Source organism: Podarcis melisellensis (assembly GCF_964234715.1).
Source record: "Podarcis melisellensis genome assembly, chromosome: 10".
Lineage (NCBI taxonomy): Eukaryota > Metazoa > Chordata > Lepidosauria > Squamata > Lacertidae > Podarcis > Podarcis melisellensis.
In genome coordinates this window covers 22,215,754-22,451,636 of record NC_138542.1, presented here as the reverse complement: position 1 = coordinate 22,451,636, position 235,883 = coordinate 22,215,754, and the positions used below count along the sequence as shown (strand labels likewise).

General features: G+C 42.5%; 2 protein-coding genes across 4 annotated transcripts; one reads left to right on the top strand and one right to left on the bottom strand.

The window, feature by feature from the left end:
• Positions 1-13,825: 13,825 nt before the first annotated feature.
• Positions 13,826-102,905, top strand: CFTR (CF transmembrane conductance regulator). Of its 2 annotated transcripts, XM_081928918.1 has the most exons (27): positions 13,826-14,181; positions 27,054-27,164; positions 29,864-29,972; positions 34,169-34,384; positions 39,067-39,156; positions 40,572-40,735; positions 42,746-42,871; positions 45,841-46,087; positions 50,536-50,628; positions 52,018-52,200; positions 54,697-54,888; positions 59,832-59,926; positions 61,637-61,723; positions 62,593-63,313; positions 64,610-64,738; positions 66,137-66,174; positions 68,512-68,780; positions 70,475-70,554; positions 73,855-74,005; positions 75,378-75,605; positions 77,216-77,316; positions 80,806-81,048; positions 82,274-82,429; positions 91,205-91,294; positions 95,622-95,794; positions 96,943-97,048; positions 100,527-102,905. In XM_081928918.1, the coding sequence occupies exons 1-27, from the start codon at positions 14,129-14,131 to the stop codon at positions 100,731-100,733; spliced, it is 4,458 nt and encodes a 1,485-aa protein (XP_081785044.1). In that variant the 5' UTR covers positions 13,826-14,128; the 3' UTR covers positions 100,734-102,905. The 2 variants fall into 2 exon arrangements, with proteins under 2 accessions (XP_081785044.1, XP_081785045.1); XM_081928919.1 differs by lacking the exons at positions 13,826-14,181; positions 27,054-27,164; positions 29,864-29,972; positions 34,169-34,384; positions 39,067-39,156 and having other exon boundaries at positions 40,633-40,753.
• A 4,586-nt stretch (positions 102,906-107,491) lies between these two features.
• CTTNBP2 (cortactin binding protein 2) lies at positions 107,492-226,935 on the bottom strand. 2 transcript variants are annotated; one of them, XM_081928916.1, is made up of 23 exons: positions 226,550-226,929; positions 209,809-209,916; positions 185,285-185,509; positions 176,859-178,509; positions 166,039-166,242; positions 162,435-162,534; positions 157,132-157,282; positions 151,049-151,303; positions 147,808-147,925; positions 142,647-142,922; positions 139,379-139,474; positions 137,643-137,722; positions 134,348-134,434; positions 134,148-134,247; positions 131,503-131,655; positions 130,786-130,973; positions 124,491-124,669; positions 123,018-123,223; positions 121,771-121,956; positions 120,948-121,008; positions 119,514-119,646; positions 117,590-117,694; positions 107,492-109,470 (listed from the first exon to the last, which is right to left on the bottom strand). In XM_081928916.1, exons 1-23 carry the CDS (start codon positions 226,610-226,612, stop codon positions 109,309-109,311), a joined length of 4,887 nt encoding a protein of 1,628 aa, XP_081785042.1. In that variant the 5' UTR covers positions 226,613-226,929; the 3' UTR covers positions 107,492-109,308. The 2 variants fall into 2 exon arrangements, with proteins under 2 accessions (XP_081785042.1, XP_081785043.1); XM_081928917.1 differs by lacking the exons at positions 107,492-109,470; positions 117,590-117,694; positions 120,948-121,008 and having other exon boundaries at positions 119,540-119,646; positions 226,550-226,935.
• Positions 226,936-235,883: the final 8,948 nt, after the last annotated feature.

Here is a 235,883-nt window from a genome sequence, read left to right as displayed (position 1 = left end):
TTTAGTCCAGCCCCCTGCAATGCAGGAATATTTTGTCCAGCATGTGATTGTACGGTTAAGACACTGTTCTGAAATTTAAAAAGCATATGCAGGATAGCCAGTACAGTATTAACTCTTTACCCCAATCTGCATCTGTAATGTAGCTATTTTAACTGTTTCTATGTGGAATTGTTTTAAATCGTTTTATATATGGATCTGTTTCTGATTGTTTTTTTAAATGCTTTTCTTATTTTATGGTTTCAGGTGTTTTATTTGTTTTATAACTATGTGCTTTATTGTTGTAACTTACCCTGGGACCTTAGGGTAAATGGCAGGTAAGAAATCTAAAAAACTGAAGGAAATAATAATACCTGCATCTTCAGGAACTTGTGACCTTTCCTAGCCCACGTGTTGTTTTACACAGGGTCTCCCAAGGCTTCGTGACTAGAAAAAGGTGGTTGTGGCATTGGGAATACTGTCATTTATATACACATCTACAGAGAGAGAGAGAGATTGAGAGATTTTGCAAGGTATTACAAGCCATACCCATCACGTTTGCAATACCCTAGCTTCTTGTCTGATTAACACAGGTACGTGCACATCAGGGGAACTTAGCTTCAAGTAGCTACTGGGTCAGGGATCTGTCCGAACACTGCATGAAAATGGACTTATAGAGGGAAAACTTAACTGTTACAAGGTTGTGCAGGCCAAATACATTTTGCTGTCTGAAGTGGAGCTCAAGCAGTGCTACCTGTCCATTGTCCAGTTAGGGCAGGAAAACATAGGATTATATAACTTCCTGCAATGCAAGAATATTTTGCCCAGTGTGGGGCTCAAACCCATGACCTCAAGATTAAGGGTACACCATTCAGACATCCATTTTTCTGTCTTCACCCCGTACTCTCACACAGTGCTGCCTGGCACCATCAGTCCACCCAATAACTTTCTCTCACATCAGTGTCTCTCCCTTTGTTGTGGTTGATCTGTTATGTTTCTTGTTATAATGCACCTGCTCTTTGCTTTTGTGGGGGGGGGGTGCACTGTGATCCAGGAATTTTATTTTATATTGCCTACTGACAGGGAGTGGAATTAATTGGCCTGTTTGGTCTCCTCATAGCCTATGATTCCACACCATTGTGGTACCTCTGGTTAGGAACTTAATTTGTTTTGGAGGTCCGTTCTTAACCTGCAACTGTTCTTAACCCGAGGTACCACTTTAGCTAATGGGGCTTCCCGCTGCCGCCGCAGCGCCACCACACGATTTCTGTTCTCATCCTGAGGTAAAGTTCTTAACCCGAGGTACTGCTTCCGGGTTAGCAGAGTCTGTAACCCAAAGTGTTTGTAACCCGAGGTACCACTGTATAATCAGTTGCTGAAATCTGATCATGAAATCATGGCTGTGCATATTCCTCAAGCAGAGGAATTACTATTTCAGCCAGTGGCCTGAAGCTCAGTAGGCAAGTTGTCTCAGAAAGGAATTTTTAGGGCACAGAATCAGGCCCTGTACACACCAACACTTCCTTGCTGTATTAATCACTCAGTGCTGTGAATTTCTACAATGGTATAGATATTATATTACTATTTACAGTCTTTCTTAAGTACAGAGATGCCAATCTATATATTGACCCAAAAAGAGATTGTATTCTTTAAGAACTTTTAAAATGGTCTACAAATAATTAAACACTCTTTCTTACTGCTTGATACTCTTTGTTGCTCAACTGTGTGGGACAGCATGCATGTGCCTTTTGTTCAGTCACAAGAGATACCAGTCTTGGATTTTTGCCCTTCCAGCCTCAATAATGTTATTGTTCTAGGATTATTAAATGACACTATGAGATGGAAGAAGTTAAATAAAACTGCCTTTAGAAACATAAACCTTATGAGCTGGCTAGAGGAAGATTCACACACTTTCTACTCCTCCTACCTTTACTTTGGCCCTGAAAGAGGATTGAAAGTTGCTCAGAAATCTTTGCTATCCGGTCAAAACAACAATGGCCTTCTGCAGAGCCAGGCTCCCATGGCTACATTAAGCTGGCCCAAACGGTTGTGGTGTTTGACAAATCTATGCTAACATTTCGGCTACGGACACTTTTGTCTTAGGTCAGTTACCATCTGCCAGACTCATATGTTACCCATATACAAAACGATGGCCTGCCTGTTCAGTTATTGAGGGGATAATAGAATATAGTTTATGCATTGATTCAGCTAGTAGCAGATTCTTAGGCACCTTTGTGGATATGGAACTCTCTCACTCACACAAACACACTATTCACTTTAACTGCCAAGACAACAAAGGCAGTCCAAAACACTTTGCAGCCTGAGACACAGCACCACCCCAGCAATCAATGTGCATAGCGTCCAAGGACAGCCAAGTTATTTTGGCATATGAGACAGAAGACCTCAAAAGCACCTCTCCAATCTACTCTCTAACAATAAAAAAGTACAATAAAAATAAAAATAATAAACCACTTGCTGCCTTTTCATGACATCCATCATGATCTGCTTGAGGTAGGTGCATCTCTCTACCTAACTGTAGATTGTTAGGACCACTGAAACAGATCTAGATCTGTGCTCCAGCCATTGGAGTAAACAGAGGAGCCGGCTTGCAGCATAATCACCTTCGCAAACTCGACTATAAAATATTCCTTTCATATTAAGCTTGCAGATCCAACATCTTTTATTTCCAGATGTTAAGACTAGGGAGGTAGTGTAGGCAGATGTCAATCCATGTTCTTCATTAGTGGCATTGCTTATGTTGGCTAGGAAATAGAGACTTACCATACTTCTCTACATTTCACATTGCGAAAACCAGTCTTAGATTAGCCCTTAGCAAGCCCCAGGCAGAGATAGCGTCAGGTGGATTCTACAAAAACAGATGTCAATCAAACGGTGAGCAGGTGGCTCAGCTGGCCCTGCAATAAACTGGAAAATAAACCACCTATCCAGCAGCCAGCCAGCATCTCAGTCCATCTGCATTGAACACACATATCACAAAATTGGCATTCCGGGTTCTCTGTACTGAGCCAATCTGGAACGAATTGTATAATGCATGAATGCACCCTATATCTGCCGATTAATTTGCACATGTGACAATAGCACAGCTTTCCACTGCTATTAGCAGAGACACAACCAATAATCATTGTATGCAGAGGCATATTTTCCAGTTTTGAACAAATAAATCTTATGTTTTGGTTGGATCTCCCTAGAATTCTCAAGTGCTGGTTTTATTTTGTTTTTAAGAATTTGACCAAAAAATGTCATGTGGAATTACCCTATCAGTTTTATTTTTGCTGACGGGAGCTATTATCACAGTCCTGTGGTAAAGTGTTCTGTTCCATATGAAAGATAGTGGCCCATGAACTAGCAGTATGTTTTGACTGCTGTATGTTATAGTTGGTACCAACTAATAATCAGGGCTTCAGAGTTATGATGACATTGACTTGGTCTACACTTTGCACACAAAACCTAAGGATGGGTATAAATACTTAACGTATGGAATATTTATACGTTTGTTGTCGTTTTTAAAAAAGGCAGGGACTGTAAAATGAAACAGGAAGTGGGATACATGAGGCCACAACACTTCTTTTGATTTAAATTTATTTTTAATAACACTTGCTTAAAAATAATTGTTTAAGTTACCTCTATATCTTGATTGATTTGCTTTCATTTGTGAGCGAACAAGGTAAAATCTATACCAGGTTTCATTTTTTTTTTTTTTTGAGATCTGTGAATGGATCTCACAAACTTTGCCTAAAAGCAGCTGCATGCCTACTTCAGAGTAAAGCCCACTGAATACAGTAGGATTTACTTCTGAACAAACATGGGTCAATGCTGCACGAGAGTTAGCCAGTGATTATATGCTTGCTATCTACATAATCACACTCTTTTATTCTGGGTAATTGACTGGAAATTATCATTAAGCATCCTATGCCTTTGTACCTATAATCAGCAACAGATGTAAAACACCATCCCATGCCTTAAATTGCATGTTAAAAATCACTTTGAAATTATCAGTTATCTCTCATTGCTGTTTAACTGTCTTTTTCTCTCTCAAAATGAAAGTAATAAAAGTAGGGGAAATTGGTAACATCTGTTTAACGTACGTCCATGGGAATGCTACTTCATTCCTATATCAAGACATGTGTCTCATTTCAAATGAATCTGGTCAGTTTTCCTAGAAAATGTAGACTTGTCTCGCTTACATTTTCGTGCAGATGAAATTTACATGAGCTCCAGTCTTACTCAGGTAGGCTGCTAATACTCCATTGACTTCAGTGATATTTAAACAGTCATGGTGGTGACATGTGGCCTAACTATTTGATCATGTCTTTACTTGCTACATTTATATCCCACATGGGCGCCCCTGCCGGAATATTTCTGGTCCCTTTGCCAATTTATTTTCGTCAATGAAATAAAAATAATAAAGTCTGTAGCCTGCTTATACTGTAAACAAGTCTGCAGTATCACCAAACCTAAATTGGAGTGCATATGGGATTTGGAAGCATGGAACAAATGAGTGCAGCCTTTTACTATGTTTTAAATCAGGGTTTCCGAAACTTGGGTCTCCAGCTGTTTTTGGACTGCAACTCCCATCATCCCTAGCTAGCAGAACCAGTGGTGAGGGATGATGGGAGATGCAGTCCAAAACCAGCTGGAGACCCAAGTTTGTTTGAAGTAACATGCTGTTGTGATCAAGTGGGTAGTTAAAATGGTTTAAGGGAGATGCAATCTAGGTTAAGGGACCTTTGCAAATCCCTGTTACTAGAATGTTAATAAGGGACTCCCTTGTACTATAACAGGTTTAAATCAGTATGCTTTCTAAAAGGTAAAAAAGAGATTAAGTAGCATCAGCTTGACAGGGTGGGGTGGGGGTGGGGCTGGGGTCCTAATAAATCTCACAGCAGACATGGAGGGGGAAATTCAGCTGTTTCTTTCTTGACAGAGCTCTTACAGAAAATTCCTCTTCTGAAGCTTATAGCTGCTTTGGGAAGAATCGCCAGTTGGTGCCAATGGAGACATGGGTATAGTGGGGGGGGGCTGACTGCAGCTGCTCCCCCATCAATAAAATTCAATAAGAATACATAGCAAACTGAGGTTGTGCCCCCCTAACAAAAGACCTGCCAACAAAAATCCTGGCTACACCCATGAATGGATAATTTCCTCCCAACAGAATAGCACACTCAGAATAGTTGGCTCTTGATTGCAGCTGGGAGGGAAAGAGTTACATCCTACTAGTTGCCTGCTGTAATAATGATCCTGATAATTATCAGCCCTCCCAGCTGATGCTGTTTGTATTTTTAAAAACCAGCATCTTCAATGCAAAGACACATTTAATGTCACGTCTAGTTTGGCCCTGAGCTACACTAGGAGGCATATATATGCGCCTCTCTGCAGGCTAGAGAGCTACATGCTGAGGAACTAGAATAGCAAATATGTAAAACTAGTTACCCTATTATCCTTTATATGGAGGACGGGTATATAAAATTGGTTCTTTGCAACCTGTCTATCATCTTTCATAGCCTCAGGAAAGGCTTGGCCTGAAGTTCTTTGATGTCATCTGGAATCTTTCCATTTTAAATTAACTTTGGATCGCGACCAAAACGAACGCTGTTTTTGCTGGACTCTTTGAAGGTTTCTTCATAAGCATAGAAAGATGTGGAATTTATCCCAGTGACAACTATAAAGGGAGCCCTTGTAATACACTATACAATAAACCTGTTTGCCCTGTTTCTCTATGGTGACCTTGTTCAAGATTTGGTAGTAAATGTTTTATTCCTAGTTACAGAAGCATGCACAAAAAAGTGCAGAGGCCTCAGAGGTGTCCATGAACTTAATAATTAAATCTAGGCCTTTACATTTTCAGAATGTGACTATTAACACCTCCGAGTTCACATTAAAAGCAACAACATTTAGGGCACAATGGGTGACATTCTGTTCTTGCCTACAATCCAAAGAACCGTGTGACTTAACTCCCAATGAGACTTTGGACTTGTGTTTCTTTAACACCCCAATGCTGCATCGAAAGTGTGTGTGTGTGTGTGTGTGTGTGTGTGTGAGAGAGAGAGAGAGAGAGAGAGAGAGAGAGAGAGAGAGAGAATGAGAAATGATGTGTACACCTGAATCTCGGGATTTTGCCAAGAATCTAGACCAGAGATCTACTTAACTGAGTTCAAGGACTTTATATTGGCATTATATAATATATTTTTATGCAGACCTTTGCATAAACACTCAAAGAGGAATTATACTCTGTGTTCAGTGTTACCTCGAGTTACAAACACCTCAGGTTACAAGCACTTTGGGTTACAGACTCCGCTAACCCGGAAGGTTACCTCAGGTTAAGAACTTTACCTCAGGATGAGAACAGAAATTGCGTGCCGGCGGCAGCAGGAGGCCCCATTAGCTAAAGTGGTACCTCAGGTTAAGAATGGTTTCAGGTTAAGAACGGACCTCTGGAACAAATTAAGTTCTTAACCAGAGGTACCACTGTATGTTTGAATACAATGAGTGTATTCCTTTTTTAAAACAGTATGAGGGAAAAACATTTAAAATCGGACAATAAAATAAATTAACACCTGATATATTAGGACAAGTGGCCTTGACATAGTTCCATATAGGATAGATTTTGACATTAGCTATCAATGACGTGCACTCACTTATTTCAAGGTTGTGGGTTCAACCCCCACGTTGGGCAAAAGATTCCCGCATTTCAGGGGGTTGTACAAGATTACCCTTGTGGTCCCTTCCAGATCTACAATTATATGAAATGATTTCAGTGGTAAGCTCCACTTTCCTTATCAACTCTAAATTGGAAGGGTCTCCATTCATTCCTTTTCCAAGCATCTAGTGCAAGGTAAGAGATATCCGATTGTTCTAAACCTCTCTGAAGTCAGTATGATGTACAGTGGTACCTCGCAAGACGAAATTAATTCGTTCTGCGAGTTTTTTCGCCTTGCGAATTTTTCGTCTTGCGAAGCACGGATGCACCCTGGTATTAACGGTTTTAAGAAAAAGGAAACAAACTCGCAAGACGTTTTCATCTTGCGAAGCAAGCCCATAGGGAAATTCGACTTCCGAAGCAACTCAAAAAACGAAAAACTCTTTCGTCTTGCGAGTTTTTTGTCTTACGAGGCATTCGTCTTGCGAGGTACCACTGTACTGGAGAACGACCACTCTTCTACAAGTTCTGAAGAAGGATGGGGGAACATAATAATAATAGTAATAGTAATCGTAATCGTAATAATTTTAAGTGCTTGCCAATGGCAAGCCAGAAGTGAATTTGTATTTCTGGATTCTTGTCTGATAACATATAGACTCTGGTAATAAACCATTCATCCCGGTGAAAGCATGGACGGAGCCCTGTACTTTCCAAGGGTGCGCAAAGCTACAAAGCATTTTAAAGATCTATTCTTTAAACTTTTGATTCAGCTGTTAAACAAATGACAGTTGTGTCTCCCATATCCATGAATCCTGATGATCACTTGTATAAACAATGTCAAGTGGCAGTAGCAAATATATTTCTAAGCAAATGTGACTTTGGTTTCCAGGATGAGTGTTGATAGTTGTGTACCACCATCAATTATCTTAATCTTGTAATTTCAAAGTAAACAAATCTGCTATAGAAAACCTAAAGCCTTGAGATAGAAAAAAACTTCAGGCTCCTTATGTCTGTTCATCTCCTGTTCTCCAATGTCACTGTGTGCTTTTAGCAAAGCCCCTGGTTTTGACACAAGGTGTGCAGAGCACTTTAGAAGGTGAGACAGGATTAGCTATTTCAATTCACGTCGTAGTCGTAGTTGATCTTTGATGTTCTGGATCTCCCCGAGATGCCACAGTTTACATTGAGTTTATTGGTATTCTACTAATTTATCGGAAAAGGTCAGCCCTGCATTTCCTGTGAAGTAATTAAGAGTTTTTGCACTGGCTTAAAGATTTTGCTAGTTTATCATTTATCAAACCACTCAGATTAGGGATTTGTATGAAGTAGAAGTGGCCAATCAGTGACTAAAGTACAGGTAAATTGTCAATGGAGAAAAGATGCCTGATATCATTTGGAGAAAAAACTTGTCACTTTGGGGTAACTAATCCTATAAAATTAAAAAAAAATTGGGTATCACATACCAGGTAGACAGAGCACAACACTCTATCCTGGATTTCAGGAGCCCTTGGGGCTATCTCTCCAGACCACAACCCTCCCTAGTCTTGCTTCGTATCTGAGTGTTTTTGCCTGCCTGGAATGTTTCCCTGAATTCTGATAAATGACTCTTCTTGCTAGTCTCTGTGGAAGACAGAGAAGGGTAGAAACTAGCCTACTGCACAAGGGTAAAATATTGTTATGTTGTTGTTGTTTAGTCGTTTAGTCATGTCTGACCCCATGGACCAGAGCACTCCAGGCACTTCTGTCTTCCACTGCCTCCGGCAGTTTGGTCAAACTCATGCTGGTAGCTTCGCGAACACTATCCAACCATCTCGTCCTCTGTCGTCCCCTTCTCCTTGCGCCCTCCATCTTTCCCAACATCAGGGTCTTCTCCAGGGAGTCTTCTCTTCTCATGAGGTGGCCAAAGTATTGGAGCCTCAGCTTCATGATCTGTCCTTCCAGTGAGCACTAAGGGCTGATTTTCTTAAGAATGGATAGGTTTGTTCTTCTTGCAGTCCATGGGACTCTCAAGAGTCTCCTCCAGCACCATAATTCAAATATTGTTATACACCACCTCAATCTCTGAGCAGTGCGAGATCCCAAGGCTTCAAGGTGCTTGCCCAGGGTTTGCGTTTTCCTCTGGACAATGAAGCACAGTGGAGACTGTGGTGTCTTTATGATATATGGTTTATTTACACATATATACAACCCTGAGCCTACAGCGGAGGGGTTCACCTTAGCCATAGCCTTGGATTCAAGCAGAAATCAAACACCTCTCTTGCTTCCCAGTCTGCAGCTTCTCTTCCAGCTTCTAGCTCATACAACTCAACTCTCTGCTCTCGACTCTTCCTTTGTCCTAACTATTTGCTGTCTTGCACAGAGCTCCTACCTTTGTTCCCCTTAATGGCTCATCCCCCAGGCTATCACTACACCAGGAAGCTAGCCTGACTATTCCAAGAATTAGAAGGGCACTCATGCATTGAGCCTAACCACCCCCCCAAAAAAAACCCCTCATAGCAATATATACATTTCTCTTCCCACTTTTGCCCTGCATACTGCTAGCATGCCTGCACCCGACTCCAGAGGGTTGTGCAGAAGATAATGTGACGCTTGGGCTGCAAAAGGTTCCCCCCTGTTATATTGTGCTCCTCTCCCCTGCATGCTCAATATGTGAGGTTCACCTACATGGAGGCTAGACAGTCTTCAGAGTTGCAGTTATTATCTGCTCTCTTTTTATTACAAGGTTTTACTTCCTGTTCTTCAGGATAGAAATAGTTCTGCAGTAGCTTATAAGAAACATTAAACTCCTTTTAAAAAAAAATAAATAAAAACACAAGAGACAGTAGGAGGTAAGATGTGTTATCAGTTAAAAGGAAGGAACAGGCTGCTCCTGACAACTTGCCTATAAATTCCTTTTCAGTATAAGACATGAGTTCACAGTCCTTTCATACAGAGAAAAATCTGCCCCTGGTTTTTGCCCAACCTTTCTTTGTTTCAGCAGCCTAATGTGGGAAAAAAAGAAAAGGCCTCTTTTTTTTTGCTTTTGCTATTGTTGAACAATTGGTAGCTGAAATCCTTGCCACCAGTAGATCCCGGATCTATGGTCTGCCAATCCCCTCCCCCACACTAATAGTTGTCATTCACCACCTGTACTAATAAAGGAGAAGATCCAACATGTTCTTTCAGTCTTTCTTTCTCAGTGTGCAATTATTCTAGGATCTGGGGTAAGAGTTTATTTTCCTTCCCTTTTGCAATTAATTATTTCAAGCTCTTAAGGTTCAAGGGAGATTTATAATCTGCATTAAATACACTCCTCCCCCCCCATTTAAAAAAGAAATTTGGGTATGTATCATAAAAAACCATATTATGGAAACCATATTAATTGCCTGGGTATTAGAAATTGATATAGCATGGCAATAGAAAAAATACTTTTAAAATTGAAGGAACAGAATATGATGTAATATAACACTGGTTTTTGTAATACTATACATATTCCAATGTCCCAATCCACATACCAATAACAATATAGTTTTAAGCTTTAAACTGATTTAATCTCATTGATATGCCCACCTAGACAGGGTGGAATAAACATATAATAATAGGGATATATGAGATTTAAGTATTCAATTCTAAGCAACCTTGCATACATGGAATTAATTGAATTTCTAGATGGAAGCCAACTAGTTTAAATCACAATGTCTGGGATTGACAAGAGCATGAAATCATTCAAGAATCAAACCTTGCAGTTGATCACATACCCCCATACCCTCTTATTTATTTTCTAAATTAAATTGATGCCTAATAATAGCTATCACGCTCTGGGCATCAAAAAAGAAAGCAGCAAAACAAGGGGGAAATCACAAAACAACAACAGCATGCAATATAAAAGCAGCATTAAACAATAATAAAAACATCTTAAAAAACCCATAAAGGTCTAGGAGAACAAAAAAGGTTTTTGCTAAAAAGACATTCAGTGTTAGTTGAGTCTTTCCAGGGATAGCAAAGGCAAAGGGACCCCTGACCATTAGATCCAGTCGTGACCGACTCTGGGGTTGCAGCGCTCATCTTGCTTTATTAGCCGAGGGAGCTGGCGTACAGCTTCCGGGTCATATGGCTAGCATGACTAAGCCACTTCTGGCGAACCAGAGCAGTGTACGGAAATGCAGTTTACCTTCCCACCGGAGCGGCACCTATTTACTTGCACTTGGACGTGCTTTCGAACTGCTAGGTTGGCAGAAGCAGGGACCGAGCAACGGGAGCTCACCCCGTCGCGGGGATTCGTACCGCCAACCTTCTGATCGGCAAGTCCTAGGCTCTGTGGTTTAACCCACAGTGCCACCCATGATAGTGTTTCATAAATGAGGGCCCACTGCTAAGAGGGCACTTCCTCTTATAGCTACCCATGGTATATTAGCTGTAGAAAGATTTCAATTGATTACCACAGGGCATGGGCAGGTGGGCACAGGAAGAGGTAATCTTCCAGATACCATGGTCCCAAGCTCAGATAGCTCAGTTAGTAGAGCATGTGACTCTCAATCTCAGGGTCATGGGTTCAAGATGACCCTTGTGGTCCCTTACAACTCTACAAGTCTATTATTCTAAGTCCTGAAGAGTTTTAAGGGTCAAAACCTGCACTTTGAATTTGGCCCAAGTAATGGACTGGGAGCCAGAGAAATTGAAAACCACTAGCATAACATGCTCTTATTGCTTAAGCTTTCAACCATATTCTTTTCCAACTGCAGTTTCCAGACCATTTCTGAAGGCAACTCCACATATACAACAGAGCTCTGCAATACGTATATACAGGAGGTTACTAGGTGCATGTACTACTGTAACCATGCCATCTAAATAGGGTCATAGCAAATGTACCAGCCTAAGTTGGTAGGTGGTACTCAGAGGCACAGTGGATAGTTGCATCTCTAGTGGCAAAGACTGATCAACAGGAATCCCCAAACTATGCACCTGGTCCTTAAGGGGAGTGCAATTCCATCCAGAACAGGTTAAGTACCACTCGCCTTAAAAGGATGAGCCACCACCAACATGATCTCTATCTCACCTGGATTGAACTTCAGTTTGTTAGCCCTCATCTGTTACCGTGGTAAGGTATCCATTTTGCACAGTCATAGCCTTGCTTGTCCATGAACATTTGAAAATGCCTTAATTAGCAACAGAGGAGAGAGACAAAATTAAATAGCTCTTTCAGTACAGTGGTTTATAAGAGATCAATTGTGATGTGCAGATCTATGTGGGGGAATTTTATGTCATAAAGGGGCAACTACTTGTAATAAAATTATTTTTAAAAATATATTTGTCTAGGGATTTTCCCTGTTGTATTTGTATGATCTGTGTCAATAATATGATCATAACCAATGTCCTCCTCCTATCTGTGACACACTAAAATCTGGAATGGGTTTCAAGCATTTAGCTCTTTAGAAATTCACACATACCTTTATTTCACCCCCAAACTTCTCTTCCACACTATCCTATGGCTCATTCCACCTACCTGTCACCCCCCCAGCTCCTTAGTCCCATGTGTTTCTACTACATTTTGGGAAACCTTGGGAAACAGATTTTGGCCAAAATGCCCATTAGGTCATTGCTAACTCAATAAACCTGGGAGGAAAAAAATGGATCATATGTGATCATCTCTGGATGCATTACCAAGGTCCCTTAAGGGGGATTTAAGGGGGATTGGTTGCTACATCTTAGAACCTTGCCTATTTCAGCATGATGGCTTGGTCTACAGGTGCAACAGAAAAGGCGGTAGCAGGCAGCAGAGTCCTGAGTAGGTAGAATGAACTATCATTTCACACTTGTAGTAGAGGAGGCTCAATTTGCAACATTATCCCAGACAAAACAAAGAAATGCAAACTCCCTGCACTCAGAAAACTAACATATCAGGGAGTGTGCTGCTATAGAAGTGTTTTCCCAAATGTGCTACATGGAAGAGCATTGAAATCTAGGATCCCTGAAGTGGTACCATCCACCTGACCACTTCAGGATGCTACCAGGCCCAGGAGTGGGAGGAAAGATAGACAGATGATCCCTCCTTTCTTTGATACAGGCTAAAGTTAACTTCAGAAATTAATGTATTGGGGGGCTCAGCTATAAGGTTGTATTAGTTAAATTAGCAGTAACCTTGGCAAAGATATTTTTCCGCCCGAAGCAAGGACAAAATGATGCTGTCCTTGTCTTCCAGTCAAGATAGAGAAGGCAGCCTTGATGGCAATATCTGGTAGTCTGGCACCAGTGTGTGCATGCCTATGGTTAAAGGAACACTTAGCACATTTAAGAGACAGTTAATAAAACCTAGGTATAAGCCCGTGGTTCCCAACGTGGGCAGCAATTTGATTTTTAAGGGGGGCAATTTGGAAGCTTGTTTAGACCAAGTTAATGGCCTTTTAGGCTTCCTCCATGTAAATAGGAGCTCACTTTTTGAATAAGAAGAATTATATGTCACGGAGGGGGGCATCAGGATTTTAGAGATGCTTAGGGGGCGCATGGCCTAAAAAAGGTTGGGAACCACTGCTATAAACCATGTTTAGTGGTGAAAGTTCCTTGATGCAGATAGCGCGTCTAAAGCCTAGATTCTTTCATATCACTTTCCTCACAGGACATGGGGGGGAGGGCAGCTGCCCCCCCAATTAAGACAATAAATAAAGTTACTTAACGTAAAGTAGAAAGATTTTGACAGACTTTTCTGAGCACTTGGGAGTCAAAGTAATTTAACTGTCCCCCAGACATTCCTTTCTGAATCTGCTAAACAGGGGGTGGTGGTACGGGCGTCCTACCCCCCCCCCAAACCGCCTCCCCATAAATAATGGCTTCGCTCATGTGCGAGCTGCGACCTCATTTTAATGCTGGTTCTCGGGTTCAGTCCACACGTTCAGATGGGAGCCGTAGGGCGCTGACGCTTAATGGGAAGGAGCTGTGAGGAGAAGCTCTTTGAAGGCGGCGGGAAGCCATAATCATTAGCAAGGCTCCGTCAGGGAGGCGAGGTTGCTATTTCAGGACCGTGGCGACCGCTAACAAGGTTGGCTGGGCAAAGGGAGCGAGGCTGGGCGGCGGAGGGGTGTGTGTGCGGGACTGGAGAGCGCGCGCGCGCTTTGCCCGGAGAGGCACCTGGCGCGGGGCGCTTCTCTTGGCGCGCGCCAGTTTTTTTGTTTGTTAAGGAGCGATTCCTTTGGGAGGATGTTGCTCCGCGTGAGGAGGAGTACGGGGCGGGAAGGCGAGGGCAGGCTTATGAAGCCGAGCGGGCGCGCAGAGGCGGGGAGAGGGGCAGGAGAAAGAGGGAGGCGGTGACCTGAGGGAGGATAAGGTGGGAGAGCGCAGGGCCAACAGCGAGGACGACTTCGCTTCTCTCCCCCCTCCCCCTTTCCCAATTCGGAGGCAAGAGTATAAACGGCGCGGTTCCTCGAGAGGCCGAACTCTCTCCCCCTCCCCTCACCGGCCCCGCCGCGCCCACCCTCTTCCTTTGGTGTCCGCTGCGCACAGCAGCCTGGACGGTGAAAGACCATGCAGAGGTCGCCTCTGGAGAAGGCGAACGTCTTCTCCAAACTTTTCTTCAGGTGAGTGGCCGCCGCCTGAGCGGGCACGTGCTGCTGGCGGGGTGGGCGAGAGCGAGGAAGGAAGGGAGGAAGAGCGCGCGCCGGCGAAGCTGTGGGGACCAGATGGAGAGGCAGATAAGCGTTCGCGCGGGAAACCGGGGGCGCCGCTCCCTGTACCGGGTCGCGCGCGCCCACCGGGTGGGTGGGGGTGAGGCGCGCGCGCGCCCACCGGGGGGTGGAGTTTCCCCTTTCTAACCCTTTCCACGCAGCGGCGAAACCTCGGGGACGACGGCGCGCCTCAGGGCAGCTGCTCGGTTTCCACGGGGACAATTGACTGTTGTCATTGCTCGCCTTCGCCCTGTCAAAGCCTGAAACGGTTAAGGGCTGGCATGCCGAGCTATCTCCTATCTCCCCCTGCTTCAGCAGGCAGGGGAGCACAGCGAGCCTTTCGACTTGGCAAATACCATCGCGCTGCCTGAGATGCCAGTAATGAGGCTTGGAAACAGTTGGCAAAGGGAGAGGGAAATAAGGGTTTGTTCCAGGAGGAGGAGGAGGAGGAGGAGGAGGACCCCCTCTCTCCGCCTTCGTCCTTTGTGCGCTGAGCTTTTCCTTTTGACCTGATATTACAGACCCATTTAGTATAGAACGGATCATCACCCGAGTAACTTTGGGCAGTTCGGTGGCTTTTTGCTCGCCTGCGGGATCTGCTTGTTGCGCATTCTGGGACTGGCCGACGTAATTCTGAGGACGAATCGGCCCGCAAGGAGAGATTTGCCTGGCAACAGGGGCCGGGCTTTCCTACCTACTGGGTGCTGCAAAGTGTTCCCAGCTCTCAGGTGCGAGGCTCCTAAAGGTCGACCTGAAATCCATACAGGCTGATGCTGTGCGTGCTCATTCAGAAACGGCTGGCGCCGAACTCACCCCCCAAGTGATTGAACTTGCAGTCTGATCTCCAAACCATTACATTGTACAGTAATAATTAAGAGCTCAATCCTAAACTAAATGTGTTATTCGTTTCATAGGAGCCAACTCCTAGGGGCCAAGGTCCTTTCGCGCCCCCCCAAAAACATTTTAGGGCCCCCCAAATTGATTGGCATTTCCCTCCCATCAGATGTCAAGGAAATAAACAACTAACTTGACTTTCAGAAGACATCTGAAGGCAGCCCTGTATAGGGACGTTTTTAATGTTTGATGTCTTACTGTATTGTGTTTTAATTTGTTGGAAGCCGCCCAGAGTGGCTGGGGTAACCTAGTCAGGTGGGTGGCATATAAATAATAAATTATTATTATTATTAGTGTGTATACAATGTCATATGATCGATTATGTGGGGCAGAGCTTAACCTAGCCCCCCAATAAGTTGGCACCCCATATCTGTTGACACCCCATCAATCCTTTTCCCACTGAGCTCATGACTCACATACATGAGGTTCCTGCCTGATCTCCCATCCCAGCACTGACCAGATCAAAATTTGCTTAGCTTCAGCAAGATGGCTTCATCCTGTGCCTTCAGGTGGAGGATGAGTCTATCAATGGCTACCAAGGAGGCATTGTTCTTCTGAATACCAGTTACCAGAAAGTGCAGGAGGACAAAGTGCTCCTGTGCTTAAGGTGCTGCTTGTGGGTTTTCTAGAGGCATCTGCTTGGCCACTGTGAGAGCAGGATGCTGGACCAGATGGGCCATTGGCCTGATCCAGCAGGACTCTTCATATGTTCAGATCATGGTCACAAATCTTATGTGATCCTTAGGGTGAGTTCCCTGATTCCATCCTACATATTTTTTTGTTTGCTTTAAAGCCAAGACACACTGGGCAGACCACATCTGATGGTGAGGAGAGGCTACTTGACTCCTTTCCTTGCATTGTGTGGAAAATGAGATTAATACTAAGACTGTGTCCATCAAAGGAAATTGATTTACATTTGGTACAGGGCAGACAAAAGGGAGTAGTACTGTATGCAATTAATTTATGGAATTTGCTGCCGCAAGATGTGGCATTATATCACTCAATAGTAGTTCCTGGATATCAACAGTGAGAGGGGGTTGTTGTCTTCAAGAGTACTGGTGGGCTTTTTGAGGGATCTGGCTATCTTCTGTGGAAAGCAGAATAATGGACTAGATGGGCTTATTGTTTGAAACAGCTGGATCATTCTTGTGTTCTTACGTTCCCCACTTGTTTTCCAGCTCAAAATCACCCTTCCCAGGGAGGTTTCTCCCCCCCCCCCCAACTTGGGTGTGCATGGACAGGAGATGGGGGAAAGAGGAAACATGGTCATTTGATTCATTTGAATCTGATGACATATTGAATGGCTGGTCTGTCTATATAATATGCCTGGTTAAAAGGTGGCGACCTTGGGTAGGAATAATGCCAAGGTACGGGATGTGATTTAAGGGCACATTTATATGATAACAATCCTTTATTAACTCAAAACAGCTATCATCCCCAGTTCTGTCTGACAAAACTAATGATTTCCTGTCACTTGGCAACTCTAGCTCATACTTTATCATACCTGTCTTTAGAATTATAAGTTTAAGTACGTAATCCTATGGCATTTACACGTAAGTAAACCACAGGGACAAATGGGCCTTGTTTTGATTATATATGCCCATAGAAGTGGACTTTCATCCCTTCATTTTCAAAAGCTGTAAGACAAACTATCAAATGCTATTTCCTTTTTAAAAAACAACAACAACAGTACCCTAACATGCAAGCCTTATTGTTGAAAGTCAGGTATCCAAAATATGACGTAGATTAATTTTCTGTTTTTATAGGCAGCCTGTACCTCCTCTTTTTTTGACTTCTTATTTTTAGCATGCCTACCAATGAACAATAACATGTAAACATTAAAACAATACAAACAATGAATTTACATAATAAACATTACACTGCAAGACATCAAAACTGCACTTGTGTGTCTAGATTGTTTTCATATACACACCTCTATTTTTTCCATTCTAAAAATAGCAAAATGATGTAAAACATACTAAATGTTTTTTTTTTAAAGTCCCATCTCTTTAATTGTCCTTTGCCATTTCGATGATAGCATTGGCCGCAAGTAGTATTTGAAGGCAAGTTTTCCACTTGGTTTCTTTGATTCAGAGCTTGAGCATGTGAAGATTGGGTGAAGAAGTACTCTGCCCAGACTTCCGAATCTCTCTTCAACCTTTTTAGTTTACATGAAACAAGGGGTTTTTTTGCCCATCACTGATGAGTTGTGAGTTTGAACTGGATACAACTAACCTGATGTATGAGAGGCCAAGTCTGTGTAAAGCTCTGGCTGTATAAGAGAGAACAGAGCTGTTAATTGGAGTGTGTCCTTCTATACAATATTCCAAATCCCTGTATTGGGAATATCTACATTTGTAAAGGCAAAATAGCAGGAGAGCCCTTTGACTCCAAATTGCTATTTGCAGGAGCTTCCCCCAACTTCTTGTATAATTCGTACTCAAATTAAAAGTGAAAGAAAACAACTCATTTCAAAATGTATTAAGAGTCACTATTGGTAATTCACAAATTGATAAGCATTCATTGTAAATTAATTTGCTTTTGTATTCAAAGCATCACATAGCATTGTAACATTACTAGTTCTACCTTTTCACTGCTTTTGTCACTCATACCTCAGCCCTGCCATACTATCATCAGTATTTTACTGATACCATGACCTTTGACTGATACCAAGAACCTTTTTTTTGTGGGGGGGGGAGGGAGATCTACTCTTGAATCAAATCCAATGGGCTTCGTTTCTGGGAGAAGAAGAATCAGTAATCTTACAGTAATCTTAAATAAAACATTGATTAGTTTCCTGCTATTCACAATTATTCATGTTACTGCAGTAGAACTCTTAACTGGAATGAACATGCCAAGGTTTGGTATGTTGGATCAAAAGAATTAATGAAAAGATAGTTTCTGCAATTAATATTACTATTAGGAACTTGACAGTTTCAGAGGAACAACAAAAAAAGAAAACTCTTGCTCAAGATAGATACCACATCTTAACACACCCTCAACTGGCTTTAGTCAGATAAAGCAACAAAGAGGGATGAGATTGATGTTTTGCTTGATGACAGTTATGTGCATTTGCCTGATGACTAGTATCACATATGTGAAACTTCAGGCTTCAACTGCAGTGGCTCACCTTTTGAAGAAAGTAGTGTGAAAGAAAATGCTATTTTTTTTTAAAAAAAAGCAATTACAGCAGTTCCTGCTTAGACGTTCTTCCTGTCCTATGACCAATGCAGAATTGTTTTAATTGTGAAGGATTAGATTTGCAGAGTGCCAATCTCAATACAGTAAAACGTGCTGAAGCTCATTGAGGGACTGCTTGAAATAATTGTGCCAAAAGTTGCAAAGCTAAATATCTCTAGCAAGCAAGCACGAAAGAATCCAGCGATACACATATTGGTCATCATTATGCTTTTCAGCTAGCTAATGGCAGTAAAATTCTTTGCTTACAGATCTGAAGACAGAATTCTTTGCTTATAAAGTACACAAGCATAAACATAATTTTCACGAAAGCCAAATGAGTCCTCTGATGTTCAACCACAAACTCTATTGTCTATGATTATTTGCCATTATTGCTGAGTTTGGTGGGGTTATAGTCCAACCACATCTGGACGACGCCAATATAATATAGGCAGTAGCTCCCCAAAGCCTCTGCTATCTGAAATCCTCTAACTGGAAATACCAAGGATTTTGAACCCAGGACCAATATACTTGCAAAGCATGTGTACCACCACAGAGTTACGGATCCTCATTTTTTTGTAACCAACAAGCAATATGAATTTTTAAATATACATGCTCTGCTTGAAAATGATCAAGGATAGAAGCAAAATAAACAAATTTACTTTTAAAGCTACTTTAGCTCTGAAATGTAACTATGGATGTTAGAAATGTTTTATGTAGGTAATTAGATAAGCAGAGGTGTGGCATTCTACCAAAAGTGTTGTACCTTTCCTACAACACTTTAAATAATGATGACTACTTGGAGGTAAAAAGTCATTAAATGCAATGGAACTCTCATGTGTATGCCAGTTCTATGAAAGTTTATGGGCTGCCATTCCTCTATCTTGTTTAGCAGAGAGGTCAAGTAAATATTACAATTTTGAAATATCAATTTCATTTAGCTTATGAAATCAGGGGTTCTTCCACATTGGGTTCTTCATTACTACTGAGAAATAAGCATTTGTCTGAAGAGACTGAAATGCTAATATGTTTAGATTCTCTAGACCAGGCATCCCCAAACTTGGCCCTCCAGATGTTTTGGGACTACAACTCCCATCATCCCTAGCTAACAGGACCAGTGGTCAGAGATGATGGGAATTGTAGTTCCAAAACATCTGGAGGGCTGTGTTTGGGGGTGCCTGCTCTAGACACTAACCAAAATAAAAATAATTATAAAATATGTCTAGTCTTTTCTGCTGAATGACTCTTATTAAGATTAAGGTCCTTGTGTTTCAAACTGAACACTGAATATTGCTCCATGAAAACACATACCGGTAGTTAATTTTATTATTATAGCTAAAGATTTTCATTTTCAAATGACGCTTGAGAGCTGGCACAGCTTTGGAGAGATAGAACCAAGAGATAACAAATGATGCATATTTGCATTTATTCTAGCATCTTTTCACTGGCCTATTACTCAAAGGTTTTGCCTTATGAGCACTTTGGTGTTAAATTTAATTGCCACTATGAAACACAACATTGGTTTTGAGAATCTGAATGAAACTAGTGCTCAAGAAAGAGTGAGGGTGCTGGCAGTCACAATGCAGAGCAAGAGCGTCTGTTCTCCTAAACAGAAATAGTTATCTCGTGTATCCATTTCATAGAATCTTACAGCTGGAATCAACCAAAATGCCATCTAGTTCAATCCGTCGCTGGCCATCCACCCAGAATCCTCTCCTGGAACATCCTGTTCCACTCCGGCCCATAATGTGCCACAAGCAGGGCTTTCAGGAAGCATTCACAGACCATATAGTCTGCAGGTGACTTATGTAAATGAACAGCATTTTCCTTAATCCCTTGTCTGTGGCAGAGAAATATGGGACAATCACAATATGGTTTGTGAATAAGAAGCAGATTTCAGCAAAACACAAGAAAGGCAACATTCCAATAGTAAGAGCTGTTCAGCAGTTGAACAAGCTGCCTCAGGAGCTAGTGGCCTCTCCTTTTCTGGAAGTTTAAGCAGAGGTTGGGCAGCCATCTTTCAGGGATACTGTTTGCACTGAACCGACCGATCTTCTTGACTGTCAAGGTCGCTGCCTAAAGTTATATGGTGGTATTCAACTAAATGCTTGTGCTAGTGCAATGATTAACACAAACACAACAGTATTTTACCCCTCTTTTTCCACCCCCGTCACTTCTCGCAGTGAGGGAACCGCCAGAAGGCTCTTGCAGCTGGGTCTCAGTGTCCAGACTGAATGATGGGGGTGGAGATACGGAGCCAAGGTCAGCACCAAAACTTTCTGCTGTGCTCGGAAATGTACTGGGAGACAGTGAAGATCTTTTAGGACCAGTGTTATATGGTCCTGGGGCCACTCCCAGTCAGCAGTCCAGATGCTGTATTCTGGATTGATTGTAGTTTCTGAGTCACCTTCAAAGGTAGCCCCATGTAGAGAGCACTGCAGTAGTCCAAGCAGGAGATAACCAGAGCATGTACCACTCTGGCGAGACAGTGCGCAGGCTCTGTGCGAGGTGTTTGTTGGCTCCCCTTACCTTGATAGGCAGAGAAGCATCACCACATTAGCTTGAGGAAGGGCCGGAATTAGTGCTGACTAGTTTCCTTGCAGACAGATGTTTAAAAAGGTAAGAAGGGCAAAAAATGCTGTTGCAAGGAAGTAGAAAACCCTTCTCTTTCTCCCTCCCCCACTTCCAGTTTAGAGCACAGATTGTAGTTTCCTCAAAAAGTCCAAAGGTTATTGCAATTACTCAGCATATCTCTGAAATTACCAGTGAGAGACACTGCCTAGGAACACCTTGTAGCATTTGCCAAGGATCAAGTTCCATAATCAAGATGGGCCACAATAATGTTCTTGCCATGCCAATTTCTATAGCAGACACCTTCATCTACCTGAAAAAGAGGGAAGCTGGAAGGCTGGCTATACTACCTGTCAGATGACTCATTATTCACATGCCAGCATAGTTCTCTGGCAGCTATTTATGTCAAGCATGTGAAGTTTCTTAGCAGTGATTATTGGAAGACTGGGCATTTAAATGTGGGGAGAGGGATTGTACCTGCTGTGATGGGAGACTTGCAAAAGCCGTGATTAAACCCTATAGGAGCAGGAAAGATCTGCAGGTGAAATAAGTTTCCCTCTGCTCATGTAGAAGTATAATGCAGGAGACTGAACAGACATAAAACCAACAACTCCAAAGACAGCGGCAAAGAGAGGAAATGCTTTTAAAGGGAGAAAAAAACACTCCCCCTTGCAGCTATTAAACAAATCAAAGTAAAGTAAAGACAATATCCCATGTACGTGAGAGCCTTGTATCATTCTTGTGAGGTGTATTTTGTTACCAGGCATTGAAAAGAAGAGGTGGAACTTGTTTTCCTTCTTTTACCTATATAACACCCTTGTTCCCTGCTGAGCTCTCTTGAGTATGTGCCTGTAATAACATCCGTCGTGACTGGCAAGACTATGACAGCTCTAAAGGCTCCTCCAGGAAAGGGCTCCTTTAAATGTCAGTCAGTAACACAGCAGCATGGGCTAATTTAGTGCATTTTTTACTTGTTTAAAAATTAGATTTTCCCATGGTACAGGAGCAGAGAGCCTCTTGATATTATTGCATTTATATCCTCTCCATCCTTCACAAGGAGCCAAGGACTATCAAGTTATAAAAATTGGAAATTTATAAAATGATATTGAGCTGGTTTTGATCTATGCCACCAGGGCTCGCCACCAAATCTTCTTATTTAATTATGCTGCAAACTAGGTTTATAACTGACTTACACCACCACATTACAAAACCCTCAAGGATGCTGAACATCTGGAGATCACTGAGGCTGTCAGGAGCCACTAGAGAACCTCCCGTACCACCAGACTCTAAAGGTCCAGAGCCAAGGTCCTCACCAGCATCTTCTCCTGAAGATCCAAATTCCTTTCACAGTATCTCACTGGTCACCAGGCAGCAGGTTACGGAATGGAGGAGTGCCCATCTTCAGGCAAGAGGGTTGTCCTTTAAAAACCTCAAGTTCTTCAGAAGGGGGTGGATCCTACAAGAGGAAGTCTGAAGGAGTCTATAAGAGGTAGTCTGGAGGCAGATATTGGAAAGGCCTCCTGCTCTGGAAACTCTGTTGGAGCAAGTTGTTCTCATGGAGCTATCCATGGTCCTGCAACCCCTGACCTGCCTTGCTGCTGGGCTTTGGCACCAGACCAGCATACAACAAACAGAAGGGAGCACCACAAAGTGTTACAACTTGCTTGTAATGCTTAATGTTTATATTGGGTGGTTAACCTATGGCCGCTCAAATGTTGGATTCCAACTTCCATCAGTCCTGGACAGCCTCTGGTGGTCAGGGATGATGTCCAGCAACATCTGCCATGACACAGGCTGCCCACACCTGGTTTATATGGTGTTTTTCTGCATGTTTGGAAACACGTCATATTTGTTGTAGTATATCCCCAACCTCTGGAGCAGGAACAGATGAGTATGCCTGGGGTGCTGGGAGGACAACCTTTTGCTTTGCTATCTTTTGTGAAATATCCCTTTGCTATGATGTGTATAGAGTGCTGCAGGCTCAACATCAGGACCTGGCCAGTAGATTGGAATCTATTGGTACATCTCTGGATGATTTGCAGTAGATTAATAAGGGTTTCTGACTTCCAATTATTTAACATTAGTAACAATGAAATGACTCACCTGTTAAATTAGACTGCTGAAATTAAGAAAACTTGAGGTAACCAGGAAAATATTTGTGGGTTCAGCTCAATACTAGTTCTTAAAAAAAATATCCTGGTGTTCAGCTGGTGCTAAGGGTACCATGTTCTATAATGGATGCCCTTTGCCATTAGTGTCCTAGAAAAATGTAATAGATCCTATAAACTTAAAGTCTACTCTCCTCTGCTATAAGTTGTTAGGGACTCAGGCAGATCAATTTCCTCTCTCTTAATCCATATCCTCTTCCCACCAGATTTAGCTGGCAGCTTGAATATTCTGTGGTTCAATGGTCCTCATTCACAGACTTATTTGCTAGGCTCGTATCTGCCCCACCCCCAGTCAAAGTTTGTGAATAGTAAGAAAATCCAAAGACCTGCAAAATGGCACCTGATCTGGACCAGAAGTATAGAATTGGAAACATCTGTGAAAGTAGCATTTACATCTAAAAGTCCTATAGTGTTAGAAACTAAGATATATAAATTGGGTGCCAAAAGGCTCCTTAAACCAGGGTTACAGTCACTAAAACAGCATGCCTAGTTGTCATTTTGGGGCCAGTTGTATTTTTCTAAATGACTTGTCAGTTCCTGAAATTCATTCTGATTGTGCAGATAAAATATAATGGATGGAATTCTACAGGATGTGTTGCTAGTCTGTGAAAACAGTCAAGATCCAGGGATCTCCAGGCATGCACCTCCAGATGGCGGAGATGTCAGGTGCCATTCTGGTACCTGGGCATCTTCACTTGGTCACAAGTGACCAATAGCCAGGTGAAAATGTGCCTGGTGAATTTCGGATGCTGAAGCCCAGATAGAATCTGTAACCAAACTACAAACTACCAAATGACATAAGCTTCAGGTGGCCCCTCAAAAGTCACTTCCATTGTGGAAGCCACAATTTGCAAGCATAAAATGTCATAAATATTCAGAAGTGGGAGACTGGTATCAGAAAACATAAGGCAGGTTCCTAAAAATGGGAAAACACAAGGTAATGAAAACACACACTATGCTGGGGAAAATAAGGAAGCTACCCTGATGATGAAGAAGAGGCAGAGAAGCTTATCTAAAAGGTGAATTATGAAATGGAAAAAGTGGACTCTTATGAGGAAACTGTATAGTTAAATTATCAACTTGTACACATAGAGATAATGGATATGTGGGTAGTCAGTGGAGATTATCTGTAGAGGGACTGTATACAGAAGCATTCGAGATTGTTCAAATCATCAGTCCCTGGTCCATTTTGATCACCAGGTGGAAGAAGAATGAATCTTTTCTTGTATGCAACAGGAGTGGCTCAGTTTCTATCCAATGTTATTTCAGCAACAAACGGCTTATTTTGCTAGCGTGCAAATAACACAATTATGAGTTTTATATAGTAGCATGTTGCTGTACAAAAATAAAAATGGAAACCTGCTTCACTTTAATCAAATAGAATTTGGCACAGAACGCCACCAGCTATTCCTGCCCAAACCAGTTGGGATATCACAATGAGACAGTGCAGTGTGGTTGGATATTTTAGCGCAGAGCCTGAGGGTTACTTTGGTTTGCAGTTCTTCATCAGTTTGCATGTACAAATGCACCCTTGGCTGAAAGGGCGCTGCAGTTGATTCTTGAATGCCCTTTTGGGTTTCGCACAGTACTTTCCCATCCTAGGTTGAAGCAAGAGCCGCTCAGCACATCAGTCATTCTAATTTCTTCTTCAAACTGGCACAATGCCTAGTTACATTCTGATGAAAAGGAAAACAAAAGTATAGGCAGTAACAACTCACCAGAGACTGTTTCCCCAAAATATACACGGTATGAAATAGGCAAACATGATTTATGACATTTCCAGCATGTTGTTGAAAGTTTATATGATTTTCAGTCACCAAACAATCAGGATCATGGAGGCCCATGTCTTTAATTCGAAAGTCAAATATTTCTGCATGTTGCACTATTTGCAGAAACCTTTAATGCTTTCTTTTTAATTTAGCCGTTTTGTAAATGCCAAACGCTGCCAATGTAGTTTTTGATGTGAAACAAGAAATCGTTTCCATTTATGGAGAAGGGCCACACCCACACCATAATACATAATAAAACATCAAACATCAATTTGCTTTAAAGATGTTTGTTCTCATGAATTTATTCATTTATAACATTTCATACCTGTGGTGCATGGAATTCTAGTTCTGTGAGGGGTAAACTAAACTTCCAGGGATTCTTTTTTGGGGGGGTCTAAGGTGATTTATAGGCACGTGGGTGGCGCTGTGGGTTAAACTGCAAAGCCTAGGACTTGCTGATCAGAAGGTCAGCGGTTTGAATCCCCGCAACGGGGTGAGCTCCCGTTGCTCAGTCCCTGCTCCTGCCAACCTAGCAGTTCGAAAACACGTCAAAGTGCAAGTAGATAAATAGGTACCGTTCCGGCGGGAAGGTAAACGGTGTTTCTGTACGCTGCTCTGGTTCGCCAGAAGCAGCTTAGTCATGCTGGCCACATAACCCGGAAGCTGTACGCTGGCTCCCTTGGCCAATAAAGCGAGATGAGCACCACAACCCCAGAGTCAGTCGCGACTGGACCTAATGGTCAGGTGTCCCTTTACCTTTACCTTTAAGGTGATTTATGGTGTGTACATCGAAAGCATACCTCTAGTAAACTAGATATAGAACTGTAGCCTGTTTAACTTGGAACACATAAAATATTGTTGAGCTCTGATATTTCAAAGAACAGAAAATGCACAGCAAGCTTGAACACAGAGAGAATATGTGCATTGTGAAAGTACTGGATGTTTTTTCTCCATAGAGGTGGTTAAGATGACTACTTGGTGTCCTGTACTCAAATACTGTATGAATGGGGGACACACACACACACGAGCGGAAACTTACTGCATGTACTGTCTTTTTTCTGGAATATTTTTGTTCAAAGGTCTACTATTAAAATTACTTATATTTACAGCGTACTTTTGGATCAATCTAAAATGTGTTCAGTAGCTCTTGGGTGACCATTTGAAAAGGATGATTAGTAAAATGGCATAACTGGTGACATTGTACAAACTGCACTAATTCCCACACCAAACATTTAAAACACATTTAAAGCACCGGGCTTCCCCCCCAAACAATCCTTCGAACTGTAGTTTCCCCCTCAGGGTTGGCATCCGTCTGTCTCAGGAGACAATGGAGGAGAATGTCTTTTGGGGGTGAAGTTCCAGGCTCAGAAGGCTTGGGGCTGATCTACATTATGTTGGATTTTGGGTCAATCCCTGCAGCTCTTTACATTTTTGTTACTATCTTAAAAAGTGCGGCTTCTTATCCTTGTAGTTCCATCCATGCATGAAATGGAGCAAAGCCTGATCGTTACGTTTAAAATCTCTCCCTTTATGGTCTGCATTAACGTAGGGAAGTTTTAAAAGCTTCAGTGTCTAATTCTTCTGAAAAAGAGTATACCATGTTAAGAAGACAACATAGTGTAGAACTTCTCTGGGTGTGTGAATGTACTTTGTGCCTTGTTTAATGGGAACTGGGCATAAACCCAAAGAACCATGCAACCGTTTTGACTACAGGAGAAGCAAGAACTTTTGGGGTGTTAATGCTGTGAACCCCTCCATCGTAGGTTCAAGTTGTACATATCTGTAAATAAACCACATATCATAGAGACACCACAGTCTCCGCTATCCCTCATTCCAAGGAAACAAAAACTTGAGTAAGCGCCTGAAACTTCTTGAATCTTTGGGGTGGCATGCAACACTATTGTAGTGCTTAATAATAAATTATGGCCAGCATCCAGATAATAGTTTTTTGAGTGACCACAGCTTGTGCTTGGGTATATCCAGTTAGACTTTTACTTTTCATTGGTTGAAGAATAAACCCCACCATACCATGTCAATTTCTGTTTTTGAAAATCTCGGTTTCAAAAGTGGTTTGTCAAATGGCTTGAGAAAGCCTAAGGTCCCTTGGACACTTGGAACTAGGTGTTTGTGTGTGTGCTTTTTATTCCAGGTGTATGTGTCTTATATACCTCAATATTAATCTGAGAAAAACATTATTACCTATTAGGTGGACAAAACCGATTTTGAGAAAGGGTTACAGACAACGCCTGGAATTATCAGACATTTATCAAATCCCTGCCACAGATTCTGCAGATAATCTTTCTGAGAAATTGGAAAGGTATGTATTAAAATTATTCTATTTTTTTATAAGGCAAACAATAGAATTTTATGTTTTGTTCTTATGTTCTGATAAATGAATGATAAAAGTACTTTAGCAGAAGATGTGTAGTAATCTGCTTTATCTAGCATTCTTTATCTAGGCTTTAGATCTGTCTAGGAATCCATACTAATTATATTAGTCTTTACTAATCTGGATATTAGTTTATCATCCTATATATCATTGTGAAAAATTACCTCATTGTTCTCTGCTAATTCCTCATGTTGTAGTAGAGTTCTTAAGTGTTCAGTGTCTAGCTTGAAGATATTCATATCATGGAGGTGATTTCTATGCAATTTCTCAAAAAAAATTATTGTGATGCACAAGATCTTGAAATCTAAACAGAACAGAAATATTTGAAGCTGCCTTATACTAAATCAGGCCTGACTGCAACCAATATATTAAATTTCTTTCAAAAGAAAAGTTACCTCTGAAAATTCTTTAAGAACTTGTGCTAGTGGTGTTTTATTTAGAGTCCATCCAATCTAGTATTTATTCCCAGAAATTCATGCTTGTTTGGGTATTAACTTTGGGCTCTTTTGTTGTATCAACCCAAAGTAAAGCTTTGTAAGGTACTGGAAATAAAGCTTGTTCCAATTAAAAACAAAGAGCAGCTTTCCTAAGAGGCTTACACTTTAAGCCAATAGATTTATGCAGCTTCATAATGCTGTATTGACGTATTACTGTACTAAAGATAAAGTAATACTATATGCAAGCCCCTCTTCTACACAGTTTCTGTGTAGCGGATAATTTCACACTATGATGCTTTCCAGCCAGAGTCACTCAAACATTTTCTTCCATTCCCCCCACCTCATTTCATCCTAGCAGCTGCTCTGGGCTGGTGTTACAAAAAACACATTATTGAATCCATAATCTAAAATCTCTCCCTACGTTAAATGTTTCCAACACTCTAAATATAGACATAGAAGATCATTCTGCCCAACTGAAAACTATCACCGTCTCAAAATAATAGGACTTCTGTGGAGGTCTTAATAATCTTAGAATGATCTATAATATCATTTGCTTTTTGCATATTTCTCATTAGATTCCTACGCTTGATAGATTCAAATAGAACTGTTTACAATGTCATTCAGTAAAGATATGGGATGATAAGACTCCATTTCAGCATAATTAAAATGACACTGGCTTCATTTGGAGATTTTGTTTTGTTTCCCACATAGTAATTAAACAATCTGGTACCAAAGAATGGTCCCAGGTCTTCATATATTTCAGCTGACACTGGTACTTGGGGGGGGGGGCTTTAATTGGGTTTACTAAATCCTGAGGAAAAATAGTCATTCTTCATTTTAGCTTGTCTTCTAATGAAAACTTGGGAACTTGTAAATTATTTAAATGATGTAAATGTAATCATTTACATAATGTAAATTAAATTATTTAAGAAAGGGGAAAGTTCTTAGAATGAAGATATACAACCTGAGCACGGGGTGGGAGGGCTGGTGACACAAATACACCTACAAACCTTGCTTCCCAGTTAGGTGTTTAGGAGAAGTTGGAGTCAAATCTCTCTGTCCAGCTTCCATAATTAACAACAACAACAACAACAACAAAGCTCATACACAGAGATACTTGGCTTTTGTTCTCCATCCTAGGAGGAGTCAGTGACAGCAGAAAGATGGCTGAGGGTAGTGACCAGCGGTATCATGATAGGATAAATGAAGGAAGTATGGTTTCATAGGTCCAAGCAGGTCTGTGCAGGGTTTGTCTGAGGACCAGCGTGGGAGTCTTGCTAGAGTAAAGTTATAAACTTAAACTTAAACAAACAAACAAATAACAGCTGGTCCCTGGCAGTTTCCTCTTACCGACTTAACCCCCTGAGGCCTAGGATGCAGCTGCCCTTCCCTTTGCACAGGCCTGGGTCCAAGGGTGTCTGTGGTAGTGGGGAGAAAGGAGAATTACTTGGATGGAGTTATGGGAACAGATCCAGCAAGTATGGGAGTATTGGCACCTCAGGGCAGAGATAGATGGTTGAGTTGCAGCTGAGTTTTGAGTGATGATTGAAGTTGGAACTGGGTTGCTGGATCTCAAATGTTTCCTTATACTGGACAAAACCTGGTAAAGTTGTCCCATCCAAGGTTATTTATTTCAGTGAGATGATCTTCACTGTGCTCAAGTTTGCAGCCAAACCAAGCTAAATCTTTTTGGGGCATTTCCTCTGACTACTGGATAGTTAAATTATACTATCAAAAAGTCTGTTCAGCAGTAGCTGACATGCTTTATTTTCTAGTACATTGAAAAAGTCACAAAATAGAATACTTTAGAATAGTTTGTCTTTGTTTTTTTTACTTCTGGAGACTGGAAGGGATTCAAAGCCTTTATTTGCCTATTATTTGTGTATCGGTCTGGAGGAGCACAACAGGTTTCTTTAAAACATACAACGTGACCTTTTTAATGAATTAACTCCCTGCAGAATGATGTATAGCTAGGTATTTAGATCTGCCAAATATGTGGCTGAACTACACTTGAACTTTTATTGGGCTATCAAGTAATTGAGGATCAGATCTTTGGGGTCTTTGCAAAGCTTTCATTTCATCAGTCACCTAGCTAAATCTCCTTGGATATACTTGAGTGAGCTGAACTATGCTAGAGTCACAGAGCTGTGTATTTGGTCACACAACTTAATGGTGTTTTCTCCCCACCAGAGAATGGGACAGAGAGCTGGCTTCACAGAAAAAACCCAGACTCATCAATGCTCTTAGAAGATGTTTTTTCTGGAAATTTATGTTCTATGGAATAATACTATATTTAGGGGTAAGAATTTACCTTATTCCAGTTTGCTTGTTGGGTTGCAATCCTACATTATTTTATCCTGTGCCTGGGACGTTCTAAAGAGCAAGGAAATAATGCCTTCAGTTTCATTTTTTAAAATCCTACAGGAATCATGGTTGATTGAATTGGAGCCAATTTAAAACACTGGAACCTATATATTACCCTGTTAAAACATATCTGTGCGTTAGCATGCATTTCCTAAGTAACTCGCATTCTAAATAACACAAACACAGCAGGAATGGGAAACGATATTAATAATAAATTTATTTATTTCACTAAAGAGGCCAAATCAGAAAGTTCTTTTTTTTAAAAAAATGTAAGAAATATAAAGCCACATTTAACATTCCTAAACCAGTAAAAAAGTAAATAATGGTAATTAAGGCAGAAGTGAGAGCTTTACAGTCACTTCAACTTTATCAACACCCATGATTAGCACAATTGCACACCATGGCTGCTAGAGTATCTTTTTAAGATAAATGGGTGAGATCTAGTGATTCAGCATTTTCACTGGTGTGTCTGGTTATGCTCCCGGTCTTTACTCACGGAAGAATTAAGCTATTCCTACCCCCAGTGGAATGGAATATTAACACCAGTGCTGGGTTATCCAAAAGCTGAGAAATGTTTTTCGAAGAAAAATGACATTTGATACTGTATTTCAACAAGCATCAAAGTAGTCATCATGGTAAAAATCAGAACTTTCCTAGACTTCCTTACAGACTCTTGAACCATTTTCCTGTTGCCTTTTTATTACGTATTCTCACCTAGACCAGGTAGCATTCTACTAACATAAAATAATGTGAGGGAATCAGATCTTGTCATGTGTTGCAATCAAATCTATGGTTTATTATTGATGTATCCTTCTGAGGTATATGCACATATACACACCATAGTTTTGTCTCATTTTTTAAAAATGAAATTTTATTTTATGAGTTAGCATCATTTTTATTTTGAATTACATTTGCGGGGCCTCTAAAGGTCTTAATACCTGACCCTGATTAACACTATCCCAGAACACAGTGTTACATTGTGCAATTACTTCTTATTGAAAACACTGGGGTGCTATTGAACAGAATAGTTCTGCCAGTGCAAGAACCTCTGGCTGCAGAATGGAGCTTTCCATACTGCTCCTCTCCCTAAGGACCCCACTAAATATTCTCTGGGGGTCCCCCGGTCCAAGGAACAGATTGGGGGAGGGGGCAGGGGGCACATTTGGAATAGGAGAGGGACGGGAAATTCCATTGCATAAGCAAAAATTATTGTACTAGTGGAAGTACCTTGTTGGATTTTAAATAGGAGTTATCATCTTTGGCTTGCATCTGTTATTTGACTATAAAAATCATTTGTTTCAATGAAATTTTAGATAATAGTCTGTTTTGGGTCCTAAACGATCAGGATCAATACGCCTTGGCAGAGACAGAAAACATGATCTTTCTCCCCCATCACATATAGGGAGATGGTAGAGATCTAGGGCTTTGTTTCTGGACTGATAAAGAAACAGAGGAACTAGATTTTGCTTTATTTATGCTTCTTTTCTGGAGTTACCTCTAGAGTAACAGCTGCTCTAATACTCCAGAGGCCTTTGAACCAGAGATTTGGAAAGGTTCCAGATTTGAGAACGTCACGGTGCAGTTGTCGGTAGTTGCGTACGATGATTTCACGTGTGAAAAATACTCTGCTATGAAATGTGATTTTAAATGGAGGGAAAAAATCCTATGTTGGGGCCATAAAAAGGTGATTGCAGTCATTATGTGTTTACTTGCGACACTGCTATTTGCTTAAGAAATCATGGTATATCAAATAAAACAAGGTGTGTGAATCAGCGTTATACAACATGATACTCCAATACTATGCAGTGCTCATGACAAGCGGAAAAGAGGAAACTTAGTGCTGGAAACTGGTGTTTAATCCACCTCCCGCCCCTGTTTTGCTCTGCTGAAATATGTGGAAGTTCCCTGTCATTCACTTCAGAAAGCGCAGGAAAGAAACATTTGGCCTCCCCGCTCCTTTTAGAATGTTCTTGCACCCTTTCTTTGGTCTGTTCATTCTTGCTGTTTTCCCTATGCCTTCCTTGTAATTTTTCACGCTGCACGCAACAGCTTGGGTAAAACATGTTTCCTAATTTGCTGTGGTTTCATTTCATCAGTTTTCTTGTAAAGACGTAACACATCAATGCCACTGTCTTCTGAATAGCATGATCTGTTGCATCAATAATGGGGCTATGTCTAAATGAGAAATGGGGAATCTTTTTCAGCCTGGGGGTCACATTCTGGACCCTTCTGGATCATCGACCAAGGATCAGTTGGCATTGGTGGGTGGAGCCAAAGGCAAAAGTGGGCTATAAAGAGCTCTTTAGCTTCCATCTATACAAGCACGGGTGGCGCTGTGGGTTAAACTACAGAGCCTAGGACTTGCCGATCAGAAGGTTGGTGGTTCGAATCCCCATGACGGGGTGAGCTCCCATTGTTAGGTCCCTGCTCCTGCCAACCTAGCAGTTCGAAAGCACATCAAAGTGCAAGTAGATAAATAGGTACCGCTCCAGCGGGAAGGTAAACGGTGTTTCCGTGCGCTGCTCTGGTTCACCAGAAGCGGCTTAGTCATGCTGGCCACACGACCCGGAAGCTGTACACCAGCTCCCTCGGCCAATAAAATGAAATGAGCGCTGCAACCTCAGAGTCGGCCACGACTGGACCTAATGGTCCTTTACCTCTACCATTATGTAAGCAAAAAGTGGTATTGGATTTCAAGGATACATGGCAGCAGGGCTGGTGAGGGATATGATTTAAATGAATGAAGAATACCAAGTATAACAGTTTTTGAAGGAGTGTGTGAAAACAGGCAATATGCATTTTATGTACAGACTCTGCACCTTCACAAATAATGCCTAAATACACTGGGTTAGAAACTTGCCCGACTGTAGCACTGCCGTCTAACTTGCCTGGCTGCTCACATTCTCACACTATGGAGATTCTTCTTGCCAAAATATAAATTGAACAAGGAAGTTGTTGTACCTTTGGTTCTATATTGAATCATTCCCATGACACCCACTCACCCTTTAGGGTCAGCAAGCAAAGTTATATATTGCCAGTAGTCATTCCTTGTATATTCCTGTAAGTGCTATAAATCACTTTGGTACAATAATCTGAAAACGTATTTGCTATCTCTATATGGTATATACACAACAAACATTAGCAAATAGTATCATTCCCACTGCTGCACAAATGGTATGATTTGTAAATACCAGACCACGACAGAAGTTTCTTGGATCTCAAGATATATGAAATACCTCTGTGATATTCTTGCCCTTGAATCTTACGTAGTCACATATAAAAACAGCTGTCATCATTATTTTTGGTGCTTGATCCTAGAATTATATGGACTCAAACACACCTGCCCAAGCCTCTTTTTAATTGTTCTTTTATAAATATTACTCTTTGTATACTAAAAACACTGCTGTGTTGCTCCAACACAAGTCTGTTGTGTATCTTTTTTTGTAAAATTATATGTGATCATGTAAAAGGATGTGAGTACTTAAAACATGAGCTATATAATTCAGTGTGTAAGTTTTAGACCATTTCTGAAAACATCGTATGAATAGCAGCTCTGCCAATTGATCTATTTGGAAGTGATTACACAAAATAATGAGAAATCGATGCATACCACTGGCCTTAGGTCATTTAAAGGACAGAATACAAAAGGACACTTATGATCTGATAGGTCTCAAGGAAACTCCAAGGTCTCAAGGCAAACTCTAAGCTTTAATTTTGGAAGGGAGATTGGGTGCCCCACGCAGATTTGCCCTTCAGCACTCCCTCCCAGCACCCACCACCTGAGGCAAGTTCTGCCCCACAACCAACAACCCAAATATGCAGCAAAGAAAGATGAACGAGAAAGAACCTCAAACCACAAGAAGATGAAAACCAACAACCATTATAACTGTGGTAGAATTAACTGACAAATTGTTGCCTTTGTTAAAAGATTTGGCAGGGTGCAATTTGGGGCAGGGATTCATTTGCCAATCGGAAGCAAGGCTTTGCATACAGTGTAATCCCAATGTACCAAGTGCAAGCTATCTTGGATGAGAACCTTAGTTTAATTATACAAATATTAACATTAAGACTGCCGGCGGGTTTTCAAGTTTTATTGACATCGACGTTTCGCTCCCCCTCCCCTTTCCGCAGGAGGTAACGAAATCTGTGCAGCCTCTTTTGCTGGGGAGAATTATTGCTTCTTACGATCCGTCCAATTCACACGAACGATCAATAGCTTACTATTTAGCCATAGGACTCTGCCTTCTCTTCGTTGCTCGGATGTTGCTGCTTCACCCAGCTATATTTGGCCTCCACCACATCGGGATGCAAATAAGGATAGCAATGTTCAGCTTAATCTACAAAAAGGTAGGACTTGTCTTTTATTTACATGAGCTGTAAGTACAATTAAATCCATGGAAGACTTGGATCCTAATACAGATAGGTAGCCGTGTTGGTCTGCCATAGTCAAAACAAAAAAAATTCCTTCCAGTAGTACCTTAAAGACCAACTAAGTTAGTTCTTGGTATGAGCTTTCATGTGCATGCACACGAAAAGCTCATACCAAGAACTAACTTAGTTGGTCTTTAAGGTGCTACTGGAAGGAATTTTTTTTGTTTTGGATCCTAATAGTTGGCTCGCATTGCAATTGTGGAAACAGTCCAGTGGTACAAAGAGACACTTTTTCAGATGCTGTTTATAACATTTCTGTGCAATGTGGATATAGTCTTGTGCAATGTGGATATAGTGTTTTTTATGATTTAATTTTTTGTTTTTAATATGCTTCCTTGTTGTTTGTTTCTTGATGTTATTGTTTTTTTGTTATTTATTGCACAGCAGTTTGTGGACCTTGATTGGAAAAGAGATACACACATTTTAACTAACTAAATAAACCATGCACTGAGTTCATACTAGAAGTGATTATTTGATCTTGAAACCAACCCTACATTAACAGAACATTCTTTTTAAAAAATCTATTGTACCAGATTTTAGTTTCAGACTAGTTTCATATTTTATTGCATCTGTGATGAATTTCAGTGTGTTATAACCAGCGAAATTCTGCCGAATGGTTCATGCTGTGCCAGCAATGGTCTGGCCATCTATAGGTACATACACTCCCTGCTCTCTTTGGATGCGCCAATTTCCTCACTGGCTCTGCTCCTGCTTCAACCAGGAGTCTTGCATAATACCTGGTGTTGGGGGAGGAATGGCTGCTTCTGATGTTGTTTACCAAATGCTACCTTTGATATAAGTGTTCCCTAGTTGCACGTTGACAGGGCTGGGAAGGGATTTTATCTGCAACCCTCCTTGGCTAGTTGGATGATGAGAATTCTAGACAAACACTGGTTTCAACAAGGCTTAAGGTGAGAGTCAAGCCAAGGGGCAGGCCAAGGTCCAGGTCAGCAGATGTTCAGGCAGGTGAAAGGCTGGTCAAGGGACAGGCCAAATTTTAGGTCCATGTAAGCTGACAATCAGGCCCAGGTATGACCTGGTATCAAGACATTGTTTCAGCAGCATTCCAGCCTCCCATTGAGACTTTTTAGCCACCAGAACTCCACCCTGGACTCAGCCACTGTTGAATTAAGAGTAACGAAAATGCAGCTAGGAAGCTCAAATCATACATATGGGTGACACCAGACTTTAATATTCAAAAACTTTAACACTGCAGAAAATTATTGACGAATTAAAACATGATATTTACAGTCACACGCTTCTCCAAGCATGGGCTCACAGTCTCTTCCTCAAACTCCCAAACAACTATATTTTCCTCTCTTTCCAGAGCTCTCTTTCCAGAGCTCAGCACTTAGCCTTCTGTATCTCAATTAGGCTATGCCTTGCAGCTGCCATGAGAGTCTTCCACTTTTACCTTCTCCTGTAGCTTCGCTCCCTTTCTTACAAGCAGAGAAAGAAGCGTTCCAACACCCTATTCAACTTAGCAGTGTTCACAGTGGATTCACATAAAATGGAGTTTCTCCTTCACTAGATACCTCAAATGTGACCAATGTCAGCCAATCACATGAAAACTACTTCTCTGGAATTCAGTTGTGTGTGTAGGTCCCCAGGCCACCCCTCAAATAACTTCACACATAACACGTAATTTTAGTTTTTGGTTTTTGGGCACTATTTTGGCCACAACTTTCTTAAAATACAAAATCAGTGAGTGGTTGTTTAGACATTGGTTATGACTATCTGTCCCCCCGCCTGGGACAGAACTGACATCCCGAGGTCCGATCGGTAGCCAGTAGAAGGGAAAGTCAAACTTGGGGGTCATTTGAGCTAAGCGTCGGACCCACGCCGCTCACCCCAGCAGATCCCCGAAAGCTTGCCGGCCCTGGTCCCATGACAGGGATTGGATGAAATCGTGGCAAGCCTCAGGATTCCTTTAACGGAATTCCCTTCAGCACAATAGGAGGGGCAGGCACAGCCTATCCTGACCCCTCTACCACCAGCATATTATAACCAATGCCTAACCGCAACCTTACAAGTTGTGGCGAATTGCTGAGTAGTAGGCAAAAACCAAATGGCACAGCCAATCACCAAATGGCAAAATTTCTACTAGGCCCCTGCTCCAAAGCAGACGACCCCATGACAGGCAAAGCAAGGTCAACTGGAAAAGAGGGCAAGCGGGCAGGTGATCCGATGCACTCTGCAAAGAGAAAGAGAAACCAGAGTGCACCAATATTTAAAGACTATGGTCCCACCCACCCAATTTGCAACATACAATTTGCCCCAGCAACCCGGTTACCCAATCATAATGCCAGGCAACAGCTCTTAACCTGCCTGGCAACAAGAGGCCTGGCCCGGCGGCCCACACCGCAACACGTGCTCTCATTTATTGGAGAACACGCTTTACCAACCAATCAAATATAAACACATAGTAATGCATACAACCATTTACAATTTTGGTGACTTAAGTTACTATACTTAACAGCCACAACCTCTTCTTAGTTTCTTCAGAGAGTACTCTTGATGAGAGGAGTCCTACTCTTGAGTGCCCTTAACTCACAAGGAGTCCTCTTCAGAATCTAAACATTCCTCCTGATTGTGAGGATGTCCGCCTGTCTTGAGGCAATGTTGCTTCCTGTGGGCATGGGAGTAATTCTGCCTGTAATTCAAAAGCCAAGCTCCCTTTCTGTGTGTAGGGACCCTTGCCCGTCCCGGCTTCTCCATGGCTGTTGTTCTGGGCTGTTCCTGACTTTCTGGTGGCTCTAGATAATCTTCCACCAGATCCTGAGAAGTGGATTTATATTGTAGGGGCATAACAACCACTGAGTTACAAATATACTTCCCTCCACAAATATACTTCCCAGTAGTTAAGCCAGATGTACCAAGGCAGCAGGTGAGCTGCTAAGGTGTTTGATTCCTTGTCCCCAAATGTTTTTATTACATTGGAATCAGCAATGTAATTGCATGCCTTCCAAACCAGAACTGGAAACAATGGTTTGAAGTGGGTTTCCAGTTTTGGGAGAAAAATGCTTAAGTGTCTAAGGCTCAGACCTGACAGCCGAAACAGTGCCTGGCTGTTGTACCTGAATCAGCTCAGTATGAGTGAATAATATAGTATCTTGCCTTATGTAAATACAATAATAATAATAATAATAATTTATTATTTGTACCCCGCCCATCTGGCTGGGTTTCCCCAGCCACTCTGGGCGGCTTCCAACAGAAATGAAAAATACACTAAAATGTCACATATTAAAAACTTCCCTGAACAGGGCTGCCTTCAGATGTCTTCTGAATGTCAGGTAGTTGTCCATCGCCTTGACATCCGGTGGGAGGGCATTCCACAGGGCGGGCGCCACCACCGAGAAGGCCCTCTGCCTGGTTCCCTGCAACTTGGCCTCTCGCAGGGAGGGAACCGCCAGAAGGCCCTCGGCACTGGACCTCAGCGTCCGGGCAGAACAATGGGGGAGGAGACGCTCCTTCAGATATACTGGACCGAGGCCATTTAGGGCTTTAAAGGTCAGCACCAACACTTTGAATTGTGCTCGGAAACGTACTGGGAGCCAATGTAGGTCTTTCAAGACCGGTGTTATATGGTCTCGGCGGCCGCTCCCAGTCACCAGTCTAGCTGCCGCATTCTGGATTAGTTGTAGTTTCCGGGTCACCTTCAAAGGTAGCCCAACGTAGAGCGCATTGCAGTAGTCCAAGCGGGAGATAACCAGAGCATGTACCACTCTGGCAAGACAGTCCACAGGCAGATAGGGTCTCAGCCTACGTACCAGATGGAGCTGGTAAACAGCTGCCCTGGATACAGATTTGACCTGTGCCTCCATGGACAGCTGTGAGTCCAAAATGACTCCCAGGCTGCGCACCTGGTCCTTCAGGGGCACAGTTACCCCATTCAGGACCAGGGAATCCTCCACACCTGCCCGCCTCCTGTCCCCCAAAAACAGTACTTCTGTCTTGTCAGGATTCAACCTCAATCTGTTAGCCGCCATCCATCCTCCAACTGCTTCCAGACACTCACACAGGACCTTTACCGCCTTCACTGGTTCTGATTTAAAAGAGAGGTAGAGCTGGGTATCATCTGCATACTGATGAACACCCAGCCCAAACCTCCTGATGATCCCTCCCAGCAGCTGCATGTAGATGTTGAAAAGCATGGGGGAGAGGACAGAACCCTGAGGCACCCCACAAGTGAGCGGCCAGGGGTCTGAACACTCATCCCCCCCCACCACTTTCTGAACACGGCCCAGGAGGAAGGAGCGGATTAGAAATAGCAGTAGATACATTGAAGAAAAGGTCAGTATTTGCATGCTGATCGTATCAGAATATATTAGAGTGTGATAGATAAAATAAGCTTAGACTGAAATCATAAAACACTTAACAGGAAACCGCATTTCAATACTGTGGGACTTAGTTTTGAATAAACAAGCCTAGGCTCACACATTAATGCTTTCCTGTGTAGGAAGTAATATTCCGTTGGCATTTACTAACATCTAGTTGGTAATAGCTGTGTAATATGGTATTTGTGCTGCTTCATCTAAGTATTTGATGGTGGTGGTTGTTTTTTTAAAAAAAATCTTTTGTTTTGTTTTGTTTTTCAGACCTTAAAATTATCAAGCAGAGTCCTTGACAATATAAGCACAGGACAACTTGTTAGCCTCCTTTCAAACAATCTGAACAAATTTGATGAAGTATGTTGGTGCTAATATAATCGTGTTTACTGTATTGCATTTCTTTGCAAGAGGAATGGGTATTTCTAGATTTCAGGCCATTCTAAAGTGCTTCGAATCACTGGAGCTGAAGTTAATGGGGTGTGGTGAATAGTTTTAGTGAATTGTGTGGCTTGAGCTAATTACAAAAAGAAGAAGATGATAAATGTCACTGCATTAGGTATGCTAGCACAGAGATATTACTCACACGCTGCTTCGTTTGCGTCTCAGCTCTTCTAGATCTAGGTGGTTCATTTATTTGTTTAAAATACTTATATTCCACCTCTCACCCCCTGCTACCTGATGTGTCTTATAAAACAAAATACAGAGAAATATATGGGATTGCCAGTTCCCAGCCAGTTATCTTCTTTGGCATACTCTGTCGTCAACATTCCTTCACACTCCGGTCTGACTAAGGGTGTGCCTGGCAGTGTATTGCTGATTTACTGCTCGAACAACCACTATATGTGCTTGCTTCACTGTAAATTTCGTACTTGACTAGGGGTGGATAATTACCGCTCAAGGCCATAACAGTTCTTCACTGCTATTTCCCTCAGGATGTTTGACAGACACAGTAAAAACTACTCAGGAGTGCAGTGTACCTAATTCTGCCCCCATGGGCAGAAATAATTGGATACAGGGCTAGCCCTATCGTCAGACAAAGTGAGGTAAACTGCCTTGGGGAGCAAAACTATGTATGTTACACAGCACGTCCTGATCCACTGTATCAGTGTTTTATTAAGGTTTTATTGCCAGTCCAGCTGGTTTCTGTATATGGAACCAGGAGGTGCACACCATCTTGTCATTCGCCTCAGGCAGCAAAACGCCTTAGGCCAGCCCTGACAGAGTATGAGTTTAAAGGCAAAATCCACCATTGTGCCTTGCTTATTGCATAGGGTTACGGGATGATTGCTGTTCTTTTCATACTAAGGGAAAACAGCAAGAGCATGTTAGTGTGGGTGGTGTGGCACTATGCTTTCAAGGATAGGGTGGAGCATGGCAGTAGTGAGGTCAGGGCAACTCCAGCCAGAGCTCCCTCAACACAAGATGTAATACGTGAATGAAATTATGAATACATTTATTCGGAGAGAGCCAGACCAAGATAGGGTGACTTGGGAACTGTGTGGGAAGGACTCCTTACCTCCTTCTCAAAGACTGGATATGTTCAGTACAGGGGAACAGGAAATAGGCCCAGATTTGGAAAAAATAAACCTGGTCCAACCTCTTGTCCTGCCTGAGGGAATAAGCTCAGTGATGGACATGATGCTGGAGAATGGAAATGGAGACTCAGGAGAATGCGGGGAGGAACTAAGGAAAAGCCTAGAACTCTCCACCCCTCTTGCCTGTGACTATCTTTGCATACTACCAGTGAGCAATGCCGTGATTTTCCTCCCCAGGGTTTAGCTTTAGCTCATTTTGTGTGGATTGCACCTTTACAAGTCTTGCTGCTGATGGGACTTCTCTGCGAGATGCTGCAGGCCTCGGCGTTTTGTGGACTCGGTTTCCTAATTCTTGTTGCCCTTTTCCAAGCCTGGCTAGGGCGAATGATGATGAAATACAGGTGACAAAGCACTTGCGGGTATTTCTTTCAAATATTAAGGGTTTTAAAAGCTTGCTAATGACAGATTCTGAATAAATCCTGCCAACAATTTGCTATTAACAGGGCTCTCATATTGTATGTGTTTATACCATATATTGGATCTTACATTTCCATATATTGGATCTTACATTTCCATATATTGGATCTTACATTTCCATATATTGGATCTTACATTTCCATATATTGGATCTTACATTTCCATATATTGGATCTTACATTTCCATATATTGGATCTTACATTTCCATATATTGGATCTTACATTTCCATATATTGGATCTTACATTTCCATATATTGGATCTTACATTTCCATATATTGGATCTTACATTTCCATATATTGGATCTTACATTTGGAGGGAATATATTTAATACTTGTAAATTGGGGGATAATCCAAAACTAGGCATGAACATACTTCCAGTTTTTAGAGGAACCAAAGTTTTCATAGGCATTAATGATTGTTAATTCACTCGGCTATTAATTTACACATTTTCATATGATCCTTCTGTTAATGAAACCAATGTTGGTTTACAACATACAATGACTTAAGATATTTATTTGTTAGGTTTTTTTATTGCTCTTAATCTGAAGGTCACAGGGCAGTTTACAATATAAAGACACAAAAATATATAGCATAATAACAAATACAAATGACACCCAGTTTAAAAGGCCATAGTTTGTTTAATTAGACAAAGGCCTGGAATAAGAGGAATGTATAGACTGGGCTATGCTGTTCAAGTCATTCAAGGTTGAGTCATTAAGCTGGATCTGTTGAAACAAGCTTGAACACCTGTGTCTTTCCACAGTCTCCTGATCACTCCAGCAAGTTCTGCTGCCATAAAACCTTCATCTGTTGATCCAGCCAGAACAGAGTCGTCAAGCATCATCAGCTCTGCCAAAATATATCAAAAACTCCTGTCACTGAGGGCTGGATCACAGTATCAGGAATGGAGGGCAGATTTTGCACAAACCACAACTTTACCCATGATTATATTGCCTTACTTTTCTCCACAATGACAATAATAATCTACTTATATATGGAGGGGGGGAACTACAGAGGTGCATAGATGGAATGTTGGGGGTTGCGTTTTATATGTACAAGATACACACACGCGTGTGCACACACACACACACATGACCAATAGCTACTACAAGCAGAAACAGGTGTGAATTATTATTTTCCAAATAACATATGTACTCTCAGTTCTTGCTGCAAATCAAGGTTGGGTTTATCTATATGCCAGAGAAAGTTTACTGACACAGGTATCTATTCTAGGGAAAAAAGGAACAGGGAGAGAAGAGGAAAAAATGTAAATTCAAGGGCTATTATAGAATGTTACATAACAAACTTGCGCAGTGACCAGGTGAAATGGTCATTGCAGAATGAGACATATGGGAGGTTGGTCCTGGTGAGAGAGGGGGTGCTATGAACCTCCCCCACCCTGATGCAGTCAAACTATTGGTGATGGAGACAGTTATGGAGTGGAAAAGTCAAATGACCATCTGAGCTATAGAAGCTTAGAACACCTTTTGATTCAACCTGGTGAACTTTGAAAAGAAAAGAAATAGCATTGAATGTGGATCTGTTGAAAAATAAAAAATTGCTCTAAAATTTGGAGAGGGTCTCCTTGTTCCTACGAAGCAATTCTGAGGTGTTTTTTTTATTTATCTCATTTCTAAAGGAAGCAAATGTGCCAAGTCTATCTTTTTACCTTAACTTGGAAGATTGTTATAATTTAGGTTTATTATTATGTACAAATTATAAAAGCTGCAGGCCAGTAGCCATTTAATTGCCTGATTCGTTCAAACTGGTGATGAGTTGGGTCCTGTTGGCAATTATACTCCTCCAACTGATGTATTTTCTGAAGAACTCATAAAATAGCTTCATTTCCCTCCAGACTATGTCATGTTTCCAATGGTATCAAGAATATACAGATAGGTACTAAACATAACTGGGTTGATCTGTTTTACAGAGATCAGAGAGCAGGAAAGATCAATGAGAGACTTGTACTCACTGCAGAAATGATTGAGAATATACAATCAGTCAAAGCTTACTGTTGGGAGAATGCAATGGAAAACATGATTGAAAGTGTGCGCCAGTAAGTATTTGCCCCTCCAATATTGTCCATGTAATCTTTATTCCTGTGGGTTTATTTGGTAGTTTTATTAAAAGAACATTTTTGCTCTTCCCTAAAGTTTTAATCCCCTGCAAGCGAGTTAAATTATTTTAGCCCTATTCATCCTATAATGAACTGTATTGGGCCATTTTGGGTTACGCATTTAAGCTGCCTGTCCAACTATTGTGTTGCGCATTTTAAAAATTTAAATAGGAGAAATGTGATTCTTTTGTGTGGCTGTGTAGCAAAGGCTTTACCTCTGGAAGATAGAGCTGAGTTTATAAGGTAAATTGGGGGAAATGTGGAAATTTAAACCAGTAATGATCTCAACCCCTATTTTTCTGCGGCACTCAGGCTGTTTTGGAGGACTGAAACTAAAGCTCTAGAAAATATGTGGTGGCCAAGGTTAATCTTTAAAATGAAAGTTTGCATTTTGGTGTGCTTATCGGGGTGGAGAACTTGTAGCCCTCCAGATATTGTTGGCCATCCACTCCAGCCAGCATGGCCAAATGTCAGGGATGGAAGGAGCCAGAGAACCACATTTTTTGCCATCTCTGGCCTACAGTATCTGACAGAACAGGAAAAATATTTCAAATTCCAAGAGGCTAGTCCTCCACAGAAATAAATAATGCAGATTATTCAGCATTCTAGTTTCACATTCCAACCCTGCACAAAGCTAAAAAAAACCCGTATCAGTCCTCGATGCCAACACTAAATGTTTAAATACTGGATAATCAGGTAACTGGATTGTTTTGTAGCTCTTTCATCTTGGTCTATTGCATACGGAACTTAGGCAATTTGTTTCCTTAACTATTTATTATATGGTTACTATGTGTTTTCCTTTTAAAAAAATACTCCCCCTCCCCTTGTTTGATATACAGAACTGATTGTGGTACTGGGTGTGTCCCTTCTCTGTTTTAGAAGAAAAACCAGCCTGTAGCCTTAATGCCTGGCACACTGTGTACGAGTGTTAAATATGAGTAGCAGCAGTATTCAGCATTGCAGCATTTCAGTTAGAATTAGCAGGGGCTCAAAATGTTTAGAAACCAGAAAGAGTTGTACTATGTTAGAGCCAACTCAAAGAAAGGGAGTGAAGAAAGTTCAGCGCAAGCCTAGGATCTGGTGTTCCTTGAAATTGTAATTTTTAGGTACAGAACAAAAGAATATGGTAGGGAAAGAAGTAAGAAGAAACAGCACATTCGCTTTCATTAATCAATCATCAATGTAACAATCCGTATTGGATGCTTACCTTCAAAAGATGTAATGGGGAAAAAGAGAGTACTGTAGCTGATTGAGCTTTATCAATTTCAGATTTTGCTATAGATTTGGGACACCTTGCTTGTGAAAGTGTATCTTTTGACCATTTAAAAATTATTTCCGGTTAATTCTCTGGCCGATTTCATTTTGTATTTTGAGAAACTCTGTTTGACTTCCCCGTTTTTGCTTCTCAAAATTATTCATCAACATATACTTTTGCTGTTTCACCAGCTAGTAGATTTCCACCTCAGCTTTAAGCATGCCTAGATGGAAGCACATTCCACTGATTTCACGTGCTCCCAAAACATGTGTGCCGTTTCTGACTGGGACCTGTTCATTCTGACTCTAACCATTAACATATATAGGCCGTAATCTGCATAGCGTCTCCTCCTTTTAGAACCCTATCAAAGTCATGATTTGAGCTGTAAACTGGAGACAAAGAGTTGTCTTTTCCCCACCCCAGGTTCAAGCTGCCAAGACTCAGTTTGGTTTGCTGTCTTATTGGCCATGCAGTGAATTCTACATTTCCACAGTCTGGTTTAGTGTTGGAGATCTCTTCCATTCCCATGCCAAGCAATGTACAGGCCAGGGGCTCTCTGGGAACTGAATCCCAATGCAGCCCTGATGATGTATGTGTTCACTGAATGATTAACCTCTTATTGCTACAGTGCTGCATTGGCGTAAAGGGTGCTCCAAAGCTCAACCCACGGCTCTCATTTTATTGCACTATTGTACAATACAGAGATTTCTGTGAGTCTGGAGTATAATAAGCTGATAAAGAGCTTCAAAATTTCCCAAAATGCTGCAGATTTTGATGAAGCAGTTTATCCAAGCATGTAGAGCTACGCAGCTGTTCCTTTTCCTTATTCACATCTGCATCGGGACTTTTTTCGCTTTTAAAAATTTCATTTTGAATGCAGTTTCCTCCTCCCCCCCCCCACACTTTTATTCAGAATTGCATGATATTTGTGCTTCTTTGCTGACCTACCCTACAGAAGCAAACCAAGAAGATAACTCATAAAAATTCTCAGCTTATTTGGACAATAGTTAGTCTGTCGTCTCTAGGTCTAGAATCTCTTCAAAACTGCATGGTTTTGCAGATGCAGTATAATCACTTGCAAGAAAAAGAAACAGAAGAACAGGGAAATGAAGCTGCTTTCATCCTAGTCACATTGTGTAAAGACATACCCTGGTTTTTGCAGAAAATGTCACATTTGCCCTATCCACAAACTCTTTGGGCTCTGATATTTTCTGATATCCATAGCAATTCATTAGCAGAACACATGCAAATAACATTGCTGTCATAGTTTGCTAGATGGTTGCTCCTAGAAGCCCACTAGTTTTAGGGATTTTCCTTGTCTCCAAATGTGCAGCTCTGATTTAACACATGTGTTGACATGTGCAAAATGTGGTCTGAATGTTAGAGTTTTGGATATAGGTTCAAATTCCTATCCGAATTCTTGAATGTAGGTTCAAATTCCTAAGCTCACTAGGCAATCTTGGGCCAGTCACTGTTTTACAGCTCAACCTATACCGAAGGATTGGTTGTTGCAATTTTGTGCCACCCTCATTCACATTCTGAGCTAAAGCTGTTGTCTAAGCATTTATTTGCAGCCCCAGCTGCTTCTGCTTTTAGGGTGGCATACCTTTCCCCAGGTATAATGACTTCCAAATTTTGCTTTTCTCTTTGACAGACCTGAACTGAAGCTGACCCAAAAAGCTGCTTATGTGAGATATTTCAATAGCTCAGCATTCTTCTTCTCTGGATTTTTTGTGGTGTTCTTGGCTGTGCTTCCGTACGCACTGATCTATGGAATTATCCTCAGGAAAATATTTACCACCATCTCATTTTGCATTGTTCTTCGCATGGCAGTCACTCGGCAGTTTCCTTGGGCTGTGCAGACATGGTATGATTCTCTTGGAGCAATAAACAAAATACAGGTACAATACATAAACCCAGTTCCCTACAGTAATAGAAGCTAATCCTTTGTAGTAGATTATCTTGCCAATTTATCACTGAAAGTACATTGCAATATTTTATTGCACTTCATTAAATGCTATTCGTAGAAGCCGTTTTGATGTATTTCTCCACTGTTGTTATGAGGAAAATGTCAATTGACTGAGGTCATTGCTGACTTCAGCTGAAGTTCTCCAAATGTTTGCTCAGGCAGCCTGTTGAGAATCAATGGGATTTACTTTTTTTCAAGTTTATAGAAGATTGTAGCTTGTATCTGATGCATGTAAAGCACATTGAGTTCAATGAGGCTTACTTCCAGGTAAGTGTGTATAGGACTGCAGCATGAACCAGTTTGTTTGGGGCAAGAAAAAGTCCTCAGTATACAGTGCTACTTTGTAGGGAAAACCCCTTTCATCAGAGTGGAAAAACAGTCTACAGTGGTTTCAATCGGAAAGTCAAGTTAACTGCTAGATCTCTTTAGTCCAATTGCCCCATCTCTTTAGATCAGAGGTTTTCAACCTTTTTGAGTCCACGGCTCCCTTGACCCACTACATTCTTTCCATGGCACCCCTATGGGGCTCAGGAGCCCAGTTATGTCACCCCTTGTCTGCAGAGCTGGCAGCCTCTCACCCTTTTTTCGAACATCTTCCTTTGTGGTTAATTTGTGGGTGAACATATCAGATGACACAGCGATTCTTCAAACAGCTCTTGTTTATTCATAGGCCAGAACAGAACTGAACTGAAGGGTTCAGCCAGCCTGCTTATAGAGCTCCACTAGAATGCAACAGTAACCATTTTCTGTAACTACCCAATCACTGAATGTCACTTTCAATCCCATATTTGCATATGTTGACCTGAGTGAAAACTATCTACAGTATCCCCCTGCTGGCCCAGGGTGAGAACTTCAGTACATAACATGGAGTGTTCCCAGCCCCCTCTCCCCTCTCCTTGGCAGCCTTGCTGTTGCTCCTGTCCCAAAGAGAGGTGCCTTTCAGTGGCACCATTCACCAGCAGAGCTTATAGCCAGGGCTTCTGTAATAAATAGCTGTTCAAGCCTTTGGGAGGCAGAGACGTGAGAGAGCATCAGAAGAGGGAGGGAGGGAAAGAGAGACAGAGGCCAGTGTTGCTCACGTCACCCGACCATCATTCAAGGCACCCGAGGGTGCTATGGTACACTGGTTGAAAACCACTGTCTTTAGATGGTCAGGTATATTACTTCCATAGAGAAGCGAAGCACACAATGGATGTGTCTAAGCCCTCATCCACTTAATTCTTTGTATCTGTGGCTACATTCCTACATCCACACAAGCTACCTCAACTCTTGATGTAGAAGCAGTATCTGCAGTATCTGCTAAAGGCTCTTCAATCGCTACTTCGCAAGCAGTCTTAACTCCTGACCTTATAGTTCTTATTGGTCTTACAGGAAAGCATAGCTATATTGTACATAGCAGAAACCTGGGGAAATGGAGAGTGCCATTGGGACACTGTCGTCTCTATAAGAAGGACAGGCAAGGGTGTATTGGAGATGGTGTCACTCTGTATGTCAAAAAGAGTCCAACAACCTAGAAATCCCAAAAGGGTCAGACTCCTCAACAGAATCACTGAGTGGTGATACCAGATTTCCTATGGACGTCTTACCAACCACTGTGATAACCAGATGCTGAATTCGATGATACAGCAGGGCTTTACTTATGTAAAGTAGGGATGTGAGTGGCGCTGTGGTCCAAATCACTCAGGCCTCTTGAGCTTCCCATCGGAAGATCATTAGTTCGAATCCCCACGACAGTGTGAGCTCCCATTTCTCTGTCCCAGCTCCTGCCAACCTAGCAGTTCAAAAGCATGCCGGTGCAGGTAGATAAATAAATACCACTGCAACGGGAAGGTAAATGGCATTTCTGTGCGCTCTGGTTTCCGTCACAGTGTCTTGTTGCACCAGAAGTGGTTTAGTCATGTTGGCCACATGACCTGGAAAGCTGTCTGTGGACAAACGCCGGCTCCCTCGGCCTGAAAGCAAGATGAGCACCGCAACCCCATAGCTGCCTTTGACTGGACTTCATCATCCAGGGGTCCTTTACCTTACCTTTTACCTTTTACTTATGTTGACTATCTAGCCTCCAAGATCTTCCTTTTGCTTTTGAGTATTCTCATCATGATATCTGACTAAGTTCCTTTTTTGCAACTATGCATTATGACATTTATGAAAGCACCTGTGGAATAAGTAAAATGTAGCAAGCTGGGAAGGATAGCTCAATTTTTCTTCTCCTTAACCAGCATCAAGCCTCTGTATCTCCTCTCTAGTGCCCATTGTCTCCGGAGTACAGCGACAGCCTGTGAATGACTGAAACCTTTTCTCATCTCACCCCACCACATCCATCGACCTAAATATATGGTATAACTGGATCCTGTACATATTTACACAGAAATAAATCCTCCTGTGTTCAACAGATCTTATTCCAAAGTGTGTGCACATAAGATTATAACAAAAAAACACACACCCTCCTGGCTCTCATAGACAAAAAAGGGTGACAGATTAGAGAGAAACGAAAACACAGAAAGTCAGGGAGGTGAGCATTGGCTCATTCTACCCATTCAAAGCATAAAGGCAGAGAGTGGGTTTGCTGCTGCCCTCCAAATATTAGAACAAAAAATCCCAAGCAAACAAAAAAACAGTTTGCCAACCCTAATAAAATAAAAATAAATGAATGCTTGGAGTACGTGCAGTTTTGCATTTTAAACTCACTTAAGGCAATATGGTGCATTATGATGGTATTGCAAGCAGTGACACAAATGTTTAGAACCATTGGGGGGTGAGTTGCATCCCAGAATCCATGGCTAATGGTGCCACTTGTTTAACTTTGGGCTGTCCTGTGTCCACAGGAAACTTTCCTGCCCTACGTAACCTTGGCTTGCCCTGTAACCCCTGGAAGCGACCATTTTCTTTGTGGTGTGACGTGCAGAATGAGAAGCCGCTGAGTCATTTAACCATTATATGCTCCAACTCTGTTTTGGAAACGGTGCTTCAAAATTAAAGTGTTTTTATTTCATTAAAGGAAAACATAATTGTCAAGATCATATTTGTTTAAGTAGCCGTGCCCAAGGGCATCTGAGGACAGGCACACGACAACCAGATATTAGAAGGTGGTTGTCTAGATTCAGGTTCAACATTTATTTCAGGATTAAACCAAGATAAAATGATGGGGGAAATGTGGAATGTGCAATGGCGCCATCTCTGTGCATTCTAAGCATTCACAGGCCGAAACACCTAGTTTGAAGATTTGGCTGAAAGACTTTATTACTGCAAATATGTGTTGAATTGTTAATACCCAACTGCTGTTAGCTGTGCTACATTTATGCTCAGATATGCTGTCCAAGAGGATACAAATATAAACCTTAAGGCTGTTTACAAGCGTGCAGGAAGCCATCTGAGTGCACCTTTGTGGGTTTGCAGCTTGCACCCCCTTCAGAGTATATGTAAAGTGATCACTAGTTTTATTTGATGACAGCAAATAAACTGAAGCCTAATCCAAATAAGGCTGAGACACTGTTAGGCTGCCTGGATGGGCGGTTGCTTGCTGTTGAAAGGGTTGCACTCCCTCTGAAGGTGTGGGTACTCAGATGATTGAACTTCTGAATCTCCTGCTGTTGCTCGAGGCTCAGGTGGCCTTGATAAACTCTAGGTTAGATTACTGCAACATGTTATACACGGGGCTGCCTATGAGGATGGTTTGGAAACTTCAGCTGGTGTAGAATTCAGCAGCCAGGTTGCTCACTGGGCCAAGACAGTTTGAGCATAGAACACCAATTAGTTTCTGGGCCCAATTCAAAGTGCTTTTGTATAGTGTTGCCCCTTTGCATGAGTAATACATGACAGGGCCTCTTTCTACATGCAGGACTCAGCTACATTAGTAAAGAAACAATGGTTTGAATGCGCTATAAACATGCAACACCAGATGGCGGCAGAGAGCAGGAAATTTTAAAACGTGATTTTCCATAGAGATTTTTTTCTTTTGTTAAAACGATCTAATTTCTGACTTATTTATAGTGGGTTTTTCCTGTGTTTAGATCTACCCGCAGTTATACTCAAGTGAAAAAGCGTAAGGTTAAATTCTTATTGGTGGTCTTTAAGTTGATAGGTGGAGAGGGGAAGATAGCATTAAGGAACCAAAAACAAAGGGTGACATAGCCAGTTCATATGTGCAGTTATGATGATCTTGCCATCTCACCTGTATGTTATGTTGGGAGTCTCCATCTGAAGATGAATATTCACTGGCGTGGACAGACTTTGTCCATTAACAACCGCCTTCTTTTTAATTAAAAGTAATTCATTCGTGCCAGAACAAGAGAATGTTTTAAAAGACATGTTCTGTGGTCAGAATTTAGCATGCTGCATTATATGTATTGGTGCCTGAAAAACTTTAAATTAAATTTACAGGATTTCTTGCAAAAAGAAGAATACAAAACTCTGGAATATAATTTAACAACCACAGGGCTTGAGCTGGATAAAGTAACAGCCTTCTGGGATGAGGTAAATCTGAAATTTTGTTCGTTTTTGCTGAGTTCTTAGAGTTTCTTTTAAAAGGATTGCCTCTTATTAGATTAACTGTTTCATGTGCCTTTAATAACTACAAGACAAGCTGATGTTCAGCAGGTGAAGACTGCGTTGTTATTCTATGTCCATGCTGCATAAAGCTTCACCTGATGAATTTCTGCATCAGATATAGTTTTAGAAGGGACAAGGGCCCAGCCACAAAGAACCATGGCAAACCTAATGCATTAATTAGTTCAATCTGAAAGCATGAAAGCTTAGGGGGCGGGCAGGTTGCAAGAATTCCAGGATATATTGCTGTCCATATTTTACCAGTTAGCTTGTGGTGTTCTGTGCAAAGCAACCACCACAAAAAAATTCTTAAAATCATCTGGTGTCTTAATTAATTTTTGTCCCACCATTCTTCCAATAAGTTCAAGGTGGCATACATGGTTCCCTCCCCCTTGAGATCCCATCCTCACAACAATCTTGTCAAGGAGGTTAGGTTGAGATATAGCTTACTGGCCCAACTAAGACTACCCAGGGAACTGAATTGCCATGTAAGGAACACTCTCAACACTTCACCATACAACTAACATGGTATATAAATGGTGTTGCAATATAGGTGCATCTTCTAATATATGCCAGTGTCTCATTATAAAGGCAGATGGTGGGGAAAAGGGAAGAGAAGTTGCCTCCTCATCTCTCCCTTTATCCAAGCTTTCCAAGAAAAACACTCATTTTTCTAGACTCCACCCTGATAAGCCCAATAATGGACTATAATAATTTTTTTTTATAAAAAAAGTTTGATTCTCCTTTGCATGCCAATTTGTGGGATTGGGGCGGGTTTTGATATAGAGTATGAAATTCCTTGATTAGTATCAGAACATATATTCGGCTAACTGTGGATATTCAATACATCTACACCAAGGTTAGCGGTTAACATCAAGTTAAGCCAGATTTTCTTCCAACTCAGAATCCATTTCCAGTTATGATTTCCAGATGATATGGGAAATCTGGTAAACCTTAACCATAGTTGGCAACCATGCTGCGATATTGCTTAAATGCAGGTGATGTGACAGGGTGGGAATTCAACGCAAGGAAGAAGAGAAGTTTGTTTTAGAGTGGGCGGGTGGGTTTGTACGAGGAGCACAAAGAAGCGGCTTGATTAATATACAATAAATATACTACAGTTTTTAAATTAGGGTCCATCTCCAAAATGTCAGCATTGATAATAGCAAACATCAGAACATATGGAATTATTTTAATGCAATAATAATGCAGATACATAATGTGAAAGCGTTTTCTTTAGAGAACTCATTTATGCATGCACAGAGACCTCCTTGTTGCTGCTCTATAATGTTGAGCGTTTGCTTTCCCTCTTTGCAGGGATCTGCGGAGTTTTTTGCAAAAGCACAGCAGGAAAATGGCAACAGGAAAATATCCACTGCTAGTGATGGTCTCTTCTTCAGCAACTTCCAACTTCATTTTACTCCTGTCCTTAAGGACATCAACTTCAGAATTGAAAAGGGAGAGATGCTGGCTGTTGCAGGGTCTACTGGAGCAGGAAAGGTATCGATGGCAGACTGCTGAAATACTTGCATGTCAAGGCTCTCAAGCCACCCCCCAGGAGAATTAAGACACAAGGACACAGATTTTAGGTTAATGTTAATGGGCAAAATTTAGGCCACAACTTTATTGGTTACAGAATGTGAGCGGTATTGGCTTGGGCATTGGCAATAACAGGCTAACTTATAGAACTTCCCCAACCAATGACAGCCAGAGACCTGCCAGTTGCATAAAGGATCTGTAGGCCAATAGCTCTTTCATGCATTCTATCAAATACTATTGTTGTCTAAGCTACAATTTAAATATTTCCAGAAACTTGTATTGATAAAAGCACTTGTTTGATCCTAAGTACTACCTCACATAAAGGACGCGGGTGGTGCTGTGATCTAAACCACAGAGCCTAGGGCTTGCTGATCGGAAGGTCAGCGGTTCGAATCCCAGCGATGGGGTGAGCTACCGTTGCTTGGTCCTTGCTCCTGCCAACCTAGCAGTTCAAAAGCACGTCAAAGTGCAAGTAGATAAATAGGTACCGTTCCGGCAGGAAGGTAAACGGCATTTCCATGCGCTGCTCTGGTTCGCCAGAAGTGGCTTAGTCATGCTGGCAACATGACTCGGAAGCTGTACGCCGGCTCCCTCGGCCAGTAAAGCGAGATGAGCGTCGCAACCCCAGAGTTGTTCGCGACTGGACCTAATGGTCAGAGGTCCCTTTACCTTTACATTTTTTACACAATATTGAAAAGTGTAGGAAGGTTTTTAAACTTTAAAGGGTATTTTGTTTGCGTTTGCATCTTGCTATGCTAGCACCACATGGGACGCAGGTGGCGCTGTGGGTTAAACCACAGAGTCTAGGACTTGCTGATCAGCAGTTCGAATCCCTGTGATGGGGTGAGCTCCCGTTGTTCAGTCCCTGCTCCTGCCAACCTAGCAGTTCGAAAGCACGTCAAGTGCAAGTAGATAAATAGCTACCGCTCCAGCGGGAAGGTAAACGGCGTTTCTGTGTGCTGCTCTGGTTCGCCAGAAGCGGCTTAGTCATGCTGGCCACATGACCCGGAAGCTGTACGCCGGCTCTCGCGGCCAATAAAGTGAGAAGAGCGCCGCAACCCCAGAGTCGTCCACGACTGGACCTAATGGTCAGGGGTGCCTTTACCTTTACCTTATGCTAGCACCAGCCCTGACTCCAGTTATTCTCAATAACTAACTCATCAAGTCACAGCTTAGCCGCAGTGCCTAAGACAGTGGTTCTCAAACCCCTTTTCTCTGGACGACACTTTCAGAATAAAAATTTGATAACCGCTGTCCTAAGTTCTCAAGTTGTGTCACAGGAAGCCCATCTCTGTTGGAGATGCAGAAGTTTAAAAATAAAGTTTTATGACTGTTTTACTAACTAAAGGCATTCTGTGACAAGTAGACCACTTTTAGAAATTAGCTTTCACGGCATTCAAAGAAAAAATGAAGGGAATGCATGGAGGCAAATTTCTGAAGGCGGCTTGCATTTAGAGTACCTTTGATAACACGTATGATATTTCCTCATATTTCTCACCACTTTGATGTGCCCTAAGTGCCACAAGGTTACTATTAGCTACTAATTAACTCAGAAACCATGGCAAGTGTATTCTGAAGTCACGATCAATAGCTTCCTGAAGGGCTTTCAAGCTAGAATGAATCACTAGCTGCGCTATTGTCCTGTTTTACAGAGAAGTATTGCAGGAAATGTCACACCAAGCCAAATCATTAATAGGATCAATTAAAAAGTTACACAAATTAATTATGCTTTTTCAAGGTTGCACAAATAAGTCATATCTCTGGGTTTATGATTAATTTACACCTAATGCTTTGCCTGACTCATCAGAGATTCACAGGGGCATTGAGGTTTACTCTGTAAATGTGAAAGACTTCTATGATTGGCAGGCTATTTTATGAGCTTGCAAGGATGATTTTCAGACTTTTCATCCTTTTGCATTTTGAATTGTATTGGAATGAATCTGCCAAACCATGAACATAAGACCCCATCTTTTCAAATTTATTGATATAAACATATTGTACAAAGTTGCAAACTTAGAATAGTCATTGCTATTAGATCTTGTTGTAAGGTAAAGGTAAAGGGACCCCTGACCATTAGGTCCAGTCGTGACCGACTCTGGGGTTGCGGCGCTCATCTCGCTTTATTGGCCGAGGGAGCCAGTGTACAGCTTCCGGGTCATGTGGCCAGCATGACTAAACTGCTTCTGGCGAACCAGAGCAGCGCACGGAAACGCCGTTTACCTTCCCGTCTATTTATCTACTTGCACTTTGACGTGCTTTCAAACTGCTAGTTTGGCAGGAGCAGGGACCGAGCAACGGGAACTCACTCCGCCGTGGGGATTCGAACCGCCGACCTTCTGATCGGCAAGTCCTAGGCTCTGTGGTTTAACCCACAGCAGCACCCGCGTCCCTTAGATCTTGTTGTACACGCCTCTTTATTAAAGAATGAATGTTAATTATTATAAATCTCAATAACAGACTTCTCTCCTGATGATGATTATGGGAGAGCTGGAGCCTTTGGAAGGTAAAATTAAACACAGTGGAAGGATTTCCTTTTGCCCTCAAGTATCATGGATCATGCCTGGAACAATTAAAGAAAACATCATCTTTGGGGTTTCCTATGATGAATTCCGATACAAGAGTGTCATCAAAGCCTGTCAGTTAGAACAGGTCAGTCTTTAATATTTTCTTCTTGCTTGTAGTACGTGATTGTGGTTAAAAGCTGCGGGGGTACATATAGCTAATGGCAGCACTGTATAAGAAGTGCTGAATAAGATTTTTTTTTATTCAAAGAAGCACTTATAATTTATTAGTACTGTATTCAGTATTTTCCTCATTCAGCACAAGGCTATATGAACCCTACTGCTTTAATTTCCCTGTTCAAGGTACGATCCTCTTCTACTTAGATCTCTTTGCACAGCCTTGACTGGTGAATGATTTAAAATGTGTCCAAATCATAAAGCAACCTGTATTTATAATTTAAATTTCAAAACAACACTGGGCTTACAATTTAGTTAAGGTCAATATGGGCATCAAATGCATATATATATATATACACACACACACACACACACACAGAGAGAGAGAGAGAGAGAGAGAGAGAGAGAGAGAGAGAAATATAGTTGTTGACACATCTAGTCAAAGCATGATAAAATAAATGAGAATGGGATAGCGAGACAATATTTTCCTGAGATGTGTCATACTCTTGTGGAACCTGTCATCAGCTGCAAGATTGATTTCAATTACATTGTAGAGAACTAACCCTCTGAATTTTTACGTATAATAAGGTATAGCTGTCCCATAACTAGGACAGTAAATCTAAGAATCAAATATTATGCATTCTGTTAAGAGGAAACAGCCACAGTAATGTTATAGTAAAATTTATACTAATGTATATGCACGTCTGTTATCTCTTTGGCCAAATCTTGAAATTTTGAAATGGCTGTTGAAATTGTAGAAATCCAATTCTTGCTTGAGGTTGCTGTACGTCCAAAGTCTGTCTGTTCATTAAAGTCAGGCTTTGCCAACAAAATAATTAAAGCAGAAATTCCCTGAAATTATGTTTTCATGATGGATAGGTTGTGTTGCATAACCTGCAAATGGCTCAGCCGGGTAAGCTATAAATCTTCTGGGTCTGAATAGAAGGAAAAGAATAGGGATGAGACAGAAGATGTAGAGCTAGTAACAGCACTTAAAATATTTTTATCAGAAGGGTCTATTAACTAGCATTTGCAAAAGTGCATGTATCACATTGCTATACTGTACTAAGCAAGTAATATGGAATGCTGAACAGCTTGTTCATCTCATACCTGTAAGTCATAGTTCATATATTACCTTTCTGATGGGACGTGGGTGGTGCTGTGGTCTAAAAGCACTCCAGTGCAAGTAGATAAATAGATACTGCTGCGGCAGGAAGGTAAATGACGTTTCTGTGCATTCTGGTTTCCGACATGGTGTTCTCTTGCGCCAGAAACGCTTTAGACCTGCTGGCCACATGACCCAGAAAGCTGTCTGTGGACAAACATCAGCTCCCTCGGCCTGAAAGCGATATGAGTGCCGTAACCCCATAGTTGCCTTTGACTGGACTTAAACCGTCATGGGGTCCTTTACCTTTTTAAGGTAAAGGTAAAGGTACCCCTGCCCGTACGGGCCAGTCTTGACAGACTCTGGGGTTGTGCGCCCATCTCACTCAAGAGGCCAGGGGCCAGCGCTGTCCGAAGACACTTCCGGGTCACATGGCCAGTGTGACATCGCTGCTCTGGCGAGCCAGAGCTGCACACGGAAACGCCGTTTACCTTCCCGCTGGTAAGCGGTCCCTATTTATCTACTTGCACCCGGAGGTGCTTTCGAACTGCTAGGTTGGCAGGCGCTGGGACCGAGCAGCAGGAGCGCACCCCGCAGCAGGGATTCGAACCGCCGACCTTTCGATCGGCAAGTCCTAGGCGCTGAGGCTTTAACCCACAGCGCCACCTGTGTCCCCCTTTACCTTTTTACCTTTTGCCTATATTACCTTTCTCATGTATGTATATTTGAAGCAGCAAACTACTTGGTGCAGGTAAAGTGAAAGGTCAGACTATCACTCCCCCATTCGTACCTCAATTAGTTTTCATGTCAGGAAACCCAATCATTAATAGCCCCTATCTCCTTTGACCAGTGTTCAATCCGTTCCAAAGAATGTACCATCAAATTTCACTTGAAGGATTGAAGGAGATGTGCGAAGTAGCTTTATCAAATACAGTTATGCATAGATGGAAGAGAAAGCAAATAGCTTGCATAACTTTCTGGGTTTTGAGATAGGAGGGGGAAAAATTCCTTTTAGGATACATTGAAGCACATTCTGCAGGGTGGAACATTTTACTTGTTGTACTTTGAATTAGTGTTTGCAGTGTTGAAAGACCTCATTAGTGGTACTTTTCTATCCAAAAATATTTGAGATGGAACCAGAAATCCGTCAAGGTTTGTGGTGTTGGCCTCAGAAAAGGACCTATATTTCTATTTATTAAAACAAATGCAGGATTTTACCAGGGACGCTGAATGCATTATGTCTGGCACTGAGTATAGTATTTAGGAACAGTCCTTGACAATCTTAAAACTGTACTCAAGGCTTGTGGGACGGGAGCAACTAAAACTTTAAAGAAACATGATTGGCTTGAGAGCTTAAGAAGTAGACACCAATGCAGTTTTCTCCCTCAGAACTATACAGTGGACGTTGAGAAGGCCTCTATGAACTTTGATAAAGGTATCAGAAAACCAGGCAAATCATGATACTCACAGACAAGTTAGGAAATATATCAAGAAAATTGTTTCACAATCTTACTTTCCCCCTTAAGAACGTAGGAAGAGAACCAGGTCTAAGGCTCATTTAGTTCGGCGATCTATTCTCAGAGTGGCCAGCCTGTCTTCTGCTTGCCTGCCAATCTAAACTTCCCCCTCATTTTTGTATGTTCCTTAATTAGCCTTAGCCTGCATATAGGTAAAGGTAAAGGACCCCTGGATGATTAAGTCCAGTCAAAGGCAGCTAGGGGGGTGCTCATCTTGCTTTCAGGCTGAGGGAGCCAGCGTTTGTCCACAGACAGCTTTCCGGGTCATGTGGCCAGCGTGACTAAACCACTTCTGGTGCAACGGGACACCGTGATGGAAACCAGAGTGCACGGAAACGGCGTTTACCTTCCCACCACAGCAATACTTATTTATCTACTTGCACTGGCGTGCTTTCAAACTGCTAGGTTGGCAGGAGCTGGGACAGAGCAATGGGAGCTCACCCTGTTGCGGGGATTCTAACCGCTGACCTTCTGATCGGCAAGCCCAAGAGGCTCAGTGGTTTAGATCACAGCGCCACCCGCATCCCTGTTAGACTTAATATATCGAGTCCCAGTGAACATAAGAAGGCCTTCTTTCTTCTGACTAGGATTGGGATTCTGATTTGGATGCTAATAGGATTCTCCTTTTCTATATGACTCTCACTGTTGATGATCAGAGGAAATATGAGACTTGCTTTTGTTCCTATGGGTACTTTATAGTTAAGTTTGTCAGATACGCAGGTTATCTTCAAAAGAGTCCCAGCAGCTTACAAAACAGACTAGACTGCTGTCTCCAGCTTAAGTACCCACAGTGAAATTAATGCTGAAACTGTGGAGGGGAAAAAACATTCAGAAAATAACCAAATCAATGTTTGGAGAATCAGGAAAGAGAAAAACTGAAGGAAGCCCAGGATTATTGTGTTTATTTACAAAGCAAACCAGAGTTTAAATTGCTGGTAGCGTATTTGTCTTAGTAGCTGACCACCTAATCAAATCCAGCAGAGCATAATGACCCCAAAGACTGAAAGATGAAACTAAAACAAATGTAGGGCAGGAAAAGGGGATAAACATCTTACAGAACAATTAGCCTTAGATCATGGGTAGGCAAACTAAGGTCTGGGGGCCGGATCCGGCCCAATCGCCTTCTAAATCCAGCCCTCAGACTGGGAATCAGCATGCTTTTACATGAGTAGAATGGGCCCTTTTATTAAAAATGCATCTCTGGGTTATTTGTGGGGCATAGGAATTCGTTCATTCCCCCTCCCAAAAAAATAGAGTCTGGCCCCCCACAAGGTCTGAGGGACAGTGGACCGGCCCCCTGCTAAACAAGTTTGCTGACCCCTGCTTTAGATAATTTACTCAAAAGTGCAATGGATTTTTCCTGCAGCAGAGGGAATTCCTAAAGGTACGAGGGTTGTCTCATGGTCTAGAGCTGGTAAGAGTCGTAGCATTGTGCATGTGGTCCTCTCTGCTCTACTGCAGATGTGCAGCCTTTCCCAAGGAAGAAAGCAAAGCTGTTATCTACCCCAGAGTAAACACAATATGGGCAGTACTTCTTTGTCTGCTATTATTCTGTGCATGATTATCTCCTATTACTCTGGTGCGAACCTCACAACCTATTTTACCCTAAATGTTTTTTTGGGGGGAGTATTTAAAATTTTGGAAGTCTTATCCCAAATGAAGTACAGATCCTCACCCAAGAATGTACATTAAAAATAATACCAGTCCAATAGAGATGGCAATAATTTCTCGGGCTTAATTAAAAACAACCAGCCACCAGGATGGAAGCTGGTGAGTTCTTAAAGTCCACCATGTGTGCTTGCTGATAAACTGTCACATGCCACTAAATTAATGACTGGGAAATTATATTTTCTGCATTATATCAAATGTCTGCCATGACCATCACAAAAGGCTACCGCATAAACTAAGCTTAATGGGAGAAGAGGAATGCTCATCTAATGGATTAGTTGCTTGCCAAATAACAAAAAAACATAGGCTAGAAACAATTAAGCAGTTATTGTAATGAAGGGAGACTGGAGCCAATTGGCATCTGTATAAGTTATGGGTAGCTGGGGTGAGCTGTAAAGTGGCCAAATCCTGTGTATGATTAGATTAGTCAGGATTCTGAAGAGCCCATTGGGTTGCAAAGAGCTCTAAAGAGAGATTGCTCCCAACCAGATCTGGTTAAAATGGCAAACAAGTTGTGTGAATTTGCCCTCAGTCGCTCATTTTTATGACTTGCTCCATATGATATAAATTGAGAAGCTGTGGTGTAATCTGAAAAAAAAAATCTTTTATAAAATGTTTCAACAGGACATTTTGAAGTTTCCAGAAAAAGATGACACAGTTTTGGGAGAAGGTGGGATCACTCTCAGTGGTGGTCAGCGAGCCAGGATCTCTCTTGCCAGGTGAATTGAAATAATTGTATGATGTTTTTAATAAATACAGCCCATACATGTTTTGTTATCAGCATTCAATTTCTCATGATTAATGGAAGTCTCACATTTATATGCAAGGTAAGGATTTGGTTTTATAAATTCAGAACCTTGTTGCTTTCTTATTGAACTAATTGAAAAACTTCTGGTGCCTAAAATTGCTGCTAAATTTTTAATGTTTTCAAATACAACTTTCTAGTTCATGGTATGAAATTCCAGCCTTTTTCAAAGTTCTGGCATTTAAAGGGAGGCATCAGAAATAATCCTACACTCCGTTTTCCTCCCCTGTTGTAACTAGCAGTTTCCACTTTGCAAGAACTAATGCATTCAGGTTCCCATTGTTATAATGTTTGAAATCATCCCTGCCTCTGAAAATGCGTGCAATGTCTGCCCAAAGTTTTCAGCATTGCATTATTCACTAGTGCAACTACTCCCATTGCAAGCTCAGTCAGGCATTTCCTCAGCACTTATGGGAAGAACACGGGAGGTAGTGGTTTTAGCACAGAGTTGTCGCTAGCAACACAGTCTTTATTTAAACTAGAATTTTTGGTGATGCTCCCATTTCAACTGGAGTAATACACTACAGGAATAGGTGGCAGCTTTCAGATGAGGGTTATACGCCTCAAACTAAGAGAACTGAAATAGAATAATAGAATTGTAGAGCTGGAATAGTCAGATCCTTCCCCTGTATAACATGTAAGTAAAGGGAAAGGGACCCCTGACCATTAGGTCCAGTCGTGACCAACTCTGGGGTTGCGGCACTCATCTCGCTTTATTGGCCGAGGGAGCCGGCGTACAGCTTCCGGGTCATGTGGCCAGCATGACTAAGCAGCGTCTGGCGAACCAGAGCAGCGCACGGAAGCGCCGTTTACCTTCCTGCCAGAGCGGTACCTATTTATCTGCTTGCACTTTGTCGTGCTTTTGAACTGCTAGGTTGGCAGGGGCAGGGACCGAGCAACGGGAGCTCACCCCATCACTGGGATTCGAACCGCCGACCTTCAGAGTCCTAGGCTCTGTGATTTAACCCACAGCACCAACCGCATCCAGTATAACATGTAGACACCATTTATATGGGACCTCTTTAATCACATAGATAGAAAATATGTCTACAGCACCGTCATGGGCTAATTTACTTCTTGTTTGCATTTTGAGCTTATTCTGGAGAAACATGATCACCACTGTGTTTACCAATAATGGCAAAATTCACATTTAATCACTGAGGATTTAAGAGCCAAGCAAAGCACCATGTTTTTATGTGGCCTATCAATGGATAAGTGCTTGGTATCGGTTGTTGCTGGCATCTGTCTGTCGTGGGAGACAACAGAAGAATGCGTCATTGGGTGTGAAATTAAACTGTTGGAAGGTTACAGTGCCTGCTGTTGCTGTGGAACCATTATGCGAGAAACATATTTTGTTGCCACTGGGGCAAATGAAGGCAGGTCCGGTGGTGCTGCAGCAGAGGCGCCATGGCGTTCAAAAATTCAGGTTGTAATTGTTTCCTGAAATTAAATGTTAACATGGTGGATTATAAAGCCTACGTGATCGCAATACTGGATTCCCTGGGTGATCTTTATATTGCATATAATAACAGAAAAATATTCTGATCAAACATTCCAAACATAAATTAAATGTTAGCATTTACTTTTAATGGAAGCTAATTTCATTTTTATGTCCTTTATTTAGAGCAGTATATAAAGATGCTGATTTATATCTCTTGGATTCCCCTTTCGGTTATCTAGACATGTTAACAGAGAAAGAAATATTTGAAAGGTATAGTATATTTTGACATATTTGATTGTTTGATAAATAAATTTTATGAAATAAATAAATTTAATAAATAAAATTTGCTTATTTAATTAAATAAATACACAGGGTATTATGCCAACGTAATGCAAAAGAATTTGTGCAAAGCAGCATGCAAACCCAAGAAACAGATTTTCTATTGTATAATTTGATAGTTCAAATGCTTAATGCTTTTAGGAGTAGGTTTAGGTAGGTTCCGAACATCATGAAATGCACATTATTCTATGGATATTGTAACTGATTGGATTGCAATAAACCCTCATGATCATTCCAAGCTTCTTAGTCTGAATTTCAGTAGTTCTGTAGATCATCCCAGGATGTGCTATAAGCCTTTGTGCTGGTTTGCTGACCTCACCTTAGCTGTTATCAGTCACTTAATGACATTTAAAAGAACTTACTTCTCATCTATGTTTGTGTGCAAATAATACAGTAGTTTAACTGAGCCTTAAAAAAAACAAACACACACAGGCAGGGGCTGGAGCACATGGAGGGTGCCCCGGGGGTGATAGGGGATGTCGCTCCCTCAATATTGGGGGTGAGTGAGTCCCCTGATTCAAAATATTGAGGGGGCCGGAGCTCCCTGTGCCCCATGCACCCAGTGCTGGTGGCTATGATATTCAGATACCTAGCTAGAGTCCTCAGTGCACAATTACTTGAGTGGCATGCTTTCTTTTGCTCTTCAAATTGTGTCTTAGCTAAATGAATCTGGGTTGTTGCTTTTAAGCTGGAAAGCACTCAAAGAAGATCAGCAAAATTGGACAGAAAATGAGGTACAGAAATGAGCAATGATTACCCTCCTTGAAATCTCTAATTGTCCCCCCCTTCTTTTTGCGAAGCTGTGTTTGCAAACTTATCGTCAATAAAACTAGAATACTTGTTACATCGAAGCTGGAACATTTGAAAATAGCAGACAAGATACTAATTTTACACGAAGGAAGCTGTTATTTTTACGGGACCTTTTCTGAACTCCAGGGTCAGAGACCCAACTTTAGCTCTGAGCTGATGGGATTTGATGGTTTTGATCAGTTCAGCACAGATCGAAGGAACTCCATTCTAAGCGAAACGCTGCGGAGACTTTCTATTGGTAGCGACGGCATGGGCGCACCAAATGAAATGAAGAGAACGTCTTTTAAACAGACCTCAAACTTTGTGGAAAAAAGGAAGAACTCGGTCATGAATGCGCTGAATTCTAGCAGGAAGTTCTCCTTTATGCAAAAAGCTCCATTGCAGGTCAATGGTATAGAAGAAGGCCTTGGGAAACCAGTAGAAAGAAGGTTTTCGTTGGTACCGGACTCTGAACAAGGAGAGGCAATTCTGCCGCGCAGCAATGTGATCAACGCAGGACCCACGTTTAGAGAACATAGAAGACAGTCTGTGCTTAACTTGATGACCCGAACATCAGTTCACCAACGTCAGAGTTTCTACAGAAAGGGCAACGTATCCATACGTAAAATGTCAGTAGCCCACTCGTCTTGCGAGACAGATATCTATGCCAGGCGCTTGTCTATGGACAGTGTGGCAGAAATAAGCGAGGAGCTTAATGAAGAGGATTTAAAGGTACGTGGTTCAAATTACTGTTGGTAGATGTGCATTTATATACCATCCACCTCATAAAATGTAGTCCATGAAAGCTTATCCCATAATAACCCGGCTACTCTTTTACATTGCTGAAAGACTATTTTATCAGCAAACATACTAACATGGCTGCTTTTCTGTAAGATTGTTGTCAGATAGGCTTCAGTTCCCAGTATCTACGTAACATGGTCCTCTATGACTGAACACCCAGTAGAGCATTCTTGTATCACATACCCCTTTGATTTCACATTTGAAAATGTAATTAATGATCTCAGGGAGATTCTTTTCATGGTAATAGTCCTACTCAGGTGTTGGATTTACTCACATTCAAAGAACGCATGAAGGGCTGCAGGTCGGATGGTATGTGTGGCTCCACTCCCCACAACCATGCATTGTTTGAACGCAAGTAGACCCAGCACTTGAGTAGTACTATTGTTGAATCAAAGTACAAAGATTACATTTGGGCTGTGCTTCAGCGAGCACAGCAGTGCTTTGTTTATTGTGTACTATGCAATTAAAAATTATTACAACCAAGTATCCAGGTGGTGAACATAACACATCCTTAAAATAGTAAAAAAATACTTATCCAACATCTGTACAATAATCAGCGGTTGCCAGATATTGTCAAAATCTTCTCCTTCATTGCAGCTCCTCAATGGTTTTTTTAAATAAAAAAGTTAGAAGTATGAATGCAAAGAAATAGACTGGGCAAATATTCTTAAGCATCTTATTGTGTGAGCATCATATTGCAGCATCATATTGAATTTAACTTTCAGAAAAGTTAAATTCCTGGCACATGCAAAATTGCTGAGCTTTTAAGAAATTGTTCACCTTTTTTGGGGGGGGGACCTCCCCCCAAAATACTGATTTTTAAGCTTTCGGAGCTGCTTTTTCCATCGCGTTGCCATACATCCAGGGTTTCCCTGAAAAAAATCCCCCCGATGCCATTTTTACATCCGAAAACAATGAGATGTCAGGAATTTTCAAGTATATAATATTGTTTAGAAGACAGCTAGAAACTTAAAAACTTTCATACACATCTCAACAATAGTCAGCTCTCATTCCTTTGAATAAGGTGCCAACGAAAGATTATGTTACTCAGATAGTTCTAATCAGTGCTTTTTTCAGGGGGCACTCAAGGGTACGGAGCAACAGAACCTCTTTTTGTTGTTAAAAAGTATGGCTCTTACTGTAGCAACTTCATGGTGAGTACCAGCACCTATTTTTCTAGAAAGAAAGCATTGGTTCTCATTGTGTTCTTGTCCATTCTTTTCCCAGGAATATTTTTGTGAGGATTCAGAGACCATGAATGCTGTTACTACATGGAATACATACTTCAGATATATTACTGTCCACAAAAAGTTGATTATTGTGTTAATTATATGTGTAGTTATTTTTCTAATTGAGGTAAGTATATTAACTCTATTTTAACTTAACTCTGCTTAAGCTACTATAAATGAAAGCACTGTTGGTATAGCTCTTTTCATAGTGATAGCAGTAGAAGGGAGCCACTGGCACTCCTAACCCACAGGCACTGGCGGAGGAAGAGAAGTGCAGGGGGGCACTTGCAGCTGCTCCCCCCGCGCTGGGGGCCATGCCCCCAGGATGCACATCACGCCCCTGTGGGCGGCGCGCCACGCCCCCGGGATGCACGCCATTCCCGCCCCCACCTGCTCTCTGCCACTGCTCACAAGGAAACTACACTCTTGGCTGATATTGATCAGTTACATTACCATGTCATCTCTAAGAATTTTCATCATATTAAGTACCAGCAAGAGACATAACAGAACATGCTCACAGTATTCCATGCATGTTCAGGCATTGTGAGTTGAGCAATCAGGCTGTAGCATGGCTCATTAGAAAACAAAATAACCCACTTCAACCATTTAGGGGAAGATGGGTTAAAGCCTCAGCGCCTAGGACTTGCTGATCGAAAGGTCGGCGGTTCGAATCCCTGCTGTGGGGTGCGCTCCCGCTGCTCGGTCCCAGCGCCTGCCAACCTAGCAGTTTGAAAGCACCTCCGGGTGCAAGTAGATAAATAGGGACCGCTTACCAGCGGGAAGGTAAACAGCGTTTCCGTGTGCAGCTCTGGCTCGCCAGAGCAGCGATGTCACACTGGCCATGTGACCCGGAAGTGTCTCCAGACAGCGCTGGCCCCTGGCCTCTTAAGTGAGATGGGCGCACAACCCCAGAGTCTGTCAAGACTGGCCCGTACGGGCAGGGGTACCTTTACCTTTACCAATTAATTCTAAAATTTAAGGTGGAGGAGGGAAACCTTTTATGTTCTAGATTAAATATGTTCTAGTCTGACCCATGGTTTACTAAAAAACAAACAAACCTGTTAATGTGTGTGAAATTAACGGTGTGATCCTACTAACAGTTACCTTTCTGCATGCTCTATTTAACACAGTGTTTCTTCTAAGACATTGGTAGCATTGCACTGTAAACTAAGGAAGAAAACAGAGGGTAAAAATAAGGTTGATAAAATATAAACTGGTAAACTTTAAAAGTGAAAAGAAAATTAACACATACACAAAGGAATTAGATAAAAATAGGAAGTTGCTTTAAACATGCACTACCATTTTATTTAGATTCCTTTCATACCCTGTGTTTCCCGAAATTCCCTAGACAGATGGTTCTCCCCTATACGAACAGGTTTCTGGGCTAGATGGGCTGTTGGTTTAATCCAGTAGGGCTCTTGTTATGTTTTTAACATGTATGCCATCTTGGACTTCTTGGAAAAAGAGCAAGATAATGACAGGAAATGATGATGACAGATAATTAACTCTGTGTTTCTATTTGCAGGTCGCTGCTTCTCTTGCTGGAGTATTGATTATCAATAAGTGAGTGTTTATTGTATTATATTATTTTAAGTTATTAGTTGCTTACTATAGAGGGGGAGTTGGCTCGGCAATCTGGGAAGGTAGCCCAACTAGGAGAAGGAAAACTCTGACCCTAAACCTTTGCTGCCTTGCAGCTGTACTCATTTGTGAGAAAGGCTTTGGGAAAAAACCATTTTGCCTGCCTCTCAGGACATCCTTGGAAGAAGGAGTAAACCCTACACTCTGGAGTGGAGTCCCTAAGACAGTGGGATAGTGTCTTGCACTCCTCCTTCCAGCAACTCCTGCAGCCAAGCTGGTGCCAAACATATCTCTCGGCTTTCCTTTGGACAGCAACTGCAAGGCCAAGAGTGGGTGGGAGGTCCTGTTGTCTGGACAGCCCAGGACCTCCATACATAAGGTCCAGGCTTGCGCCTCAGAGAGATTACTTCAGTGCTGCTAACACCCCGAAAACAATACAGGAAGCAGCAGTTCCAAGTTACTGACCTCTGCAGCCTCAGCAAGCACTGTGATTCTCCAGCAGCTTGATTTCACCCCCAGAGGTGCACTCCATTGTCTCTTGAGACAGATGGATGCCAACAAATATTTACTATAGTTCTAACATTGATCGACATTTTTTGATGTACCTGCATTTTTAGCAAATGCTTAGGTAAAGGCAAAGGGACCCCTGACCATTAGGTCCAGTCGTGACTGACTCTGGGGTTGCGGCGCTCATCTCGCTTTATTGGCCAAGGGAGCCAGCCTACAGCTTCTGGCAAACCAGAGCAATGCACGGAAATGCCGTTTACCTTCCTGCCAGAGTGGTACCTATTTATCTACTTGCACTTTGACGTGCTTTCGAACTGCTAGGTTGGGAGGAGCAGGGACTGAGCAACGGAGGCTCACCCCGTCATGGGGATTTGAACTGCCGACCTTCTGATCAGCAAGTCCTAAGCTCTGTGGTTTAACCCACAGCGCCACCCTTAGCAAATGCTTATCAATAAGCTAGTTTTCTGAAGCAGCAGTGTGCAAGGCAGTGGCGTAGCGTGGGTTGTCAGCACCCGGGGCAAGGCAAGTAATTTGCGCCCCCTAACCCGTGGATTTGCGCCCCCAACCCCCAGATGTTGCGCCCGGTGCGCCCGGCCCCCCTTGCACCCCCCACGCTACGCCACTGGTGCAAGGCAACCATTTTCAAAGCACCCTAGCCTTATATGAAATTCATTATCATGTCCAATCTTTCTTTTTCTGTGAAGATTTTTTGACCCATGGGAAATATCAATTGGGAGTCACAGCAAATGATTGGCAGGGCCAAAGGTGGGTGGGGCTTGCAACACTGCATACCTTTTTATTGATACCCAATACCTTCTCTGCCTTTCACACAAAGAGGCAAGTGAGAATGAATATACAGTGGTGCCTCGCAAGACGAAATTAATCCGTTCCGTAAGGCGCTTCGTATAGCGGTTTTTTCGTCTTGCGAAGCAAGCCCATTGACAGCTTAGCGGATTAGCGCTACAGCTGTCAAGCGGCTTCCAGCAATCAGCTGTTAAGCGGCTTAGCGGCTTAAGAAAAGGGCGAAAAAAGCGAAAAAAACCCGCGGGGGGATGCAAGATTTTTTTCGTCTTGCGAAGCAACCCCATAGGGGAATTCGTTTTACGAAGCGCCTCCAAAACGGAAAACCCTTTCGTCTAGCGGGTTTTTCGTCTTGCGAGGCGTTCGTCTTGCGGGGCACCACTGTACTTTGCCACAGCAAAAACTTAAAACACTTTTCTTTGAAATCGACATTCTCCTCACCACTATTGCAAATTACAGGGCGGTTAGGCTGGCCTCAACCAGAGCCAGGGCTTTTTTGGCTGTCGCCCCAATCTAGTGGAATGCTCTGTCGGAAGAGACTAGGGCCCTGTGGGACTTGACATCTTTCCACAGGGCCTGCAAGATGGAGCTGTTCCACCAGGCCTTTGGCCAAGGCACAGTCTGACCCCGTCTCTCATTCTGTAATCCTCATAGAACTCTAGCCCAATGGTTGCCATTAATTTGATTCTGAATTGATTTTAGAACATATTTCAATTAATTGACTGTAATTTTATGTAAAATGTGCTATTTTTACTGTTGTTAGCGACTCTGAGCCCGGCTGGGGAGGGCTGGATATAAAGAATTATTATTATTATTATTATTATTATTATTATTATTATTATTATTATTATTATTATTATTATTATTATTTATTATTATTACAATTTTACCGAATATTCATTTTCCATTTTCTGTAGATCAGAAGTTCTGATTTCTGCCCCCAACTTTAGAACAAAGAATTAACTCAGACCTGTACTGATCATAGTCTATGCTTTGTTTTGTTTTCAATAGGTTGTCTGTTTCAGATAGCCAAAATGCAACACAGGCAAGAAATGCTTCCTCCCAAGATGTGGAAGGCTATGCAGTCATCATTACGGAGACTAGTGGCTATTACATCTTCTACATTTATGTGGGAGTGGCTGATACCTTACTTGCCTTGGGCCTTTTTCGAGGCCTACCCCTGGTGCATACTCTCATCTCGGTTTCTAAAACCCTTCACCGCAAGATGCTGCATGCCATTCTTCAGGCACCCATGTCTTCCTTCAACACATTGAAAGCAGGTATAGACCATCTCACTCCCTTTGTGGCACATGTCACCTCGCCCATCAGCTTCCTCTCAGTTACTCTAGATTACAGGGGTCAGCAAATTTTTTCAACAGGGGCCGGTCCACTATCCCTCAGACCTTGTGGGGGGCCGGACTATATTTTTGGGGAAAAACAAAAAACGAATCAATTCCTATGCCCCACAAATAACCTAGAGATGGATTTTAAAGACAGTGGTACCTCGGGTTACATACGCTTCAGGTTACATATGCTTCAGGTTACAGACTCCGCTAACCCAGAAATATTACCTCAGGTTAAGAACTTTGCTTCAGGATAAGAACAGGAATCGTGCTACGGCAGTGCAGTGGCAGCAGGAGGCCCCATTAGCTAAAGTGGTGCTTCAGGTTAAGAACAGTTTCAGGTTAAGAACGGACCTCCGGAACGAATTAAGTACTTAACCTGAGGTACCACTGTAAAAGCACACTTTCTACTCATGTAAAAACGCCAGGCAGGCCCCACAAATAACCCAAAGATGCATTTTAAATTAAAGGGCACATTCTACTCATGTAAAAACACATGGATTCCCAGACCGTCCGTGGGCCGGATTTAGAAGGCGATTCGGCCGGATCTGGCCCCCGGGCCTTAGTTTGCCTACCCATGCTCTAGTCTAGAATACAGTACTTGGGTTGAAAGCTATTTAGGTCAGCGCACATCTTAGAGGAAGCCTTGATGAATGCAGTGTAACTTCCGACAGTTGTCCTAAACTCACTGAGTTTGAATTTAACCGTTGCTCGAGTCAAAAGAGACGACCTCTGAATAAACATGTTTAGGATAGGCAGGGTACAACTCCAGAAAAAAACTAATTTAGGGGAGCAAAGGAGGGTCATTGTCCACTATTAGGGTAGCAACTTTTAAATTAGGGCAGCCAGGTAAAAAAGAGGATAAGACTTTTAACACATGTACAGGGCAGAAGGACATCACCACCTCATCCAAGCCCCCTCTAGCATGGCAGACCTGGGATTTGGACTGTGCCTTACCAAACCAGTCACTTTTCTCTCCAGTTACTCCCGGGGTGGGGGAACTATGGCCTATTCCCAAGTGCATAATAAGCACCGTATTGTTCCATGTATAAGACTAGGTTTTTTAACCAAAAAAATAGGTTTAAAATTGGGGCTCGTCTTATACACAGGTCGTGCTGAGGAATGTTTTCGTAATTTGGAGTATCCCAAAATAGGAGGCGTCTTATACATGGAAAAATACAGTAGTTATTTGTGCTCCATTATTCCAGCCACCTTATTTTACTTTGTTTTTGCTTATGCTATCATGTTCCCCTATACAAAGTGCATTTTCTTAATGTTATGCTGAGTGGGCAGTAATGCATTGGGCTACAGGCCTGCATGCCTCTTTACCAACATATATATGATATAATGTGACATAGGCAGTACTTTGTAAAATTTTACTTATACTGTAGATCATTCAGACCAGTCTCCTTGTGCCAAAGTTCTGTTGTCTATATGAAAACAAATGTCTTTTTATGGTAGGTTTCAGTTCAGTGCTAAATTTTCTCCAAAACTTCACACAATTTTTTTTAAGTACTCAGAAATTATTACTACTAAGAAAGGTTATATGTACAGTTAATATATTAATAAACTTTGCCCATATTAGGAATAATCTTCTCCTCCTATACCATTTCATTTTCTTCAACCTGTAGGTGGAATACTTAACAGATTCTCAAAGGACATAGCGATATTGGATGACCTACTACCGCTTACAATATTTGACTTCATCCAGGTTTGTGAAAATAAATATATATTTTGCAGAGTGGCCGACAGTGCTTTGTTTTCTGGTTTTCTGACCATCACTTACGAAGATCAGAAAATAAAAAGAGACAAATAATAAGAAGCAACAAGAATAAATGAGTGCTCATAATGTTTGTGTACATAAAGCTTATTTTCAATGTTTTGCCACCCAATTTGTGCCTTTATGACTCTTCTTTTCTCCCATTTATGTTTTTATGCTCTTTTCTTCTTGTGCATGAAGCTCTTAGCTCAGCTGCTTATTCCATCCTCCTCCTGGCTTCCTTGTTGGCATCTCAAGAGACAATGGAGTGTGTCTCTGGAGGTGAAGTAAACCGCTGTTTAGCAAAACCAATGTGACCTTCCTGGGGTGCAAGCCTGGGCAGTGTGTATGGAAGTCTTGGATTGCCCAGACGACAATACTCTCCTCTTGGCCTCCATGATGGGGTCCAAAACAGAGCAGTACATTTGCCTCCAGCTTGGCTGCAGGACTTGCCAGAAGAAGGTGTACAAGGCCTTCTGATGAAGCCAAGGTTGCAGGTCTGATCCCCATATGGGACAGCTGCATATTCCTGCATTTCAGGGGGGCTGGACTAGATGATCCTCAGGGTCCCTTCCAAATCTATAACCCTACAATTCTGTGATATGAGTGTGCATGCACACCCAGAGAGAGACTTGGGTTGAAAAATCCAATTAAACTGAGTGGTGGCAAATTCAGGCTAGACCAAATAAAATCCTTATTTACATAACACATAATCAGTGTGTAGTGTTTATCTGACCCGAGATGTGGGAATGACCAGTACATCAGATGGCCTTAAAAGGAGAATTCTGTGACAGTCGTGATAGCTATATGCAATCTATGACACTGAACAGCAGTTGTTGGGGCAACAAGGAGGGAGGACCTCACTACACTGGTAGTTGGCTTTCTAGAAGCATCGGTTTGTACTCAGGATGGTAGATTAGATGGTTTGATTCAGTAGGGTTCTTCCCATGTTCATGAAGATGCATATTTTAGCTGAACCAAACATCCCTTTCTTAAATTCTTAGTTAAAACTGTGATGACCATTCGACCCTGCATTATGATTTCCATACTCTTTCTCCTCCTTCTTCATTGCCTAGCTAGCTTAACACAGTTCGTAAAATAATAACCAGCCAGGAATAGTTCACATGACAATAATGGATATTGAGCTATCCAATATATGGATAGGACATACATTTTTTTACAGATTTTTGTTCCACAATGGCTTTATTTTCATAAACTGAGTGGGCCACCAGTCACCTAGAAAAAACCGATGTTAAACAAAAAATGTATCTAATGAGCATTCATCTTGGATGAAATAAATTCATATATTAATTTGGCATTTGCAAAAGTGATGCTGAGTCCTATGACTTTGACAGGTGAGTCCATTTCCTTCCAAGACATAAAATGCAAGTTCTGTTTCCATGGCTTGTCAAGCTTTTGGCCTCCGAATTGCGGCATTTCAGGAAATACAATGTGTGGTCGAGGCTGATCCATTTCATAAATGGAAGAGCTTCCAGTCACCCAAAGTTGGTGACCATGTTAAGGTTTCCCAGTAAACCAACTTGATGATAAACATTAGCGGATGGTGTGTTGGGTCTACATCTGACCTCTGTCTGGCTGAGTCACTGCAGCTTACCAGCACAGAGGGGTCCAGTGGTGGTGGTGAGGTTGGCATGGCGCAAACACAATGGCAGAGCCATTCTGGCATTCCTGCCATCATGTTTGCACTACACCACACGAAGAAGAAGAAGAGGAGTTTGGATTTGATATCCCGCCTTTCACTCCCTTTAAGGAGTCTCAAAGCGGCTAGCATTCTCCTTTCCCTTCCTCCCCCACAACAAACACTCTGTGAGGTGAATGGGGCTGAGAGACTTCAGAGAAGTGTGACTGGCCCAAGGTCACCCAGCAGCTGCATGTGGAGGAGCGGGGAATCGAACCCGGTTCCCCAGATTACGAGACTACCGCTCTTAACCACTACACCACACTGGCTCTCCACATTCCTCCTTCTCTCTATCCTGGGGTGCTGCGGTGGCTGAAGTGGATCGAGGTCAGGTGAGCAGTGCGGGCCCACCATGCCATCCGCTGTTGGTGATAAAACTTGAAACCTTCAAGTAAACACTGAATTACTCACTGTGATGGATCCACAGTAAGTATCAACTCCTTACTTGGAGGCTTTTAAGTACAGGTTGGATGGCCATCTGTCATGGATGCTTTAACTGGGATTCCTGCCAATTCAGGGGGTTGGACAATGACCGTTGGGGTCCCTTCCAGTTCTACAGTCGTATGATTCCATGTTAGCTTTAGCTTTATTAGAATAATTTCTGCCTTTTTTGACCAAGTTGTAATAAGATATCAATTCCTTGCTGATGAGCCTTGAGGCAGTTTTTTCTCTTCAATTATTACCATTATTATTAATAATAATGATTAATTTCCCTTCATCCGAGGATCACAGAACGATTTACAATATAAAAACACAGAAATACATACCATAGTAACAAACATAAATAATAGCCCCCCATTGTTTAAAGGGCCATAGGTTGTTTAATTAGACAAAGAGAAGAGGAGTGTTTTTGCCTGAAGGTATGTAATGGCAGCGCCAGGCAAGATTCCCTAATGAGAGTATTCCACAAGTGGGGAGCTACTTCAGAGAAGGCCCGTTCTCATGTTGCCACTCTCTGGACCTCTCATGGAGGAGGCACACAAAGAAGGGCCTCAGATGATTGTCTGTGATTACCCTGAGTAATGTTCTGATGTTATGTGTTCCTGATAAAGACAAATATCCATGGGGTGACGCAGAATAAATAGTTCCACCAGAAAGCAAAATCCATGATTCACAAAGGACAATCTAGAGCCTTGTTCATGATAATATTATGCAAAAAAGACGTGCATTTTGCATTGTCATAGAACAATTTTCATATTTATAGCCATGAATTGACAGTGTTCCATGAAAATTGTACAAAAGATTGTGCATCCTATTTTGATAATTGTACAGGTGTACATTTGAAAAACACTGTGATGTCTTCCAGACCACTGTTAAATGAGTGCTTGATTTAGCGAATCATGAAACCACTTATTAATTTCCAGGACCTTTAGCTCCAAATACTATCAGTTTCTTTTTGTTCTCAGATGCAAACCCTTGTTGGGAAGACACTGCTGGGATGTTTGAAATATATATGCTAATACCTCCTCTGGGGAAATTAAATCACCAATTTGGAATTTGTAACGTAGAGGGGACGTTTACTGTGTCAATAGCATTTTTCTTTCATCCTGCAGTTAATGCTCATTGTGATTGGTGCTATAGCAGTAGTATCAGTCATACAACCCTACATCTTCCTGGCATCTGTGCCTGTGATAGGAGCCTTTGTTATGTTAAGAGCATACTTCCTGCACACTTCTCAGCAGCTGAAACAACTGGAATCTGAAGGTATGGCTGGCAAAAATTGGTAGATTCCTAAAAGATACAAAAATAAACTGAATAGAGATTTACCATTTCACTTTTCCTCCAGCTCCCTTTAATTTCCCAATGCAAGATTCCAAAGTCTGAGGACAGAATGTACCCCTGTAAAGACATTCAGCGAAAGCTCAAGAGCAGACTAATAAAGTGTGCTCTGCTTTGCAGAGGGGGAAATATTATGAGCATAACTGCAGCACAACAGAGTGTTACGAGATTTGGCATATGGAATGGATATGTATCGAGAAACAACTTACTTTTTATTAGGGAGGCAAGCTGGTTAGGAATGTTCAACAGCCTTACCATTTTAGTAAATCCAAAATTCCTTAAATTTGTCCATTTAGCAGCTTTTGGATTTATTCACAATTTGTGCATTCATAATTTGTGCATTGTTATTGGTAGGGTTTTGATGCTCCTTACTATTGTGACCTAAGTCCAGTGCCTTTGAGATGTCTTATGCCTCTCAAAAAGCAGTGTGTAGTATGGAGATGGGAAGTTGTTGCTCTGCAGATCTTTCTGAGCTACCATTTTCATAATCTTTTAAGTCTAACAACTTCTAGAAAGCCATAGGTACCCCAACCCTGCCCTAGTAGGAGAACTGTGCCTAGAGAGGCAGATTCTGAAGGGCAGAGGTTTTTCTTGAAGCCTGGGCGCATATCTGTGTATAAGAGGTTATCCTGAGAAGGAGGCCTGCAGGCAAAAGAAGAGCCTGGCATTGTGTTGAGCAGCTGACAAATAAGACATCTGTTGTTTCATAAAAGGGGTCACTTTCTTTTATGGAAAACAAACTGTTGGAGAGGTTAACTCTACATAAGACTATCTTACTATTTTTCTTGCATAGAAGCAAACTTTGAAGGATGCTTCTAAAAGCTTTGGAGATTCAAACGGATCAGTTGAGCTCCTTGAACATGGTTTCAAGAAACTCACTTTTACTCACGGCAGCCAAAATCACGTGGTCAGCATTTAAGCCGATTGATCCAATTGAGCCTTTTAAAGGGCACAGGGCTAGGTGAAAGATGGCAGATGACATCAAGATCCTAGGAACCCTTGAAGAATAAGCAAATTAGATATGCAGATTTTTCTTTTGTTCAACGTGCAACCACACAACTTGTAGCAGTTGCAGATATATACAGACTGATATCAAAGAATGGAGAGTAGATATTCGCAGTCTGTGAAATGCTGTTCTGAATGTTCTTTGACATGATGTAGTGCTATAAAAGAAGGCAAGAATATGCCTAATGGAAAATGTATTTGTTATCTTTGTGTTGTTGTTGTTTTTAAAAAAGATCCAGTTCATTTCTGGAAAGTACTAAAACTTATTATTTTCAATTTGCATTGTTTATAGCAAGAAGTCCAATTTTCACACATCTTGTTACAAGCTTAAAGGGGCTTTGGACACTCAGAGCTTTCGGACGGCAACCTTATTTTGAGACGTTATTTCATAAAGCCCTGAACTTGCACACAGCGAACTGGTTCCTTTATCTGTCTACATTACGTTGGTTCCAGATGAGGATAGAAATGATTTTTGTTGTCTTCTTCACCATTGTGACCTTTGTTTCTATTTTAACTACAGGTACGTAGCTTTGCTTTCTATACTAAAATGAGGTTAAAAAAGAAGAAGTTTTGCTGCATATTCAGACCTTAAATAGGTTACATCCAGTACTTCTTCCAGTCTCCATAATACTGTCTGCACGTCCTAAAGGCCTTTTAACATCTGACATGCCAGGGTCAAGAGACAGAAGTGGGCTTGACCAATGGAAGTGATTTTCACCTTTGTACAGCAGGCCACATTCCAGCAGTGCGAAATTATTTTTCTACACTTCTCCATCTCCACCCATGCAAGCAAGAGGTGTTATCACAGTTCAGGGTCACATTCGCAAAAGAATTAGAAAGTGGTGTGGAGCAGAGCCAGTGAGTTGTGTGCCTTGGGAGGAGACAAAGCTTAGAAGAACCCTGAAGCCCAGACAAAACATTAGGCTCCTCGGTCTGAGTTTCCACAGCCTTGGTCCAGTGCATTGCCCACAGACAGCTAAAGTCGGTTGGCGTCTGTGCTAGGGATGCTCAAGGAAACTGGTTTGGTCTTCATTCCAAAGTGAACTTGCCAAATTTGTCACCCACCAATTAATGTGCAGGTTGGACAAGGTTTACTTCGGGATTCAAACCCCATTTGAAGGGCTGCCTTTCCTTTCCTTTCCTTATACAGTGGTACCTTGGTAGTTGAACGGTTTGGCTCCTGAACACCGCAAAGCTGGAAGTGAGTGTTCCTGTTTGCAAATGTTTTTTTGGAAGCCAAACATCCAACATGGCTTCCAATTGAGTGCAGGAAGCTTCTGCAGCCAATCGGAAGCCGTGCCTTGGTTTTCAAACTGTTTTGGGAGTCGAACAGACTCCCGGAATGGATTAAGTTTGACAAGCAAGGTACCACTTTAAATTCCAACAGCTGGGAACTGCTGGAAAGTCAGATGACCTGCAGACAGGGCTGCAAAAACCCCTGGAAGGTCTGAATGTGATGCTGCATAATCCCTCCCTCAGCTTTATTTAAGAGGGAGGCGAGGGAAGCTTTCCATATAAATTCCGAAGGACGGACAGCATGCCATAATGTCATATCCTCCCAGGAGCTTTGCAGCTAATTTGTAATGCATTCACCTTTCTAGAGGTCTTTCTTTTTTAAAAAATTGCATACAGTGGCACCTTGGGTTACAGATGCTTCAGGTTACAGACTCCGCTAACCCAGAAATAGTACCTCGGGTTCAGAACTTTGCTTCAGGATGAGAACAGAAACCGCACGGCAGCAGCGGGAGGCCCCATTAGCTAAAGTGGTACCTCAGGTTAAGAACAGTTTCAGGTTAAGAACGGACCTCCAGAACGAATTAAGTTCTTAGCCCGAGGTATCACAGTACTGTACTTAAAAAAAATAATGTCCTGAGATCTGGAACAGACTATCTATCTACTGGTCACATGTGCAGTTGTTGTGAACCAAATTTAGACTGGTTCATTCATCCCTTATCAGTGCCTCATACTGTACTATAGTGCATTTTGGCTCAGCTTGTTCCTCCTTACAGTACTAATCTCTGTGCATTTCTCACCATTTGTATTTGAGCATGGATCTATTATTGCATCACTTATGTAACTGCCCCTCTACATATACTGGTAGGTTTTTAAAATGTGTCTTTGTACTTGCAGGTAACGGGGAAGGAACAGTTGGCATTATTCTTACACTAGCCATGAATATTATGGGAACCTTGCAGTGGGCCGTGAACTCAAGTATAGATGTAGACAGTCTGGTAAGAACCATGAGAATTAATTGAAAATGAGATTTCATTTTCATTTTCACATGCTCATAAAATGTATCACTTTGGCTGTAGAGTTATAAATATGTGCAGTTATAAATATGCTTGCACTTGTAAATATTTGCTAATAATTCACCCAGAATTCAGTTATCATTGGGTATAGTTCTTCTAGAGGCCCAGTCTTGGGCTGTCAAGCTCTTTCAATGACTCTCCATTATTTTTTCTCTCTTTTTGTTATGGCAAACATTTACTTAACCCTTCTTTTTTGTGAGTTTAGTACACACTTTCCATTGTTCAGCCCTCATAATTTTGGCTTCAGCCAACACTCTTGCTGTTTATTTATTTTATGTTTCCTCTTATCTCCTTCAGAAATCTTTAAAACATTACAGCTGCGTATTTTGCAGATCTGAATTGCACAATGATGTGTTCTATTTCATAGCTTTGCCCCAATAATTCTGATGACAACATTTTTTTCCACTGTTACTCTCCTCCCCACCTACCACCCCTTTCCAATCTTCTGTTACATTAGCATTTTCTTCCTTTCCGTGTTTTTCAAATTGCCCCCCTAGCATTGCAATTGCTACTTGCTTCTGGTACTCCTAGATTGCATGCCAGCAGGGAGACTTCTCAAATTGCAGACTCGAATGGTGTTCAGAAAGAGGACTATCACATTGGCTGAAGTGTACTGAATATTAATACAGAACACTAAATATTAATTTCAGGAAAAACCTACTAGCAGTGCAGAATATGCTACAGCCTTTGTCATCAAATTACCCCACTGTTGCTGTCTATCTTATTTAATGGTGTTGGCCATTCACAGATCTACATAGCTTCTGGGGAGGAAAAAAGGATTTAATTATTTCCCCCATGAACATTTTCATTTGGATTTTTGCTTTCAAATTCCATGAGCTCATGAGGAAGTATCTAAATGCCCTGTAAAATCTTATGCATGTCTTTTTTTACATAAAACATCCTCTGGGCCTCTGCAGTTAATTGTTCAAATGATATTTTCAGGTGTGATGATTAGTCCTTACAAAGAATTTGTTAAAAGTGCTGCATAATTTCAAGCAAGAATAAAGGAAAAAATGCATAATATATGGGCTATATTGGATTACTCATCAGTTACAAAATGTTAGGCTGATGAACTGGAAATATAGCGTTGCAGTGAAAAACTGTTGATGCAAAATTTGTTGCAAAGGATTTTGAGCTAGGCGGTTGTTTCCATGCCACAGAGATATACATTTTCTTTGTACTTTTAATGTTATAATTATTCCCTCAATGTGCCCATTCCTCTCACTTGGTCTCAGCTGACCTCTGCTAAATCAATGGCCTTTCTCCATCAGTTTTTAAGGGCAGTTTTGATGTGCATACTTTTGCTTTGGGACATTGCTTCCCCCCTCTGCATCGCATATGCAACTCCTTGTATGATGATGCATACAGGATTCCACTAAACACCACTTTAGAGTATAGCACAAGAAATACAACTCAGATGAGAAACTCCTGTCCCCCAAGGTACATATTGTTGTTGTTCTTTAGTCGTGTCCGACTCTTTGTGACCACATGGACCAGAGCACGCCAGGCACTCCTGTCTTCCACTGCCTCCCACAGTTTGGTCAAACTCATGCTGGTAGCTTCAAGAACACTGTCCAACCATCTCGTCCTCTGTCGTCCCCTTCTCCTTGTGCCCTCCATCTTTCCCAACATCAGGGTCTTTTCCAGGGAGTCTTCTCTTCTCATGAGGTGGCCAAAGTATTGGAGCCTCAGCTTCAGGATCTGTCCTTCCAGTGAGCACTCAGGGCTAATTTCCTTAAGAATGGATGTGTTTGATCTTCTTGCAGTCCATGGGACTCTCAAGGGTCTTCTCCAGCACCAGAATTCAAAAGTGTCACTTCTTTGGCGATCAGCCTTCTTTATGGCCCAGCTCTCGCTTCAATACACCACTACTGGGAAAACCATGGCTTTAACTATACGGACCTATGTCGGCAAGGTGGTGTGTCTGCTTTTTAATATGCTGTCTAGGTTTATCATCGCTTTTCTCCCAAGGTACATATACAAACTAGATTATCTTTTCCCTTATAATTCTGTAAGTGAGATAACTCTGACAGAAGCCTGAGGCTTACTGAAGTTTATTCTTTTCATAATAAACTGGTTTTGCATGATAGGCCAGTGACTTTAATTGCTTACTTTAGAAATGTGTTTGCAAATTCATTTCTGCTATTATTTATCATATTTTATATCATGCCTTTGCTGTTTGGATATTGGATGAACATGGATCTTGCTTCAGCTTTTTTTTCTTTTCAGCAGTAATGTTATTGTTCTCCCCTGTGACTTCAGATGTGTCTCTTTCAGGGGGGAAACAAAACACTTTCTTGAACTCCTTTCCCTTTTAAATTCGATTCACATTAGTTATTTCTTGCCACTCCACTCCCCTAGCTCCATTAAATCAGCTTTTTAAAAAAAAATAGAAAGGGAACAAGGCTTCTTCCCTTTCTTGCCTTATTCAGAGTCACAATTTCAGTCATCACATGATTGGTTTTGTCCCGGCTACATTCTATCTTTTCATTTACCAGTTAGTGGTAGTTAATGAGCAAGCCATTCACAGCTCATTTATTTGAATGAGGTTTTTCTTTTATTCTTTTTTGATTGCAACAACTCAGTAGTAGTATGAGCTACATATGGATAACTGAGTGGCCTTTCTTTGAACTTTCTGACCAAAGTAAATGAATCAAAAGTGCCAATCAGGACTTAGGAACAGTGTTTTCCGAAGTCTGACGGCATGACAGCCACACAAGCAGAAAAACAACCAGTTAACCACAAAGACTTGCAGTACTTTCCCACCATCAATGCACAAAGATTCTTTATCATGAAGTTTGCTTTCCCATGGTGAACAAGTCCCATTGTTGTCCTAAGAGCTGAAAGGTCAGGATAAACTAATAACTGTCTTTCAGAAACTCTTTTTAAGAATAGCCCTGCTAAAGAATTAACTGTGGCAGAAGCAGGCTACTGCTGCTCATCTTAACACTATCACATACAATTAATAGGGAATATATATATATATATATATATATGCAGGTTTTGGTGTCCTCGGGTGTCTTCCCGTGTAAAAGTTGGGGTGTCTAGGCGACGTTTCGACGAGGTCTCACTCGTCATCTTCACCTCGTCGAAACGTCGCCTAGACACCCCAACTTTTACACGGGAAGACACCCGAGGACACCAAAACCTGCATTCCTGTACCCGTGAAAATCTACGAAAGCATATATATATATATATATATATATATATATATATATATATATATATATTAGTGTCAGAGAACCAAGTACTTTATCCTCACAATTTATACACTACAAAGTAAAGATTAATTTGTTGACATCAAACTCAGTAGGGTGAAGTTTGTCTGCTTCTATGCCAAACTATGTGTGTGTGTGGGGGGGGGGACATGTTTCAAAAAATGACTTCGGTGGTTCTTGGTCTGGTTTTCAGATGCGGTCAGTGAGCCGAGTATTTAAGTTTATTGATATGCCAACAGAAGAATCCAAAACTGCACCGTCTTTGAAAAATGGAGAGCTTTCACGCACCCTCATAATTGAGAATAGGCATGCAAAGGAAAAGACTGTCTGGCCATCTGGTGGGCAAATGACAGTGAAGAATCTCACAGCCAAGTACATAGATGGAGGACTGGCCGTACTTGAAAATATTTCCTTTTCAATAAGTCCAGGACAAAGGGTAAGAATTTTTCAATTAAACTATGAATAATAATAATAATAATAATAATAATAATAATAATAATTTTTTATTTATACCCCACCCTCCCCAGCCAAGACCGGGCTCAGGGCGGCTAACAACCAATAATAAAAACAAGTTGATTAAAATACAATTTAAAAAACAAGATTAAAATACAACATTAAAACATTAGGATGCAGCCTCTTCACAGGAGGAGAAAGGAAAGGGGGAGGGAATCAAACTGATTCTAAGCCAAAGGCCAGGTGGATCAACTCTGTCTTACAGGCCCTGCGGAAAGAAATCACATCCTGCAGGTCCCTGGTCTCATGAGACAGAGCGTTCCACCAGGCCGGAGCCAGTGTTGAGAAGTCCCTGGCTCTGGTTGAGGTTAATCTGACTTCCTTAGGGCCTGGGACCTCTAGGGTGTTGCTATTTATGGACCTTAAGGACCTCTGTGGGGCATACCAGGAGAGGCGGTCCCATAGGTACGAGGGTCCTAGGCCATGAAGGGCTTTAAGGGTCAAAACCAGCACCTTAAATCTGACCCTGTACTCCACCGGGAGCCAGTGCAGAATGATTTTATTGGAAATCAATAACATATAGAAACATTGTTTAGATAGATAAAGCTCCTGGTGCCAGAATAACATAGAATATTTGCAGAAATGAGTTTCCAAAAGTAGAAAGAAAGAAAGAAAGAAAGAAAGAAAGAAAGAAAAGAAAAGAAAAGAAAAGAAAAGAAAAGAAAAGAAAAGAAAAGAAAAGAAAAAAATGAGTTTCCAGTTTTGGTTGGAAGCAGGGTGTTTTTTTCCAGCCGGAACTCACCAGAACTCAGTTCCAGCACCTCTCAGCTGGGCACCATTGCCATTATAAGAGAAAAAGGGAGGTGTTCATGGTGAGGTCCGGCACATCTTTCTCTAGAAAAATAGCACTGGTCTGAACTATGAACTATGAATGAACTGTGGTTCATATGACTGGACGTTTGCCCAATTTTGATGCCAAGGGGAGAGTAGCAAAACTGGGGCAAAAATATGTTCTTGTTATAAGGACAGATTCTACCATATCATCAGAAGCTGTGCACATTCCTGCTGTTACATTAATATTTATGGTTTCAAGCACATCTCAACACAAAACATTCTTCTCTGAACTGCTCTTCTGTTAATTTCTAGCACGCAAATGATTAATTTATGAGAGCGGTTTCTTCATTAATTTATGTTTATAAATATTGCAGGTGGGTCTTTTAGGAAGAACTGGCTCAGGGAAAAGTACGCTGCTCTTTGCTTTTTTAAGACTCTTGACCACAGAAGGAGATATTCAAATTGATGATGTCTCCTGGAACACCGTCTCTGTGCAGCAGTGGAGAAAAGCATTTGGAGTAATACCTCAGGTAACTTTATACTAGCCTGTAAAATAAGTTTTTACATAAATCAATCTGCCCAAAATTGTACTTTGTTGATGCACAAAACTTCAAATCGATTTAAAGTTAGAAAAGTGGAAAAGAAATAAAACCAGACCAGATAGATATAAGACTTAAGAGTAGTGTATGCATTCTTGTCTTCCCTGTTTGCAGGGCCTTCTCTGTAGTGGCACCCTAGTGATGGAATTCCCTCCCCCTGCACACATAACCCTCACAATATTGGGCTTCTGTCATGAAGTAAAAATGTATCTGTTGGAATAATGTTAAAAGATTAGCAATTTCATAGCTGAGTTTTGTAAGAACTCTTTAGTGGATGCTATCTGGACCCAGCAATGTGTTAGTTTTTAGCTTGTCAGACAGGCCCACACCTTAATTTCCTATCACTGCTATTTACCTCAGTTCCTTATATGCCTTTCTTAAGAAAGTTAATCCGGTTCAAAGATCAATGAAATTGTAATAAAGGATTAATTCAGTAGTTGCCTTTTCCTTCTTTAGCACATCTCCCTTGTCATTCCAAGGTCTGTCTGCCTCCACGGCCTGTTTCCTGCTTCAAATGTACAGTATTTAATGTTCAAGTATTGTTCTTAATGCTTTTATCATTATTATTTTTTGCATCCCTTATTGTCTGCTTGCATTCCTTTTGCCCAAGTTTGTGTTCCTTATATGGGCAAGTATTCCATTTTCTGAAGGAAGTCTTCTTGCTTCTGTTAGCTTCTTAATAGCTGGTACAGTATCTTCTTGGCCTGGTCTGCATTCCAGTTAAGCTGCTATTATTGTGGTTTTGAATACACCCCCCCAATCATTCTGGGGAGATTTCACCATCTTGACTTTCCTATTCAACTTCATTTTTACCAATCCCTTCCTTTTTTATTCTCCTCTTTGGAAGCCAAGTCTGACTGTGCTGGACTTTCTTGGCAACTGTCCACTTACTACTTACATATCTCTTGAATTTACTAGTGCTGAGGTCATTGTTTCTAAATGGTTCAACACCACAGGTCTCAGGGGCCACTTAAGTCCAGAGTCTGGTCATTTCCATGACAAACTTTTTGTGTGGAACACTGCGTTTGAACCCACTCTTCGATAAAAATAGTGAAGTGTTTGCTCTGTGCTCAGGCTAACATACCTGTTCATTTCTTACTAATGTTAACTGGCTTAACATAGCCACATTCAACACTTGCCAAGAAATTTAAAGTAATTCCTCCAAGGTTCTCAGTTACTGATAAATTGGTGTGTCTACTACCTGCCTTGCTGCACTTTTAAAAGTAAGCAACAGAACAAAGAAAGCCTTTTGTGTCCCAGCTTCCAACCAGATTTTAATATTTGTTTGCTCTTTCCCTGTTCCCCGGAAGAGATGCAAATGTATTGCTAAAACTCTGGAGGTTATGTTCAAATGTAACTTCCTGTCCCCCTGTTCACTATTACATTCTTAGAAATTAATAAGTTTTTCCTTGCTTACTCTCAGTGGTTTCTTTCCTTCACGGAGCTTTCTTACACTGGATCATGAAGGTGGTTGAATTCGTTAGGTGACCTGCCTCTAACTCCTGCTGTTAATTGCAGCGGTCAACCATTCAGGAAGGATTTCAAGAAACCTCACTAGGCTCTCCCAGGAAACTACTTCCACATAACATAAATTTCTTCTCAGTGGCAGGCATTAGCTCTCCAACACTTCAAGGCATTAGAGTTCAGTCAGTGTGTCTAAAAAGAACTGGGAAAGGGTGTTCTCCATCACGGAGAGCACTTGTTGCGGTTGGGGATTCCAAGACACCTTGCTGTTTCTGGGCAGATGGTTTGGCCAACTCGTAAGCAGGGACGGGCTGTTACTGGGGAAAATTACATGTTGCCATTTAGTGATTGGCAGCCCTATTTGTTAAATACAAGGCACGCAGCAACGGACGTCCTCTTTGCCAGATGCAAAAATAATTTGGTCGCAGTTGCTGCAACGCCGCTTCTGGCGTGGCAGTTGCAGTCCGGCTGCCACCGAGCAAGCCAGGAAGCGCATTAACAAGGTGGCGGTAAAGAAGGTCCTCGCCTTAGGCGGTTCTGTGATCATGCACCCTGCTATTTCCTTCAAGGCTGTTGTCCTCTTTAGGGCAGATGGGGTACATCTTTCCCCTGTAGGAAACGACACCTGGTTGGCTGCGGTCGCTTTGGGTTTGAAGGAAGGGTTGCATTTGTGAGTGGTTTGGCGGTGAGCTTCAGTGCTCAGTTGGCAGTTAGCCATTGGACTGGAATTGGTTGCTGGGGGGGTATGGATTTGGCTGTGCCTGCCCCCCAAAATGCTGCTGCTGGTGGAGGGGTATGGATTCGGCTGTGCCTGCCCCTCCAAAATGCTGCTGCTGCTGCTGCTGAAGGGTTTTACCGTTAAAGGAACCCAGGGGCTCCCTCATGCTTTTGTCCGAAACCCCCTGGCAAGGGGTGAGGGCCACGCAAGCCCCTGGGAGCATGCTGGGGAGAGGTGAGGCATGGTTCCCAGTCCCGTCTCTCTCCCCAGGTGACTTACCCTTCCTGACTTCGCGGGGGGTGCAAATGTCAGAGCTGTCCCTGTGCGGGGGCAGTTAGTGCTACCAATGCCTAAGCAACCACTCACATTGCTGTATTTGAATAAAGTTGTGGCCAAAATTATGCCAATTTTTTTTAAAAAAATATTAAGTGTCAATTGTGTTTTCCTTTGGGGTGTCTTGGGGACCTCGACACGCAACTGGCAATATTGTGTGCCTCAGAATTGTTCTGACTTTCCTGGAACCGCAGTCAACTCATATCACTTAAATGAACTTCATACCTGTCTACTTTCAATGCGTGAAAAATGGAATACAGTTGCAATTTAGTGGCCCTCTTGTGTTACTGCCTGTAAAATACACAAAATCCTTGTCAGGAAGGAAGAAGGAGTCTTTTGGCAACACTAAGCATTGTTCTTAGTGGTCCATCTTCCTCCTATTAGAAAATAATGTGAAATGGGGAACGGGAAACTTTGAGAAGAGCAAGTGGCAAGACAATGCTTACTCCATTTGGATACAAAGCTAAGCATCAAAGAATGCAGTTTAGGGTATGTGTGGCTTGCTAGCATTAGCAAGAAGTTGACCTTGCAGTACCTTCTACTCTGCATTACTTGCTCCAACCTGTTTTTAAAATGTGTTACCCAAGTTAAATTTTTATATTCCAGTTTTGCTAGCTGAGCAAGCAACCCATGTCCTTTTCCTTTTCATCATCATCATCATCATTATTAAAAAATTATACCTGTAGATCTCAGGGCAGTTCACAGGAAAAAAAAATACACAATGAGAACATCAAAACAAAACCATTAATTCCCCTCCCACAATCACATTTAAAAGGGTATAGGACGTTAATCAGCCAAAGGCCTGGGTGAAGAGGAAAGCTTTTGCCTGGCACCTAAAGAAGCATAATGAAGTTGTCAGCTGAACCTCCCTGGGGAAGGCATTCCACAAATGAGGAGAAAAGGCCCGTTCTCATGTTGTCACTCCCAGGAACTCCTGTGGGCACAAAGAAGGGCCGCAGATTACGACCGTAGTGTCTGGATTGGTTCATATGGAGTGAGGCAGTCCTTGAGGTATTTTTAAGGCTGTTTAATGCTTTATGGGTCAAAACCACCACTTTGATTTTGGCCCAGAAACAAATTGGCAGCCAGTGCAGTTGAGCCAAGATTGGTGTTGTATGCGAGCGACCTGGCCATCTCGCCTATGGCACTTGGGGTATCTGCTGCCTCTTCTAACTCTCCTCCCTCTCATTAGGTTGTAAATTTATGTATGTTAACATGGGAACTAAATGAGACCTGCATAAACATATGTAGGTTCAGGCCACATTCACGTACAGTGGTACCTCAGGTTACATACGCTTCAGGTTACAGACTCTGCTAACCCAGAAATAGTACCTCGGGTTAAGAACTTCGCTTCAGGATGAGAACAGAAATCGTGCTCCAGCGGCGTGGTGGCAGCAGGAGGCCCCATTAGCTAAAGTGGTGCTTCAGGTTAAGAACAGTTTCAGGTTAAGAACGGACCTCCGGAACGAATTAAGTACTTAACCCGAGGTACCACTGTATTAGTTTACAGAGGTCATAAGTAAGGTTGAAATGAAGTATAGTTGTTTTTTTAAATTTATTAAACAGGGTAGTTCACAAAGTAAAAATGCAAGATAAAAGACACAAAACCCGCCCGCAAACCGAAAACTCCCTCCCTATAGACAGTTGCTGCTTTTAATTACAGTTGCATAGTATTCATATATCCTGTGACAAGAACAGTTGCAATGTCGGAAATCCAGCAGGAAACAAGACAGCAACAAAAAGTCAGCATTACAATGAGCTGAACCATCTGCTGACCTATACCCATGAGCAGAACTCCTAGGGAGATCAATAACAACTCTAAATGTTGGGCAAGGGACCAGTATTTAGATTACTTCCTGTAAGGCATCAATCCTGCAATATACTTCTTGGCTTATGCTTTCATCGATGCCCATAGGAGTCAGTGTGTCTAAGGGATGTTTGGTCTATGTTGAGATCAGATCCCCAAAGACCTGTAATTTCCAGTTATGTAGTGTTCCTGTTCAGTGTTCTCCATATTTGACAGCTAAATGACAGTGTCCACTGATGACTCTGTGAGGCCTATGTATGTTGCATTCAGGAGGCTGCAACAACACCGAAAAGGGATGAGAGAAGTCATTTGGACTGCCAGATTTATCTAGAGATCTTTAAAAGCTCTGACCACAGGAAAAGCACACACAGATTTGATTTCCACTCAAATGCTAGTATATTAAAATCAAATGCCCTGTTCCCACAATGAATGTATACAATGGATGCTATGATAGGGGAGAGTTGCTCATAGTCTCTGAATAGGATGGAAGTGACAGCAGCTATATTAACCCAACAGGAGTTGTATCCTGTTTCATATTTGCAGTTTCCTTATGCAATATATAGAAAAAATAGGGAGATTTGGGGATTTCACAAGCTTTTGTCCGCTTGCATGTAAAGTTTCCAGTTTCCTCATTCCCCCCCTTCCTTGTATCTCATTAATGGATTTTGATCTGAAGGGTGTGATGTCAGTTAAATGTTTGGCCAGATTAAGAAACTAAAGGAAATTAATTCTGAAAATTACTTTACAAAAAGAAGCAGCATTCCTAGGAAAGTCAGCTGAATTGGCACGTGAAAACCTAGTGTGGGCAGCATTTTGTTTAGAAGTATCACCTGTGCCATGAAGGTACGATACCTTTCTCTTCTGAAAACTGGTTTGTTCACTTCTGTTTTCTTTGCCACCACAGGAGTTCAAAATATTTAAATTCCTTATTTTAATATGCAGCAAACCAAGTGTAAACAGAGGTATGCCAGACATAACTTCGTCTCCTGCCTTTGTGCCACCACACCCAGTAATCTTAAAGAAGCTAATCCCAAGTCAGATAACACCGCCATCTTTAAGAAACCACTGCCCCACATAAGAAAACAAAAGCCGAAATGTACATTCCCTGCCTTAGGGAAGTTATTTTTCTCATCCCAGGGAAAAATATACCTGCTGAAAGACAGAGAAAGAACCTGATACAGTTATTGCTAACTAAACAACACACAGTACCTTCTGTAGTTTCCAGATTTCTAAGCATGTTCTCCAGAATAGTTCTGGTGGAGTGAACTGGGACTTACTCCCAGGTAACTCCTGAATTGACAGCAGTTCTGGAGGATTAGTCTAAGGCTGCAATCCCATGCAGGCATACTGAAGTATAAGGCCTTCCAAATTCTGTCAACACACTTAGGGTTGGATGATAAGTGTGTTACTGCAAACAAGCCCATATGTACTTGATATGTTTGATAATGACCTTGAGACATGTCAAAAATGACATGTTTGGGTATGGCAAGTACAGTTGTGAATCTGCCCTTAGTCAGATTCACAATTTTTTTAAAAAAATCTTTTATATTTATGTATATGTTTATTTATACAGTGGTACATCTGGCTACGCGCTGGCCTCTGGCCTCTTGAGTGAGATGGGCGCACAACCCCAGAGTCTGGCAAGACTGGCCCGTACGGGCAGGGGTACCTTTACCTTTACCTTTTACATCTGGCTACGAACTTAATTCGTTCTGGAGGTCCATTCTTAAGCTGAAACCATTCTTATCCTGAGGTGCGCTTTCGCTAATGGGGCCTCCACATTTTCTGTTTGCATCCTGGGGCAAAGTTCGCAACCAGGAGCAGCTACTTCTGGGTTAGCGGAGCTCGTAACCTGAAGCGTTCACAACCAGAGGTACCATTGTATGCTGCTTCTTGGGCCTAGAAAGGGCCCACAAAGCAACTTACAATAAAAACAATTCAAATACAATACAAATAGTTTAAATACAATAAAACAGTGATATTGAATAAAATCAAGAAAAGAGTATAACAGCTGCAGCTGCAGGGGGAGACAAAAGACTTCAAATCAAAATAAAAACTAGATTGGAAAATATGGTGCTCTCAAACTCCATAAAGTTGAGAGAGAGAGGAGACCAACTAAATGTATTTAGGGATGGAGTTTCACAACCTAGAGTCACAGAACAGAAGGCCCTGCTTTCCTTCCCATCCACCAAGCCATGGAGGGTTATGGGATGCTAAGAATGCCTCATATATTTAGTCCAGTTGGTGAAGGGGATTCTATCAAAGGACCTTTGGATACCCCAGTCCCAAAGAACGTCATCGTAATAATCCCTGCACGAATTATCCGAAGGCGTCAGCTATGCCGTCATTCACATAACCTAACTTTTTCCATTTTTACTCACATAGCCAAACTCATTGGATCATCAATTGCATTGTATGGAAATACAAAGCATAAGTGAGCTTATAGATAAGAGGTCACTCACTTTTGGGGGGCTGTCAGCACATTTGCAAAGTGGAGAAAGTTTTGTGGGCTCCACAAAACCCCACAACCCAGAACACTCTGCAACCTCTTCTGTTGGTTACAATGAAATGCTGCTTTCAGGCCTAATTTCAGGTGGGGTCCTCTGGGTGTCAAGGAAGGCCTTTGTGGACACATGTGTGTTTGAAGGCACCAGGTTGGTGACCCCTGTTCTAGATGGTTGTAGCCGTAATGTCCAGGCCAGTTCCTATAGGAACTGAAATAGTCTTTGTTACTTGTTTTATTAGTAATGTAAAAGGGATGAGGAAGAGGGGAAACGATCACCTTTCAGGCTTTCCAATAGGCAGTGTTTATTCAGCAGGCACAATGGAGGGGAAGTGGTAGCGAAAGCCACTTTCTCTGAGAGAAAAATCTGCCAAGGGCCTTCGGTGACGCAGAAAGTGTCACATTCTCCTCACCTTCTCAGAGCAGTTGTGAAAGAGTTACTGTCATCTGAAGCGGAATAAATCAATCCTGGCAAGAGTGATACAAAGTCTCTCACACTGCTTAAAGAGATTAAGCAAATATTGAATTTGGACTGTGTCGTTCTCCGCCCCCAAGACACAGTTTCCTGTGTGTGACTAAGAGGTGTCCATTTCTCACCATGGGAGAAGCAGGGAAACAGCTTTAGCTTCATTGACAGACAACAATCTCACTGGCTTCAGTAGGAATTAGGAGCAGGATGTGGGAAGATAAAGCATAACGTTAGACTATAAAAATGCATCTCCTCTACTTCCTTACCTACCGTGACAGGAAACAGAAAGCAGCAAACAGAAAAATGCACACCATAACTTCAGTTGTGCAAGACTCCTGCGCTAATGGATTATTGTTACCGCTTTCCTCACAGAAAGCCTATCACATTCTTGCTATCATGTAGGAGTTTTGCTTCACTTATTTCAGGGGCAGGGACTCGTCGCCTTCCAGATGTTGCCAAACACCAGGTCCCATCATTACTGACTGTTGGCCTTCCTGGCTGGGACTGATGGGAGCTGAATTCTGACAATATCCGGAGCCACAGTTTCCGCTCCCTGTATTATGGAACAAGATAGTTTGGGGCAATTTTGAGCAGTACTTGCTGTTTGGATGGGGTCCTGGAGAACAGCAAAAGCAAAAATATCAGGGAATGTAAATAGAGCCAAGGATACGATTTGGTGCAATGAAGTGGTTTCCTCATTGCGAGAGGAGAGGTTACAGGGAACCAGGCAGAGGGTCTTTTCAGTAGTGGCACCCGCCCTGTGGAACACCCTCCCAGCAGATGTCAGACAGATAAACAGCTATCTGAATCCTAAAAGACAGCCGAGGGGGAGGTTTTTAGTGTTTGATGCGTTTTTACTATATTTTACTATATTTTGGTGGGAGCTACCCAATCAGGTGGGTGCTGTAATAGGGTGGCGCTGTGGTCTAAACCACTGAGCCTCTTGGGCTTCCGATCGGAAGGTTGGCAGTTCGAATCCCCGCGACAGGGTGAGCTCCCGTTGCTCTGTCCCAGCTCCTGCCAACCTAACAGTTCAAAAGCATGCCAGTGCAAGTAGATAGATAGGTACAGCTGTGGTGGGAAGGTATATGGCATTTCTGTGTGATCTGGCTTCCTTCATGGTGTTCTGTTGCACCAGAAGCAGTTTAGTCATGCTGGCCACATGACCCGGAAAGCTGTCTGTGGACAAACGCTGGTTTCCTCTGCCTGAAAGCGAGAAGAGAGCTGCGACCCCACACCCCTCCCCCACCAGCTCCCACTAACACATTTAAAAGGGAATAGGATGTCAATAAGCCAAAGTCATGTTTGAAGAGAAACAGAAAATGGCTGTTTTATCAGCTATAACCTTAGCTCTTCCACATAAATTCTGCTAACAGGTTTTTTTAAAAATTTGTTTTGTTCTACTTCCACAGAAAGTGTTCATATTTTCTGGATCTTTTCGAAAGAACTTGGACCCTTATGGACAGTGGACTGATGAAGAACTATGGAAAGTTGCTGAGGAGGTAGGAATGCCCATTTTTGTTAGTTATATTTTCAGGGAGAGCAATATAATTCCCAAGTGGTCAAGGCATGACAAGGGACTCAGCTACATTGGCAAAGAAAAAGCGCTTTATATGCATTGTATATGCATTATAACACTGTGGCACCAGGTGGCACTGTGGAGTTTTGTTTTTGCCAGCCCGATTTCTGATACAAAGTTTACGCATTTAACTGAAACGTTTTTTTGATGTGTCTAGATCCAGCCAAAATGGCCCAATAACTTTGTTACTCCCCTCTGATAAGATGTTGCGAATCAGACTTTTTCCTTCTCCTAGATAAATTGCTGTCTCATTAAGGAAAGTGTGGTGTGGACAACTGCAAATATTTGTTGCTCGTTTAGTATGTCTGCCTTGTGCATTTTAAAAACTACTTTAAACTTTGTAATCATATGTAATTCAATTCATTTGCTGATCAGGTAAGGAAGCAGAAATATATGTATTTATTTACTTGCTTGCTTGTTTGCTATATTTATATAGCTACCCCATAACAGAAGTTGTTTGGGCAATTCACAAGACAATGAAATAAAATAGCACGATATTAAAATACAATATAAACCATCATAAAAAACAGTTTAAAATATTTTTTTAAAAAAACCTGAAACACAGTATAAAACTCAGTTTAAAACTAACATAAATTATGAAACAAAATAATGGGTGAATAAGGATTGTATTCGCCTGGTACTGAAAAGATCACAAAAATGGAGCCAAGTGAACATTTCGAAAAAGTCTATTCCATTACCAGGATGCTACCCCTCCCCCCGAATGCCTAGTGGTTATCCAGTTTATTTCATTTGGCTGGGTACTAGTCTATCAGTAGGTTGTAATTACAAGACTTAGATTAGAGAGTGGGCAGTGGTCCTCCCATTCACCCCAAAATGGGTCTAGCCATTCTCAAGTACTCCAGTTGAGGACTTGAAAGAGTTCCTTGTGTTAGAATTCCTGCTCTGTGATTGCAGTCATGGGATTGTTGTCTTTCACATGATGGTGTATGTTTTGACTCCACAAAGTGGGAAGTAACAGAGACAGGATGTTTGTGTTACTGTGTTCCGTGAAGTGGGACTATTGTCCTTTGTTCTTTCTCTTTGCTGTCTGATGCTAGAGAGAGAGGCAGCCATGTTGCAGTGCTCTGTGTGTGTTTATATGTAAATAAACTAGATTAGCCAAAATGCTGAGTTGCTGAGGTCTGGTCCGCAAACTGCGAAGACTCTGCGGATCCCTAAGTGTGCCGATGTCTGTTGGCATCGGTTGCTGTGATGTTCGGACTTAAGAAAGCTTTTGAAGCTCCTGAACGATTGACCAGGAGGGAGAGAACATGCCACTCAGGCATGTGTCTCTGCCAGGGTCCTACTCGAGTGTAGGACAAGCTCCTGACACCTTGTAGCATCTGCCTTAGGTTTTTCCAAGGCCACATGCATTTGGCACTCCTACCCAGGGGAACTTCCTTGGAGTTGCCTCCACGGGGAGCTGACCAGGGTCCTGATTTTCTGTACTAGGCCACTTCCTTGCAAAGTCTCACTAACACTCTCACAGGATCCTACTACATACAAGGTAAGCAGCAGTAGGAGATTGCGGAGTAGATTTTCCCAACTGGGACACAGAATATGCCCCAGAATCCCTTTAATGTAAGGCCATTTCTCTCTCAGTGGAAGGAAAATAGAGAATGCCAACTACAGGGTTGGCATACTCTCCTCTGTGGTTTGGAGATGTGTTGACAAACTGGGAAGGCTATGGATCATCTGAATCCATTCCTTCCCTGAATCTGGCAGTTGGCCCACTCCTTTTCAGAGCTCAGATATTGGGAAAGCAAATTCTCTGGAAGTTTCCAGGGTGGCAGTTGGACCTTTCGCTCCATCTTTAATGAGGGAGATCCAATGCTTCGTTGAACCACCTCTCAGGGATCTTAGATCACAGATCCCATTGTTTAAAGAGGATGATTGAACTATTATAAAAAAGTTATTTCACAATAACTCTTTGATTTAAATTAGATCGGGCCATGTCTTCCATCATTGCCCCCTCTTGTATTTGTGTGTGTGTTTTGCTTCCATAACTGTTCATACCACATCTTCTTAGTATTACCTCATAGCCTTCATTTGCAGTTTCACGACATGTTTTATTTGCCTTTTCAAGCTCTGCACAAACACTTCTTTTTGCCAAAGCATCTAGTTGGGTGGCCTTCTGTTAAGATGTTGTAGCACAGCACTGCTTTTAAATATGTTTTAATATATGATTGAAAATGTGGGTCACCACTCATAAATAAAGTGAGGCAAACCTCAAAAGAAGATAGAAAATCTATTTACTGAAGCACTTATGAAGATATGCTTCACACACACATATATGGAGAGGGAGAGAAGCAGCTGAATTATTTTCCTCAGGAACATATAAATCAGATAGTGAATCACTGTATTTAAAATATTAACAGGTTGTTGTTTTTTTAAAAAAAACATAATTCCTGTAATCTTAAGGAGTACAAAAGAATATGCAATAAATCTAACCTACAAACCTTTAAAGATTTGTCTTGATTGGTTGGTTTATTTTTGAAATTTGGGCTTATTTTCTATCAGCCATTTACAGGGGTGTCCTGGGCAGGGGCAGTTTTGGTGGTGGAGGGGAGTAATTTAGTAACACAGAGATCAGATATACCTACTGGAAGAGAAGAGCGTAGCACTATTTATTTAAGAGTGCAGCGCTATTAATAAATGGCACTATCCCAGTCTTTGTGCCTGTTTTGAAAATAGATTACAAGCATGGAGGAAGAATCCCTCTAAGTATAGCTGTCACTGAGACAGAGCACATGATGTAATACAAATACTACAAGCTAAGTATCTTAGGAAGAGCAGCGGATAACATGAAAAATTGTCAGTGTGGACACCTTAGATTAAATCCAATTAAATGGCCCCTATTATCCAGCTTTGAATTTGGCTGTCAAGTATGCTAATATGTGCAGTCTATGCAAGGTGTCTGTTCCTACTAATTTTATTTATAAATCGCTTAGTAAAATAAATCTCCCCTTTGTGTACCTGAAATAATTAACCATAATTCACAGATAACATCAGAAAATATTAAAAGCAGCTATACAGTGGTACCTCAGGTTACATACGCTTCAGGTTACAGACTTCGCTAACCCGGAAATAGTGCTTCAGGTTCAGAACTTTGCTTCAGGATGTGAACAGAAATCGTGCACCGGTGGCGCGGCAGCAGCGGGAGGCCCCATTAGCTAAAGTGGTGCTTCAGGTTAAGAACAGTTTCAGGTTAAGAACGGACCTCCGGAACGAATTAAGTACTTAACCCGAGGTACCACTGTACATAGCTAAATTATGTGTCTGGATAGACTTGCTAAAACAAAGGTTTTAGTGGGTGCCGAAAACAGTATAAGCGAGAGTGCCTGCTGAATGTGAATGTTAGGTCTTTTTAAAAAAGAGAAGCTTGGCTATTAATTGAAGCTCATAAAATGTGTGTCCCTATAGTACGTCAAAAAATACTTTTTACTAATCCTATAAATTTGTGCTGCTCTCAGTTACGCGGTGTAATCCCCTTTGTGTCTAATTGAAATTCTGATAAGGCCCACTGACCACAGTAGACATTTAAAAATGGCAACCATTTGTTCCAGATGACCAGTTGTGGGAAATGGATGACACACACATTTAGAGGTTTTATCTAGTGTAAGTGTGGTTAATTGGCTGAATCCAATGCTATACCATGCCTACCTTGACTGTTAAAGCAGGTTTCAAATTATAGTCAATGTTTCCTATTAAGAAGGAACAATCATTGTGATGATATAAATTATTGGTGTTGGTGTATATATCATTACTATTACTCACAGATTAAATAGATTTCAACATAAGCTCACCGTTTCTGATGGATCTCTAGGCCTTAAGTATATATTACTGTTTATTCTGAACTGAACCTCTTAAACTATCAAAGGGAGGAGTGCAGGGGCACTCCTTTGTTTTCTGAGCATTCCTGAGATGGCATCTCTGTGTTCTGTTTCTGTGGCTATAATCTGTAGCATTTGTAACCTAGAAGTCATTGTTTAGGAGATGTCCCTAAGCCACACAACATGGCTAACACATCGAACTTTTCAAAGTCCATTTCCAATATCAACTTATCGTGTGATGCAGGAGGGTGTTATTTGAGAATGAAATTGTCTGCACCCTTCATCATGTGGGTCTAGATGCCTAGTGCTGTGGATTAAGGCCAAATAGTCATAACTTTTGCAAGAAAGAAAACCAATTTGTGTGAAACAGAATGCTTATCTCCCACTGCCTCCCAACCCTATTCTTATCTCCTTCAGGTTGGACTGAAATCTGTAATAGAGCAATTTCCAGGCAAGCTTGATTTTGTCCTTTTGGACGGTGGCTGTGTCCTCAGCCATGGACATAAACAATTAATGTGTCTTGCCAGATCAATTCTCAGCAAAGCAAAAATTCTTCTTCTGGATGAACCAAGTGCTCATCTTGATCCTAAGTAAGTACGAGACAAATATTTTGTCCAGTTATTTTCATACTGGAATAGAATAAAACAGTATCATGTTAATAATAATAATTCTCCTTGTTTTACATTTGCCATTTGCCATCTGACCTCTGCTGAAATACTTCCAGTGAAAGCGAACTTGCCACCTTTTGAGGCAGTCTATGCCACTTTTAAATGGCCTGTTCCATTGGGTAGATTCTCCTAACATTTAGCCAAAATCTGTTTCCCAGGCATTTCCACCCATTAGTTCTAGTCCTCCCCTTTAGACCAACAGAGAAAGCTCCTCTCCTCCTCCTCCTCCTCCTCCTCCTCCTCCTCCTCCTCCTCCTCCTCCTCCTCCTCCTCCTCCTCCTCCTCCTCCTCCTCCTCCTCCTTCTTCTTCTTCTTCTTCTTCTTCTTCTTCTTCTTCTTCTTCTTCTTCTTCTTCTTCTTCTTATTGTTATTTGTAGCCCGCTCATCTGACTGGCTTCTCCCAGGCACTCCGGAAGCTTCCCACAAATATAAAAGCATAATAGCACATCAAATATTTAAACAATTTCCCTATACAGGGCTGCCTTCTACAAGTTGTGTAGTTATTTATCTCCTTGGCATCTGATGGGAGGGCATTCCACAGGGCAGGTGCCACTACCGAGAAGGCCCTCTGCCGGGTTCCCTGTCATTTCACTTCTTGCAGCGAGGCAAGTGTTGCAGTTCTCTGAAGACAGCAATCATGTCTCTTCTCCAGAATAAACACCCCTACCTCTTTTAAGCATTCCTTATAGGAACCCTCACCATCCTGGTCATTCTTGGGGTTGCCTTAGGAGAGGAAATCACTATCAAGGTGGTTTAACTCTGCAATGTCAGCATACCCCTTCTGGTTTCCTACAGCAGATGTTGACCTTTTCCCAACTTTGTCTGGTCAAGGCAAGAAGTGAATGAAAACAGTTACTTCAGAACAAAATACTGAGCAACTACTTCAGTAGTCGCATTGCAGGAGTAGTCACTGTAGCAACAGTAGGCGTCATGCTGACATTTCATCTGAACTGAAACTTCCCTATTGCAATGCTGTAAAAAGCCTAGCAAATACTGTAAAAGTGTCAACTGCATGTAACCAAAAGTTTATATTTCATTCTTCTGCATATTAAAACTCGTTTACCTTTCAGGACTTTCCAAGTCATTAAAAAGACTCTCAAGCAGGCTTTTGCAAACTGTACAGTAATACTCTCAGAACACAGGCTAGAAGCACTAATGGAATGCCAGCGATATTTGGTGAGTGCCTTTCAAGAATTAGGCGCGATGTCCAAGGTAGATCCAGATAGCTACTTTTAGGCATGAGTAAGGGCTTGGAGCGGGACGCGGGTGGCACTGTGGGTTAAACCACAGAGCCTAGGACTTGCCGATCAGAAGGTCGGCGGTTCGAATCCCCACGGCGGGGTGAGCTCCCATTGCTCAGTCCCAGCTCCTGCCCACCTAGCAGTTTGAAAGCACCTCAAAGTTCAAGTAGATAAATAGGTACCGCTCTGGCGGGAAGGTAAACGGCGTTTCCGTGCGCTGCTCTGGTTCGCCAGAAGCGGCTTAGTCATGCTGGCCACATGACCCAGAAGCTGTACGCCAGCTCCCTTGGCCAATAAAGCGAGATGAGCGCCGCAACCCCAGAGTCGGTCACGACTGGACCTAATGGTCAGGGGTCCCTTTACCTTTACCTTTAAGGGCTTGGAGCATGTCCAGTGGTGTTTGTTCTGGACTTCTTTCATTTGAATAGCAGGCCCTGCAATATCACAAGCTGTGTTTGTATGCTCTGGTCCAAAGACACCATGGACATGTGCAAACTTTATATCCCAACCAACATTATGTTCTAACGGGTGCAAATTATATGTGCTTAATTAATATTTTTTTTTTTGCATGAAATGGATGTTTACAAAGCATATGTAACAACACCGCTAGTCACACTTCCTAAAACATGGTGCACCTTTGGAGCCAGAAATCTAGTTTTTGAGCTCAATCCAGAAATACACATTTTTTAGAGGAATTCTTTGATAGCACAATGTTTGCGTTCTGTGCTATCCCATAAGACTTACTTATGGAAATGCACAATGTACTGTAGGTATTCCCCCCTCCCCGAATAATCAATACAATCATGCCAAAGGGCAAATAGTTAGAGTATTTCAAACAAGATGCTTATTGACACTTGAGTTGCTGTTACTAGTTTTGTTGCTCATAATTTTTTTATTGCCTGGTTTAAACTGTATTTTGGGATTTTCATTTATATTGTTTTGATTGCTCTATGCAAACTGCTTCAGGTCACCTTGTGGCAGGAGGTGACTTATAAAAGCATTAAATAAATAGACAATAGTTGGAGAGCAAAGTATGCTATGCTAAGGTATTTTCTCCTTCTTTATAAAGCAGAGGAGAATTTTTCAAGAACCTAGCAAGTTATGTTAGGAACTGTGTTTCTGGAGTCTCAGAAGGAAACTGATCATCACTTTGAATGCCAATAGTACCTGGCTTGATACTGCGCATCTTCCAAATTCTTTCACTTCTATAAAAGGGAGATATGAAGAAGGAAATGTCAAGTTCTGTATCAAAGTACTAACCGTCCTGGACACAACTGTCTAATACATGATTTACAGTTTTACTTCTCAGTTCTGATAGCAAGAACACATAAGTCAACAACAGCACAAACTATTCATGCAACATTTTTCACAACCGCATTTTCTCTCTCTTACTCATGCACACTAGGCAGATAGAATAGCTTCCCAGGTGGACACATTTTTAAAATGGTAAACGTTTTCCAAGTTCCAGTGTTATTTCCCCATTATCACCCCTCATTTCTTGCGCACATATACGTGAACTTTTTGGGGGAGGAAGGAAGGAAAGGTGCAAAAATTACTCTTTTCCTATTATAATATCTCCTCTGAGCAGCTGTACAAGGCAATCTACCTAGTGAAATACAAATAAATGGAATTCCTTATATCATGCAGTGGATCTGTTAATGAACAGAGCGAAACAATATAAATACTGGTCGTTATCCAACGCATTGCTTGTGCAGTGGAATTCTCCCTCCGCACATGTGCTCTGTGCCCATCCCAAATGTGCTCTGGAGGGCTGTGGAAACTCCTGGAACAGATTTAGGGTGTGGGGGGAGAGGGGAGAGGAGAGGAGGACGAGGTTTTATTGTGCATAAAATGGATACTTACCCCTTCCACTGGGTGGGCGGGTATTGCGGATCCTTGCTCTCAGTCACCATCCCCAGGCAGTGAAAACAGAATGCACATGGCCAAGTGGTCATTGAGGGAATTTCCCTTGGCTGCCTGGATAGCTGGCTCAAGTTCCTGCCAGCTGCTGCAATTCAAATTGGCTGAAAAGGCATTGCCTGCACGTATATATGGGCCATAGCCAGTGGCGTAGCGTGGGGGGTGCAGGGGGGGCCCCGGCCACACCGGGCGCAACATCTGGGGGTTAGGCTTAGGGGGTGCAAATCCACGGGTTAGGGGGCGCAAATCCATGGGTTAGGGGGCGCAAATTACTTGCCTTGCCCCGGGTGCTGACAACCCACGCTACGCCACTGGCCATAGCTGTCAATGTTTTCCTTTTTTAAAGGGAAATTCCCTTGTTCCAAATAGGATTCCTTGCACAAAAGGGAAAAGTTGACAGCTATGATATGGGCAGCCAGCAAGGTATAATAGCAGGCAGCGCCTTCCTACCACAGTGCATACACAATAACTTTGTTGCCCACTTTGTTGGACCCATGGAAATATTTTGAGTATGCCTCAAGTAACTGTACCAGTGCTACAGTGGTGCCTCGCAAGACGAAATTAATCCGTTCTGTGAGGCTCTTCGTATAGCGGTTTTTTCGTCTTGTGAAGCAAGCCCATTGACAGCTTAGCGGATTAGCGCTACAGCTGTCAAGCGGCTTCCAGCGATCAGCTGTTAAGCGGCTTATCAGCGGAACAGCTGATAAGCGGCTTAGCGGCTTAAGAAAAGGGTGAAAAAAGCGGAAAAAAGCCGTGGGGGGATGCAAGATTTTTTTCGTCTTGCGAAGCAACCCCATAGGGGAATTCGTTTTGCGAAGCGCCTCCAAAACGGAAAACCCCTTCGTCTAGCGGGTTTTTCGTCTTGCGAGGCGTTCGTCTTGCGGGGCACCACTGTATTTTTCTAGAAAAAGAGGTGGCGCAACTCACCATGAACACCTCCCTCATTCTCTTAGAATGGCAATGGTGCCCACTTGAGAAGTGCCGGAACTGAGTTCCTAGGAGGTCTCCCTGGAAAAAGAAACCCTGACTATGGCTGTATCTACTCTCGCCTATCAAAAATATCATTCTTAAACATCAAGACAGGGAAAAGTCCCATTTGGTTTCTCTTTCCCTTCCTTTCCACAAGGTCTACCTTGTGTCTGGAAGACGGTTGCTCTGCAGCACCCTCTGATGTCACATTTTAATGACACATTAATGTTGGGGGGGGGGGGAAAGGACATATGGCAATATGCTTATCAGAACCATTCCCCTTTAGCATTAAAAACCATGAGTGTAGATCTGCCCTATATCTAAATTTAAGATGATTTGGCTCTCGGCATTGTCTAAATGCAAGATTTCCTGGGAACACAAAGGGTGGAATGTAAATGGAGTAGATAATTCAATTATTAACTGTAATTCAGTCCTGTAATTATGTTATTGGCTTAAAAATAACCATTCACAAGCCAAGCGTTGCTCTTTTATAACTGTATTGTACCCAACCTCTTCTTAACTAGGTGATAGAAGAGAACAAAGTCACGCAATACGAATCCATCCAGAAGCTGCTCAGCGAAAAGAATTCTTTCCGTCAAGCCATCAGCCATTCAGATCGTCTCAGACTCTTCCCGGTGCATCCCAGGAACTCAAGCAAACGGATGTCCAGGCCTAAAATTACTGCCTTGCAAGAAGAAACCGAAGAAGAAGTACAAGAAACCCGGTTGTGAAAATTTATCAAGGTGCTGTCTCGTTACAATTTAACAGGAAGCATTCTGGGAAAATGTCAGAACAGGGCATTGTTGAAAATTCCCACTAAAAGAAGTGCAAAAGCAAGCACATGAATATGTATATATCTGTGCAAAAAAACTTCATTCCAAGGACCAATTTGATTATGAAGGATTGGTGCATTAGGCAGTATCCCCTCCCCCCGAAGCTGCCCCCATCTCTTCTACTTCTTCTGCACATAGGAAGATCTTTTATCAAGATGGATGATCAAAATTTCCAAACATTTCAGTTGTATTAGCTGCCTCTTTAAAAATAATGTGAATGTCATAACAAGCACATCAAAGTCTACACTCATCTTTTAAAACTGAATCCATAGCTCACTACGAAACACAGTGAAAAACCTGCTTTTCTGGGTAAAAAAAAACAACAATCCAGGGTTTTTAAAAATGCATTTTGGGGTGGTTTGAGGTCAAGAGTTACAAATGCAGGTCATGAATTCTATTTATTATTACACAAATTATAAATATTTAGGCTGTCAACTAAACAGCAGAGACATTTATTTTCTGTGTCAGGAAGAACATAGCAATTCCCATGCTTTTGTTCTTGAAAGTGCTGGGCTTTTCAAGTCAGTGGTGGTTGGTGTGCAAAACTGCTATATTTGTGGGAGAATGAGAGCACCAAACAGGAAGAATTTCACAGTTTCTCCTAAATTCTGTAGTGGAAAAGACATGGAAACATGGCCAGATGTTTGGGTTCATTCTCTTACACAGTACGGAGGTTCTATTCAGTTGCAAACAAATTACTTTTTATAAAATCCATGCTTGTTCAGAACATACATGAATTAGAAAGTTGAATCGAAATCAGTTACTTAAGTTGTATTTATTTGAATCAAGCCACTCTAGTGAAAATCAGTGGGCATTTTGTCAGTTGCATTAAATAGGATTATAATATTGCCCTAGACGAATGTAGACACCTTTAGACCAAGTAGATTTCAGTACATTTGCAAGCATTTATGAACCTGACATTGCATGTAAGTAGGTGAGGGGATTATGTATTTTTTAAAAGGAAAAAAGAATCTCATTTATATTAGACTCACTATATGCAATAAGCAGTTGACTCCCTTAGATCTAAAGTCAGCGGAAGCTAAGCACATGAACTGTAGGTTCAAGTGTAAACAACGGTCTGTCCTTATGCTGAGCACTTTCTCAAATAAAAAGTCAAGGAAAAGCAATATTCTACAGAATTGTTGCATTTCAGTGAGTGAGAAAAGGGGAAAGCCAGAGTTCAGAATATGCAGATCATGATGAACACAGCTGGTTAGGACACAAAATGTTTAGGTAAAGATGACAATGGGAATTTTTACACTTCAAATGAAATCTTTCAAACTTATTCTAGCAATCTTATTGAGGTTGATGGGAGGGGGAGCGGACATTTTTTCAACTAGTATTTTTAAAAATGAAAATAGCAGTTCATCTGCAAGGATGAAAGAGGAATTGACTTTTGTGATGATCTTCTTTTATACGGTTCCATTTTGCAGTTGACGGGACCTTCCTTGGAATATTTATTTAATATCTTTATTCAGAGATGGGAGAGATTCGCTTATTAAGAAAATCCTGTATTTTAAGAGGAATCGCATATCATGAAGACTATATTTGTATACGAATAATTGTTATATATTTGAACAACAAAATAATATTTTTTAGCTTGAATTTACTATGTGTTTTAGAAAAAAAAACTGGAGTATGGGCAGTATCCCCACAAATGTATCAACTGCTGCTTTGCTTTCTTGTTGTTGTCTTAATTTTAATATACAATGTGAACATTGTATTGAAGAAAATGTGAGGCTCTAACCTTGTCAGAGCTTTTTCCTCCTACGGTCGGTTTAGACCCAGTCCTGTTGCAGTAGGTGGAACATTGGACAGATGTAATGGAGATGTGGAGCTTTTGTTTCATAGCAAATCAGACCTAGTTCCAGGTCTTGAAGGATCCTGAATAAGCCACTCTCAGCGAGTCCTGGAAGAAGCAGGCAGACCTGGGTGCCATCCTGCACCTGCCAGATGCTGGCATTGCCCGTTGTAGGGCGAAAACCCTGCTTGTTTCAAAATGAAGGAGATTTGAACTGTGTTGCTAAAGAAGGCTAACATGTTCTGCTTAATTAAAATAGTTTTTAAGAATTAGTAACACGATCCTTACATGGCAGGGCTTAGGCAGGGGGATAGTTTTGCACTACTATTTTGTTGTATCTTCTCTTGACGTTGACACTGGTCAATGGGTGTTTCCAATTGTTGTACATGCATCTTTCTTATAGGAGGAGAAATCCATTTCCCAGGTATAGCTTGAACCCAGATTGAAGACGTACTAAAAAAAAAGTGCATGTGTGCCAGGGAACGATGGTGCTATTTTACACTGCCAACCGTACAGAAATTATGTCCATGTTCAGTTGTATGGAAGCCCTATGGAAGGCAATGCATTATCCATTTTGGTTCCATTTATTTCAGTAGTACTTAAGAGCAAATCTGCACGTCAGGCCTGTATGTGTGAACTAGGTGTGTCCCCCTACACAGAAAGCGCAGCATAGATGCAAGTGTGCTGTGAATTGTTAGACTAAAGGAAGTACAGTGGTACCTCGGGTTAAGTACTTAATTTGTTCCGGAGGTCCATTCTTAACCTGAAACTGTTCTTAACCTGAAGCACCACTTTAGCTAATGGGGCCTCCCACTGCTGCTGTGCCACTGGAGCACAATTTCTGTTCTCATCCTGAAGCGAAGTTCTTAACCCGAGGAACAATTTCTGGGTTAGCAGAGTCTGCAACCCGAGGTACCACTGTACTTCTTTATGCAATGCAGTTAATCTGTGAAACTCACTAATGCAAGGTATGGTGGCTTTTTAAGGGGATGGGACAAATTCACGGAGGAGGCTATGGAATTATATTAGTCATTATCGCTATATGGAACCTCTAGGTCCTTTGCCAGTCTGCTATTGAATGCCAGTGGACGATCAATAGTGGAAGAGGGTCTTGCTTATGTCTTGTCATGTCTTGCTTATGGACTTCACAAAGCCCAGTGTTGGAAACAGGACATTGGACTCATATCACACTTTACATTCTGTGTGCTATGCATTTGTGGGTGTGTGGACACAGGTACAAGTGACTCACTTGCCCAACTCAAGTGTGGGTGCATCATATACACAGGGGCCTGTGTGCAAAGCAGTCCATAGCTGTGATTAGCATTTGCTGGATTGTTGCCATTGTATGTATTTGTAGAGCTAGAAAACTTAACTCACACTTTGTATGTAACAAGCTACAACACCTGCCATTCAGGTTGCCATCAGGTAATACAAAAAGGTACTAAGCGGCTAGGTCTGGAAGAAATAAATAGAAAGTGAATTTAATTGCAAGCAAGTTTCATGATGCTATTGTGTGCAATATGTCAATAAAACAAACATGTTGTGTACTGTCTCTCTGGCATATGATAACACAAATTATATCCAAGGGTGTTTGGGTAAATAAGCCAAATGCATATTCTGTTGTTGGACCATCGAAGCAAACAGAACTGATCCTGTTTGGCACACAAATATCCAATATATCAACCACTCTGAATCCTTGTGTATTCTGAAGAAATGTTCTTCACAAAGTGTTTGCTTATATCTTTTTTTGCTTTCTTGTCACTAGATGGTGCTGCAGAACAGATACACTTTTCTTGTGCTGTGTTGTCTCCAGAGGGAGAAACACAGAATCTATACAGCTGCAAAAACGCAGTGTCTTTTTATTGGATCCTTTTTTTTGTAGGGAAATATAGATGCAGGTTATTTTAGGCTACACAAAATTCAGTTTCATTCAGTAGCCTCGCTAAAAATAAGCTACTGTACTTTCCCACTTGACAAAGCAGATTAAGTCTGTGCAACTCAAATTGCTCACATACATTCACTGAAACACCTGGTGCAATGAATAGTGTCACTTTAAACATCTTGGAATAAATTGTAACGATATATGTCTATTTGTAAAGTTTCCAAGAACAGAAAACAGGAAAGAGGACACTCGAAGGATTTTTTATTTTTGTTTTTGCGCATTTTGAAAGGGGGGGGGGGGAAAGAGCATTCACAGGCTCAGTTGGCTGATGACTCAATGGAGTTACCAAAAAGTGCTGCTATTGATTCTGATGGTGTTTGGTAACTCCAAAATTCTTTTTTTCCAGAAGGGAGGGGGAAATTAGCACCCTCATATCGATAAATAGCTTCAATAAATAAATAATAAATAAATATTTCAATAAATAAAATAAATAGCTTCAATAAATAAAAACAACCACTGGATCATCAACAGCTGGGTTGGGTATGTGCAGCTGTGCTTGGATGAATCCTACATGAAAACCTGGCAAGTTTCCCCTAGAAACTGATTTTTACTCCAAACATTTCCCATGCAACCCTAGCTACCAAGCAAGTTGTGTAATCTAGAAGCAGGAGAAGGCACGGGAGTCAAAGCAAAGTCAGGATCTTATTTAAAGGGAGCATTTTAATGAATCAAATGTAAGATTAGACAAATTGCACCCAAAAGGGGACGACAGCTGACTTAATAAGCGTGAAGCTCCTCATGAAGGCTTTTGGTGAAAATTTGCCTTGTTGTGACTCATATTTGAAACAAACAAAAAATGTAGTTTTAGAAAACAAGGACACAGAACTATCAGGAAGGGAAAATAAGTGTATAATAATTACACCATGCTGCTCTCAGGTATATTTGGATTTCTAAAGTTTGGGAGTTTCCCTACAAGTGTGTGTTTCAGGACTTGAAGCATCTACAGATTCTACTCTCAGTTAGTTCCTTTAAATGTATTGTTTGGAACAACCCTTGGCTATCACAACCAAACCACATGGGTACCAGAGCTTATTGGAATTAAAATGTGCATTCAAAACCCGGCAATGCACATTCGGTCAGTCTACACAGTAGATTGGAGAACATGTCAGTGTCGTGTTTAGTTGCTTATGAATAGAGTACTGTGGAGCAATTCTTAGCTGGAAAGTCCTGCTAAGCGGCAGGAATTTAATGGGCACTTGCTCTTCTGTCAACAGCACTGCTAAAGACAAGATAAGAAAATGTGAAAACTGCCTTTATTCTGCCCAATAACTGAAACAAATAGAATGGCAGAGTTGGGAGGGACCCTGACCTGCTCTTCTTGAACACTGCTGCTTAGCATTCAGCCTTGCACACACACAAAAGCAGCTCATATACTCCAGAGTCTGAAGTTTGTATATATTGAATTTTTATTGGGATGAGGACTTAAGGTTGAGACTTTTGCTTTTGGCTGAATGACACCACCGAGTTTAGACAAACATGGCCATTTCATTAGATTTAATTTAGGCATCAATTAAATTTAGCTGTATTTACACCTTTTTCCACTTTGTTTTCCTGTTGCAATTATGCACCACTCTGTACATAATTGAACTGCTCAAACACAAGTTGCACCCAGTCGTTCTGGTCCGTGACTTGATATCATTATCGGTTCATTCATATGCTCTAGGAAAATGTGACTTCTTTCAAAATGTAATATCCTGTCCAGAGATGAAATAGTTGTGTTTCAAAATAGCCACAGATAAATTTCTACTTTCCTCATTGAAGGAAGGTAAAGGTAAAGAGACCCCCTGACCATTAAGTCCAGTCGCAGATGACTCTGGGGTTGTGGTGCTCATCTCGTTTTACTGGCCAAGGGAGCCGGCGTACAACTTTTGGGTCATGTGGCCAGCATGACTAAGACGCTTCTAGCGAACCAGTAAAGCGCACCAGCAGTACACGAAAACGCCGTTTACCTTCCTGCCAGAGCAGTACCTATTTATCTACTTGCACTTTGACATGCTTTTGAACTGCTAGGTTGGCAGGAGCAGGGAGCTCACCCCATCGCGGGGATTCGAATCGCCAGCCTTCTGATCGGCAAGCCCTAGGCTCAGTCAAAATTATTTGTTAAGATTGCATATTTACAGTGGATCTTAGGGCAGATGTATGGATCATTCTCTTAGAATGAGCTGTAGCCCTGCATGCCCTTAATCAGGGTGGACTCCCATTGAATTCAATGGGACTGATATCTGACCAAGAAAATCATAGGGCTGGATTCCATGACTGTTTTCTGGGAAATCTTCGATTATTTAATGCTCAACATTTAAAAAACAATAACAAACATTTAAGAACTTCAAGGCTGCAATGCTACATACACACTAACTTGAGAGTGAGTTCCACTGCAGATTTGTGAAGTAGACTTGCAAGAAAAAGAAAGAAAAAGATTGCACTGAATAATTCCTTAAAATTCACACAGTTAATGATCACGCTGGGTTAAGTTGCTAATAACTTTTGAATCCCATTCTCAACTCAGTGTTGAGTTGAACAAAATACTAATGTTTGCAAAAAAAAAACCATACACGTTTCCTCCCTATTCTAATACTGTATTTGTCTTGTGCCAAGATTTTAGTAACAGAATTTAAAAGACAAGTGAGAAGTGGGGAAAACCAAGAATAAGAGGCCCTGTTATGGGAAGGCAATGGGAGCATAGGTATAGTTTGTGGGAAATAGAAAGGGAATTCCATTGGGAATGTTGGCTAAGACCCGGGTCCTGGTTATCTTAAAGATGTGATGTAAAGCATGGAAGCAGTAGTAGGCAGGAAACGAAGTTCCAGGTTCCAGTTTTTGCAGCACATGCACACAGATAATACACATAAAACTACAAACACACACACACACACACACACACACGTAAGACAGAAACAAACATATTTGCAGAAATTGCAGTACAAAAGGGTTTTATTGGCATGACAGATGAAATTCCAGGAGAACATTTAACGTAACTGCTGACTTTACTTTTACAAACTCTCTTGCAGAGATGTTGGATCGCACATCTTCATAGCACTGTCACAGCAAGTGCTTAGCAATTCACCAGCTGGCAATGTAGCCTGTTTTTCTTAAGTAATCTGTACCGATTCATTTACTGAAAGTGTCATCTCAAGACAGGGTCTTGGAACTGTGCCCAGTGTGAACACTGAAAGGGTACAGTCTTCTGCAAGCGAAAAGGATGTACGATGGAAGAAATAGCAGTTAAAACAATATTTTAGACAGGATACACAAATGGGTCACATCGCCCAATTTATTGCTGTTGCTTTTTCTCCTGATGACTACTGTGTGCTAATCAAGTGCTGTCCTTTTAAGAAAAACGATCTTTGAATGTAAAATGCCCTAGATTTCTAGCATGTGTCAAAAATGAGAAATGTAGAGGGGGAGAGGAGTTTTTATAGCATAGCATATATAATAATAATTTACGTAATTAAATGCTTTCTTTTTTCGTGATAAAAAGCAGCATGAGACAAATGACAACAGACTGCTTATTACGATGGCTTTGGAGTTCTTGTTTTGAACAGAAAAAACAAAGTCTGCACAAATCATCAGTCATACAGGAGCTGGAATGGAAAAGAGAAGCGACAAAGGAGTTTGAGACAAGAAATAAACCAAACTACCCAATAATATGGGCAATTGAAATATTTAATGCAGTTTATAACTGAAAGAAACTGGGGAGTATTCCCAATTCTTCCCATTATTGCCACATTCCATTCACTTTTCAGAAAGTGAACTTTTTTTTTCTTTTTTGCCTTGAAAACACATGTATATTATTAGCTTTAAGCCAGTGCTGTACAGAATTGTGCAACCCAATGTATGAAATAGAACACAGGAAACTTCAGTATATATAACTATATATAAAGGTTATCATCCATATCCAATGATCCTGTTCTACAGGCAGTAGGGATATTACACACAGAATAGCATTTTAAGGTAACCCCCTGTAGGATCCCGGTATACACAGGAAACGAAAGCAGATCCACTGCTTAGTTTTTCACATAGGATCCTGTCGCATGGGAATCCCACTGCATACTAGCAGGGTGGAACTCCAGGAGAGTCTCTGATTGCAAGTGATGAGTAAACAGCAAAAGCCACACTGACTTTGCTGTACAGATAGTCAGTCAGTCCTTCTAACCTGGCTACCTGCATCTTAATGCAATGGAGAACACATCTCTCCACCAAGACATCACACATGGTACTAGCTCTTTTGTACACAGATATCTCTGGATGAAATCTCTCATATATATATATATATATATATATATATAGTGTGTGTGTGTGTTTGTGTGTGTGCCTATGCATGTATTATTTACACTCTTTATAGTGATACCCCTGAATATAATTAAACAATAAAACGTTTTCAGATTAGAAAATCATCTGTGAAGCTCTCTCACTTTCTAAAGTTCAATTTAATATAATCTAATATTTTTCCCCCATTATAAACAGCTTATTTACACAGAAATTAAACTGTGGTCCCATAGATACAACCGAGAAAACATATTTTAAAATTATTTACACTCGTAAATAAACTTGTTCTCCAAAGGTAACTAAGATTACGCAAAGGCCGAAGGGGGCGGGGGGGAATGAATGGCAGACTGGTAGATTTATTCACATTTCTCAAGTTGTATTTTTTTGTGCATGTTCCAAATTTCTTCTTTCGAGTCCTTGACTGCCTCTATTTGCCTTGTATTGCTGCTGCTGCTGCTGCTGCTTCATTTAGTGTTCTGAGAAGACTGGCTGACTTTATTTCTGGGCACAGGAAGAAAAGATTTCACTCTGGAAACACCACTCTTGAAAGATTCAGTTTTTGACTTCGTGTTGCTGCATTGCACTGTTGGACCGCTGCTGAGAGGACACATCCCAGAATTCCCATCCTGCCAACAGAACAGCATTATATATCATGAATGATTTCACTCCTGACCAAAGCAAAAAGAATAAAGAGCAAAGAAGCAAAAATGGTCTGGGATCAAGGACCCTGAGCTTACACCAAACTTCTGCTGCCACCAGTTAGAGATACATGGAGGGGGTGAATGTACTATGCTGACTATCGCAGCAGCTCTGCTTTGTGGTATGCAAGCCAAGTCTTTGGATTCTAGCACCGGCCCTTCTCTGTTATTGTGCAGGGCGACCCTAGGCATTTTTACTTTGAAGTGAAAGTTTGGGTTCCAAAGAACCTGAAGGAGCGTCTCCACCCCTATCGTTCAGCCCGGACACTGAGATCCAGCTCCAAGGGCCTTCTGGCGGTTCCCTCATTGCGAGAAGTGAGGTTAGAGGGAACCAGACAGAGGGCCTTCTCGGTAGTGGCGCCCGCCCTGTGGAATGCCCTCCTTTCAGATGTGAAGGAAATAAGCGGCTATCCTATATTTAAAAGACATCTGAAGGCAGCCCTCTTTAGGGAATTTTTTAATATTTAATGCTGTATGTTTTTAACACTTGATTGGGAGCCGCCCACAGTCACTGGGGAAACTCAGCCAGATGGGTGGGGTATAAAAAAATTATTATTAAAGAACGTTCGCAGACCGGAACAATCACTTCCGGGTTTGCAGCGTTTGGCACCCAAAACGTTCAACTCACAAGTCGTTCGAGATCCAAGGTACAACTGTATGTTCAGAATTTAAGAGGAGCCCTCCTGATTGGTCCATTTAGTTCAACATACTATTTTCCCATAAACCTCTCCTGTTGCTGCTCCATAGCAGTGGCATACCTGCTCTGAACCAGAGGTTTCATCTAGCCATCAAAGGAGGGCTTTCCTCAGTTTAACATGCCCGGGTTACATCCATATGAGGCTAGTCTGACATGCGCAACATGGGCCTGGCATAAGAAACTGTTTGGAAACATAAACTGCTGCAGCTACCATTTTAGAACATGGATAGACAAACTAAGGTCCGGGGGCCGGATCTGGCCCAATCGCCTTCTAAATCCGGCCCACAGATGTTCTAGGAATCAGCATGCCTTTACATGAGTAGAATGTGTGCTTTTATTTAAAATGCATCTCTGAGTTAATTGTGGGGCATAGGAATCCGTTCATCATTATTTTTCAAAGTATAGTCCAGCCCCCCACAAGGTCTGAGGGACAGTGTACCGGCCCCCTGCTGAAAAGGTTTGTTGACCCCTGATTTAGAATGTGTAACACCTATACTTTACCCGTTGCATTTTTACCAAATTGTTCCCGGGCTTAATTCGAAATACTAGTCTTGATCTAAATGGTTTGGGACCACAGCATTTCCAGGACAGGGTCAGTCCAAGACATTTTGGCACCTGAGATGAACCACAGAATCCACCGCTGCTGTGATGTGAAACGGTGAGGAACAGGGAAGCTTTAAGGCGTGAGAGAAGTTGGGCTACCTATTATGCACTGAGTTACAGCTCCCTGAGTAAGAAATAGCACCATTTTACAGTGCTACTTGAGTTTATTTAGCTAGTCAGAATTCTGTAGTGTTAATTCTGCACAGCCAAAAGTGTGTCGAAACTGCATGAAATTGTGCTCAATTTGTAAATAAAATTGACAATGAAACATTTCTCCTTCACGGGAATCACTGTGTACACACCTCCTTTGTTCCCCCACTTTCCCTTCTCAAAATATATACCGGCTCCTACCACTTTATGTATGAAAACAACCCTGAAAATTTCCACCGTCCAACTGTTGAGAAAGCAAACGTTTTGCATATTAAATAGTTTCCTGTGTAGAGGCTTATACGAGATTATTTTCCTCGGGCCTCAAAATGGTATGGCTGGTGGCATTTGCAGTGTGCATTTTGGGATGAAAAGAAGAGAGCCTGTGATTACAGAATGCAGCTGCCTACATGCCTTTTAAGACTAAATAGATTCTATGCCCACCACCATATCTGGACTTTTTTTTCTATTTCTACAATATCCCTGTTTCTATTTTTAAATGCATGTCTTGTCTTCTCCTATTTTCTGCTTCCCTCCCTTCCCCCACCGCATCTTACGATTCCAGAAGCTACATCAAGCAGCAAGAAGAAAGAGCCGTAGGCATATCTGGGTACAGCCACCTGCTTTCTGCAAGCCTGGTGGGTTCTAATCTGGATAACATAAAACCCGCTGATAAATGCATGACCTCTGCAGAGGAGACTGAAGCCGTCTAAATGCTGCAGAGATTTCTATGCACACTTCTGGACAAAGTAAAATCTATCTTCCATTCCCCCCGCCCAAATGGGGGGAAACAATGCTAAAGGTGTGGATACAGGGAAGGAAGGGCACAACATCTCACCCTATTTCATACAACCGTAGAGTTGGAAGGGACCCTAAGGGTCATCTAGTCCAACCCCCTGCAATGCTGGAACCATAACTGTCAACTTTCCCCTTTTCTTGCGAGGAATCCTATTCGGAATAAGGGAATTTCCCTTAAAAAAATGGGAAATGTTGACCAATATGGCTGGAACATGCAGCTGTCCTGTACAGGGATCAAATCTGCAACCTTGGCGTTCTCAGCACCATGCTCTGACCAACTATTCTTTTTTCACTTCAGTACTACCTTTTATCTAAATCAGTAAAAATCTCTACTGCAGTAGTTATATATTTGCCACAAACCATATTATAATGAGACGATTTAACAAATGTAAGTTGGAAGGCTGATCTGTACACAATACACACCCTGTTTGGTCCCTACTGCATGGTTGCTTCTTATAACCAACATCTGCTGGCAACTATACCACATTCCTATCCATTCTTAAGGAAATCAGCCCTGAGTGCTCACAGATCGTGAAGCTGAGGCTCCGATACTTTGGCCACCTCATGGGGAGAGAAGACTCCTTGGAAAAGACCCTGATGTTGGGAAAGATGGAGGGCACAAGGAGAAGGGGACGACAGAGGACGAGATGGTTGAACAGTGTTCTCGAAGCTACCAGCATGAGTCTGACCAAGCTGCGGGAGGCAGTGGAAGACAGGAGTGCCTGGTGTGCTCTGGTCCATGGGGTCACGAAGAGTCGGACACAACTAAACAACTAAACAACAACAACATACCACAAAGATGGAACTGATCAAGCTACTGCGTTCATTTGATGCCATTTTTCACTCATGAATTCATTAAAATATACTTGCCACTGGAAATGAGCCCCCTCCCTCAAATTGAGTTTCATAGGAAATAAATAAAAAATGTTGTCTTTTTCTGACTTAATCAAGGTGCATGGGGATATATATATATATATATATATATATATATATAGAGAGAGAGAGAGAGAGAGAGAGAGAGAGAGAGAGAGAGATAGCAAGCTTAAACTTTCCAAGCGTTCTGGAGGCACCTAAATGTTTATATATATATTCCCCATCAGTGACTGACTGAATCAGTATGAATACATAGACCTGTGTAGTATTATTATTATTATTATTATTATTATTATTATTAAACTGAATTGCAAACATTGTTTTGAACACACGTATAGAGCTAGTTGGAAGGGCCTTTGGCGATCATCCACCCCACGCCCTTGCTCAGTGCAGGATCTGCAGTGCAGATGCAGCTACAGCTTTGTGGACAGAACATAATGTTGGAAGGGACTGCAAGGGTCATCTAGTCCACCCCCCCAATGCAGGAATCTTTTGCCCAATGTGGGGCCTGAAGCCATGACCCTGAGGTGAAGAGTCTCACGCGCTACTGTCATTCAGTCTGCTTAAATATCTAACCGCCCCCCTTCTCCAGGTAGCTGCCACTTTCCTACTGGGAGAAAGCATATCGGCTGATGTACAAACTCATCACAAGTGATGTTCCCAGACAGGCCTCCATGTGATTATCTTTGTATACATTCTGAGATGCTTTGCAGACGTTCTTCCCTCTTTCCTATTTCACATGCTAAGAAGGCAACAGCCTCTTACAACTCAGAGGAAGGGGGGAAAAGCCTTTTAAGCAACCAAACATTTCTAATTGTCACTTCCAAGGAACCCTCCCCCTTGGGTACCATTTTATTCAGCCACTTCCTCTGTGTTTTTGAGTTTCCATGGTAACGACAACCATCTGGAGAGTTCATGGTCTCTGGGCCCGATCATGAATGGCTGAAGCCGAATGCTCTCTCATCCTAGGGCTGACTAGTCTGAGTTTCTCAATTATTTTTCCTCAGAGTGGGCTGTGTTTTGTGTGGGTGTCACAAAACTTCTTTTTTTAAAGAAACAAAATCTTCTAGGGCATGGGGCTCATTTCAAATACTTCATTCTGATTATTATACCACTGAAAGGCAAGTCACGAATCGGTATGGGATAGCGATAGCAACACACAAACAATCACACAATCCCCAGTGCTAAAGGCACACAGCAATAGGGGTGAAGAACGCCACGTTTGTCAAGGGAGGTTTCACTCACATTAATAGCTCAGCAATTCACTCAGCCCACCCACCAATTCAACACAGCCCACCCACTCCTTAGGCCTCTGTTCATATCCTACTGAAAATGTGGCAATGGGGGGAAAGTCAAAAAGATTTATACAGTGTTGTGTTGTGCTCTTCCACTTTTTCTGTCTGCACGAGCATTCCAAGTTGCCAGAGAGATTGATTCCCGCTCTCCCTGCCCTGTGTGCTGTTCTGGGGGTTTTATGACCCCCTACCCCAAGCCAATTTGGTGGTGCATGGGGCAGTGTAGAGATGGATTTAAGCACCACGGTGCAAATGGAAGTCCTTGCAAGGGGCTTTCCCTGATGATGTAAATCCCAACCCCCAATAACATGCAAGTACAGCCGTATCTTCATTTTGAAACAGCTTAATTCCCGAATGTTTTGGTTCTGGAATGCCACAAACCCAGAAGTGACTGCTCCGGTTTGCGAACATATTTTGGAAGTCAAATATCCGGCGGGGCTTCCACGGCTTCTGATTGGCTGCAGGAAGCTCCCCGCAGCTAATCAGAAGCTGTGCTTTGGTTTCCGAATGTTTTGGAAGTCGAACGGATTCCGTTCAACTTCCAAGGTACAGCTGTACAAGAATAGATTTAAAAATATCAGTCATATGACCACTTCCACTGTAATCTGATATGGTATAGTCCAGACACAATTTCCCCCCAGGTCCCCTCAGCGTGAACCAGGCCTCTGCTGCCCATGGCAGCTGTTAATGCCTCCAGCTGGTCACCAAGCATCTCTTATGGCACTCCCCTTTTGCTATAAGTAATAATAATAATTTTATTATATATACTCTGCCCACCTGGTTGGGTACTTCTTTTTATTGTGCCACTAAATGGTAGCCCTTTGTACTTTACTGTGGGGAAATCTTCCATTAGACCGGCTGAGCAATTTCCCCCACAAGAATTCCTGTTCAGATACAACAGGCACACGCTGTCTGTATGTTCAGGAAGGGACGGAAGACATTTTTGTTTAAACACGCTTTTCCAGCTGAAGGAAAAGGTTACATAAACCTATCTTTTGTCAGGTTTTTGTACGGCAAGCTGTGTTACGGCATGTTTGCGAATCGCCTCGAGACTCGTGTGAAATAATATTCATAGTTTAGGAAAATAAAACAACTAGATGTGCTCTTTCAATGCCCCCAATCTGGTTGCCAGACGTTTAAGAAACTTTGCCCCTCATCCATGGTAAAGGTAAAGGGGACCCCTGACTGTTAGATCCAGTTGCGGACGACTCTGGGGTTGCGGCGCTCATCTGGCTTTATTGGCCGAGGGAGCCGGCATACAGCTTCCAGGTCATGTGGCCAGCATGACTAAGCCACTTCTGGCGGACCAGAGCAGCGCACGGAAATGCCGTTTACCTTCCCGCTGGAGTGGTACCTATTTATCTACTTGGACTTTGATGTGCTTTCGAACTGCTAGGTAGGCAGGAGATGGAACCGAGCAACGGGAGCTCACCCTGTCGCGGGGATTTGAACCGCCAACCTTCTGATCGGCAAGCCCTAGGCTCTGTGGTTTAACCCACAGCGCCACCGAGCATCGATAGGCTGGGAACCACAAAGATTTTTAAATTGTTTAGCAGGGGAGTAAGCCACAATCTTTTGGGGTTTTCCATGGTGTATCGTTGATAGCTTACCACTTTTGTTTGTGAACTGTAGGAGAACAACAGTATGAACCTGTACACAGAAGAAAGCCCAACTGGCTTCCATAGTTCTTAAATAAGTAAATATGGGACTGCAACCTAAAAAGCGTGTTCTCCCTAACCAGAGAGCACGGGTTGCGGTTGGGGAAACATGCCACCTTGCCATGACTAGGCAGATTTGAGGAAAAACCCAAGCCTGCTAAAGGGTTAATATTGGGTTGCTGGGGAGTTCTGTATGTTGCCAAATTCAGAGGAGGGGTTAGAGTCTATAAATATGGGGAGCCAGGGGTTGGACTTCCTCTTGGCCGTTTGCTTTCGGATCACCCGCCCTCCCTCCCTTTAATAGGAGGTTTTTCCTGATCGCTTGACCTTGCTATGCCTGTCATGGTGTCGTCTGCCTTGGTGCAGGGGCACAGTAGGAATTTTGCCATTGGCTGATTGGCTTGTGCCATTGGTTTTCGCCTACTGCGTAGCAAATCGTCACAACTTGTAAGGTTGGCGGTTAGGCATTGGTTAAGGTGGTTCTTGGAGGGGTAAGTGCCTACCCCTCCAAATGATGCGAAGGGAATTCCGTTAAAGGAATCCAGGGGCTTGCCATTCTTTTCGTCCTTGTCCCTGGCATCGGACTTGGGCCGTGCAAGCCCCAAAGGAACATGAGGGTGAGTAGTGAGGGACTGACGCCCAGCTTCATTTGCTCACCCAATATTTGTTTCCCACTAAGGCTTCCGCTGGTGTCCGGATTGCCTCTGGCTTCCGCTGGTGTCCGGAATGCCAGCTCTGTCCCTGAGGGCATGGACAGATAGTCATAACCAATGCCTAAGCAACCACTCACAGATTTTGTATGTGAATAAAGTTGTGGCCAAAATTATGCCAAAAACCCAAACAAAAATTGATGTGTGAAGTGTGAATTATTGGGGGGTGGCAACTGTGGGACTCAACACGCAACACTTAATTGGAGACAGCACGTCCGACTGGGGCAAGGATCTATTCTCACTGGGTCCTTTGGGCGACACTTCCCATTTGCAGGGCTCAATTTTTAATTTTTCTCCTTACTTCGGAGGATGTTTATATGAATAAAGCAAGAGACTTTGAAATCCTGTGCACACTGGAACTTCTTCATAAATGATAAATAGCCACACTAAAATGTTGTATAATTCTATGAAGCTGCACAGCAGAGAGAGAGAGAGAGAGAGAGAGAGAGAGAGAGAGAGAGAGAGAGAGAGAGGTGAAGCAAGGCTGTTGCCTCCGTTGAGATGCCAGCTGCCTTTGGTTCTCCCTAGCAGCAGCCATTTCATTAGGCTTCTAGAACTATTCTCATCCTACATAGTCATTATAATAACTGTCTGAGCTCGCCATTCTCCTCCTCCTCCCTCGCTATCCCCTTTTCCAAGTGTGTGGTGTTTTTAGATTATCATCCTGAAGGCAAGGGCTATCTTCTCTCTGATCTTGTAAGCTGCTCTGGGAGCCTTTTTGGCTAAAGAGCAGGGTAAAAACGCTTTAAATAAATGCATAAGTATGTATTCACTATTTCTGTAAATGACCAGGTAGCTCAACAAAAATAAAACTCTAACGTAAATGCAAAAGCAAAATAGAATTTCTGGACAATGGAGTTGTCAAACACAACACCTCTTCTGATTTTTGTTTTCAAAAATCTAAAATATTTTGACATCTTCCCATGGCAACCAGTGGTCCATAGGATGATGTCTAGCCTGCATATCTGCTTCATTCTCTCTCTCTCTCTCTCTCTCTCTCTCTCTCTCTCTCTCTCTCTCTCTCCGCCTTTGTGCGCATAATTCATGCGCATCAGTCTTTCTTGCCCATCTTGTGCCTGTCTCTGTTGTTCTCTGTCTTCTCTCATGGTGAAACTTCACTTCCACAAGGACAACACAATATAAAGAGCCTTGGCAACCATGCAGTGATTGTGCTCAGTATGCCCTGAATCTAACAAACAACTCTAGGCTTAGGTCACGGACATACAAAGACATCCTTATGCCACGTTATCACAACTCGTCACAAACCTGCTGTGATGCTGAAGTTTTGGCCTTAATGACGTTTGCTGAAAACACAGGATCCTTCTGAGAAGCATTAATCATCATCACCAGCTCATCCTTTGAATCTACTATCTGTGTAAGGTTTGGTGAGGAAGGAGGGATGGAAAAAGTCAAGTGTTAGAAGTCAAAACATGCCTATACCCCTCATTAAGTCTACACTAGCTTCCCATGATCAAGAGACTGATAGCGACAACAGAGATAAGATTATGAAGTCAGAGGGAAATCTCACTCGCATATACAAAAACTGATACATGTTTTTAAGTAATGTTCTGCGTATCATTGTTAATCTGCTTTGATAAACCTCTTAAACCTTGGTAATACACTCTGTAAACATATTATAAAGGTTTTCAGAGTTGAAAAGAGTGTTGCCAAGCTGCAGTCTATACGCTATGTCTTCTGTGATTAGATACAACTTAAGCAGCACCACGGTACATCCAATATTGTCTACAGGACACAAACTGGACATTATTGGAGGCAGCAAGGGAACTTTCCATATGATGATGGAACTTCTACATAATGAGTTACTCCACTATGAAATAGTGGTCTATAAATATTTGTACAAATAAATACGGGCATGCACCAAAAACTTCATGGAAAATGTGAGTTTCAAGGGGAGAGTTAATGGAAGAGAGAGGCAACCACTTGCAGCCATTTTTGAAAACAAGTTTCAGGCATAAGGGGCAGGGTGAGAAAGGGAAAGGGAAGGAGATGTTCAGACAGATGATGGACCTGAACACCAGCAGGAGTATTGGGATGCAAAGGTGGCCAGGATAAGAGGATGCAAAGCCACAGGGAACTTTGAAAGTACAGGTGAGGATTTTGTGATGGATTCCAGGCTGAAAGATGGTGTAGGAATTAAGGACAGCTGTCAGGTGGTCTGAGCAATAAAAGAGATGACTTGTTTGGTGGTAGAGCATTGGTATAGGGTGGGTGTAGGAAGAGGGGAGAGAAGGTTGCAGCTTTCAGAATGGGAGATGACAAGACCACAAATCAGAATATTTGCTGATAAAGCAGAAAAGAAAGGCTGCATTTTTACAATGTTAAAACAGGTGAAAATGAAGTGACTTGGTGGCAGTGTGGAAGAGACGTGTCTATCCAATGAGGTAGATGGTGATATTTTCAATGGACACAGAGATGCAAACGTCTAATACAGAGTATATGAGGAAAGGAAGCATAGGAATGAGTTTGAGAGGGTGATGTAACATATAAGCAGCAATGTCAGAGAAGTACTTAAGAACTGGAATGAATGGAGGGGGATCTTGGTCTGGGATAGGGAGACAAAACTGGGTACCAGCATATAGGCAATATGAAAACCATGGGAATCTGATGGAATAACCTAGGATTGGGAACAACAATATATCACTGAGACAGATTCTAATAGAAACAGGGAACAGAGAAACGAGAGAATGGTCAGGTAGGAAGAGACCCAGTTGAGAACAGAAACTAGAGCAAGAAGGGAATCTGGCAAGATGAGGACAGAGACCTTTGAATTTGGCCGTGAGGAAATCATCTGCTGAGGGCACTTTAAATAGAGAGCAGGAGAGGAGTTGGAGGAGAAAGAAGTGAGAATAAGCCATTTTGCAGACATTTTGGAATTGTAATTCTGCAAGTGCGCTATTTAAATCCAGCCTTATTTTTTATTTATGTAATTATAAGCATTTTGAAATGGAATAAATAAATAAATGAAAAGTGGGAGTAAGCAGTCAACTGAAGGAGTTTGGAGACAACACCGGGTAGAAACAGAAAAGGAAGGCACTTAGAGAGATGGATGAGTCTATGAATGTTTTCCTGAGAACGGGAGAAAATTGTGACATGTTGGAATGAAGCATGGATGGAACCAGAGGAAACAGACAGGCCGATTATGTTGTGAAGAGATGTAGACTGCAGTTACCTTGCTTATGTCAGATTCCGATTTGCTTAAACATATGCTCTGAAGCTCCTGCACAAGGTCTACTTCATCATCAGAACCAACCGATAGCCTCTGCTCCAGGTTTAACACACTTAGTGGGTCATCTTCTAGACGTCTAGGAAAACAAAGCAAAAGCCAATTTAATTTATTCTACAAGTTCATTTAAAAAAAAATCATTCTTGACACTGTTGCCTAGGAAAGATGAGATTTTAAAATTGAGAGTTTTGGGTCTACTCAAAATATATCTGGGTTGAATATTAATTCTATGAGTGGTTTAATTAACCTTCCCTGCTACACGGGCATTTCCTTACTAATCTACAAGGGAGAAATGGCCTTTTCTAGTATAATGTGCGAGCAAGTTCACACATGCAACATTAAACGATGGCAACCATTAAACACTGCAGACAGACCTTTCATATCATCAAACATAAATGCAAGCACAATATTTTTTTTAACAGAGGCATTTCAAACATTTACATAGGATTGAGTCACAATCTGTTGAAGCAACAGATAATGTATATATGTAAAGTGTTCTCCCAAAGCTGCAAATCCTCTGGAGAAGTAAAACTAAACTTGACTTGAGTCTCATTCAGTTAATCTGTGCCTTTGACCATTTGCTCAACAGTATATAGAATGGATAGCAGGATTTTTAGAAAGTATCACACTGGCTTAAGGACTGCCATTCTGCAAACTAATACAGTTGGGAATTCATTCCTGTGAACTATTCAAAAGCAAGTGTGTAGGCTGTTCTGTTTCGTATAAGCCAGGAACGTCATAGAATGTTCCTGAAGACCAGGCATGTCTCCAATAGCACTCACATGCACATTGCCAGGACCAGCTCAGGACATTTTGACACCTGAGGCACCTCCCTCCCATTCAGGAAAAATGGAGTGATGGATGATCAGGAACATCAGGAACGAGAGAGAAAGATAGACATTGGGATCTGCTGCCCTGGTGGATCCTTGCCACCTGAAGCGGTTGCCTCACCTTGCTTCATGGGTGCACCAACCCTGCACATTGCTCTCAACCACTTTTATCTTTTTAACAAAACATGTTGAGGCTGTGACAACCGGCAGCAAAGAACCTGCAGTTCTTCAGGACTTGTGCTTTCCAACCTTTGTGGCATTTTGGCAGGTTGATATTTTGGCTACGGCATCCAACCAGAGTAATTTAAGGTGAATATTATTGTCTGCATATTGTCCCATTTCCTTTGTAGTTGGGGGAGGGGAATGAGGCTCACCTCATCTCACACCACAGGCTTACTGACCACAGGGCAAACAATTATCTAAAATTTCCTAGAAGACGGTCCGGGACAAAGGCACATAAAAATGTACAGTACTAGGTTATTACAGAATTCAGTTATTTAATTTTATCATTGCCTAATAATTTTCCAGTCCCCCTCCAAAAGCAACTTACTTTTTTGTTAGAGAAGCCATTTTGTTCCCATTTTCCTGCAATATGTTCTTTGACTTGACACCTACACAAGACGAAGGATGAGAAGCATTGACACACACATACAGTCGGTGGGAGTAATCCATGAAGCACCAATGGTGCCAATCCTGTACAGTGGTACCTCGGGTTAAGAACTAAATTCGTTCTGGAGGTCCGCTCTTAACCTGAAACTGTTCTTAACCTGAGGTACAACTTTAGCTAATAGGGCCTCCCGCTGCTGCCACCACGCGATTTCTGTTCTCATCCTGAAGCAAAGTTCTTAACCTGAGGTACTATTTCTGGGTTATCGGAGTCTGTAACCTGAAGCGTCTGTAACCTGAAGCATCTGTAACCCGAGGTACCACTGTACAGTCATACCTTGGGTTACAGTCACTTCAGGTTGTTTTTTTTGGGTTACGCACCGCCGAAACACGGAAGTACCAGAATGGGTTACTTCCGGGTTTCGGCGGTCGTGCATGCGCAGAGGCACCGAATCACAACCCACGTGTTTGCAGACGCGCTAAGGCAGGTTGCGAATGTGCATCCCTCACAGATCACGTTCGCAACCCGAGCGTCCACTGTATCTGTTTTAGCAGGGTTAAAGAGAACTTGCACTTCAGCGGTGGTGAGTGGATTATGCATATCGTTGGTAAACAACAACAACAACAACAACAACTCAGAAATGAAAGCGCCTTGACTGAACGGTTACAGGACAGAACATTCACATTAAACAGAATTTCCTGGCCCATCTCTGCAGTTCCTATGAGGTCTATTATCTCCAGGGCCTTTCATTCCCATTAGCCATTACCTTCTGCATTCTCCTCCTTCCTACTCCAGGACTGGGCAGACAAGTGGCCTGATTTCTTACGAGGACTGGTGCTCACTTTTCTCCAAGCGATGCTTTCTCCTCTTTTCTTGGGGCAATTCTTGTAGTTTGACACCATAGAGAGGGGGAAGTTTCCTCCTTTGAAATCAGCAATGTACCGATCCAGTTCTGAAACATTGAGAACAAAATAAGCCGTGGTGGTGATAATTCAAGACCTGAAATATTATAATGTGATGTCAAATGCCTTTGTCTAAAAGAGCATCAGCTGAGCTTTTTTTTAAAAACCACCATGGTTTTATGGAACTGGAAGATTTGCTGTGATTGCAAGGATGAATAAAGAGGTCGAACAATGAAATATTATAGGTTTTTGAGACTTAATTGATTGGTTTTGTGGGCTCAGCAGTAAGCACTAGATCTCTTACAATCGTGGGCTACCTAATTGCTCAACCAGAAATAAATCACGGGCCCCAATGTAAAAATGAACTACCTTTGGTTTCACAAAGAAACACACAAGCAAATGACACAGGAAGCAGCAGGGGCAGAAACCGTGTGTGATGATTGCATGAGAGAGAAAGAGAAGAGATGAATGCAAAAATAGAGATTCAGGCCCTCGTAGCCAGAAAGGAGAGAGCTGCAGTGCCTGGACCAATAAAGGGAACTATGAGCAATATACTCAAACACTTGGCCACAACAAAAATAAGAAAAAATTGAGAATTTATCTACATCTGTGAACACGTCAGACTCCTTGCAAAATAAAAATATCTAGTGCTCAAACTCCATGGGAAATACCCATGCAATTGACCACACCTATGTGGCTGTAGCACATAATAATAATAATAATAATAATAATAATAATAATAATAATAATAATAAATAATATACCACTCTTCATCTGTAGACCTCAGGGCAGTTCACAACATAACAGTGCCAAGAAATGAACTCATGGAGAAATGACTCCCTCAACTCTAGTTTAACATTACGTGATCAGTAATCTTCATAGTTTTGTGGTCAAGAATGAATTTTCCCCAGATCAGACGGGCAAGCAACAGCAGTTTGCTTTTGAATTGCTTAAGATATTATGATCACTCCAAAACACGTTTCTTGAAACCATGTCTGAGATGCGGTAGTTAGTGAGTGCTATCAATGTCTTCTAGGATTGCTGGGTTATAGCCTTCAGTTTCCTCCCTGGACTTTTGAGTCTAGCAATCAACCCAGTTATTATTTCCTACCTGCTCTGGGAAGAGGACATCCATGCAGAACAGCTTTATTTAAGAGGATGCTGAGCGCAGCTTTCACCACAGCCTGTTGCCCTTGGCTCGGACTTTTCTTGACTGCCATCTGTCCCAGTGCGGATGGTCTTTTCAGAGAAGCTCTGGAGAGAATTGCTTCTTGAACTCGGGGAGCAATGACAGAATTCCATAACTTGGACATCCACCTTTGAGCACAGAAGGAAAAGAAATAGCACTAAGGCATGAACATTGTAGCTGTAGTTTTTTTCATCCTTGCATGAGAAGCTGTTGAAATTCCCTCTTCTGGTATGGGGCAATAGTTTAGTGGCAGAGTGCATGCTTTGAGTTCAGAAGATCCTATATTCAGTCCCTTGAATGTTGGTAAAAAAATAATCAGGTGGTATAAAATATCTCTTCCTCAGACCACAGAAAGCGCCTACAAATCCTGAGAAAGACACATGGACAGCAAACCATTGCTGTCTTGTACAGTCGTTCCTTGGTTGTCGAACTTAATCCATTATGGGAATCTGTTCGACTCCCAAAACGGTTCGAAAACCAAGGCGCGGCTTCCAATTGGCTGCAGGAGCTTCCTGTACTCAATTGGAAGCCATGGAACCCGAATCAGATGTCTGGCTTCCAAAATACGTTTACAAACCGGAACACTCACTTCCAGGTTTGAGGCGTTTAGGAGCCAAAACGTCTAAGTACCAAGGCGTTCGAGAACCAAGGTACAATTGTACTTGGGCTGTACAAGCACTTCCAAGAGCTTGAACCTTCCTTTCTATGTGGCAAGTGTGTCATGTAATCATAATCAAAGACATAAAATGTAATTTTAGCCCCTGGATTTAATAGTCTAATGGAGGCCCAGTGTGTATTACTGCAGTTGTGAAGCACACAGTTACTTTTCCCTACTACTGCCATTGCATGCTTTGCAACACCTTATATATTCCTGATATCTTATATCAAAAAACTAACTAACCAAAGAGTTTGCTAGCTCTAATAAAAAAAAGAGAGAAAATACCCATGAGCATTTAAGAAACTCACTTACATCATAGCACCATCATGATTGTCGGAATGAAATAAAAAGTAAAGAATAATAAATTCAGCATCTGTAACCGAGTAAATGTCTACACAGTGGTGCTGCAACTTTTTTTTTAAAATAAGTTATTCTGCTGTGTGTTGTACGTGATTGTAATTAAGCAGTATATCAGGGCTTGCCAACCTTTTTGAAGCAGCAGGTACATTTTGAATTTTGAGAAAGAGCTGCGGGTGCCAGTCGCAAAATGGTTGCCAAGAAGGCACGGTGTAACACAAAATTAGAAAGAGTACAGCCATGGGAGAAAGATTGGGAAACTCTATAAATTTGAATTAGTGGTGCTAGAATAGATTACAGTGGTATATTGGAGAAGTAAGCATTTTAAGGATGTCACTGCTGCACTGTATCATTAATGAAGATTAAACGACAAGACTTACTTCACTGTTGTGTGGCTGTGACCAGGCACCACCGGACAAGACAGAAAATGCTTCGGTCCAACAAGTGCTTCAGGTGCACCAAGCCGTGATAAACATGAATTGAGTTGGTGCCAGACTGCGAGAATCCAATCTATGATCTTGCACACTGGATCACACGGAGGAGGCATTTTTCCTTTGAACTGGAGAGAGAGCAGATGATTGGTTTTGGACCTCTTTGAAGAAGGAAAGCAACTTCACAATGCAACATGCTGTACATAAGCAGTAGGTTTCACTAAAACACTTGCATGCTCATTCCTTGATAGCTGCAGCATCAAGCAGTCACTGCTCATGTGAAAAACCCACCATGGATCAAGTACCACCAAGACACCTGTCCTTCTCACTTCTCATCACACAAGTGCTTTTCGATGGAGCTTTCATGGCTGAAAGTCATTGTGTTGAGTGACCAAGCGATAAGATATCAAATGGTGTACAGGCATGTGTGAATTATTTCCAAACTCGGAAAGATGAAAACATTTGAGTTCTTTTGAAACAACACAAGCAGTGGCCAGAAACTCCAAAGCACACCTAAATGTAAACAATTTTAAGAAGATGCAAAGTCAGTAGGATGCTCTAGCTTCTAATTTGAACCAAAATTTTAATATTTGAAACTATGGAGGGTTTTATTTCGCCCTTCCAGTGGTAGTAACATCAACTGATTTCTTGAGCAAGCCCCATAATAATGGACAAGGGTTGTACATGTGTACATTTTAATGGGGCTTTTTTTAAAAAAAGAAGAACATCCCAATAGATGAATAAAGCCTAATTATATATGAAGCATTCACACTTAAGTCCCAGTAGAAGCGTTACAGAGATATTGGCTATGCAGTCTGCCTTCAACTGGCATATCATCACCACCTCAAGAGGGAACAAGGCATAACATTACATATAGCAAGAAACAACGGTGTCGCCAGCAGTGTGCAGATGCTCTCGCTTAAGCCATCTTGCCAGGACAAGCTTGGGGAATATGACTGCTGCACATCTAATGTTACAAAGGAACAAATGAAGCCTTTGGGGCTGTAACTTTTCTCCCAATTAACATTTAATGCTACCTGGGCACAAGTTCCGACAATCACATTGGTGGTGAAAAGTCTTGATCTGGTAAGCAAAAATGCATCAATCCTGTCAGCAATGCTTTAAGTCTATTCATCGTTTCAATTTCCCACAATGCCATTGCGGTAGCATTGCTAAGGGGCCCTAGATGCAGACACTGGGCACTACTTCACTACCAAATAAGCCCACTAGGGTCTACTGATGGAGAACTCATTCACTGGAACATCACCTTGTCATGGGGAGTGGGCTTGCACATTCCTATGACCCTTGTGAGCAAAGCCATCAGGAGTCTCGTGCTCCCAGTAGGGTCACCCAAGGCGGTAAGGTCAAAGGGGAGGAGCTAGACAAAGGATGATCCAAAAAGTCCTCAATGGCAGAGCAGGCGGGCGATAAGCAGTATGTTACAACGGCTGAAAGGTGGGTGAAGGATGCAGCAGATAAGAATCAACTGGTCATTGTGATACTCATGCCATCGGAATAGAGTCTTACTGCGAAGACTGTGCGTTGGTCAGCATGCACTGATCTACACACAAAAAACAAATTCACACACAGGCGTCTTCCAAAACCACTGTTAAAACCGTGTTTATGAAAGACACTCTTACTCGGCTACAAGTAATCGCCAAAAAAGACAGATAGTTGGACTTGTCCCAAGGTGAATGCATAATGGGATATGATATATAATGAACTTAAGAAAGTGTTTAAGAGCACTTTTCATAAGAAACCAGAAGCTTTCCTGCTAGGTATTCTAGGAGAAGAGATTCCCAAGAAAGACTATACTCTATTTTTATATGCTACAACAGCAGCAAGGATTCTTTTAGCCTAGAAATGGAAGCAGCAAGAAATTCCGACAGTAGAAGAATGGTAAAATAAGACAATTGAATATGTAGAACTGGCAAAACGGTCTGGGAAAATCTGAAACTAGTGAGACCAACGGTTTGAAAAAGACTGGAGTAAATTTATTTGAAAGAGTATTGTAAACATTTAACAACACTAACAGGACTGATTTAAAGGTTTGCTAGTCAAAAGTAGAAGCTTGTTTACAATTAAAAGGAATATGAAAGCAAAAAGAAAAGCAGATAGGGGAAATGAGAAATGTGGATGAAATTATGATTGGAAGCTAGAAAGTCAGTTTGGAGGGATGGGGGTAAGTTGACAACTCAAGAGAGTCAAAATATAGGTGATGATAAGAAATGTAAAAATTGTACGGCGTTCGTTGAAAATGAAAATGCTAATAAATATTATTATAAAAAAAGAAAAAAACTTGCACCCAGAGTTTTGTTTTGTTTCAGTGTAAATAATCTTGCACCTCTCACAAAAAAGAGGGCTCTCTTGTTTTATAACAACTGTATAAAGAAAGGGCCAAATACTATGGCTCTCTCACACAGCGGAGGCCTACTGCTATCAATGACTTCAAATTTCAAATTATTCCTTCAGTTCTCATTGTGTTGGTTTGCTCATTTGCTGAAGCTATTTCGGCGCATTTATGCCCTTGCTTCCATTTTGCTCGTTTTCAATTAAAAAACACTTGTAGACAACGGGGAGCACTCCAGGCATTTAACAAAGATAGAGGCAGAGATCAGGAAACGACAGAAGAACCATACACAAGTATTCAGTTAAGGGATAATGCCTCGCTTTGAGGCAAGAGCTAAAAAGGAAATCCTTTCATAAGAAATAACTCATGTTCTTCCTAATCTCATTAGAAGCAGGGCTTTCTGGTGTGCAGTGGAAAGATACCATTTTGGTTTTTTTTTTACAGCGCTGCTTTCATAGTCCTGTTGTGGACATTTAATTGAAATTAATTTTAAAAGGGAATATCATGATGAGGGTTGTGTATATATTAGTATAAAATGCATAAACTTCTGCACCAAGGTAACCCTAATTCACCACCCTGTATACATTATTGGCACTTTTTGAATAATGTAAATCTGCAATCCTATACCTACTCATCTGGGAGCAAATCCCATCAAACTCAACGAGACTTGCTTCTGCATAGACATATAAGATTCCACTATATATTCATCTTGCTCTCGCCACAGGGAAATGTTTTGCACTTCCAACCCAACATTGAATACTACAATACTTTGCTGTTTCAATTCATATGTAGAGTGGCAGCTATTACTGGTGATGAGTGCTCCCTGGAAGTTCATCACGGAAAGCACACCTTTCATGAGCTTTCTCCAAAAATCCCAAGATAAAACTTGGCTCCTATATGAACCTTTTCTAGGAATGCACTAAAAGCCCCAGAACTCCCCCTCCCTCCCTGTTGTTTTTTACATGGTTGCTGCTGTTTCATAAGCACCAAGTGGGAGGGAGAAATTTCATCATGTTTACCTGGTACCTTATGAATCCCTTGCTTGGTTCATTATTCCACCTATCTCCTGCTGGAAAAGCAGAACAAGGTAGCTCAGGGAAGAGGAAGGAAAGGGAAGGGGAGGCTGGAAGAGAACTGGGTTGATGTGTGGGGTGGAAGAAGCTGAGATCTTTTTTAGCTGAAATAAAAATCCAAGCCCAAGAAGAATTATAACACTGCAATGTTCATCTTCTATTGAAACAGACATTATGAGTCCTGGATGCTTGTACAGTCGTACCTTGGATCCCAAACGCCCTGGAACTCAGACGTTTTGGCTCCAAAATGCTGCAAACCTGGAAGTGACTGTTCCGGTTTGCAAACGTTCTTTTGGAACCCAAATGTCTGATGGGGCTTCCATGGCTTCTGATTGGCTGCAGGAGCTTCCTGAGGCCAATCAGAAGCCACAATTTGGTTTTCGAATGTTTTGGAAGTCGAACGGATTTCCGGAATGGATTCCATTCGACTTCCAAGGTACGACAGTATTTTTGAGAGTCAAAATACAAAAATTTCAGCGACATCACTAACTACTGTGCAACTATAGCTCTATAGACTATAGTATACCTTACACAAATATTTTAATAATTACTGTGATGATGTATGTGGTGTGCCTTGAATGTGGAAAGAACACAACAAACCTAACATATCTAAATATCAAAGCAGCAATGTATAGCCAGCTTCCGTTTACGATGGGCTCACATCCTTGAGGTTTCAATCTCTTAATCCATGTTGGCTTCTGGGACTCCTAATCCTTGTGAGACAAAGAACTGTCTCTCAGGTGCTGCTTGCGGAAGAAGTCGCACCTGCTAAATTTCTCTCTGCCGCACATTCTCGAGATCATCTCTCCGCCAATGCAGGCTCAAGAAAATCACTTAAAGCTAGTTCCTGACAAACACATCAGTTCCACTAAGCAGGAATGATTTATGACTTCATTTCAAAGGGAGTAGGATGATAAACCATCCATTGCTAACTAGGATTTGAAGCTCTCCATGCTGCCAGGAGACCTACAATCAGAGGAGGAGGAGGAGGAGGAGAAGAAGAAGAAGAAGAAGAAGAAGAAGAAGAAAAATCCACCCAGTGGTTGTGTACATAAAAAGGGGTCTCAGATTTTTCTTTATTTCGGTAGGCATTATTCCTAACAGGAAGGCTTCAGGGGTTTTTGGGGAATGAAAATTTAAGAATCTACTTAATTTCATTATATATGATATCCCAAAATTCTCTTATTCTTTTATACTCCAACCACAGTGGCTAGGATTCTAATAGGTAAGAATTGGAAAAGTGACAACATCCTCACCAAAACAGAGTGGCAAGTGAGAATGATTGAATATCTACAACTCGCAAAGATGAAAACTCAATACAAAAGGTTAATAAAGATTGGATAATTTTTGAGGAATATAATAGAAATTACTGTGATAGCGCTAACCTCTGGGCAGACGTAGAATGAATCATGAAATATAAAGAAAGTATATAATAATTGGAAGTTGGAAGAAATGGAAACTAAAATAATAATAATGAAATGTTTATAGGTTAACAAATGTAAAATAGCACAATGAAAAGAATCAGAAGTTAGTGTCAAGGGTGTGTTTGGTGTGTTTATGTTGTAATATGTGCAGTGTGTAGATGTGTCACTGCTTTTAAAAACCAGCCTGAAGCAGTCTCCATCCCTTACGTATCTGTGACAAACCTGAAGGATGAAAGCTTATCACCAGGCAACAACTCAACACTGCTGCAGTACAGCTGGGTGGATTTTTCTTTTTCTTTTTAAAATAAACTTTATTATACATCAATTAAGATCAGTTTTTGGGACACAGGTGGCGCTGTGGGTTAAAGCCTCAGCGCCTAGGACTTGCTGATCGAAAGGTCGGCGGTTCGAATCCCCGCGGCGGGGTGCGCTCCCGCTGCTCGGTCCCAGCGCCTGCCAACCTAGCAGTTCGAAAGCACCTCCGGGTGCAAGTAGATAAATAGGGACCGCTTACCAGTGGGAAGGTAAACGGCGTTTCCGTGTGCGGCTCTGGCTCACCAGAGCAGCGATGTCACACTGGCCATGTGACCCGGAAGTGTCTTCGGACAGCGCTGGCCCCTGGCCTCTTGAGTGAGATGGGCGCACAACCCCAGAGTCTGTCAAGACTGGCCCATACGGGCAGGGGTACCTTTACCTTTACCTTAAGATCAGTTTACATATTACTAATAACATTTAACTTAAACAGTCCATACAACACATCCAGTACACACTACACCTCTATTGAAGTCTTAAATGGCAGCAGTTACAGCAGACAGAAAATGCCTCCGTAACACGTATTGGTGATGTAATTGACTACCAATAAGCCAAGACTGCTCAAAAGCAATTCTGCAATTTGATTTAAGAAAGGCTTATGCATGAAAGTTACTGGTTTGTTGCTGGTATGTAGGAATGATGATGAAGTTCCACCTGTGTATTTATAAATATATACAGTCAAACCTTGGCTCCCGAATGGCTCCGTTTTCAAACTTTTCAGCTCCCAAAGGCCGAAAACCCGGAAGCAAATGCTCCAGTTTTCGAATGTTTTTCGGAAGCTGAACATCTGACGTAGCTTCCGCTTTAGTGCAGGATGCTCTTGCAACCAATTGGAAGCCGCACCTTGGTTGTCGAACGTTTTGGAACGGACTTCCAGAACGGATTACATTTGACAACAGAGGTTTAACTGTATCCCAATTCATAAACTAAATCGCAGAAGCTTATTGAGCGGTATACAAAGGCTCACTTCTTTGTCCTCCAAAATGGAAGAGCTTTAGTTCTCTTATTAATTTATTTGGTTCTAGTAACGCCGAACACCTTTTGTAGTGAACGGTGACCTGAAACTCACGCAGGCATGCTCCTACCTTGCTTAAAACCTTCCTTCTTAAGAACCTTTGCAGGAGGCCATGGATCGGTTCTCCGTCCCATCTTAGCTGAACCCAGAGGAAATGTTGCTGAACCATCAGGTCAGAGCCTTGAAGCCGAGATTTTGCAATGGTCCCCATAAGAAAACAATTCTCGTGGAAGTAATAAGCTTCAGATGCACCATTGGCTAAACAAAACAAAAACAAAACAACCAAAAGAGAAGAAAAACTCAGAATAAAACATCCAGGTGACAGAGTCCAAATGAAAGCTCATTTAAATGGATTACATATCACTGTGGCAGGGTTCGTATGCGACTCCCCTGTCATTCTGTACTGAGCTAAGCCTCAAACCATACCATGAACCTTGCTTATAGCTTGTGGTTTGTCTGGAGAGAGCTAATCCATGAGCCTGGGTTCAGGTGCCCTGCTAAGGCTATGGCTTAGCTCAGTGCAATGCACTGCAGAGAGATCAGCGAGCAGTCAGGTGCAGGCTGGGATGTTTGTGTGTTTGTGCTAAGCCTGTGTCAAGGGCAAACTTCCAAAGAAAACTCTGCTCTTTAAAACAAAATAAAGAAAAGTCCTTCCAGTAGCACCTTAGAGACCAACTAAGTTTGTTATTGGTATGAGCTTTCGTGTGCATGCACACGTCTTCAGATACTTTAAAAGTATGTTTTCCATAATAGTGAACCCTAGAGAAACAAAAAAACATTTATGTACCTTTCTTCATAGTGTAGGGGTTCTCAGAGCCACGGTTTTCAAGTGGTTGAAGAAACTCCCCCAGTAATTCCAATAATGTCGCTTTTTCCAAATTCTCTAAAATTACAATGGTTCTGTTGTTTACAGAAGGCTGTTTCACGGGGATCAGGCAACCTGTGGATACAAAGAGCTTATTGTGGCTGGCAGAGGGAGACCTCCCTCTCTCGATTTACAACATGCACTTTTCATAATAAGAACATATCTAGAGCATGTAGGAACTTTGATGCTGCTTTTGTCCACCCCCCCCCTTTGCCCCCAAATATCTCATGGAAGGGTGACTAACCTTCCTTGGCTCAAGGGCCACATTCCCTCTTGGCTATCTCTCCAAGGGCCACATGCTAGCAGTTGGGAGTCTAACCTATGGTTACCAGATTTTTTTCAATGAATCCGGGGACACTTCTTTTTCTTTTTTTAAGCTGAGTAGCAACAGGGAGTCAGTAGTGGGAATGGTGAGGCAAAAGACCCTGGGCCCAAGCACACATGCATATTGTATAAAGGTGCAAAGCCCTTCTTTCGCACCCTGTGAAACATAAATGCGCAGTGTTTTTTCAAAAACTGGGCAAGGGCGCGCCACCCGCCCATGACTTCCGAGCCTTCCCCGATCTCCTTCCCCCTTCGTTCTGACAAAACAGGGGTGGCTCAGAAGTCATGGGCAGGCGGCCGTTGCCCAGGAGGGGCCAGCCTGGTAGTGCAGTTTGCTCTGGCTGGCTTCAGTAAATGCTCGCTGCCGTGGCACAGGAAAAATGGCGGGCGCCACAGCAGCGAGCAGTGCTAACAGGCTGGCTCTGGGCTGCTAAGGCTGATGCTGTCACATTTCCCGGGGACAGATTTGCAAACCTGGAGACATTCCGAGGACGGAATTTGTCCGGGGACAGATTTGCAAATCCGGGAACTGTCCCCGGGAACGTCTGGTAACCCTAGTCTAACCAAAAGTGAGAATAGTGCCCCCTCTCTCACACACACAGAAGCACACAGCCCCTCCCTCCGCAGATCAGCTGAGGGAAGGTTATCGGTTTTTCTCTGCTTACCAAATGATTGTTCGGTTGACTGAAAAGGGGGCAATGCACATCTCCACCAGGATACTGGGTTCTGCCCACCTCTGACTGAGCAGAGGTAACAGTGAATGGGAACTCCTCTCAACTCTCTTAACTAAAAAAATACATTTTCTGTCTCCAGTCTTTGTGTCCGGCAAAACAGATGCACACTTTTGACAACTTTGCTTATTCTCAGGGACAGTGCTGGGGGGGGGGCTACAATGAGGAGCCATGGTGGGTGCTGTCTCCTTTTCCCCCTGACCCTGAATCTCCCCAGGAGCAGGAGGGCAGTATAGATTTAGAACAGCGGTTTGCAGAGGGGCATAGATCAGAAGGGAAAAGCTGGGAAATACCGGATAAAGAGCAGCTAGGAGAAGAAACACACTGGAAGAGAGAGGGTTAATAGATTCAGAGTCGCTGGACAGCATCCCCCTTCCCCCTTCCCCACGTTCTAGGAGAGCTGAGAAAGTTGCTGAACAGAAAGCAAAGAGACTTCAAGCTCAGGGTACCAGACGTGGAGGTGGTGTGGATTGAAAGGGACAGGCGGGGCGGAGTGTAGCCTTAATTGGAAACACCACCATTCTTAAAGGGAGACATTGGTTATCCCTTGCTGTGATTATTAAAGAATTCTAACTGGTAAGAAGACTCTGTTCAGTTTGTTCTGCTTATCTACTGCTGGGGGGCGGGGAGAGCCGATTCCTTGAAACCTGACACTTATAAACCTAACTTTTAAACTGAAACAGCTAACTTAGTTATTTTGAAAAAGTTTCTCTTGTTTGTTAAAGACAAGTTAGACTGTAAGACCAGCCCAATCAAAATAGTCAGGGATGAACTTGGTGGGGGTCACGTCATCATCATTTGTTCTTTATTTCATTTTGATAGACCAGGCATAGGCAAACTCAGCCCTCCAGATGTTTTGGGACTACAACTCCCACCATCCATAGCTAACATGACCAGTGGTCAGGGATGATGGGAACTGTAGTCTCAAAACATCTGGAGGGCCAAGTTTGCCTATGCCTGTGCTAGAGAGATGTATGAGATGCCTGTAAATCTCTTGGGAGTGTTATTCCTACAACCATTGGTGAAGAATGATTTAGAGGTGGAAACACTCTGGGTGAATCCTGAGGGATGTAGACGCATGAGGTTCAGTATGGGAATGAAATCTTGAGAGAATTCTGCCTATCCCTTATAATACCTATAAGACAACTTTAATTTACCTTCATTTCATTTTATGCTATTCATATGAATTAAATATTTCCAAATCATGTATAATAATTGTATTTTTTAAGGGGGGGAAAGCATTTTAAAATCCCAGACCTATCCTCACATGTATCAGGAGAGATATAAAATAAAACTATTCAAAGCTTGGTATTAAATTTTGTCTTCAGTTTAGGCTCTGTCTCTTTTTCACAACATCAATTTTTGTCTCTGAAGTTTCTGAAAAGTTAGATTAAAAATATGCCATAGGGTGCACAAAGTGCTTTGGTGTAGTATTTCCTTTGTAAACATCATTCAAAGTAAGCCTTCTTGTTTTTAATCCCAGCCTCCGCTGATTTATTAAAATCATCTTACCACTGTTGATGAATAATTCTGCAAGTTGCTCCTTAGAGAAATCAGAATCTATCTTCACTTTGACAATTTCACAGCTGAATCCTGCAGCCAGTTGCTTGTGCTGTGTTAAAAGTTCACAAATTCAGCAAAGGTGAATAATAGGCTTTTTCTACCCACCCTCCATGCCCCTGCCAAAATGTTGTATAGTTTTATCTTCTTACCTTCATACAGAGGGCTATTTGGTACGCCACATAATCTTGCAAGCTTCCTTCCGGACCATGGAAGATAATATTGCGGTACTGTTCCACCTATAGATAAACACAGTAATATTTATATGTACTTTCACAGGCCTGTTTTAAAATGAATGAAAAGAGGTGTTTATTGTTCTTTAGACATTGCTTGTAGTGCAATCACATAGATGTCTACTCAAAAGCAAGTCTCACTGAATTAAAAGGGACTTTGCTCCCAATAACCTGCTATGTAGGATTGCAGCCTTACAGATTTTGAAAAATGTAATTAGAACATGGGTGGCCACCTGGTACCCATTTCAATGCGGGGGGGGGGGGGGGAATGCTCACATCCAGCAGCTTATAAAATGATAACAGTTAATTGCTCTGTTTCTGTTCAGGGTTCATAAAAGCATTAAGGACCATTCTACCATCCCTACATCACAAGTCTGGAAGAATGAGTGCCCCCATAACAATGCCTTTGATTCTTAGTACAGTGGTACCTCGGGTTAAGAACTTAATTTGTTCCAGAGATCTGTTCTTAACCTGAAACTGTTCTTAACCTGAGGTACCACTTTGCTAATGGGGCCTCCTGCTGCCGCCACGCCATTTCTGTTCTCATCCTGAGGTAAAGTTCTTAACCAGAGGTACTACTTCTGGGTTAGCGGAGTCTGTAACCTGAAGCGTCTGTAACCTGAGGTACCACTGTACAGTGGTACCTCAGTCCATTCTTAAACCGAAACCATCCTTAAACTGAGGCGCGCTTTCCCTAATGAGGCCTCCCGCTGCCGGTGGCCTTCCACCATTTGGCTTCTGTTCTTAGACTGAGGTAAAGTTCGCGAACCGGGACACTACTTCTGGTTTTGCGGAGTTCATAAACCAAATCATTCGTAAACAGGGCTGTTCTTAAACTGGGGTACCACTGTACTGTATAATGTCTTAACTGGAGTGAATGTTAATAAAGACACCAGTCAGTTATTACCCCTGAAACAGAAAATCAAAACACCATTTAATATCAAATGCCAGGATGTAAAGTGCTACTTTGGGTGCATCCAAGGACTTTGTCAAGCTCAGTGCAGTTGTCGTACTTTCTCCCCTTTAACCAGTAGATCCCTGTGACATTTTACCAAGTGTCAAAAGCAATGGCGCACAGTCCTGCTATTTGAGAATCCCCTTGGCTGCGCAGAATGAACCATGCAATTCTTTGGACTGTGAGCATGATTTTTTGTTTTGTTTTTTTAAATCTATGTATCTGGATAGAATAACTACAGAGGAGGGCTTTTCAAGTATTCTGCGTTTCCTGTGCTGCTATTCCCAGAACGAAATCTATCGCTCATGTCTCAGTTTCCTAGCAACCTAACTACCTGTAAAGGGTTCTGAAGATAAGTTTACAAATTGAATTCCAAGAGGACTAAATTAGCTCTCTGCCACTGTAATAGCCATGTCCTTTGAAGGCTAACTTGCCTCTCCTGAGAATTTTGCTTCCTTGCTTTTAAGTGGAAACGGATAGCAAAAGGAACTTTATAGTAAGTGAACTCAGTGTACGAAACTTTAGTGAAGCTTTATAGCAGGGAAGGGTAAGCTGTTTGCAGGCTGAGGTCTGGATTCCCTCAAGGAGAACCTGTCAGCGGTAGGTGGGGAATTAGAGGTCAAAGTGGAGAGAGAGAGAGCAACAAATGCAACTCACAATGTTATAATGCCACTCATTCCAGCCTGGCAAAAGCATGTGAAGGGCTGGTGAAGGAGGCAATGGGATGGTGCAGTCCAGCGAGCGAGAAACTTAGCCCTTGAGTCTGAGAATTAGTTCCTCATCTTAATAATAATAATAATAATAATAATAATAATAATAATAATAATAATATATTATTTATACCCTGCACATCTGGCTGTGCTTCCCCAGCCACTCTGGGCGGCTTCCAAAAAAATATTAAAATACTGTAATACATCAAACATTAAAAGCTTCCCTAAACATGGCTGCCTTCAGATGTCTTCTAAAAGTCTGGTAGTTGTTGTTCTCTTTGACATCTGGTGGGAGGGCGTTCCACAGGGAGGGCACCACTACCGAGAAGGCCCTCTGCCTAACCTGTAACTTAGCTTCTTGCAGTGAGGGAACTGCCAGAAGGCCCTCGGTGCTGGATCTCAGTGTCCGGGTAGAACGATGGGGGTGGAGACTCTCCTTCAGATATCCTGGACCGAGGCCGTTTAGGGCTTTAAAGGTCAGTACCAACACTTTGAATTGTGCTCGGAAACGTACTGGGAGCCAATGTAGGTCCTTCAAGACTGGTGCTACATGACAGTTCTGTTGCCCTGATAGTTAAATGCAGCACCCATGTTCAGAGGCAGTGCTCCTCTGAATCACATTTGCGGGTATGGGAGGGCTGTTTGCCATCACAGCTCGTCTGTGGACTTTGCACCCAGGCAACTTTTTGGGAACAGGGTGCCGGATCAAAGTGGACCTTAGAACTGTTCCAGCAAGGCTCTCTTTATAGCCTTAAGAAAGCAATAGCATTCTGGCACAGGTAGAGAAAACCAGCAAGATAATAAGAGTTAAGATTTGCATTCTTCCAAGCCCAAAGACTGGGAGAAAATATTATGTGCCAACACTGTTTTGTGCCTTTCTAGAGTGGCTGCTTCACTAATTCATTTTTCAGAGCAGCAGTACCACTTGTCATAGTGGGGCCATAGCCATAACAGATTCCAATTGCTCAAAAGCAACCAGGATCCAATTACAGTGGTATCTCTGGTTAAGTACTTAATTCGTTCCGGAGGTCCGTTCTTAACCTGAAACTGTTCTTAACCTGAAGCACTACTTTAGCTAATGGGGCCTCCCACCGCCGCCACACGATTTCTGTTCTCATCCTGAAGCAAAGTTCTTAACACGAGGTAATATTTCTGGGTTAGCGGAGTCTGCAACCTGAAACGTATGTAACCTGAAGCGTATGTAACCCGAGGTACCACTGTCGTTTAAAAGACCTCAAGAGGAGGGTGCAGTTGCACAACTATTTTACTCCCACTTCAACATGGGTTCTGTCATCATGGTAAGATCCATGAGAAACTTGGTTAACTGAATCAGTCCATAACATATTTGGCTCTTGGCAGAGAAGACAAATGAGGGGGGAAATCCTAGAGACTAGAGAACTGGCTCCCTTCTAGAGAGTACTGTAGAAGGGCAGAGCTCAGGAGACTGTCCCCAAACAGTTAGAAAACACAAGAAGTTTGCTAATTTTTACAAAACGATTGCAGTGGAGAGAGATGAATGTTGCTAAGGCAGAACTAAGCTGATCCTTACCAGCCTGAGGTAATTCTGCAGCGTCTGAAGATGGATCATAGATGTATAAGTCACACTGTGCAGACAGCCTTCTTGAGGACCTTTAAAGGAAAGGATACAAATGAAAACAACCCTAAGCTCTGTGGGGGGTTAAGCTGCATGGAGCCAGAGCTGTGATAAATGAGCAAGACACCAGACTATAGGGATCCCTGCAGTCCAAAAGAGGTTCTGCTTTCCCCAGCTTGCTGCACTTTCATTCCCTGCTTCTGTCTCATTTTCTTGCCCTTGGAATCTCTGCAATTTGCCCTTTCTTTCATCCTACCAACCATGAGGAATCTTTCCTGTGGTTGGACTCCCCAGATCAGGTACTCCCGAGAAGCTATTTTCTGAAATTACTGCCACACAATAAATACAAGCGGGGACGTTCAAGAGTACTCCCAGCCTGGCCAGGTGCAAATTGTGCAGACTTTACAAAGAGGCATAGACATTTAATTCTGCTGTGGTTTTTGCACATGTCTACTCAGAAGTAAATATATTTGTGCTTAATGGAGCCTAGTCCCAGGTTAAGTGGCACACGACGCCAGCTGGAGCAATAAGGGAAAAAATGGCTTTTTTCTTAAGTGCTGTGGGTTAAATCACAGAGCCTAGGACTTGCCAATCAGAAGGTCGGTGGTTCGAATCATCGTGACGGGGTGAGCTCCCGTTGCTCGGTCCCTGCTCCTGCCAACCTAGCAGTTCAAAAGCACGTCAAAGTGCAAGTAGATAAATAGGAACCGCTGCGGTGGGAAGGTAAACGGCATTTCCGTGCGCTGCTCTGGTTTGCCAGAAGCGGCTTAGTCATGCTGGCCACATGACCCGGAAGCTGTACGCCGGCTCCCTCGGCCAGTAAAGCAAGATGAGCGCCGCAACCCAGAGTCGGCCACGACTGGACCTAATGGTCAGGGGTCCCTTTACCTTTTTAATGGCAAAAATGGTGAACAAAAAAGCAACACCATTTTAAAACCGAAAGCTGATCACTCTGCTTTCCACAGTGGTTAGCTAAATTAACTCCTTTTTAGAATTAATCCAATGTGCACACTAACCTGGGATTAAGCTTGATTGAGGATAAGTGGGACTTATTCAGGCCACAATAAGACTGGTTGAAGACTTGAAGCTATGCTAATTTGCATATTGGGGTGGGGAGGGAAAGGCATGGCCCCTTATAATACAAAGATGAATCAGTCTGGTTAAACAACCTAAAATTTAATGCCTATGATTCAGGCTCTAAGTCTTCTTTTGCAGCCAATTTATGCCTCTTTCTATATTTTCACAGCAGCCGTGTGATAGGGCACGAGTAACCAAAGTCAGGAAGTGAGCAAAAACAATGTGAAACTGCACATGCTCAGAGTATTTGCTTTTTGTTTATCCAGGCTGGCAAATAATAATAATAATAATAATAATAATAATAATAATAATAATAATAATAAGTGCATGTTTTGCTGAGAGCTGTGAAACTGCATATTGTGAAGGGCCTTTTTTAAAACATGGATCACAAATATTGTTCTAATATTTTCACTAGACAATACTATTTTGTGGCTATAAACTTCCCTGCTTTCCTTGTTGTTCAGGTTTTCCCTTTTGAACATATTGAAGGAAAGCTTAATAAGAATGTAGCATGTAATTACTTAAGATGACAACTATCAGCAAACCATTGGATATCCATCACAATAAACATTTACGCAAATATGTGAAGCCAAAGCAGGAGCAGACATACTTACCAAGCAAAAATATGATTATATGTTCCACCTGATTCCTTTTCAAAAATTCCCAAGGTGGTTGCGGAAATGCCTGACCTATTGACCACGAAACGTTGCCTGTGAAGAAGAACATGAAATCGGTCATGCTTATGTACACAAACACACAACACTTCTATATTTGAAGACACTTTTACTATGCCAGAGTATATATGCCATGTCACATGAATATAAATTTGGTTAGTTTTAACAAATATTTAATGGAAATATAAACCGTTAGTGTTTTAAAAAGCTTTACATAGTGCCCCAGAGTGCTTTGTGCAACACAGTCAGATGGACAGCGTACAAAAATAATAAAGTTATCATCATTATTATTAAACAATAATGTAATGTCTACTTTTTTTAAAAAAGGAATTTGCAATTCGTTTGGATTCCTGAAAATGTCGTATCTCAAACTAAGGACACGAGTTTCACCCCACTTCTGGATTTACCTACCAAGGTTGCATAATATGGCACCTTTTTTATTCTGCAATGTTTAAAAGCTACCATGACATAGGGGACTAAGAAAAATAAGATTATACTGAAAGTCTAGAATTGGCTCCAGAGTGTGGCCAATTTGCCAGGGACAAACATCAACAGGAGGTCCACTGCCCTTTTCTATGTTGTGCAGAGTAGCCAAACAGATCAGATGCAGCCTAAGGGAATTCTTGGTTTACATGCCCCACTTGTTTCTTTTTTTTAAGCATTTATACTGTGCCATCACAGGGTGATGAGGAATTGTGCTGGGTGCAGAAGGGAACGGGATGGGATGACGGCCATTGTGTGGTCTGAGTGACAGGAGAGGTACCGTATTTTTCGCTCTATTGGACGCACCGGACCACAGGACGCACCTAGTTTTAAGAGGGGGAAATCAAGGAAAAAAATTTATCCCCCCCCAGCCCCAAAGAGCAATGGACAGGCTGCGCGCAGCCTGTCTGCTTCTCCCAGAGCTTCTCGGGGCTGTGGGGGAGGCCCGGGTTCCACCCCCCCAGCCCCAAAGAGCAAAGAAGCCAAGACAGCGAGCGGGATCCATAGCCGCGCAGCCTCTCCAGCCAGGAGCTAAACCTCTCCAGCGCGGCTAAAGAAGAAGACAAGGCAGCAAGCGCGATCCATCGCTGCCTTGGCTTCCTCTTTAGCCTTGCGCAGCATCTTTAGCCTTGTGCCACGGGATGGATCGTGCCCACTGTCCACCAGGGCTGGACTAGATGACTCCTGGGGTTCCCTTCCAATCCTGCAATTCTATGACCTCAGAAGGTGTTGGGGGTCTCCACCACTGGAGGCTTTTAAGCAGCGGTTGGGGGACCATCTGCCTGGCGTTCTTTAGCTGTGATTCCTACATTGTGAGGGGGCTGGGCTAGATGACCCTCGGGTGGCCCCCCCAACTCTATACAGTCCTATAGTTCTGCGGCAGGAGATCCAAGCCACTTCACACAATGCCCACTCCCAATTTTCATCAGAGAGACACTGGCTTCAGTGTCTAGGTAGGTACCCCCCTACCTGCCACACTTCCCCCACCCCACTTAAGCTGAGGGAATTTCTGCCCAGAGAAGCTCCTAGGTGAGGCAAGGGTTAAGATCTACCTCTGGTGGATCACGGAGAGGCGCGCAAGGCTAAAGAGGAAGCCAGGGCAGCGAATGGGATGGATCGCGCTCGCTGCCCGGCTTCCTCTTTAGCCTTGCGCAGCCTCCCCCGCCCGGCTGGAGGGGCGTGCAAGGCCAAAGAGGAAACCAGGGCAGCGAACGGGATGGATCGCGCTCGCTGCCCGGCTTCCTCTTTAGCCTTGCGCAGCCTCCCCCGCCCGGCTGGAGGGGCGCGCAAGGCTAAAGAGGAAACCAGGGCAGCGAACGGGATGGATCGCGCTCGCTGCCCCGGCTTCCTCTTTAGCCTTGCGCAGCCTCCCCCGCCCGGCTGGAGGGGCGTGCAAGGCTAAAGAGGAAACCAGGGCAGCGAACGGGATGGATCGCGCTCGCTGCCCGGCTTCCTCTTTAGCCTTGCGCAGCCTCCCCCGCCCGGCTGGAGGGGCGCGCAAGGCTAAAGAGGAAACCAGGGCAGCGAACGGGATGGATCGCGCTCGCTGCCCCAGCTTCCTCTTTAGCCTTGCGCAGCTTCCCCCGGCTGCAGAGGTTGCGCAAGCCTTTTCTAGAGGAGGGAGAAGGGACTGACTGGTGGTGTCTCTCCCTTCTCCCTCCTGGGGAAAAGCCCGCAAGAGCCGCGTGAAGCTTGTGTGGGGCTCTTGGGGGCTTTTCCTGCCTGCCTCCCCCCTGCATTCGCTCCATAGGACGCACAGACTTTTCCCCTTAGTTTTTAAGACGGAAAAAGCGCGTCCTATGGTGCGAAAAGTACGGTAATTATTTGGCAGTGGGAGTTTGAACTGAGGTGCGAACCCAGCCCAAGAGAGGTACTGTATACAGAAAGCAACAAATAAGGCTTCCAGAATTGTCAGCTAGCCTCATACCATTTCAAAAGATGTATCAAACACTTCCCTACTCACTCAGTCCCCCGGCACACCACATGAAAAGGTATGCTAAGTGCTCTAACTGAAATTGCGAGTCACCTTGGGAGCATTTTGTCCTCCTGAAAAGTGGCATACTAATATCATAATGAAACATCTGGAGGGCACAAAGTTAATGTATTGGCATTTACTTGTTTAATCATGGCTCGATTTTGGACTTTGGGCAAGTATATACAGAGAACAATTGTGTTTCTTTATATTCCATCAGTCCATTGCATAAGGTAAAAAAGAAAAGGTAAAGGACCCCTGAATGATTAAGTCCAGTCAAAGGCAACTATGGGATGCAGCGCTCATCTCGCTTTCAGGCTGAGGGAGCTGGCGTTTGTCCACAGACAGCTTTCCGGGTCATGTGGCCAGTATGACTAAACCGCTTCTGGTGCAACAGAGCACAGTGATGGAAACCAGAGCGCACGGAAACGGCATTTACCTTCCCACCACAGCAATACCTATTTATCTACTTGCACTGGTGTGCTTTAGAACTGCTAGGTTGGCAGGAGCTGGGACAGAGCAACGGGAGCTCACCCTGCCGCGGGGATTCGAACCGCTGACCTTCTGATCGGCAAGCCCAAGAGACTCAGTGGTCTGGATCACAGCGCCACCCGCATCCCCTCAATTGCATAATACACCAGGAGTTCAGTACAACGCTCTTAGCCAAGATACTTGTTGCATACCATGTAACCCAAAACATAGAGCAATTTTCTTTTTCCTTTTTTAAACAAAGCTAAGAGTGCTAATAGATACCAAGTTTGATGGATAATATACTGCTTGCAGTGAGGCCGATGGTGGAGTCTGTGGTGTTATTAAGTGTCAAGTCTTCTAGGCTCTTCCATCCATCAGAAGTGATTGCTTGGAAATGGTTTGTCACTGCCTGGCTCACTGCTTTTGAAAAATCATCCCATGCTGTCTGCTTGCGGATGTTTAACACGCATATAGTGTTTTCCATTTCAAGATCATCTGTACCACAATGGGCTGGCTCCACCTGGCTAAGTGCAATCCATAAAGGTATCTTCAGAGCATCTGTTTAAATAGAATGGGAGGACGTGAATGTAGCAAAATCTAGATGCAATGACACAGTTACAATAAATAAAAGAAAAATATGAGTATTCATCCATACATCTCAAAAGCAACATGCAATCCCTGAGTGCGGATGGTAGCTCCATCAGATAGAATATAAATTCAAGTTTGTTTCCTGTATAGCCATTTTTTTATCATTTGATCTAGCTGCAGGGAAACCTCAAAAAATGTCTGTGATAGAATCAATACGTCACACACAGAAAATGCTTTGATGTGCGAAAGTTTGTGGCTTGCATAATGACCATCATGTGTGACAACAGAACAATTGTGTCCACCTTTTGATTTCCATGAGGTCTGAACTACTCCAAAGTAATCATAGGGGAGTATTTTAGCCTTTCCCACAGCACTTCAGAATGCCTGTTATTGAGTATATTCCATGCTGATCTCATTTTAAATTTGATTGATGGTACAGGTAGATTTATATTATGTTGCATATGGTGTTATGACTGCCAATTAATGGACTTGCATTTGAACTGCTGGTACCGACCTCCCTTCCTGCACATGTGGTTCTTCCAATTCAGAAAGGTGATGCAGTCCATAACGTTGCTGTTCGCATGGTTGTCATGGAGACAGATGGCATTTAAATAACTATTTCTGCACCACCTGTGGAAATGCCAACAACTTATAAAGGGACCACCTGGGCATGACTGCTCTAACTGCCAGTTCAAACACATCATACCCCAGTACCTAAATAACTCCGAACAACCTTCAGGAAGAGTAATGCCTCAGTTCAAAAAACTCGAATGATTCCACAATCACTTATTCAACTTCTGAAACTGCTACGGCTGTTGTTCTAACATTTAATTAAAAACCTGTCTGCTGAATTCCACTAGTTCTTGGCCTTGTTTCCATATGTGGGAAGAAAGATCCCCACTTCTGACGCCCTGTTACACATTTTGAGAGCCGCTGACATGTTCAGCCCTGCTTTCATCTTTTGCCAGTTCTTTACCTATTTATTCTACCTTCCTTCATATTCTTTGTATTCTGGGCATTCATCATCTTTACAACAGGGAAAACAAGGAGGCAGTCTCTCCTCTGTGCTGTGCTTTAGCCCACATGCAACTATACTAGAGCTGAGCTGAAATTTCTCATAAGTCATTGTTGGAGGAAAATGCTAAGGTTTTTCTTTTTCTTGCCCTTCTACAAAAAAAGCCATTTTGAAAAATGTTCTTGGAAGGTTTTCTACCATTTTGCATGCACGTGCATGCACACACACACACACGATGCTAGGTGCAAGGTGGACAAGTTGCGAATGCAGCAAAGACATGAAAACACACACACACACACACACACATCACCATCAAAACTGGATGCCTTCATCTGCAACACCTGCAATAAAAAGTACAGTATCTCTCCCACAGCGGCCTCTACAGCCACAGCAGGAGCTGTAACCCTCCAACAGTTTGACTTTACCCCTCTTCCATCGCATTACAAGATGTGAAAAATAAGAAATATATAAGGAAAAGCTGTGCTAATGAGCCCCAAACCTCAATAAGCTGTATGGATATTTCTCCCTCTCTCTGGAGAGGTTTGCTGAAAAGCTCTTCTCGGTTTCTTTGCCCACAAATAGGGTGGACAATTTTGAGAAGCCATTTGCGGGTGGCTCTAGCTTATAATTATGTTATACTCTGGCCAAATCGCAGGTCCAACATTCTGAATGGCTTGATTATAATGCCAAATCTGCCTAAGTACTAGTTATACATGCAGTACAGTAAGGTAGAAATATGATGTGTCCCTTTGTTCTGTTCTGATCTCAATGTTATAGTTATTATGAAGTATAAAAATGCATCCAGTATTCACAACAAAATAGTATTAAAATATATTGCTGGTTTGCATTTTATCTTCTGTGATTCCAAGAGTAGGCTTTTGCACACTACTGAACTTTGTGTTCTCCAAACAGTGCTGAAATCTCTTTTCCATACTGAAATCTGAAGGGTCTCCTGTGAACTGTACTCAAGAGACTGAAGTGCAGATGTTTTAAAAAATGTTGTTTTCTAATTGGGACCACACAGGAAGAAGTACGTTTTCATGGTTGCTACAGAATAACTAAAGGTATACTATAAGTTGCATAACAATTGCAAAAGTTATTTTTACATGGAACCAGAAGGCAAGCTTTAAAATTTGTTTCCTTCATTTCAGAGTTATTATGTCAAATAAAATAATGGCCTTTTTTTTGTTTTGTTACTTCTTACTATGCTGGCCAGGAAACTACAACTAATCCAGAATGTGGCAGCTAGACTGGTGACTGGGAGCGGCTGCCAAGACCACATAACACCAGTGTTGAAAGACCTACATTGGCTTCCAGAACATTTCTGAGCACAATTCAAAGTGTTGGCGCTGACCTTTAAAGCCCTAAACAGCCTCAGCCCAGTATACCTGAAGGAGCGTCTCCACCCCCATCGTTAAGCCCAGACACTGAGGTCCAGCTCCGAGGGCCTACTGGTGGTTCCTTCCCTGCGAGAAGTGAGGTTGCAGGGAACCAGGCAGAGGGCCTTCTTGGTAGTGCCACCCGCCCTGTGGAACGCCCTCCCATCAGATGTCAAGGAAATAAACAACTATCTGACTTTTAGAAGGCATCTGAAAGTGGCCCTCTTTCAGAAGGGTGTGGTATAAATAAATAAATAGCGGCAAAAACCAATACAAAAGTGGCAGAACCAAAAACAAAGGAACAAATGGGGAAATTGACTCCCACCTCTAATGGTAATACAGTATTACTATTTTGTTTTCCAAATCTTGCTGTGCTATGAAGCGGGATGGGATGCCAAATGCCTACGGTTTGAGACAGGAAGGTGGAAACATATCAGAAAGAAAGCTCTCTTAAGCGGTCTTCTCCTGCACAGGTCCCTGTGTTGCAAAATCCACTCTTCTTCCTGCTTCAGTGGCAGAAAACAATCTACTTCCATGCTCCTCAATTGATGTTAAAGGGTACAACTCTATTAACACTTCCATTTAAAGTTCCATATGAGATCCAACCCCGGGGACACATCCATGTAGGTGCTAATTTAGGGCTCCAGATAAGCTGCCTCAGCATATCCAATCTCCACGACATAAATATGGCAAAGAAATTCCCTCTGGTGCACTGCCAAACCACACAGCTGACAAGGACCAAAGCAGGACTGCTATATACATAATGGGCTTTCGCTTTCAACATAAGGGAGCCCTCTGGTGGAGGGAGAAGTGCCTGCCTTTTCCAGAGAGATGTCACATGCTCACAGTTACCGTATTTTTTGCACCACAACACTCACTTTTTTCCTCCTAAAAAGTAAGGGGAAATGTCTCTGCGTGTTATGGAGGGAATGCCTACGGGTGGCATGCCTACGGATTTTCCTCCTCTAAAAACTACGTGCGTGTTATGGTCGGGTGCGTGTTATAGAGCGAAAAATACGGTAAGTTTTAAGAATGATACGCTACAACAGAAGCAAGAATATTAATTGCCAAAAATTGGAAAGCAGAATTAGTACCAACACAAGAGGAATGGCAGGATAAATTATCTGAATATCTCGAACTGGGGAAAATGATGGAGGCAATTAGGAGACAGCCAAACCGAAAGTTCAAAAAGGAGTGGGAAATTTATAAAGAATATTTTTTTAAAAAAACAAACAAACAGTGCCCTCAAGTTAAAACCTGGATATGCTTTGATCAATTTTCGCAAACCACAATATGGATTATAAGTATAGTATTCAGATAACAGAAGAAATGGCGAAATGATTAAAGAAGCAGTTTATTAAACAGATAATAAGACAGACCCACTTTAAGGAAAACGGAAGTCTAATGGGGAAGATAAGGAATTGGGATTTAAGAACATGGTGGCATCAGTTATTTTGTAAGAACGTATGGATGGTTTTTTTGTTATTGTTTTTTTCATTTTTGTTAATTTCTTGTGTGCGTTTGTTAAGTAAGAAAACTAATAAAAAGCATATTTAAAAAAAAGTTAAGTGTTAGCATTACAAACTGAATGGAAGACACCAGGCAGAATTGCCCTAGCAATCCAGTTCAGTGGAAAAGTTTACTTCGGATTCCAGCTTCAGTGTGATCTCAGTGGGAGGCCTTGCGCAAAGGACTATGTGCTGCTGTTAACTCTGTGCTGTAGAATCCCATGGGGTCATTTTAGCAATGAAATAGATATGGCAGGTGGCTTGGCTCTGCCGGTGCATTCCACCAAGCCAACATCCCCACCACCTTTGCGCTTCCCCAAAAGGTGGTGTAGTCAGTGGTTCAGTTCCACCTGGTGAACTGCTTCTGAATATACGACAAATGAAATAATAAAGGTGTTTTATGTGACCGCTCACTCTCAAGCCAATGGGATTTAATGGTGACACACGATTGAATGGACATAACAGCGGCATGCTGTACCAAATGTAGAGAATGGTCAAAAGTGGTAAATAACAGCAATAACAGCAACAATAAAAAATGTCAGCCTGCACTATATTTGCCTAAAAGTGGTGCAAAGGTAACACAAAGGTAAACTTTGACAAGGCAGATTCCTTCTGCATTATGCGGGACCCAGTCAAAAGAGCCATTGTGGTGATTGCCAAAACATGCAGTAGGGAATTTTAGCTCCCATTTACAAAGGCAGACTCCATTTTGCCTGTCTGTTTAGGAGCAGTCTCCAATTCAGACGTAATCTCCATGGCAGTAAATTGATATTCTGCCATGGTTACATCTCTCTGTCACATACATACCTCAGTATACCTGAGAATCAACAACATACAACTACGCAACAATATGCAATTTACAGCAATGGGCTTTTCGGCAATGCTTGGCCGCTGCACAGAATCTGCCGCTTTTCCAGAAATTTCCACATATTCATGACTTAGCTGTTACTCACTCAGATTCTCTAGAAGCTGCTTGCAGTCATCGGTGGCAACATCGTGCAGGGTTTGGTTGCATTTATCTTCCCTCTCAGCCTCTAGTTCCCCGTGGCTACACAAGACTTCTAGGCAACTCTAGGAAGATAAGAGCAGGAAGCTTTCAAGGAATTAGCTTGAGCTGAAACTAAGTTATTACCTGAATCCAGCTTTTATAATGTCCTCATTTCAGCCCTTAAAATACATACTTCCAAACACTGAGAAATTATCTATTAAGAGGTTCGGTTTTCTGACAGGGAGAACTTTGACCACGAGATCCCCACATTTAATGTTTTCCTAGTCTGAATATGTAAACCTGAATTGGGAGTGGCTGTGGAAACTCTGGACCAGTGGTGGGCTGGATGAGGGCCGATAAACTGAGTTTAAACGCTGACAGGACAGAGACTCTCTGGGTGAATGGTTCACATGTCCAGGATATAGTTAGCTGCTCTGGATAGGATTGCACTCCCTCTGGAGGAGCAAGTATGAAGTGTGGGGGTGTTTTGTGTCTGGAGGTGCAGGTGGTCTCGGCGGCTAGGAATGCCTTTTACCAGCTTCAGTTGAGAAGATAGCTTAGGCTTTTCCTGGCCCAAGAGAGCTTGGCTACTATTGGCATTGGTTACCTCAAGACTGGATTACTGCCATATGCTCTATACCAGGCTTCCACTGAGTTTCACCTGGAAGCTGCAACTGGTGCAAAATGCAGCTAGGTTGTTGGCAGAGGTATCCCATCAACATCATATAAAACATCTGCTGAGGGAGCTTGCACCGGCTGCTAAAATGCTCCTGGATGCAGCTCAAGTTGAGCATTTAAAGGTAAACTGGGTAGCCTAAGGGACTGCCTTGCCCTTATAAAATTCGTGCCTTGCAACTGTAATCTTCTGACGGGGCATGGCTGAAATGGCTAATGCACCCAGAATCATGATGTTTTGGTACTATGGAAGTCACCCTCCTCAGCCACACCCTCACTTGCCCTGCTGTGCACCCTTCCTAGAATGTTTTTGCCTGGCCAGAACGTGCCGCTGAACTCTTATAAAGCTTCTTGCTCATCTGGAGGAAGGCTAGAGAGCCATGTGAAGAAATGAGCCTATTGCTTTGCCCACTTCATCTTCTGCCTTGCCCATCACAGGCATGTGGCTCCTGGAAGGTTCTCAAGAAGGGGATGTGGCGCTCAGGCTGAAAGAGTCCCCCAGCTCTATGTGGCTGTCTCCTAAGTGAGAATGATGGGGTTCCCTAGGCATGTTTCTCCTTTCCAAGTGCTGAGTGCCTATAACTGAATTATCCACTTAATGGAAGCCAGTTCATGGTTATAAATCTGATCTAAATTTATTAACTTAAAGCATAGCTAGAAGCCTCCCACTGGCCACAAGAACTGTGCCATCTGCTGCAAACTGTACAATCTGCAAAATCGGCTTCTGTTATCAGGTGTCTTTCCCCTCAAGGATATCATGTGATGCCAGCTGTAGTGGACAGCTAAAAACAATGCTAAATCAGCTACTGTAAATCATATTCAAAGGTCAAGATAATCTAGAGTTTTGTTTCCAACAGCGTTCACCTAAGAACGTTCTCCTGATAGGCATGTGAAGTTAAGCACCAAGGCATGGCGGTGGTAATAATCCCATTATTTTAATCCCAGCATCTGAGACCCAGACATTCTGAGTGTGTGTGTGTGTCACATTTTTGCTTCTTGTGGTTAAGAGCTATCAATAGCCATTGATATATCTTCCATAAAGTTGTTGTTATCTTCCTTGGGTTAGTGTAAACTTTTCCAAAATCACCCAAGGTCCAATCCATATGTTACCTTTGCAGCATAGGTTTCACAATCTGAGATGGTCACTGCCCTCACCACTGCCACCATAGGCCCTTTTTTGCGGTGGGAACTCACTGGAACTCAGTTCCAGCACCTCTCAGGTAGGCACCACTACCATTCTAAGATAACGAGGGAGGCGCTCATGGTGAGTTCCGGCACATCTTGTCTAGAAAAATAGCACTGACTGCCATCAACCCTAATGGAGGAGACATCTTGACATGAAGATTCTCACATGATGTAGAAAATCTGTACCGATCAGTGCTGGATTACCAAATAAACAGAGGAGGCACTGGCCTATGGACCCCACACCTTTCAGGGGCCCAATGTCAAGGGCTAGACAGAGGAGGAATGGTGGGGATTGCCCCCTTCTCCTGAACCTTTCTGAGAACAGAAGAACAGTATAGATTTAGAACAGTGGTTTGCAGAAGGGCACAGTTCAGAGGCTGCAGAGGGCAGAAGCTGGGAAATACTGGAAGAGGAGCAGCAAGAAGAAGCAGCACCAGGGGAGAGACAGCTGACAGACTCAGTGTCTTTGGAAAGCATTCCTTACCCCGCCTCCCAGGACCACACGTTCATTGAGGGTAGTAAAACAGAGAGCTCAGCGGAAGAGCTCAGATTAACCGATGTAGGTGTGGCGTAGAATAGGAGAGACGCAGGGGGGTGGGACTTTACTTGGAGTTATGCCATTATTTAGGGAAGGCTGCATTGCTTGTCGCTCTCTGTGAATTATTGAATAATTCGCTTGGTAAGAATTTTTATCGTTTCTCTGATTCTTGGCTGCCACCATGAGAGTGATCAGATTCCCCAAAGCCTGACACCCTGCAGCAACGGATCTAAATAATATTGATCTGATCCTGAGAGAAATTTACAAAAATGTATTGAAGGTAATTTGCGACTCCTCCCACCCCCTGAGATTTCAACTGCCCGGGGCCTCCACAGGGTTTAATCTGGCACTGTTACCAATGCAACAAATGGAGCCAACCATGAGAGTGTAGTTTTACAATGGCCTCAATGAGAACATCTGGTCTGGGTCAATTCTCGTGGGCCATAACCATCTCCTGTGACAATGACTTTCATATGTTAATCGTGTACTGTAAGAAAAAAGAACTTCTATGTGCTTGTCCTGAAACTTTTGGCAAACAGTCTAATGGAATGATCTCAACTGTTTTCAGTTTATTGTCTATTAATATTTCCAGTGCTCGTATTCTAGGAACATCTATCTTCCTCACCTGCTATGCAGCCTATTAAAAAAAAAAGCTTTATCAGCCCTTTCCTCATTGTTTTATAAACTCCTTGACGAATGTGAAAAACACAGTCTTGACTGTATCAGTCGCGCGCACACAGCCAGTGGAACAGGGACTTAATCTTGATACCACGTTGCACTTAACAATCTATTAGGCAGACTGACTGACCTTAAAGCCTTTTGACGCTGCTATGTGGGCTGCAGTCCAGCCGTCTTTGTCAGCGTGGTTGATGAGATCTGCAGAAACAATGGGCTTTGCTTTACGGTTACAGCTGTCAACCCCACACTCCAAGTCAAAGAGGCACGAATTAGCATCTGCTCCATTCACAAAGTTTCCATCTTCCGGCTTTCCATAGTACATAAGAAATCTTAGGCAGTCAACATTATCAGCATCGACAGCAGCATGAAAAGGTGTCCAGCCATCCTGCAGAAACAAAAAATGGGGCGGGGGAGGGGGGGAGAGAGCTCAGAAACAACTTCAGCCTGCCGAATGGATATTTACGAAATTTATGTGTTTTGTAAAAGCTGCTGTCTGCTAACTATCTGAAGCAGTCAATAGTGTCTGGCTGTAAATGTTTTGACAAAGGCAGCCCATCTGTTATATACTCAGACAACTGTATGTACTGGTACATAATGAAAAAAGGGGTGTAAAGTACTTCAGCTCTTCCTCTGAACAGTGCTGGTGGATGTTCCTGTTTCTAGACCGAGAGGGTTCACAAATGGGGGGCGAAAGAAGTGGGGTCAATCCTTTCCAAAGGATGCTTTTAGCAGTATGATACCAAAACATAAAAACACCCTGGCAGAGAAGGCTGATGTAACTGTTACTGGAGTTTTCTCAGACATCTTATCCCTTTCTTAGAAAATCTGTACAGTTTTATATAAGCACACCTCTTTAGCTCTGTGCGGTATTAAGTCTTTCCTACATTAGCATAACAAAGCGAGCACAGCTGCTCTGCAAAAACATTTTCAGTCTTTAATTTCTTTTGATGTATTTATTTGGAATCACCAACATCCAAACTTGTATCTTTTTCTTATTATTATTTCCCCCTCTAAGTTATCATTACATTTGAGCTCAGTATACAGTCCCCCCCCCCGCTTCATTTAACTGCAAAACAAATTGTAACCATGTGCCTTACTTCCAATATTCCTTATTTTTAAAGAAAGTATATATATTACTAGTTCTCTCCCCAACCCCTACTTAGGTCAATGAGGATATCATTTTGCTAATGCATTTCCCTGCTTTTAGGGAACCCAATTCTAAACACAGAAGAAAGTAGTAAAAAAATTCATATATCTATATCTACATCTATACTTTTCAGACCAATTCCTCACGGCCTTCTGGGTCTTGGTTTCAAACGAAAGTAAGTAGTAATGGGTTCAATTGCTCACTGCCCCATTTGACCAAACTTTAATGAAAGGAAAACACATCACTCTCATTCCTCTCTGCCATCCTTTACAACCTAAGGCCCGGGGGCTGGATGCAGCCCAATCGCCTTCTGAATCTGGCCCGTGGACGGTCTGGGAATCAGCATGTTTTTACATGAGTAGAATGTGTGCTTTTATTTAAAATGCATCTCTGGGTTATTTGTGGGGCATAGGAATTGGTTCATTTCCCCCGCAAGGGAGTGTGGACCGGCCCATGGCTGAAAAAGTTTGCTGACCCCTGCTTTACAGCAAGGCTAGCCCAAGAAATTTTACAGGGGACCAAATGGTGAAGAAACAGTGTTCAAAACTGAGATATGAAAGCTAGGAGCTAAATGGCACCTTAAACCTAGGTTATGGGCGCAACAATAGAATGTCTAGCAAAACAAAAAACAATAATACAAAGTTGAAAATGAATGAACTGCAGCTAAAATATTATGTTCATTTTTCACATGGTCTAGTCCTTCCCCTGCCCACCCCCCTAATATTCTTCAGAGGGTCTCTTCTCCAGTCTTCAGAGAGCAGCTGGAAGTGGGGAGGCAGAAAAAGGTTCCCCTTTCTTTCCACTCTGCAGTTTTAATCTGAAATCTTAGGCGCAGCACTCCGCCCTGAGCTCAGAAACTGCTGGCGCTAATGAAATTCCCTGTCACAAAATGCACCTAGAACAATGTGGGTTGCGAACACTGTGCAGACACCTCACCCCCACCAAACCATGGTGCGTAGTACTTAAGGCTTGTCAATGTATTTTGGCATCTGTGGCAGAGAACTCTGCAAAAGCCTCTCCCACCCTCTGGCAGTAAAAATAAATAAATCAATAATAATAAATTAAATAACGAGCAGTATGCTGTCCTTACATGACAGCCAGAATCAACTGCCTGAGGCGGAAGCTTCTCTCTTTCTAATGGCAGGAGTAGCCCTGGCATATGGCCATGAAATCCTGTCTGTGGAAATTGGTCTGCATTCTGGCAAGACGTATATTTTGTGTAAATAAGTGTCGCGTCACAGGCGATTTCACCTAAAGCAAAGCAAGGATCTGACAGGGGGTCGTGAGCAGGGGCCACACACCAGTTAAGAAATCAGCAGTCTGAAAGAGAAGAGTGGAACTGGACTATTTAGAGAGAGGGCAGCTGGGTTGTTATCAACTGCATTACACCTGCCTGGATCAGAGATTTCGGAGAGCTCTTTCTGAGGAATTGCTTCTAAACAGATCGCCTTCCAAGGCCTGCAGCTTAGAACTTATTGATCCATGGTTCGAGAAATGAACTACCGACCCACAATCAATTTAACTTGGACACAGATTGAAATTATGACATTAATATAACACGGATGACTTAACCCCTGTAACATACGTCAGTCAAATTCCCTAGGCAGCAAACTAAAGAGTATAATCCCACACATGCTTACTCAGAAGTATTCCTACCAGTTGTTCAACTGAAACAAACATGAACCGGAAAACAGGTACAGGACTGCAGTGTCAGAGTGTTGCAAAGATCCTCATACGTATAAAATGAAACACAATTACCGTGGTACCTCGGGTTACATGCGCTTCAGGTTACATGCGCTTCAGGTTACAGACTCCGCTAAGCCAGAAATAGTACCTCAGGTTAAGAACTTTGCTTCAGGATAAGAACAGAAATTGTGCTCCGGCGGCGCAGCGGCAGCAGGAGGCCCCATTAGCTAAAGTGGTGCTTCAGGTTAAGAACGGACCTCCGGAACGAATTAAGTACTTAACCTGAGGTACCACTGTATTCAGGCTTACTAGGTAAAGGAAAAGGGGACCCCTGACCATTAGGTCCAGTCGTGACCGACTCTGGGGTTGCGCGCTCATCTCGCTCTATAGGCCGAGGGAGCCAGCGTTTGTCCGCAGACAGCTTCCGGGTCATGTGGCCAGCATGACTAAGCCGCTTCTGGCGAACCAGAGCAGTACACGGAAACGCTGTTTGCCTTCCCGACGGAGCGGTACCTATTTATCTACTTGCACTTTGATGTGCTTTCGAACTGCTAGGTTGGCAGGAGTAGGGAACCAAACAACGGGAGCTCACCCCATTGCGGGGATTCGAACCGCCAACCTTCTGATCGGCAAGTCCTAGGCTCTGTGGTTTAACCCACAGAACCCCTCTATAATATTTTCAACATCCTGTTTTATCCCAGCTCTCCAGAAAACAGCACTGCTGCTTACCCAATACAGTGGTACCTCAGGTTAAGTACTGAATTCATATCGGAGGCCCGTTCTTAACCTGAAACTGTTCTTAAAATGAAACACCACTTTAGCTAATGGGGCCTCCTGCTGCTGCCGCACTGCTGGAGCACTATTTCTGTTCTTATCCTGAAGCAAAGTTCTTAACCCGAGGTAATATTTCTGGGTTAGCGGAGTTTGTAACCTGAAGCGCATGTAACCTGAAGCGTATGTAACCCAAGGTACCACTGTATATGAAAAAGACCAACTTTTGTAGCCCACCTAGGATCGCACCGATGTAGGAATGGACACAGAGGACCACATGGGACTTCAGACACGGGGATTATTGCATTAGTTTTCCTGGTTATAATGCTAGCGCTTCCCTCCCAGTATCTAATGTTCCTTTTGCACTGCATCCTGCATCCCTTTGCACTGTCATCCTGAAACCGCAACCCCACCACCACCTTATGCACATGTGCACTTTTCTTCCCCATGAAAACAACGGGAAAGAACTGTATGCTGGGATACTGCCCCAAATTTCATCATGTGAGCAGCAGTGCTGAGATCTATGAATACTGGGGAAATGCAAAACTTCTGTGATTTTCTAGATTACTGTGATTGCAAACAGACTTTTCTCTGGAAGCAATTAACATATGAGAGCTAAACGTCCACGAGATTCCACTAGTTTTCCAGCAGTGGCTGTTACGACATGTGAAAGATCACATAAAGCCTAAAAATATCAGGTGAGGAAATTGAATAAAGTGCGCTCTGAAGGCAGCCCTAAGACTGGCATGTATAAACATCTTTGAACCACCTGTTCCACAGATCATTTCCAAAACGACCAAATCTATTTTGTTAAGCAAGGCACGTCTAGGGACCTTTGCTTATTAAATGGCACAATTTGTGATAGATACGTTTCTGAACCATTTCTGGATGAAATCGTTCACAAAATTAACAGGGACTCTGATAAAAGCTGCATTTACAAACCAGAGATCTTCAGCCTTATGCAAATGAATCCGAAGCCACGATGACTTTAATCCAGAACCTGTTCTGCTTCTGTTCCATTTCACATTTCTATTTCTCTCTCTGATTTTTGCTGTCATCTTCTACCACGTCTTTGAGTGGAAACAAATGCTTCACTCCATATAGGTAAAGGGACCCCTGACCATTAGGTCCAGTCGTGGCCGACTCTGGGGTTGCGGCGCTCATCTTGCTTTATTGGCTGAGTGAGCCAATTTCAAACTGTGTTACGGGAAACTTAGCAAATGTTCCTTGATAGAATAAGGATAATGGTAGACTAACTTCTTGGGAGATAAAGGCCACATGATACACCCCAAGCCTGTGTGCCCCCATGCCCCAGCCTCCTCTGTAGCAATCCAGAGGTTTGTGCTTCTGTTTTGATTAATCACAGCTTGCCATTTCATCAGAGCCCTGCAAACTGTTGTTTACAAAGCTGGCTTCTTTCAATAAACCATAGGCAAGATTCGCCACAGTTTAAGGTTTATATTGCTAAACTGTGGTTAATCCAAACTGGAAGTGAAGGCTCCCAATCTCCTTTTTGTGGCTGCACTAGAGGAGAAGAGGCAATGGGGGAGGCTAGAATTTTTCCTGTCAAAATACACCAAAAGGAACTCTTACGTCCAAATGCTGCCAACACGTCCACCACTCCCCCAGAAGCACAGAAATAGTACTGGACATGTTTTAAGATATCTGCCTAGTTTTCAGGGTAAGGATGATATGAACCAAGAGTACATCCTGAACTCTCCAGCAAACTTTGTAGGAGTTGTGCAACAAACGCCCTAACAATGCAGTGTTTAAAAACCACTGCTATATAATATTCATGCACTGAAATCATTACTTTAAAAACATATGAATGAGTCCTTAGCAGGAAACGTAATTTGATATATGGATATAGGAATGGCGGGTGGTAATAAATTGGGATGATTTATCTGCTTCTTTGTTATTAGGAACAAAATATTTCTGCTCCTATATTTTTAACATATTTCTGCATCTTCCAAAGTCCAAACAACAGTGAGATGTCAGTTTCTTAATATTCATTTGTTGTATGTTAATTTCAAAGATAGAATAAGAATCTTCCTTATTTAGCCTGATCTATTGCTCTCTCAGACTTCCTTTTTTAAAAAACCCAAAAGAATCCTCAGTTTTTTTACCACCCCTTTGTAGACTGTTTCCTCTGCAGGAAGAACAAAAGCAATCTTCTCCTAAGCAAGGTGTCCAGGCTTTTGAATCAGAGACAAGAAAAATCTCTATTGAAGTTGACATCATGGAAAACAAGAGCTTATAGGAGCAGGATGTGAGTAACAACTGCTTCAGATTTCAAGTCTGTGAGGCAGGATGACAGGAAAGATAATTATTTCAGAAATCTTATGGGGAAATAAATAATTGAATGCAGTTGAAGGCATTTTGCAACAGCACACAACCATATAAATGTGAAACCTTCCATTAATTCCAAAGGATTTCATGCACTACAGCAGTTAAGATTATGAACAAATGCCTCAACAGAAGCCATTTTGACACACAGCAATGCAGCCGTTAGGGTTATTAATGTATGCCTCAACCGAAACCATTCTGAAGCAGCTCACTCCTGCTCTTCTTGAAATGTTGACTTTGAAAAATGGGCTTTTAAGACTTACACAGGTTTCTGCACTTCTGTCTGCTCCAGCTTCCAACAAGAGTTTGACACATTCATTATTTCCGTTTCTACAGGCCAAGTAGAGAGGTGTCTCTCCCTTTTCAGCAGCGTGATTAATGTCAGCATGATGCATGATTAATAATTCTGCACATCTAGGGACAGAAGCATTGGACATGTTAGAAGAATACCTGATCTGGAAAAGACATGACCTTTAAAATGCCATTCAGCTACAATACCTTCTCCAAACATATATTTCGATTATACTGCATCAACAAAGGTAATTGGCTTAAAACCATTATGATCAGGGACACATATTAAATCCAAAATTGGTGCCTGGATACTAAAAAAAGGCAAATTCTCTCATCCAGTTATTTGTGGAGACTTCAGCTAATGTTGCAGAATATTTGAATTATAACAAGCAAACTGGTCAATCTGTGTTCACACATGTCTCCTTAGCTTATTAATATGGCATTCTTTATTTGTTTTATTTATTTATATAGATTTCATGAAATCCTGCCTTTTTAGGGTGTTCACCCTTCCAAGCAATTAGCACACGTTATGATTACAAGCAATTAAAACAATAAAAACAGGAAACAACAATGTTAAATTAGCAGCAGTAGAATGGACCACAGTGCTGTAAAACCAGGCCGCATTTTTTGTTGATAAAAATAAAATAAGGTCTCTTCTAAAGGCCAACAGAGAGGCATCTATGCATATTTCTCTGCAAAGGGAATTCCATAGATATGTGACCACTATACCTGACACTAGTATTCATCCACCTAATAACTCTCTGAGTGGATCAGGGAGCAAGGCACCGGATGCCAATTGTAAATCTGCATATGGGCAAGGCAGTCACTTGTACCAATGTCAGGAAAATTCAAGGGCAGGAAAGCAGGGGTGCCAATAAAATATTGTGGGGGAGCAGGTAAGCTCTGCCCCGCATAATCAATCATATGATGAATTGCACACACACCATTTGAATGGGAATGCCCATAACTTTGTGGGAGCCCGGCCCCCTCAAATATTTTACTGAGGAGAGCTAAATGCTCCCGGTCCCAGCAAGTAACAGAAGCACAAACTCCAGATATCAAATTGAGAACTGGATTTCCAAAGAGATGCCATGAGGCCTGGCTAAACAGGAAGGCCTTTGAGGTAGTGGCCATGTGTGTTCAAGAGTCTGTGAAGTGTGCAAGTCCGCATGTGACAGGGTTCAACACGGCAGCTTCTTCCATGAACACTGTATAGTCGGGATGTGTGGAATGTTAAAAGCTTTTGGTACAAGCATCTGATGATCAAAGCAACAAAAGCACAGGTTACAGGGTCAAAATCATGTCTTCCCAATGGAAATTCCCCTCACACAAGCCAACACCTGGTTTTGGTTGCAACCCAACTCCCTCATCTTCTGACCCTGAACTGGTCACAGCCGGATAGAATTCAGATCACCTATATAATAAATGCATCCACTCCTGCCTTTGCTCCTTCTGGATTCTAGGACAACATTTTATTGAATTTTATACTTCAGGTAATTAGAAACCTTTGTTTAAGAACAGCACATTTGGCACTGTTCATTCTGGTAGCCAGCAATCTCCTTAAATCTAAACGGCTTCACTGCAATACAATATACAGTGGTACCTCAGGTTAAGTACTTAATTCGTTCCGGAGGTCCGTTCTTAACCTGAAACTGTTCTTAACCTGAAGCACCACTTTACCTAATGGGGCCTCCTGTTGCCGCTATGCCGCCGGAGCATGATTTCTGTTCTCATCCTGAAGCAAAGTTCTTAACCTGAGGTACTATTTTTGGGTTAGCGGAGTCTGTAATCTGAAGTGTATGTAACCTGAAGCGTATGTAACCCGAGGTAACACTGTACAGGTAAATCACAGGGGTTATGTTCTGGAGATTGCACGCAAAGCTGAAATCGTGTATAGTCAAAACAATCCTGGTACTGTCTCTGTGTGAGCATCCCTACCTTTCTGAAGCTGGTGAGCTGAGCAGGACTTGCCTTCACAAAGCAGAGAGCTTAAGCACTCTTTCTGCAGCAGGGAAAACTGGTGCAGAAAGAGCTTTTAAGCTCCCCGCCTTGCGTGCGTTTAGTTTGTGTGATTTCAGCTGGCTAGTAGGTAAAGCACTTAAAGCTGAAATTGCGCAAGTTAAAAGTACATATGTTGCGAGTTACCTGTATATGTAGAATGCATCTTATTCCTTTTTAAGACCTCGTTTTTTGATAGAGACTGAGGGCGGGGGGGGGAGAACTAGGCGTTTGCAAAACTGGGGTGTCAGGACAAGCAGAACAGATATGCAACAAGAGAGGTATGGTAAGAAAAGATTTAGGCAAGGAGAGGAGGAAAACAAGAGGCAAAGTGTTAGAAAAATTAAGAGGGACTGATAAATAGGAGGAAAAATGAGAAGCATCAAAACATTTAAGGAACAGAAGCACAAGGATCCTTCAGACTGGTGGGAGGCAAAGCAGGAGGAAATAAGGACAGGGCTGTCTGAGATTAAAAGGAAATGGAGAGATGAGAGCAAAAGCTGCAGAAAGAATTAAAATGTATGTAAATGAGCAGGGGTTATAGGTACAAGTTTATGGTCACAAGAGAGCACATTGCTCTCCAAATGGCAGTAAGTTGAGATCAATTCCAAGTCTCCTCTCAACTGAGTGCTGAACTCTGGGGGCAAAATCTGACAAGCCACCAGACGAGATGGCAGAAGTGACACTTTCCATTGAAAGGATGTTATCTGTAACTGGAATAACAGGGTTGCCTCAGGTCAGGAATCAGTCTGATTGACAGCCCCACAGGAAAACCTGCACCACACCTGTCTGAACTATGTGGAGTTCTAGCCAATATAAATAGCATCTCAGTCATTTAAATGCCAGATTTCAGGGGCGGCAACAGTATCGGCTAGGGTGGCAAGGAAAAACAGGGCTGCCATATGTCTGAATCTGAAAGCTGGAACTGACATCCAGGGGGAATTTACGAAAGGCGGTACTTTGTCCTAGATCTTAGGCAAGCCAATCGCAAAATTGTGTTTTTGTTAAACAAAAGCTCGACAACTTTTGGGGTACCCTGGTTTTTACTTTTTGGCAACCCTAGGAAAACTGAACAGCAAAATTTGCAGGAGATACCATCCATAAGATTGAATAGACACAATCAAATCATCAGTAAAATATGGATCTCTGCAGCACTATTAGAATTAATCCTATTCAAGTCCAGAGAGGATGGATGGATATAAGATTACCTGAAAAGAGCTGATATCAGCTCTGTTTTTCTACAATCTTTCATAGAATAGTGAAAGTTTCATTTATCAAGAAATGTAAAGTATTCAGCAGCTATGAAAGGCATATCTTGAAAGACACTTGCTGCTCTCACAACAACATGCATACTTGTCCGATTATACTATCCCACATTCTTACTGCTCAGAGGCTTCAAAATGAAAAGGGATATATATATATATATATATATATATATATATATATATATATATATATGCTTTCGTAGATTTTCACGGGTACAGGAATGCAGGTTTTGGTGTCCTCGGGTGTCTTCCCGTGTAAAAGTTGGGGTGTCTAGGCGACGTTTCGACGAGGTCTCACTCGTCATCTTCAGGAGTGAGACCTCGTCGAAACGTCGCCTAGACACCCCAACTTTTACACGGGAAGACACCCGAGGACACCAAAACCATATATATATATATATATATATATATATTCGAATTATCACCTCAAAGGCTCTGGTAGTACAAACGGAACACATTAAAATTAGTATCAGCTTATTTGCATTTGTTGTTTAGTCGTGTCCGACTGTTTGTAACCCCATGGACTCCAGGTCCATGCTTATTTGCATGTGATTGATGCAGTCAACAAACCACAAGCCTCTTCAACATTCTCTTATCACAGAAATTGTAATGTGGGAAGTATATTCATGTCAGACATGGGTATGCCCAATAATGACTACATGATTTGGCATTCACATTATCTTTCTTGTAGGCCAAAGTAACTCACCCAATGCACACAAACTATTTTATTATATAGAGGAGGGTCTTGTGTTAAGCTCCCAGGATAGGATATGGCACTAAACCCAGAATAAAATGCCGAAAGGCTATGAATTTCAGCATGTTTTCTTAGAGCTAACTAATGAGACTTACTTTCAAGTAAGAGTAGTAAGGCTACTCTTGGTTTTTTTTTGTTTTTTTTTGGTGAGGGGGAGGATATCAGATCCCTAGTTTGCAGAGAAGGAGGAGGAGGAGGAGGAGGAGGAGGAGGAGGAAACAGGAATTCAGCAAAACTCTTTAAGCAGACTGTTAAAGGAAGGTCTGTTACCCCTTTTTCAATTATAAGTGTGAAAGCTCTGAGAGGCTCACATTAGAGAATCTAGCTCACAATACTACACTACTCCTATTTCTGGGGCTATTTATACAGTTTCTCACACCTTGATAACAGTGAGGAACTGACTTTTTAAAATCTGATTTGCGGATAACTTCAGCTTCCTCACCTTACCAACCAATCCCAACCGACACCCCCCCAAAATTATATCCTTCCATGGTTAAATATAGTACACAGATATTTCTCACAAGACAGCAGCTTTTCAAAATTGTAATGTCTTGCTTCAGTCAGTTACCATCAAAGTCCTACAAAAGTGTGCCTTTATTCCGTTTCCTCAGGCACTGCGTTAAATGAAACATCCTTGCTCTTTGACATATTATACCCCAACTGAGGGGGCTTTTTCTGTAGGCAGACCACTTTTTGAAGGATCAAAGGCAAAATATCAATGAACGCAATTTCCCCATCAGCTGCCAGCACATGCTTTTCATTTAATTTTTGTGCTCAAAGAAATGGCTGATAAGGCTTTCAGTAAAAGCTTGACCATAAATCCGTCCAGAGCTCCCGTTAAGAGATGCATTTTTAGAAGGCAAGACCCATTTTTCCCATTTGAAATAACACTATTATTTATTAAATTTATAGGCTGCCCTTCATCTGAAGACCACAGGAAGGTTTACAACATAAAAATACAAATATGTAACTTAAAATGCTTGCAGCATGTGCCTCCACAGAAGTATGAAAGCGAAATCGTTTTTGGAGCATGGCTTTATTGCAATAAAATCATAGAAACTAGAGAGCTTTTTTAAAAAATCCCCAAACATCTCTACTTCTAACAGAAAATCTCATAATAATATTACAACTGAGGATTATAGGCAGGAATAAGTCTTTAATTGAGTACGTTTTTCTCTCGCAGCTTGTGCACCCCAATACTTAAAAGATTACAAGGAATTCTGTGTCTGGAGAAACACAGAATTGCCACGTTACTTACTTGCAATGTCCCTGAGCAACTGCTGAACACAAGGGTGTAAAGCCATTTTTATCAACAGGATCAACTTGAGCTTCTGAAGTCAGCAGCAATCTTACACAATCTAGGAGTTGGAAAACACAAAGGCATATTGATATATAAGAGGGAAGTGGTGGGGAGAGATAAGGGTCTGAAAACCAGAGAGCATTCCTCAGAAACCGCGCATCTACAGTATGTAACCATAAAAGTTCCTGTGGATATCTGGTTGTCCAACTGTTGAAACAGAGTTCTGGACCAGATCTACCAAAGGCAATATTCTGTATTGTGATGCCAGGTTACTAGGACACCTGGGCAAGGCAAACTTATCTCTCATATATAGAGAGAGCAAATTAACAAAGACTTCCCTTTCACCAAGTTCTTTTTTATTTTTATTTTATTTATTAGATTTATATAATGCTCTTCTTCATAAGATCTCAGGGCGGTTCACAGAATAAAATACAGGATAAAAGCAAGTAAAAAATTAAAACAAAACAGCAAAACAATAACCCCGTCTTCCCACAGACACATTTAAAAGGCCCCAGAATATTATTCAGCCCAAGGCCTGGTTGAAAAGAAACGTTTTCACCTAAAAATATATAATGAAGGCACCAGGTGAACTTCCCTGGGGAGAACACTCCACAAACAGGGAGCCAATACGGAAAGAAAAACCTTTCTGAGCCTTTTAATGCTTTAGAATACACTGGAAATTTCCCAACTTTGGATTTTGCTTTCACAAGATTTGGTGATGGCCGCTAGCTTAAGATGACTTAGTACGTGGGTAAGAAAAATCCACAGAGGAGATGTCTATTGCTACAAGTCATGATGGCTACATTCACGCTCCCCATTCGGAGGTAGAATGTCATTTGCCAAGAAGAATCGATGGGAGAGGTCTACTACCTTCATGTCTAGCTTTTGGGAGACCTGTGACTGGCCACACTGGGAAACTGGCAACTGAAATGTTGGTCTAATCCAAAAGGATTCTTCTTATGTACCTCCAAGTTTCCCTTGCAACCACTGCCTTCCTTACTGTACCTACAGCCCAGCAGCTTTCTATGCTACCTCTTGCTCAAATCTGATGAAGTGCTTATAGGATTCTGAGGCTGTAAGTGTCCCATCCTGACCCAAGTGTAGACGCATCTATGTCTACAGGGGAAGGAGACGAGTGTAGAAGGGCTGAAACCAGACCCCAGAATTTGGAGTTTGGATTTGGATTTGATATCCCGCTTTATCACTACCCAAAGGAGTCTCAAAGCGGTTAACATTCTCCTTTCCCTTCCTCCCCCACAACAAACACTCTGTGAGGTGAGTGGGGCTGAGAGTCTTCAAAGAAGCGTGACTGGCCCAAGGTCACCCAGCAGCTGCATGTGGAGGAGCGGGGAAATGAATCCAGTTTCCCAGATTGCAAGTCTATCGCTCTTAACCACTACACCACACTGGAGCTTATGTGAGGGGCGTATTGCTCCCCTGTGACTATACAGAAATATTAATGTCTCACACCAGGAACTAATCTTAGGGCTGCAAGAAACACAGCCATCAAGTTTCCGTCCAAATTGTACCAGTTTCTCAGTGGACTGTTTTGCCTTCCTTCCAACATATACAAGTCTTGAATATTCACCAGGAGTGATAAAAAAATATTTGACCATAAAAGCTTTCCATTTGCTTAAACTGTGTTGAAATGTCTCAGCAATACTTTGATGTTAATACTGTTTTCTCCATATAATTTCAGAATGAAAGATCAAGGGCATGCCGCCAATAACAGTGGAATCCCAAATTCTCCAAGTGCCCCTATTTTCCAGGGAGAGTCCTGGATCTACAGAAGCTGTCCTGGTTTCTGATTTGATCACGGAATGTCACGGTTTTCCTTACGATGGCCCTAATCTCAGTGGAGAAATGTTGAAGGGTACGGCAGGTTGCCCCTGTTTTCATCAGAGAAATGTTGGAGGGTGTGGAGTTATGTGACACCCCAAGCCAAGGAGATACGTAACTATACAACCTTCAAAAGACATCTAAAGGCAGCCCTGTATAGGGATTTTTAAAAAAATGTTTAATGTTTTATTATGTTTATATATGTTGGAAGCTGCCCAGAGCAGCCGGGGTAACCTAGTCAGATGGGTAGGGTAGAAATAATAAAATTATTATTTATTGTTATGGAAAAGGATGTCCCTATTTTCATCAGAGAAATGTTGGAGGGTATGGAATCCTATAAAAAGGTAAAGGGACCCCTGACCATTAGGTCCAGTCATGACCGGCTCTGGGATTGCGGCGCTCATCTCGCTTTATTGGCTGAGGGAGCCAGCGTACAGCTTCCAGGTCATGTGGCCAGCATGACTAAGCTGCTTCTGGCAAACCAGAGCAGCGCATGGAAACGCCGTTTACCTTCCCGCCAGAGCAGTACCTATTTATCTACTTGCACTTTCACGTGCTTTCGAACTGCTAGGTTTGGCAGGAGCAGGGACCGAGCAACAGGAGCTCACCCCGTCGCGGGGATTCAAACCGCTGACCTTCTGATTAGCAAGTCCTAGGCTCTGTGGTTTAACTATACATGTCTACTAAAAAGCCCGGTTCCCTGCAACAGTCCAGTGAGACAAACCCCTAGGTAAGTGTGCATAGGAAGTGTTGGAAACTTTTGCCTTGTAGGCCAAATTTGACCCTGGTTGCAGTTGGCCATTTCCCCCCAAGCAAATCCACCTGCTCCACACCTGACATTATATGTGTGTGATACTGCTTTGAAATCCTGACAATCATCACCTGATGTCATGGTGGCATCAGGCGATTAACCGCCCACCTGTCCAAAATTTGGCCAAGAGGTAGGCCCACTGAACTGACCAGTTTCCTCACCCCTGGTGTCTAGTGCTGCAACCTTAGGCAATCCTGCCCTCGTGGGAATAAACCCCACTGAAATCAAGGGGACTTGCTTCTCCATAGCCATGTTTAGGATGTCACTGTTAAGTATGCAGGGTGGGATTCAATTAATGAGTCCTATTGGTGGAAGTCCTGTATGAGGACTTCTGGTTGTGCAACGAGGACTTCCTCCTATCTTCCCACATTCCCAAAAATGGGTTCAGGGGGTTGTTAGGAGAAGCCTAGAGAAAGGAGGGGACATGGGTGGCGCTGTGGGTTAAACCACTGAGCCTAGGGCTTGCTGATCAGAAGGTTGGTGGTTCGAATCCCCATGCTCAGTCCCTGCTCCTGCCAACCTAGCAGTTCAAAAGCACGTCAAAGTGCAAGTAGATAAATAGGTACCACTCTGGTGGGAAAGTAAACGGCGTTTCCGTGCGTTGCTCTGGTTTCACCAGAAGCGGCTTAGTCATGCTGGCCACATGACCCGGAAGCTGTACGCTGGCTCCCTCGGCCAACAAAGCGAGATTAGTGCCGCAACCCCAGAATCGGTCACGACTGGACCTAATGGTCAGGGGTCCCTTTACCTTTACCTAGAGAAAGGAGAGAGAAGATTGTTCTCTCTGGGAAGCCAAAATGCTTGCCCTGGTGGAACAATCACCTTAGGGCACTGTGGAATTCCTCCCCTGAACTAGAAAAGCACATATAAACACAGCGGATAGTAAAGTCAGGGCACGGACAAAATCCATACCTGTATGTCCATTCATAGCAGCAGAATACAAGGCAGAATAGCCATCTTCACAGGAGTCATTAATGTCCAGACCTTCTTCATTAAGCAGCATTGACAATAAAGTTACATTTCCCTGGGCAGCAGCTTGGTGAAGAAGGGTGGGCCTGCCACCCAGGGGGACAGGACCACCACTCATTAATAAAGGGGTTAGGGAGGGAGACCAGCCTGCGAGTTAAAAGCAACATCAATTAGAGAGAACACACATGAAGAAGTTAAAGCTGCACACTTTGAAAGCTATTTCAAAAGTTCTACAAATGAAAACAGATACTGCCGTTTCAGCACATATAAAAAAATTAGCAAAACTTTAAAAAAAAAAAATAAATCCTGGATCCAAAGATAGCTTCAAATCACACACATGCTAACTGAAACAATTTATTATTTAGGTAAGCTCAAGGAAACATTCCATCTACTTTTGGTACAGTGCCATTGCCTAGATTTTGGTTTTTGGTTTTTAAAAAAGATTATGTTTTAGTTGAAAAGCTAGCTCAAGTTATTTTGGTTTAAATTTAGCAAAAATAAATAAATTAAAAAGAGGATTGAGATAAAATTTGCATAGGTTTAAAGTTACATATGATTTTAAAGAGTCATCTTTATCAGTATTCTCTTAAGAAAATCTGCTTAAATCTATGCAAAATATGACAGGCATTTTAGTTGAAAGTACATTTAAATCTCACACCTACTGTCTAAGCCTGCTTGTTACTCAACTGGCCTGAACACTGCAAAGAGTCATCTAAAATGTGGCAGCAGCACCGCAACTTCCTTTGTGTTTTACAGTAAGGACTAAAGAGCAGCAATTAATTAATTATATCAAAATGACTGGCAAAAGCTTCCACATCGTCCACTAAGAAACGCAAGCGACAGAACAGAATTTTAGGAAATTATAGGAGTTATCTTGGATAGACATTCCAGGTATCAGACGTTAGCAGCTTTAGAGGAGAGTTTATTAAGGGCATGAAGTCTGCTGTACAGGGTGCGGAAGACTTTGTGAACTCTTCCTTGATCAAAAGGCTGAAAAAGGAAATAGAAAAGGGGATTGAAAATAGATATCGCTTCTTGCAACTGTGGATTGCCGATCGACAAAGGAGAAATTCCAAAGGGATTTCCAGCCTTTATTGAGGTTCGGGTTATAATCAGGTTATAACAACTGCCCACACTATAAGCCAGGCATGAGGAATTTGGGGCTCTCCAAATGCTGTTGAATTACATCTCTGACCATTGGCCATGCTGGCCAGGACTAATGGGAATTGGAATCCAATGATATCTGGAAGGTCTCAGATTCCCTATGCTTGCTATAAATTGGAAGGATCGTGAATTTAAAACACCAAGCTTGGTAATATTTGTATTGTAAAATATAATTTCTATGGCCTCCTTGATGTAGAAAGTACCGTATTTTTTGCTCTATGACTCACTTTTTCCTTCCTAAAAAGTAAGGGGAAATGTGTGTGCGTCTTATGGAGTGAATGCAGGCTGCTATCCCAGAAGCCAGAACAGCAAGAGGGATTGCTGATTTCACTGCGTAGCGATCCCTCTTGCTGTTCTGGCTTCTGAGATTCAGAATATTTTTTTTCTTGTTTTCCTCCTCCAAAAACTAGGTGCGTCTTGTGGTCTGGTGCGTCTTATAGAGCGAAAAATACGGTATTCTACTCTTGTTTTTCTCAACTTAACAGCCATTCATTAAGTTATCTATTTCCAACTATTGTAGGGTTTGGTTATCTCCAAAGTTTTAAAAAGCTGCCATGTCTTTAATGAAGTATAAGCAGACTGACTCATAAACATTACACGTCTCAATAAAGATGGTGTTTAAAAGAGGAGAGCTTTTTCTTGTAACAGAAAACAATCATTTATGCCATGGAAAATAATCATAAATGTATTAACTGAATTTAAAAGAAAAATACAGAAAATGGGCCATAGTAGAACTGCAATGGGTCTCATTGGTCTTGGACACTATATTAAGGGGGCAGCTACTGAGCAGGAACCAATGAGAAGGTTAATGGAAGGCACTAACAGACTGAGGGACAAAGCTAACTAATGGCAGAAGATGATGGACCAAAGGAAGGGAGTCAGAGGATTGGATGGGCACAAAGGTTAAGTGCAGGCAATAGGCAATAGAATAACAGCTCTGCTTATCTCCCTGGAGGTACTTACCTTGGGGTTATTCTGTTGCCACTAATGACAACATCAATTTCCCCCCTCCTTGACCAATACCACTTTGCTACTAAACAGTTCAGGGGTGGACAGCACAGAAGGGGTGGACAGGATGGAACTAGGGAGAAAACTCTCTCTAGGAAACTTCAATAGAGTTTCAAGGTCAGCCTCTCTTATTATAGATGTCCCCACTATCACCCCTAGCCCAGCAGGCAAAAGGAGCCAAACTTAGAATTTTTGGTAGCCCAATGATCAACTACAATGGATCCTTAACAGAAAGGTTGGCTTTGATTAAACATAAATATATGGTGTTGCTATATATTGTTGTTGTTTAGTCGCTTAGTGTGTCCGACTCTTCGTGACCCCATGGACAAGAGCATGCCAGGCACTCCGATGCTTCGTGACCCCATGGACCAGAGCATGCCAGGCACTCCGACTCTTCGTGACTCCATGGACCAGAGCACACCAGACACTCCTGTCTTCCACTGCCTCCCGCAGTTTGGTCAATCTCATGTTGGTAGCTTCAAGGACACTGTCCAACCATCTCGTCCTCTGCTGTCCCCTTCTCCTTGTGCCCTCCATCTTTCCCAACATCAGGGTCTTTTCCAGGGAGTCTTCTCTTCTCATGAGGTGGCCAAAGTATTGGAGTCTCAGCTTCAGGATCTGTCCTTCCAGTGAGCACTCGGGGCTGATTTCCTTAAGAATGGATAGGTTTGATCTTCTTGCAGTCCATGGGACTCTCAAGAGTGTGTGTGTGTGTATGTGTGTATATATATATGTGTGTGTGTGTGTGTGTGTGTGTGTGTGTGTGATGAAGAATCCATGCATGGCAGGCTATTATAGGAAGTTGTGAATGTTCAATAAAGGAAAGGAAGAAATAGAAAAAAGGGAAGACTGAGAGAAAAGAAAAGAATTTTTTATATAGTTTTAATGATTTCCTTTCTATTTAAAGAACTACAAGTCATCACAAAAAGTTGTGAATATCATCTAAACTTTGCCAAAGAAAGAAAGAAAGAAAGAAAGAAAGAAAGAAAGAAAGACCTAACAGAAAAAACCGAATAAAATCTAGATGAAAGAAACCTTTATATTTTAACTAGATTGCTTCCACATTAGAGTCCTTTAGCATTGCTGTGGCTTTGCTTTTCCCCAATTAGCTGGAAGAATAAAAATGGGCATTCCAGACAAGCAAAAGGAACATAGGTTTCCAGCAATTTTAATTAAGTTTCTTCACTGGAGGCCAACCCATTTTATTCTTCCTTGATGTGCATGGGTGAAGGAATGGTGGCGAACAGCCTCTTAATTGTCCCTTGAATTTCTCACAGCACAATCCTATGCATGCCTACTCAGAAGTAAAATCCACTGAGTTCAAGGGGACTTATTCTCAGCTAAACATGTATAGAACTGCAGCCTTAATGCCTTTTTTGGTTCCCATTGATGAGAGGAGGGTTAATTACTGCTTTTCTCTCAAACTAGACTATAGTGTGTTCTTGCTATATAAAATATGAAAAGAAAAATAATTAGCATAAACCAGTAATTCTTTTTCTGGCCCATTTGCAAGACTAGAAGGGATACTGGGACAATTAAAGAGAGGCTATTCATGGTGACTTTAAGAGGTTATTCATCACTAACTACCAGGGCCATTAAAAGCCTCAAGGGTGCTTTGCTTATTCACACTGGACAGGTTGGTTTTGCAGTTGCATTTGTTTACACCCCCCCTGCAAATCACCACAAAACCCATTGGGGGAGGGAACATTAAAACTGCTGGAATACAATGGGCTGACTATGACATTACTGGATGTCTCTTTAGAAGTGAACAATGAATGGGGAATTCCTGCTAGTATGGAAGCAAATCTCATTTGTGTATGTTTATAATGTTAAGCTAACCAGGTCTTGAGAGCTCTTGAGAGTCCCATGGACTGTAAGAAGATCAAACCTACCCATTCTTAAGGAAATCAGCCCCAAGTGCTCACTGGAAGGACAGATCCTGAAGCTGAGACTCCAATACTTTGGCCACCTCATGAGAAGAGAAGACTCCCTGGAAAAGACCCTGATGTTGGGAAAGATGGAGGGCACAGGGAGAAGGGGACGACAGAGGACGAGATGGTTGGACAGTGTTCTTGAAGCTACCAGCATGAGTTTGACCAAACTGCGGGAGGCAGTGAAAGATAGGAGTGCCTGGCGTGCTCTGGTCCATGGGGTCACGAAGAGTCGGACACAACTAAATGGCTTAACAACAACCAGGTCCAGCAGCACTGGCAGGAAGAGGCACCCTGTCGTAGGCCTAATTCAAGGAGCCCTTTTACTGAATCTGTTAGACAATCGTGGATTGGATTGGATTGATCTTTATTACGGCCATTGGCCCGTTACACGGCAGTTTCCCATACCAACATATTATACTTAAACCTCCAATTTTAAAATTTAGACAATCGTGGCTATCTGGTTTATTTTCCTTTGGGTGTTGGGCTGGTAGAGAGAGAGTGGAGGAACAAAATGGAGCTTCCAGCAATAAGTACTTGATTTAGCACTTATTTAGGAATGGTAGCAATCAAATGTTGGGATGCCATTTGTAACTGTTGTTCAGATGTGGGTAGAGAGGGAAGGTTAAAGAGATTTTTGGCCATGGCTACAAACACAGACGAAAGCCATTTTCAGAAAAAGCTTTTGAATTCCATCTTAGCTTTTTAAACAAGTGCAATATCTTTTCAGTCATATAGATATTAGATAAAGTAGGTTTACTGTGCACTATAGCAGATCCGGATTTTATTAATATTGCATTCACCTTTCCGGCAGAGCTTAAATTTTATCTTCTTGGTGAACTGCTTTACAAATTAACAAGGGTCCCAGCATGGAAAGCAATTCCAGGCAAGAGCCTGAAACACACATGAAGATTACTGCATGCAGCAATCACACACACACACACACACACACACACACACACCACTGCATGTATGAGTATTGGAAAAGGAGGTCCATGTAGAATTAACATATGAAGCAAGAGCATGAGAAAGCCTTCCAAAACATAGCATATACAAACGAAGCAATAATAACTGCATTGCATATTTCGTATGCAAATCCCACTGTTAATGTAACATTGAATCGGCACCGATTTTTAAGAGTTGGCAAGGAAGAAGAACCACAGGTTTGTATTCATTCAGGAAAATGCATAACAAAATTCGGAGACATGAGTAAGCTTTGTGGTTTCATATGCAAGAAGTTAGCAAATACGAAGCATCTGGGAAAGCGTGCTGGACATGCAGTGATGGGAGAATGAAAGGAACAGGGGGGGAAAAACAGCTTCTGGCATCAGCTTCAGATTGTGGAGATGATTAATTTCAGAGTCTATTACCAACCTCTCCTGCACCCCATTCACTTTATGAGCAAACCACATCACAAAAAGATGAATCAGATCTGAATGAACCAAATAAAAACAACGTTGATTGAAAAGTGATTTTAAAAAATAAATAAATAAGAGAAATCTAAAAAGAATGGATAATCCCAAGGGCATGGGAAATTCAATTGCTTAGAGCCATTTTAATATTTATGCTTCCCCCCGCAAGTCTGAATTGTAAACTCAATTGATATTCATTGGCAAAATAATGAAGGCTATTCATTGGCATTAAGAGAGCTGAATCATGAATACTTACAGAGATCTTTCAAGTAAGAAAGTGACCCACAGCTAATAGGGATTCAGTTGACATTTCATACTTGACAAAAGTATGAAGACGCACAAGAGACTTGCACTGACATATAGAATGAATTTGGTAATGATAAGGTGGCCAGGCAGCAGATATAACCAGTCTTGCCTAATTCCATGTATACTTTTTAAGATATCTCTATGATGGGAATCATGCTAAATGTAGCTGGTCACGTTCATCAGGCACAAAGAGCAAAGGCAGCAGCACCCAACTTGGTAGTGACCCTCAGTTCTGGTAGGCTACGTCTGCTGCCATCTTAAATAGGATTGCACAGCCTCACTTAAAACACCTATGGAACAAGCTCAGTTGTACTCAAGTGACAACTGGCAGGCTCCCTGAATGATCACAACTTGGATAAGCTCATGGCGAGATACTTGGATTGGATCTAGGAATCTTCAACATGGGACTCTAGATATTTAGAAAAATCTTTGGATTGATTGCACAGCACTTTTCATGATAAATACACCTAAACTCAGACCTGGCTGTACTGAACAAACCTGCTGTGTGACAGCGGCATGTTAAAACTTCCGTTTGAATTGCATGGTAAAAACACTCAGGCCTGTTTACAGACGTGCAGTGGCGTTGCGTGGGGACAGGGCGCAAAATTGTTAGCAGCACAAAATGTCAACACCCAGCGCTACCTCAATATAGCTGTGTGCTTCCGTCGCTGGGGTCCACTGAAAACATCTTATCCACGTGAAACCAGGAAGTGAAATTTCTAGACAATGGAACAACTATTCTTTTCTTATCTCTGCAGGTATGATCTCCTGGGTGACGCAGGTGCCATTAGGCAGCTAAATACACATGTGTTCTCTGTCCGTTTTCCTCCCATCCACCCCACCCGAGAACTGGCAACCCAAGCTATGCCACTGCACATGTGGCAATGTTTTTGCATTCTTTCCTGATGACTGTCCTTGAGCTTGGTCCTGTCTATCTGTGACCACGCATAATTCTCACGTTAACCAGAATTACATGAATACACAGCAATTGTGCTGATGTTGGCACACTTGTACCTTTTGGGAAGTCGCAGGCTGCAACCCTCACTGTAATCCTTATTCCCTGTAGCTCTATCTTATCCCATAGCCATACATACTTGTGCTTCTACTTCACACAAGGGTATGGGAGGTGCCATAGCTCAATGATAGAGCACATTCTTTGCCTGTGGATGGTCTCCTGTTCAAACTCTGGCATATCCTGCTAAAATTATCTGGAAGCAGGTAACTTGGCAGACAGCTTCCAGAGTCCCAGCCAGGTGATCAGAACAGATGATATTTGGCTAGATGAACAAAAGGTATGACATGTTTTAAGGTAGCTTCTTATGGTCTATGCTCATACCACAAGCACATGGAGAAAGGGGTCATATGAAGGGGATTCTGTGTTGATGCTACTGCAAGGATGACATGCTTATTAGAGGCAGCCAAGATACAAGCTATGTTACTTTAATGTAGGTTGCCTACAGAAAAGTATCCTAGAGATTTATTGCCAATTGAATTACAGAAGCAACAGTAACATGCCTCTTAGAATGAAGAGAAAAAAGGGTAATTTAAAAGCAAATGTGTTGCCAAGTTGATCCAACAGGATGTATGATAGGTGCTCCTTAAGCATTTTAATCTCTTTTTATTGCCATTATAATAATTAGTCTTTTGTGGAATGAGAATACATCATTACAGGAAAGGGTGATATGTTACTAGGACAATAAAACATTGCTACCCCATAATACCAGATCCCTACTTAATGGGTGAACCATTTTATTATTGATTGAAAAAGAGGAACAGTTAGGTTACTGTCTCCAAGTTATATCAAACCAAAGCAAACTTAAAGCTGCCTTGAGTTTGATTTTATCATCAAAAAGTGGGAGGTGAATTCCCAGATAAAAACCTTTTGCATTCACTGTCTGTTATGAAATGTGAAAAGCCTACTGCAACCAGAATCCAAATCAATTTTTGAACAGCTTTCTAATACACCCGGTGGTTCTTTTCAACATGATTAACAAATGTATATTCAATCGACCAGCACTTGGCATTTAATTAAACCTTAAGAACTGCATGCTGAGTTTCAATGAACAATTTGGAATTGAATTGTCAAGTCTTGCCATTTGAGACTGAAATGCAGTACTAATTGCACTTTGCTGAAGGTAAGCCTGCTATTATTTCTAATAACTGGCCCACTAGCCAGAATTTTCAGATACCTGAATACTGTGGTGAGCAGTGTTTCTCCAGAATATAGGGGGGGAAAGAAAAAAAGGAAGGAACAGGAATACAATGAGCAAGGTGATTAACTACATCGATTAGAACACTTCCCTGTGTACCCTATGTGCCTCACTTCCATTATAATAGCTTGTAATCCATAAATATCATTTTGATTTGGATTTCTTTGCTGAATATTGTCACTCAGGGACTCTTCATGCCACCTATCTCAATCTCCAAAGGGCCAGGCAGTTCTAATAAAGCATGACGTTATTTATTTGAATGTATAGCATGTTTCCTCCTCAAAGGAAACATATAAACAATACTTAGGAAGTTGTCTTGTGCCCAGTCAAGACCATTGGTTCATCTAGGTCAGCACTGTTTAACCAGTCTGGCAATAGCTCCCCAGGGTTTCAGACAGGAGTCTCCCCCAGTCCTACTTAGAGAAATTCAGGGATTGAATCTGGGATCTTCTACATGCAAGGCATGTGTTTGACTATTAGTCCTACAAAAATAAAAAATATAAAAATAAACAAATAAAATATTTTTTAAATCCCAAAAATTTTGTTTAAAAAACAACAACAAGCAAAACTGCTTACCAAATGCTGAAAAATAAAATCCTTCAACAGCCCAAATCCAATGTCCAAAATCCAGTCAATACAGAAATGTCTTACAATACTTCTAAAATGGTGGCAAGGTTTAATTACCTGTGGTCCTGAGTGATTTTAGAGATTGCAAGGCACTCTGGGTAGCTCAGTTGGTAGAGCACGAGACTCTTAATCTCAGGGTTGTGGGTTCGAGCCCCGTGTTGGATGAAAGATCCCTGCATTGAGGGGCGTTGGACTAGATGACCCTCGTGGTCCCTTCTAACTCTATGTTTCTATGGACAAAGGCTTATCTTCTAAGCAGAGGTGGTACATGTGGTGTTATGAAGCTATGGAGTCAAGCTGGAAACCAAGTTGTTCCTGGAAGGGGCTGGTGAGGTTGAAGTCACATGAGTACACTGTCTGGACCACTGGATCAGCTGGTGGTAGCCCTGCTGGCGCACATGTTGCCCTGTTGTCACCCTACCCAAGCGTGAAGCAGCAATACCAGTGCTGGGAGGGCAACTCCACAACACCCACCTCTACTGCCTTTAAGCATGTCTGAGACTCCAGGCACTCTTCCCCATATCCTTCATGGACCACTGTTCTCCCCAATCCCTAGATTCTTATCCTCAGAACTCAAAATCTCCTTGCTACTCTTAAGCAGAGAAGGTACATTTTGGATCCCAGAATGCCTATCGCTTTGGCACCCCAAATATCAGAAGATGCATGTGAAGTGAGGATAAACCTTGGAAGCTTTATGTATATGATGTATATGAACTTTGACAATTTTTTTCCTAATGCATCACCACGCTATTGACATATATAAGAAAGGCCTACTTCCTCGATGTCTTAGCATAAGTTGTTTTTTTCTGGGAATGTGCTGTCCTTTTCAGGATGAGAACCTCATAGCTTCATAGCTAAGATGGGCACAGTCCATTAAGGGAGACCCAAACCCAACTCTCTGTTCAAAGAGAAGGCAGGCTTTCTGGCATGGCCACTGTCATTAAATATGGAGGCACAGAATTCTACTAAGGCCTTGCCCAAAGTGTGAAGCAGAATTCAATGTAAAGCCCATTTGAAGGAAATGAAAACTTCAGGTGTCCTCAGTGTCTTTCAGGAATGCTTCAGGGCAGTAAGGACACCTGGGCTGAACATGAACTAAGCCTTGGCGCTTCTAGCGCAAAACCTTGTTGTTGACCTATACCCAACTGCGCTGTGGAACACAAAAACCAAATCCAGTGGCGTTAGAGGAGTGGGGAGAAAACCCTCCACAACTAAAGCCAATAAAATATATCCAGTCATATAAAAAAGCTAAAACTGGGCCAATCGTTTTTTGGTTTTTTAAAATCAGCTCCAGTCCTTTGGTTTCACAAGAGAGGCATTGGGAAGTCACTCCTGGAGTGCTCTCAAAAGCTGAGTGGCCAAAACCCCTAAAGGAATGTAACACAGAAGCAGTTCTTAAATAGTTCACTGAGATTTTCAAGGTAATTGAATATCCTCGTTCCTAGATCAGCTCGAGGCTGCAGCCTCTCACCCGTGGCTGTGCGTGCAAAACTACACATCATGTCTAGTTCCTGAAGTCTTTTCTCTGAAGGCTCTTTTATTATCAGGTAAAACCTCTGATAAAAGATGGAACATGGGAATGGTGAGGGGAAGGGGGGAGGGGAAGGGGGGAGGGGCTGTTTAACTCTTTCTTTCCCAGACATGGATTTAAAAAAGTACAGAGGCCTGTGCCTTTTATATCTTTGGGGAGAAAAGTAGTTTGGGGGAGAGCAACTTTGAGTGAACAAGCAGCCGGGAAGTAAATGGTTAAACAAACATGAACACCCATCTTCTGCTTTACCTGATTAAAAAAGAGACAGAAGAGAGGGGAGAGGAGTCATGGAACTACATATAACATAAAGTTTGCCCTTCAAAATTATTCCAGACTTTAGGGTTTCCATCTTGGAAGGAAATACACAAATTTCTTGTGTGGGGAAAACTATGTTATGGCCCCATGAAATGGATTTCCCATACCCCTGAAACTTAAAAGAAACTGCACATGGAAATTTCAACTTTAAGGAAGAAGCAAAAAAAAGGGAAAGAACAGGCTTAGGGAAAAGGAAAGCTATGGAAAAAAATATGGCAAAGTAGCAACAAGTTTAGGAGTATATTGACAATCCCTTTACCTGATGCTGTTACCAGTAGGCTGTCTGAATCACATGGTCTACAGGATGAAGCACTAACAGGGTTTATGGAGGAGCTACAGGCAATGGTGGTGGGAATGACAAAGGAACTTTCTGAACATGCAGGTTGGTTCAGTCCAGGGGATTGGGGAGGCCAGGCACCCACCTGAGACGTGGCCATGGCTGGTATGGCACAACCTGCAGATGCCACAGATATATCTAGTGTTGGTTTTGGTGGCAGCTGAGGTGAGGACTTAGAAATGACCTCCTCATTTATTACCCTGATTCCTTGAGGTGAACTGGAAGGAGGTGAGACTAGGGTTTTGCTGTCAGTTTTGGCACCTATATTAGGGGAGCGACCACTATCCATAAGGACTTTAAGCTGTGGGTGCGGTGGAGATGGAGTCTGTGAAAGGCCTGGCTTTTTGGGAGGAATGGGTGGAGGGTTTCCTCTGTCAATCCTCGACACACTGGGAGTCTTTAAACCCATTCTACCGACTGGGGGAGGATACGTGCCAACGTCTATCGAATGTGACATTCCCGGCCGTCCAGGCGGAGCGCCCTGAGGACTCGTGAATCTTGACAGGACCTGGGTGACGGTATTCCGAGCTAGCTGCTTGGCAACTAGGTTGTCTCGACTCGTGGGCGACACGTCTCTCGACGGAGGGCTTTGGGTAGTGTTTCCGTTTTGGTCTTGGTCGTTAGCATTGGTTTGAAATCTAAACCTAGCTGCCTGGACGCGTGGATTCAGACCTTGATGCCCGGTACTGCTGGCAGATGGAGAATGCAGAGAGTGCATAGACGACGCTTGCAGGTAGCTCTGAGGTGCTATACTGGGTGCTGGAGAGGGTGCAATGTTATTTGGGAAGGGGGAAGGTAGATTGGTTAACTCAGGCGTTGCATTTGGTCCGTTCTCCTCAATTCTGCTTTGGCCTTGAGTCAGAATGGGAGTTGAGGGGGACAGGAGCAGGTCATTACAAGAAGAATGCCTGTCCATGACTGGCTTCACAAAGCCTGCATTGGAGCATACATTCATCTTTGTGTGGCCAGAGAGCAAAGGGTTGACAGCCGAAGGCTTTACCGGAACAGTTAAAGGCAACTTCCTAACACTTTCGGTTCCACCATCTAGCAACGCCGCGTCTGTCTGGCAGGCAAGCGTTCTCAAAGCTGGTCCCTCTGTTCCGACAGATACAGAAGCGGAACCTCTATCTTTGTTCTTACGCGGGAGGGAAAGGTGCAACTTACTGTCGTTCTCCTTTTTCAGCTGCTCAATCATTTTTCTCATCCTCTCCCTCTCTTCTCGGAGGCCATAGGTGTGCGCTTCCTCTCTGCCAAGCCTGGCATGCAGTTGCTCCCTTTCGGTGTCAAAGTCAGAAAGCTGCTTTTCCATTTGGGCTTCCATCTGCGCACTCCGCTGCTTCTCAACAGCAAGGGATTCCTCCAATTCGCCGGCTTTCTTCTTTTCTTCCTCAAATTTTGCCATGACCTCTTCCAACTTCTGGGCCTCTTCGACTATTCGACTGGAGAGCTGTTTACATTCTTTCACTAACATCAATACGACTTGTTTATTCTTGCCACGCTCCTCCTCAAGACGAGCACAGAGTTTCTTATGTTCCATTTCGAGCTCTTGCAACTGCGATTTCTCCATTTCCAGCTACAAAGAAATGCAGAACAATATTCTCATTACCATCAGGGTTGGGCTTTCCTTTTTTTTTAGTTTCAAGTAACAGAAATCAGTTGTATTTTATGTTATTAAAACGATAAAAAACTATCTTTAATGGGACCTGAATTAGACAATTTCTGGGCTAAGTTATTTGAGCCAAAATGTTGCTATGTGTCTGTTTTCCAAACAGGTTAAATGAAAACTAAACTCATATTTCGTTGTCTTGAAAATGCAAACTGCTCACTTTTTTTTTGTTTATTGTTAATGGGAACAACTACTTTGTTTCGGCAAATATCAGAACTATGCTTTTCGCAACTGACACAGTGTCAATGGACTCATCTGCAGTACAGTGGTACCTTGGGTTACATACGCTTCAGGTTACAGACTCCGCTAACCCAGAAATAGTGCTTCAGGTTAAGAACTTTGCTTCAGGATAAGAACAGAAATTGTGCTCCAGTGGTGCAGTGGCAGCAGGAGGCCCCATTAGCTAAAGTGGTGCTTCAGGTTAAGAACAGTTTCAGGTTAAGTACGGACCTCTGGAACGAATTAAGTACCGGTACTTAACCTGAGGTACCACTGTATACACATCCAAAGCAGTATTATGTAACTTCAAACAGTCATGGCTTCCCTCAAAGAATACTGAAAAGTCTAGTTTGTGTAGTAGTAAGGGAGCCGACCTTATTTCCCCTCACAAAGCTACTATTCCCAGAGTTCCCTGGGAAAAGGGATTGACTATTAAACCTGTATGTGTGGGTGCCAGTCATCAGGGTGTTGTTCATTTGAGTATTTTATTAAAGGGTACCATAATTTCAACAAAATCATCTGTATCAGACATCCCACAAAAGAGGCATCAAATTAAAACTATTTTATGGTAATCAAGAATTTTCCCTATTTGCAAGAATCAAAAGCATCAAGCACAGGTGGCTCAATGGATTTGTGCATCTGGCTGTTAACCAAAAGGTTGGTGGTTCCCACCTCAGGGACAGGAAAACCGCACTGCAGGGGGTTGGACAAGATGATGCTTGGGTCCAACTCAACAATTCTATGAGAAGTCATCTGTGAACAAAAAAAAAATGAGGGCAAGTGTATGTGTATTGGGAAACGGCCATGCCGAAAGGAATGAGTGGGACTAGAGAATGCTAGCATTCCATCAAGATGGCTATGGGGTGCCAAATAACATCACCAGCATGCTGAACATGGATCAGCAACTACGGTGTACCAGAAACTCTGATGCTCAATATACTGATCAGCAAGCTTGGAATTCTGAAATAGGTAGGACAGAATGTTCCTTCTATTTCCATGCTTGTAGTGTCAAGATTTATTTCCTCTTAGAAGGAGAAAAATACCTGTTTCCTGCCCGGTAGCTATTTCAGAACTGGATGTCCGTGAAACTGAAAAGGTTCAAGCTTTTGACTCTTGACTGAGGATCATTATACAGTGGTCCCTCGGGTTAAGCACTTAATTTGTTCTGGAGGTCCGTTCTTAACCTGAAACTGTTCTTAACCTGATGCTAATGGGGCCTCCCGCTGCTGCCGCGCCACCAGAGCACAATTTCTGTTCTCATCCTGAAGCAAAGTTCTTAACCCGAGGTACTATTTCTGGGTAAGTGGAGTCTGTAACCTGAAGCATATGTAAGCCAAGGTACCACTGTACAATTCAAGAAAATGTAAGGGGAAGGGCTTAGTTGCATGTAATAATCAGTGTAATGAAATGTGATCTTCATTCGGACCGCAGACGTCCCCTCTCCCCCACCCCTTATAAAATAATTGCACACAGGGTTAGTCTGTAAGCTGATAAGAGAAAGCAGATAAAATGGTTGCAGTCCAGCATTTGTGATTACTACAGAGGCGGGGAGGGTTTTACATTCCTCTAGATGCTAAAATCATACTAATTTCAGAGTTGTAAGAAGATACTGTATGGTGAGTATATTTCATGTACGCTGTAATCTGGGGAACCAGATGGCCCGGAGGATTGGTAACAGGAGTTGGAGCATTTCATCTCTAGGTCAGTGGTTCAATTTTGGCTTTGGTTGCTAGCGAAAGGAAAGTCATTACGAACTGGGGACTTCTGAGTGGCCTGCTGTTCACCAATAGGATTCTGTGTCCTCCCTCCAGCACGGAGGAAAACTGATAGTCTGTTGGACAGCTCCTCCAAAGAATGTTGTTGTTATTTGCCTACACTCCCTTTTACTAATAAGACAGCTTCTGCTTTGTTTCGTCGAAAACTTTATAAACAAGGAATTAACAGCAGCTTAGCTGTCCTCCCCACCCACTCTGAATAATACGTCTTTTATGCTTAGCATAAGTAAAACAGGAATCACTCTGAAAGTGAAGCGACAAGGGAATAATATTGCATATCCAAAAAAAAAAAAAGCTGACTCTACAGACTGCCTGGTGCTTGGATGTGCTTGAAAAACGAGAAAACATTTGCTAAAATTCCAGGGATTTATACTTCAAGTCAATAAAAGTTAGCTATCATAATGGCAAGGTTGGATCTGCAATCTTAAAACTCTTCATTTAATTTCTAGGACCTGGAAGGAGAATGGTATGGCAGCATGAATATTGGAAGAGGATATTTCTGCTTTATATCCAGCAACACACATCCCCCAGAGTAACTGAATTACAGCGTCGATCACTAAATTGTCTTGAATTAGCGACTGGAAAGAGCTAAGAGCAAAATACTTTGGATAATGAAGGACAAGCAAGCATGTGCAGCAGCATCATGGTGGTTATCTCAAGCGCACGTTCTTGACTAGGCCTCAAAATATGAGCCAAGTAACTGATTCAGATATGATGCAATATAATGAGAAACGAGATGGGGTTTAGAACCATGTGGATTATCTGCCTTAGCAAACAAGGGGTGCTTTTCAAGGGAAGAACTCTGAATAGCTGGAACTGTTCCACACATCCACAACAGTAGTCAAGTAACAGTCCCAGGTTATGCATTCATTTGTTGTATTTCTGCTCCCACATTCTTCAGGGTGGTTTCCCAAAATGACCAATTCTAATTGCAATCCAAATCACAGCAGCTGCAACAACAACAATAATAAAATCCTCCATGCAAATTGGAGTGCATTCGCACTGTCAGGATATTTTCCAGAACCGCAGAAGAACCCAACCTTCTTTTAAACATTAATTAAGTATAATGCTGGGTGATGGAAAACACATTTGCCCCTTTTCCAAGAGTGGCAAAAAAAATAAAAAAATGTTTCTACCTTGGGTATGCTAATCCATATTAAGCATATACAATTTTCACATTATTATTCCTTCCACAGATTGTTAAATTGACAAAGTAGTGACTGGGAGGGAAGCAGGGGTGATAAAAATAGAGCAGGTAGCCTTTTATTTTTAGTGTTATTTTGATTTGTTTACAAAATAAAGTTAAGATAGGTGAAAGGGGCAGAGAGGCCTTTGCAGTGGTGGGCCAGATAGGCAGTATGATTTTATCTTGTCTATACTTTTAACTGACTTTTTCAGCTGCCTTTTTATTGTATCGTTATTTAAGATTTTATTTTATTTTATTTTTAAAAATGTGGATAAGTGGCATTTTTATACCACTAATGGTATAAATGGTTTTGTCAGCTTCTCTAAGGATAAACTGCTCTTTTTTTAATTGGAGAGGAAAAGTAGACTACATGTTTTGAAAGATAAATAAAACAGATAATGTATGTGGAACTATTTGGTTTTATAATGCATTTATTTTGCTTTAGTGTCCCGTTTTCTGTGCACTGTTTTTATGTACACCACTCAGAAATGCAAATAATTAAATAAATAAAACTAGCTAAATGGTTCGTTATCTCCCTTCAACCTCTTCCTACTGTGAATATATTCAAATTCGAAATGATTCCAGATGTGTATATCTCAGATTATGCCATCCGCTCCTTATAGCAGATTCTGCTAAAGGAAGCAGGATGGGTCGTTCCCTCACATTGCATATGTGCTTTGTAAGACGTTTCTAGATGAGTCAACCTGACTAAGCTACCTGCCTTTCCACTTCTTTGCCCCAATACTCTTACGTAACCTGCTCCCAATTTGTTCCTTCATGTCCCAAATTTTCATGTCCATCTAGGCCGCTAGACCCCATCTTGCCTACACGTACCTTCTGATTTTCTTGTACTGCCTATCCATGCTTCCTGTCAACACTGAATCCTATCCCGACATCAAACCGTTTGCCAAACCCAGCCTTAGTTCTCTTAAGGTAGCCTCTCATGGTCAGCTGAGACTCAGAGGTGCTGCCTTCAGCTCCTGCAAAACTAGACAAAAACTATGTGAGTATAGTCTCTCTCTGATCAGAAGAAACTCATCAGAGCATTGCTACCCAGCATAATATCCTCTGGATGTTGTTGGACTTCAGCTCCCATCATCTGCTAACCATTAACCATGCTTAAAAGGTAAAGGTAAAGGTACCCCAGCCCCTACGGGCCAGTCGTGACCGACTCTGGGGTTGCGTGCTCATCTCGCTTAAGAGGCCGGGAGCCAGCGCTGTCCAAAGACACTTCCGGGTCACGTGGCCAGCGTGACGAAGCTGCTCTGGCGAGCCAGCACCAGTGCAGTGCACGGAAAAACCGTTTACCTTCCCTCTATAAAGCGGTACCTATTTATCTACTTGCACTTAGGGGTGCTTTCAAACTGCTAGGTGGGCAGGAGCTGGGACCGAACGACGGGAGCTCACCCCGCCGTGGGGATTTGAACCGCCGACCTTACGATCGGCAAGTCCTAGGCGCTGAGGTTTTACCCACAGCGCCACCCGCATCCCATTAACCATGCTTGCTGGGTCTCAATAGGAGTCCAAAAACATCCAAACAGCACCATGTTTGGCTACCCCTGTATCATAGGGTTAAAAAAGAAGTCAGCTACTTGACCTCCTACTAATACTGTAATGCATCTGTCTCCAAGAGTATGAATCACTGTACAAAGCATGTTTATCTTTAATTACTTGGCAAAATGTATGTAAATAAAGTCCAAAGGAGGGTTGGGTTTCAGGTGTCATGCAGTTGATCCAATTACGTCGAGTTGTCAGCCAGCAGCAGCTATATTGGAGATACTGAGCTATTGTTAGTTCTTAGCTCATAGTAAAGGTATACTCTCAGCCACGTCTGGGAAACTAGCAACTTTGCCCCACATTCAGATTTTGTTCTGTTGGGTTGCCATTTGATCAATGAAACTGCAATTGAGTAATCTTTTGAGTGTTTAGTCAGTTCACCTACCTGTTGGGCAAAAATATTATTTCTGCAGTAAAAATAAAGGTTTATTTGGTTTAGATTTAGACACCCACACACGTCAAAATCAGACATACTCTTAACACAGTCACTCCCTACTGGGTGCAAGTGAAGGGAGAACGTCTCTTTTAATGATGGCACTTGCCCTTTGATTTAAAGAAACATTTTTTACATCTGCTACCCAATTAACTGGGTGCACCATTTCAGCTGATTAAATATATCTAATTGCCAAGCGGCCTGCAAGCAACTCCCACGGCCGGTTTCCAGGAACGTACAAAGACAAGGAAAAGTTTCTTACCATCCACTTTTTATTCAATAGTCACAGAGGCAGGCTGTGGAAGACAGCCTCTTGGATAATGGCGTTGTCCTGAGCGAATTTCCACCCCCCCCCTTTCTCTCCCACTTCCTTATTTGTCATCATCATCACCTCCTGTACAGGGGACGCTAAGTGCCCTCTGTCTTCAAGCTCTTTGCTCTCCTATTTTTAAGGCTCGCCAGGTTCTGGGAGAAGGTGGGTCTGGAATGCTTTCTAGTGATGAGTCATCCAGTTGCTGCTCCACTTCTGCCTCTTGCTCCTTTCCCATTATTTCCTAACTTTCCCCCTCATCTGCCTCTGAGCTGTGACCTCCCTCAAACCCCTGTTGTAATTCTGAACTCTCTTCCTCTTCTCTGGATGGGCCAGGCTGGGGAGGCGGTCTCTAACATTCCTCCTCTGCCAAGTCCCTGACACTAATCAATTGATTTACAACAGGGGTACCCTACATGGTGCCCTCCAAATATTTGTTGGATTACAACTCGCCTTCTTCCTGTAGTCCACCCAACATTGGGAAGGCACCATATCTGCTACCCATGATCTAACCAATTAATCAATTAAATATTGCAGCCCTAGCTGAAGGTTTGCATTTCTTCAGAATGGCCATTCTTTAGTCTCAGGACTGTATCCAGTTGTCATCTTGGGCCCCTGGATGATGAGGACCTGGTTCTCCGGATGACCAAAGACACAGGGAAGCTGACAGAGCCCATGACATCCCTGGTGTTCTGGGAAAGACATTCCAAAATTGACAAGGGATGCTCTTATTACAGTGGTCCCTCGGGTTACATACGCTTCAGGTTACAGACTCCGCTAACCCAGAAATAGTGCTTCAGGTTAAGAACTTTGCTTCAGGATGAGAGCAGAAATTGTGCTCCGGCGGTGCGGCAGCAGCAGGAGGCCCCATTAGCTAAAGTGGTGCTTCAGGATAAGAACAGTTTCAGGTTAAGAACAGACCTCTGGAACGAATTAAGTACTTAACCCGAGGTACCACTGTATTATGTAAAGAGGAATATTCTTTCATTGTAATAATTGAAAACTATCAGCCAGAAATGTCTCACTTATGATAAAATACAAATAATACGGCCACTCTAGAATCACACACACACACAAAATTGATTTCTAATTTTTTTAAGTCATAAAAATGAGAGGGAATGCATTCTTTTGGAGATGTGGTGAGCAATTAAAAAAAGAGGAAAGAGCAAGTCAAAGGGGACAAGGGAGAGTTGATGTGGTACCTTTTTTTGTCTGTTTTCAGCAGCGACCAACTGAGCTGCCATTCTCTCTTGCATTTTTCTACAGTGAGCCATAACAGCTTCTAAGATGGAGAGTGGGTTGGTACAAATGGACTTCTTGTCTTTATCACCAGCACCTGACTCATAGTCTCGCTGCAGAGCCAGAAATGGGTCACTAAGATTAAATCTCCCATACCGCTCCTGGATAAAGACCTCCTTCCTCCGTGCCTAAACAAAGAGATAAACAAAATGAATCACTAGAGAACAGTTAAATGAAATGTTAACACACACAACAGCGCTATACGTAGGACATCTGGGAAATAAACAGTCACACGTTCAGCAGATTACTTCAGTATTTTTAACAATACATAAGCCAATACATTTTGAGAATAGCCATGTTTTATGCCAGCGGTCTAAATTAAATCTTATTTCCAAGTAACACCACAAAATAAATAATATATATATGGCCTTTATATATGCCTGAGAGAAATCAATTATTTAACATTTAGGTTTATTAAGTGCAGTTAATAAGATGTGGCCATTTTAGCTTTCTTCCCATCTCCCAGAGTTCTCTTTTTGCTGCTGCTACATACAACTATAAAGGTTATGTAGATGTTTTGTTGCTTGTTACCAAACCTATCATCAGAAACCTGGGGAAAGAACATCATTTGAGAAAGTCAACACAAACAGTTATCATAAGACTGTTGAGTTCAAAAATAAAGGATGCTGTGTTTTGTTTTTTACTCCCTTTACTTTTAAGTAGTTACAAACTCCATCAAAGTGCTGCAAGTTCCTGAAGGCAATGCTTGCAAAAAGCCTGATTGCTTTGGAGGGCAATGGTCACCTGCCACTATGTACACATCATTTAGGGCTGGCACAAGATATTGCACTGCTGAAACCCCTTTTTTGCATCTCCCTTGTCTCTGCTGTGCCTCTTCTCTTCATTGTGGTGGTGCTTTAGCAACAGCAGCAGTCTCACTCTAGACAGGACTTGGGAAGGGGGAGGCATAGCTGTCAACTTACAGATTTGAAAATAAGGGACCAGCAGCCTTGAAAATAAGGGATCAGCAGCCAAAATAAGGGATTTTCCAAGCACAGGTATGTTCAACTTCTGAGCCCCTCCAAGCCAAAGGCAGAAAGCCCAGCCAGCAGCCAAACGAAGCTTCAAGCAGTGGTTCCCACAGCGCAGCAACCCGGCAAAGGGGATGCAGCAAGGAAAACCACTGTCACCTCTCCGCTGGGAAGCGCTGAGCAAAGGCGAGTCCCCAGGCAACGTGGCCGATTTGTTCGGCACAAGGCATGCAAACTCCACCCCCCAGTCATTCTTAACTCCTTATTGGGTGAGTAACGCAGCCAAGCAACACAGTTGGAGCCTCCCTCCTCCCTGGCTGGCAGGGAGGGAGGGAGAGGAGCTGCTTCCTTTGAAACCCGGGAAATTTAAGGGACATCATCAATAGGGGACAGCAGCGGGACACAGCGCTGGGATAAGGGACTTTCCCACCAAATAAGGGATGGTTGACAGCTATGGGGGAGAGGTCCTTCTTGAGTGAGGCATTCTGGGTTGGAAAGTCATGAAAGCACCAGTAGTTTCCTGCGGCAGCTGATAATCCCTAATATTGGGGGCGGGTGAAAGTTACAGTAACTTTAAAACCCTCCCCCTAGAGTTGGGCGGCATCTAACCGAAGAATGAATCATGGCTCAAAAATAGAAATGCAGCTTTAAAAAGAAGCCAAATGCTATCACAAATAGCCTCAAAAACTGAAGGTAAGAGTGATGATTAAGCGTGAAATCCAAAAGATATTATGGGAAGTGGAAAAGAAGCTTTAATTATTTTTGCCTTCTCTCAAGATACCAAGGCCTGAAAAGCAGGTGGCTTCAAAAACAGGCCAAATGATGAGAACTCATCGTTTTAGAAATGTCAGCATGAAGGAAAGGTAGTGCTAAGAGGAAGCAGGCCATTCCATAGTTAATTGAGTTCTATTCAGGCATTCTCTGACATCAACAACAAGGGTTCCAACAGTGGCGTCCAACCATTGGCCCCATCCCTACTATCATGCCTCTGTCGAAGATCTGTAGAGCACATCTGTAGAGAGAAGCAAAATCTACGGTTGTAGGTTCCTCTGCTATTTCGAACCCTGTTTGAGCTATAATATGAGACTCCACACCGGAGCTCCACTTCTTCAAATTTCTTGTAACTTCTCTTGAGAGACGCAGCTCTGGTAAAGATCCATTGCTCTACTTCAGGATATTAGAACTCAAAGTGAAATCCCATGCACACTTGCATGGGAATAAATCCAGTGGAAGACCATGGGACTCTTTTGCGATAATTATATTTTATATTCTTTATTGGAAAATAAAAAATTACATAATTACAAGTGCACAGAATAAGATAAGACACAAAAAAGAAGAAACAAGAAGCAGCAACCATGTAGGGGGGAAAAAGGAGCCGTTGTGTACATTACAAAAAAGGTACCGATACTTAACTGCTGAGTAAATATGCATAGGATTATGCTTGGGACTTTGTAGGATAAACTCTTGCTAGCTCTGAGAATTCTCCCAGAGCTTGTGGTATCCTGTATTCACTAGGACTTACTAGCATCCAAGACCTACAGCCGGTTGCTAGTCATCCTCTGCTACAGACTGCTTCCCACCAGATCTTACCTAGAACCCTACAGGCTATTAGCAGGAAAAGAAAAATGGGGATTGTACACCCTATAGCAACTTTTGGAGTAACCTGGGCAATAAAGATATCCATCTTTCCTGAAAAGCATCTCACATTCACAGCTGGGTGCTACAGTGATAAACCAGAAGCACAGGAAGTTCTTAATGACCTTAAAGAGAAAATCATGCACTGCTGGCATCTGCGTATGGAAACGAAACTAACACATTTTTACAGTACTGTGCAGATTTCATCACTTAACATATGGTAAAGAGTATAACATTTCCTTGATTCTTTTTTAAAGTCACAAGCAAAAAGCACGTTACATTTTTAAAAAAATAATTAACAGAGCTTTTGCATGGAGAGAGGAAAGTGCATTCTCCTTTTAAAACGACTCAAACATTCCTCTTTTTTTAATGCCAAGATCCAGACACAGTACTTCCCTTTGAGGCCAACAGACAAGTTTAGAAGAAGCCAGTGGAAGTTTCCTTAAACGTCACCACTACAAATAGCCAAAGGAACATTTTCTAGTGAAAACATGTTGATTTTGTCTTTTTATAGCAATGATACCTTTGGCTGAGCTCTAGAGAAAGCCAGTTTTATATGACTCACAGACACCTGGCATTTCTAAAATCCAAAACTTTCCTCACCACCCAAGCATGCCAATCCGATCCCCAACATACTTGCCAAGGGCACTGTATGGGAGTGTGACCAGCAATACAGTATGTCAAAAGGTCATGACATTTATAAGTGCACATGTGCATATTTAGTCTGTATGGACAAACACACACAACGCTGGGAATTTGAGAAGTATTTCAGTCGGGGGCTAAAATACATATGATTTGGCAACATAAAAGAGAATCAAAGATCAGCCAAACATAGCACATTTTTCTTAATAATGTTCCTTGACTCAAGGTGTAAAGTTCTTACTTCACTCATAACCATAACTGTTTCCTAACGAAGAAGGACTGGCCTAAGGCATATTGCTCCCTGAGATAGAGGACAGTTGGAACCCCCTAGTCCACCAATAGTATCCAACCGGACTGGAGACTGAACACACTCAGTGGTGTGTGGCCCTTGGATTTGGGGAACTAGGCTAGTGCCCTAAATGTTCCCCTGGTACCTCCTTCCCAAAGCCCAGGAAGCTTCTGCCCAGCTTAGGGACAGAGTTTCAATGCTCACACGTGCAACGTTGGAATGTCCCCTTCCCCCACTCTGGCCCTAACTGTTTCCTTATGAAAAATTTCACCGTGTGCCGCTGAACACACTGGTCATGGGACAGTATTCTCTACTGGACCTGGGGGCAGCAGAATAGCTTAGACAGGATGGGGAATGTTGTCAGCCCTCTGTCTCAAGGCATTTGCTATATGATGAAGATGCCTTACTTTGCCTGATATGGGGCAAGCCCTTGAGACTATGGCAAGGAGTAAGGTAAGATGTCTTTATTCCCTCAGAAGCTGTCCGTTTAATGGCAGACTTCCCCAATATAGTGCCTGTGGCGTTTGCCCTCCTAGGTGACATCATGCTGGGTCATAAGGAAAGGGTTAAATGAGTGTGAAGTGATTGGCAAGTGGGAACCCAAGGGGAGGAGTTAGAGTTAGAGTTGTTAAGGAGTCAGTCGGGTGTTAGAGAAGAGAGAGGGAGGATAAGTCTGTGGGTTGGGATAGTTTGATGTGAGAGGGGGAGAATCTGTTAAGAGGAGTCAGATAGACAGTTGAGATAATCAGTTAGAAGTTATTAGGAAAGTATAGGCCAGTAAATCCCTTTCATGGATCACTGCCTTGCCGTGGCGAAGGGGCTTGAATAACTCAGAGAAGCTATGAGCTATGCCATGCAGGGCCACCCAAGATGGACAGATCATATTGGAGAGTTTTGACCAAACGTGATCCACCTGGAGCAGGAACCGGCAAGCCACTCCAGTATCCCTGCCAAGAAAACTCCATGGACAAAGGCAACAGGCATATAAAAGTTATGACGCTGGAAGATGAGCCCCTCAGGTCGGAAGGCGTCCAACATGCTACTGAGGAAGAGCGGAGGACAAGTACAAGTAGATTCAGAGCTGATGAAGCGGCTGGGCCAAAGCCGAAAGGACGCTCAGTTGCGGATATGCCTGGAAGTGAAAGGAAAGTCCAATGCTGTAAAGAAAAATACTGCATAGGAACCTGGAATGTAAGAACTATGAACCTTGGTAAGTTGGATGTGGTCAAAAACGAGATGGCAAGAATAAATATTGACATCTTGGGCATCAGTGAACTAAAATGGATGGGAATGGGTGAATTCAGTTTGGATGACTATCATATCTACTACTGTGGGCAATAATCCCGTAAAAGAAATGGTGTGGCCTTCATAGTCAACAAAAGAGTGGCGAAAGCTGTACTGGGATGCAATCTCAAAAATGATAGAATGATCTCGATACGAATCCAAGGCAGGCCTTTTAACATCACAGTAATCCAAGTTTATGCACCAACCACTGGTGCTGAAGAAACTGAAATTGACCAGTTCTATGAAGACTTACAACACCTTATAGAAATGACACCAAAGAAGGATGTTCTTCTCATTATAGGGGTTAGAAGAATGCTAAAGAAGAATGCTAAAGTAGGGAGTCAAGAGATAAAAGGAACAACTGGCAAGTTTGGCCTTCGAGTTCAAAATGAAGCAGGGCAAAGGCTAATAGAGTTCTACCAAGAGAACAAGCTGGTCATCACAAACACTCTTTTCCAATAACACAAGAGACGACTCTACACATGGACATCACCAGATGGGCAGCACTGAAATCAGATTGATAATATTCTCTGCAGCCAAAGATGGAGAAACTCTATACAGTCAGCAAAAACAAGACCTGGAGCGGACTGTGGCTCAGATCATCAGCTTCTTATAGCAAAATTCAAGCTTAAACTGAAGAAAGTAGGAAAAACCACTGTGCCGGTAAGATACAATCTAAGTCAAATCCCTTATGAATATACAGTGGAAGTGAGGAACAGGTTTAAGGATTTAGATTTGGTGGACAGATTGCCTGAAGAACTATGGATGGAGGCTCGTAACATTATACAGGAGGCAGCAACTAAAACCATCCCAATGAAAAGGAAATGCAAGAAAGCAAAGTGGCTGTCTAACGAGGCCTTACAAATAGCGGGGGAGAGAAGGCAAGCAAAATGCGAGGGAGATAGTGAAAGATACAGGAAATTGAATGCAGATTTCCAAAAAATAGCAAGGAGAGACAAGAAGGCCTTCTTAACCGAGCAATGCAAAGAAATAGAGGAAAACAATAGAATGGGAAAAACCAGAGATCTGTTCAAGAAAATTGGAGATATGAAAGGAACATTTCGTACAAAGATTAAAGAACCTTTTAATGAGGGTGAAAGAGGAGAGCGCAAAATATAGTCTGAAGCTCAACATCAAAAAAACGAAGATCATGGCCACTGGTCCCATCATCTCCTGGCAAATAGAAGGGGAAGAATTAGAGGCAGTGAGAGATTTTACTTTCTTGGGCTCCATGATCACTGCAGATGGTGACAGCAGTCATGAAATTAAAAGACGCCTGCTCCTTGGGAGAAAGGCGATGGCAAACCTAGGCAGCATATTAAAAAGCAGAGACATTACCTTGCCAACAAAGGTCTGTATAGTTAAAGCCATGGTTTTCCCAGTAATAATGTATGGAAGTGAGAGCTGGGCCATAAAGAAGGCTGATTGACGAAGAATTGATGCTTTTTAATTATGGTGCTCCATGGACTGCAAGAAGATCAAACGCATCAATTCTTAAGGAAATCAGCCCTGAGTGCTCACTGGAAGGACAGATTGTGAAGCTGAGGCTCCAATACTTTGGCCACCTCATGAGAAGACTCCCTGGAAAAGACCCTGATGTTGGGAAAGATTGAGGTGATGTTGAGAAAGATTGAGGACGAGATGGTTGGGCAGTGTTCTTGAAGCCACAAACATGAGTCTGACCATAGGCGCCGACTCCATGGGGCTTGAGGGGGCCCGAGCCCCCTCAAAAATTCGTTTGGGGGGCTCCGCCCCCCCAATAATCTCCGGCGCCCCTCCAGCAGAGCGCCATCGCCGCCCCTCCCCCAGCCCAAAATGCACAGGGAGGGGCGGGCTGCATGCCTCCTGCCCTCCCTCCCGAGCAAAAGCTCCACCCAATTTCCTTTGGAGCTGATTAATAGGCGCAGCACGCTCTCCCCTATTCGCTCACGAGGAGGCGGCGCCACTTTATTTGCATATTCATGAGCTTATTTATTATTCATGAGCTTTCCCGGCCCCCCCCCCCCAATATTTTTTATAAGTCCGCGTCCCTGAGTCTGACCAAACTGCGGGAGGCAGTGGAAGAGAGGAGTGCCTGGCGTGCTCTGGTCCATGGGGCCACGAAGAGTCGGACACGACTAAACGACTAAACAACAACAACAAGGCCAGTAAAGAAACTAAGATTAAGAAACTGACAAGAAAAATGATCTGAAACCATAAACTTGTTAATGCTTATAAAATAAACTTGTTTATTTGGTTTAATGTTAACAACTCTCTGGACTCCATGTGTACCCGAGAGAAACGGGTTGGTGGCAGCAGGGAAGCAATCACAGTGGTGGCACAGGGATCAATATACTGTCAAACGTCTGGGGACCCTGTGTGATCGCCAAAGTGCCCTCCATTGGTTTGGGACAATTCTCACCTTCCACATACAGCATCACCAACGAAGAGGGTTGATAGGAATTATAGTGTGGCAACTTCTGGTGGGTACCAGGTTAAGGAGTTGGGCTTGTCTCTTCTTCCCTCCAACACATAGACATTCAAAGCACTCAGCTCTGAAGATCAGAAATTGCTGTGTTGCTGTGTTTTTTTTTTAATAAATTCCCTCCTCACTCCCACATCTTAAAGTCTGCTCTTATAAATAAAAGTTATATGAGTTGAGCAGAGTTTTTGCATATTAAACTGATAATGCAGACACCCATCTGAAAAACATTATGTCAGAATAGAACATCGCCTTTTGCCATAAGGATTTACAAGCTGGAGATGGGAATCCTTCCTGTTCACAGATCTTTCCAATAAAATTTGTGCAGATTTTGCATTCCTATCTGGAGTTTTGATCATAGAAGTTGAAACGTTCCTCAAATACATTGGCCAAAAAGATCTCAAAACAGGCAAGCGGAACTAGAGCCCATGGTTTTAGGGAATCTGGAAGAAGCTGTGGCAAGCTTCAAGCTCTCGTATTTTATCTCTCCTCACCCAATTCTTTTGTGCATGAGGAGAGTAAAATTTTCCTATTTCACTTTAACACAAAAGAGAGCTCCACTTTATGTCCAAACCCAGAGAACGGTGGCTTGCTTCAATTAAAGTTAGTTGAAGCCAATAAGGAACAATAAGGGAGTGTGCATGACAACTTGCCCGCAACTTCTCCTTATTCAACCAAATCCATGGTTTAGTTTTAAATCAGGGTTTCCCAAACTTGGGTCTCCAGCTGCTTTTGGACTGCAATGACGATCATCTCTGACCCCTGGTCTTGCTAGCTAAGGATGATGGGAGTTGTAGTCTGAAAAATAGCTGGAGACCCCAGTTTGGGAAACCCTGTTTTAACCGATTGTCTGAACTAGGCCTTTAGATTCAGTTAGGTAGCCGTGCTGGTCCGGCGCAGTAGAAATAAATTTTAAAAAAATAAAAAAATTGTCCAGTAGCATCTTAGAGACCAACTAAATTTGTTCTGAGTATAAGTTTTCATGTGCATGCACACGAAAGAAGTGTATCTGAAGAAGTGTGCATGCACCCGGAAGCTTATACCCAAAACAAACCTAGTTGGTCTCTAAGGTGCTACTGGACAATTTTTTAATTTATTTGAACTAGGCCTTATACTGTTATCTCAAAACATTTTCTCCAGATGAGGCTAAGTCAACAAACTTTTACAGATGAAGCAATGGAATGAAGCTGGGTTTTTTGTTGTTGAAGAAAATATATCTCTAAGATAGCCAACCAAAGATTTCAACTAGGTTGCAGTTTTCCAGTTGCAATTGAAACACTAACTCAATTGATTAATATATTTTATTTTAAAATGTACGTTCCTTAAGGGAAGAGTCCCCCCCCCAAAAAAACTATTTTCAATATGAAAATATTGAAAACTTTAAGTTCCTCTTTCAAGATCCACAAATGAATGTTTTAACAAACTGATTTCCATAGCAACAAACTGTTGCTACAAACAGGCAATCACGACAACTGGCAAATTGAGGTTGCCAAAGAAAAATATCGAGGTTGCCAAAGAAAAATATTCTGTTCCAACATGTGTTGTTGTTGTTGTTGTTGTTGAAGTAGAAGGATTAATAACAATAATCAGACATTTGCTCTTGTTTTGTTTTTCTGTGAGATCTTTTGTAATATAATAATTATTAAGTAATAAGTTATTATCATAAGTAATGTAATACTTTTGCCTTCTGTGGTAGGCTTAAACTCACTGGTCCAATGACCTCATAGGCTCACGGCATGTTAGACTTCAGTCACCATCCAAAATCCTGCCAGGTCCTGACAAATTGTAGATTGCAGCTGTGGAGTTCTGGGTAAACAGAAGCTGCTTCATTGATTCCAATGACAGATTGTTCTGTGTGCGTAATCTGCATGCAACACTCTCTAATACTGAAATGAGAGAAGAACCCAAACTGTGCATGTGCCCTGGAGCATCTCAACTAGCCAAAGTCCCATATTCAGGGGCCAGCAAACTTTTTCAGCAGGGGGCCGGTCCACTGTCCCTCAGACCTTGTGGGTCTATATTTTGGGGGGTGGGGTTGAACCAATTCCTATGCCCCACAAATAACCCAGAGATGCATTTTAAATAAAAGCACACATTCTACTCATGTAAAAACATGCTGATTCCCGGACCGTCTGTGGGCCGGATTGAGAAGGCGATTGGGCCAGATCCAGACCCTGGGCCTTAGTTTGCCTACCCATGGTGTAGGTATTAATATAACCTGGCATGAATACAAAGACTGCAAAAGATGTTAGACTCTTTCTAACACAAACCATAAGCATTCTAAAGCACCACACACACACACACACCCCAGTTTGGTTGGCCACAATCAAGCAGCATTATTTAAATTACATATGGGAGATTGTATGCAAATAGCTCTCCAGCCCTTCAGGGTCAAGATGCAACATAGATCTGCCTGAGCTGTGCTGAGGGAAGCACTGAGGGAAGACACTGGAGTATGATGGAATAAATAAGAAACAAAAAATATTTCACAGGTCTAAGTTATTTAGTGGGATTCCAGATGGTGAGCAAGAACACAGGGGAGTGAAAGACTGACTTTCTCAAGCACTAATTACTAAACAGAAGGTAGTCCTTCCATTGAGAATCATGAAGAGCTAATTCAGTGAATAATGCAACATAAAAAAGATTACATTGTCACATTCTAATGAATCCATAATGATCACTACTTACTTGGTTTAAATTGACTATTGCCATTGCAAGTTTAAAACCAGCTAATCACCTGGTCATCTAAGGTATGAATGGCTTCCTGGGCAAACAGAGATTAATTTTTTGCAAAAGTTGGGTGTCTTCTTTGTTTTAGGCAGTGGTGGCGAATATGGGTAAGTGAGCTAGCAAATATCATGGGAAATATTTGCAAGAAATGTCCTCCCGCTGTCGTTAATAGCAAAATCAGGTGATGAGTGCCAAGACAAATGAAGGCAAAATGAAACCATTGAGAAGGAAATGAAAGCATCAGCATGCTCAGGGGAACCCCAGGATTTGCAGAAATACAAAGAAAATCTGGAAAAGGCAAAATCGTTGAGGAAAATAAAAATGGAAAAGGGGGTAGTGATTTCAGCATGGAATGGCTTGCTGAAGGAGGATGTGGATGGCTGGAACCATGAACAAGAATACTCCAATATAAGGAGGTGGAAATAATACATCACAACATTTTGTTGCAGATCTCATTTGTCTTTATTTATCAGCAGGATCTCAACCATTATGCAGGCATTCATTATGGCAAGGATTTTATGGATTGGAAGCTGATGCTAATTTGAAAAAGCTAACGTATTATAAGCGACTATGGTCATGGCCCCACTGTTCAAGCCAAAACCGGGGCTTGACTTTGTGGTTTTAACCAATCCATCTTTGTTCAGATAAAAGAAATGCCAAAAGAATGAAGCCATTATAAACAAAGAGGCAACTTCACTTGATTCGTTTGCTTGGATTACGAAAAACTCTCTTAAAAAAAAAAACTTTATTCCATTGCTCTGTACGTTAAAAGGCTTTTGCAAAGTGATTTGAAACAGGGAAATAAAAATATGCCCTTGATTTTTGTTGTAATCCTACTTCTCCCCTCTTCTCCTTGTCCTCCTAAAGGGGTGGAATGATCAACAGTTGAAACAGGGACTGGGATAAGTGGAAGGAGACACACGCACTGGCAACTGCTCAATGAGTTGGAGAGCCTTGTTAACCACAGGACTTGGCAAGGACTTGCAAATGCTTGGCAGCAGGGCCCACTGCAACCCCTGAAGGTCAATTAAAAGTGAACCTACTTATTGTCTGCAACCTGATTAGAATTTAAAGTCATCAAGTCTTGCCCCGGGGAGCCAAGTACTTGTGACCACTATACTCAGCTCTACTGTTCTAACAGAGACTGCAGGCAACAGAGTAAGAAGTTTAACTAAGGTGATATTATGAGACCACCTGCTACCTAAATACTAGTTACTGTGAAAAGCTACGTTCATGGAGAACGGCGTGAGCTTCTATCCTCCCCCTTGCAGGGTAAGTTATTGCAGTAAGGATCTGTTTCTGACATGATGTTTCCTCGCCTTGTTTGCATTACAAGAACACAGCCTGAAACTGGCTGCAGACACTCATGTTTCCTGATCTGCCCCAAGACTCCCAAAAGCAAGTATCTGGAGGCATATTGTTCTCTTACCCTCTGAATAAAGCATGACTTAGACTAAAGCGGCTGCCATGGTCTTACTGACACTAGTCTCCAAACAGCAAATCTCTCTTTAAAATAAAAATAAAAATGATGTATGAAGAGGATAAGCTAACAGCCAACTCTTGACAGCCAAGCTATGCCTCTTTTGTAACTGGGGGAGCCCTGCACCTCCTGGAAGTCTGTATTTTGCTCTGAATACCTTCCCCCTTTACCAGTTTTTCTGCTTGCTTGCTCTGCCTATCCTGACATCGTAAACCTGATTTCTCCAAAGACAGTCCAACACTTCTTAGCAGACTACTGTATACCCTAATCTTAAATTATCTCCACATTATCTCTGCTATGTAAGGAAGACTTGGCAAAGGTGATCCAGTGAGGTTCACAAGTATTGTCCAGATTAACTCTAAGCCAGGCATAGACAAACTCAGCCCTCCAGATGTTTTGGGACTACAATTCCCATCATCCCTGACCACTGGTCCTGTTAGCTAGGGATCATGGGAGTTGTAGGCCAAAAACATCTGGAAGGCAAAGTTTGCCTAGGCCTGCTCTAGGCCATTCCGACCTTAGCCACTAGGGTTGCAACTAATAGGGCTTCTGTTTCCCCATCACTGCTTCTCCATGTCAGGAAAAGCTACACCTGCTGAATATCTACTTGACAAAACGGTACTAAGAGCACAAGTAAGAAAACTAAAGCAGTGGTGATCTGCTATTCACCACACCATATTGGCAACCTAGCTTAAAATGTCAGCAGTTCCATTTTTATTATTATTTAGAGCACTTATGAGTCTGGCACTCAACAGTGAGGTGCATTCGGACACTGAAATTACATTGTTCTTCCTGAGATAGCAAACCTTAAAGCAATACTTTCGAGCTGCTCTCCTGATATCATGTTTTCTTGGAAAGCAATTTAGACCTGCACTGCAGAGAGCACTGAAGATAAACACTAATTTATGTGTACAGTATTCATCTGAAGTGGAAAGGTTTACATGCGTGCCTGACATTTCAGGAGAAGAATTGCCAACGTTCTCTCAACCCACTATAAAGTGTACATATAAAACCTCATGACACCAAACTGAGTATATGTTACTTACCGCCTTAGGTTGGTTGCTGTGGCAAACTACACAGTCTGTAGTTCTGTATTCCAGAGGGGGAAGATACAACAGGAAAGACATAAAACACTGGTCCTGGTACAACTGTACTGGCTGCCGATTAGTTTCCAGGCCCACTTGAAAGTGCTGGTGTTGGCCTAGAAAGCTTTACATGGCTCAGGACCTCAATACCTTAAGGATTGCCTCTCCCCAAATGAACCGCCCCAGACCCTGCTCTTATCATTTGAGGCCCTTCTCTATGTTCCCCATCCTGGAGTGGTTTAGAGGCTGGCAACAAGAGAGCAGGCTCCCCGATTGTGGAATGCTCTCCCCAGAGAGGCTCGCCTGGCACCACCATTGCACATCTTTAGGCTCCAGACAAAAACATTCCTCTTTACCCAGGCCTATGGTTATTTAATAATAACCTGTGAAAGTGTGGGCGAGAGGAGTGTTATTATGATGACTATTTTATTATTAGGCTGCCTGCCAGTATGCGTTTTATTATGTTTTTATCATTGATATGTTTTTCATATTGTATACCATCCTGGGATCTTTTGATAAAGGATAGTATACAAATTGTAATAGTAATAATAATAATAATAATAATAATAATAATAATAATAATAATGCAATACAGTGGTACCTCAGGTTACAGAATCCGCTAACCCAGAAATAGTACCTCGGGTTAAGAACTTTGCTTCAGGATGAGAACGGAAATCGTGCAGCGGCAGCGGGAGGCCTCATTAGCTAAAGTGGTACCTCAGGTTAAGAACAGTTTCAGGTTAAGAATGGACGTCCGGAACGAATTAAGTTTTTAACCCACTGTAGTTCTGTATTCTTTTAATGGTGAGAGAGTTATCATTCCCACAAGCAGATGCTGAAAAGCAGTAGTACCTACCGTATTTTTTGCTCTATAAGACTCACTTTTCCCCCTCCTAAAAAGTAAGGGGAAATGTGTGCGCGTGTTATGGAGCGAATGCAGGCTGCGCAGCTATCACAGAAGCCAGAACAGCAAGAGGGATTGCTGTTTTCACTGCGCAGCGATCCCTCTTGCTGTTCTGGCTTCTGAAATTCAGAATATATTTTTTCTTGTTTCCCCCCTCCAAAAACTAGGTGCGTCTTGTGGTCTGGTGCGTCTTATAGAGCGATAAATACGGTACTCGTCATCCCAGACACATTGGGTACGCTGCAATTGTCCAGCTGGAACACACTGGGAGTTCGCATAAAACAGGGGTAAGAAACACAGTATGCTCCAGATGTTGTTGGATTCCACCACTCATCGTGTGCAGCCAAGATGGCCAACAGTCAGAAATTATGGGAGCTGGAGTCCAGTAACATCAGGAGGGAACCTATGACTTAGTCCAACAACCAAGTCAGCCAGAGGCTTCTGGGAAGCAGAGCATGAAGGCAATAGTGCTCCCTTGCTAACTGACCACCCAGAAACTGGAATTCATGTCTACTGACTCTGAACCTGCAAGTTCCACCCCGCTGTCATGGCTAGAAGCCAGCGGTAGATCTGAGCTCCACAATTCCACCCCCTCTCCAGCAGCTAAATCCACTATCAACACATCTTGTGGCAGAAAATTCCACCAATCAAATGTGCTTTGTGTAAGGAAGTGCATAAAAAGTACAAACCTTGGAACTTCTACCGATCAATTTTAGTGGATGACCCAAAGTTCCGGCACTGTACCAGAAAAAAATGTCTATTTATATCATGCCGTTTTATAAACCTAAATTATATTCCCATACTTTTATTCTAAGTTAAATAGCCACAGATATTTTCACTCAGAGAAAAGACGTCCGTGCCCATTTTGGTCTCCCTTCCCTGTACCTTTCCAAGGTCTACAAATTCCTTGGGGGGAGGGTGCAGCAGCCAAAACTATATACCGTATTTTTCGCTCTATAAGATGCACCAGACCATAAGACGCACCTAGTTTTTGGAGGAGGAAAACAAGAAAAAAATATTTCTGAATCCCAGAAGCCAGAACAGCAAGAGGGATCGCTGCGCAGCGAAAGCAATGATCCCTCTTGCTGTTCTGGCTTCTGGGATAGCTGTGCAGCCTGCCTTCACTCCATAAGACGCACACACATTTCTCCTTACTTTTTAGGAGGGAAAAAAGTGTGTCTTATAGAGCAAAAAATACGGTACACAGTATCCATGGCAGCATGGATAAGGGCCTTATTATGTTAACCATACTCTTCAGCATGGAATCTTCATCCTCATTATGCACTGACCAGGCAATTCTATGCATGTCTTCTCAGAAGAAAGCCCCACTTAGTTCAGTGGTACATACTCCCAGGTATAGAATTGCAACCTGTGTTCACTTAGCCATCATGGCCTGAAGGTCTTTTCCCCAGTCAGTCGCTACCAATTTAGGGATAATGCTACAAACTATAGGTTGGATCTAGACTTACAGCACAAGCCTAACCATGTCTACTCAGAAGTACATCCTATTGAATTTGATAGGGATTACTCCCAGCTAAGTGTGGTTAGGTTGAAGTACAACTAACGTAGGCTGCCAACCTAACATAGGGTGGTATTCAATTAAATTTTACTCAGCATAGACCCACTGAAATTAATGGTCCTTAGTCATGTTCATTTATTTCAATGAGTATACACTGAGTAAATCTTAGCTGACTACTGCCCCCAGAGTCTAGAATTTACCTCTGGTCAAATAATATTGCTGGCATAAAATGAGAGACAGATAGCAACATTGAGAAAAATGTTTAATATGCATAGCTATAAGTGCAAAGTTCCACATTTTGACTGCACAACCTTTTTCATTCACTGTGTGGTTTCCTTTGTCAAAGGGCAAAAGTGAGTTGTTGTGTGGGGCAAAGGCAAAGTTCATGCTGGCAAAAAGGCAGATTATATTACAGCAGGTGTCTTACAAACTTTGCTATAGAAAGTATGGCTTTATACTTGGGACATAGCATGTGGACAGTTTTCATGAAAGCTTCGTAAGATATATGGGCACATTTCCTTGCCTAAAACACCGCTCAGATTAGTTAAATGAAACTATACCACTATAAATGGCAAGTGTGGAAAGACTCAAAGTCTTCCCACCATTCTCTGTTTCAGGAAAAAAAATAAAAACTTGCTCCTGGAAGACTTTCACCCAAGGAAATAAAGTTGAGCCTTTTTACACTCACCAATTTTAAGCGCTTCTCCGTGCAAAACAAGGTTAAACATCCACAGCTGTGAAATGAACATAAATGAGTAACAGAGGGCATCCTCTGGATGCATAAGGTCTAGGTTCAACCTCCTGCATCTCTAGACAGGCCTGCAAAAGATTGTCAGTACAGACCAGAGGTGGGGAAACCTGTGGCTTTTCCTGTGGTTGTTTGCCTCCAGCTCCCATCAATCTCTGCCAACATGGGCTATGGTAAGAGATTATACTTCAGCAACATCTAAAAGGCTGTAGGTTAACGGCCTTAGGTAGACAACAGTGGCTGAGACAGCTTTTAAGGTTGGTGACGCTGAGCCAGGAAATGACGCTTTCTTTCTCCGACAGCTGTCTCGGTCTCATCGCAACGGACTGGCCAAGACAAAGGGGGGGGGGGGGGGAAAGCTGTTCGGAAATCTAGGTGACCTTGAGATGTTCTTCTGTGCCTGAGGAGCTTTTTCCATAAAAGCAATTACCAACTGCAGTGAAAGCAGTTGCTTTAATATATTCATGGAGCCTGGAGCTATCCTATCAGAGAGCTTACAAATGCCCACTGCAAGGGTTCCTAGGAAAGGGAGAAAGTTTCCAAGATACAACGGTCCACACAACAATACATATTTATTTATTTATTGTTGAATTTGCATCCCTCCTTTCCTCCAAGAACTTCAAGATGGTGTACATCAGGGGTAGACAACCTAAGGCCCGGAGGCTGGATGCGGCCCAATCGCCTTCTCAATCTGGCCCGCAGACTGTCTGGAAATCAGCGTGTTTTTACATGAGTAAAATGTGTCCTTTTTATTTAAAATGCATCTCTGGGTTATTTGGGGGGGCATAGGAATTCATTCATCCCCCCAAAAAAATAGTCTGGCCCACCACATGGTCTGAGGGGTGGTGGACCAGCCCACGGCTGACAAAGGTTGCTGACCCCTGGTGTACATAACCCTCTGTGTCTGACAGATTGTGACTGGTTTAAAGTTTTGCAGTGAGCTTCATGGCTGAGTGGAGATATGAACTCTAGTTTCCCACATCCTAGTCCAACAATCTAACCACTACGTCATATTGGCTCTCCTTTGAGAGCTCCTATAGCTCCCGGAGGCAAGGACTTGCTTGGTGCCATTCTACCGAACTACATTAGAATTCACGCACAGGTTTTCTTTGCAAATCTATCTTGTTTTCGAACAAGCCTATCTGCATAGGGGGAGCCATCAGACTTTCTCTTTATTGCTGGTTCGATTTCTAGCTACTAAATAAGCTGAACCAAGGTCAATGTACTCAAATGCACAGGCAACAGGACACTTCTCAGGTGAGAGCTTTCAATTTTAGAAATCGAACAAAAAAATTGCCAAGTAATTTCCCTTGGTGGTTGCTGTAACCTTTTTAGAACTCAATTCTACTTTTGAGCCGTTTCCTGAGAGATTGCTTTTCAGTTTGAGTTTTGGCAGAAATCTGTTCTGTGCACACGCCATGCATTTTAACAGCTTAGGCTCGTTCAAAAAACAACCGAAGCAGGCATAATTGCAATTAACAACAAATCCGCCTGCTGTGGGAAAACATAATTATTGACAAGGTGGCCAAAGTTGTCTAACATCTTTGGTATCTTTAAGGGAGAGGGGCAAATTAAGACGCAATATTATGGGCCAATGGTATTGCTCCAGTGATCACGTGTGTGGTATACTTTGATACGAAGAATGGGGTCAATTCTGGCAATGCACTTTCTACTCCCACCCATGCGCCTCACAATTTTCACAGTTGCTAAAATGTAGCATGTTAGCCAGAAGATTGTGGCTGCAGTTTGCAGCAGCTTCCAAGATAATGGATGCATATTTTCCAGCCTCCATGATTACCTAAGTTGTCACTGGTTAAGACTGGCAAGGGAACAATCAGTGCCAGTGTGGTGTTGTGGCTAGAGTGTCAGACTAGGACCTCATAGACCAGGCTTCAAATGCCTGCTTGCTCAATGGATGACTTTGGGCCAGTCATTGCCTCTTAGCCTAACCTACCTCACAGGGTTGTTGTGGAGATTAAATGACATGAGGGGGAACCATGTACACCACCTTGAGCTCATTGGAGGAAAATGTGAGTTGCGCCTAGAGGCCCCTAGGACCCACCCCGAAAATAACTTCACTCGGACACATATTTTAGTTTTAAGTTTTTCGGCAAATTTTTGGCCACAACTTTATTGAATTACAATTTTGTGAGCGGTATTGGCTTAGGCATTGACTCCCGACTATAACTGACTCCATCTCTCTGGGTGGCAGTTGAAAGGGGTAAACCAAACGAGGGAGCAACGTTGATGTGGACCAACCAAAGCTCACCCCAGGGTTCCTGTGGTCCTGGCATGGCCCTAGCCCTTCAAGCGGGCTTTGGACAAGATCCAGGACCCCCAGCTTCCTTTAACGGAATACCCCGTTCCTAGAGGGGCAGGTGATGGCCACACCTCCCCTCCCCACAATCCAACCGGGCCAGTGCCTAACCGCCACTTTACAAGTTGTGACGATTGCTAAGGGGTAGGCAAAAACCAAGTGGCTAGAGCCAATTGGAAAAAAAATCCTACCCAGCCCCTGTTCCAAAACAGGTGATCCAAACCAAAGCAAGGCAGATGAAACTGCCTAACTCTAGGGAGGGAGAGTGGGTGTTCGGCAGTGTGACGTGAGTGCCCCTACTTCCGTCACGCTGCCGCTTTTAAAGCCCCTTGGATCATGCCACCCTCTGGGGATTGGCTAAAACAGCCTGGCGTGATCCAGGGGCTGTGGCCAGGGCTTTTGCTACTTCCCCCCACCCATTCTACCCCTATGGGGTAAGTCCCAGGCAGTGGCGTAGCGTGGGGGTGTGGGGGGGCCGGCCGTACCAGGCGCAACATCTGGGGGTTAGGGTTAGGGGGCGCAAATCCACGGTTTAGGGGGCGCAAATTACTTGCCTTGCCCCGGGTGCTGACAACCCACGCTACACCACTGGTCCCAGGCGCCCAGGCGCAACCAGGACCCTCCAATAGGAGGATCCCATATATAAATGCAATGAAAAGTTCTTTCAAGCTAAGGGAAGACTTGTTTCTGTGACTGCATTCTGGTTCACAAACTATGGTTTGTAGGAAACCTGCATTATCAGTATTGGACAAACTTCTGGATATAATTATGGTGTTAAAAATTAAAATGTATGCCTTTACCCTTCCAAGGTAGGGCTGTCTCTGTGGATCATTTTCATGCATGCACCCTAAACTGCTATATTGTGGTCAGTATCATTTCAGGACTAACCAGAGATTCTGCAGCAGCGTTGACCTACAAGTTTCTTAGTTCTGATAAAGCGTGGTCTCTGTTATCTCTGTTTATGATATTAGATTCTGCTTTGTTATGCAAGGCAAACCCTGAACATGCTGTGGATGAACCTAGATACCAATATTATGGACAGAAGGCATATGATGAAAAACTAACCTAAATAAAGAGAACATGAAAACTTAATTCAATAGTCCCATTATTTGTACCACTACAGACATAAAACATTTTTTCCCCTGCCAAATCTCTTTCTACCAGTTCTATCAAAAATTTTCTAGTTCATATGGCACTTAAAACTAAACATAATGCAAGCTAGTTGTAAAACACAGAGCATACCATATACAGAGAGAGCATATTGTATACACACAATGTCTTATGTATACAGTCCGTTTTTCACTTACAGATCCCTAGTTCACTCTGAAAGTTATACACATGTCACATCAGAGAAACATAGCCAAATATGGAACACACTGCATTTGTTAAAGACCATCTTTATCCTTCTGTACAAAGCTGAATCAGCACTGTAACAGTTCAGATTAATTTTTAACAGTTGTTTGTCTTTTTAAGGCTATATTCTCAGCAAGAGATCCTCCTGCCGACTTTTATAGCCTCTAAACCTGCAATTCTGATTCGGATCTCTAAACCGTCAAAAGGCTTAGTTTTAATATCTGCTCAGCTACTTCAGATCTGATCTTCAGAAGTCTTTATTTCCCAGTATCTTAACTCACAGCTTGCTTGCATTTTTTTTTTTAAAGCGTTATCATTCACATCCAGTTATCTTGACTGGTTTCCAGTCTGTTCCAATTCAAGACAGTAAATTTTATTAGAGAATCTAGTGTAAGGGGGGGGGGAATCTAGGGTCCAAAAAAGGAGATTCTTGACACATACACACAATGCCATAATTCAGATGGCAAGATGGAAGCACAACTGTGAATAAAACATGGATTAAGCTGTGGAGATGTGCGTACAAATCTACACATGCATTTGAATCCTCACTTGGGCTCCACTGGATCGGCTGGATACACTTTTTGATGCAAATATGAAAGCACATCCCCATCTGGAACCACAAGCTATTGAGCATGACTAACGCTGAATTGGAGCCATGAAGATTTAAACTTCTTTGTCTTTCTTGTTTATGAACGGCTTTATTATTTTTCTCCTCAGCACTACGTATTACCTTCTAAAAATCAGATTCTCATTTCCAAAAGGCAATAGACACTGAAGTCTGCTTTTAAACACTCCCCTGGTGTTAACTTTGCAATAAATATCAAATCAGGTGACTTCCTAGAACTTGAAATGAATTATTCTAAGCTCAAGTGCTTCCATATATTAAAAAAGTATCCAGAGCAATCTTTCTCCTCTATTTCTAATTATCTGCATGGCAGAGCATGAGGTGAAATCTAAATTTATTTTCATAGGCGAATAATCGTTTACCACCTGCAGTGTTTTAAAAAGGGAGAAGAGAAATTGGAAATGAAAAAGCAACAACCTAAACAAACAGTCTGAGCTAAAATGGATATTAAAAACTTGAGCAGCTAAGGACTTAGATAAACATCAAAACATCTAGTACCATAAGCAAATAGCACTTCGTTGTGGAGGGATCCCATAGAGAACAGAAGAGTCCAGGTTATACACATAATTTTGGGGTCTTCCTAAAAATCTAGGTGTCTTTCCAGCCTATTGATACTCAGTACCATGGGAGGGTGGGCTTGGCTTCTGTTATACACTACTGCAGGCGTGTGCCCACAGATATTGTTCGGACTACAACCCCCATTATCTCTCTGGATTGGCCATGATGGCCAGAGCTTGTAGGAGTTGCAGTCCAACATCTGGACTGCCTATCTCTACTGTACAGGGATTATTCTGTGAACAGCTGCTGAGACCACAGTGAACTTGATCAAGCTCTCAAAATGTTACTGCATGTGAACATCTACCAGCATGAAAGATGTATGTTTAAATCTTCACATAGACAGAAGCTAATGAATTAAATGTGAGGGCAACAAGTTCTCCAAACATCTATGAATCTTTGGACTGATGGAGGACTGTACGGGACTAATGGACCACTCTGTAATGTTAATACCCAATCCAGGACTTGGCATTGTTAGAAACGGGTCCTGAACTAATCACAGCTGGTTAATAATATAGTTGAACATTTAATAACATCTAAATTGCAACATGGTTTGTAAACGTTTGAATAAACAACAATGCATTTGTTCGTGTTGCTATAAAAGGTGGGATATAAGAATTAATCACAATAATAAAATATGTAACAAGTATACTATGCACTCCTGCTGCTAATAAAAACCACATTTCGCATGTTTTCAAATGTGATTTGGAAAATGTCTTATTGGTGCGTGTGCCTTTCCCCACCCAAATAAACTCCACACAAACTTTGATGCTTGTAATTTTTGAATGTTTTTTTAAAAAAACTTTAGATCTAAAGTTCACAGAATACAGGAGAGAGCTCCTGATATGTACAGGAATTTGTTAGGAGTTGTATAAGCTGCTCTCTGCCCCCATTACATCCACAGTGGATACGATCCATGTGTGAGAGAAAAAAGAGAATAATACACAACACAATGGGCAAAAAGGAATTGAAGGGCTGGGGAAATCTAGCATATTATTTTTACTATCTAATTCTATTTTCATCACACCTTTCCTCACAGGCACTTAAGGCTGCATGCATGGCTCTTCTCCCACTCATTTTATCTTCAAAACACCTCATGAGGTAAATTAGGCTGTCTGGTGTCTGGCCCACGGTGTCTGGCCCACGGTGATCCAACAAACTTTATGGGCTGAGTGGGGATTTGAATTCCGGATTTGGTTTGACAATCTACCCTCAATACCATATCACACTGGCTTCTGGTCAAGCTTTGCTTGACATAACCATGCTAGTAAATCCTCAAAGCTCATCAGTGTGCAAAAATATTTACTAGCCCAGCTGATCTAAACATACCTGTCTTAGTCACTTGTGGAACAATATTGATTCAAGGAAAATCAACAACCACCCATCCCACAGTCCATTTCACCTGGTCGCATTTAGGCAATGTTTTACTTGTCATCTGCTACCACCAGAGAACTGCTGCCATGAATAACAAACTGTGATGGATCAATATTTTAACGCTACTCATTTTATATAAACTGCCAGGCTCAGTTTTGGCTGGGTTCATGCACTTAATTTTGAGTAAAAACAACTACAAGTCTTGTGGCGTCTTAAAAGACTCACAAATTTAGAATGACATTGCTGTCTCTCTTTGGAGTTCTTCAGCTCCAGGAGGGCCATTTAAAAGTAATTTGCAGTGTGTCCTGAATGGTTCTCCCACTGGCTTTTGAATATTGCCATTTCTGATGCCAGGTTGGTGTCTATTTATTCTTCTGCATAGAGACTAGCCTGCTTGTTCTATGGAGAATGCAGAAGGGCATTGCTGGCGGATGATGGCATATATTACATTGGAAGATGAATGAACCCGATACCACGAATGGCATTATTAGGTCTTCTAATACTTGTTGCCAGTGTAGGTATGTGGACAGAGCTGGCGTCTAGATCTATCACAGGAGCTGTCCCTGTGTCCATAACTTTGTTATATGCCCCGCTGTTACTGGTGAGTAGCTATTTAAGGTGTGGGATCTGTCAGTAAGGAAGTACAAGGCCTACTATTCAAGGCCTGTGACTTGGAAATGCCATTGTTCAGAATGGACTATAGAGCATAGGTGATAAGTTTGAGTAGCTTCCGCTGGGAACTTTAAGTGACAAGTGGTGTCCTGTCATTTTATTCTTCTAGGTGTGTCCTGTAGCAGATTATTACTAGTAGTCTGACCTGGTTGGTTTGTTTATTTATCTGGCATGTAAACTATAGTGCACAAAAGTTAATGCAATAAAAATCTATAAGTCTTTACGAGTGCCACTAGACTCTGTTATTTTTGCTGCAAAAGGCTAATATGGCTGGACTTTGGGGGAGTAATTCGGAGTAATTCCTTTCTTGGAATCAAAGCTTAGGGACACTGGATTTTTCATGCTTCGGTGCTCTTTATCCACAGCGTTCAATACTACAAAATCTGTCTAGCCTGCTTAGTGTAACATTATATAGCCTGTAAAGGAGGACAGGAAAATCCCAGCAACGTATAGAAGAGAGAGAAAATGACTACGTGTCATATTGGGTAGTTTCCCCCTCCATTATTTTCTCCTTAAATTAACACAAAGTGTGTGGGAGGGAACTCTAACGAGATTTGCAATCTCTCAGCCTTTCAAACCAGTAACAATGCAAAACATGTAGGGACTTAAGGCCAGTGGCGTAGCGTGGGGGGTGCAGGGGGGGCGGCCGCACTGGGCGCAACATCTGGGGGTTAGGGTTAGGGGGCGCAAATCCACGGGTTAGGGGGTGCAAATTACTTGCCTTGCCCCGGGTGCTGACAACCCACGCTACGCCACTGCTTAAGGCTAAATATTTTACAGCCACAAAGTGCAAGATTCCCCTAGGAAGTGATGTATTAGAAAGAAACACATCTCTTCTGGTATCTAAGCACTAATATTCTCTTTGAGAACATCCTTTTGTGAAAGAAAGTTCATGTGGCTGCATTGTGTGACTCCTCACATCAGTTTATCAAGCAAGAGCTGCTTATAAATACCTTATTTCCCTCCAGTTACAGAAAATTAGCTTAAATATAGACCAGCCCAGTTGTGAAGTTGCAGGAATAAGCATGTTATCCAACTCCAGTTATCTACTATGATTATCTTAGTATTGGGTGAACTTCTTCACATTACTGTTTTTTCCACTATGTATGACTTTTCAAAGTTGGTACTAGCATGCTACTGATTTGTTTTATTTAAATATGCATACTCTGTGTGTGTGTGTGTGTGTGTGTGTGATAGATTTTCCTCCTACTTTTTAGGAGAATCTCCTTTGAACGTGGCAAAAATATCGTATACAATAGTACCTTGGAAGTCAAACGGAATCTGTTCTGTAAGTCCATTCGACTTCTAAAATGTTTGAAAACCAAAGCACAGCTTCTGATTGGCTGCAGGAAGCTCCAATCAGAAGCCACGGAAGCCCCGTTGGATGTTCAGCTTCCAAAAATAGTTCGCAAACCGGAACAGTCACTTCTGGGTTTGCAGTGTTTGGGAGCCAAAACGTTCAAAACTAAGCTGTTTGGAAACCAATGTACGACTGTAGTAACAAAACAAACACAATTTGGAATCGTCTCCTCAGGTGGCTTTGTTACATCTTTAGACACCAGGCAAAAACATTCCATTTTTCTCAGGCTTTTGGCTAATTAAGCCATCTGTGGCCTTTGAAACTGTGGGGTTTGTTTGTTTGTTACTATATTACGTATCCTTGGATGAAGAGCAGTATAGAAATAGTAGTAGTAGTAATAATAATAATAATAATAATAATAATAATAATTTTATTTTTCTTTACAGATGTAAAAGTTCTATATATTTAACAACAGGAACATACCCTTAAAGCTTCAATCACAAGATCTCGTGCTTCCAACTCCCCTTCCAGAACACTCAAGAGCATCCGCAGTTCTGATTTGCTGAGATTGTCCACATCAAACTCTCTTTTCTGCAAAATGAAGGAAAACCAATGATTAAAACAATGTACACAAGTCAGAAAGTCACCTAATGCAGCGGGAAAGTAAAAAAATAAATAAATGTGCCCATAGTTCTTTAATTTTAGTTTAAAGGCTTGATGCTTCCCAGGAGAATAGGAACAAATGTGTTTGCATCATGGCCAATAAGCACCAACACCAGCAGCCAGCATGGTGTTGCCAGCACGGTGTGTATTAGGGCTGGGTATCAGTTTCATAGCTTTTGACCTGGCAATATATCACAAATCATGATGTATGTTTGCGTGCTATGCAAAAATCACAGTGTGAGGAAAACCATGAAGCCAGCCAATGCCTCTACATAGCTCCATCCTTATTTCAGACATTATGATATCAGTATATTGCGATGTTTAGCTGGTGCTGTGTCGCAATGTTGAAAAGCAGAAAATGCAGTTGTACTTTGGAAGTCGAACACCTTGCGACTTGAACGTTTTGGCTCCCAAACGCCGCAAACCCACAAGTACCATATTTTTCGCCCCATAGGACGCACCGGCCCATAGGACGCACCTAGTTTTTTTTGGGGGGAAATAAAGAGAAAAAAAATTTCCCCCCCCAGGTGCGGGGCTGGGTCAGGGGAAGCCCGAGCTTCCCCTGACCCCAGCCCCCAGAACAGGCTGCTATCCGCTAGCCGTGGGAGAGCTGCACGACTTCACGCAGCTCTCCCACGGCTAGCGGAGCGCTGCGCGAAGCCCGAAGCTTGGGGCCTGCTGAGCTCAGCGCGGCCCAAGCTTCTGGGTGCAGGCAAGCTCTCCGCTAGCCGTGGGAGAGCTGTGTCTCCCACGGCTAGCGGATAGCTTCCTGAAGCCTGGAGAGCAAGAGGGGTTGGTGCGCATTCGCCCCATAGGACGCACACACATTTCCCCTTCATTTTTGGAGGGGAAAAAGTGCATCCTATAGGACGAAAAATACGTTAAGTGTTCCAGTTTCCGAACATTTTTTGGAACCTGAATGTCCGACGTGGGTTCCATGGCTTCTGATTGGCTGCAGGAACTTCCTGCAGCCAATCAGAAGCCATGTCTTAGTTTCTGATTGTTTTGGAAGTCGAATGGACTTCCAGAAAGGATTCTGTTCGACTTCTGAGGTACAACTGTATTGAACCCCCCCCCCCACCTGAACAGTAAAAGCAAGCTTAATTAGCCAACAGTAACTTGCTTCAAACACATGGAAGCAAAATTGACAGACTGGTAAGTTAAGGAAGTTTTTAACCACTTTATTTGTGAATTTTGAAACATAAAAAATTTGGCAACATTTCAAATTTAACAATCAATCAATCAATCAATCCACCTGCAACTTCCCCTCCCTCCCTCAATGGTTCTGCCGAAATTTCGATTTATGCTGCATATTATGGTTACTCTATACCTTTGTCTTATCACAAAAGAAAAAGAAACTTCCCCGCCCATTGCTGTTCTTACTCAAATCCTATTTGCGTTTAAAAATATTTACACTGAGTTTCTAAATATTCCGCAAACATTTTCCAATGCTATTTAATGTCAATCTTTCTACATATTCCATCAATTTCAGCTGCCAATTTTCTTTGGTAGGTACTGTCTCATCATGCCATTTTTGTGCATATAATATTCATGTGGCTGTAAAGAAATAGATTTATCTGTGTGTGTTTTTTTGGGGGGGGGATATCTATTCATTATCTCCAGTAAAAAGTCTTCCAGTCTTTTGGGGAGACTTACCTTAAATCTCTTTTTTATCTCATTGTAAATCATCTCCCAAAAGTCCTTAGCCACTCTGCATGTCCACCACATATGATAAAAGAAGGCTTCTACTTTACATTTCCAACAAAAAATTGACATTGATTTGCTAATTGTAAGTTGAGAGGATTTAAAACTGGGATCAGGAAAGAATTTTAAAAACCATCAAATCAGAGCAGATGAATGGCAGACAGAGCCTTTCACAAAAAGTTATCTGACTAAATAAATTATAGCTGCACAAGTGCCACTGATAGTCATTTTGCCTGAATAAATTAAGAGTTACCCTGCTTTAACAACAGGGAGAAAATACTCTCTGTAACTAACCCCTTTAGCCATTAGAACAATAGAACAAAATAACAATACCCAGAAGAAAAACATATCTTTCTCTGCCTGCCACCATGTTGCTTACTAGTAACTCCCCCTCAATCTGATGGGCAATAACAGCCAGGTAAAGTATTTCCAGTTCAGCACCAAGCATAGCACAGCTATTCCATTCTACTGGGTTTTATGACCTACACGCAAGGAAATGTTGCTCTAGGGTGACATTTGGCATGCAAAACTTAAACATGGGAGATTTTATTTTAACTTTAAAGAGCCTGCTTTGTTGTTGCATGAGAGCAGACAACAAAAGAATTCAAAATACAATTTCTCAGTTGATTTTTTTGTTCCTGCAGCTATCAAATTCGTGAGCTCGGTATAATTTAATACCCAGTTGCACATAAGTGGTAGTTGCTGTGTGTCATTTGAAAGTAAGGGAGCAGGAAATATTATTGCATTGAAACATGCTTGTTACTTGATTCAAAGAACCGTGCACAAAAAAAGCCATTTATAAAATGGCTAGGACTCCTGCTACTGCAGAGAAGCCTGAAATCTTGCTTCAAAGTATCACGGTGTACAGAAACAGGAATTAGCATTGTTGTGCCATTTCCCTCCTATAGTTTTCCCTGTATGGTGACGACACATCTCTTCAACCTGACCTTCAACATCAAAATGTATATTCTTAGGACTCGTCCTATTCTTGTGCTTGCAATTTGTTTTAAACTGTTTGAATGTGTTTTGAACTGTTGTGACCTCCCTTGGGATCTTAAAGTGAAGGATGGCCGATAAATTAAAATACCAACAGTGACAACACTAACAGTTGCCCAGAAAATAATGTTTCACTAACGATTTCACAAGCAACTGCCCAGACAGCAGTGCTTATCTGAGGAATGATGGTAACAAATTCAGTCTGGGATGAATGCAGTCAGAACTAGGGAATCTCTCACCAAAATGTTGGAGAGGCTGCACCTCCACAGGCACATACCTTCACATGTGGCAGGAATGCCCTAAAATCCAACCCTTCTGGACAGCAGTCCTACAAGGGATATGCAAAAGAACTAAAGAGGTATTGGAACTCACCCTAGAACTAGCCCCACTGAACATCTTCTAAGATCATAATGACCACTCACATTATACAGGGCTTATAACCCACCTACTCTCAGCAGCCAGAAGCTAGACGCTGGAGGGACCTGTCAGGAGTAAACATGGACCAATGGTATCCAATTGTTTGGGAAACAGCCTTACTAGAAAAACTAACCAATAAACTGAAACTGACATGGGGACATTGGCTCTAGTACGTTTCCGAGCACAATTCAGACTGTTGGTACTGACCTTTAAAGCCCTAAATGGCCTCAGTCCTGTATACCTGAAGGAGCATCTCCACCCACATCGTTCAGCCTGGACACTGAGATCCAGCGCCGAGGGCCTTCTGGCAGTTCCCTCACTGCGAGAAGCCAAGTTACAGGGAACCAGGCAGAGGGCCTTCATGATAGTGGCGCCCGCCCTGTGGAACACCCTCCCACCAGATGTCAAGGAAATAAGCAGCTATCTTATCTTTAAAAGACATCTGAAGGCAGCCCTGTTTAGGGAAGTTTTTAATATTTAATGCTGTATTGTTTTTAACACTCGATTGGGAGCCGCTCAGAGTGGCTGGGGAAACTCAGCCAGATGGGCGGGGTATAAATAATAAATTATTATTATTATTATTATTATTATTATTATTATTATTATTATTATTGGACGCCTTCACCCCAGCATGGCTCCCCTTTATTACATACACAGCCCAACAAGACAACAACAAAAATCCACCAACAACATACAAATCAGTCTGGCTTACCTGACCCAGCAAGCTCTCTTCCCCCTCACAAATACACACAAACCCCACTGCAGACAACCACACACAACCAACCAACCAACCACACACTGCCCCCCAATACCTCTCACTACCAAGGAAATGTAATAAAGAAATAGAAAGATAACCTACCCAGCTGACACTGACCTAAACCCAACACATACGCTATGCAAAAGAACATAAGCCTCATCACCCCACCCTTCCTCTCCCCATTCTTCTTCCCCAACCTTAAACTGTAAAAGGTAAAGGTAAAGGTACCCCTGCCCGTTTGGGCCAGTCTTGCCAGACTCTAGGGTTGTGCGCTCATCTCACTCTATAGGCCGGGAGCCAGCGCTGTCCGCAGACACTTCTGGGTCACGTGGCCAGCGTGATAAGCTGCATCTGGCAAGCCAGCGCAGCACACGGAACCCCGTTTACCTTCCCGCTGGTAAGCAGTCCCTATTGATCTACTTGCACCCAGAGGTGCTTTCGAACTGCTAGGTTGGCAGGCACTGGGACCGAACGACGGAAGCGCACCCCACCGCGGGGATTCGAACCACTGACCATATGATCGGCAAGTCCTAGGCGCTGAGGTTTTACCCACAGCGCCACCCGCGTCCACCTTAAACTGTACTCAATGCTAATGTCTCACAACAGATGTAACTGATTTGTAAGAAAGACTGTACAACCTGAAAAAAGAGAAAAGGCATGTACTTTTTTCAACCAAGGAAATCTTTAATAAAAATATGTTTTTTTAAAAAAGACCTAGGGAATCTCCTGAACCCATTCTCTCCTCCACCCACTTCAACTGGAAACTCATCAAATTTCTACCCACTCCCCTTATGGAGAGTCTGTGCTGTCTTCAACTTCCCTCTCCCATTTATCTTCATACTCCAAGCTTTTGCTCCCCACCCTCATCTAAACCGAAAGACTTTGGGGTAGAGATGAGCAAATCAGTCTATTTCTGGTCCCTGCCACTATTGCAGGTATACACCCCTAAGTCCATTCAGGACCACAGCCATAGTCATCTGTGGCTATCAAAAGAATTTCCACATGAAAAAGGTGCATTTAAACATGTCTTATAGAAGACACTTCACACTTCTAAATGTGTTTCGCTAAGTTTTTTTTTTAGTTGTATGGGAACATTTGTGTGACGCAAAAACCATTGGATAACTAACTTCTAATCTGCACATTAGCCCAGGAGGTGCAGATCAGAAGAGAATTTGCAGAGATTGAATTTTGCAAGCAAATCTAGTTCCAGGGAGGCTTAAGCCAATATACTAGTTAAATCAGGCATTCCCAGCCTTCGGCCCTCCAGATGTTTTGGACTACAGTTCCCATCATCCCTGACCACTGGTCCTATTAGCTAGGGATCATGGGAGTTGTTGGCCAAAACATCTGGAGGGCTGCAGGTTGGGGGTGCCTGAGTTAAATGAAGAACTACATCAAACTCGTGCACCTGAATGTAATTTCATCAACAAGCATCTTCATGCCATGCTCTCTAAAGATGCCATAGCTAAATCCTACAGCAGACACACACAGGCACACATGAGCTGTTTATTTTTAATACAACACCCCCCCAAAAAATGTGGCAGTTAGGCTTGTCCATGCTCTGCAATGAATATGTAACTCAGAGTTGGAAGGGAAATAATTAAGCCGATATATTCTGATAAGCTTTGAAAGTTGTCCAACAGTGCAGTTCTGTGCATTTTTACTCAGAAACAAATTCTACTGTATTCAGTGAACTTTACCTTAGTGTAAGTGTGTGCAGCGGGGGGGGGGGTGCGTGTCCCTCTAGAGCAGTGTTTCCCAAACTTGGGTCTCCAGCTGTTTTTGGATTACAATTCCCATCATCCCTGACCACTGGTCCTGCTTTGCTAGGGATGGTGGGAGTTGTACTCCAAAAACAGCTGGAGACCCAAGTGCTCTAGAGCAGTGTTTCCCAACCTTGTGCCTCCAGATGTTTTTGGCCTACAACTCCCATCATCCCTAGCTAGCAAGACCAGTGGTCAGGGATGATGGGAATTGTAGTTCAAAAACAGCTGGAGGCCCAAGGTTGGGAAACACTGCTCTAGAGGATGCTGGACTACAACTCCAATCATCACTAGCCAGATCTGATAGGAGCGGGAGTCCTGCAACATCTGGCTGGCCGCGGGTTCCCCATAACTGGTGGGCAGGACTGCATTTCTCAACTTGTTCAAGCTTCGAAGAAGGATGCACCAATTACAAATTGTAGGCACGGCTCATCCATTAAGGAATTAATCCATTAATGAAACCATTAATAAATTACAAATTCAACCAAACTAGAGTGACTGAAAATGTGCCATTTTTGTGGCTACTGCAAATGCATATTTTTGTGGGAAACCTGCACACTTTGAAATGGTTGTGGAAAAGCTCTGGATCCTCCAGATGTTGCTGGACTCCGACTCCCATTATCCATAACCATTGGGCTTGCTGGTTGGGGCTGATGAGAGCCGGAGTCCAACAACAGCTGGAGGGACATGCATGGGCTTCCTATCCCTCTTTTAAAATCTCCAATGTAAGCGATATGTCATCTCCATAATTGCCGGAGTAGAACAGCAGGTATGTTCTGAAAAATCATATAGGACCCCATCAGGAAAAGGAAAAGCAAAGCAAACCCTTCTGGTTTCTAATTAGATATTTTTCACAGTTCTTAGTATCCTTCTAACCAAACATCTTGCATCAAGTGTCTTTGGCAGGTTTTTTTTCCTGGACAAACTATGAGGTTTCAAGAGATGGGGGAGAGCTGCTTGCATGGTGCCAAAAATATGCATTAGCAAAGGTACTTGAAAAGGAAAGTAGATACATTTATAACAGCTCTTAATTCCTATGGGAGTGTCTGTGCTCTGCTCTTGAATTGGCCCATTAAAAAGCTTGCTCTCTGATATTTCTTTTTTACAAAAATATGCTTGCAGCAAGTACTGGGAAGATATAACATAAGGACAACATCTGAGCCAGTAAGTAAGGCTGCCTAGAGAGTCCCAGACCTGTTAAAATTCCATTGGTAGAAGACCTCAGGAAGAAATCTGAGAACCATATATTCAGAGCAGGTAAACTTCAGACAAAAAAAAGAAAACCAGGTTGAAAGGTCCATTAAGAAATCTTTGACCTCCAGCTAGTTCTACTTAACGCCATAAAAAACGAAAGTCCTATCAGTAAGAATGCTGTTGAGATGCACACACAAGATCATTTAACACTAAGGCTTGGCCATTAACAAATCATTGCTACCCTGCTGTATTCACAATGAAGTGAGAAAAGAGGGCTTTCCCCACCTTTTAGATATCTAGGAAGCAGCATACTGAGTCAACCAACAGATTGGTAGCACTTTTTTAGGACTTCAGATATGGGCCATTTCCACCCCTACTGGAAGATGCTGTGGATTGAATCTGGAATCTTTTTAATGCAATACCATTGCTCTCTATAACTGAGCAACAACAGTTCCCAAATGAATTTCAAGGCATGCTTACTGTGCATGGTGGATTCTAATCTGCTCTAATTATGACCAATTAATTAGGAACCAAGTTTTCACTGGTTTAATGTGGCATGTATGGATACAGTATAAGGATAAATATTGAATATGTTTTATAAGAACACATTTGTGCAATGGTAACAGCACAAATGCGGGTGGCGCTGTGGGTTAAAAAACAGAGCCTAGGATTTGCCGATCAGAAGGTCGGCGGTTCAAATCCCCACAAGGGGGTGAGCTCCCATTGCTCGGTCCCTGCTCCTGCCAACCTAGCAGTTCGAAAGCACAAAGTGCAAGTAGATAAATAGGTACTGCTCCGGTGGGAAGGTAAACGACAGTTCCGTGTGCTGCTCTGGTTCGCCAGAAGCGGCTTAGTCATGCTGGCCACATGACCCAGAAGCTGTATGCTGGCTCCCTCGGCCAATAAAGCGAGATGAGCGCCGCAACCCCAGAGTTGGTCACGACTGGACCTAATGGTCAGGGGTCCCTTTACCTTTAACAGCACAAATGTCTTTCAACAAGTAACAAAAGCCAATCACAGCACAGTGTTATGTGTGCCTACTCAAATTAAATCAGGATGAGTTCAGTGGGACTTAATCTCAGATAAATTGTGTATAGATTATTAGCCTGAACCTATGATTTCAGGCACAGAATGCATAGTTTAAGATGTTGTTGTTAATTACTTGTACCCTAACCCATTTGACAGGTTCGCCCCAGCCACTCTAGGATTTCACAGATGCTGTTTCTTTGTAAGTTTAGAAATCTCTCCCTTCACTGGTTAAAGAAGATACCAGAATCTACCTTCTGTGATGCAAAATGTTAACAGATACCAAGTCTGCTTCAGGCAGCTTTTGCATGAAATGTCTTTAAATAATTATTTTGTGTTATGCTACCCATCTGTCAAGTCCACCTTTTGCAAAACGAAGACATGCGTCTTCAGTATATATCGTGTAAAAATCCGAGTACATTTTGTCATTCAACACCATTCCATAACCAGTCCATTGGCACCGATACAGGCCTCAATCACAAGATCACCACCCATTTCTTACTTTTTTTAAAAAAAAAACCTCAACAAGACAGAATCAAAGCCTGTCCTTTCTACTAAATTAGGTTGACTGCTATACTGTTGCTTTCCCTGTGGCCCATGACTAAGGGCCAGCACACTAATTGCCAAGGCTTTCTTTGCACAAGGAATTGGGTTTTACTTGGGTGGGTATTGCATTGTGGAAGTTTTCAAATGGTGTGTACAAATGAATCTTGGAAGCTTATCAGGAGTTCCTCAGCGGAACAGGGTGCTTCATGAAAAGAAGCTTGCTCACCACTTATAATTTTCTACTGTACAGCTGTAGGAGAACACTTAGTGTGTTGCAGGTTATACTCCCAGTTTAACCTATGTGGCAACAGTGTGGTTCAATAGCCCCCTGCTCCAGATGAACTATGGGTGCACCCTAGAATATATACAGAATTCCTTGCAATGCCCTGGGGCTTCATGGCAATTGAGCACAGGTTGAGCTGGTGTAGATAGAGGTTTGTGAAAGGCAAAAAGTCTGAATGGATCTCAACTGCTACTTCCTCCACAGCCTGTGATGTCTGTAATGCTCCTTAATACAGTGGTACCTCAGGTTAAGAACTTAATTCGTTCTGGAGGTCCATTCTTAACCTGAAACTGTTCTTAACCTGAGGTACCACTTTAGCTAATGGGGCTTCCTGCTGCCGCCGGCGTGCGATTTCTGTTCTCATCCTGAGGTAAAGTTCTTAACCCGAGGTACTATTTCTTACTTAGGGGAGTCTGTAACCTGAAGCGTCTGTAACCCGAGGTACCACTGTAAACGTACCTTATATATCAGGTGTTTCTGTCAAATGGTACTGTTCCCTCAGGGGAAATATGTCAGAGGCCGCACACCTGCAGCGGGCAAGACTCAAATCCAAAACTGGGTGCTGCATCCCTCTCTCTCTCTCTCTCTCTCTCTCTCTCTCTCTCTCTTCCCTCTCTTTTTCTTTCCCACACTCTTTCCCCATCCTTCACCCCTGCTCACATGAAATGAGGCCAGAATTGTCCCCCCACTATTGTAAACAATGGATGTTAGCACACTTGGAACCCATAAGCAATTTACATCAGACAGATCACATGAACAGACCACACCTGTGAGCCCAGAAATCAGCCACCACAAATAAAGATTGAAACAGCCTTTAAGACCATGAGGTCCTTAAGACCAGTCTTATTAAGGTACAACACAAGCCACAGGAAAGCCCTTCTGTGCTATGAGCATCATGTTGAAAGGCTTGGTACCATGTATAGCACACCATCTTTAGCATTTGCATGCCAACATTGCTGGCGCCAATAAAGAGCATGAAATACTGGTGCACAAATGAAATACTGGTGCACATTCTGGGAGCCACTGACCACTGGCAATATGGGCTGGTGCTGATGGGAGGTGGAGTTCAGTCATATCTGGAGAGTGCAAGGTTGGGAACAGCTGGTCTGATTCAGTGGAAAGTCCCATGGAAACAGTAAATTGGCAAAAATGTATAAATCTAAATCAAATAAGTGTTGGAAATGTAAAGAGAAAGAAGGTTATCTTTATCATATGTAGTGGTCTTGTAGTAAGGTTAAAGTTTATTGGGAAATGATATATATAATTGAAAAAGATGTTTAAAATTATGTTTGTAAAAAAAACCTAACCCTCCCCCTGAGAAGCTTTCCTTTTGGGAATTATAGGGACAGAACTACCCAAACTGTACAGAAACTGATTCATGTATGCTACTACAGCGGCAAGAATGTTACTTGCCCCCAAATGGAAAGAAGTAGAAGTCCCAGCAAAGGAAGAGTGGATACAAAAACTGATGGAATATGCAGAAATGGCAAAATTTACCGGGGGAAAATAGGAAATCAAGATAACAAACTTTTTATAAAAGAATGGAAATGGTTTATTGAATATTTACAGACAAATTGTAAACAGATAAGAACATTGGCAGGATGACTGTAATAACCTGCCATTTCATAAGATTATATATTTAAAGTAGATGAATAAACGAACAAATTAAGTTAATTGGGATATGCAGAAGATATTAAAAATAAACTTAAGGAACTGCAGAAAGAGAGAGAAGGAAGTAAAGTTTTGAAATGTTAAAATGACTGTGAAATTATTAAAATGTATAAACCTGAAAATCATTATATATATATATATATATATATATATATATATATATATATATATATATATATTTGCTTTCGTAGATTTTCACGGGTACAGGAATGCAGGTTTTGGTGTCCTCGGGTGTCTTCCCGTGTAAAAGTTGGGGTGTCTAGGCGACGTTTCGACGAGGTCTCACTCGTCATCTTCAGGCTGGTGCTTTCGGCTTCTTGTTACTGGAACAGAGCAGGATCTCAGTGTAGGAACTCAAACACTGAGATCCTGCTCTGTTCCAGTAACAAGAAGCCGAAAGCACCAGCCTGAAGATGACGAGTGAGACCTCGTCGAAACGTCGCCTAGACACCCCAACTTTTACACGGGAAGACACCCGAGGACACCAAAACCTGCATATATATATATATATATATATATATATATATATATATATATATATATTGAAAGGAAGTCTCATGGAAAAGTCTTTCCAAGCATAGCTACCTGAGTTCCTTCTGAGATGTCAGTAAATGAATGTGTGGCCTTCTTTATGTAAAGCAGAACATAGGAAGCTGCCTTATATTGAGTCAGACACTCTGGTCCATCTACCTCAGTACCGTCTACACCAGGCTAGCCCAACTTTTCATATTTAAGTGGGCTGCAAGAGTACTGTGACACAGAACCCATGAGCCACACACTGCCTTGTGGTGTGGGGGTAGAGAGCGGTATTCAAAATTAGCCAGGCAGCTAATTTTGCACCTGACTATTGACCACTTGTGATCATGTGAGGATGTCTGGGTTGCCGAGATGGCTCCTGACATCTCCACCATCTGGAGGTGCATGCCTGGGGAATTATTGGAACTTGACTATTTTCACACACCAAAACCACACCTTGTAGAATTCTACCAGTTATATTTATCTGCTATCAGGATGAATTTCAGAAACCAAAATGCTTTTTCTGTGCAGCCTGAGCGGGATCAGTGAACAAGGTTACAGTAGTTAACTGTTGTAGCTTGCCTTCACTTATCCCACCCCACTGTCCTGCTCACAGTTGTGAAGAATATTCTGATGTTAGGAATCGTCCGTGTCACCATTAAGAAAAAGAGGTAGGAACAGGCCAATATATAAGTGGACTGTCCCTGGATCAAGTGACTTTTCTTCTAAGTTCTCGATGCTCTTAACCTAGCCCAAGGTTGTCATCTGAACTAGGTATAATAATATTATAATTATAATAATTTATTATTTATACCCCGCACATCTGGCTGAGTTTCCCCAGCCACTCTGGGTGGCTCCCAATCGAGTGTTAAAAAAAATACAGCATTAAATATTAAAAACTTCCCTAAACAGGGCTGCCTTCAGATGTCTTTTAAAGATAAGATAGCTGCTTATTTCCTTGACATCTGATGGGAGGGCGTTCCACAGGGCGGGCGCCACTACCAAGAAGGCCCTCTGTCTGACACTGTAACCTCACTTCTCGCAATGAGGGAACCGCCAGAAGTCCCTCGGCGCTGGACCTCAGTGTCCAGGCAGAACGATGTGGGTGGAGACACTTCAGGTATACAGGACCGAGGCCGTTTAGGGCTTTAAAGGTCAGTCCATCATTTGAAAAATAAGACTTTGGAGCCGTCTTGTCCCAAAATGGCAACTAGACATTCTGTTATGGCAACTGTAACCTTGGTTTACAGTTTACAGTTACAACTGTAACCTTGGTTTACTGTAACCTTGGGACGCAGGTGGCGCTGTGGGTTAAAGCCTCAGTGCCTAGGACTTGCCAATCGAAAGGTCGGCAGTTCGAATCCCTGCGGCGGGGTGCGCTCCCGCTGCTCGGTCCCAGCGCCTGCCAACCTAGCAGTTCGAAAGCACCTCCGGGTGCAAGTAGACAAATAGGGACCGCTTACCAGCGGGAAGGTAAACGGCGTTTCCGTGTGCGGCTCTGGCTCGCCAGATGCAGTTTTGTCACGCTGGCCACGTGACCCGGAAGTGTCTCCGGACAGTGCTGGCCCCTGGCCTCTTAAGTGAGATGGGCGCACAACCCCAGAGTCTGTCAAGACTGGCCCGTACGGGCAGGGGTACCTTTACCTTTACTTTACCTTAACCTTGGTTTAAGGAGCTATTTGGCGCCCAGCTGATATATCTGAGTTTCTAGCCCAAAATGTGACGCTCGCTCCCAGCCTGCCTTCGTGCTGCCTTCCCAAAGCTGGATAAGTGAGGGGAAGGAGGAGCTAGGCTCTGGCAGGCCCTAGACCCTTCCCACCTCCTTTCCAAAGCTGGAAAAGAGCAACCAGGAGGAGAGATCTACACCCTGGTCTACACCGACTAGCCGCAGTCGCTTTCCAGAGTTTCAGACAGACATTCTCTCCCAGCCCTGTCTGGAGATGTCAGACATGGAACCTGTGACTTTTTGCACGCTTGGCAGCTGCTCTGAGCTAGACCCTTCTGCATGATGAAGGATGCCTTTCACACAGACTTCGCTGGCTATGTGTTCTTCAGCTTCATGTAGGTGTGAGGGGTGAATCACACCAACTGCCTTCAAGTTTCCCCTCATCCCTATTACCATGGCAACAAAGCAGATACTCAGGTTTGCATCCCCCACATACCAACTGCTACGCTTAGTTCAGGAAAGCTGAGAATGGGAAGAATCTTGGCTTCCTTCCCAAATATGGCCATTAAAGAAGTCTCTTCTTTTTTCAGTCATAAATTTCTTGCTGACATTAAAAGGCAGGCTTATTTTTTTCCATAGTATTCTGTGCATTTTTTCGTCTTCCTGCAGAAGCCTGCCAGTATTGCTGCTGAAAGTTACTGGGTCCCTCACTCCCCGCCTCCACTTTCATAAGATGTCCTGGAAACAGCAGCTAGCATAAAATACCTCAAGGCAGTTGTGCTTAAAATGGCAGCCTTATGCTGAAAGTTAAATAACATTAGAACTCCGCTCTATAACCATTGTCGTTCCTTTTAAATTGTTTATTGGGCTATCTATACTTTGAGGGCTGGAAAAACTAAGCTGCATGGCTTGCATTCAACTGAAAGCACTCTGCTGGAAATGTTACTGAACTTCCAAGTTACAAATTAATCTGGGCAAAAATCCAAAATCTATCTGTGAGTGAAGATACTAGCTTTTCTTCTTTCAGAAGAAAAACCAATAATGTTGTTTTAGTAGCCTAGTTACTTCAACACCATGTTCTCCTGGCCTCAGTGGAATTTACGGTACTCCCTGGTAAATGTACCCCACACTGCAACTCTAATGTAGCCTTTTCTAAAATGTCCTAACTGTTTGGAAAAATAAGCCCATCTCATTCCCTCTTTTAAGTTAGGTTAGGGAATAAATTCAGTATTTATGGGGGGGGGGGAGACTAGGTAGCTTGAAAAGTCTTTCGTATCAACCTCAAAGTAACAACTTTTTAATAGGGTAAAGGTAAAGGTACCCCTGCCCGTACAGGCCAGTCGTGTCCGACTCTAGGGTTGCGCGCTCATCTCACTCAAGAGGCCGTGAGCTGGCGCCGTCCAAAGACACTTCTGGGTCACGTGGCAAGCGTGATGAAGCTGCAGCTGGCGAGCCGGCACCAGTGCAGCACACGGAAACGCCGTTTACCTTCCCGCTATAATGTGGTACCTATTTATCTACTTGCACTTAGGGGTGCTTTCGAACTGCTAGGTGGGCAGGAGCTGAGACCGAACGACGGGAGCTCACCCCACCGTGGGGATTCGAACCGCCGACCTTACGATCAGCAAGTCCTAGGCACTGAGGTTTTACCCACAGCACCACCCGCGTCCCTTTTAATTGGGTAGCTGCTTATAAATAGCCTTCTGACTCCCTATATAGAAATAAGTGACCTGATTTTCAAAAATACTAAGCATAAAACCAGTCACATACAGGCTTCCTGCGTGTATGACTGACAGGTTTATTTAAAATATCTCTCTGAGTTGTATTACCAATGGCTATAGCTATAAAAAATTTAATTTACTCTTCAATAATTAGCATGTTTACTTTAGGAATCTCTCATATCTAAACAATAAAAACCAACTGATTCAACTGCTTGCCTTTTCAAGACCTTTAAGCAGATTAGTTCCGACCAGTTTGAATGGGAGTTTAATAAAGTGTTTGTACTATACAACTGAAAAATCCATTAAGTCACATAGAATGCTTAAATTCAGGACTCTATGTTGAGTAGCTCCAGGGCTTGTTAAACACCAGAGCCATGCATGCATATGTTTTACAACACATGTATACATATTTATTACATCCACACATTACGAGTTTGCTATAGGAAACATTGGCATAACAGTCGCAATGTGTGGTGCTGCCTTAAGTGCCAGTTTGGACCCATTTCACAGAATTTCCTTTAGAATAGATTTCCTTCTGATAGGCTAGGTTGTTGCCAGAAAGTCCTCCCTGCCCCCCCAAAATCAAATTTTATGGCAGTTTCCTACAATTTTGTTGTTGTTACTCCAAAAAGAAGTGTTTCGAACATATAAAAAAATGATGACACTACAGAGCAGTCTGCATGGACTACAGCAGAGAGACAGGAAAATGTCTTATAGAGTCAGACCATTAGTCAATCTAGTATTGGCAGTAGCTCTCCAGGGTTCCAGACAAGAGTCTTTCAGCTGAAAGTAGGACTTTCTGCATGTGCTCTGCTACTTAGGTTAGGGTCCTTTGCCTGGCCTCAAAATGCTGAACAGGCAAAGCAGAGGAGAGGTGACATCTTGATCTTATGTGCAAACAACTGCATGCTGCTTCAAGTGACAAGAGAATTTTGATTGGCAACTTTCCGGGTGGAGGGAATAATCAAAGCATGGATTTTTCCATGCCTTTCCACTTGCCACCCAATTAAATCAAAAAAAGCGAGTGGCCTAGAAATTGACCTATGAATCAGAAAACAAAAGGGCACATCCGTGACAACTGTGGTTGGGCGGTAGGGAAGTCTAGCTAGGAAAGGCTGTCAAACAGCCTGTCAGGAGAAGTGGCAAACCCTAAAATCGGTCTGTACTTGGGGGAAATTTAAACAGCTCTTGCACTCGCGTGAGAGAACGCCTCCAGCAACGATAGCAAAAAAAGAGAACAAGATAGATCTTTCCTGTTCCACTACTTGGATGGAGAAGAGGGGGAAAGAACAACAGAGGATTAAAATAGGCTTATTGTTCTGGGGGGGGGGAGGAACCACCTGATCTTCAACGCCCACCCGCATCCCAAACATTTCCCAGTTTAAGTGACCCAGCTATGTTTCTAATATAAAGTCTTCAACAGAGGTGGGAATCCAAACGCAACCATCAGCACCCTTCCCAACCCCCCGATAATGCTTCTGGCAATATCCCACGCCTGTTATTCGGTCGGGGGAGGCAGCGCATATGGAAGGGGAGGGAATTAATTCCAGGGCGATGAGCCCCCCCTCCCTCCTCCTTAGAAATGGTTGCGGGCGATCTGTGGCTGTCAATGCTCTGTGACGCGCCGCCAGCCCACCAGGGCTGTTGGAGGGGGGGACCCTTGTGTTTCACCCGTCCCGCAAGCGAGGAGAAAAGCCCGCGTTCCTACAGCCCAATACATATACACACGAAAACAAAAGGGAGCCGCCTCCTGGAAAAAGAAGGGGATCTTCTCCCTCTACAAAGACCTCCTCGAAAGATCCCCAGATCGAGGGGAGGGGCGTCGGAGGGGCGGCCAATGTCCACCCATCCCCGCCAAGGGCGCACGATCAGAGCGGCGGGGCCTCCCATGGTCGCCTCTCCAGTCGTCTCCAGGGTCCCTCCGGCTTCCCCTCCCCGATCTCTCTCTCCGTCAGGCTGCGATCGAGGCAGGAGAGATCCCTAGGGACTGCAGGTCTGCCTGCGCCCGAGCTCCGAGCCCTCCAGCTCCCATTTCTCCGGGGGCGCAGACGGCAAGACACCCTCCTTTGCTCTGCGTAAAGACCCAAACCCAATGCGCGCTTTCCCCCCATAACGCACGCCGGGCCCGCGCTCGCTCGGCGCGCTCCGCTCTCCAGCCTGGAGAGGTGCGCCTTCTCCCGCTTGGGCGCAAAGCACCAGCCCGAGGGCGAGCGAGCGCAGAGCTCAGCCCGGCGGCGGCGGATAAGGGAGCCGCCTCCTCCAGCCCCGCGCCGCGCGCCGCAAGCCCCGCGCTTCGCCTACCGCTGCCTCCGGATCGCCCCGGTTGCCAGAGCCGGGCTCCCCGCTCGCTCCTTCCGTCGCCATCTTCCCACTGGCAGAACGATCCCCGACTCTCAGCAGAACAGAGCCGAGCCGAGCGGCGGCCTCCGCACAACCCAGCTGCTTAACCCCCTCGGCGCCGGCAAGGATGGCCCTCCGAGCGGCAGCTTCGCCCCTCCGCCTGCCCGCCTCCCTCCTTCCCAGAGCGGGGCGGGCGCGGTAACGCAGGCGGGGAGGTGGAGCCAGGGAACCTCAAGAGCCGCGCGCCTGCCATTCCGTTTGCCTGCAGTCGGCGCTTCCACGGGGAAGGCGATCTGGCCGGGGCGCCAAGAGCGAGGGATGCTCTGGTCTCGGCCCATGCGACCATATGTTGTTGTTGTTTTATCTTCTTCTCCTCGGACAAGGGACTCTAGTTGCGCTCCCCAGATTTTTCTGGACCAAGTCTTCTCTGAAGCATCCTAGGATTCTTCTTTTACGCATCATGTTGCGCGCCCGCCAGAAGGGCCCAGAACAGAGCAGCTGGCATTCAACAATAATATTCCCCTTCCCCTTCATTCATAGAATTGTAGAGTTGGAAGGGACACTGAGGATCATCCAGTCTACCTGCAATGCAGGAATTTTCAGCTGTCCCATACGGGGATCGAACCTGCAACCTTGGCTTCTTAGGTTTAAGCTCTACAACCATAGTTTGACAGAGCACAAAATCGCACTTTCCCACCTCAGAGCCACCATGACCTCAGCAGAAAATACAGCAACTTATCCATGTTGCTCCTCTATGAACAGGAAAATCCGTATTTTAGGTGCCGACAGTATCACCATTCCTTCCATTTGGATATCTGACCTTATACAGTGGTACCTTGGGTTAAGAACTTAATTCGTTCTGGAGGTCCGTTCTTAACCTGAAACTGTTCTTAACCTGAAGCACCACTTTAGCTAATGGGGCCTCCCACTGCTGCCACACCACTGCCACACGATTTCTGTTCTCATCCTGAAGCAAAGTTCTTAACCCGAGGTACTAGTTCTGGGTTAGTAGAGTCTGTAACCTGAAGCGCCTGTAACCCGAGGTACCACTGTACTTTGTCCAGTCAGTTTCAGTTTCACTTAACATGAAACAAAACCACGGTCACTTTATTGAAGAGCTGAGCTTTCCAGGCAAAACACTCTGCTACCACTCAGGCCTTTTACTAAGGGACAAGCTAGACATGGAGTTGAAGATACCTTGCATTTAAACATGCACACTTTTTGAAAAAGGAAATAGCATTTATGGGAGGTGATTGTTATAAGGCTTGCAGCAGATGGAGATGAGGAAATTAACCCTCTTTCTGCTGTGGACCTGAGAAAAATATCCCCTCTGATGCTTTGTCCGAAATCACCTATTTGCACAATGAAGATAGAACCCGCAGCAAATTCCCAAGCAGAGCACAACCATGCTTCTCTCTCAGCTGATATGACAGGTGTCATTACTGGCAAAATGAATGATGACTCATGCAGTCACAATCTTGCCCATATCCCCAGGCTTTAAGTGTGCTGTCCACTCTTAATACTTTAAAAGTGCCACATGAACATTCCTTTTTCATTCATTCATTCATTTGCCACTTGATTGCTATTATTTTAGCTGGATCTTTCATATTTTAAAGAACATTGCTATTGTCACTGTAATCTGGTGATATGTGTATTAATTGCTCAGTTACCTGCATAATCCCTGTTGTGCCTCTCTTACAGTATTATAGTTACTGCTCACCAAATACATTGTAGTTCAGAGAATGATATGACAAGTCTTACTATGGCACCATCCTATGTATATACGGTAACTACTTAGAAAGCCCCATTGAATCCAATGGGGCTTACTCCCCAGGTATGTGGCTATAGGATTGCACTCACAATTATGATTTGTTGTTGTTGTTGTTTAGTCATTTAGTTGTGTCCGACTCTTCATGACCCCATGGACCAGAGCACGCCAGGCACTCCTGTCTTCCACTGCCTCCCTCAGTTTGGTCAGACTCATGTTTGTAGCTTCGAGAACACTGTCCAACCATCTCGTCCTCTGTCGTCCCCTTCTCCTTGTGCCCTCCATCTTTCCCAACATCAGGGTCTTTTCCAGGGAGTCTTCTCTTCTCATGAGATGGCCAAAGTATTGGAGCCTCAGCTTCAGGATCTGTCCTTCCAGTGAGCACTCAGGGCTGATTTCCTTCAGAATGGAGAGGTTTGATCTTCTTGCAGTCCATGGGACTCTCAACAGTAAATTATGATTTACTGTGTGGCAATATCATAATCCAGAATGAATGTTGGATTAGCCTCCCTACTTACCAGTCAGCTTCTAAATATTCATTCCCTCTTCCAACCAAACGACACATTTAGAAATAATTTCTGTTAGGGTAGGAGGCACTTTTTTCAAATCTCCGCTAAAGTAGCATTAAAGGACTAGGCAAACCAGCAGGACTTCAGCTAAAATCCACTCCCAGGGAACTTGCTTCAAATGCATCATTGAAATGCTGGAAGTAGTTTATTATGTTGTTGTGACAGATATAATCAAAGGCGCTCTCATTCAGAAGTGGAGAAGATAAGCATTCTCATGCCAATACATTCGCTAGTATAGCTTTTCCTACTTTTTAATGGCGATCCTTCCTTAAATCCTCTCCTCTGCAAGTTCACTTAGAAACAAAGCCCCAAGAAGTTCAGTTAGCCATCCATCAGACTGTGGCTCCATCTACGAAAAAGGTCCAGGAAGGAAGCTGAGGCAGTGATACAGTTTGCAAATTTTAGGCTCTGAAATTAATGGTCATATGAGCAGGACCCCTCTCTTTATATGGCAATGTGTAGCATTTCACTTACCTTTAGAACAGGATAAGCCAAACCTGCTGCATTTGAGGGCGGGGGTGTCCTCCTGCTCATTGTGTTGAATGGGGTTCTGGTCTTCTGCCCAAAATTCCACTCTTGACAGCACCACTGAGCAGAATAATGGAGCCAGGCAACCCCAAACTACAGATGCTTTAGTTTGATTACATATTAACTTGGCAAATATATGTATCCATTTCTGATCTTCAGGCCATGAGTGCTACACGATGTTGTCAGAAAGGCACACAAGGTATCAACAAGCTAGAGGAAAACCCAGGGTTTGCTGAAGCACAAATAATAACCATGGAAAAAAATCCTTACACCCCCCCCACCCCCCCAAAAAAAGCCTGATAAGCACCGAGCATGTGCTGTACTGGGAGGGTAGGAAACTATTAAGTAGGGGGAATGGAATGTCCTCACAGAATGCTAAACTGGCATGTATGTGCTCAGTTATGGCAGGATACTAGATTAATGTAACATACAGTTTGTGGCATTTAGCTCCATGTTAGAACAGCCAATTTCAGGGTATGGAGAGGCAGGGAGGAGGAAAACTCCATTGCACAAGCAATGTTTGTTCAGTGCACCCTACTCCTAGAATTGCCCATGTGTCCGACTTCACGGGGAACAGCCTGCTGTTTGATGGGCTGTCCAGTCCAAGTCTGCTTTAAATATTTTTTTTAAAAATGTAAGAGGGAACAAGTTGCTCATCAACAGCATCTTGACATGATGAGATATGTTGTATTTCAGTTTAAATTAAAGTAACTATTTCTAAATTTACATTTATACATATGAATCCACATACACAGATTTTATGCAAATCTGTGCCCTCTTTCGTCATCTCTCTTTTGGCGAAGTGTATGTGGGTGATGCTGTGGGTTAAGCCACAGAGCCTAGGGCTTGCGGATCAGAAGGTTGGCGGTTCGAATCCCCGCAACGGGGTGAGCTCCCATTGCTCGGTCCCTGCTCCTGCCAACCTAGCAGTTTGAAAGCATGTCAAAGTGCAAGTAGATAAATAGGTACTGCTCCAGTGGGAAGGTAAACGGCGTTTCTGTGCGCTTCTCTGGTTCGCCAGAAGCGGCTTGGTCATGCTGGCCACATGACACAGAAGCTGTATGCCGGCTCCCTTGGCCAGTAAAGCGAGATGAGCAGTGCAACCCCAGAGTCGTCCGCGACTGGACTTAACAGTAAGGGGTCCCTTTACCTTTACCTAAGTGGCCACCCTATCTTCACTGTTACATTTCTTACTACAAAATTGAATAACTGACCTGCCCACCTACTAGCTTGAAACCATGGCATTAGCAAGTCAATATCCTTGCTGCCAAAGACAGAAAAAACTGCCATCCTTTTTTCCTCAAGGCCCATTTTTTAAAAAACGATACTTAAGGCAGGAAGTGAACCAATCACTGAAGTATTCAGAGAACTATTTTGTCATGCAATGGAGATGCATCTTTCTTATACAAAACTGTATTGTGGGGAAGTTAATTCCATTACCAAGAAAAATAATACATCCAGGGGAGTTAATCTATTTAACTGTCAAGAGAGCTCTTTAACAGTGAAGAGTTAACTCCCTCAGGTCCAGGTTTAAACCTCCCTGCTAGGGAGCTGGTAATAAAACACTATATAGAAATGCTTCACCAGGGAGAGGTTTACTTCCTAATGAAACTATTTTGCTAGGTTGTTAACTCCATCACAGAACCATGAGACAAGGGAATGGTCCTTTTTTCCAGCACAGCATAGACTGGAAAGCAAAAGCCATCATGGATCAATTCAATTTTTGACATGAAGCACTGTACTGAATCTCTGAAAGCTATGACCAGGTCCCAGCAGACATGAAACACAATTGCTTCTCTGTTGATGACAATACACAACATATTTCCCTGCCTAGAGGGATGTGTTTGTTTGTTTGTTTGTTTGTTTGTTTTGTTATATTAATATCATGGCTTTATTTCTCTGTCCCCCCCCCTATTTTTTAAAAATAATTTTCACAAAATTATAAACAAACAAAACAAACAAACACAAATCATAATCTTATTAGAAATTATACTCATTAACATTGTTAAGTGACTTCCTCGCTCCCCCTTGGTTGAATTTCCATGCATATCCATTTAACGGTTTTCCAAATCACAGTTCTCATAAAATTTACCTTTAGCTTTAACATCTTTCAATATTTACCTTTTGAAATTATACAAATTGATTCATCACTTAACTTATATAAAATCCTAAGCCTATTAGTTATCTGCAACTTATTTCCAACTAATTTAACTTAACATATTTAATTAAATAATCATTAATTTCCCCCCCATTCTTCCTGGTACTCCTCCTCCTTCTGGTCACGGACTCTTCCAGGTAGGTCGGCTAACTCCAAAAAATCCATGATCTTCATCTGCCATTCTTCTATCGTTGGTAATTCTTGGGTTTTCCACTTTTTAGCTAATAAAATATGAGCAGTAGTTGTAGCATACAAAAATAATTTAACATCTTTCTTGGGCACTTCCATGGCTTTGTTTCTCTAAATGAACATTTAAAATTTGTTTTATTTATTGCTTATATTCCAGTTTTCCTAACCAAAGGAAGCCCAACGTGGCTAACAGTAAAACAGAAAACATTGACTCAATTAACACAAAGTATCAGAATGAAAGTCAATGTAACACAACATGGTAACAGATCAAAATATAAAACAAGTGAAAACGAAATGTGTGTGAAAACAGTTTCAGAGGTAGCCCTCTAGGGTTGTGGAATTCTGTCTTCTCCAAGAAGCCCTTTGTGCCAACATTGTACAACAACCTTTGCCAACCTGGCGCCTCCCAGATGTTTTGAGCTAAAACATATGGAAGGCTCCAGGTTGACAAAGGTTGTTGTACAATGTTGGCACAAAGGGCTTCTTTTGTTATTGGGAGTCATAGTCCAAAACATCGGGGGGGGGTACTAGATAAAGACTGTTGTTTAGCTTTCAACAACAGGTCAAGGTGCATTCGTTGTCCAGGCTTTTGTAGGAGGGGGGTGAGATGGTATTTTAGTCAGTGCCACTCCTTCTACTCTGGTGGTTTGCATTTGCTTCCACTGTAATTTGTACTGGGATTTCAACTATTGCATTTTGTAGTTTTATCTTTTGATGTAACCTGCCTTGGAGTCTTTAGGTGAAGGGTAGGTAATAAATATAATCAATCAATGAACAATGCAATCAATCAATCAATCAATCAATCGGATCTATAATAATTAATTCAACAACAAAGGTCCTCCTTCCCATCCCATGAGCTTATACTTGGCCTCTTTTGTACAATGGTGGTGTGATCTTACGAACCAGGAACAGCAAAGCACCAAACACCAAATAAAACACAACCATAAAACCATTACAGCCTTCATACCATGTGGTGTGGTAAAATGAGATGCAGAGGCCATATTGGACTTCGATAGCAAGATAACCTGCCATATTTCATTACCAGATTTCTGAGGCAATGGCACAAATGGGTCATCCTAAATGGGTAATTGCTTGTTCTGACCTTCATGGCCTAATCAACTCAAATCATGATCAGGGCATGAACAAGGATCTTTTGCACCTAAGTATGTTAAAATTAGTGGGACGCAGGTGGCGCTGTGGGTTAAAGCCTCAGCGCCTAGGACTTGCCGATCGAAAGGTCGGCGGTTCGAATCCCTGCGGCGGGGTGCGCTCCCGCTGCTCGGTCCCAGCGCCTGCCAACCTAGCAGTTCGAAAGCACCTCCGGGTGCAAGTAGATAAATAGGGACCGCTTACCAGCGGGAAGGTAAATGGCGTTTCCGTGTGCGGCTCTGGCTCGCCAGAGCAGCGATGTCACGCTGGCCACGTGACCCGGAAGTGTCTCCGGACAGCGCTGGCCCCCGGCCTCTTAAGTGAGATGGGCGCACAACCCCAGAGTCTGTCAAGACTGGCCCGTACGGGCAGGGGTACCTTTACCTTTACCTTTATGTTAAAATTGTATCTGAAGAAGAAGAAGAAGAAAAAGAAGAGGAGGAGTCTGGACTTGATACACCTCCTTTCACTCCCCTTAAGGAGTCTCAAAGAGGCTAACCATCTCCTTTCCCTTCCTCCTCCACAACAAACACTCTGTGAGGTGAGTGAGTCCAGCCCAAAGACCAGGTCGGAACAGCTCCGTCTTGCAGGCCCTGTGGAAAGATCTCAAGATGCTGGGGGCTTCTACTAGTGTTCTCTTGAATGAGCACAATTTGGGGTTCTGCTTTATCGGGGTCCCCAGTCAACACAATGATGGTTGGGAACTGAACAGGCAGCGTGGCATTCATGGGGTATTGGAGGCAGAGCTTCATGAGTGCCACTGCTCCCAACTGTGTTGTTCACATGTCCAGATAAGAGCCTGAACACATCTATAGTTGGAGAAAGAAAAAAATAAAGAGTATGAAGAGCTAAATGATTTCATAAGCTTGAAAAGGCCACATTTCGGGAATAATTGTACCCTTTCACATCCTCTGTCTTGCTTAGTGCCATTAAACCACAATAAAAGAAATCAATACACTTTTTATCACTTAAATCCATGATCTTAACTCATGAGTTAAGATCAGTTCCAGCCTTGGGCAGAGAATGTCAATCCTATTTTAAAAAGGAAGGGAGCCTTAAAAAAAGAGAAAGACTGCAATATTACAATAAGATAACCACGCTATCACTGCTGGATTTCTGGCCAAAGCTACATTTTGTAGAAGAAGAAGAAAGCCTTTTTGTTTAATTCAGCTATAGGATTTCAGGTTTCCCCACACCGTTAGTTTTCTTTTTCCAAGCCACAAACCAGGGCTAGGGCTCCAGAGGGATCTCATATAGGGAAAAAGTCCAGTTAGAAAACAAAAGGGGGAAGCTAGTTTGAGGGGCAGAGGGGAATAGTGCCTCACTCTTTCCTTTCTTTTATTAGTGCCTCTTTCTTTTATTGCACACTGGCAGGCCTGTGATATGTCAGTTGCTATGCAACGACAGAAGCAGCAGCATTTAAACACCATTAGGTATTAATTATCATCATGGGTCCTTTTTTCCTGTTGCAACTTCTGAAAATGCTGCCATTGAAGTCAGGCACCTTCTAAGACACAGCTTTAAGCACTTTGTTGAATCTTAGGAATTGCCGCACATAGCAGCAGGGATCCTTCTGAAACCTCTATTTGTCTAGCATAATCTTGATTTTTTTTATTATTTTCATTTGTTCGCTTTTGACAACCGGCTAGGAAAACCATTATGAATATATCAAAGTGTTTACAGAATTCAGGAGTAATGAAACATATTGTGCATATCAGGTATCTGATAAGAAGCTCAATGGACTTTTTAAAGGAGATGTCCTGGTCTCTGCTGATTCAGTGTAGCATATATTCTTACAGATAAAAGCCTATGAGACATGGTTTTACGTTGTCTTCACAAGGGAAGAAACTATTTATCATTACTTGAGGTGAAAGGGCAGGCCATTAGAGTTAGGAATGGATATAATTTTGGTCCTGTGACTAAATACCTCCGTTTCAATGAAACATAAGGTAAAACTATCTGATTAGGACTCAAACCTCTGTGACGGTTACCAAGTGTGCAAGCAAGAATGGTAACAGAAGCCTTGGTTACAGTTGCTAACAAAGGAAACGCCTTTTGCAGCTCACAGTATTGAAAATGAATGTCCTGGATATTTATACTCAGTAGGAACATCTAACATACCCTCCAACATTTCTCCGATGAAAATAGGGACATCCTATTCAACAACAACAGCCCTGCCCATCTGACTGGCTTGCCCCAGTCACTCTGGGCAGCTCCAACATATATAAAAAAAACACCATTAAACATTTTAAAACTTCCCTATACAGGGTTGCCTTCAGATATCTTCTAAAGGTTGTATAGTTACTTATCTCCTTGGTTTTGGGGGGTGTGGCATAACCCCCTCCAACATTTCTCCAATGAAAATAGGGATGTCCTAAGGAAGAACAGGACCTTCCAGGATCAAATCAGAAACTGGGTTGGCTTCTGTAAATCTGGGACTGTCTCTGGAAAATAGGGACACTTGGAAGGTCTGGTCCAATTGGTATTCCAAGGTTCAGTATGAAATGACTGGCAGGGACGCGGGTGGCACTGTGGTCTAAACTACTGAGCCTCTTGGGCTTGCTGATTGGAAGGTCAGCGGTTCAAATCCCCGCAACAGAGTGACGTCCCATTGCTCTGTCTCAGCTCATGCCAACCTAGCAGTTCAAAAGCATGCCAGTGCAAGTAGATAAATAGGTACCACTGCGGTTGGAAGGTAAACGGCGTTTCCGTGCGCTCTGGTTTCAGTCACAGTGTCCCATTGTGCCAGAAGCGGTTTAGTCATGCTGGCCACATGACCCGGAAAGCTGTCTGTGGACAAATGGCGGCTCCCTTGGCCTGAAAGCAAGATGAGCGTCGCAACCCCATAGTTGCCTTTGACTGGACCTAACCATCCAGAGGTCCTTTGCCTTTGCCTTTACCCATAAAATAACTCCAATGGGCCATTAGATAAGG

What these genes read in the sequence shown, in the direction of transcription:
- CFTR (XM_081928918.1), top strand. Translation starts at nt 14,129, where the DNA reads ATGCAGAGGTCGCCTCTGGAGAAGGCGAACGTCTTCTCCAAACTTTTC. An exon ending in GAGCAATAAACAAAATACAG is followed by an intron (nt 46,088 to 50,535) that starts GTACAATACATA and finishes TTAAATTTACAG; the next exon opens with GATTTCTTGCAAAAAGAAGA. An exon ending in AAGCCTGTCAGTTAGAACAG is followed by an intron (nt 54,889 to 59,831) that starts GTCAGTCTTTAA and finishes ATGTTTCAACAG; the next exon opens with GACATTTTGAAGTTTCCAGA.
- CTTNBP2 (XM_081928916.1), bottom strand. Translation starts at nt 226,612, where the DNA reads ATGGCGACGGAAGGAGCGAGCGGGGAGCCCGGCTCTGGCAACCGGGGC. An exon ending in CTGAAAACAGACAAAAAAAG is followed by an intron (nt 178,510 to 185,284) that starts GTACCACATCAA and finishes ATTTCTTTGTAG; the next exon opens with CTGGAAATGGAGAAATCGCA. An exon ending in AAATAGCCCTCTGTATGAAG is followed by an intron (nt 134,248 to 134,347) that starts GTAAGAAGATAA and finishes CTTTTAACACAG; the next exon opens with CACAAGCAACTGGCTGCAGG.